Consider the following 265,438-nt stretch of genomic DNA (forward strand, 5'->3'; position numbering starts at 1 on the left):
GAAGTCATTGCCTTTGTGGCGGTGTTATTAAGGGAGTGGGTTTATGACTAGCAGCTTTTCAAGAAATAAAGGAAGAGCTGCACTCACTTTCAATTGTAAAATCTGCAATATAGCTAATGGAATATTGCCTTGTAGTCAGTGTGGGAAAGGACCCACAAGACGAAAGTTGACACAGAGAGAGACAGGGGAGAGAAGGGGAGGGGTGGGGGGGGTGGGGGGGGGGAGAGAGAAAGAGAGAGAGAGAGAGTGTGTTAGTGGGGGGTTGTTGGAGTAGACCGCAGAGAGAAAAGGAATTGAAAGAGAAAAATAGGAGAGTAAAGGGAGCGAAACAAGAGACAGATGGAGAGTGACAAAAAGTCAATCAAGTGGGCATGTGGAGACTGAGATGTAGAAACATTAGGGATGTTTTACGTCAGAGGGAGAGAATCAGGACCTCGAGAATTAAACAGGGACTCTGCCCAATGTCCCCCTATTCTCTCTTTACTGCCATCTCCTTCTATTTGTCTCTCTTTGCTGCCTCTTTCTATCCCTCATTCTCTTTCTCTGTTAGTGCGTGTATTGTACAGTATGGTGGCTCAAGTAGCCCAAAGCCTATGGGATGTGTCAACATGCAAACCCATTAAATCATTAGAGCCCATTTATTATTAAGTCAGAATAACACACAGCTGAGGATACAACCTTTTAAATGGACGTCACAGACAGTGCTGCTCACTCAGCTCTCCTCCCACTCTACCTTGCTGCACCATCAATCGAAGCCGATATGTCATTTTTCACACCCTCCAAAATGTGGAATTGACCAAAACAGTGTCTGTATTGACCAAATAACCTGTGAACACAGGCGGCAACTATGGTTCAGTGGATGACACCCTGTCACCCTCCTGAGGGGTTGAAAGTTGTAATTTAAAGGTGTCATCCAAATATGAGTCACAGATGAGATTAGCCTGTGTTCTCTGCACTCCCTCCCTCCCTCCCTCCCTCCCTCCCTCCCTCCCTCCCTCCCTCCCTCCCTCCCTCCCTCCCTCCCTCCCTCCCTCCCTCCCTCCCTCCCTCCCCTAGTGCCTGCCTCCCAGCTTCTCTCCCTTCTCTCTGCTCTCTCTACCTCCTCTCTGCTCTCTCTCCCTCCTTCTCCCCCTACCTCCGTTCTCCAGTGCCACCCTCCCAGCTTCTCTCCCTCTTGCTCCATCCCTCCCTCCGTCTCGGTCTCCCCCTCCCAATCTTTTCTCTGTGCGTTGACCCTGTCCCCTCCATCGCTCCACCTGTGTGTGACTGTGTGACTTCAGCATTAGAGGAGGGAGGTAGAGAGGAAGCAGAGATGTATAGAGAGGGGATAGAGCTGAGAGGAGGGAGAGATAGGGAGACAGAGAGGAGGGAGAGATAGGGAGACAGAGAGGAGGGTGAGAGAGAGCAGTGAGGAGGGAGAGAGAGAGCAGAGAGGAGGGAGAAAGAGAGCAGAGAGAAGGGAGAGATAGAGAGAGAGCAGAGAGGAGAGAGAGAGAGAGAGAGAGAGGGAGAGAGAGAGCAGAGAGGAGGGAGAGAGAGAGAGCAGAGAGGAGGGAGAGAGAGAGAGAGAGAGAGAGAGAGAGAAAGAGAGAGAGAAAGAGAGAGAGAGAGCAGTGAGGATGGAGAGAGAGAGCAGTGAGGAGAGAGAGAGAGAGAGAGAGAGAGAGAGAGAGAGAGCAGTGAGGTGTCTAGCACTTAAATTGCCTGTTTATTTCCAGTCATCGCATCAATTACACTGTGTGTGTGTGTGTTTGTGCGTGCGTGTGTGTTGAAGGGGGTGCCAGTGTGTGGCAGCCCTGAGATCGGCAGCAGAATCTCTCCTCTCAGGGGAGAAGGGGCGTGTCTGTGCTGTGTGACAGGCTGCAGTGATTAGTAGAGCTCAGCGGACAGCATTTATCCAACTCAGCCGAGGGCATGAACAATTTTTGCCTGCAACTCTGCAATTTGTCTCCCACTACACATCATATAGGGACAAATGGGGTTTGTGCACTTTTCAGTCATGTGTATTCTCATAGGGTTACATGTATGACTGGTAATGATATTTTTCTCATGTACTTAGCTACATATATTTTTATGTAATAACATGTTGATAGTTTATTGTTGCTACTATAGTATTATTACAGTCTTACTACACAGGTATAAGAGCAAGTAAATGCAAAGGGAATGGTGGATCTTCTGACTTACCTCTTGTGACAGAAGGAGATGACAGGAGCTGAACCCATCATCTGAGAAGGAAGGTGCATTAGGGATTCTTAATGAATACTACTTAATTACTTTGCTGAGTGCAATCATTCAGCACATTGGCAAGTGATGATGCCTGTTATTAGGGGGTGAAAAAGCAGCTGATATGCTAAAGGCCCAGTGCAGTCAAAACATATTTTCCTGTGTTTTCTATACACACTATGAGGTTGGAATAATGAGGATAATTCACTTTTAGTGTGAGAGCTGTTTCAAAAGACTGCATGACATTTCAGCCTGTTTTGGTGGGAGGGATTTTTGACCGTGCTGGTGACATCATCAGCCGGTAAATTAGTTAATAGACCAATAAAGAGAGTTCCAAACCTTTGCCAATAACGGCTAGTTTTCAGTTTCCCCCTCGCCACTCAGACCCCTCCCAAACAGTCTTGGCAAAATTCTTGTTTGAGAAATCTCTTTGTAAAGAAGCTAGGATTTGACAGCATTGTGTTTGAACCCTGTCTTGAAAACGTCAAAACAAGCAGTGCTTTTAATCAACTAGTGAATAGCCAATCATAGACAGAAATAGTCTTCAGAAACAGCTCAGTCCTGTAAAATAGAGGAAACATGCTCATTAGATTAGAATAACTTGTCCTCGTGCCAACTTGATCGTTTATTGATCACATGCTTGGAGCAAAGCAATCACACGCTGATTCTTTAAGTAGGGGGATGGTCTCTTCAACCACAAATCTTACTGGTTGGCTTACGTCTGTGTCACAGGAGGTTGGCTGCACCTTAATTGGGGAGGACGGGATTGTGATAATAGCTGGAGCGGAATAGGTGGAATGGTATCAAATACATCAAACGTGATTTCCATGTGTTTGATGCCCTTCCATTCGCTCCATTCCAGCCATTATTATGAGCCGTCCTCCCCTCAGCAGCCTCCACTTCTCTCTGTGTACAGTATATTAGCTTGTGGTACATGGACCGTGTGTGTGTGTGTGTGTGTGTGTGTGTGTGACAGGTTTATTGACCTGTCTTCGTCCCCCAGGGATGCACACACAGCTCTTTTATGACCAGTGAAATAATGAATCATCTGATAATGAACCTGAGACTGTTAATTAGAGCTCCATCACAAGGAGGAACGTTTAAACAGCTCCCCCTCTATCACCCCCTCCGTTTCTCTCCTCTTCTATCAATCTCTCCATTCTCATATCCTTTAGAACATGGCCTGTCTTGCCTTCTTGACCCTCAAAACCCACACCCTCATCATTCCTTGTCCCTCTATTTTCACTCCCTCTTTCTCCTCTCTTCCTCCTCCTCTATCCTCCCTCCTGTCTTTACATGAGTCTCACTGGCTACTCCACTTGGCTCAGTTCGCACCAATATTTGTGTTTCCGACAAAGACTGCTCTCCTGCCGCTATCTCATCACTTAATATTTCTCCCACCTCTTTCGTTCCTCACATCTCTCCCGCAACCACTCTCTCCTTCCACCCCTCTCTTCTCTCCTCTACCTGAATTAGGCACGTCAAAGATCATCCAGTTGAACGTTTAGAGAGGCGACTGATCGGAGAGGGGAATAGAGGATGGAACCGTCTGAAGGGCTGAAAATGGTACCGGGACAAAAGGGCTGCAGACAGAGCAGGGGGATGGAAATATCATTTTATGGAGAGAAATCCACAGATGAGGAGAAAGGGAGTCAGCGATAATGATTCTGAATGAGTTTAGAGAGAGGTGGAGAAGGCGGGAGACAGAGAGAATGAGAGAGGGTAAAATGAGATGTACTGCATATGTACTGCATATGGGTCTCTTAATTAACTGTGTTAAAAGCTTTCTTATTAGGACTGATGCTCTACAGTGGAGGGAGGAAGAGAAAACACTCTCCTTCAGCTGCACATTCAGCCCAGCCTCACAGACACAGAGAAAAGGGGAGAGACAGGGAATCAGAAGGAAATGTTGTCTTTAGCAGGAAAGAAGAAAAGTCTGAGGCCATCTTTTAATGTCAGTTCATCTAACTTAGTTTATCACTTTGCTCTGTATTTATCCTTTTATAAATCCCCCAATCCACTCCCACCCTCTCTCTCCCCCTCCCTCCCTCCCTCCCTCCCTCCCTCCCTCCCTCCCTCCCTCCCTCCCTCCCTCCCTCCCTCCCTCCCTCCCTCCCTCCCTCCCTCCCTCCCTCCCTCCCTCCCTCTCTCTCTCCCTCTCCCTCTCTCTCTCTCTCTCTCTCTCTCTCTCTCTCTCTCTCTCTCTCTCTCCCTCTCTCTCTCTCTCTCTCTCTCTCTCTCTTCCTCCCTCCATCCCTCTCTATCTCTCTCTCTCCCTCTCCCTCTCTCTCTCTCTCTCTCTCTCTCTCGTCCTCCCTCCATCCCCCTCTCCCTCTCCATCTCCCTCTCTCTCTCCCTCTCCCTCTCCCTCTCCCTCTCCCTCTCTCTTACTCCACTGCCAGTGAATAGATGTAATGTGTAACACAGTGTTAAAAGTCCAGTCACATCGCAGCGTGTCTGTGTGAGAGTACACACACACACACACACACACACACACACACACACACACACACAAATCGACGCACACTGTATTGTATTGTCAATTTATGTACTCGACACATAAAGGATTTTACTCTTCTGTAATACCCCCTGGGAATAATATAGGCAGGAAGGAGAGAGGGGAAGAGAAAGGCAGACAGAAGGGAAGAGAGGGCTGTGATGCTTCAATTAAGCAATAAGGCCCGAGGGGGTGTGGTATATAGCTAACATACCACGGCTAAGGGCTGTTCTTAGGCACAACGCAACGTGGTATATTGGCCATATACCACAAACCCCTGAGGTGCCTTACTGCTATTATAAACGTAATTAGAGCAGTAAAAATAAATGTTTTGTCATACCTGTATACCCCGACTGTCAGCCAATCAGCATTCGGGGCTGGAACTACCCAGTTTATAATGGAATTTTAATAATAGAATAAGCTATTAAACACTGAGTAATAAAACCGGCACATCTTCACATTTTACTGCTGACAGTTGACGACTAACTGTCTCTGGGTGGCTGTTCTGCATACAGTACCCACACATCATCCACACATCATCCACACATCATCCACACATCACCCACACATCATCCACACATCACCCACATCCTTCAAACCATATAGAGAGAGTTGGGCCAATGAGGTTTCTGTCTGAATGTTTCGAGAGAGCCCCTTTCTCCTCCATCACGGTTGCGAAGTGATAATTGACACTTCTGCGTTGTGCTGTTTATTTCTGGTAGTTTCCAAAACCTATGATGATGTCCAGTGAAAGCGGATATGCAATTTGTTGACACAACCACACAGTACAGACTTGGATACACATTCTCCCCAATGCCAATTAATGAATAATCTGTTCAATTCGCTGCTCTGTTTTGTTTGTTTATAGCGGCTCCTTTACGATGATTTATATGTACACTAGACGACTGATAGTGGCGGCTGTGTTGAAATCTTCCTCAGCATTGTACAAAATATTTTGGAAGCAATAGAAATGCATTTATTATTCTACTTTCATTTTTTGTCACATTTACTATATAACAGACATCTTAATGCCTACTTTGAAATTATATTATGTGAGCTAAACATTAAAAAAACAGATTAAAAAATATAGAACAACATTTCCCTTAAACTGTATATTTTTGTGTTTTAAATTATATGTGAGCTAAACATTTAAAAAAAAAACAGAGGAAAAAATATAGAACAACATTTCCCTGAAAGTCACATTTTTTGAGATTACTAATGTTACTGTCCCCACTACAAACTGTAACGTGTAATTTTGTGCTTGAAACATTTAATTGAAGTACTGTAGAATTCCATTCATTCCTATGGAGGACTGCTCCTACTAGGGTGGGCCAATATGGCCGATCGGTGGCTTCAAAGCCTCAATGGCCAATACATAGCATCAGCAATCCAGGGTTTATATACATCATTGGTCCTTTCATAGGGAACTGTCAGAGGTGCTTTCATATTGTTACATTACAAACATTTTGATAATAACATGGCAGCCATTCTACCACCTGGCTGAGCTCTCTACACTTTTAGAAAAGAGGGCTCTGAAAGGGTTCTTCGGCTGCCCCATAGGAGAAGCTTTTCGGGTTCCTGGTAGAACCCTGTGTGGAAAGAGTTCTACCTGGAACCCAAAAGAGTTCTACCTGGAACCAAAAAGAGTTCTACATGGAACCAAAAAGGGTTCTTCAAAGGGTTCTCGTGTTGGGACAGCTAATGAATCCTTTTAGGTTCTAGATAGCACCTTTTTTTCTAAGAGTGTACATATACAGTATATGACTCTGGACTGACTAATTCAGACAATCACAACATTATCACATTCACATGAATTCACAATCACATACTGTACAGAAGCCCCACATATAAAACATATGTAAGCATTCACAGCATCTCCATCACACATTTAGAGCACATATACTCAACAAATACCAAAGCAATCTTCCACAAAATCACATTGATAATACCCCTTCACACACAGCAGGACGTGTTAAGGATTGTGTTTGAGCAGCGTTAGGTTCTCCTCAGAATTGACCAGTGCCCCTTCCCTGTCCCTGGTTGACCTCAGTCTCCAATTAGGTGAACCATTGCTCAAGCTGACAGCAATTCCTGCCTCCAACTTATTCTCCAATGAGTTCATGACCCCCGCCTCTCTTCCCTGTCATCTCCCTTTCCCTTTCCTGCTCCCTCTCTCTCTCTCTCTCTCTCACTCCATCTCTCACTCCCTCTCTCTCTCCCTCTCTCCCTCTCTCTCCATCTGTCACTCCCTCTCTCTCTCTCCCTCTGTCACTCCCTCTCCCTCTGTCACTCCCTCTCTCTCTCTCCCTCTGTCACTCCCTCTGTCACTCCTTCTCTCACTCCACCTCCTTCTCCCTTCCATCCCTCACTAAATGATCAATTGAGAGGCAGAGATGAGGCGGTGGTGTGTGCAGAATAGTCCAACTGCTAGAGCAAGGATCACACACACTCTTGAGTCGTGCACCCACACACACACACACACACACACACACACACACACACACACACACACACACACACACACACACACACACACACACACACACACACACACACACACACACACACACACACACACTCACATATTCACATACACCCTCACAGCTATAGCCCTACATAAATGCAGTTTTATTCACACACATATATGTGAATGTTGTTCGAGTCTCTTTCATGCTTCCCACTACTTAGAAAGGGTGTTATCACAGGTGTTTCTCACACATCATTGCAGTCCAATGTGAGACATGGGTCTGCATTCTGAATACATTTAAATGCTAATTCTCCAATGTGCTCATCGTTTCCCGCTCGACATGACCCATTACCCATAGGAGCGTTGGCTAAATGCTGTTCACTGTATTAAAAGGTGCATAAAGGGCATTTACGTGGATTTACTTCTGCTAAATCTCTGAATTATAAAGGACCAAACCTATGTGAAAAGATTTAAAGAGTTCTTGCATCAAGACTGGTTCTGCTCTCACACCAATAGCTTCCTCCAGAGCTCCGTGTGGTATTATTACTGAGTGTTATAACCGACACCTGGAAGGGTTCACACTGTAAGTACAACCAATGATCAATGAATGGAGGGATAGATGGTCAAATGATTCTCTAGCATTTATTCCGATTAATGCAGTATCTTATTGCGCTTTTCACCATTCATTAATCATCGTAACACGTCATTTTGTCACAATACAAATTCTAACCTGTGACCCCTTCTCAAGTTCTAGCAGCATTTTGACCATGATTGGATGACATTGTCTGTCTTCATTCTAAATGTATGATGTATTTATAGTATGTTAATTTTTGATCATTATTTTTTATTTTTGCCTATGTAGAGCTTTGAGATAAGACTGTAATGAAAAGCGCTATATAAATGAAATGTATTTTTATTTTATATTATGATTGTACTTTATTATTAGTACAGCGCTCACACATGCCTGTGTCTGTTTCCTTCACAGACTGTCAGAGACTGACGCTTCCGCATAGTACCAAACCACAGGTGTGACTGGAGAGAGATTTCAGCCACTCTGATCAACACAGAGAGGGAGCTGTCTCTACTGATGTCAGAACAAGACGACCTAAAATAAACTTTCACAAAAGTTTAAAGAACGCTACCCTCATACAAGCAAGGCTGAAGATATCAAGTCTTTGAAGTAGACTGAGTATCATGTCTTGTGATTGGCCTCAGTTTGTTTTTAGAATATCAAGTCCAATGGTTGACACGGCCAGGGTTTAATGCTCCCAATGCTGTTAATTCAAGAACACATTTCTGTCTTCGTAGAAGATTAAAGTACTTGGTGGGATTCATTTTTGGTAAAGGAACTGAGGTATAGAATGGGGCAACAGGATCTTACCCGAGGCTAAACCCTGATATAGCAACCCACTTCTTCTCTTTTTAGATCAGTCAACAATATCCAGTCTCTTAAATATATTCCAGCCCATTCCGCCCAGCTTTGAGAGGGAAATGGACAAGATAATTGTGGACTCAGCTGAGAATGTGGAGTCTCCGTTCCGATCTGGATATGGCTTTGAGATCAGACATTCCGGGAATCAACGCGAGGGCTCTACTGGGATAGAGCATACCCTGGTACTCACACAGCCAGCAGCATTTACTCAGTGATTTTTTTAATGGGAAAATTCAAGCCCACACCAAGGCCTAAGGCAAGTGTACAGTAGGGCTGCCTGCAAGCGTGGTGGTCTGAATCCTCGAGGTGAACTGTTCTTTTCATCCACTGCACCAGGACCCACACGCTCCAGGACCCACACGCTCCAGGACCCACACGCTCCAGGACCCACACACTCCAGGACCCACACACTCCAGGACCCACACGCTCCAGGACCCACACGCTCCAGGACCCACACGCTCCAGGACCCACACACTCCAGAACCCACACGCTGCAGGACCCACACGCTGCAGGACCCACACGCTCCAGAGGAGACAGACTCACAACTCCAGAAGAGACAGACTCACAACTCCAGAAGAGACAGACTCACAACTCCAGAGGAGACAGACTCACAACTCCAGAGGAGACAGACTCACAACTCCAGAGGAGACAGACTCACAACTCCAGAGGAGACAGACTCACAGCTTCAGATCTGTATCTTTTACAACACAAGGTGTGTTTTTATTCACATTTATACACATTTATATAGAAAATCTTCCTGTAGTCGGCTAACAGAAGGATGAATTGTGTTGTGATTTCCTCATTGGTGCGATAACAATTAGTATACAGGACTGTATGAGATTCTGAAGGTTATTATCCAGCGTTTGTTTACTGGGAGGGTTTGTCATAGGGAGGGTTTCCATGTTCTTACTCTTTTAGGTTTTCATCAGCTGAAGGAGAAAGAGATCGTGTAAGAAGGGATTAAAGAATCACTGCTGTAGACCAGAGAGAGAGAGAGAGAATGAGAAAAAGTGAGAGAGAAAAAGAGAGCGAGGAAGAGAGGAGCGAGTAGTGCACTGCTCACAGACCAAAAGATGCAGAGAAATATGCAGAGAGGAAGAGAGACAGATGACATGGACGAATCAAAGGAAGAGGGGAAGGAGAGACTTACTAAGAAGACTAAGAGAGAAGGAAAGATTAGGAAATGTTTTGAAATAAAGAAATACATGTAAGTGTAGGGAGAGAAAGCAGAGTGAATAGCAACCTAAGGGAAAGGGACGAGAGAGAGGTTGTGAAACAGGGAAGCAACAGAGGGAATGGAAGGGCTTGTGTATGTGTGTGTGTGGGAGAGGGAGTGAGAGAGAGAGAGAGAGAGAGAGAGAGAGAGGGGAGAAATTGTGACTCAATCAGCTGCCTCATTGTTCACGCAGGACAAGTGCAGGAGAGGAGAGGAGAGTGTGACAAGGAAGGGAGGCCGAGAGGCAGGAAGAGAAAAAAGAGAGAGGGCGTCTTCAATTTGAAGTGATACACAAAGCTAACTCATTATATTGCACACTAGAATATTGGCCTGAATACAAATTCAGTCCTCCCCACACTTACATAAACAAAGGCAAATATAAATGTGCATGCAGGTGGAGAGGTCATTTCCTGTGCTATTTGTATTTATTTGTTTGCTTATTAGGATCCGCATTAGCTTTTGCAGAAGCAGCAGCTACTCTTCCTAAGGTCCACAAAAAACACAAAACACGACAAGCAACAAACCACTGATAGACAAGGACAGTCACACACATGTAAAATACAACAATACACAAACAATAACAGCAACAAAAAGAAGAGCCTATTGCATCTCTAAACTGTGATACCGGCCAGGGTATGTGACGATGTGCACATAATTCCAACAGAGAGAGGAGGGAGGGAGCGTGAGCAGGAGGAGTGGGTGGCTTATGGTCTCAACAGATGATACAGGCTGGCTCTACCTCGCCTCGCGTCTGCATGTCCATTTCAACTTCACTCCCAACCACCACCATGCTCTAACTGAGAAGCAAGAACAGAGTGACAGTAGCAAAAAACTATTCCAAGTACACTAATCCATTTAAAATATATATGCTGCCACATCCAACAATTACCCAGTGCTAGCTAAACAAACCTTGTCCTCAATTCTAAATTGTGGATTTTTATTTATTAATGGGTATTCTCTGCTTTTAATTTATACTTTAGTTCAACTGGATGTGTTGTAGGGGCCAACTCAACTTATAAAAAATGTACTCCCGTATTTCCTGAACCATTTTGATGTAATATCAACATGGCTAGTTATAGGGTAAATAGAAATGATTGAGATGGAAATATTGTTATAGAAACAGAGCAAGAAAGAAAGGGAATTTAAAGTGTTTTAAGTCTAGAGTCTTTCCTGTATTTGCCAAGTAACATAACTGTATAAAAAAGGTTAATGCATGTATATTGAGTTTTCAAAAAATCATGTGTGTGCAGTATTGCCTTGCAAGCTAGTCGATTCTATAGCAGGCTGTGTGAATCCACTACAGTACCGATAGACTGACTGAGAAATGCAATAACAGGGAGAGTGAAATGCCAACATGGCAAAGCTTCCATGATGATGTAGCACCTCTTCCATGATGATGTAGCACCTCTTCCATGATGATGTAGCACCTCTTCCATGATGATGTAGCACCTCTTCCATGATGATGTAGCACCTCTTTCATGATGATGTAGCACCTCTTCCATGATGATGTAGCACCTCTTACATGATGATGTAGCACCTCTTTCATGATGATGTAGCACCTCTTCCATGATGATGTAGCACCTCTTACATGATGATGTAGCACCTCTTACATGATGATGTAGCACCTCTTTCATGTCAGATCTAATCTGACAGCCAACCTTGAGATATTACAGTCAGGAATTCACTGAAATCATCAGACCCAGAAATCACACGTCCCATTTTCACGTTCATATATTCCTATTTTATATAATTTGATGTATCTGGTAATCGTCTCCTCTTATGTGGCAGAGTGGCCCTCCATTCCATGCAACAGCATTTTGCTGCAGGGGGCCACGACTCCTCTGTTAATGCTTAGAGGATTTACTTTTAATCTGGGATTCCTGTGGAAGAGACACGGAGCCAAATGAATTCATATGGCAGCAGCAGCAGTAGTAACAGCAGTAGCAGCGACAGTAGTAGCAGCAGCAGCAGCGGCAGTAGTACCAGCAGCAGCAACAACAGTAGTAACAGCAGCAGTGACAGTAGTAACAGCAGCAGCATCGACAGTAGTAACAGCAGCAGCAGCAACAGTAGTAACAGCAGCAGCATCGACAGTAGTAACAGCAGCAGCATCAACAGAAGTAACAGCAGCAGCAGCAACAGTAGTAACAGCAGCAACAGTAGTAACAGCAGCAGCAGCGACAGTAGTACCAGCAGCAGCAACAACAGTAGTAACAGCAGCAGTGACAGTAGTAACAGCAGCAGCAACAATAGTAGTAACAGCAGCAGCAACAACAGTAGTAACAGCAGCAGCATCAACAGTAGTAACAGCAGCAGCAGCAACAGTAGTAACAGCAGCAGCAGCAACAGTAGTAACAGCAGCAGCAGCGACAGTAGTAACAGCTGCAACAGCAGCAGCAACAGTAGTAGCAGCAGCAACAGTAGTAGCAGCAGCAGCAACAGCAGTAGTAACAGCAGCAACAGTAGTAGCAGCAGCAACAGTAGTAGCAGCAGCAGCAACAGCAGTAGTAATAGCAGCAACAGTAGTAGCAGCAGCAGCAACAGTAGTAGCAGCAGCAGCAACAGTAGTGACAGCAGCATCGAAAGTAGTAGCAGCAACAACAGTAGTAACAGCAGCAGCAGCAGCAACAGTAGTAACAGCAGCAACAGTAGTAGCAGCAGCAACAGTAGTAGCAGCAGCAGCAACAGCAGTAGTAACAGCAGCAACAGTAGTAGCAGCAGCAGCAACAGTAGTAGCAGCAACAACAGTAGTAACAGCAGCAGCAGCAGCAACAGTAGTAACAGCAGCAGCAGTAGCAACAGTAGTGACAGCAGTATTGACAGTAGTAGCAGCAACAACAGTAGTAACAGCAGCAGCAGCAATAACAACAGCAGCAGCGACAGTAGTAACAGCAGCAGCAGCAACAGTAGTAACAGCTGCAGCAGCAACAGTAGTAACAGCAGCAGCAGCAACAGTAGTAACAGCTGCAGCAGCAACAGTAGTAACAGCAGCAGCAGCGACAGTAGTAACAGCTGCAGCAGCAACAGTAGTAACAGCAGCAGCAGCAACAATAGTAACAGCAGCAGCAGTGACAGTAGTGACAGCAGCAGCATCGACAGTAGTACCAGCAGCAGCAACAGTAATAACAGCAGCAGCAGCAACAATAGTGACAGCAGCAGCATCGACAGTAGTAGCAGAAGCAACAGTAGTAACAGCAGCAGCAACAGTAGTAGCAGCAGCAATAGTAGTAACAGCAGCAGCAACAGTAGTAACAGCAGCAGCAACAGTAGTAACAGTAGCAGCAGCAGCAGCAGCAACAGTAGTAACAGCAGCAGCAACAGTAGTAACAGTAGCAGCATCAGCAGGAGCAGTAGCAGCAGCAACAGGAGAAGGAGCAGCAGCAGAAGCAACAGTAGTAACAGCAGCAGCATCAACAGTAGTAACAGCAGCAGCAGCAACAGTAGTAACAGCAGCAGCAGCAACAGTAGTAACAGCAGCAGCAGCGACAGTAGTAACAGCTGCAACAGCAGCAGCAACAGTAGTAGCAGCAGCAACAGTAGTAGCAGCAGCAGCAACAGCAGTAGTAACAGCAGCAACAGTAGTAGCAGCAGCAACAGTAGTAGCAGCAGCAGCAACAGCAGTAGTAATAGCAGCAACAGTAGTAGCAGCAGCAGCAACAGTAGTAGCAGCAGCAGCAACAGTAGTGACAGCAGCATCGAAAGTAGTAGCAGCAACAACAGTAGTAACAGCAGCAGCAGCAGCAACAGTAGTAACAGCAGCAACAGTAGTAGCAGCAGCAACAGTAGTAGCAGCAGCAGCAACAGCAGTAGTAACAGCAGCAACAGTAGTAGCAGCAGCAGCAACAGTAGTAGCAGCAACAACAGTAGTAACAGCAGCAGCAGCAGCAACAGTAGTAACAGCAGCAGCAGTAGCAACAGTAGTGACAGCAGTATTGACAGTAGTAGCAGCAACAACAGTAGTAACAGCAGCAGCAGCAATAACAACAGCAGCAGCGACAGTAGTAACAGCAGCAGCAGCAACAGTAGTAACAGCTGCAGCAGCAACAGTAGTAACAGCAGCAGCAGCAACAGTAGTAACAGCTGCAGCAGCAACAGTAGTAACAGCAGCAGCAGCGACAGTAGTAACAGCTGCAGCAGCAACAGTAGTAACAGCAGCAGCAGCAACAATAGTAACAGCAGCAGCAGTGACAGTAGTGACAGCAGCAGCATCGACAGTAGTACCAGCAGCAGCAACAGTAATAACAGCAGCAGCAGCAACAATAGTGACAGCAGCAGCATCGACAGTAGTAGCAGAAGCAACAGTAGTAACAGCAGCAGCAACAGTAGTAGCAGCAGCAATAGTAGTAACAGCAGCAGCAACAGTAGTAACAGCAGCAGCAACAGTAGTAACAGTAGCAGCAGCAGCAGCAGCAACAGTAGTAACAGCAGCAGCAACAGTAGTAACAGTAGCAGCATCAGCAGGAGCAGTAGCAGCAGCAACAGGAGAAGGAGCAGCAGCAGAAGCAACAGTAGTACAGCAGCAGCGACACTAGTAACAACTACAGCAGCAACAGTAATAACAGCAGCAGCAACCGTAGTAACAGCAGCAGCATCGACAGTAGTAACAGCAGCAGCAGCAACAGTAGTAACAGCAGCAGCAACAGTAGTAACAGTAGCAGCATCAGCAGGAGCAGTACCAGTAGCAACAGTAGTCCAGCAGCAGCAGCAACAGTAGTAACAGCAGCAGCAACAGTAGTCCAGCAGCAGCAGCAACAGTAGAAACAGCAGCAGCAACAGGAGAAGGAGCAGCAGCAGCAGCAACAGTAGTACAGCAGCAGCGATACTAGTAACAGCTACAGCAGCAACAGTAATAACAGCAGCAGCAACCGTAGTAACAGCAGCAGCATCGACAGTAGTAACAGCAGCAGCAGCGACAGTAGTAACAGCAGCAGCAGCAGCGACAGTAGTGACAGCGGCAGCAACAGTAGTAACAGCAGCAACAGTAGTAACAGCAGCAACAGTAGTGACAGCAGCAGCAGCAACAGTAGTAACAGCAGCAGCATCGACAATAGTAACAGCAGCAGCAGCAACAGTAGTAACAGCAGCAACAGTAGTAACAGCAGCAACAGTAGTAACAGCAGCGACAGTATTAACAGCAGCAGCAGCGACAGTAGTGACAGCAGCAGCAGCAACAGTAGTGACAGCAGCAGCAGCAACAGTAGTGACAGCAGGAGCAGCAACAGTTATAACAGCAGCAGCAGTAGTAACAGCAGCAGCAGCGACAGTAGTAACAGCAGCAGCAGCAACAGTAGTGACAGCAGCAACAGTAGTAACAGCAGCAGCAGCGACAGTAGTAACAGCTGCAACAGCAACAGCAGTAGTAGCAGCAGCAACAGTAGTAGCAGCAGCAACAGTAGTAGCAGCAGCAGCAACAGCAGTAGTAACAGCAGCAACAGTAGTAGCAGCAGCAACAGTAGTAGCAGCAGCAGCAACAGCAGTAGTAACAGCAGCAACAGTAGTAGCAGCAGCAGCAACAGTAGTAGCAGCAGCAGCAACAGTAGTGACAGCAGCAGCAGCAGCAACAGTAGTAACAGCAGCAACAGTAGTAGCAGCAGCAACAGTAGTAGCAGCAGCAGCAACAGCAGTAGTAACAGCAGCAGTGACAGTAGTAACAGCAGCAGCAACAATAGTAGTAACAGCAGCAGCAACAACAGTAGTAACAGCAGCAGCATCGACAGAAGTAACAGCAGCAGCAGCAACAGTAGTAACAGCAGCAACAGTAGTAACAGCAGCAGCAGCGACAGTAGTACCAGCAGCAGCAACAACAGTAGTAACAGCAGCAGTGACAGTAGTAACAGCAGCAGCAACAATAATATTAACAGCAGCAGCAACAACAGTAGTAACAGCAGCAGCATCAACAGTAGTAACAGCAGCAGCAGCAACAGTAGTAACAGCAGCAGCAGCAACAGTAGTAACAGCAGCAGCAGCGACAGTAGTAACAGCTGCAACAGCAGCAGCAACAGTAGTAGCAGCAGCAGCAACAGCAGTAGTAACAGCAGCAACAGTAGTAGCAGCAGCAGCAACAGCAGTAGTAATAGCAGCAACAGTAGTAGCAGCAGCAGCAACAGTAGTAGCAGCAGCAGCAACAGTAGTGACAGCATCATCGACAGTAGTAGCAGCAACAACAGTAGTAACAGCAGCAGCAGCAGCAACAGTAGTAACAGCAGCAACAGTAGTAGCAGCAGCAACAGTAGTAGCAGCAGCAGCAACAGCAGTAGTAACAGCAGCAACAGTAGTAGCAACAGCAGCAACAGTAGTAGCAGCAGCAGCAACAGTAGTAGCAGCAACAACAGTAGTAACAGCAGCAGCAGCACCAACAGTAGTAACAGCAGCAGCAGTAGCAACAGTAGTGACAGCAGTATTGACAGTAGTAGCAGCAACAACAGTAGCAACAGCAGCAGCAGCAATAACAACAGCAGCAGCGACAGTAGTAACAGCAGCAGCAGCAACAGTAGTAACAGCTGCAGCAGCAACAGTAGTAACAGCAGCAGCAGCAACAGTAGTAACAGCTGCAGCAGCAACAGTAGTAACAGCAGCAGCAGCGACAGTAGTAACAGCTGCAGCAGCAACAGTAGTAACAGCAGCAGCAGCAACAATAGTAACAGCAGCAGCAGTGACAGTAGTGACAGCAGCAGCATCGACAGTAGTACCAGCAGCAGCAACAGTAATAACAGCAGCAGCAGCAACAATAGTGACAGCAGCAGCATCGACAGTAGTAGCAGAAGCAACAGTAGTAACAGCAGCAGCAACAGTAGTACCATCAGCAGCAACAGTAGTAGCAGCAGCAATAGTAGTAACAGCAGCAGCAACAGTAGTAATAGCAGCAGCAGCAACAGTTGTAACAGCAGCAGCGACAGTAGTAACAGTAGTAACAGCAGCAGCAACAGTAGTAACAGTAGCAGCAGCAGCAGCAGCAACAGTAGTAACAGCAGCAGCAACAGTAGTAACAGTAGCAGCATCAGCAGGAGCAGTAGCAGCAGCAACAGGAGAAGGAGCAGCAGCAGAAGCAACAGTAGTACAGCAGCAGCGACACTAGTAACAACTACAGCAGCAACAGTAATAACAGCAGCAGCAACCGTAGTAACAGCAGCAGCATCGACAGTAGTAACAGCAGCAGCAGCAACAGTAGTAACAGCAGCAGCAACAGTAGTAACAGTAGCAGCATCAGCAGGAGCAGTACCAGTAGCAACAGTAGTCCAGCAGCAGCAGCAACAGTAGTAACAGCAGCAGCAACAGTAGTCCAGCAGCAGCAGCAACAGTAGAAACAGCAGCAGCAACAGGAGAAGGAGCAGCAGCAGCAGCAACAGTAGTACAGCAGCAGCGATACTAGAAACAGCTACAGCAGCAACAGTAATAACAGCAGCAGCAACCGTAGTAACAGCAGCAGCATCGACAGTAGTAACAGCAGCAGCAGCGACAGTAGTAACAGCAGCAGCGACAGTAGTGACAGCGGCAGCAACAGTAGTAACAGCAGCAACAGTAGTAACAGCAGCAACAGTAGTGACAGCAGCAGCAGCAACAGTAGTAACAGCAGCAGCATCGACAATAGTAACAGCAGCAGCAGCAACAGTAGTAACAGCAGCAACAGTAGTAACAGCAGCAACAGTAGTAACAGCAGCAACAGTATTAACAGCAGCAGCAGCGACAGTAGTGACAGCAGCAGCAGCAACAGTAGTGACAGCAGCAGCAGCAACAGTAGTGACAGCAGGAGCAGCAACAGTTATAACAGCAGCAGCAGTAGTAACAGCAGCAGCAGCGACAGTAGTAACAGCAGCAGCAGCAACAGTAGTGACAGCAGCAGCAGCAGCAATAACAGCAGCAGCAACGACAGTAGTAACAGTAGCAACAGTAGTGACAGCAGCATCAACAGTAGTAGCAGCAACAACAGTAGTAACAGCAGCAGCAGCAGCAACAGTAGTGACAGCAGCAGCAGCAGCAATAACAGCAGCAGCAGCGACAGTAGTAACAGCAGCAGCAAGAGCAGTGACAGCAGCAGCAACAGTTATAACAGCAGCAACAGAAACAGTAATAACAGCGGCAACAGTAGTGACAGCAGCAGCAGCGACAGTAGTAGCAGCAGCAGCAGCAACAGTAGTAACAGCCGCAGCAGCAACAGTAGTAACAGCAGCAGCATCGACAGTAGTAACAGCAGCAGCAGCAACAGTAGTAACAGCAGCAACAGTAGTGACAGCAGCAGCAGCAACAGTAGTAACAGTAGCAGCATCAGCAGGAGCAGTAGCAGTAGCAACAGTAGTCCAGCAGCAGCAGCAACAGTAGTAACAGCAGCAGCAACAGTAGTCCAGCAGCAGCAGCAACAGTAGTAACAGCAGCAGCAACAGGAGAAGGAGCAGCAGCAGAAGCAACAGTAGTACAGCAGCAGCAACACTAGTAACAACTACAGCAGCAACAGTAATAACAGCAGCAGCAACCATAGTAACAGCAGCAGCATCGACAGTAGTAACAGCAGCAGCAGCAACAGTAGTAACAGCAGCAGCAACAGTAGTAACAGTAGCAGCATCAGCAGGAGCAGTACCAGTAGCAACAGTAGTCCAGCAGCAGCAGCAACAGTAGTAACAGCAGCAGCAACAGTAGTCCAGCAGCAGCAGCAACAGTAGAAACAGCAGCAGCAACAGGAGAAGGAGCAGCAGCAGCAGCAACAGTAGTACAGCAGCAGCGATACTAGTAACAGCTACAGCAGCAACAGTAATAACAGCAGCAGCAACCGTAGTAACAGCAGCAGCATCGACAGTAGTAACAGCAGCAGCAGCGACAGTAGTAACAGCAGCAGCAGCAGCGACAGTAGTGACAGCGGCAGCAACAGTAGTAACAGCAGCAACAGTAGTAACAGCAGCAACAGTAGTGACAGCAGCAGCAGCAACAGTAGTAACAGCAGCAGCAGCGACAGTAGTAACAGCTGCAACAGCAACAGCAGTAGTAGCAGCAGCAACAGTAGTAGCAGCAGCAACAGTAGTAGCAGCAGCAGCAACAGCAGTAGTAACAGCAGCAACAGTAGTAGCAGCAGCAGCAACAGCAGTAGTAACAGCAGCAACAGTAGTAGCAGCAGCAGCAACAGTAGTAGCAGCAGCAGCAACAGTAGTGACAGCAGCAGCAGCAGCAACAGTAGTAACAGCAGCAACAGTAGTAGCAGCAGCAACAGTAGTAGCAGCAGCAGCAACAGCAGTAGTAACAGCAGCAGTGACAGTAGTAACAGCAGCAGCAACAATAGTAGTAACAGCAGCAGCAACAACAGTAGTAACAGCAGCAGCATCGACAGAAGTAACAGCAGCAGCAGCAACAGTAGTAACAGCAGCAACAGTAGTAACAGCAGCAGCAGCGACAGTAGTACCAGCAGCAGCAACAACAGTAGTAACAGCAGCAGTGACAGTAGTAACAGCAGCAGCAACAATAGTATTAACAGCAGCAGCAACAACAGTAGTAACAGCAGCAGCATCAACAGTAGTAACAGCAGCAGCAGCAACAGTAGTAACAGCAGCAGCAGCAACAGTAGTAACAGCAGCAGCAGCGACAGTAGTAACAGCTGCAACAGCAGCAGCAACAGTAGTAGCAGCAGCAGCAACAGCAGTAGTAACAGCAGCAACAGTAGTAGCAGCAGCAGCAACAGCAGTAGTAATAGCAGCAACAGTAGTAGCAGCAGCAGCAACAGTAGTAGCAGCAGCAGCAACAGTAGTGACAGCATCATCGACAGTAGTAGCAGCAACAACAGTAGTAACAGCAGCAGCAGCAGCAACAGTAGTAACAGCAGCAACAGTAGTAGCAGCAGCAACAGTAGTAGCAGCAGCAGCAACAGCAGTAGTAACAGCAGCAACAGTAGTAGCAGCAGCAGCAACAGTAGTAGCAGCAGCAGCAACAGTAGTAGCAGCAACAACAGTAGTAACAGCAGCAGCAGCAGCAACAGTAGTAACAGCAGCAGCAGTAGCAACAGTAGTGACAGCAGTATTGACAGTAGTAGCAGCAACAACAGTAGCAACAGCAGCAGCAGCAATAACAACAGCAGCAGCGACAGTAGTAACAGCAGCAGCAGCAACAGTAGTAACAGCTGCAGCAGCAACAGTAGTAACAGCAGCAGCAGCAACAGTAGTAACAGCTGCAGCAGCAACAGTAGTAACAGCAGCAGCAGCGACAGTAGTAACAGCTGCAGCAGCAACAGTAGTAACAGCAGCAGCAGCAACAATAGTAACAGCAGCAGCAGTGACAGTAGTGACAGCAGCAGCATCGACAGTAGTACCAGCAGCAGCAACAGTAATAACAGCAGCAGCAGCAACAATAGTGACAGCAGCAGCATCGACAGTAGTAGCAGAAGCAACAGTAGTAACAGCAGCAGCAACAGTAGTACCATCAGCAGCAACAGTAGTAGCAGCAGCAATAGTAGTAACAGCAGCAGCAACAGTAGTAATAGCAGCAGCAGCAACAGTTGTAACAGCAGCAGCGACAGTAGTAACAGTAGTAACAGCAGCAGCAACAGTAGTAACAGTAGCAGCAGCAGCAGCAGCAACAGTAGTAACAGCAGCAGCAACAGTAGTAACAGTAGCAGCATCAGCAGGAGCAGTAGCAGCAGCAACAGGAGAAGGAGCAGCAGCAGAAGCAACAGTAGTACAGCAGCAGCGACACTAGTAACAACTACAGCAGCAACAGTAATAACAGCAGCAGCAACCGTAGTAACAGCAGCAGCATCGACAGTAGTAACAGCAGCAGCAGCAACAGTAGTAACAGCAGCAGCAACAGTAGTAACAGTAGCAGCATCAGCAGGAGCAGTACCAGTAGCAACAGTAGTCCAGCAGCAGCAGCAACAGTAGTAACAGCAGCAGCAACAGTAGTCCAGCAGCAGCAGCAACAGTAGAAACAGCAGCAGCAACAGGAGAAGGAGCAGCAGCAGCAGCAACAGTAGTACAGCAGCAGCGATACTAGAAACAGCTACAGCAGCAACAGTAATAACAGCAGCAGCAACCGTAGTAACAGCAGCAGCATCGACAGTAGTAACAGCAGCAGCAGCGACAGTAGTAACAGCAGCAGCGACAGTAGTGACAGCGGCAGCAACAGTAGTAACAGCAGCAACAGTAGTAACAGCAGCAACAGTAGTGACAGCAGCAGCAGCAACAGTAGTAACAGCAGCAGCATCGACAATAGTAACAGCAGCAGCAGCAACAGTAGTAACAGCAGCAACAGTAGTAACAGCAGCAACAGTAGTAACAGCAGCAACAGTATTAACAGCAGCAGCAGCGACAGTAGTGACAGCAGCAGCAGCAACAGTAGTGACAGCAGCAGCAGCAACAGTAGTGACAGCAGGAGCAGCAACAGTTATAACAGCAGCAGCAGTAGTAACAGCAGCAGCAGCGACAGTAGTAACAGCAGCAGCAGCAACAGTAGTGACAGCAGCAGCAGCAGCAATAACAGCAGCAGCAACGACAGTAGTAACAGTAGCAACAGTAGTGACAGCAGCATCAACAGTAGTAGCAGCAACAACAGTAGTAACAGCAGCAGCAGCAGCAACAGTAGTGACAGCAGCAGCAGCAGCAATAACAGCAGCAGCAGCGACAGTAGTAACAGCAGCAGCAAGAGCAGTGACAGCAGCAGCAACAGTTATAACAGCAGCAACAGAAACAGTAATAACAGCGGCAACAGTAGTGACAGCAGCAGCAGCGACAGTAGTAGCAGCAGCAGCAGCAACAGTAGTAACAGCCGCAGCAGCAACAGTAGTAACAGCAGCAGCATCGACAGTAGTAACAGCAGCAGCAGCAACAGTAGTAACAGCAGCAACAGTAGTGACAGCAGCAGCAGCAACAGTAGTAACAGTAGCAGCATCAGCAGGAGCAGTAGCAGTAGCAACAGTAGTCCAGCAGCAGCAGCAACAGTAGTAACAGCAGCAGCAACAGTAGTCCAACAGCAGCAGCAACAGTAGTAACAGCAGCAGCAACAGGAGAAGGAGCAGCAGCAGAAGCAACAGTAGTAAAGCAGCAGCGACACTAGTAACAACTACAGCAGCAACAGTAATAACAGCAGCAGCAACCATAGTAACAGCAGCAGCATCGACAGTAGTAACAGCAGCAGCAGCAACAGTAGTAACAGCAGCAGCAACAGTAGTAACAGTAGCAGCATCAGCAGGAGCAGTACCAGTAGCAACAGTAGTCCAGCAGCAGCAGCAACAGTAGTAACAGCAGCAGCAACAGTAGTCCAGCAGCAGCAGCAACAGTAGAAACAGCAGCAGCAACAGGAGAAGGAGCAGCAGCAGCAGCAACAGTAGTACAGCAGCAGCGATACTAGTAACAGCTACAGCAGCAACAGTAATAACAGCAGCAGCAACCGTAGTAACAGCAGCAGCATCGACAGTAGTAACAGCAGCAGCAGCGACAGTAGTAACAGCAGCAGCAGCAGCGACAGTAGTGACAGCGGCAGCAACAGTAGTAACAGCAGCAGCAGCAACAGTAGTAACAGCAGCAACAGTAGTGACAGCAGCAGCAGCAACAGTAGTAACAGCAGCAGCATCGACAATAGTAACAGCAGCAGCAGCAACAGTAGTAACAGCAGCAACAGTAGTAACAGCAGCAACAGTAGTAACAGCAGCGACAGTATTAACAGCAGCAGCAGCGACAGTAGTGACAGCAGCAGCAGCAACAGTAGTGACAGCAGCAGCAGCAACAGTAGTGACAGCAGGAGCAGCAACAGTTATAACAGCAGCAGCAGTAGTAACAGCAGCAGCAGCGACAGTAGTAACAGCAGCAGCAGCAACAGTAGTGACAGCAGCAGCAGCAGCAATAACAGCAGCAGCAACGACAGTAGTAACAGTAGCAACAGTAGTGACAGCAGCATCAACAGTAGTAGCAGCAACAACAGTAGTAACAGCAGCAGCAGCAGCAACAGTAGTGACAGCAGCAGCAGCAGCAATAACAGCAGCAGCAGCGACAGTAGTAACAGCAGCAGCAAGAGCAGTGACAGCAGCAGCAACAGTTATAACAGCAGCAACAGAAACAGTAATAACAGCGGCAACAGTAGTGACAGCAGCAGCAGCGACAGTAGTAGCAGCAGCAGCAGCAACAGTAGTAACAGCCGCAGCAGCAACAGTAGTAACAGCAGCAGCATCGACAGTAGTAACAGCAGCAGCAGCAACAGTAGTAACAGCAGCAACAGTAGTGACAGCAGCAGCAGCAACAGTAGTAACAGCAGCAACATCGACAGTAGTAACAGCAGCAGCAGCAACAGTAGTGACAGCAGCAGCAGCAACAGTAGTAACAACAGCAACAGTAGTAACAGCAGCAACAGAAACAGTAATAACAGCAGCAACAGTAGTGACAGCAGCAGCAGCGACAGTAGTAACAGCAGCAGCAGCAACAGTAGTAACAGCCGCAGCAGCAACAGTAGTAACAGCAGCAGCATCGACAGTAGTAACAGCAGCAGCAGCAACAGTAGTAACAGCAGCAACAGTAGTGACAGCAGCAACAGTAGTAACAGCAGCGACAGTATTAACAGCAGCAGCAGCGACAGTAGTGACAGCAGCAGCAGCAACAGTAGTGACAGCAGCAGCAGCAACAGTAGTGACAGCAGGAGCAGCAACAGTTATAACAGCAGCAGCAGTAGTAACAGCAGCAGCAGCGACAGTAGTAACAGCAGCAGCAGCAACAGTAGTGACAGCAGCAGCAGCAGCAATAACAGCAGCAGCAACGACAGTAGTAACAGTAGCAACAGTAGTGACAGCAGCATCAACAGTAGTAGCAGCAACAACAGTAGTAACAGCAGCAGCAGCAGCAACAGTAGTGACAGCAGCAGCAGCAGCAATAACAGCAGCAGCAGCGACAGTAGTAACAGCAGCAGCAAGAGCAGTGACAGCAGCAGCAACAGTTATAACAGCAGCAACAGAAACAGTAATAACAGCGGCAACAGTAGTGACAGCAGCAGCAGCGACAGTAGTAGCAGCAGCAGCAGCAACAGTAGTAACAGCCGCAGCAGCAACAGTAGTAACAGCAGCAGCATCGACAGTAGTAACAGCAGCAGCAGCAACAGTAGTAACAGCAGCAACAGTAGTGACAGCAGCAGCAGCAACAGTAGTAACAGCAGCAACATCGACAGTAGTAACAGCAGCAGCAGCAACAGTAGTGACAGCAGCAGCAGCAACAGTAGTAACAACAGCAACAGTAGTAACAGCAGCAACAGAAACAGTAATAACAGCAGCAACAGTAGTGACAGCAGCAGCAGCGACAGTAGTAACAGCAGCAGCAGCAACAGTAGTAACAGCCGCAGCAGCAACAGTAGTAACAGCAGCAGCATCGACAGTAGTAACAGCAGCAGCAGCAACAGTAGTAACAGCAGCAACAGTAGTGACAGCAGCAGCAGCAACAGTAGTAACAGCAGCAGCAGCAACAGTAGTAACAGCAGCAACAGTAGTGACAGCAGCAGCAGCAACAGTAGTAACAGCAGCAACATCGACAGTAGTAACAGCAGCAGCAGCAACAGGTGTGACAGCAGCAGCAGCGACAGTATTAACAGCAGCAGCAGCAACAGTAGTGACAGCAACAGCAGCAGCAGTAGTGACAGCAGGAGCAGCAACAGTTATAACAGCAGCAGCAGCAACAGTAGTAACAGCAGCAGCAGCGACAGTATTAACAGCAGCAGCAGCAACAGTAGTAACAGCAGCAGCAGCAATAACAGTAGTGACAGCAGCAGCGACAGTAGTAACAGCAGCAGCAGCAATAACAGCAGCAGCATCAACAGTAGTAACAGCAGCAGCAGCAACAGTAGTGACAGCAGCAGCAGCAGCAATAACAGCAGCAGCAGCAACAGTAGTAACAGCAGCAGCAGCAACAGTAGTGACAGCAGCAGCAGCAGCAATAACAGCAGCAGCAGCAACAGTAGTAACAGCAGCAGCAGCAGCAACAATAGTAACAGCAGCAGCAGCAACAGTAGTGACAGCAGCAGCAGCAGCAATAACAGTAGCAGCAACAACAGTAGTAACAGCAGCAGCAGCAGCAACAGTAGTGACAGCAGCAGCAGCAGCAATAACAACAGCAGCAGCAACAGTAGTAACAGCAGCAGCAGCAACAGTAGTAACAGCTGCAGCAGCAACAGTAGTAACAGCAGCAGCAGCAACAGTAGTAACAGCTGCAGCAGCAACAGTAGTAACAGCAGCAGCAGCGACAGTAGTAACAGCTGCAGCAGTGACAGTAGTAACAGCAGCAGCAACAGTAGTGACAGCAGCAGCAGCAGTAGTGCAGCAGCAGCAGCAACAGTAGTACAGCAGCAATAATAGTAACAGCAGCATCCCCAACAGTAATAACAGCAGCAGCAGCAACAGTAGTAACAGCAGCAGCAGCAGCGACAGTAGTAACAGCAGCAGCAGTAGCAACAGTAGTAACAGCAACAGTAGTAGCAGCAGCAGCAGCGACAGTAGTGACAGCAGCAGCAACAGTAATAACAGAAGCAACAGCGACAGTAGTAACAGCAGCAGCAGCAACAGTAGTAACAGCAGCAGCGACAGTAGTAACAGCAGCAGCAGCAACAGTAGTAACAGCAGCAGCGACAGTAGTAACAGCAGCAACAGTAGAACAGCAGCAACAGTAGTAACAGCAGCAACAGCGACAGTAGTAACAGCAGCAGCAGTAGTAACAGCAGCAACAGTAGTAACAGCAGCAGCAGCAACAGTAGTAACAGCAGCAGCAGCAGAAGCAGTAGCAGCAGCAACAGTAGTCCAGCAGCGACAGTAGTGCAGCAGCAGCAGCGACAGTAGTAACAGCAGCAGCAGCAACAGTAGTAACAGCAGCAGCGACAGTAGTAACAGCAGCAATAGTAGTAACAGCAGCAGCAACAGTAGTGACAGCAGCAACAGTAGTAACAGCAGCAACAGTAGTAACAGCAGCAGCAGCGACAGTAGTATTATCAGCAACAGTAGTAACAGCAGCAACAGTAGTAACAGCAGTAGCAGCAACAGTAGTAACAGCAGCAACAGTAGTAACAGCAGCAGTAACAGTAGTGACAGCAGCAACAGTAGTAACAGCAGCAACAGCAGCAACAGCAGCAGCAGCGACAGTAGTATTATCAGCAACAGTAGTAACAGCAGCAACAGTAGTAACAGCAGTAGCAGCAACAGTAGTAACAGCAGCAACAGTAGTAACAGCAGCAGCAGCGACAGTAGTATTATCAGCAACAGTAGTAACAGCAGCAACAGTAGTAACAGCAGTAGCAGCAACAGTAGTAACAGCAGCAACAGTAGTAACAGCAGCAGTAACAGTAGTGACAGCAGCAACAGTAGTAACAGCAGCAACAGCAGCAACAGCCGTAACAGCAGCAGCAGCAACAGTAGTAACAGCAGCAGCAGCGACAGTAGTAACAGCAGCAGCAGCAGCGACAGTAGTAACAGCAGCAGCAGTAGCAACAGTAGTAACAGCAACAGTAGTAGCAGCAGCAGCAGCGACAGTAGTGACAGCAGCAGCAACAGTAATAACAGAAGCAACAGCGACAGTAGTAACAGCAGCAGCGGCAGTAGTAACAGCAGCAGCAGCAACAGTAGTAACAGCAGCAGCGACAGTAGTAACAGCAGCAACAGTAGAACAGCAGCAACAGTAGTAACAGCAGCAACAGCGACAGTAGTAACAGCAGCAGCAGTAGTAACAGCAGCAACAGTAGTAACAGCAGCAGCAGCAACAGTAGTAACAGCAGCAGCAGCAGAAGCAGTAGCAGCAGCAACAGTAGTCCAGCAGCGACAGTAGTGCAGCAGCAGCAGCGACAGTAGTAACAGCAGCAGCAGCAACAGTAGTAACAGCAGCAGCGACAGTAGTAACAGCAGCAACAGTAGTAACGGCAGCAGCAACAGTAGTGACAGCAGCAACAGTAGTAACAGCAGCAACAGTAGTAACAGCAGCATTAGCGACAGTAGTATTAGCAGCAACAGTAGTAACAGCAGCAACAGTAGTAACAGCAGCAGCAGCAACAGTAGTAACAGCAGCATTAGCAGAAGCAGTAGCAGCAGCAACAGTAGTCCAGCAGCGACAGTAGTGCAGCAGCAGCAGCGACAGTAGTAACAGCAGCAGCAGCAACAGTAGTAACAGCAGCAGCAATAGTAGTAACAGCAGCAACAGTAGTAACAGCAGCAGTAACAGTAGTGACAGCAGCAACAGTAGTAACAGCAGCAGCAGCAACAGTAGTAACAGCAGCAACAGCAGCAACAGCCGTAACAGCAGCAGCAGCAACAGTAGTAAGAGCAGCAGCAGCAATAACAGCAGTAACAGCAGCAGTAGTAACAGCAGCAGCAACAGTAGTAACAGCAGCAGCATCGACAGTAGTAAAAGCAGCAACAGCAGTAACAGCAGCAACAGTAGTAAGAGCAGCAGCAGCAACAGTAGTAAAAGCAGCAACAGCAACGGTAGTAAAAGCAGCAACAGCAACGGTAGTAATAGCAGCAGCAGCAGCAACAGCAGTAACATCAGCAGCAACAGTAGTAACAGCAGCAGCATCAACAGTAGTAAAAGCAGCAACAGCACTAACAGCAGCAGCAACATTAGTAACAGTAGTAACAGCAACAGTAATAACAGTAGTAACATCAACAGTAGTAACAGCAGCAGCAACAGTAGTAACAGTAGTAACATCAACAGTAGTAACAGTAGTAACATCAACAGTAGTAACAGCAGCAGCAACAGTAGTAACATCAGCAGCTGCAGCGACAGTAGTAACAGTAGTAACAGCAACAGTAGTAACATCAACAGTTGTAACAGCAGCAGCAACAGTAGTAAAAGTAGTAACATCAACAGTAGTAACAGCAGCAGCGACAGTAGTAACAGTAGTAACAGAAACAGTAGTAACAGCAACAGTAGTAACAGCAGCAGCAGCGACAGTAGTAGCAGTAGCAGCAGAGTGGGTAGGAAAATGGACTAGCGACAAGACGGATGCTGTCTCAAATCCCAGGAGGAACATGTCATAGTGATGTAGTGCTCATATCAAGGCACTTAACCTCAATGGCTCATGGGTAACCTTCTAATTTAACATTCACGGCTGTTACTGAAACATTCACAGAAATCATGTATAGATGTCCCTCGGAGATTTGAGTTAAAGTTTACATTATGATGCGTGCATCTCATTTTAGGATACGGCCCTAATGGAGTTTTCAGATGTACAATATGGTAACAGTACTGTTTGTACGTTACTTTGATTAAAGCATCTGCTCTGAATTTATAGATTGAGTGGATTAGGTAATATGTTAACGTCATTATTGATAAATTTATGATTATTATCTTTTAAGCCATTAATAATTAGTTTAATTGTTTTTAATACAATCATGTGTTTTACAGCATTAGGTTGGTTTGTACCCTACTGGACATTTTGAAGGCAGCTGATTCAGATTTAGTAGCGGTAACATCAGTTCAAAGCTAATGACTTTGAAGAGGCCTAGGGTCTGTTCCAGACAAGCAATGAAGCTCACTGATTGCACTCTGCTGACTCAAGCACAATGGACTGCTTCTAATAGTTTTTCTCTCACAGAAACGACTATATACAGTACTGCCAAAGACACGGTATTTAAACTATTAAAAGTCTTGCAGAATGGTCCAACAGTGCATTCGGAAAGTATCAGACACCTTGACTTTTTCTACATTTTCCAGCCTTATTCTAAAACGGATAGATTTTTTTTTTTTCGTCATCAATCTAGATAATACCCGATAATGACAAAGCGAAAACAAGTTTTTAGAAATGTTTGCACATTATAACATTTTTTAAACAGAAATATCTTATTTACCTAAGTATTCAGACCCTTTGCTATGAGACTCAAAATTGAGCTCAGGTGCATCCTGTTTCCATTGATCATCCTTGATGTTTCTACAACTTGATTGGAGTCCACCTGTGGTAATTGCAATTGTTTGGACATGATTTGGAAAGGCACACACCTGTCTATATAAGGTCCCACAGTTGACAGTGCATGTCGGTGCAAGAATGAAGCCATGAGGTCAAAGGAATTGTACGTTGAGCTCCGAGACAGAATTGTGTTGAGGCACAGATCTGGGGAAGGGTACCAAAACATTTCTGCAGCGTTGAAGGTCCCCAAGAACACAGTGGCCTCCATCATTCTTAAATGGAAGAAGTTTGGAACCAACAAGACTTTTCCTAGAGTTGGACTGAGCAATCGGGGGAGGACCTTGGTCAGGGAGGTGACCAAGAACCCGATGGTCACTCTGACAGAGCTCCAGGGTTCCTCTGTGGAGATGGGAGAACTTTCCATAAGGACAACCATCTCTGCAGCACTCCACCAATCAGGCCTATATGGTAGAGTGACCAGACGGAAGCCACTCCTCAGTAAAAGGCACATGACAGCCCACTTGGAGTTTGCCAAAAGGCACCTAAAGACTCTCAGATCATGAGAAACAAGATTCTCTGTTTTGATGAAGCCAAGATTGAACTCTTTGGCCTGAATGCCAAGCGTCACGTCTGGAGGAAACCTGGCACCATCCCTACGGTGAAGCATGGTGGTGGCAGCATCATGCTGTGTGGATGTTTTTCAGAGGCAGGACTGGGAGACTAGTCAAGATCGAGGAAAAGATGAATGGAGCAAAGTACAGAGAGATCCTTGATGAAAACCTGCTCCAGAGTGCTCAGGACCTCAGACTGGAGTGAATCTTCACCTTCCAACGGGACAACGACCCTAAGCACACAGCCAAGACAAGGCAGGAGTGGCATGAGTGGCTTTGGGACAAGTCTCTGAATGTCCTTGAGTGACCCAGCCAGAGCCCGGACTTGAACCCATCGAACATGTCTGGAGGGACCTGAAAAGAGCAACGACGCTCCCCATCCAACCTGACAGAGCTTGAGGGGATTTGCAGAGAAGAATGGGAGAAACTCCCCAAATACAGGTGGACCAAGCTTGTAGCGTCATACCCAAGAAGACTCTAGGCTGTCATCGCTGTCAAAGGTGATTCAACAAATTACTGAGTAAAGGGTCTGAATACTTACAGTACCAGTCAAACGTTTGGACACACCTACTCATTCAAGGGTTTTTCTTTATTTTTTTACATTTTTTTTACATTGTAGAATAATAGTGAAGGCATCAAAACTATGAAATGACACATATGGAATCATGTAGTAACCAAAAACGGGTGGAACAAATCAAAATAGATTTTATATTTGACATTCTTCAAAGTAGCCACCCTTTGCCTTGATGACAGCATTGCACAATCTTGGCATTCTCTCAACCAGCTTCATGATGTAGTCACCTGGAATGCATTTCAATTAACAGCTGTGCCTTGTTAAGTTAAAAGTTCATTTGTGGAATTTCTTTCCTTCTTAATGCGTTTGAGCCAATCAGTTGTGTTGTGACAAGGTAGGGGTGGTATACAGATAGCCCTATTTGGTTAAAGACCAAGTCCATGGACTGTCGTTAATCTTTGCTTATTTGAGCTGTTCTTGCCATAATATTATTATTTATTTGTACATTTTAATTTAAGCTTTATTTAACTAGGCAAGTCAGTTAAGAACAAATTCTTATTTACAATGATGGCCTAGGAACAGTGGGTTAACTGCCTTGTTTAGGGGCAGAACGACAGATTTTTACCGAATCCCCGAGCTGACAAGGTAAAAATCTGTCGTTCTGCCCCTGAACAAAGCAGTTAACCCACTGTTCCTAGGCCATCATTGTAAATAAGAATTTGTTATAAACTGACTTGCCTAGTTCAATTAAGGTTCAATTAAAATAAAAAATAATATATTATGGCAAGAACAGCTCAAATAAGCAAATAGAAACGACGGTCCATTTTTTCCTTTATACATGAAGGTCAGTCAATACGGAAAATTTCAAGAACTTTGTGTGCAGTATCAAAAACCGTCAAGCACTATGATGAAACTGGCTCTCATGGGGATCGCCACAGGAAAGGAAGAGCCAGAGTTCCCTCTGATGCAGAGGATAAGTTCATTAGAGTTAACTGCACCTTAGATTGCAGCCCAAATAAATACTTCAGAGTGTTCAAGTAACAGACACATCTCAACATCAACTGTTCAGAGGAGACTGCGTGATTCAGGGCTTCATGATCGAATTGCTGCAAAGAAACCACCACTAAAGGACAACAATAAGAAGAGGAGACTTGCTTGGGCCAAGAAACACGAGCAATCGACATTAGACGAGTAGAAATCTGTCCTTTCCAGGTGAAGCTGGTTGAGAGAATGCCAAAAGTGTGCAATGCTGTCATCAAGGCAAAGGGTGGCAACTTTGAAAAATATCAAATATCAAATAAATTTTGATTTGTTTAACACTTTTTTGGTTACTACATGATTCCATATGTTATTTCATAGTTTTGATGTCTTCACTATTATTCTACAATGTATAAAATAGTAAAAAATAAAGAAAAACCCTTGAATGAGTAGGTGTGTCCAAACTTTTGAATGGTACTGTATGTACATGTGATATTTTCGTTACATTTTTTTTAAATACATTTGCTAAATTGTAAAAAAAACTGTTTTTGCTTTGTCATTATGGGGTATTGTGTGGTTTTTTTTAAATTAATTTTAGAATAAGGCTGTAACATAACAAAATGTAAAAAAGTCAAAGGGTCTGAATTCTTTACAAATGCACTGTACACTGAGATACATACAAATAATAATATACGGAAATAACATTTTGGAGAGTTGATAGAACAACAATGATTGGCCGTATTGTAGCACAATTAAAGTAAATAGGTCATATTTTTTTTCTTGTATATATTTCTTTTCCATCCTCAGACTCTTCATCCTCTATTTTTGTGTTTCATTTATTCATCCTTTGATCCCTTCATTTATCCCCTTCAGCACCATGGCCATCTCTTGCTTGCATCACTCCTTCCCAAGCACCAATCACTACATTTTAAATGACATTCATGGACATAGGCATGTAAGATAAGCCTCGTGCCAGTGTTATCTCTACCATGCCATCAATAGAGTGGATTTCCCCGATACACCAGCACCCGCTTTGGTAATCATTCCCGGATTTTCCTCTTTTATAATAAATATGTGGATATGAGTGCTGCCAGTTACGGTTTCTGTAGTGGATTTCATGCATGGTGAAGATACTGTAGCAACAGTCAATGCTGTCATTTTAGATCTACTCTCTCTCTCTCTCTCTCTCTCTCTCTCTCTCTCTCTCAGTGTCTCTCTGTCTCTCTCTCTTTCTCTCTCTCTCTCTCTCCACCACCACTCTCTCATTCTCTCTATCTCTCTATGTAAATTGATCCTCTACTTCTTGCTCCAGTATTGGAAAGTGTAGGGCTGTTTTGTGTACTGTACCCTCCCTGCCTTTGGCGACTGTCTGTCTGGCCAGACCATTTCCACACCAACCCCCTCCTCATCCCCTCCACACAGCCCTGCATTGTCTGACATCTCCCGAATACAGATGACTGCAACTTTGACTGCAACAATTTGTGGGGACACACACGCGTCCTGTACAGTCTGGCTCACGCACACACACGTCTATATACTTCTGTCACTGTACTCTACAATTACATCCACACACACAAACATACACACACTCTCACACCCTCAATGGTTCTGCACCATAGACATATAATACCTTCAGAAAGTATTCACACCCCTTGACCTTTTCCACATTTTGTTGGGTTACAGCCTGAATTTAAAATTGATTCAATTGAGATGTTGTGTCACTGGCCTACACACACGTCTCCATAATGTCAGTGGAATTATGTTTTTAGACATTTTTACAAATGAATTAAAAATAAAATGCTGAAATGTCTTCAGTCAACAAGTATTCAACCCCTTTGGTATGGCAAACCTAAATAAATTCAGGAGTAAAAATGTATTTAACAAGTCACACAATAAGTTGCATAGGCTCACTCTGTGTGCAATAATAGTGTTTAAAATTATTTTTAAATGACTACCACATCTCTACACCCCACACATAAAGTACAATTATCTGTAAAGTCTCCCAGTTGAGCAGTGAGCAGTCAAACATAGATTCAACCACAAAGACCATTGACGTTTTCCAATGCCTCGCAAAGAAGGGCACCTATTGGTAGATGGGTAAAAAAACAGACATTGAATATCCCTTTGAGCATGGTGAAGTTATTAATTACACTTTGGATGGTGTATCAATACACTCAGTCACTACACCGATACAGTTGTCCTTCCTAGCTCAGTTGCCGGTCAGGAAGGAAACCGCTCAGGGATTTCACCATGAGGCCAATGGTGACTTTAAAACAGTTACAGAGTTTAATGGCTGTGATAGGAAACTGAGAATGGATCAACAGTGTTGTAGTTACTCCACAATACTAACCTAAATGACAGAGTGAAAAGAAGGAACCCTGTACAGAATAAAACATATTCCAAAACATGCATCCTGTTTGCAATAAGGCACTAAAGAAAAACTGTACAAAAAAATTGTCAAATAAATCAACTTTATGTCCTGAATACAAAGCGTTAAGTTTGGAGCAAATCCAACACAACACATCACTGAGTACCACGCTTCATATTTTCAATCATGGTGGTGGCTGCATCATGTTATGAGTATGCTTGTAATCAGCAAAGAATAGAAACAGAATAGAGATAAGCACAGGCAAAATCCTAGAGGAAAACCTGGTTCAGTCTGCTTTACACCAGACACTGGGAGACAAATTCACTTTTCAGCAGGACAATAACCTAAAACAGGACAAATCTACACTGGAGTTGCTTACCAAGAAGACAGTGAATGTTTCTGAGTGGCCTAGTTACAGTTTGGACGTAAATTGGCTTGAAAATGGCTGTCTAGCAATGTCTATCAACAACCAACTTGAGGGAGCTTGAAGAATTTTTAAAAGAATAATGTGCAAATATTGTACAATCCAGGTGTGCAAAGCTCTTAGAGTCTTCCCATTAAGACTCACAGCTGTAATCGCTGCCAAAGGTGATACTAACATGTATTGACTGAGGGGTGTGAATAGTTATGTAAATGAGATATTTCTGTATTTCATTTTCAATACATTTGCAAAAATGTCTAAAAACATGCTTTCACTTTCTAATTATGGGGTAGTGTGTGTAAATGGCTGAGAAAAAAAAAACATTGAATCAATTTGAAATTCAGGCTGTAACACAATTTTTCTTTTGAATAAATCAAGGGGTATGAATACTTTCTGAAGGCACTGTAATTGATGTCATAATGTCTGTGGATTAGACCAGCCCTGCTAGTGTAAGCCAAATGAGTAACCATGGGAGGGAGAAACTAAAGTAACTGTAGAAAGTGTTTAAGATCTATCTATGTGCCATTCTTTGTTAATCCACCCAATCACAACTCCATATGTTCCTCTAATCCCTCCCACTCTCCCCACCACATCGATCTCACTCTCCTTCTATCTTGCCTTTGAAGGAACTGACCCAAATATTCCCCTCTGTTTGATGGACTTCTTTGCACAGCTGCTCAGACTAAAAAAACACACTCAATCCCTCACTCTACTCTGCCACACACACACACACATATAGTACACTCACAGCATATATACACACATACATACAATATGCTCATGCATATACACACATATGCACATATGCACACTCGTAGCTTAGTTTATCAATATTCCGTAGTGAATGCAGAAAGAGTGGGATGTACTGTATACCTAATCTGCTTAGTATTTGGGAGAATTCAAATAAATACTCTATTACACTGTTATAGGGCCAGGAGATTTCACCAAACATGTGAAATCAACTTTATGTTGAATATTAGGCCCTAGTTTTTGGATTCTTTCAGTGGACAGACTGGAGAAACTGTATTTTTGGAATAGTAATTTCCCTCTAGGAACACTGTTTGACAAAAAAATTATTTGATATATTTAATTATGTTCAATATTTTCAAACAGGTTTGGCCACGGTTTATTTTACTGAAATTGATTTGAAGAAAAATCCTCTCCTTTCCTCCAACTCCTGCTGGAAGCAGATTACTGCCACTTCACCATGACAAGGGGATTGAAGTCGAGATATAGACCCTTAGAGGGATTAGTATACAGTAGCGGTTCAATTTCCATGTGACCATGTATAATTTGTGGGATATGGTTTAGGCATAATGAAATAAGGGTACATTGTCAAGCTTGTTGTATTCTGGCATTTCAGTGATTTGGGAATTTCAATTAAACCTTAGTGATCTGGTCACTTGAGCGAATTGTTAACTAAAACCTGTATCCTTTTCAGTCTATCTAGGGCTGAAGGAGCCGGCCTGGTTTGAGTTTATCCTTAGGATTCAAGGATCCAGGAAGTTGAGATCGAGAGGAAAGGACGTTCGTCATCAGCACCATGGCGTCTGAGGGAGTGGTCGAGCTGCGTGATTGGCTGTTCCTGCTCATGCTCTGCCTGACTCTGTTGGCCGAGGTGCTGGAGATTGCTGCAGCCACAGGGTACGACGAGGAGGGAGACCCAGTGTGCCCCTCTGTCTGCCGATGTGACGAGGACTTCATCTACTGCAACGACCGTGGCCTGAGCTCTATCCCCCCTCTGCCCCCCTCTGCCACTGTGCTCTACCTTCAGAACAACCACATAGACAACGCTGGGCTCCCCACCTCCCTAGAGCGTCAACTCACCATCCGAGTGGTCTACCTGTACGATAACGAGCTGGATGACTTCCCCATGCACCTGCCCCCTTCCCTCCGGGAGCTGCACCTGCAGGACAACAACATCCGTACGCTTCCCCGCTCCACCCTGGCCCGCATGCCTCTACTGGAGAAGCTGCACCTGGACGACAACTCTGTCTCCACCGTCAGCATCGAGGACCAGGCCTTCGTTGACAACCCACGGCTGCGCCTGCTTTTCCTGTCACGTAACCACCTGTCAAGCATCCCCTCTGGGCTCCCGGCCTCTCTGGAGGAACTGAGGCTGGACGACAACCGCATCTCCACCATCCCCACCCACGCCTTCCGTGGCCTCTCCTCCCTGCGACGCCTCGTTCTGGACGGGAATCTCCTGGCCAACCAGCGCATCGCAGACGACACCTTCTCCCGCCTCTCCAACCTGACAGAGCTTTCATTGGTGCGTAACTCCCTCCTGACCCCGCCACTCAACCTGCCCAGTACCCACCTGCAGCGTCTCTCTCTCCAGGACAACGCTCTGATCCACATTCCCCGTGGCTCCCTGGATGGCATGAGGAGGCTCCAAAGACTGGACCTGTCTGGCAACAACCTGACCACCCTGCCTCGGGGCCTGTTCAAAGACCTGGACAACCTGGGACAACTGCTGGTGCGGGGGAATCCCTGGCACTGTGGCTGTAACCTGCGCTGGTTACATGACTGGCTTCATGCTAGGGGTAACTCCATCACGGTGAGGGGCCTCACCTGCCAGGGGCCTGACAAGGTTCGAGACATGGCCCTTAGGGACCTGACCAGTCAGATGGAGGAGTGTGAAGTCCCAGGCATAGTGGCTGTCGGGGCTGGGGTCGGGGCCACAGGAAGTGAGACCAGAGACAGAGGGGGTGGAGCAGAAGTAGGAGGGGTTGTTGCTAGCTCCACCACCCTCGCCCCTCCACAGGGCTCCCTCTTCACCCTGCGCTCCAAGCGGCCCGGCCTGGGGCTACCAGACTCAGGTCTAGACTACACACTGGGCAGCAGTGGAGTAGGTAAGAGCCTGGCCCTGAATGTCAAGCCCTTGGCCCCCGACAGCATCCGTGTCACCTGGAGCGTGGCCCAGCCCACCTCCTCCTTCAGACTCAGTTGGCTGCGGCTGGGAACCAGCGCTGCCATGGGCTCCATCACAGAGACCCTGGTGAGAGGAGACCGTAGAGAGTACCTGCTCACTTCCCTGCACCCCCACTCCAGCTACATCATCTGCATGGTGCCCCTGGCGGCCAGCTCCGGGGGTAAAGGAGTCATGGCAGGTGGAAACACTGACTCAGATGAAGCTCCAGTGTGCGCTAAAGCTGAGATGTCAGACCCCAGTCAACCAGATGTGGGCCAGGAGGACAACCAGGACCCTGAACACATGGCTACTCTGCCTCTGGCTGGGATCATTGGAGGAGCTACGGCCATCGTCTCTCTGGCGCTCATAGTTGCCGTCTTTTGCTGGTACAGGCATCGGGCCGGACGCCTGTCTTCTCGTGATCAATACAGCCGTGGCAGCTCCAGAAAGAGCAAGCACTACGATGACTACATTGAGTCAGGCACAAAGAAGGACACCACCATCCTGGAGATCCGAGGCCCAGGGTTCCAGATGACACCCATGGTTACCCACCAGCCGCTGCAACCCATGCCCCTCCGGGAGGATTACATCATCCACACTATATTCCCCTCCAATGGCACCGGTCTCTACAAAGGTGCCCACCAAGTGTCCAATGCAGGGTATGGCACCAACCGTGGCTATAGAGAAGGAGGGATCCCAGATATAGACTACTGTTACACGTGATAGTCCTGGCCAGTTCCACACTGTTCTAGGTGTACTGTATAGATGCACAGTTTTTTTTGTCCGCATGGGTTCTTCTGAAGCACCCCCTTTTGTGCCTTCCTCTTCTAGTCTCCCATTCCAGCTAAGCCTGCTGTTTACTGCACTGACACTATTTGATGAATTGGTTGGGATGCCTGCAGGAAACCGCTCCTGGTACACAGCAGCAGGGACTAACGAACGTCCCATTACAGGTGTAGATACGGACTGCTTCTTCACACCGTTAGTAACGGTCAGTGTACTTGTTCATCACTGCTCCCTCTCTCAGTGAGACATAGTCAAATAATGTGCTGTGTTGAAACGGCAAGATATTTTCACATACAGTACAGTTCCATTTCAGGGCATATGTGTGGAACGTCACACTAACAAAGCTGTAAGGTTAAAAAGTCCAGAAAGGGTCAGACTGATATGCATCCCTTGCCCACTGGCCATATTTTGCCCTCTTGGCTCATCCGTTTAAATGCCTCAACTGTCCTGATGTGCCCATTTTGTCCTATCAGTTACCTGAAGACAGGGCTCTTTAAAGCTGTGAATGGTTATTTTTCAAACGGCCCACATAACCGCTTGTCTTAAAGCAGACTAGTTGTAGTCTGATCCAGTGGTTCCACAGGGTGAGGGTCTTGTCGGGGCCCAGGGGTGGCTGTCCCTGAAGATATCCTTGATGACTCTGGCTAAATTCTATAACGGAACAATGCATTGAATTCAATGCAGCCCAGGCTTGTAGATACTTTACTTAGATAGACATCCACTAATCAAAGCTGGTGCTTTGACCAGTCCCTCATTGCTACCCTTATTTATTGGTTTTGTTTCCGGTGCGGTTTTTTGGAGCTGGGCCTTGACATTTTTGATGGGGAAATTCTAACTCTAATTTCACCCTTGATGGGGATGATGGATTTGTTGTAGGTCATTTTTGAGCAAGAAGAAGATTTTAAAAAATAAATAAAAAACTCTGAAGATTAGAATTCTCTTGACTGCACCAGCGTGAATGTTTATGTTATGTACACCTCTTCAATGAAAACTATCTGAAGCAAAAGAGACATTATCAGTTTACAAGACTTGGTTAATAACAGAGTACCCTGCCAAGACTGACAAATCACTACTTTGAGACTTAAGAGTCAACCCTCCATTTCTCCCTCTGTGTAGTTATCAAGTTACCTTAGAAGGTGGTGGTGTTCTGGTGAGAAGGGGGGCCTCTGCTTGGTACTAGATGGCTTTGTAGTTGTTCACTAGTGGGCCGATTCCCAACAGGACAGAGGACTTTTGTGGAGCATCCTGTGGACAGACACAGCAGTCTTGTAAGTGTGAACCAGAAAATTAGTATGTAAACAGCTAGAGGATATCAGGTAGATTATCAAACCGTAACACTGTGGACCTGCACTGTGGGAGGGAGTGAGTAGGTTGAGGATCCGAGGAGGTGGGGTGAGGCGACAATGGGGTGAGTTCTATTTTCCTTTGTGTGGGCACTGATGATAATCCTCTGCTCAGCTGGGTTGGGCTCAATTCGAATAGCTTTTCAGTTTTTTGAGAAGTCATTGAAAATAAATGCCCTTATTTAGATTATTTGATTGTAATTTTAGTTTACTTCTTGAATTGACTGCCTTCATTTCGAATTGAGCCCAACCCTGCTACTCAGTCCACTTCCCCTACACCCAGCAGCACTACAAATGTAAATGAATCAGCACTTACAGCTACATAACAGGCAGTGAATGAGGGGATAATGACAGACAGGGAGACCTAGAGAGACACAGAGGAAAAGAGAGCGACAGATTCAAATGCAGAAGACAACACAGAAATGATGGCTCTGGAACGACGGAGTTAACCCATGCATAAACCTGTTTGTCATAGCCAGCTACTCCACATTGCTTTAATATTCTCCATTGCTTGTTTATCACTTTGCTGTTTCCATGGTGGAAACCAATCGTGATTCCTTGGCTGTTTTGTCTGTTAGGATTTCCTAGTAGGTTGACTGTCAAACAATATGTCAAAGGAGCATTCATTTTATTTTATTTTGAATACAACATGTGAAACTGGAACAAATGATGCTGTTGGTGGCAGGTTTTTATTTTAGAAAATATTGATTTTTTTTTGCTGTTACCATGACATCCACTAATTTCCACTTTGAGATACCATCCACACCTGTCTCTACAGGAAAAACTAAATACTGAGCCTTTTAAAAGTGTGCAAATTTTTTGTGGTAGGGTCCCTAAGCACAAATAACTGTTGAAATATATATATTTTATTTTTTTAAGTAACCACACGTATGGGTAATAGTGAGGGGAAGAATCATATCACAGGTAACCAGCTTACATACAGAAACCAGGCCTGCATGTTTTACTGTAACTCCCTCTCTCTCCTATAAAACATAGTGTATTTATTTGGTATGCAGCTATTACGGCAGGTAGCATAGTGCTTAGAGGGTTGCACCAGTTACCGCGAGGTCGCTGGTTCAAATGAGCCATCAAGGTGAAAAATGAGCAAGGCACTTAACCCTAATTTGCTTTACTATGGCTGACCCTGTAAAACACCAAATTTCACTGCACCTATGTGATAATATATATATTTTTTAAATTATTGTTTCTAGTTGAGCTTGCATGCCTAGATGTGTATGTTTGAGAGAGAGAGAGAGAGAGAGAGAGAGAGAGAGAGAGTACCGTAGTAAGTATGCAGTTTGTGTGCATCACAGTCATCGCAGGGAGCACTTACGGTAATTTTGTTTCATTTTTTTAGACCATCTGCCGATTTTACTTCTCTGTCGACTCGACCAGCAGTTGGTGTTTGTTTGTGTGTCAGATTGTGTGGCTCCTGCCGACTCAGACCAGCAGTTGTTCCACCTGCAGCCCATTAACACAGATGTCTTCCCTTCCCTGCTGCGACTGCCCTGGCTCCACCGAAAGGCCCTGTTTGCATAGTCTGTGTTTCTAAAAAAAAATAAAACACTCCTCTCTTTGCTCAGATCGATGCTAGCTGCACAATAACAGAGAGCGAAAAACAGGGTCAGCTGGGGATCCGTCACCCAGCACACTTTCTAAAGCTTTCTGGGTGAAATGGTGCTCATCATTATTATCATTATCATCAATTATTGCACATTCCCATCCACATTCAGTGCGCCCTCTTCATGCCCCTTCTCTTAGTAGAGTGCCCATCACCCAACCCACACAAGAGTTGGAAGCCTTTGGTATGCTGAGTGGATCCAGGTTTCAGGCGCCAACTTGTGCCACTTTCACATCATGTCGGAAACTTGGGAACTCTTGAGATTTCCGACTTGCTTATTCATTGTAGAAAGATGATACAGAATCAACCAACAGGAAGTTCTACGCAAATAACTTACGTTAATTTTAACTCTAAGGTCCCGAGTTTCCAACATGACATGAACACGGCATAACACACGAAATTCAAGGCAATGGTCTGTAGTTTTATGCTTTAAAAATCATTTTAATGTTATTTTTTTGTCTACCCCTCCATATTGTTCCTGTGTTTTTTGTAAGTTGCTGCTGTTGAAACATCGCTCTCTCTTCCTTTGTTGGACTCTGTGTTATACTGAGAAAAAATGAACTATTTTGTATAAAAGATGTCTCTTTTCAATGTGATTAAAGGGGAAATGTGCAAAGCCTTGTGGAGTCCATTTATTTGTGTGTGTGTGGAGTCCATGTATTTGTGTGAGTGAGTGTGTGTGTTACTGTGTGTGTTTCAGTCTGTCTGTCTAGCATTAGTGTGTTTGTGTCTGTTTGAGTGTACCTGTTCCTTGTTAAAGTTGTGTCCTAGCACACAGGGGTCTAAACCCAAGCCAAGCAGCTTGTTGGCTGTGGTACAGATGTATTGATTTCCACTGCTTTGGCCCCCTCATATCCCACAGGCAAATACACACACACACACACACACACACACACATCTACACAGCTGATAGACCTACAATGATTACCATTGCACTCATTGTCTTCTCTCGCTGTTCTTTATTTCCTCCCCTGTTCAAAAACAAGCAGCTCCTAGAACAGATGGGCCGGCATTAACCTGCTCTCACATTCATACTGGCCTGTTCATGAGCGTCTTTAAACTATGTCCATGGCTGCTGGATGCACTAATACTGAAGAGACATTATCACAGCAGTGCTGGCTGACTATGAGTAACACGGGAATTAGTCTACTGGGACAATAAGCAGCTAAGAACAGTAGGAACCTTCCGATGAACTCATTTAGTTGGGAAAATAAATGTTGTTTATGTTTTAAGGCAGCTGTTTCTTTCCTCTAGTTGTCTGCCTAGCTGGTCTGAAAGAGGAAGGAACCATTTTGGATTGGATAGTCTGAGGCAGAGGTGTACACATTAGCGGTATGCATTACTGTGGTTTTAGTCCATTGAACAATCCTGACTGCAAAAGGAAACAAGTTGGGCAAATATACAGAGACATGCAGGCCCAAGGAAACAGTCATTTGTACAGGAGTTACGTTGTGTCCCCCATCCACCCCTCCTCTAGAGGACAGCCTAAGTGCTCCAGGCCTCATGTCTTTTATAGGATTTCCAGGGCACCATATTAAATAGAAGCATGTCAAAAGGTTGGAGGGGTGGGGGGGAGTGAGACAGGGGCGAGCCAATGTCACTGTATTTCCTATCTTTATTGGGAGTGACACAAACAGCCCTCCCCTCCACCTCCTCCCCTCTTCTGTATGGATTAGCTGAAAGTAGGGGGAGGTCAGTAGGCATGCGTCTCACTTCTTTCCCTCTGTCTCACACACTCCATTTGTCTCTGTCTCTTTCTATACCCAACCACCCCATCCACTGCCTCTGCTTCATCCATCCATCCGTGATTCCCCTCCTCTTTCCCTCTCTCGCTCTGTGTGGAATTTCTCTTTGTCTGTCTGTGTGTGTGTCCTTCATTTGACATACATGAATCAATCAGTCAATCCAATTTTATTCCGAGCAAAGCCCAACGGACCTGCCTTCAAGCCATTGCTCTGGAAAAGTAATGGAATCCAGTGTCTAATTACGTTCCAAATCATATTGCGATTGTGATCGTGGATTAAATTAAGATATGCAATTTTGCTTGATTCTTAGATACAGGGCAAACGATTTGTTGTAAAGAAGTCAAATTAGGAGAAATTAAGCGCAGGTACAAGTTCTCAACTGCATCAAATGCAATTGTAATAATAAGTGTGTAATCAGCTGTGTTGGTGTCTAAGGCGGGTTGAGGGTCACTCGACCTAAGCAAGCAGTCTGCATGGGGACTGACTCACTGGGAAGGGACGGCTGTGGCCTGCTCTGACTGCACGCTGGTTTAGACAGTGTCACGCCCTGACTGTAGAGATCCTTTTATTCTCTATATGTTTGTTTGGTCAGGGTGTGACTCGGGTGGGAAAGTCTATGCTTTCTGGTTCTTTGTTTTTGGCCGGGTATGATTCTCAATCAGGGACAGCTGTCTATTGTTGTCTCTGATTGGGAATCATACTTAGGCAGCCTTTTTTCCATTTCTCAAAGTGGGTTGTTGTCTTTGTTAGTGGCGTGTATAGCCTTGCAGAGCTTCACGTTTGTTTAGTTGTTTATTGTTTTGTTGGCGACATTTAAAATAAAATAATGTATGCTTACCACGCTGCACCTTGGTCTGGTCATTTCCTTGACGACGATCGTGACAGACAGCTCATTGTTACTGCCTAAATTGTATTTGTCACATGTGCCGAAAACAATGGGTGTAGACTTGTGAAATGCTTGCTTATGAGCCCTTCCCAAAATAATAATATAAATAAAAATAGCAACACAAGAGGAATAAAATACATGGAGCTATATACAGGGAGTACCAGTACCAGTACCAGATCAATGTGGAGCTATATACAGGGAGTACCAGTACCAGTACCAGATCAATGTGGAGCTATATACAGGGAGTACCAGTACCAGTACCAGATCAATGTGGAGCTATATACAGGGAGTACCAGTACCAGTACCAGATCAATGTGGAGCTATATACAGGGAGTACCAGTACCAGTACCAGATCAATGTGGAGCTATATACAGGGAGTACCAGTACCAGTACCAGATCAATGTGGAGCTATATACAGGGAGTACCAGTACCAGTACCAGATCAATGTGGAGCTATATACAGGGAGTACCAGTACCAGTACCAGATCAATGTGGAGCTATATACAGGGAGCTTCAGTCTGGGTTTAGACCCCAGCATAGCACTGAGACTGCACTTGTGAAGGTGGTAAATTACCTTCTAATGGCATCAGACCGAGGCTTTGCATCTGTCCTCGTGCTCCAAGACCTTAGTGCTGCTTTTGATACCATCGATCATCATATTCTTTTGGAGAGATTGGAAACCCAAATTGGTCTACACGGACAAGTTCTGGCCTGGTTTAGATCTTATCTGTCGGAAAGATATCAGTTTGTCTCTGTGAATGGTTTGTCCTCTGACAAATCAACTGTAAATTTCGGTGTTCCTCAAGGTTCCGTTTTAGGATCACTATTGTTTTCACTATATATTTTACCTCTTGGGGATGACATTCGAAAACATAATGTTAACTTTCACTGCTATGCGGATGACACACAGCTGTACATTTCAATGAAACATGGTGAAGCCCCAAAATTGCCCTCGCTAGAAGCATGTGTTTCAGACATAAGGAAGTGGATGGCTGCAAACTTTCTACTTTTAAACTCGGACAAAACAGAGATGCTTGTTCTAGGTCCCAAGAAACAAAGAGATCTTCTGTTGAATCTGACAATTAATCTTAATGGTTGTATAGTCGTCTCAAATAAAACTGTTACTCTGGACCCTGATCTCTCTTTTGAAGAACATATCAATACTGTTTCAAGGACAGCTTTTTTCCATCTACGTAACATTGCAACAATCAGAAACTAAATAATGCAGAAAGATGTATCCATGCTTTTGTAACTTCTAAGTTAAATTACTGCAATGCTCTACTTTCCAGCTACCCGGATAAAGCACTAAATAAACTTCAGTTAGTGCTAAATACAGCTGCTAGAATCCTGACTAGAACCAAAAAATGTGATCATATTACTCCAGTGCTAGCCTCCCTACACTGGCTTCCTGTCAAGGCAAGGGCTGATTTCAAGGTTTTACTGCTAACCTACAAAGCATTACATGGGCTTGCTCCTACCTATCTCTCTGATTTGGTCCTGCCGTACATACCTACACGTACGCTACGGTCACAAGACGCAGGCCTCCTAATTGTCCCTAGAATTTCTAAGCAAACAGCTGGAGGCAGGGCTTTCTCCTATAGAGCTCAATTTTTATGGAATGGTCTGCCTACCCATGTGAGAGACGCAAACTCGGTCTCAACCTTTAAGTCTTTACTGAAGACTCATCTCTTCTCTTCATATGATTGAGTGTAGTCTGGCCCAAGAGTGTGAAGGTGAACGGTAAGGCTCTGGAGCAACGAACCGCCCTTGCTGTCTCTGCCAGGCCGGTTCCCCTCTTTCCACTGGGATTCTCTGCCTCTAACCCTATTACAGGGGCTGAGTCACTGGCTTACTAGGGCTCTTTCATACCGTCCCTAGGAGGGGTGTGTCACTTGAGTGGGTTGAGTCACTGATGTGATCTTCCTGTCTGGGTTGGCGCATCCCCTTGGGTTGTGCCGTGGCGGAGATCTTTGTGGGCTATACTCGGCCTTGTCTCAGGATGGTAAGTTGGTGGTTGAAGATATCCCTCTAGTGGTGTGGGGGCTGTGCTTTGGCAAAGTAGGTGGGGTTATATCCTTCCTGTTTGGCCCTGTCCGGGGGTGTCATCGGATGGGGCCACAGGGTCTCCTGACCCCTCCTGTCTCAGCCTCCAGTATTTATCCTGCAGTAGTTTATGTGTCGGGGGGCTAGGGTCAGTTTGTTAAATCTGGAGTACTTCTCCTGTCCTTTCCGGTGTCCTGTGTGAATTTAAGTATGCTCTCTCTAATTCTCTCTTTCTCTCTTTCTTTCTTTCTCTCTCTCGGAGGACCTGAGCCCTAGGACCATGCCTCAGGACTACCTGACATGATGACTCCTTGCTGTCCCCAGTCCACCTGGCCATGCTGCTGCTCCAGTTTCAACTGTTCTGCCTGTGATTATTATTATTTGACCATGCTGGTCATTTATGAACATTTAAACATCTTGGCCATGTTCTGTTATAATCTTCACCCGGCACAGCCAGAAGAGGACTGGCCACCCCACATAGCCTGGTTCCTCTCTAGGTTTCTTCCTAGGTTTTGGCCTTTCTAGGGAGTTTTTCCTAGCCACCGTGCTTCTACACCTGCATTGCTTGTTGTTTGGGGTTTTAGGCTGGGTTTCTGTACAGCATTTTGAGATATCAGCTGATGTACGAAGGGCTATATAATTTTTGGGGATTTGATTTGATTTGAGTACCAGTACCATATCAATGTGGAGCTATATACAGGGAGTACCAGTACCAGATCAACGTGGAGCTATATACAGGGAGTACCAGTACCAGTACCAGATCAATGTGGAGCTATATACAGGGAGTACCAGTACCGGATCAATGTGAAGCTATATACAGGGAGTACCAGTACCAGATCAATGTGGAGCTATATACAGGGAGTACCAGTACCAGATCAATGTGGAGCTATATACAGGGAGTACCAGTACCAGATCAATGTGGAGCTATATACAGGGAGTACCAGTGTAACAGTATAACTTTAGACCAGGGACCCTCTGCACACATCAACAACAGTCACCCATGAAGCATCGTTATCCATCGCTCCACAAAAGCCGCGGCCCTTGCAGAGCAAGGGGAACCACTACTTCAAGGACTCAGAGCAAGTGAGTCACCGATTGAAACGCTATTTAGCGCGCACCACCACTAACTAGCTAGCCGTTTCACATCCGTTACACCAGTACCAGATCAATGTGGAGCTATATACAGGGAGTACCAGTACCAGATCAATGTGGAGCTATATACAGGGAGTACCATATCAATGTGGAGCTATATACAGGGAGTACCAGTACAAGATCAATGTGCAGGGGTAGGGTATTTGAGATAGACATGAACAAGGCAGGTTAAAGTGACAAGGTATCAGGATATGCACTGAGTGTACAAAACATTAGGAACACGATCCTAATATTGAGTTGCACCCCCTTTTGCCCTCAGAACAGCCTCAATTCGTCAGGATCATGGACTCTATAAGGTGTCTAAAGTGTTGCACAGGGATGTTGGCCCACGTCGACTCCAATGCTTCCCACAGTTGTGTCAAGTTGTTAAACATTCATCCATGATTTTCAAACATCAAATTTAGAAGTTGTTGCAAACATAACATTTCAAGTTGTTTAAGGTTAAGTTTAGGCATTAACTCCTAATTTTGAAGGTTAGGGTTAAGTTCTGGCATTAACTCAGAAATCTTAAGGTTAGGCATTAACTCAGAAATCTTAAGGTTAGGCATTAACTCAAAATGGTTAAGGTAAGGGTTAAGGTTTAGGATAGAAAATCTAAAACAAGTTGTTGATGCTTCTGATTCCAAAGGTTGCTAGTTGAAATCCAATGATAGAAAGTCATTTTGGAGATTTTAGTTTTAAGCCTATCCCAAACCTTAACTCTTACCTTAACCATTCATAACCCTATCCCAAACCTTAACTCTTACCTTAACCATTCATAACCCTATCCCAAACCTTAACTCTTACCTTAACCATTCATAACACTATCCCAAACCTTAACTCTTACCTTAACCATTCATAACCCTATCCCAAACCTTAACTCTTACCGTAACCATTCATAACCCTATCCCAAACCTTAACTCTTACCTTAACCATTCATAACCCTATCCCAAACCTTAACTCTTACCTTAATCCTTGGAATCAGAGGCAAATTCTTACGCCCATACACAACGCCGTAGCAAATCCAGAACCGATTAAGGCAACGGAGCTCACTGATGCCCCTAGTGGCTCGTTTCCATGCCATCTCCCGACGTCGTCAGACATGGATGGATGTTGAATACGGACTTGTATCATGGGTGATCTGGCTGTACACAATCCTGCATCTACACTGATGGAAGTGGATTGAGCAAGTGACATCAATAAGGGATCTTAGCTTTTAACCAGATTCACCTGGTCAGTCTATGTCGTGGAAATGTTTTGTACACTCATTGGATAATAAGAGTATAATAAAAACAGAGTAGCAGCAGCATATGATGAGTGTAATGGTGTGTGTGTGTATTTGTGTGTGCGTGTGTATGTATATTTGTGTTGTGTCCGTATGCGTGTGTGTTATGTGTGTGTGCGTATGTAGTGTATGTGAATGTGTGTGGGTTCGTGTGAGTGTCAGTGTAGTGTGTGTGAGTGAGTGTGTATATAGTGTGCATATATAATCTTGTGAATGTATATATAGTCAGTGCAAGATATGGTCAGTGCATTTAGTCCAGGTAACAATTTAATTCACTATTTAGCAGTCTGATGGCTATTTAGTAGAAGCTGTCTCAGAGCCTGTTGGTCCGAGAGCCGATGCTTCGGTACCGTTTGCCGGACGGTATCAGTGTGAACAGTCTATAGCTGGGGTGTCTGGAGCTGGGGTGTCTGACACTGCCTGATATAGAGGTGCTGGACAGCAGGGAGCTAGGCCCCGGTGATCTACTGGGCTTTCCACACCACCATCTGTAACACTTTGCGGTCGAAGGCAGTGCATTTGCCATACCAAGTGGTGATGCAACCAGTCAAGATGCTCTCAATGGGGCAGCTGTATAACATTTTGAGCATCCGAGGGCCCATGCTAAATCGTTTCAGCCTCTTGAGGGGGAAGTGGCGCTGTTGTGCCCTTTTCATGACTGTGCAGGTATATGTGGACCTTGTTAAGTCCTTAGTGATGATCTCTGTCGATGTGGATCTCTCCCCTCATTCTCCTGCAGTCCACGATTAGCTCCTTGGTCTCACTGGCGTTGAGGGAAAGGTTGTTGTAGTGGCTTACCACCATTGTGTCATCAGCAAACTTGATGATAGTGTGGGAGTCGTGCGGGGCCTCACAGTCGTGGGTGAACAGGGAGTACAGGTGGGGACTAAGCACACACACCCATGGGGCCCCCGTGTTGAGGGTCTGCATGGCGGAGGTGTTGTTGCCTACCCTCACCACCTGGAGCCTGCCCGTCAGGAAGTCCTGAGTCCAGTTGCAGAGGGAGGTGTTCAGTCCCAGGGTTCCCCATCTTGATGAGCTTGGGGGGGGACTATGGTGTTGAATGCTGAGTTGTAGTCTATGAACAGTATTCTTACATACACACACACACACACACCTTGCTGTACCTATTTCATGCTTTCTTGGGCCCATCTGGATGATCAACACCACACTGATTTAGTGCCAGCCCCTCTCTCCCCACTCCAGGAGCCCCATTCATTACAAAAGCCAATGCAATAATCCTCATGCTTTCCTTCATGGACAGGGCTGTCGGCTGATCGATACAGAAGGAATAAATCAATTGATGCCACTGCCACACAAACTGACTCTCCCCCTGCCCCTACCCACAACCTTCCCTGTTGTTGTTTCGCTCCACAGCTCCTCAGCTCTCAGGCTGACCTCTCGTCTGCCTCTTTGTCATTACAGTCGCCCCTTCTGCTCTGACAGCACCACTGCTTTCAATATCCTGTATTCACTATTCTCTCAGTGATTCATGTGTTTGCTTCATGTCATTACAGAGCATCACATCACATCAAATCCCATGTAATTTCACATATCACATTCTCTCCACCCATCCTTACCACTTCTTTGGTTGCTCTCTTCTCTTTTGACACTGCCTCTCTAATTTGTCACCTCTTCTGCAGACAATCTAGCTGTGCAGTGAGCTGTGAAAGACTCTCTCTCGCTCCCTCACTCACAAATGCATGCACACCAATATACACACACGCAAACACATATGTATATATAGACACTCGTTCTTATGCTGACACTCTCATACACACACCTGCTCTCCAATTTCATTATCTGTCACATAAAAGTTATGTAGGTTGATTCAGCAGCATTTGGGCCATAGGGTGATGGGACATAAGACATTTTTATGAATAGGCAGAGTCATGGACATATATATATATATTTTACAATATTTCTCTCACGCAGAGCCAAACGTTCATTGCCCTTTTCATTATTTTTTTTCTGCCAAGCTATTCAGTGTGTTTTCTAAAGGGCTTGGAAATGGCACAAAAACACATTTAGGATGGGATCATTTAGACCAGGGGAGTCAAACTCATTTCATGGAGGGCCGAGTGTCTGCTGGTTTTTGGCGTTTCCTTTCAATTTGTGTCCGATTAAGACCCACACAACCAGATGAGGGGAGTTCCTAACTAACCAATGACCTTAATTCATCAATCAAGTACAAGGGAGGAGCTAAAACACTGAGACATTCGGCCCTCTGAAAGAGTTTGACAGGTGATTTAGACTTGGCGTGTAGCAGCGGGAGACAACCTTGTTCACGGTTGCTGGTTTATGTCCGGCTCACCCCAGCTTCCCACCCACCCACACACACATTCACACATACAGTATCTCTTACTAAGGTCATCATAAATTAACAACATTTTTTCAAAGAAGAATGCAGGGGTTGGGTCGGCAACACCCAGCAGTGTACGCTGAGCGATGCTAAGCTCCTGCTGCCATCAGCCGACATACAGGGGTAACTGCAACTCAGCAAGGCACTGCAAAGGATTAATGACAACATAACAAAAGGATCCTACATCACATGTGCTTTAGAGAATCCACACTGTTGCTGCATTGAACTGTGATGGCAAGCAGATAGATTAATTAAATAATGATTATATGATCATTTATGATGAATCATAAACTTTTTTAAAAAATCCAACAAAACATCCAGTGAAATCGGAAATATCAGTATTACTTTAAATGTGTTCATCAACATGTTGTCCTGAAACTCAATGCTTTGTTGGGGATTAGGACTGATGTTTAAGCACTTTGTGACATCTGCTGATGTAAAAAGGGCTTTATAAATAAATGTGATTGATTGATTGATGTTTTTCTCCAGAGGAGTCTGATTCAAGTAGAATATGAATCTCCACTGGGATTCTCTGCCTCTAATCCTATTATGGGGGCTGAGTCACTGGCTTACTGGTGCTCTTCCATGCCGTTCCTAGGAGGTGATTTTCCTGTCTGGGTTGACGCCCCCCCTTGGGTTGTGCTGTGGCGGAGATCTTTGTGGGCTATACTTGGCCTTGTGGTGGTTGAAGTTGGTGATTGAAGATATCCCTCTAGTGGTGTGAGGGCTGTGCTTTGGCAAAGTGGGTGGGGTTATATCCTGCCTGTTTGGCCCTGTCCGGGGGTATCATCGGATGAAACCACAGTGTCTCCCGACCCCTCCTGTTTCAGCCTCCAGTATTTATGCTGCAGTAGTTTATGTGTCGGGGGGCTAGGGTCAGTCTGTTATATCTGGAGTATTTCTCCTGTCTTATCCGGTGTCGTGTGTGAATTTAAGTATGCTCTCTCTAATTCTCTTTCTTTCTTTCTTTCTTTCTTTCTTTCTTTCTTTCTTTCTTTCTCTCTCTCTCTCTCTCTCTCTCTCTCTCTCTCTCTCTCTCTCTTTCGGAGGACCTGAGCCCTAGGACCATGCCTCAGGACTACCTGGCATGATGACTCCTTGCTGTCCCCAGTCCACCTGGCCGTGCTGTTGCTCCAGTTTCAACTGTTCTGCCTGCGACTATGGAACCCTGACCTGTTCACCGGACGTGCTACCTGTCCCAGACCTGCTGTTTTCAACTCTCTAGAGACAGCAGGAGCGGTAGAGATACTCTGAATGTGATCGGCTACGAAAAGCCAACTGACATTTACTCCTGAGGTGCTGACCTGTTGCACCCTCGACAACCACTGTGATTATTATTATTTGACCCTGTTGGTCATCTATGAACATTTGAACATCCTGGCCATGTTCTGTTATAATCTCCACCTGGCACAGCCAGAAGAGGACTGTCCACTTCTTCCTAGGTTCTGGCCTTTCTAGGGAGTTTTTCATAGCCACCGTGCTTCTACACCTGCATTGCTTGCTGTTTGGGGTTTAGGCTGGGTTTCTGTACAGCACTTTGAGATATCAGCTGATGTAAGAAGGGCTTTATAAATAAATGTGATTTGATATGGTAATGTTCCTTTGCTCAGGCGTCGCTGACGCATGCCAGATCTTACAACGTCTGGATAGGCATTTTAAGTTTCAGGTAACCACATCATATGTTATGGCAATCTGATAGTCGATGACACAGTCGATGACGTGGCACCCAACCATTGTTTGATGCATGCAATATCTGAGCAAGGGGACCAAAACAAAAAGCTGCAGCTCAATCAGGCAGCTCTGGTGCTGCAGGGACGTCTCACAAGGACAGGTAATTACAATCATCATGGTGTGAGTATGGAAGGGGAATGAGATCACCTTAACCCTTACATTAAACATATGTGTAGGCTACTTGTTTGCTTATTATTATTAAATCCTTACCACTTGGTGTTCAAGCTCATTATACTGTGTGTTACTATGGATTCCATGTCTACTGCAAAGATGATATATCCACCCTTCAGAAATATTGAATATATTTTAATACTCTAACATCCCTTGTGGAAAAAAGTATAGCAGTATGATAATATTAATAGAGTTGATCATGTTATCGTGTAAGTATTCATTCATATTAATGAATTAAAGAAAATACATTTTATTTTTTATAACACGAATCTAAGATAGTTTATAGGCTACCACTATATTTATTAATGACTTCATTGCTATTCATTAATTTATTTAACGTTACAACAATAGGAAAGGAACAACATCACATATACAGTGCATTCAGGAAGTATTCAGATCCCTTGACTTTTTCCACATTTTGTTACATTACAGCCTTATTCTAAAATTGATTAAATAAAGAATTTTCCTCATCAATCTACACACAATACCCCAATAATGACAGTGTAAACAGGTTTCTAGAAATGTTTGCAAATGTATTAAAAATAGAAATACCTTATTTACATAAGTATTCAGATCCTTTGCTATGAGACTCAAAATTGAGTTCAGGTGCATCCTGTTTCCATTGATCATCCTTGAGATGTTTCTACAACTTGATTGGGCATGATTTGGAAAGGCACACACTTGTCTATATAAGCAAGTCAGAGCAAAAACCAATTCATGAGGTTGAAGGAATTGTCCGTAGAGGCACAGATCTAGGGAAGGGTACCAAAATAATTCTGCAGCATTGAAGGTCCCCAAGAACACCGTGGCATCCATCATTCTTAAATGGAAGAAGTTTGGAACCAACAAGACTCTTCCTAGAGCTGGCCGCATGGCCAAACTAAGCAATCGGGGGCCTTGGTCATTGAGGTGACCAAGAACCCGATGGTCACTCAGACAGAGCTCCAGAGTTCCTCTGTGGAGATGGGAAAACCTTCCAAAAGGACAACCATCTCTGCAGCACTCCACCAATCAGTAATTTATGGTAGAGTGGCCAGATGGAAGCCACTCCTCAGTAAAAGGCACATGACAGCCCGCTACGGTGAAGCATGGTGGTGCCAGCATCATGCTGTGGGGATGTTTTTCAGCAGCAGGGACTGGGAGCCTAGTCAGGATTGGGTAAAAGATGAACGGAGCAAAATATACAGTGCCTTGCGAAAGTATTCGGCCCCCTTGAACTTTGCGACCTTTTGCCACATTTCAGGCTTCAAACATAAAGATATAAAACTGTATTTTTTTGTGAAGAATCAACAACAAGTGGGACACAATCATGAAGTGGAACGACATTTATTGGATATTTCAAACTTTTTTAACAAATCAAAAACTGAAAAATTGGGCGTGCAAAATTATTCAGCCCCCTTAAGTTAATACTTTGTAGCGCCACCTTTTGCTGCGATTACAGCTGTAAGTCGCTTGGGGTATGTCTCTATCAGTTTTGCACATCGAGAGACTGACATTTTTTCCCATTCCTCCTTGCAAAACAGCTCGAGCTCAGTGAGGTTGGATGGAGAGCATTTGTGAACAGCAGTTTTCAGTTCTTTCCACAGATTCTCCATTGGATTCAGGTCTGGACTTTGACTTGGCCATTCCATTGTAGATTTTGCTTTATGTTTTGGATTATTGTCTTGTTGGAAGACAAATCTCCGTCCCAGTCTCAGGTCTTTTGCAGACTCCATCAGGTTTTCTTCCAGAATGGTCCTGTATTTGGCTCCATCCATCTTCCCATCAATTTTAACCATCTTCCCTGTCCCTGCTGAAGAAAAGCAAGCCCAAACCATGATGCTGCCACCACCATGTTTGACAGTGGGGATGGTGTGTTCAGGGTGATGAGCTGTGTTGCTTTTACGCCAAACATAACGTTTTGCATTGTTGCCAAAAAGTTCAATTTTGGTTTCATCTGACCAGAGCACCTTCTTCCACATGTTTGGTGTGTCTCCCAGGTGGCTTGTGGCAAACTTTAAACGACACTTTTTATGGATATCTTTAAGAAATGGCTTTCTTCTTGCCACTCTTCCATAAAGGCCAGATTTGTGCAATATACAACTGATTGTTGTCCTATGGACAGAGTCTCCCACCTCAGCTGTAGATCTCTGCAGTTCATCCAGAGTGATCATGGGCCTCTTGGCTGCATCTCTGATCAGTTTTCTCCTTGTATGAGCTGAAAGTTTAGAGGGACGGCCAGGTCTTGGTAGATTTGCAGTGGTCTGATACTCCTTCCATTTCAATATTATCGCTTGCACAGTGTTCCTTGGGATTTTTAAAGCTTGGGAAATCTTTTTGTATCCAAATCCGGCTTTAAACTTCTTCACAACAGTATCTCAGACCTGCCTGGTGTGTTCCTTGTTCTTCATGATGCTCTCTGCGCTTTTAACGGACCTCTGAGACTATCACAGTGCAGGTGCATTTATACGGAGACTTGATTACACACAGGTGGATTGTATTTATCATCATTAGTCATTTAGGTCAACATTGGATCATTCAGAGATCCTCACTGAACTTCTGGAGAGAGTTTGCTGCACTGAAAGTAAAGGGGCTGAATAATTTTGCACGCCCAATTTTTCAGTTTTTGATTTCTTAAAAAAGTTTGAAATATCCAATAAATGTCGTTCCACTTCATGATTGTGTCCCACTTGTTGTTGATTCTTCACAAAAAAATACAGTTTTATATCTTTATGTTTGAAGCATGAAATGTGGCAAAAGGTCGCAAAGTTCAAGGGGGCCGAATACTTTCGCAAGGCACTGTAGATCCTTGATGAAAACCTGCTCCAGAGCATTCAAGACTTCAGACTGTGGTGAAGGTTCACCTTCCAACAGGACAACGGTCCTAAGCACACAGCCAAGAAAACGTAGGAGTGGCTTCGGGACAAGTCTCTGAATGTCCTTGACTGGCCCAGCCAGAGCCCGGACTTGAACCTGATCAAACATCTCTGGAGAGACCTGAAAATAGCTTTGCAGCGATGCTCCCATGTCCAACCTGACAGAGCTTGAGAGGATCTGCAAATACAGGTGTGCCAAGCTTGTATCACCATACCCAAGAAAACTCAAGGCTGTAATCCCTGCCAAATGTGCTTCAACAAAGTACTGAGTAAAGGGTCTGAATACTTCTGTAAATGTAATTTTTTTTTTTTTTTTTTGCCAACATTTCTAAACCTTTTGCTTTGTCATTATGGGCTATTCTGTGTAGATTGATTAGAACAAATTACAATTTAATCCATTTTAGAATAAGGATGTAACATAACAAAACGTGAAAAAAGTCAAGGGGTCTGAATACTTTCAGAATGCACTGTATGCAGCTTCCATTCATTATTATAACCCAGGGCTTTCTAAGGGGAGATTTCTCTCATAACTCATTTTGTCCTTATGTTCCTTTTGTCATACCAGGTCCACTGACAGCATATCACACTCAACTGATGATTTATATAAACAACAGCAAGCGTTTCCCAATATCCAGAATGTTCTAGAAAAGAGATGAATCAGATCGATCCTTCTAGAACTAGAATGAATATGGTAATATTCCTTGACTCGACGTTTGTTGTTTTACTCATCGTACTCAACTCGAACTAGCCTTTGATTTGCTGAGCTTTTCTCGATTAACCAAGCTGAACCAATCCTACACCAGTGCGCATAAAGCCAGAAATATTACTGAACTATATGGGTAAGCACTTGGGTTGCCATGTATGCAAGCCGGAGCTTAGAGTAACAGTTTGGTTACCAATCAACTTCATAAATACTTTTATATTGATAAATTATCTAATACACAGATCTATATTTAACAAACAATAGAAAACATCCTAAAGGAAACTGCCACAAAACATTTTTGATCTCAGCTCTTCGCTTTCTTTGGACATAATCTGGCAACCTAGATCCATATTGTGCAGGGGCGGTGCTTTCGTCTCACAGTAGTTTCTGGAACCTCATGGTTATACCATGGACAAAGTGAGTAGCAACTCATCGATATTCGGGTCAAAAAAACTGTTTCTTCTGCAATATTTACAGTATTGTCGCACCGTTTGTGTATGGTGGTCAATTGTAACGCGTTTGTCCTATTTGAAGATTGATAGCTAGCCAGCAAACTAGTTACATTTTTCTACCTCGTTTTACTCAATGCGGACTTCATTGTTACTAGCTCGCCATGTAACGGTAGCTAGTTGGCTGGCTAGCTAGCTAACCGGTAATGTTAGCGTATTAGCTATGTAGCTAACCGGTCATGTTAGCACATTAGCTTACAAAATAGCTTTCAATTGTAGTTGGCTAATTAGCCGGTAAATATGTTTGGTCCAGAACCGTGTGTATTAGTAGCCAGCCGATTTAACTACCGGTAGTTAGCTAGCTAATCAGCTATTATAGCTAGCTAGTTACCTAGCTAATATTACATACGCATGGTCTGTCGATCATCAGAAAAAAACAAAGTGCAGGCACGAATGACTTCATGCTGTGAAATGGCTAACATTGCTGCTAGGTAACTTTTTCACGTTTACTAACATGGCTATCTAGCTAGCTTTTCCAATTATCTAACTGACTACTAAGTTAGGACATGACTGGCAAGTTAACCAGCAAGTTAAGTTAAGCGTTGGGCAGGACTACAAGTCAGCCAGCAATCAAACTTGCTAGCTATCATATAGCAGTAGCTAGTTCAACTCAGTAAACCACCTTTAACATCTTAGTGGTTCAGCTAGCAGTCTATATCCGTTTAGCTGAAACATGGCAAGGTTCTGCAATATGTAATGGCCTCATAGCATGTAGGTGTCTAGGCTTGTTTGGTTTAACCTGACTGCTGGCTCCTAACGTTAGACCATGGCTGCTTTAGGAATCAGATTGTTTATAGAGCTCAAATTGGACATCACAATGGCAGTATTTCTTTACATGTCAGTTTAGTAGAAAATCAATCATGAAAAAGCAATATATTTAAACAGATTTGATTACAGTGAATTTATTCAGGTCTCTCTTTCCCCTCAGGTGTCACAGTTGAAGGATCAGGGCAACAAGGCACTGAGTGCCGGGAAAATCGACGAGGCCATACGCTGCTACACAGAAGCGTTGGCCCTCGATCCCTCAAACCATGTCCTCTTCAGCAACCGCTCGGCTGCCCATGCCAAGAAGGGCAACTACAAGAGTGCTCTGGAGGACGCCTGTCAGACCATCAAGATTAAACCTGACTGGGGAAAGGTGAGACGATGTCACAGCACAGTTGTCCAGAGAGGGTGGCTTGTATTTGCACTAGTTATTGTCAAAAGTGACAAGCCTCATCACCATGATTTGTGCTTGCACAGGGCTACTCAAGGAAAGCGGCAGCCCAGGAGTTCCTTGGACAGTTTGAGGATGCAAAATTGACGTACCAAGAGGGATTCAGACAGGAGCCCACTAATCATCAGCTCAAGGAGGGTCTGCAGAACATAGAAGCCCGGTTAGCAGGTAGAAATATTTGAACCTGTCACACTTTCACTTACTTTATAAAAACAACAATGTGATTTTGTTTGCTCATCATGCGTTTTCCCTGTGTTGTGAATTTCACCTCTTGCCTCACCAGAAAAAAAGATGATGAACCCCTTCTCCATGCCCAACATGTTTGAAAAGCTGGAAAGCGACTCTCGAACCCATGCCCTGATGAAAGATCCAGAGTACAGAGCGCTTTTGGAGCAGCTCAGGGATAAACCGTCTATGCTTGGCTCGTGAGTATTTCTGTGGACGCCTTTTGTCTTGTTGCACCGCACCTGTACATTTAGAAATTTACTGCATTCTTTCATGCTTTTCAGTTTTCATCTTGTCTGACTGTAGTAATAAGTACCAGAACACAACATTCCTTTGTAGCGCTTGTGAATTTCCTGTGATCTAATTCAAGTACACTGTCTGTCCTTCAACCTGTAGGAAGCTCCAGGACCCTAGAGTAATGACCACCCTGTCGGTCCTGCTGGGGTTAGACTTGGCTGGCATGGATGACGAGGAAGAGCCTACTCCTCCCCCACCTCCCAAACCCAAAGAGACTCAGCCACCCCCTCCCAAAGAGGAAGACTTACCTGCGAACAAGAGACAAGTAAATATATTGCATTATAAGTAATCCTATAGTCCTTCACAGTCTGGGACAATGGTAATTTGTGCATGTATCTCCTCAGCACCCACACCGATTTGTGGGATTTCTTGCCCTCTCAGCATTGTTTTTAACAGCTTAAATGTCCATTGTGCTTCCATAGGCTCTAAAGGAGAAGGAGCTGGGCAACGAGGCGTACAAGAAAAAAGACTTTACCACTGCACTGGAACATTATGAAGAAGCCCTCAAGCATGACCCAACCAACATGACATATCTTTCTAACCAAGCAGGTATACAATCATCATTGTGTATACACACAGAGACAGATAATATTGTGTAAAACAGAGTCTGGTGTTCTCTGTGTGGATAGGCCACTGGGAGTAAATGAATACGACTGCAATCTGGTCAAAGTGATGACAGACACAGAAGCCCAGTAGTTTAATTATGAAACAGAGTATACATGAATGAGCCAATTGTAAGCTGGGGATGACTAGGTGACCATGATGGTATGAGGGACAGCTTGGGAATTTAGCCAGGACACCAGGGTTAACACCCCTACTCTTAAATAAGTGCCATGGGCTCTTTAATGAACACAGAGAGTCAGGACACCTGTTTAACATCCCATCCGAAAGACAGCACCCTACACAGGGCAGTGGCATGTTTATTTTAGACCTGAGGAAAGAGTGCCTCCTACTGGCCCTCCAACACCACTTCCAGCAACATCTGGTCTCCCATCTAGTGATTGACCAGGAACAACCCCGCCCAGCTTCAGAAGCAAGCCAGCAGTGGGATGCAGGGTAGTATGCTGCTGTAGTCGGTGTACAGAGGGAAACGGGATAAAATAAATAGAAAATTACTATAATGTAAATCCAATAAACAATATTACATTTTATTTTACCTTTATTTTACTAGGCAAGTCAGTTAAGAACCAATTCTTATTTTCAATGACGGCCTAGGAACAGTGGGTTAACTACCTGTTCAGGGGCAGAACGACAGATTTGTACCTTGTCAGCTCGGGGATTTGAACTTGCAACTTTCCGGTTACTAGTCCAACGCTCTAACCACTATGCTACCCTGCCGACATTAAACAGTCATGTCAGTAATTTCTATATGCAAGTTACAAAAAGAGAAGATTAACACCATAATTCCTCTCGAGAATTAACATTAGTTGCACCAACTGGTAGGCTAATCACATAATTGTACAAAATGGTAAGAGAATTGGTGAAGAAACTTACCCCTCTACATACACATTTATTGTATGTACATATAACAATAGCAACAGGAATATTATAAAAGTTTAAATAAGTATTTTTTTCTGACTTACAAAAACAAATATCCCTGCAAATTAAAACGATAGATCTCCAAGAAAGACAACAAACTGAGAAATGTTTTTTTTGTATGCTAACGAGTGGTTGCTATGGTGAATAATCCAATAATAATTGGTAGGACACATGAAAGGGGCTTCCGAATGGAGCAGTGGTCTAAGGCACTGCATTTCAGAGCTAGAGGCGTCACTACCCCAGCCACGATTGGGAGTCCCATAGGGTGGCGCACAATTGGCCCAGCGTCGTTAGGGTTTGGCCGGGGTAGGGCGTCATTGTAAATAAGAACTTGTTCTTAACTGACTTGCCTAGTTAAAATAAAAAAAGGATATCTAAATGAAAAATACTGTTGGATTGATAAAATGTCCTTGAAGATCTAATTAAATTTAGAGGATTCTAAATTAATATCTATGGGGCTATTATACATTGAGTGAATTCTAGATTCTTCCTAACTCAGTGCCTTGTTTGGCTCCTATTTACAGTTGTCTTAAATATGCTAATAGAGGTTCATATTCATGAGTTAAACTTGTAGTTTTCCTCCATTTAACAACTTGTCAAGTTGTATTTATCTCGGAAGTATGTATATGGGAAAAATTATGTCATATTATATCCATGATAGAACTAATTGGCTTGATCAGAATCAAATGCGATTAACTGAGTGAACATCTCTACCCCCTAATCCTGGGTACAATTTTCTATTTCCATACGATTAAGGACAGATAAAGCAGCATAGCATTTGACCAATTTGTGTGGGTCCTCAAGTCATTTTACAGAATAGATTTGTCCTGCTTTTAAGAATAATTATTAACTACTGCTACCATAGCAGTAGTTTATGGGGATCTAATAAAATACCACCTTAGCTTACCATCATGCAGACAATGTCATATGATTCTTATATGCATAGTTTTTATGATCTATAATATTTGATTGGATAATGAGGTGCTTTCTAAGGTGTCTGCATTTGTCCGTTTTCCCATCCCAGCTGTGTTCTTTGAGAAGGCTGAGTATGAGATGTGCAGGGAGCTGTGTGACAAGGCCATCGAGGTGGGCAGAGAGAACCGGGAGGACTACAGACACATTGCCAAGTGAGTTCCTCGTCAATTCACTGAAAATAATTACGCGTGAGTCACCCTCTAGGGTATAAACTGCTGGGAGTCTGAAGGGGACTGTTGCACACGGTGTATGAGGAGAGATTAGATCTCCTGAATAAGCAGCCAATTAAATCCTTGTAGTCACCATTGGCAGGTCACATTTCGGTAATGGTGGGCTCTGCTACAAACCGGAGAAATGGAATGTCAGAGCTTGAGTCATCTGTGCTTAATGTCACTATCCCTATCCTCCTCTCTCAGGGCCTTGGCTAGGGTTGGCAACTCGTACTTCAAGCAGGAGAAATACAAGGAAGCAGTCCAGTTTTACAACAAGAGTCTGACAGAGCATCGTACCCCTGATGTCCTTAAGAAGTGCCAGCAGGTACAGAGAGTGTTGACCCTATTGAATGAGGACTGTCAGGGTAGATTATGCTGGGTTCGATAACGACTCTTTAACCAGTCTGTTAATCACCGTCCTGTCACTCTCCCCATCCCTTCTATGTCTACAGGCGGAGAAGGTATTGAAGGAGCAGGAGAAGCTGGCCTACATCAACCCAGATCAGGCCTTGGAAGAGAAGAACAAGGGCAACGAGTCCTTCCAGAAAGGTGTGTGTCTGTGAAATGGAGGATCTACAGCGGTTGAAAGTATTAATTATGTGTCATGCCTGTGTGTACTCTTAGTGGTGAGATTTCTCTAGTTGTCTGCATACCATTTTAGATTCTGGTAGTGTTAGGATATGACATGCTGTGTTTATTCTCTGTTCTCAGGAGACTATCCTTCAGCCATGAGACATTACTCTGAGGCCATCAAGAGGAACCCCAATGACGCCAAGCTCTTCAGCAACAGAGCTGCCTGCTACACGAAGCTGCTGGAGTTCCAGCTTGCCCTAAAGGTACAGCACACCTGTCTACTGTGGTGCCATGCATGTATATGAGCTTTATCCTCATTACTAATAAAGTGTATATCAAGTGTTCATCAGTCAAAGGACTAGGACTGATATTTTCTCTCTTTTTAGGATTGCGAGGACTGTATCAAACTTGATCCTACCTTCAGTAAGTATTGAACTTTAAAACCTTTTTACTTTAAAAATGAAATGGTCAGTCCACCATTTAATTGATTTAGCACATACAGGCCTCCTAGCTTTTCTAATAGTAGCCATGTTTACGTTTTGCTCCTACTTGATTTTGGTCATCAGAAAACTGAAGATAAATTGCATCTTGAAAACTTGACTGCTGATGTGCAATTGTTTGAACTGTATCAAACCTAGGCCCTTTAAAAGCATAGACTTCATCTAACTTCTCTTCACAGTAAAAGGGTACACGCGCAAGGCAGCTGCTTTGGAGGCCATGAAAGATTTCTCTAAAGCGATGGTTGCCTACGAGAAGGCTCTGGAGCTGGACTCTACTTCCAAGGTACAGTATGACAGATTTACATTGGTGCACTAGCAGTATCTCCTTTACCAACCAACTCTAAAAGAAACTGAAAGTGAAGTTTATTTTCTTTGCGGTTTCTATTAAATATTAAGCCATGGCTTATGTTCCTTCTACCTTGTTTTGTTGGTGTCACTGAGCGGTCTGAGGCTAACAGTTAAACCATCTCTGTTCCGAGTGCAGGAGGCCACGGAGGGCATCCAGCGCTGCATGATGAGCCAGCACGTGAGGAATGACGACAGTCCAGAGGACGTGAAGAGGAGGGCCATGGCTGACCCGGAGGTGCAGCAGATCATGAGTGACCCAGCCATGCGCATGATCCTAGAGCAGATGCAGAAGGACCCACAGGCACTCAGCGAGTAAGCAGGCCAGCTCCGCAGCTACACATTTTACACACTCACTGTCTACATAGTATACAACGCATGCACCATAATCACACACTGTAATTGGCCAAATGAGCTTGAAATTGAGTCAATTTGTTCTCTCTTTCTCCCTGGACCCTTTCAGTCACCTTAAGAATCCAGGCATTGCTCAGAAGATCCAGAAACTGATAGATGTGGGACTGATAGCCATCCGGTGATGAGTGAGGAGAACAGGGCCAGAACCCATGAAGAACCAACCGCAAGACCACAGAGGATCAAGATGCCATTCCCTTAAGATATAACCCCCCCTCTCCCTTATACCCTCAAAATGATACAGTATGCCATCTCGCCCAAACTTCAACCAACAAAGGGTTTCATTTTCTTTGTCCATTTTTACAGCCTTAATGAAATTGTACTTAGTGTCTTCCTCATCACATAACTCTCTGAAACAAATCATTTGATTGGGCAAACTTATCAAACACCTATTACTGGAGCAGCAGACCAGGCTAGAGCTTTGGTTGGCACAATGATACTGCATTCATATCAGTGCTGCAGCTTATAACAAAACAAGTAAAGTTCTATTTGGGTGTTGAACCATGATGTCAAGGTGCAATATGACTGCTTCATTTTTCTCTTCCTTTGTTTATTTTAAGACTGCTGAGACCAGCAGTCTTAAATAACTGTGTAGGGCGCCTGACTAAGATTTCTCCCTTTCTGGACAGGATATCTTTCATAAATTCAGGTCAATGTAGTTGTGCTACTGGTGTACAGGCTTACGAGCTCACAATACTGTGCTTTCCAGATCTTTAGAAATGAATGTTACTTGGTCATGGAAGTACTGATCTTGGGATCTGCATTGGATTACAGCTATGGAAGTTAAATGGTGATTTCACTTTTTTGAATATCTTCTCTTGGCATTAAACCCCTTTGACTGGTAATACAGAGCAGAGAGAAGTATCATCTCTAGTTGGCGCTTGTATTAAAGCTCTTCTGCTTCACATGGCGCACAAAAAATCTGCCAGCCAACAACTGCAGGATATTGTTTCTTAAGACCTTTAATGTCATACTCAAGGATGTTTTGTTTGTCAGGTTCTGACAGTAATGTGGGAGGGTTGTGTTAAAATATGTACTGTTCCCCAAGCTTGTTTTTTTTCTTTCACATTTCACCATAGCCTTGCTATGCTAGAGTTCTTCAGGACTCTCTGGGTGCCAGTAGAATAGACATGGCAGATTTGAGTCTGTGATTACACAACCAGTCCATTATCAGAAGTGGCACCCACACATGCTTTATGTCAAGACAAATCCCCAGAAGTGTAATGTACAAGTGAAATTGAATCCTGTTCTGCAAAATATATCTGAATGTATTTTTAAGTTAATTTGTGTCTGTGGTTATGTCTTTACTCTTTTCCAACGAGGAGACCCCTCAAAGCATATTCAGATTGTGCTAATCTGCATGGATTTGCAGACTGCTTAATTAAAAAATCCCACTTTTTAAACTGAACAAAAATATAAATGCAACATGCACTAATTTAAAAGATTTTAAGTTACAGTTCATATAAGGAAATCAATCAATTTAAACAAGTTCATTAGGCCCTAATCTATGGATTTCACGACTTGGCAGGGTATAGGCCCAGCCAATCAAAATTAGTTTTTCCCCACAAAAAAACTTTTATAGACAGAATTAGACTTCATTTTCAGATGATCCTGCAGGTGAAGAGGGTGGATGTGGAGGTCCTGGGCTGGCGTGGTTACATGTGGTCTGAGGTCATGAGACCGTTTGGACGTACTGCCAAATACTCTAAAATGACATTGGAGGCTGTTTATGATAGAGAAATTAACATTAAATTATCTTACAACAGCTGTGGTGGACATTCTTGCAGTCAGCATGCCAATAGTACACTCCCTCAACTTGAGACATTTGTGGTGTTGTGTGACTACTGCACGTTTTAGAGTGGCCTTTTATTGTCCCCAGCAAAAGGGGCACCTGTGTAATTATCATGCTGTTTAATCAGCTTCTTCATATGCCACACCTGTCAGGTGGATGTATTATCTTGGCAAAGGAGAAATGTTCATTAACGGGGACTGAAACAAATGTGTGCACAAAATCTGAGAGAAATATGAATTTTGTTAATATGGAAAATGTCCAGGATATTTTATTTCAGCTCATGAAACATTACATGTGTTTATATTTTTGTTCAGTATAAATGTATGAGAAGTATTTAACCAATGCCCTGAAAACAAACCTTGACCTTATGACAAGACTTGCCATTTTTATGCATCTTAACCTTGATCTATCTTAAACTCATGATTTGCCTCTAATTAACCACTAGAGGGCAATACTCACCAAGCCCTCAGGAGCGTTTCAAATTCACCCTACCTACCCGTTCACAAACTAGCCAAGTTCTCATCATGATATAAAAAATGGTAGCATACATATTTTAGATGGCAACTAATCAAGTTGTTCTAACTATCCCCATTCCAATATGTGTTTACTAGTTGATTTGATTTGTATATCCTATGCATAACTATTGTCTCACATGTTTCTCAGAAACAATATCTGATGATAAACTCCCCCTTGACGAAAAATGGCATGTAAAAGCGGAACAGTTATCGCTCTCTTGACATTTGCTCACACACAGGATGAGACCGCAGCAACTAAGACGTTGTGAGAGAGACCGGAGGAAGTAACAGGCAGATTTCACAAGCTGCAAAGAAAGGCAGAGGCAGAGGGCACCTGTTGTTTGACTGAAGAAAATTAGTTTGGGACTTACAACTAGGTAAGGGAACAACAATGTCCTGTCAGGGCAGAGAGTAGAAGTATGCTATATGAAAATGAAGACAGGGTGATGTTGAGGAACAGATTCTGAATAGTTAATTACTGATGTAACATTTTATTATGCCTATGATAGTCTAAAAGTAAAGAAAGGACAGATAGAAAAGATTGGATAGGAGTGTGGGTGTTATTTCACAGATGATTGAGAAAGGGGTCATTCATTTACAGGAAGTAATACGCTTTTGGTTTCCTATCTTATAATTACAACATAATGAGGTTTATGCTGGTGGAGTACTTAATTTCAATATATTTTAATGTGGGGGTTTGCTAAGAAGGTCACGTGCAGAGCAGACAAGATTTTTCCTGTAGTTTTATTCACTGTATTACCTGATCTCACCCTTTTTTGTCTGATCTAATAACCATACATTGTCTATCAATGTTCAGTATTTCACTTGCAATGAGAAAACAATCATTTTTGCTTTAATTGAAAAGTATTTTAATATTGGGTGTTTCTATCTTAAATGTGTTAATGCAGATGGATGTATTACCACTATAATACAGCAACTTAAAAATGAGAGTTGATCGTTAGTTCTATGATGTAGCATCAGCTATCACAATTAACACCTGATAATTGAGTGATAATTGTTCACTGTGATGATGAGTGCTATATTTTCCCTCTGTAAGTATGGCTGCCTGGGATCTGTCTGTGACAGTGGAGGAGCTTGGCCCAGAGGCCCCACCCCTCAAAGTTAGCGTGACCTCAGACCTGCACATTGGTGGCGTCATTCTCAAAATTGTGGAGAAGACACGTGAGTTCCCTACCAATGTACACTTCAACTTCCATCCATCTTGATAGTATATTAAAGATAATAGTATATTTAAGCAACAAGGCCCGAGGGGTTGTGTTATATGACCAATATACCACAGCTAAGGGCTGTTCTTAGGCATGACGCAAGTGCCTGGACACAGCTCTTAGCTGTGTTATATTGCCCATATATCCCAAACCCCTGAGGTGCCTTATTGCTATTATAAACTGGTTACCAATGTAATTAGAACAGTAAAAATTAATGTTTTGTCATACCCGTAGTACATGGTCTGATATACCACGGCTGTCAGCCAATCAGCATTCAGGGCTTGAACCACCCAGTTTATAATTTCAGATTGCATATGATCATCTATTTCATATACAACCGTGGGGTGTAGAGTATTAAGTTATTATTCCTTCATACTCCACAACATCTGTAAGTCAGACAAAACAACATTCAAAATATCTATGCAAATGAAAACAACAGACTGTACTGTATTTGGAGTGTCAAATATGATCACCACCAAGCACCATAGATGTGTTTATATACATCATCGCCAGACACCTCTCTGTCCACTCCAGAGATAAAGAAGGATTGGTCAGACCATGCCCTGTGGTGGGAGCAGAAGCAGCAGTGGCTGCTCCGACCATCCTGGACCCTTGAGAAGTATGAGATCCATGCCGACGCTCGCCTGAGCCTCACCCCCCAGCACAAGCCTCTAAGACTGGGGCTACCCAACGGGACCACCCTGAGGCTTCAGGCCTGCTTCTCTCGTCCAGTCTTCCAAACGGTCATGGGGGTCTGTCATCTGCTGAGTAAGTAAATATATGAAGAAGAGTTCCCACCTAAATAAAGTAAGAGATTCTTCTTATTGTTGCAGATGTTAATCCGTAGCCCCTTACACTGCTTCCCTCTGGTCATCCTCAGACCTGCGTCACCCAGAGGAGCTGTCGTTGTTACGGCCAATGGAGGTGAAGAAAAAGAAAAAAGACAAGGAGGCAGAAGAGGAAGTAGTATACGATCTAACAGGCCTTCGGACCTCATCAGGTAGGTCCAGTCGAATTGGGGGTACACTTCAAATTTCTAAATGGCTGTGTAACATTCCGTACAGTATCTTTCACTGTACAGCACATACCAAATACTGTGTAACATATCCTAACTGCATATGTAATAACAACAGGTCCAGCTCACACCCTGTCCAATGGCATGCCTATGCACTTTGCTGACTCACTGCAGACTGAGGCTGTGTATAAGATGTTGTCTGTCAGCCTACCTGCACCTGCTCCTGAGACTATCACCAAGATGCCCCGTCCCACCAGCCTTATGGACAAGGCACAAGTTCACAGCAGGTGCGTGTCTTGTTTATGTGGGCACAGCACACATAGATATGTTTATGTAGGTTACTCTGTGCGATAGAGGGTGTAATTAAATCTGTGTTTTCTTATTTTCTTTAGATGGCTGGATTCGTCTCGTTCTCTGCTCCAACAGGGAGTGCAGGAGCATGACAGGCTGCTACTACGCTTCAAATACTACTGCTTCCATGACCTGGATCCCAAGGTAGGCCTGCACCACACTTTCTGAGGGGCTATCGATTATTTCCTTTCTTTACCTCATGGTGGCCATGAATTTGGCTGTGTGTAATCTGTCACTTTATCTGCCTTGTCTCCGTCTCCAGTATGATGCGGTCCGTCTGACCCAGCTGTATGAGCAGGCTCGCTGGGCCATCTTGCTGGAGGATGTTGACTGCACAGAGGAAGAGATGATGCTCTTTGCTGCCCTTCAGGTAAACAACGACTGATTGAAATGTCACCAAAGGTTTTTCCCTGTCTGTGACACATTGCTTCCCTTCTCTTTCACAATGTTATATGTTTGTGTATGTGCTTTGTGTGTGTGTACACTATCCTCAGTACCACATTGGTAAGGTGTCTCTGTCAGAGCCCCAGCCGATGACATCATGTCCTGCCATGGATGATCTTGACTCTGCCCTTCAGTGTTTGGAGGTGAAGATGGAAGCGGAGGAGAGTATCACTGCAGACATGCTGGTTAGTCCCTCTGAGTCGGTAAAGGCTATACGGACACTCCTGACCTGCAAACCAATTTTTCATCTCAAAATTGGTTCAAATGAGGTTAGGGTTAAGGTTAAGGGTTTGGTTAAGGTTAGGGTTAAAGGAAAATTCCACTCCAAAACTATCTTTAGGTATTTGTTTCATTAGTCCATTGTTGATATAGTCCCAAAATGTTTTGCATGTCAACAATCAAGTTTTCAAGATATATAACTTTCAAAATGCAGAAATACAGCGGTATGATGCATTTAGCCGGTATGATGCATTTAGCATCATATTGCATCATATGATGCTAAATGCATCATACCGGCTGTATTTCAGTATTTTTAAAGTGATATATCTTGAAAACTTGATTGCTGACATGCAAAACACTATACTGTAACGGTCTGTAGCTGTGGCCATATCTGATTTGTAAGGCAGCAGGAAAGAAGTTGAATTGCAACTGCACATGAAAACACAAAATAGACACGTGATTTTATCTCTACCCAGGAAACAATGACGGTAGCACCAGAGCTGCAGGACTACTTGAAAATCTTCAGGTAAAATGGGCTGACAATGTACATCCTTGTTGGCTGGCTGAATGCCCTCTGATTTCAGATCCATCTTTCTGCCGGTGACAACCTTTTCCTGCCTTGGATTTTAGATTGGATATTGATCACGCAAGATATATGAGACTTTCGGATAGTCTTGAGAAGTTTCTATGAGACATACGCATACTCACCCACACACTCCCAAGCAAACACACACACCGATGCAGCCACAGTTATATTGACATGCACACTCACACACATTCAACTGCATACCCTTTCCAATGTTGCAGAAAAACGTTAGCATTTTAGTAGTACTTTGTTTTGTCTCACTTTCTCCGACCTAGACCAAAAAGACTGACACTAAAGGGCTATAAACAGTTCTGGTTCGCATTCAACAACACATCCATCTCCTACTACAAGAGTAAAGAGGAGAGCCTCAAGGAACCCATTCAGCAGATGAACCTCAAAGGTAAAATGCACTGACTTACGCTGTTGGGAAACTGCACACCTAGCTACATGCACATACACATACACATGCACATACACATTTTCGCAACCACACAAGCTGATACCACTGCAAAGATGTGTACATACAGCATCCATTCTAGTACGTAGAGCTTCAGAAATTACGTTTGACACAAGATTTCACTTCTGGGTCAATCAATATTATTGTAGATATAATGAATCGCTGATGACTTCAATAAGCCAAGTGAGTCTAACCTGGCCACTTAAGAAACTGTTGTGCTCCCCAGGCTGTGAGGTGGCCCCAGACGTTAGTGTGGCTGGTCAGAAGTTCTGCATCAGACTGCTGATCCCTGGGGCTGAGGGCATGAACGAAGTCTACCTACGCTGTGAGAATGTAAGGAACTCAACTCTCAGCTCACTCTGTTTAGAGAATTCTTCCCATGAATGAGAAGCTATTCATATCATCCTATGCAACCTTTTCCAAGGAATAGACTCAACTGCTACATATAAATGTACTAAGTCCTGCTATGTCATGCTCGGCTATGGTATATTTCCATCTTATGTCCATTAATCTCCTGTCACTAGGAGCTGCAGTACAGCAGGTGGATGGCAGCTTGCCGTTTAGCCTCCAAAGGGAAGACACTAGCAGACAGCTCTTTCTCTAGTGAGGTGCAGAATATCCAGTCTTTCCTGGCCATGCAGCGAACCAACCCTGGGGCCAATACTGCTCAGACTGATGACAGCATCAACACATACAGCCTTGTATCCCCACGCTACCACAAAAAGTACAAAGCCAAACAGGTAGAGTCATGGCGATCTGGGGGAAACTCGCGTAATATTACAGAATGTATGATAATAGGATCAACCATAACGTTCAAACTTGACTCCAGTGATTCTAACCATTCCTCTGTTCTGTCAGCTAACTCCACGCATCCTGGAAGCCTATCAGAATGTGGCCCAGCTCCCTCTAACAGATGCCCTCCTCAGGTTTCTTCAAATCTGGCAGGGTCTACCTGACTTTGGGGTGTCCTATTTTGTGGTGAGGTGAGTACTTGTCCTTTTGTCAAATATTTTCCATCTATCCGCCTTGTCAGCATAGCACTACATCTTTTCTCACTTGAAATGACCCAAGTTCTACACATTTCCTGTATAATCACAGGTTTAAGGGATGCCGTAAAGATGAAGTCCTTGGGGTCACCAACAACCGTCTCATCCGCATTGACCTCAGCATAGGAGATGTGGTGAAGACATGGAGATACAACACCATGAGGCAGTGGAATGTCAACTGGGATATTCAACAGGTAAGACATCTCACTGTCTGCCTAATGTGTCTTCATCTATATCTTACTAGGTCTGTCTACTGTATTGTATCAAATATGTACCAACTAATTATGACTTAAATGTTTATCTGAAGAAGACCTATAAGTGGAATCGATTGTTAAACCTCTTTTCTTTATTCCAGATGGCCATTGAGTTCAATGGCAATGTGAACATTGCCTTCAGCTGTGTGACTGCAACCTGCAAGATTGTGCACGAGTACATTGGGGGCTACATCTTCATGGCCACACGCACCAAAGAGCAGGCCGAGGTGTTGAACCAGGAGCTCTTCTTCAAGCTGACTGGTGGTCATGAAGCCATCTAAACATCCATGAATATCTGTATCTCAGAATGCACCTCTTCATGGTTTTACGTTACATGGACATGCAGTATTAGAACAGGTTGTCAGAGTGACCAAGACTTTCAATTGTATTGTTATTACTCGACCATACAATATGTTTTTCTGACGTTATAAAAGTCCATTTAGTTTTCAAATGTTTGTGTATTTTTGTATTGAAATGTATTCAATAGGCTACATCAATAATATTAAATGAATGGCAAGCAAAAGAAATGGTTTATTATTTGCTCTGTTGTTGTGGTTGTTAAAAATAATAAGATGTAAAAGGTGCACAGTTTTTTTTTGTGGCTGACGGGGGAAACTTTTTGCCCGCACTGCAGATGGCTAGGTCGGTTTTGTTGTTGTCATTATTCAGATTTTTCAAGGGGTTGCAGCAGCACCCTCAGCACCCCTACTTCCCATGTCTAAGAGGCAGGCCTACATTCACAGTCAGACAAAGGCTGTTTTAGGCTTATCTCACAGGACTGAATAATTCAGCTTTATTAGTTTCAATTTTTATTAGTCGTACATTGAGCTCCAAAGTATGTTTTGTTGTTGTTTTGGCTCTGTACTCCCACACTTTGGATTTGAAATGATAAGAGGACTTTGAGGTTAAAGTTCAGACTGTCAGCTTTAAATTGAGGGTATTTTCATCAAAATCTGGTGAACCGTTTAGAAATTAAAGCACTTTTTGTACTTAGTCCCCTCCATTTTAGTGGGCTAAAAGTATTGGGACAAATTCCCTTATATGTGTATTAAAGTAGTAAAAAGTGAAGTCTTTGGTCCCATATTCATAACACACAATGACTACATCAAGCTTGTGACTACACATATGTTAGATGCATTTGCTGTTTGTTTTGGTTGTGTTTCAGATGATTTTGTCCCCAATAGAAATGAATGGTATATAATGTATTGTGTCATTTTGGAGTCACGTTTACTGTAAATAAAAATATAATATGCTTCTAAACACTTCTACATTAACGGAAAATCCTGAATGAATCGTGAATAATGATGAGTGAGTTCATATATCCTACCACAAAGATATGACAGAATTCTTTGGGGGTATGGTATTTGTGCATATGTAATTTTTTCACTCATCATTATTCACGATTAATTCAGGATTATTCCTAATAATGGTAGCATCCACATTAATGTAGGAGTGGCTGGCCTTCTAGGCAGAGTTGCAAAGAAAAAGCCATATCTCAGACTGACCAATAAAAATAAAAGATTAAGAACACAGACACTGGACAGAGGAACTCTACCTAAAAGGTCAGCATCCCTGAGTCGCCTCTCCACTGTTGACGTTGAGACTGGTGTTTTGCGGATACTATTTAATGAAGCTGCCAGTTGAGGACTTGTGAGGCGTCTGTTTCTCAAACTAGACACTCTAATGTACTTGTCCTCTTGCTCAGTTGTGATAATATCCGTCAGTTGTCATAGACGCTTGCTAAAAAACTTTAATGAGCAAGCCTCCCTTCATGAACTGGCCTCTGTAAAAAGGTATAGAATCAGCTTGATCCCCCCTTTTTTATATTTTCAGTGGTATTGTTAACAAACATGCCCCATAAAGAAAATGAAGATTAAAAATAGGTTCAGCCCCTGGTTCGACCGTGATCGTGCAGAGTTACTCCACCTCAAGAATTGCATTTGGCGAAAAGCTTGGCACACGCATACTTAGGCTAACTGGCTCTCGTTCAGGCAAAAAATAAATAAGTGCACTCAGGCTATCTGAAAGGCCAAAGTTAGTTACTTTAAGGAGCAGTTCTCTCTCTGTGGGTCTAACCTCAAGAGGTTCTGAGGAACGGTTAAAGACCTGGAGAATAAACCCTCCTCCTCACAGCTTCCCATGCCCCTTAATGTTAATGATGTTGTTATTACTGACATGAAGAACATGGCTGAGCTCTTTAATCACCACTTCATTAAGTCAGGTTTCCTATTTGACTCAGCCATGCCTCCATGCCCGTCCAACATTTCCTCATCTCCCACCCCTTCTAATGCGGCTATCCCCACTGCTTCTCCCTTTTTTTCCCCTGCCCCGCTACAAAGTTTTTCTCTGCAGGCAGTCACTGAGTCCGAGGTGCTAAAGGAGCTCCTTAAACTTGACCCCCAAAAAACATTGGGTCAGATGGTTTAGACCCTTTCTTCTTTAAGGTTGCTGCCCCTATCATCGCCAAGCCTATCTCTGACCTTTTTTAACCTGTCTCTCCTTTCTGGGGAGGTTCCCATTGCTTTGAAGCCAGCCATGGTCCGTACTTTATTTAAAGGGGGAGATCAAGCTGGTCCTATTCTATTTTGCCCTGTTTATCAAAAGTGATGGAAAAAATTGTCAATAATCAACTGACTGGCTTTCTTGATGTCTATAGTATTCTCTCTGGTATGCAATCTGGTTTCCGCTCAGGTTATGGATGTGTCATTGCAACCATAAAGGTCCTCAATGATGTCACCATTGCCCTTGATTCTAAGCAATATTGTGCTGCTATTTTTATTGACTTGGCCAAAGCTTTTGATATGGTAGACCATTCCATTCTTGTGGGCCAGCTAAGGAGTATTGGTGTCTCTGAGGGGTCTTTGGCCTGGTTTGCTAACTACCTCTCTCAAAGAGTGCAGTGTATAAAGTCAGAAAATCTACTGTCTCAGCCACCGCTTTTCACAGAGGGAGTACCCCAAGGCTCAATCCTAGGCCCTCTTCTCAATTTACATCAACAACATAGCTCAGGCAGTAGGAAGCTATCTCATCCATTTATATGCAGATAATACAGTCTTATACTCAGCTGGCCCCTCCCAGTATATTGTGTTAAATGCTCTACAACAAAAAGATGTCCAAAAAGATTTCTCTATCCTTAACCTTGTTCTGAACACCTCCAAAACAAAGGTCATGTGGTTTGGTAAGAAAAATGACTCTCTCCCCACAGGTGTGATTACTACCTCTGAGGGTTTAGAGCTTGAGGTAGTCACCTCATACAAGTACTTGGGAGTATGGCTAGACGGTACACTGTCCTTCTCTCATCACATATCTAGACTTGATTTCCTCTATCGTAATCCCTCCTCTTTCAGCCCAGCTGCCAAACTAACCCTAATTCAGATTACCATCCTACCCATGCTAGATTACAGAGACATAATTTGTAGAGGTAAGGTAAGGGCAGGTAAGGGTTCTCTCGAACGGCTAGATGTTCTTTACCATTCGGCCATCAGATTTGCCACCAATGCTCCTTATAGGACACATCACTGCACTCTGTACTCCTCTGTAAACTGGTAATCTCTGTATACCTGTCGCAAGACCCACTGGTTGATGCTTATTTATAAAACTCTCTTAGACCTCACTCCCCCCTATCTGAGATATATACTGCAGCCCTCATCCTCCACATACAACACCTGCTCTGCCAGTCACATTCTGTTAAAGGTCCCCAAAGCACACACATCCCTGGGTCCCTCCTCTTTTCAGTTCACTGCAGCTAGTGACTTGAACAAGCTGCAACAAACACTCAAACTGGGCAGTTTTATCTCAATCTCTTCATTCAAAGACTCAATCATGAACACTCTTACTGACAGTTGTGGCTGCTTTGCGTGATGTATTGTTGTCTCTACCTTCTTGCCATTTGTGCTGTTGTCTGTGCTCAATAATGTTAGTACCATGATTTGTATTGCTACCATGTTGTGTTGCTACCATGTTGTTGTTATGTTGTGTTGCTACCATGCTGTGCTGTTGTCTTAGGTCTCTCTTTATGTAGTGTTGTGTTGTCTCTCTTGCCATGATGTGTGTTTTGTCCTATATTTACATTTGATTTATTTTACATTTTTAAACCCAGCCCATGTCCCCACAAGAGGCCTTTTGGTAGGCCTTCATTGTAAACAAGAATTTGTTCTTAACTGACTTGCCTAGTTAAATAAAGGTTAAATAAATAACACAAAATAAAACGTTTACATGACCTTTATGAATTATGATGCATGTATGTGGCTCATGTGTTTTTTTTTATTACATACTGTTTTACATTTCTAAAAAAGTGACGTTAGTTGATGAAGGTTATCTCATAGAACAAAACGTCTCCTACGCCTGTGTTCAACACAGATCTTATTTTCGTAATTTATCAAATAAAACTACAAAAACGCCATTAATTTCTACATAGGTTTTGTCTAACGAACCATGGCTGAGTTAGAGCCTACAAAAAGACGCCATTAACATATATATCTACAATGGCACAGATGCAAAGATGAGCCCTCTATCTAAGTCCATTCCCCCATAACTCCCTGCGCGCGTCTATTTTCACAGATGACCAAAATGGCGGATTCGTCGGTGGGTACTCGATAATCCCAAATTGTTATACAATTACAACGTGTATGTGTAGATGTGTGCCCTCGACTTTCATTAATATACATTTTCAATATATTTTCTTTCGACAGGTCGATGTTATCGAGGGCTGTCGGCTCCCTGTTCTCCGAAAAAATCAGGAAAACGAAGACGAGTGGCGTGAGTGTTGTCTCTTGGCTACCGCTAGTAGGGTAGCTAGCGCTACGCTAGCTGCATAATAAAACAACTGTCATGGCTGAATGTTTGAAAACACAAGCGGCTAGCTACGGCTAGTGGCAGATCGGAAACAAATGCGCTGGTTGTGTTTTACGGGGATTTAAAAATGCTTTCTACTTGTGTGTGAACGCTAGCTAGTTAGCTAACTACGTATTTTGATAGCGTGTGAATGCTGAAGTTACAGTTAGCTAGCTAACGTTATATTCACATGTTGTGTGCGCTGTTCGTATTTAGAATATAACGTTAACTAGATGGTGTACTTGGCTATCTAGCTCGTTTCCTACCTAAAGTATAAATTGGGACCGCGAAGGTGCTCATTGCTTGGATAGGTATCGATATCTGTCATGTCGTGTGATGTTTTTCTTTGCAGCCCTGGCTGAAATTCTCAGTGTGAAAGAGATCCCTGGGAGAAAACTCTACTATGTCCACTATATTGACTGTGAGTAGCCTATGCTTCATGTAATTCAGAGTGAATGTGATTGTAATGTTCTGACATTGCCACCAGTGATCTTCACAGTAGAAGCACATGTACCAGTATGTCCAAATGTGGACAACATTTGACTAGATGTATACGTGTTTGTGTCTCTGCTTGTGTTTAAAGTCAACAAGCGTCTGGATGAGTGGGTTACTCCGGAAAGGCTTGACATGAAGAAGCTCCAGTTCCCTAAGAAGGAGGCTAAAACGCCTACTAAGAACGGGCTTCCGGGTTCACGTCCCAGCTCCCCAGAGAGAGAGGTGGTAAGAGCGGCCGGAACTGGCCCCCAACATCCCCCCAGCCGGCCCCCCCAGCCGCAAGCCCAGCAGAAGTGTCTACCCACCAAGACTTCTATACCAGACTTTCAAGTGCTGCAACAACAAGTTCAGGTTTGGCAGTAGTGTCTTAAGCCCGGTCCTGGGAATTGTACTCTGATGCTGATAACTAACATTGTCATTGTAACCTAGATGTTTTTTTTGCAGTTGTGCTTAATACTGAGATTTTGGACAGCTATCTTGTTTAAACCTGTCCACTAAAGTACAACCTATTTTGTGAATACCATCATTTGGTATATAGTCTTTTGAAGCTATGATCATTTATTGAAATTAGACTGGTTGAAATTATTTATAGACCTTTGTTAAATGAAAATGGCACAATTGGTGCTTCATAAATTATTTCAAAGATCTTATAAAATGAAACGTCAGGTGGCTTCATTCAAGATTTCTGGTCTTGGCTCTGTGAGGAGACAGAAGTGGCAAAATAAAGCACCGGGGGATGTATTTCTTCTGTTTTATGATACACGGGCTTATAAAGTCATTCTCAGGCATGTGCAAACCACGTGTTTATTTTCAACTGCTCGAAAATATGCTGTCTTGACTGATTATGCTTCTATTACAATATTTAATGGATAACATGATTAGTTCAGGTGAATAACGCAACTCAATGCTTGTGGAGTTTTGTGTGACTGTCAGTTAATCCTCTTCCTTTCTGTTCAAATTCAGAGGAAGAGTCTTGATCTCAACCTTCAGACTGCCACAGCTCCTTCCAGAGGCAAAACCCTGCCCACACCGGTACAGCTTCAAGTTACCCATTCTACAGAGATCCATGATTAACTACTGTTTTGTCCACAAAGTCAGAATGGGTTCATAGCTAAATTTGAATACTAACAACAACCAAATTTAGACTCACTCCAGCTATTTTTGAACTTACAGATGTATAATTCTAAAATCAAGGAAAAACATATTGCGAGTAGATCAGTGCTCAGACTGGTCGATCTCCAACACATTCCTAGTCGATCACCAAACATTTCTGTAAAAAAAAAACGATCAAGCCTTGCGTTCCTATTTATTTATTTTTTTCCCATTTGTTTTGCACTGATTGCAGTAGGTGCACTTGATTCAGCAGCCCTAGCGAAGGTAGAACTCAGCCTACCGGGTAGGTCCAGAGAGAATATCAAGTGTACCTATAGGTCTACCGCTGGCCAAACGGATAACTCGGATCTTGTCTGCGCAGTTTCCTCGAGCCATAGTCTAAAAAGAAGCCTCGACCGCACCGCAAAGTTGATACTGTGAGATTTCAAAACTTTTAAAACCTTGACAAGAGAGAGACGAGTACAGCAAAGAGCTGCTGTTTTTGAGTAAGTTCTTGATCAGCACTGTCAATACTTTTATAAGCCATAATGCGTGTTCTCCCTACTTCCACTCATGCTACAACCAGCACTGCAGCTGTAATGAATGAGTACAACCAGCACTGCAGCTGTAATGAATGAGTACAACCAGCACTGCAGCTGTAATGAATGAGTACAACCAGCACTGCAGCTGTAATGAATGAGTACAACCAGAACTGCAGCTGTAATGAATGAGTACAACCAGCACTGCAGCTGTAATGAATGAGTACAACCAGCACTGCAGCTGTAATGAATGAGAACAACCAGCACTGCAGCTGTATGAATGAGTACAACCAGCACTGCAGTTGTAATGAATGAGTACAACCAGCACTGCAGCTGTAATGAATGAGTACAACCAGCACTGCAGCTGTAATGAATGAGTATAGTAAAGTGTTCCGATAAGCTTGCGTTATTATTAGCGGCTTGCCTTTTTAAAATTTGTGGAATATTTAACTTTTCTGGTCATAAGAGTAACAACATTAATTGGTGCATGAGGCAGAAATAATGTAGTGTGACTTGAGTATCGCCATCAGCTGGAAGACCATGTTATTTTCTCAGCGGAGGGAGGGGGAGGAGGGAAGGTGAGTCGGGTAAGGCAGCCTCACCACTGCTCCCTCCTTCCGTCAGACTGAACATCAGATGCAGGCCAAAAAAAGCGAATTATTATGCTCACTCAACTTGTTGTGAGACTAAGCTATCAATTACCAGTGTTTAAAATAATTTCAAAATGTTCTGGGAAGAACAATGGCTATGCTTCATTTTCCTTACCAATATGCCGTGGTAAAGGAATTGGGCCTATAGCCTTCTGCACTAACATCATTGCTACAGAACTGTTTTTAATTGGTTAATGTTGCATAGGCTTTAAAAAAAGAATCTGAGTGGTGATCTCGGCTTGCATTTTGACTCAAAGGTTTGTGTCCTCTGGAGTATATGATAAATTATATTGTTGACTGGGGCCCCCCCCCCCGGCCCTAGAATATGACTGGTAATGTAAAAGATGGCTATAACACCTTGGTTATGCCTGTGGTGTGGTTGGCATTTGAAATTCCATCAACATAATCTTAAGAGATTCATTCAATGTCTCGGAATGAGTTTTTTTCATGTCTGCCCATGTTTCGCCTCTCATACAGAAGAGGAAAGCAGAGTCTGTGTCCCTGGCAACACAAGTGTCCCCGGCAACCCCTGTGCCATCCTTGCCAGGTTTGGCTGAAGCCTCCCAGGTGTCAGTTTACCCTGCTGTGAGGGACACCAACACTTTCAACCTCAAATCCAACGCCCACGATGACCACGAGCAGCTTACCTCACTCACCACGGTACACCAACATTTTATAACTTTGCCCTTCTGTAATGATCAATCTCTAGCCTCCCACTATTACTCTGCGTCTGTGTTTTGATTTCTTATCCCCTCTTTTCAAATCTTCCCAGAATGGTACTGCCCGTCGCCCCATGCCCAATCAACCAGGCAGGAAGAGGAAGCAGCCCCCCAACTGTGGGGGAACCGATGAGGTATGGAACACTTAAGGAATGATGACCATTTGTTTCTTTAATAGTTGCTCTTGTTTCAACTGTAGACCATCTCTTCTCCCATCATTCACATTTATAGATTGATGCACTTTAGCATTATACTGGCATCAACAATTCATTCTTATGTTTTTGGAAATTGCATCAGCTTCCTTTTTGAGTTGAAACGCATCAAAAATAAATCAGATTTTCACACAGGATAAAGCACAATAATATCCAGTTAGGGCTAGGGTCCTTACTACATTGACAAGTTGAGCTGGGATACTGGACTAGTGTTGATTCTTACTGTCCTTGACCTATATGTCTATCTTTCATGGTTATATGGTTTCAGTTACAGTCATCTGTTTCAGAAGCCTGTGTTGGCATCAGGACAAGCACATTTTCAACTATTTTACTTGCAGCATTGTAGTGATCGTGTGAGGAAGCAAAATTTGGTTTTACATAATTATCTGTGTGAACTCAGGAATTATCAGCCATTGTGATTTATTTCCTTCCCTTTCTGTTTAATGTTAAGATATCCCTCCCCAAATTAACAAGGAACGAAAGAACAGGTCAATATAATATATGAAGAAATCTCCCTGTTGACCTTTAACCATTGAGTTGTCCTGTATTGGTATAATTAGTATAAAAGGGAATTATTTTCCGTCCCTCTTAAATCCGTGTCCAAAAGCCCTCTAATCTGCTTGTTTTTCTGCTAGATAATTAAGGTTTTCCAGTATAACAACAGCCCTCGATGTGCCAATGTCTATCTGCCGCCAGGAGAGGTCCGTCTCATTTCCTTCTCATTGCCAAGTGTCTTTGTTTCTGGAATTATTTTAAAGGTTTTGGCCTTCGATCAGACCTTTATTTCATATGAGAGCTATTTCTCAGTGTCTGGTTTTGTTTAGCTGTAAAAACTGCCTAAGTTTAATCAATTATTTAATTTGAACTTATTGGCTTTTGTTTGGACAAGGTTCTAACACAATGCATCAGATATGGAATACTATTGTTCTCTTCCCTTTCCTACTATTTTGTGTTAGGACTCGCAGGACAGCTCCGATGGCATCCCCTCTGCCCCTCGCATGACCGGCAGTCTGGTGTCGGACCGTAGCCATGACGACATTGTCACGCGTATGAAGAACATTGACTGCATTGAACTGGGCCGCCACAGGCTGAAGCCCTGGTACTTCTCCCCCTACCCACAGGAACTGACCACATTGCCTATTCTCTACCTCTGCGAGTTCTGCCTCAAGTACCTCAAGAGCCTTAAGTGTCTGCAGAGGCATCTGGTGAGATGCTACATTAGAATATCTCAATGTAATGTGTGTAATACCATCACAAGAGACAGGGTTGCTGTGCAGTCATGGTATTATTTGAGCTACAAAGCCCAGGGGTCAACCAACCAGCTAGGCTGAGCTAAGGGATATAGCTACACTGAGTATACAAAACATGAATGTTCTTTCCATTATATAGACTGACCAAGTGAATCCAGATGAAAGGTATGATCCCTTATTGATGTCACTTGTTAAATATACTTCAATCAGTGCAGATGAAGGGGAGGAGACAGGTTAAAGATGGATTTTTAAGCATTGACACTATTAAGACATGGATTGTGTATGTGTGCCATTGAGGGTGAATGGGCAAGACAAAAAAATGTAAGTGCCTTTGAACGAGATATGGTAGTAGGCCCCAGGCGCACCGGGTTGTGTCAAAAACGGCAACGCTGGTGGAGTTTTCACGCTCAACAGTTTCCTGTGTGTATCAAGAATGGTCTTCCAGCCAACTTGGCACAACTGTGGAAAGCATTGGCGTCAACATGGGCCAGCATCCACTTGACACCTTGTAGAGTCCACCCCCTGACAAATTGAGGCGTGTTCTTAATGTTTGGTATACTCTGTGTATATGTCCACTAGGGGCTTGGATACAGATCCACCATGTTTATGCATCTGATCCCATATTATTCTCCTGGTCTCTCATCTAGACCAAGTGTAATCTTCGGCATCCCCCTGGCAATGAGATCTACCGCAAGGGCACCATCTCCTTTTTTGAAATAGACGGCAGAAAAAACAAAGTGAGTAAAGTCCATGATCCTCCCAGCTGCATGGTCACCCCTCGTTATTCTAATGAGTTTCATTGAGATTCTCGCTTCACAACTCATTTCTCCCATGTTTGCCAGACATACTCTCAGAACCTGTGTTTACTGGCCAAGTGTTTCCTGGACCACAAGACGCTGTACTATGACACAGACCCCTTCCTCTTCTACGTCATGACAGAGTACGACTCCAAGGGCTTCCACATAGTGGGCTACTTCTCCAAGGTACACTGAACTCCCCTTTATATCCTGGTATTAACAGGTAAACATCCGCTGCTCACGAATATCAGCAATAATGCTATGATATAATTCCTTAGACATGTTGAAAATACATAAGCTTTTTGCAGCTGACTTGCCCTTGCTTTCTGTGCACAGGAGAAAGAGTCGACGGAAGATTACAACGTGGCTTGTATTCTCACCTTACCTCCCTACCAGAGGAGAGGCTACGGCAAATTGCTCATTGAGTTCAGTAAGTGACATAACTGACATTTTAAATATTGTATCTCGGTGTAAATGTGTACAACCATTGTACCTCTGTGTCAAAATGATCTGTGGGAGTGTTGAAATGTGGCCATTTGGTATGCCGTCACTAATTGTCTTGTTTCTGTTGGTCTTCAGGTTATGAGCTGTCTAAGGTAGAGGGGAAGACGGGCACACCAGAGAAGCCTCTGTCTGACCTGGGGCTGCTCTCCTACCGCTCCTACTGGTCCCAGACCATCCTGGAGATCCTCATGGACCTCAAGCCTGACAACGGGGAGAGGCCTCAGATCACAATCAAGTATGACTCTGTCCTGTTATTCTCTGATTGTTTTATTTTTATAGCTCAAGTTGCTTCTGTAACCTAATATCACATTGTCTTGTATATTTCCAGTGAGATCAGCGAAATCACCAGTGTGAAGAAAGAGGATGTCATATCTACACTTCAGTACCTAAACCTAATAAACTACTATAAGGTGAGCGATACTAGAGAGCAGAGGACATCACTCAGCACTGTACTTTTAGCTGTTAAGGGAACATTCTTGATCAGCATATTTGAACCTCTTCTCTCCCTATGGTTTCTCAGGGCCAGTATATTCTGACTCTTTCAGAGGACATAGTGGAGGGGCATGAGAGAGCAATGCAGAAGCGTCATCTGCCCATTGACCCCAAATGCCTTCACTTCACCCCCAAGGACTGGAGCAAAAGGGGCAAGTGGTAGAACCCTGTCTGTTTCTCCTGGCCCCACTCTCCCTCTTACCACAGACTTTCCTGAAGCAATCAGGATGGAGTGCACCACAGGTCTCCTCAGAGGGAGCTTCAATAGATGTATTTTTTCTTCCCCCTAATCGTCATCGGACCCTTTTTGTTGAAGTTTTAAAAATGAACAAGAACTGTTTATTACCCATGTTTCATTTCACTGTTCTGTCTTTGACACAAGTAGATACATTTTCTTAGTCTCAAAGTAGGAATGGTCATAATTTCAGATTGAGGACTCCTACCCTCGGTTTCTTCAACAGAGTGTGCCAGGAAGGTGAAGGCAGTCTTGGACAGAATATGTGCTGATGTTAGTGAAAATCACTCTGTTATTGTTTTGGATGTAATCCTGGTTTTTGACTACATGTCCAGTTTCATTGATCCAACACACAATGAGAACTACAGATCTAACTGTGTTTGTAATTGTATATACACTATCCTGTTTTATAAATTATTTTTAAAGTGGTGAAGCATTTCTGTATGTCAAATGTAATGTGCGGGGATGCTCAGTACAGAAAATAAGCCATGTCGAACTGTTACAAGAATGTAAATGTGGATACATGTACAGTTCTGTCCTTTAAAAAAAAAACTTGAATGTAAATGAACATGTTTGGCACTGTGTGTGTCATTTAATTTAATTACTATTTACTGTACATTTGTGTGTATTAGGAATTTGTAATAAGTGATTCATACTTTTTTTGTGTTGTCGCTACTATTTGGTCATTTCCCTTCATATTTAAGTGCAAATTCAACGTTGATTTGTTTTATCTTTTGTATTATCTGAACAGTGTAGGGGTTTGTAAGTGGTTTAGGGTGTGGGAATGGGTGATTTAAATAAAAAAAAGTTCACATTTTTGGCCACACTGAAAGGCTATAAATCTAACAAACATGAGCTTTATATAAAAGCCTAAAGAGATGGATTTACACATATCTAATAAACTAGGGCACTTTTACTGGGTTTCATGACTTTAATGAGTTCTCAAAGTATAACATCTGAGTTGCCATCACTGATCTGGATAAAGCAAAAAGGGTTTCTTTACTAGGTTTGACCCTTACTTCTCTATTCGTGGTCATTCCCCTGACTGTCCTCCTCTGTTGCCTGAAAAGGACATCAATACAACAGGTTAGAAGCTGAATCAGAAAGCCTTATTCCTTGGCCGTTTACACCATTTCCAGGTATCTATGGCTGCAGTTACACAGGCAGCCCAATTCTGATATTTTGCTCAATTAGTTGCAAAAGAGCTGGTCTGATTGGTCAAGAGACCAATTTCCTGGTAAAAAGATCAGAATTGGGCTGCCTGTGTACACGCAGCCTTAGGCAGCAGACATCAATTTATATGTACAGTTGAAGTCGGAAGTTTACATACACCATAGCCAATTACATTTAAACTCAGTTTTTCACAATTCCTGACATTTAATCCTAGTAAAAATTCCCTGTTTTAGGTCAGTTAGGATCACCACTTTATTTTAAGAATGTGAAATGTCAGAATAATAGTAGAGAATGATTTATTTAAGCTTTTATTTCTTTCATCGCATTCTCAGTGGGTCAGAAGTTTACATACACTCAATTAGTATTTGGTAGCATTGCCTTTAAATTGTTGAACTTGGGTCAAACGTTTAGGGTAGCCTTCCACAAGCTTCCCACAATAAGTTGGGTGAATCTTGGCCCATTCCTCCTGACAGAATTGGTCATCTATTTTGTGAAGTGCACCAATCCCTCCTGCAGCAAAGCACATTTGGGATGGTGTTCTTCGGCTTGCAAGCCTCCACCTTTTTCCTCCAAACATAATAATCATTATGGCCAAACAGTTCTATATTTGTTTCATCAGACCAGAGGACATTTCTCCAAAAAGTGTGATCTTTGGCCCCATATGCAGTTGCAAACCGTAGTCTGGCTTTTTTTATGGCGGTTTGGGGCAGTGGCTTCTTCCTTGCTGAGCTGCCTTTCAGGTTATGTCGATTGAACTGTGGATAAAGATACTTTTGTACCTTTTGTTCTGGGATTGATTGCACTTTTCGCACTAAAGTACGTTCATCTCTAGGAGACAGAACGCGTCTCCTTCCTGAGCGGTATGACGGCTGCGTGGTCCCATGGTGTTTATACTTGTGTACTATTGTTTGTACAGATTAACGTGGTACAGTCAGGCGTTTGGAAATTGCTCCCAAGGATGAACCAGACTTGAGGTCTACAATTTTTTTCTGAAGTCTTGGCTGATTTCTTTTCATTTTCCCATGATGTCAAGCAAAGACGCACTGAGTTTGAAGGTAGGCCTTGAAATATTTCCACAGGTACACCTCCAATTGACTCAAATGATGTCAATTAGCCTATCAGAAGCTTCTAAAACCATGACATAATTTTCTGGAATTTTCCAAGCTGTTTAAAGGCACAGTCAACTTAGTGTATGTAAACTTCTGACCTACTGGAATTGTGATACAGTGAATTATAAGCAAAATAATCTGTAAACAATTGTTGGAAAAATGACTTGTGTCATGCATGTCCTAACCAACTTGCCAAAACTATAGTTTGTTAACAATACATTTTTGGAGTGGTTGAAAAATGAGTTTTAATGACTCCAACCTAAATGTATGTAAACTTCTGACTTCAACTGTAAGTAAAATGGAGCTATATTGTACTCCACTCCAGAAGTTTCTGTCTACAGAGAGAATGTCTACAGAGAGAAATGCTCTCACCTCAAAGAAGGTGTCAATGAGACGCTCCAGAACACAGCCCTGAGAGCGGAAAGTCTGCTGGTTCTGATCTATGGATGCCAGCAGTCTGAGGTAGCTGGTGATCAGCTCTATCTCCCTATGGACCAGTCATGTTGGGGCTCTTGTTAAATTGCGACTACAGCACATAGACTAGTTTGTAAAATGGCTTGGCAAAACAGGCTTTTCTGTTTGCTTTGTGAACCAAATTGACAGCTGGCTTTTCTCCTGTTTTGTGTTAGACATAGTTTCTTACCTCTTTCCATACTTATTTTCACTATAGGTCAATTTGAGGGCCTCTTCATAGAACTCCTCCTCGGTCTGTGGTTCAATGGGCTGGGGCTCTACAGACAGGAGGAGAGGAGACTGGTTCAGTCCTGTCTTTCTGCTGCTTATTGTTTGTATTTTGCCTCACCCACAAGTACATGTGGTAGCCTTTTGAAAAATGTTGGACCGACCGACCAACCAACCTAACTTCTTCATTGACTGCATCTCGCTCTCATATATATCCTGGAACTGAAGTAGAAAAGAATGCAGTGGTATTTTCAGCAACATCTACTCCAGTATCTTGTCTTTTTTGCCTTATTGTTTGTCATGGTCGGAATACCTTTTGGATCTTGGACGCCATCCGTCTCTTGATTGTCATCTGGAAGTTGTCGACGAGGACAGCAATGAATAGACTATGCAGAGAAAATGACAATGTACAATTAAAAGGGTGTTTGCTCTTGAAGAACATAGTAGGAGTATCAGACATGCATTGTAGTGTCTTTGTTGCAACGTTTTCAAGCCTACTCACTTGAGGAAAGTGAAGTATTCCACCACAATGTACAGGACAAGGAAGATGATAATATGTGGTGCACCTGTCATTTTTAGAAAGTTAAAGTCTTGACCACAAATAGTTACATCATGTGATGATTGATGATGCCCAACTTCTAGACCATGCATGACACACACACTGTAGTGTTCCCTCCCTCACCGTTGTCTCGGCTGGTAGAGTAGATGAAAGCCCAGTCATCCAGCGTGAGCAGCTGGAACAGAGTGAAAATTGTCCGAAACATGGTGCCAAAGCGATGCGGGTCAGACTCGTTGAACATCTCTCGGAAAATGACAGCAAACATGAAGAGGAATGTGAACATGAGGATGATGATGGCCCCCATGGACTGGAGAGACTGGAGACAGGTGGACACGATGGACTGGAGATTTTGGAGAAAGCTGTCAAGGAAAGGATGACATGTTACTGAATCATGATGAAAGATATTAGATGTTGATGTATTAATATAGGTTATGTACTTGGGGTGTCAGACTTCATCCATTGAAGTGCTATGAAAGGAAATCAAACAGAGGGGTGGTCGGTCTGAATAATGAGTTAATGCTGAAAAACATTAATGCATCCTACCGGATGGTACGCAAGACCCGGAACGCTCGGATGGCCCGGACCCCTTTGAAGAGCTTGAGGATGCGGAAGATTGTGGATGCCTGACCTCCACTGAAGTTCCCTGTAGACTCAATGAGTGGCAGCAGGAAGTCAATGAGGCTCATCGTAATGATGAAAAAGTCTGAGACAGGCAGAGAACAGAGGGGAAAAATAGAAATGAGATGAAACAGTGGGAGACTGATCCCAAGCCAATGCAAACAGCTACTTACCCAGGTCATTCCATGGGTTTTTGAAGTAGAGTCGACCCCAGACAAGCAATTTCAGCACACATTCCATTAAATAGATTGCCAGAAAAGCGGAATCCAAAGCTGAGAAGAACCACCCTGGCATTGGGAAACAAAACAGATGTCATTAACACACTTCAACCCATTCATGAGCTCTTTATGCAGGAGGATAGAGAACTTACTAAAAGTAGATTTTAAAGAGTCAATGTATTTTCCCTGTTTCTCACACCTCCTCTCACAGTCACACTTTCAAATGTCTGGGCCACCAGTGTCCCTGTGTTGAGCACCACCACAAACAGGATGAACTTGTCAAACATGGGGTCTTCTGTGAAGGCCACAATGATCCTGAACAGCTGATGCATCCAGTCCTGCAGAGCACCCCATGCCCTCAGCCAACCTTTTCTAGAGTTTCGCTGTTCCCTGATCCTTCGCTGCTCATCTGAGAGAGAGAGAGAAGAGAGAGAGAGAGAGAGAGAAGAGAAGAGAAGAGAGAGAGAGAGAGAGAGAGAGAGAGAGAGAGAGAGAGAGAGAGAGAGAAGAGAGAGAGAGAGAGAAGAGAAGAGAGAGAGAGAAGAGAGAGAGAGAAGAGAGAGAGAAGAGAAGAGAAGCGAGAGAGAAGAGAGAGAGAGAGAGAGAGAGAGAGAGAGAGAGAGAGAGAGAGAGAGAGAAGAGAAGAGAAGAGAAGAGAGAAGAGAGAAGAGAGAGAGAGAAGAGAAGAGAAGAGAAGAGAAGAGAAGAGAAGGGAAGAGAAGAGAAGAGAGAGAGAGAGAGAGAGAGAAGAGAAGAGAAGAGAAGAGAAGAGAGAAGAGAGAGAGAGAAGAGAGAGAGAGAAGAGAGAGAGAAGAGAAGAGAAGAGAGAAGAGAGAGAGAGAGAGAGAGAGAAGAGAAGAGAAGAGAAGAGAGAAGAGAGAGAGAGAGAGAGAGAGAGAGAAGGTTGGTGGCACCACAGGAGGTTGGTGGCACCTTAATTGGGGAGGATGGGCTCGTGGTAATGACTGGAACGGGATGGGTATAATGGTTTCAAACACATCAAACATGTTTGACTCTTCTATTTATTCCATTGCTGCCATTACAATGAGTCTGTTCTCCAATAACTCTTCCCACCAGCCTCCTCTGGCACACTCATAATTAAAGTGGCCGTTGTGAGTTGTAACTTTTCCGGAACAGTTTGCCTCTATGACGATAGTCGTCACTATACCATACTTCACATACCTTTTTGGATGAGCCTCTTCAACATTTCACCATCTAAGGCCGCACATGTTGAGAACACTCGCTTCTTGTGTGGCTGCTTGGCGGCTACAGATGACTTGTGGTGGCTGGTTGAGCCTGCATAATAGATAATGAATGATGATGAGACATACAAACACACAGAAGTACAGAGAGATTTGATGACAGTGTGGATTATAAATATTGGATTCTGAAGTCATTCTTCCATGTAAAAGTAAAACGTTGTGAGTTTGGGCGGGGGGGGGATCTTGCCCTTTCCAGCCACTGTCTGCCTGTATGATGGTCGATTTTCCATCTTGCACTCCAGGCTAAACACACACACACACTGCAGAGAAGAGTACCAGTGAAGTATAATGAAAACATGTAACATCAACCCTGTAATCTCTTATTGTAACAACCTGTAAAGCTACTGACCACCAAAATGGTCATAGTGGAGAACCTTGAGCACTTTCTGATGGCAGCACAATGATTTATTGTATTGTTAGACTTAGAGGAACTTTAGTTTTCCAAGGGAACATTACTTCATGCCATCACTACTTTATCTTCACAACAATTCCCAGTGTCATTAGCTACAAACACTTCTAATTAAGGCATCTGTCAAACATTCATCAATACAAACAAGTCGCTAAGCATTTACCGGATTGTCTCTGGAAAAATAAAACCTTCGGCATGGAGGAAGGGTACAGCATGCCACTGGAATACATATGTGCGTCATAAGGACTTCTTTATTCTCAACACTTCCTTGACCATTCTATTCCATCCATTCTATTCTTCTCTACTGTGCTATTCTTTTTCGGTTTTTTTCTCTCTCCACAAGGATGCGGGATGATAACAGTTTAGCTTACAACAATTGTTTCCATTTGATGTGAGAGGATCTCTTGCGTCAAAAATGAACGAAGGACTCTTCCTTGGCTTGTTATAATAAGCCATTTCAATTTCAACCATTTCCATTTATTTTGGAATAGTGGTGAAAAAACAGGACGTAGTCTACTTATATTTTGTCCGATTTCTAACACATTTTGAAATAGTAATATGGTTACATTTTGAAATGTAGGTCGTCATTGTAAATAAGAACGTTCTTAACGGACTTACTTGTATAAATAAAGGTGACACGAATCATTTTTTAAATAGGCTATTCACTACGTTTTATGAAAACAACGATACGTGCATAATTTCGTAAATATAGGCAAAATTGTTATTCCGTTTTTTTTATATATACGTAAGAAGTCGAAAACAACTTCCTGTCTGTGGAATTTAAGACTGATAACCGTTATCCTACTTCCGGCAGTCACGGAGTACCCCCAACAGTACACATTTTTGATGTGACCCTGGACACCTAATTCAACTTGTCAACTTATCATCAAGCCCTCAATGAGTTGAATCAGGGGAGTTTGTCAGGGGCAACAACCAAAATGTGTGCTGTTGGGGGTGCTCGAGGACTAGAGTTGGAAAATAGTCATACTGCACCCTTCCCCTGAAGTTGGACCTAATGACCACTGTCAAGGTCGATGCGTAAAGTTGGAAAAATGTATTGTCGATAAGGACTATTCTACATCAAATGGGGACATGGAATAGTCCATATTTTTTTAATAGCCTATTTGCTCTAAATAAAGAGCATACTTTTAGAATTGGTGTTGGAGATTATATGGTATGTATGGTAAGTATATGTTGCAGGAAATGGATCTAACCTAACAAAAAGTAAAAACACCATGACATATAATATAATACATATAAATATATAAATATAATAATAAATACACAAATACACAATTGCATAGTAGATTTATACTCCCTTTATTATTTTAGGAAGAAGTTGGCATCGTAATATTGTTTCAACGAAAAATATGACATTAATTTGGTCAGAGGTAATTAGAGGCAATGCGAAATAGCGTTTTTATCATTACGCAAATCATCACAGTCAAAAGCAACATGATTAATACAAATGTGGGCAGATAAATAAACAAACACATACATTATTAAATAAACAAATAAATACATTTCAAATAAATAATTGATTAGATAGATAGATAAATATAACTTTGTAGAAAACAAAACTAATTTACACAAAACTATTGCCAACTATTCAGGAGAAATATTTCTGATTTCACAACAATTGTTTAATAAAAGAACTCTGTCCAAACATGGAATTCAGTCATAATGCCCGAAACAAACAGTCTGATGTTATTAAATCGTTTGAGGCAAAACGATGACCTGTCTGCTCTCTGTTGGGTGATATTTGTTTATGTGTCTGGTGAGGCCAGAAGAGGAGAATACATTTTCACTACAAAATCGACACGGAAACACCTCTCCGGTCACCTTTGTGATGCACTCAGTCCCTGCGTATTTGGAGGAGGGCTCGGGTGTTTCTGGGCGGGACTCGAGCAGGCTGCTGGGTTGTTGGTCGGAGTCTTTGGCCGAATGAGACTGATTCTGAGGATGACTAGCTGCCTTCCTATTGTGCAAGGCCAAGTGTTTCCTCAGGTACGCTTGTTTTCTGAATTTCTTTGAGCACTGTGGGCAGCTGAACATAATTTCTTCATCAGAGCCCGAGTCTGAGGGTGGCGGGGAGGGTGGGCGCGCCTCTCTGGCTGTTGGTGTGTCAGGTCGGTTCTCCTCTCTCTGTGATGATACTCTCTCCACTTGAAAACCCTTTGGCTTGTGCCAACGTCGGTGGGAGGCCAGGTTAGCGGGACAACTAAAAACTTTGTCACACTCGTCGCAGCGATATTCGATTCGGACGATGCGAGAGCACATGTGGAAGGCCAAAGTGAGAGGGTCTGCATACCGCTCCTTGCAAAGCTGACAGATGAATTCTCCAAGCGGAATGCTGGTGTTGGAGCGTTGCTTCACCTCATCCTCTGCCTCCTCTGTAATGCGCAATCCGAGGACGGGAGATGTGGTTACCTCATCCCGGTGGCTGGACTTCTTCTCTTGGTTTTGGGAGCTTGAGGACTTGCGCTTTTTAGAATTAGTATGGGGAGATTTAGCGTTGGAGGTGGCAGGCCGCTTCACTGCTGCATATTTAGCATTCCCGCACATGGTGTCCAGTCTGGTGGTCATCTCCTGAAGAGACGACGACACTGGGGAACCATCAATGGTGAAACTTCCCAAATTTGCCTCGGGGCAGGTATCTGCTGGAGCAGAAGAAAGAGAGCTTAGCATTTGATGAGCGGCGTCCACGGGTGTGTATTGATATCCCTCGCTGTCAGGCCGGGTCGGGCTCAGTGATGGCGCACAGTGAGACTCTGGAATTCCACCGAAAATACCCCGGCTGGGAACTCTGATAAAGTTGTGGCACACGGAAGGCAGTGCATGAGCCGGGGCATTCTCGACCAGCGAAGAGCAGTTGGCGTCCAGCGCCAAGTCCTCCTCGCGTATCCTGTATGAAACAGGACCAGCCTTTTTAGAACGTTTTATAAGGAAACCCTTTGGCATGGTTATTGTCAGGAAGCACACTCGACGCGTTATAAACAACCTCAATAAGATTTTGCTGTTAAAGTTGAGGCCAGAAATTGGAATGAGGCGTGTCTAATCGCAGTGCGCCCTATTCGCTCTGCAGTACTTGTCCACACTGGCCCTCTGTCTTTTGTCTCCGTCTTTATAAAGGCCCCGAGCGGTCATTGTGCGTCAGTTAGGACGCAGATGGCAGCAGTCCAGCCGTCAATAGAAAGGCCCGGCAACATGATCCACCGGGAGTCTCTGAGGAGCACAGCGACAGATGTCAGCCTCCCCCATTGCGGAGTCCCCCCCAGACCACTTGTCCCGTCCTTGACGGTCCCTTGCCATTATGCAGATTACACAGAGCCACACCACACTTATCCAGCCTTTATCCTCCCATGTCCTCTGAGAGTATTCAACACACACGTACCGCAGCCGTCCATCCATTCATCAAAACACACGATTCAAAAGGAGGAGGGGGGGGGGGGGGGGGGTCAGACTTGTGCCAGTTTGGGGGTAAAGAGGCAGAGGGAAGAGGCACAGCACCAGTACATCTATGCAGAAAAGTGCTCAATGCGCTGCTCAAATGCGCCTTAAGCATAGACGTCCAGGGGCATTCAACCCGTTGAACAATTTAATTTAATGTGATTTCAACATCAAGAGACTAAAAATCACCAAAAAAGTAACTCCATTTGTGAAGTTATTTTACGTTTTGGGAATTCGGGCCCTGATGTGAAGGGGATCCCAATTATTTTATCATCAACGTTTAAATAAATTCTGCTCCCTAGTTGTGGCAAACATTGAATACCTCCAACGTCAAACGTCTCAACTCAACAATAGAAACAGTCTGTCATGTCATTGTCAGTGAAATTAACCATTTTCATCACACGTCTACAATCTGGCGGAAAAAAAACACATTACATATACAGACCCAACCCCCAACATAACAAAATACATATTATTAGCAGCAAAGCTATCTGAATCAGGGCTGTCTTGTAAAGGGCAACAAAAACGTTTGAAATCAATAAATGGTAAAGGTCACAGACCAAACATCTTCCATAGCCTAAATGTAAAGCCATGAAACGTGTGACAGGTTTACCTATTAACTAAATGTCCAGTGTTTAAAACTTAAACATAAGGCATTTAGATTAGCCAATTAATGTTCTTATCTTAAATACAGGTTGTTTAGTATGCAAGATTAAACATGATAGTCAGCTTTTTCCAGTCACTTTCCAACCAGGAGAACACCTATATCTCCTGTGTTCAGATTTTAAACACTAGTGTTTACTTTCCCATCATGCTGTTTAGAGTGCATTGTCACTAGAAATTGATGTGACTTTCCATGCCTTTTATTCAGATCAGTGTTAGGAATCTGTCATCTTACCTACACTGAACAAAAATATAAATGCGTCATTTAAAGTGTTGGTCCCATGTTTCATGAGATTAAATAAAAGATCCCAGAAATGTTCCATATTTCCAAAAGGCTTATTTCTCTAAAATGTTGTGCACAAATTTGTTTACTTCCATGCTAGTGCACATTTCTACTTTGCCAAGATAATCCATCCACCTGACAGGTGTGGTATGTCAAGAAGATGATTAAATAACATGATCATTACACAGGTGCACCTTGTGCTGGGGACAAAAAAGGCCAATCTAAAATGTGCAGTTTGTCACACAACATAATGCCACAGATGTCTCAAATTTTTAGGGAGTGTACTATTGGCATGCTGACTGGAGGAATGTCCACCAGAGCTGTTGCCAGATAATTTAATGTTAATTTCTCTACCATAAGCCTCCTTCAATGTCATTTAAGAGAATTTGGCAGTACGTCCAACCGGCCTCACAACCACAGACCACGTGTATGGCGTTGTGTGGATGAGTGGTTTGCTGATGTCAACGTTATGAACAGAGTGCCCCATGGTGGCGGTGGGGTTATGGTATGGGCAGGCATAATTTACAGACAATTAACACAATTGCATTGTATTTATGGAAATCTGCATGCACAGAGATACAGTGAAAAGATCCTGAGGCCCATTGTCGTGTCATTCCTCTGCCGTTATCACCTCATGTTTAACCATGATGATGCCTGGCCCCATGTCGCAAGGATCCGTACACAATTCCTGGAAGCTGAAAATGTTCCAGTTCTTCCATGACCTGCATTCTCACCAGACCATTGAGCATGTTTGGTATGCTCTGGGTCAACGTGTACGACAGCATGTTCCAGTTCCTGTCAATATCCAGCAACTTCGCACAGCCATTGAAGAGGAATGGGACAACATTCTACAGGCCACAATCAACAACCTGATCCAGTCTATGCAAAGGATGTGTTGCGCTGCATGAGGAAAAATGGTGGTCAAATGCCGAAGTCGTCTCAAAACAAAAGTGACGTTATTAAGCATGTGCAGTAAAAAGTAGGATTCTGTTTTTACATGCAAAAGTGATTGCTCTTGATAAAAACGCTTTATCTGCCTCCCCAATGAAAACTAGTTTGAAAATTTGTCGTATGTTTCTGGACGGTGCACCATGCTTCCTTGTTGACAACATAACCGAGCGGCGCAGATTACTGTTCCATTTGAGAAGGGCGCTCATCCCTCACCGTTTTTGCCCGTTCACATCACAGGCCATCCAGGTTGGGTAGGTTACTTTCTAAATGTAATTACAGTTACAAGTTACCTGTCCAAAATTGTAATCAGTAAAGTAACTTTTGGATTACCCAAACTCAGTAACGTAATCTGATTACATTCAGTTACTTTTTTTGATTACTTTCCCCTTAAGAGGCATGAGAAGAAGACACAAATGTATGTTACCAATTGAATGACATCTATTGCAGGATAAATCAATGTTAGAGTTTACATAGTTGGCCATATATGGATGTTACATTTTACTTTATGGGTTGATTATGTAGGCTTCTTCTAACCCATCACTTTCTACTACATATAATAACACGATTAAATGATGTTGTTACATGAAAAACCAAAGTCAATCAGAATTCCAGTCATTCCAATAAATGTTATACCTCTTGATCTTCAAGAATAGGACTTGGAAATATGAAAGTATAGATTAGCCAAATTGTTTTACCCGAGCATAACCCCAAAACTAAGGATTTATTAGCCAGCCGTACTCTGTTGTTTATGATTTTGATGTCATGGAGGACTGACTGGGCTCATTGATTCGAGTTGAAAAATACATTTTGCACTCATGGAATGGCATGCTTTGAGCACCACTGAAATGTGCTTTTTACATGTGAAAAATGAATGCAATATGCTGCATTTGCTATAGGCCAATTGTTTACCTTTCTGTTGGTGACACTTTGTTATCTTGATAATATGCAGCAGTTTAAAGGGCAAATCCAGAGATGAAACAATAACAAAACGGTCATCCCACCTCTGTTTTGGTAAAAAACCGAGGGATAGGACTGGAGAAATGCAACACTGTCAGATTAATAGACAGAGCTATGGATGCAAGTACTGACCATCCATTGTATCAAAATGATTGTTTTAACCATGTTATGAGGCTATACAGTGTTTGTTTACATTTACAAAGATAAACTTACATTTTGGGTTCTCATGGAGTGTGACAGTTGAACTATGACTATGACCATATTCTTTAAGAAAATGGATATACAGTACCAGTCAAAGGTTTGGACACACCTTCTCATTCAAGGGTTTTTCTTCATTATTACCATTTTCTATATTGTAGAATAATAGGGAAGACATCAAAACTATAAAATAACACATATGGTATCATGTAGTAACCAAAAAAGTGTTAAATAAATCAAAATATATTTTATATTTTAAATTCTTCAAAGTAGCCAACCTTTGCCTTGATGACAGCTTTGCACAAGTTTGGCATTCTCTCAACCAGCTTAATGAGGCAGTCACCTGGAATGCTTTTCAATTAACAGGTGTGCCTTGTTAAAAGTTAATTTGGGGAATTTCTTTCCTTCTTAATGTGGTTGAGCCAATCAGTTATGTTGTGAGAAGGTAGGGGTGGTATACAGAAAATAGCACTATTTGGTAAAAGACCAAGTCCATATTATGGCAAGAACAGCTCAAATAAGCAAAGAGAAACGACAGTCCATCATTACTTTAAGACATCAGGTCAGTCAATCCGGGAAATAGCAGTCGCAAAAACTATGATGAAACTAACTCTTATGAGGACCGGCACAGGTAAGGAAGACCCAGAGGCTGCAGAGTTACCAGCCTCAGAAATTGCAGCCCAAATAAAAGCTTCACAGAGTTCAAGTAACATCTCAACATCAACTGTTTAATTATTTAGTTTTTTACCTTTATTTAACTAGGCAAGTCAGTTAAGAACACATTCTTATTTTCAATGACAGCCTAGGAACAGTGGGTTAACCTGACTGTTCAGGGGCAGAACGACAGATTTGTACCTTGTCAGCTTGGGGATTTGAACTTGCAACCTTTCTGCTGCTAGTCCAACGCTCTAACCACTAGGCTACCCTGCCACCCCACCCTGAACGCATAATCCCCCCATCAGTGCTCAGACTGTCCGCAATAGGCTGAGAGAGGCTGGACTGAGGGCTTTTAGGCCTGTTGTCAGGCAGGTCTTCACCAGACATCACCGGCAACAACGTCGCCTATGGACACAAACCTACCGTCACTGGACCAGACAGGACTGACAAAAAGTGCTCTTCACTGATAAGTCACGGTTTTGTCTCACCAGGAGTGATGGTCAGATTTGCGTTTATCGTCGAAGGAATGAGCATTACACTGAGGCCTGTACTCTGGAGCAGGATCTATTTGGAGGTGGAGGGTCCGTCATGGTCTGGGGCGGTGTGTCACAGCGTCAATGGACTGAGCTTGTCATTGCAGGCAATATCAACGCTGTGCATTACAGGGAATACATCCTCCTCCCTCATGTGGTACCCTTCCTGCAGGCTCATCCTGACATGACCCTCCAGCATGACAATGCCACCAGCCATATTGCTCGTTCTGTGCGTGATTTCCTGCAAGACAGGAATGTCAGTGTTCTTCCATGGCCAGCGAAGAGCCCGGATCTCAATCCCATTGAGCACATTTGGGACCTGTTGGATGAGGGCTAGGGCCATTCCCCCCAGAAATGTCAGGGAAATTGCAGGTGCCTTGGTAGAAGAGTGGGGTAACATCACACAGCAAGAACGGGCAAATCTGGTGCAGTCCACGAGGAGGTGATGCACCACAGTACCTACTGCAGCTGGTGGCCACACCAGATACTGACTGTTACTTTTGATTTTGACCCCCCTTTGTTCAGGGACACATTATTCAATTTCTGTTAGTCACATGTCTGTGGAACTTGTTCAGTTTATGTCTCAGTTGTTGAATCTTGTTATGTTCATACAAATATTTACACATGTTAAGTTTGCTGAAAAAAAACGCAGTTGACAGTGAGAGGATGTTTCTTTTTTTTGCTGAGTTGATATACACTGCTCAAAAAAATAAAGGGAACACTAAAAAAACACATCCTAGATCTGAATGAATGAATTATTCTTATTAAATACTTTTTTCTTTACATAGTTGAATGTGCTGACAACAAAATCACACAAAAATTATCAATGGAAATCAAATTTATCAACCCATGGAGGTCTGGATTTGGAGTCACACTCAAAATTAAATTGGAAAACCACACTACAGGCTGATCCAACTTTGATGTCATGTCCTTAAAACAAGTCAAAATGAGGCTCAGTAGTGTGTGTGGCCTCCACGTGCCTGTATGACCTCCCTACAACGCCTGGGCATGCTCCTGATGAGGTGGCAGATGGTCTCCTGAGGGATCTCCTCCCAGACCTTGACTAAAGCGTCCGCCAACTCCTGGACAGTCTGTGGTGCAACGTGGCGTTGGTGGATGGAGCGAGACATGATGTCCCAGATGTGCTCAATTGGATTCAGGTCTGGGGAACGGGCGGGCCAGTCCATAGCAGCAATGCCTTCCTCTTGCAGGAACTGCTGACACACTCCAGCCACATGAGGTCTAGCATTGTCTTGCATTAGGAGGAACCCAGGGCCAACCGCACCAGCATATGGTCTCACAAGGGGTCTGAGGATCTCATCTCGGTACCTAATGGCACCTCTGGCGAGCACATGGAGGGCTGTGCGGCCCCCTAAAGAAATGCCACCCCACACCATAACTGACCCTCCGCCAAACCGGTCATGCTGGAGGATGTTGCAGGCAGCAGAACGTTCTCCACGGCTTCTCCAGACTGTCACGTCTGTCACATGTGCTCAGTGTGAACCTGCTTTCATCTGTGAAGAGCACAGGGCGCCAGTGGCGAATTTGCCAATCTTGGTGTTCTCTGGCAAATGAAAAACGTCCTGCATGGTGTTGGGCTGTAAGCACAACCCCCACCTGTGGACGTCGGGCCCTCATACCACCCTCATGGAGTCTGTTTCTGACCGTTTGAGCAGACACATGCACATTTGTGGCCTGCTGGAAGTCATTTTGCAGTGCTCTGGCAGTGCTCCTCCTGCTACTCCTTGCACAAAGGCGGAGGTAGCGGTCCTGCTGCTGGGTTGTTGCCCTCCTACGGCCTCCTCCACGTCTCCTGATGTACTGGCCTGTCTCTTGGTAGCGCCTCCATGCTCTGGACACTACGCTGACAGACACAGCAAACCTTCTTGCCACAGCTCGCATTGATGTTCCATCCTGGATGAGCTGCACTACCTGAGCCACTTGTGTGGGTTGTAGACTCCGTCTCATGCTACCACTAGAGTGAAAGCACCGCCAGCATTCAAAAGTGACCAAAACATCAGCCAGGAAGCATAGGAACTGAGAAGTGGTCTGTGGTCCCCACCTGCAGAACCACTCCTTTATTGGGGGATGTCTTGCTAATTGCCTATAATTTCCACCTGTTGTCTATTCCATTTGCACAACAGCATGTGACATTTATTGTCAATCAGTGTTGCTTCCTAAGTGGACAGTTTGATTTCACAGAAGTGTGATTGACTTGGAGTTACATTGTGTTGTTTAAGTGTTCCCTTTATTTTTTTGAGCAGTGTATATATGCAGTTGAAGTCGGAAGTTTACATACACTTAGGTTGGAGTCATTAAAACTAGTTTTTCAACCACTCCACAAATTTCTTGTTAACAAACTATGGTTTTGGCAAGTCGGTTAGGACATCTACTTTGTGCATGACACAAATAATTTTTCCAACAGTTGTTTACAGACAGATTATTTTACTTATAATTCACTGTATCACAATTCCAGTGGGTCAGAAGTTTACATACACTAAGTTGACTGTGACTTTAAACAGCTTCTGATAGGCTAATTGACATACTTTGAGTCAATTGGAGGTGTACCTGTGGATGTATTTCAAGGCCTACCTTCATAGTGGTCTCTGACTTGTGGTCAGACTCGCTCAGGTGGAACAAACTTAAACTTGCACCTTGTTTCAATGCTGATTTGAATGTCACTGAGAAAACAGAGACGTGTCAGATTTATTTTCGCAAACATCCTTTCTGAATTTAAAAGTAATCCTTGAAGTAATCATCTAGTTTTTCAAAAGTATCTGTAATCTGATTACAATATTTTTGCTAGTAATGTAACGGATCACATGCAATGCATGTAACGGATCACATGCAATGCATTACTCCCCAACCCTGCGGGCCACAGACCAGTGTCCCGCGGTCTCAATATAATTGAACCCGCCCACTGAAAAATAAATGGGAGGGGCTGAATTATAATATTTCCCAGCATGTTTTGTTGCAGGTTGATTTTCAGAATAGTTTGTTTTAATATCTATGTTTCTTCTTGCACATTGATTAATTGATAGGTAGTCTTGTTTATTAAGTCCTTCACCATAGCAGTCATTCTGTGTGCAGGTTGTGAGTGATATAATATTCAAATTCTTGGATATCCTCCCTCTGGCTGTATTCTGATAGGACTAACTAATCATTTTAGAAACTTGCAGGTCTATGAGCCAGGATTTTCAGACCACAATGTTAAGAATGACTAGACAATAACTAACAGCCTTATGCTAATATTTACTTCTAATTGAAACACATTCACTTAAGCAATAAGTGATTGCAATAATGCAACAACCATGTCTCGGTCACTAACAAACACAGTCATGGGTTTCACCTGAAAGGCATGCTGGGAAATATGCAAATACCTCTTCACACCCTACAGTGTTAAAACAACACCCCCATTGTTTAGTGTTTAAAATCTATTCCCCTTGTTCTGAAAAAAATGTGTGTTTAAAATGTGTTACAGGGAATAAGCATGTTCCGGTGTTTACACGTTTTCATTGAAATTCTAAATCCTTGACACATTTAAAACGTGTTACAGAAAAGTTTTTAGTTATGTGTTCAGATCCTAAGCTCTTCGTTTTACAGTGTAAGGACCCATAGGGCGGTGTCGTCCGGGTTAGGGTTTGGCCAGGGCAGGCCGTCATTGTAAATAATAATTTGTTCTTAACTGATTTGCCTAGTTAAATATATATATATATATATATATATATATATATATATATATATATATATATATATATATATATATATATATATATATATATATTGATAATGTTAATCAATCTAAGCAGTCAGTTGCATTGATTCATGTTTTTAGCCTCTTTTGTGCTTAACATCAAAATGGCGTGTAGGCCTATGGCATATTGTTGCAATTCTATAAGTTCCTGTATGAAATAGGCCTGTGGATAATGTGTTATTGTGCATTGAAATAAAATACAAATAAAAGACAACATTCCCAATTCCTGTTTTGATAGAGAAATTATATATTAGGGGTATCAACCCAGACAAAATCATTACCTTCAGCCCGTTTCCTTATGCCTTTCCTTTTAACTTGTCAACATTGATTTAAAATAGGCATCAGATAATGTTGTTATGAAGAATAAGCATGTCCCACAATAGGAGAAACCGACACTGTCCTCAGCAGCAATCTAGTTAGGAATATGCTCAGGACGCACACGCACAAACGCATGGCCACACTCACACACACACACACACACACACACACACACACACACACACACACACACACACACACACACACACACACACACACACACACACACACCCCAGCCTTTGTATGGTGTCTCCCAACCGGTCTGTTATCTCGGGAGCTTTGATTGTTATTGGATTTTTTTTTTCATCCTTTGGGGATAGTAGACAAAAAAAAGTTGGCGCGCGAGGAGGATAGCACTAGGGAGAGGCGTAGGGCATTTATTTGAATAGGCCTATGTGTTTGGGGTTGAAGGGGGGACTTCTCCCATTATTTTACTTTCCGCCTTTGTTGGAATTGGAAGTTTGAAGCGTGTGCCTTTGGAGGCACAAGCCACGCGCCTGCCCTGACCTCTGTGATACCCTATTTGCATAAAGCTGGAGAATTGAATTCGGTCCTATTCTTTGACGTGACCTGCCTGACTTAGTCAATTACTGGCGGTCCCTGGTTGTTCAGCGGTGGGATAATTAAACGGAATCACAAATGTGGTGCTTTTAAACTAACGGAATACCTATCTCCACTGAGGCCTATAAGGGAAAACTAGTTAAAAAAATGTGCCACCCGCAATATACACTGGTCAACACGTTCAAACTAATGTCATTAACCTCAAAGTCTAATTTTAGATGTTATCGCAGGTGCAGAGAAATGCTTATGTTTTTACCTCCAATGGTGCAGTAATATCTAGCAATATGTTAAATCCACCGAATACAAGTACAATGTTAGCCTACAAAATGTTGTTTCAAAAAGAGCATTGCTGCATGGGCCCTCGGGGTGTTTATGAGCCTGTCCTACATTTGACATTTCAATTCAGCCTCAGTAGGTAAGGTAGGTTTTAAAAAAAAAAAAAGTTTTGTTTATTATTATTATTTATTTTTTTTAAATCTTTTTTTAAATCTTAAAATGTTTAATCATCATCATCACGCACATCATTGATGATTCATCATAGTCTTAGCAATTGCTTGAAAATGTACTTAGAAGAATCCTCAATGCCTGGCCCTAGAGCAGCCTATGGGCTATACAGAGGCACCACCAACTACGGCCTACACTGCCTTTGTTCAGCACACAGCCTGGGCAGGAGGAATTCGGAATGTGTAATCTTGTTGCTACGAGAAAGGATGTAGGAGCGCCAGCGATTGGCCCGTGGCACTCGTGGGCCATGTGCAGTTCGTGCTGTCTTATTTACATACAGCTGTACAGTTTCCCGAGGACATGAATACACAGCCCTCTAACAACAATAGAATCAACTTAAATGTAGCTACAGCACCATGACTCTCCAATTCATTTTCAACCATTCAGTCAGATGAAATATGGTAAAGGCAGGGGGGTAATCTAAAGACAGAAATTGTGATACATTAGGAGGAGGTGTTCTTGACCCCTCTTATGGAATTTTTTATCTGAATTCCTTCAAAATAGAAACCCTTATTTTTTAAATATGTTTTTGTGTCAATTTATAAAAAATAAGGCAAGAGGTTGCAGTATCATGTCGTCCCCCACAAATGATGCACGCCCCTTGGGCCAATTGAGATATTGCATGTGACGAACACATTTCAGTCAATGACCACAGCTCCCGCCTAGGGCCAATCAGTGTAACTTTGTAAATGCCTGATCGCTATGGCAAGACGCATCATTCACTATCAAGTTACATCAAAATCATCCCAGTGCTGTCTGGGATACTGCGTAAGCCTAATGTACAAAGGAACGTACTGATGGACTGAGAAAAATCCACAGTCCCCTCCCCGATTTAATAGTGGGACAAATATAATGTAGGCTAGGGTATAGGCCTATATGACTTTCATGTCATTTTTGCAGGTTAGCATTTTTTTTTCATGCATCTTGTTCTGGAGGCTGCTCTTCAGAGTGTTCTCTAACTGGCACAGGCACAAAGTCAAACCTAACCTTAACCCTAACCTTAACCACACTGCTAAACCTAATGCCTAACCCTAACCTTACATTTTTTCATTAATCTTTACAATATAGCCAATTTTTGGTAATTTATTAGGATCCCCATTACCTGTTGGAAAAGACAATGCTACTCTTCCTGGGGTCCACACAGAACATGACACAATACAGAATATTAATAGACAAGAACAGCTCAATGACAGAACTACATACATTTAAAAACAGCACACATAGCCTACATATCAATACATACACACAAAATATCTAGGTCAAATAGGGGAGAGGCGTTGTGACGGGAGTTGTTTTTGTTCATCTGAAGTGCTGATTGGAATGATCGAAAAAATGGATAAACAATCAAAAACGGAATAATTAGGCAGCAGTACACTTAAAGCTGCAGCCTCCAATTCTAAGAAAAATCTAAAGGCCCTCTGCAACTTGTTTTGTTAAACAGCAGAGAAATGTAACCCCTCGCAAATTCATAGACATGGCTATGGAGGCAAGGATTGATCATGCACGCATTGTTTTCTAGTTATACAGTGTGTGTGTACAATTAGGCTACATTGTTTACACACATTGGAGTAAAACAAGCTTATATCATGGGTTCCTGTCAAGGCAAGGGCTGATTTCAAGGTTTTACTGCTAACCTAGAAAGCATTACATGGGCTTGCTCCTACCTATCTCTCTGATTTGGTCCTGCCGTACATACCTACACGTACGCTACGGTCACAAGACGCTAATTGTCCCTAGAATTTCTAAGCAAACAGCTGCAGGCAGGGCTTTCTCCTATAGAGCTCCATTTCTATGGAATGGTCTGCCTACCCATGTGAGAGACACAAACTCGGTCTCAACCTTTAAGTCTTTACTGAAGACTCATCTCTTCAGTGGGTCATATGATTGAGTGTAGTCTGGTCCAGGAGTGTGAAGGTGAACGGAAAGGCTCTGGAGCAACGAACTGCCCTTGCTGTCTCTGCCTGGCCGGTTCCCCTCTTTCCACTGGGATTCTCTGCCTCTAACCCTATTACAGGGGCTGAGTCACTGGCTTACTAGGGCTCTTTCATACCGTCCCTAGGAGGGGTGCGTCACTTGAGTGGGTTGAGTCACTGATGTGATCTTCCTGTCTGGGTTGGTGCCCCCCCTTGGGTTGTGCTGTGGCGGAGATCTTTGTGGGCTATACTCAGCCTTGTCTCAGGATGGTAAGTTGGTGGATGAAGATATCCCTCTAGTGGTGTGGGGGCTGTGCTTTGGCAAAGTGGTATGGCAAAGTATGCTCTCTCTAATTCGCTCTTTCTCTCTTTCTTTCTTTCTCTCTCTCGGAGGACCTGAGCCCTAGGACCATGCCTCAGGACTACCTGACATGATGACTCCTTGCTGTCCCCAGTCCACCTGGCCGTGCTGCTGCTCCAGTTTCAACTGTTCTGCCTGTGATTATTATTATTTGACCATGCTGGTCATCTATGAACATTTGAACATCTTGGCCATGTTCTGTTATAATCTCCACCCGGCACAGCCAGAAGAGGATTGGCCACCCCACATAGCCTGGTTCCTCTCTAGGTTTCTTCCTAGGTTTTGGCCTTTCTAGGGAATTTTTCCTAGCCACCATGCTTCTACACCTGCATTGCTTGCTGTTTGGGGTTTTAGGCTGGGTTTCTGTACAGCACTTTGAGATATCAGCTGATGTACGAAGGGCTATATAAATACATTTGATTTGATTCTGATGGGGTATGACAGTTGAACTAAGCTCATCAAGCATTTATAAGTTCTATTATTATAGAATCAATGGCTATATATCAGAAGCCCTTTCCTGCAGTCAAATGACTAGTGGCCTCATTGGTGGAATGTTATTCATATTTTTTAAATAGTTTCATAATTAATAAACAATATTATTTTTTAAATACAGAAAATCCGGTGTTTCTATGTCAAACGGTTTTGTTAAATTTCAGTGTTCTGAGATGTATATAAACCGTAATATCGGGATGCAAACTCAAATTTGAATACATTTCAACTTTATATCTGACATGGTACAGGTGTCCTCTTTTTGATAAACCCATAGCCATGTGTGTGAGGTGTATACGTTTGTTTCAAAGTAGATTTGTTTAAGACTACAAAGAAACACTGTTAGGGTTGTGGTTGAGGCTAGGGTTAGGGTTGAACTGGGATGTGGACATGAAGCTAGGGTTAGAGTTGAACTGGGATGTGGACATGAGGCTAGGGTTGAACCGGGATGTGGACATGAAGCTAGGGTTAGAGTTGGACTGGGATGTGGACATGAGGATAGGGTTAGGGTTGAACCGGGATGTGGACATGAAGCTAGGGTTAGAGTTGAACTGGGATGTGGACATGAGGCTAGGGTTAGGGTTGAACCGGGATGTGGACATGAAGCTAGGGTTAGGGTTGTGGTTGAGGATAGGGTTAGGGTTGAACCGGGGTGTGGACATGAGGCTAGGGTTAGAGTTGAACTGGGATGTGGACATGAGGCTAGGGTTAGGGTTGAACTGGGATGTGGACATGAAGCTAGGGTTAGGGTTGAACCGGGATGAGGACATGAGGCTAGAGTTATGTTTGAACCGGGTTGTGGACATGAAGCTAGGGTTAGGGTTGAACCGGGATGAGGACATGAAGCTAGGGTTAGGGTTGAACCGGTATGTGGACATGAAGCTAGGGTTAGGGTTGTGGTTGAAGCTAGGGTTAGGGTTGAACCGGGATGTGAACATGAAGCTAGGGTTAGGGTTGAACCGGTATGTGGACAAGAAGCTAGGGTAAGGGTTGTGGTTGAAGCTAGGGTTAGGGTTGAACCGGGATATGGGCATGAGGCTAGGGTTAGGGTTGAACTGGGATGTGGACATGAAGCTAGGGTTAGGGTTGAACTGGGATGTGGACATGAGGCTAGAGTTAGGGTTGAACCGGGATGTGGACATGAGGCTAGGGTTAGGGTTGTGGTTGAGGCAAGGGTTAGGGTTGAACTGGGATGTGGACATGAGGCTAGGGTTAGGGTTGAACTGGGATGTGGACATGAGGCTAGGGTTAGGGTTGAACTGGGATGTGGACATGAAGCTAGGGTTAGGGTTGAACTGGGATGTGGACATGAGGCTAGAGTTAGGGTTGAACTGGGATGTGGACATGAGGCTAGGGTTGTGGTTGAGGCTAGGGTTAGGGTTGAACTGGGATGTGGACATGAGGCTAGGGTTAGGGTTGAACTGGGATGTGGACATGAGGCTAGGGTTAGGGTTGAACTGGGATGTGGACATGAAGCTAGGGTTAGGGTTGAACTGGGATGTGGACATGAAGCTAGGGTTAGAATTGAGGCTAGGTTTAGGGTTGTGGTTGAGGCTAGGGTTGGGGTTGTGGTTGAGGCTAGGGTTAGGGTTGTGGTTGAGGCTAGGGTTGGGGTTGTGGTTGAGGCTAGGGTTAGGGTTGTGGTTGAGGCTAGGGTTGTGGTTGAGGCTAGGGTTAGGGTTGTGGTTGAGGGTTAGGTTTGAACCGGGATGTGGACAAGGTGGAGTTGGCATGGGTACATTAATCTAGGGTTAGGGTTATCATTTCTATAGCAGTTGTTACCGTTGTTACAATATTCTTATGTTATAAATAACAATTTAAACTTACAATACCATACCATTTCTTTAAGATAGCTGAAGCAAGCATACACATTTACTTCAGGAAATGTACCTTTCCTAGTCGTGCACTCTTCTCCCACAAACCTTCAGTGACTCATCATAATACCAACTTAACCTCTGCATGAGAAACCTTATTTGTCCTCGACTAGAGAGTTAATGTACATGTTTAATCTTGATAAAAGAGCCCTGGTGTTGTTTCTTGAAACCACATTCTGTAGGCCTATGCATCTCTGGTCATGGTCTTAGCACTCTGAGTTTTATTAAGCAGCTGGTAAATATGATCAGCATACTCATAATAAATAGCCTGATGTAGTTATGTACTTGTTATTATGAGAAGGAAATGAACAATGTAAATTAAGGATCAGAGAAGGTGTAAGATGTAAGATATATCTTTTCCCTTTTTGTCTCTTCTGAGAATAACTGGTGCAAAGTCTGGGCCCTGGTCACAATGGCACAAGGTTGTCGACACATCACTTTGCCAATAGATGTCGCTGCAGTACTGACTATTGCTGTGAGCTAGTACTGACAATTTAACGGTACACAGGATGTGGAAACCTTGTGTCACTGTCAACATGTATTCACATGAAATGGGTAACAACAACCATGAAATTGAGTTAATTTCCAGATCTCACTTTGTTTGGGCCTATAAGAGAATGTTTATTCAGGAACTTGATTTCTCTGTATAGGGTGGAATGTAATTATGTTAGGCCTATATCAATGCCAACACAACCACTCTACATTTTCCTGTTAATAAAACACACTAGCCAGGCAGCTAGACTTGCTAAATATTATAGATGCAGTATGTTCTAGCATGATGGTCTTGGTTGGAGAATGTGACAGCAGTAGAATTCCTTTCAGCCATTGTTTCTAATAGAGATATAAAGTGAATCAGTCAGCTTCTCGTTTCATTGGGCCACATTTCCTGATTTTCTAACAAAATAGGAAGGGGAAATAGTGCCCAGAGTAAATGAGCTGGGGGTAGTCTGGTCTTTGACAAAAATAGCACCACTCAGGTAGCCTAGTGGTTAGAGTGTTTGACTAGTAACCGAAAGGTTGCAAGATCGAATCCTCGAGCTGACAAGGTAAAAATCTGTCGTTCTGCCCCTGAATAAGGCAGTTAATCCACTGCTCCTAGTTTGCCATTGAAAATAAGAATGTGTTCTTAACTGACTTGCCTAGTTAAATACAAATGAATAATAGAAAATAATATTTATCTGATCCACAATCAATACTTACAAACTATTTTCTGCTTAAATGGTTGGACCAATATAATGTAACACTTATTTGAAAGAGATATTTCATCTACATGATGTTAAATAAGTTGTTGATGAAAAGTATTTGTTTTACTCATTGGGTTTTGCATTGCCATGTGTGAATGGTATTTTGAACACATTTGAAATGCAATATAATAATAGTGAATGTACATACATTTTTTTTTGATATGATATACACCAATGTCCTTCTAGTGCCATCACTAAAATGCTTGTCTTGTGTATGCTAAACTATGATCATTATTTCTTTGTTGTAATCCGTTGTAGACTCACTATCCCCAACACCGTCCTCCTATCCCCACCCTACCCCCACACCCGGCTCTGTTGTGGGCTTGGCCAGAGCTGGTGACCTCCTAACAGGGCCACATGGTCAGGCAAGGGGGGGATTATATACAGTAATTAGGGGATGGAGTCGGGCCCCAGCTACAGTGCCACATTAGCTAAAGGGTTGTTTAAAGCTGGACTTTTAAGGCTATTAGTTAGTGAGGGTAAAGAAGCACCTAACAGTATAGAAACCATGTACTAATGCTTACAATATACACATATTTGTGACTATATTACGCACATATTGGATATGCCTGTAATGTTATGAGTCATGCAGCATACATTACATGTTGTGTTTCCAACATGAGGATGCATTTGAGCGTGATGAGAGGAGGAGCATCTGGGATTAGGGGCTCAGTCTTGTATTCTAAAGTGAGGTACACAGTACTGTAGGCTGTGATTTTCCTTACCCCATAGTGACAAAATCCATCTGAAAAAAGGGAGAAAAATGACCGTGCTGGCACAACACATCGAAGACAAATGGAAAACACCATAATCCTCAGTGGTAACACCTTAATTTGACACAGTAAAAGGCTCACAAAGCGCAGCATAATTCTCCCCTCTCATAAACATCTCCCGTGTTCAGTCTGTGACTGACGCCTGTGCTTTGGTAGGATGACATAATCAGAGCACGCCATGGCTGGGCTTAGGAAGACAAGGTAATGTCTATGGAAACGCATGCAGGACAAGGTCAGGTGGCAGAGCACCTGCTGGGAGGAAAGGCATGGGGAGGGGATAGGATGGGAGGGGGAGGTGAACAGTGATGGTAGTCCTCTTAATGGTCAGTCTAGTAAACCATGTACTGTTATTGTTGGGCAACCATTTCATTGTTTAGTGTGGACACACTAGGTCTCCCCTAAACACACACAAACATAAACATGCAAACATATGCTCCTTAAGAATTTGTTCTTAACTGACTTGCCTAGTTAAGTGAAGGTTAAATAAAAAATAAATAAATACAATTTGCCCCCCAACCCTTCCTCCACCCAAAACACACACATTTGCTTAGAATAGCACATTGAGGCTGACAGGCTAGATGCACTTAGTCATTGGTCGCTTAATCTAGTCGCCCTAATCATCCAACCATTAATATAGAAAACAGATTAGACTCAGAGAGAGAGAGAGAGATAGAGAGAGAGAGAAGAGCACATCCTGCCTATTGCGGTCTATTGCTGCCTCAGCCTCTCTTTGACAGAGCGAAAGAGAGAGAGAGAGGGGGAGGAGAGAGATCGGTGATGTGATGTGTGTGAGGGGAGGAGAAGGAGGGGGTTGGCTTTAGTGTGATTTGAATGGGCGTGAGAGAGAGCGTGAGGGACTGAGCAAATCAACCTGCCTCTTTTGACTGAACAACGGGATGGAAGAGCTGAGCTCCTAGCCACACTGATCAGAGAGGAGTTTTATTTTTGGAGAGGGGAAGAAGGGAGCAGACAAGGGGAACCGAAGAGGGAGAAGAAGGAGAAAAGGCATCAGAGTCGGGATAGATAGCAGAAAAATGCTGTCATGGGGAGAGGGGGAGGGAGCAGACAGAAAGGAACAGAATGAGATCAGGCAGGGTGGAGCGGAGCTGAAATGTGGAGGTAAGTCCTGTCTTTCTCTACTCAGACCCTTTAGAATGCCACATTCCTAATTCCCTATGTCCTGTGGTCTGGTGATAATGAATGTGATTGGCTTGATCAGGACAACCTAGATGGCTCGATGTGAGCATACATATGCTCTTATTTCCAGTCGGTTCCACCAGAGATTCAGAGCATTCTGCAGTACAAAAGTGAGAGAGCAGAGGATGTGTCAACACAATGAACGAACGCTTTGTCAGGGGTAGGAAAGGATGTCTAAGCAACATTCTGCTATCTTCACGCTCGTTCTCCCCCCTCTCTCTAGTGTTGTGGGCTCGTTTATAAACGGTGTTCTGACATTGACATGAAGTCACTGCAGACCTTGCTGTGTAGGGCGCTCTGGGCTGCAGGACCCAGAGATGTGGGCCAGGTGGAGGAAGGGAGGGAGCAGAGACAGAAAGAGCGCCAGAAACAGGGAAAAGGGAAAAAAGGAATAGAGAGGAGCTATAGTGATACAGAAACAAAAAGACAAGATAAATAGGATTTAAAAATATATATTGTTATTATTTATTTATTTATTTTACAAACAAAGGTCTGCAGCCCCTGCCTGTTTTGTGTGGGGGATATGGATGATAAAGAGGACTGAGAGGGTACTGCATGTAACGTGCACAGACAATGATGGAATGGAGAACCAGAGCCAGGATCAGGGTGTTGTTTTCAAGGTGGCAAAGAAAAGGAGGGATGCAGGAGATTTTTTTTCTCTCAATTTGTCTGTGAGGGGGGTTGTGCTTTTTGGAGTCGGGGATGCAAGGGATGGTGAGGTCTGGTAGAGAAAGAGAACGGGCAAATTATTGAGGGAGATGAAGAGGAGAGGGTTGAGGGACAGCTTACATAAGCCAGTGCACTAAAAGACAGACCATTTAATTTATTTTGCACCACATGAGTCCTCATCATATGTGGTTTTCACTGTGGTTGCCAGTAGCGGACAATCTCATTCCATATGATGATGAATGCATTGAGACTTGACTTGGTGAAGTCGTCGCTCTCTTTCCTGAGGAGTGCGGCAGGTCGTGTGCTTGTCTAAATTTGATGACAGAAGCACTGTTTATACCTGGATCTAACATGCGGCCTTTGTCCTTATCTTATCCACATTCTGATTTTGGCCACATTTTAGACAAGTGTAGACAATTAAAAGACTCATTGTGATCTGACTGTGAACAGATCTTATAAGTGTAAACAGACAAATCAGGTCAAGATCAGGATGAAGGACGCATGTTAACGGCAGGTATAAACAGGGCTATTGACTTGGTCGCGGTCTTTGTGCGTTCGTGGCCAGATTGGCAGAGGGTGTGACGTTATCCATCCGAGACTGCTAATCTGCATGGTTGGCCAGATGTGCCCATGGATGTGTGTGTGTGTGTGTGTGTGTGTGTGTGTGTGTGTGTGTGTGTGTGTGTGAAAGCCCCTCTGCTCTCCAATCATAGACTCACTTTGACAGCGACACATCTGACAAATGCATCTAAAATACAGAACATAGCTTGTTTTCAGAAGATTAACATTGACTATCTGAGAATGAATGTGACAGGGGGTAACTGAGCCCAGATGAAAACAGCAGATTTGTTGGGCGACTATGACACACAACCACTGTGGCATTGCACACAAGGCGTATGGGTACAAGAGTCTAGTGATGCTTTGAGGTCACAGTGCCAATTATGGGGTGGAAAATGGACCTTACCATGGTGCTTAAATGGTCATGAAATGCTACTCAAATACTACAAAATCATTGATGATGTAATAATATCAGAATACTAATGTAGTAATTAGAAAATAGAGTTGCAAAGGGGCATTCAATTTAGGATCAAATGTATTGTTAACTTGAGTAGACTTTGATTAGGTTAATTAGGCCAAATGAATGTGTCAACTCTAAACAGAAATACAATTATTCAATGCAGCAATCTCAACCCAACAGTCATTTATTTGTCAGTCAAATTAAGGTTAATGGATGTACCCACCTGTATTTTAGGATAAAGTAGACTCCAACATTTCTCTATTATTTGACAACATAACAGAAAAAAGCTTTCCCCTCAGCCCTCAATAGTTTGTGGACAGTAGGTAGATGTTTCTATACCTACAATAATATAATTATCAGATGTGTGTGTGTCAGTGACATAAATATTCCTGTTCTAGCTGGTGTTGAAGTGTGTTGAAGCACTCAGGCGCTCTAAAAAAGAAAACCTTTTCATAGAACATGTTAAAAATGTTGCTCTTTAAATATGCTGTTTTGACCCAAATGATGGGAACTAGCAATTGGCGTCAGAGCGTGTAGGCGTCTATATTTGTTCATCTATTGAGGACTCATAGTATCGTCACAGTATGGAGCTAAAAAAAAACCTGTGGGTGTCTGGGACTCTTTTTAAATATGAGAGGCTCTCTGTCAGTCAGCAGGGACATGTGTGGCACACATTCTTCAGCTGAGTGGGAGGAGAGAAGGAGAGGGGATCAGAGGAGAAGGGAGAAGAGGTGAGGCAGAGCAGCTAATCTCTGTGATCGATCAGGCCCACTTGTATTTCCTGCAGAATCAAACTGCTCCACATCACTGTCCATTCCTACACCAGCCCCTGGCCACAGAGAACAGATCTATCCAACTAAAATGAATGACTACAGTATGAGGCATCTGATTAGACGAATCAAGGCTGTAAGTACAGAACCACTTGATGTCTTTAATAGACATCTTAAATGTAAAGGAGCTGTTACATGTTTGTCCTTTGCCAGTTTAATAAGTGGAGATCCCAAAACATTGAAGCCCTAAATGACTTACAGTTGAAGTCGGAAGTTTACATACACTTAGGTTGGAGTCATTAAAACTCATTTTTCAACCACTCAACAAATTCTTGTTAACAAACTATAGTTTTGGCAAGTCGGTTAGGACATCTACTTTGTGCAAGACACAAGTAATTTTTCCAACAATTGTTTACAGACAGATTATTTCACTTATAATTCACTGTATCACAATTCCAGTGGGTCAGAAGTTTACATACACTAAGTTGACTGTGCCTTTAAAGAGCTTGGAAAATTCCGGAAAATGATGTCATGGCTTTAGAAGCTTCTGATAGTCTAATTGACATAATTTGAGTCAATTGGAGTGTACCTGTGGATGTATTTCAAGCCCTACCTTCAAACTCAGTGCCTCTTCGCTTGACATCATGGGAAAATCAAAAGAAATCAGCCAAGACCTCAGCAAAAAAATGTATAGACCTCCACAAGTCTGGTTCATCCTTAGGGGCAATTTCCAAACGCCTGAAGGTACGACGTTCATCTGTACAAACAATAGTACACAAGTATAAACACCATGGGACAACGCAGCTTTCATACTGCTCAGGAAGGAGATATGAACGTACTTTGGTGCGAAAAGTGCAAATCAATCCCAGAACAACAGCAAAGGACCTTGTAAAGATGCTGGAGGAAACAGGTACAAAAGTATCTATATCCACAGTAAAACGAGTTCTATATCAACATGACCTGAAAGGCCGCTCAGAAAGGAAGAAGCCACTGCTCCAAAACTGCCATAAAAGAGTCAGACTACGGTTTGCAACTGCACATGGGGACGAAGATCGTACTTTTTGGAGAAATGTCCTCTGGTCTGATGAAACAAAAATAGAACTGTTTGTCCATAATGACCATTGTTATGTTTGGAGGTAAAAGGGGGAGACTTGCAAGCCGAAGAACACCATCCCAACCATGAAGCACGGGGGTGGCAGCATCATGTTGTGGGGGTGCTTTGCTGCATGGGGGACTGGTGCACTTCACAAAATAGATGGCATCATGAGAGAGGACAATTATGTGGATATATTGAAGCAACATCTCAAGACATCAGTCAGGAAGTTAAAGCTTGGTCGCAAATGGGTCTTCCAAATGGACAATGACCCCAAGCATACTTCCAAAGTTGTGGCAAAATGGCTTAAGGACAACAAAGTCAAGGTATTGGAGTGGCCATCAAAAAGCCCTGACCTCAATCCTATAGAAAATGTGTGGGTAGAACTGAAAAAGTGTGTGCGAGCAAGGAGGCCTACAAACCTGACTCAGTTACACCAGCTTTGTCAGGAGGAATGGGCCAAAATTCACCCAACTTATTGTGGGAAGCTTGTGGAAGGCTACCCTAAACGTTTGACCCAAGTTAAACAATTTAAAGGCAATGCTACCAAATACTAATTGAGTGTATGCAAACTTCTGACCCACTGGGAATGTGATGAAAGAAATAAAATCTGAAATAAATAATTATCTACTATTATTCTGACATTTCACATTCTTAAAATAAAGTGGTGATCCTAACTGACTTAAGACAGGGCATTCTTCTAGTATTAAATGTCAGGAATTGTGAAAAACTGAGTTTAAATGTATTTGGCTAAGGTGTATGTAAACTTCCGACTTCAACTGTATATGATGGAAATAATAGTGAGAGCAGCAGTGTTACACATCTGTGGCGCAGGATGCTAGCAGAGCCACAGGGCTAACAGATCCTGCCTGCCTCAGATGTACTAAAGCTGTGTGTCACCCAGGATTTCAACTCCAGCTTACACTGCTGCCCTCTTTGCATACCAAATTATATTTCCATGCCAAAAGCAACTCCTCTCCATAGGGCCGCTGCAGAAAATTGCCTCTCAACAGTCAACCAACTGTCTTTACATAACACAACGTGGACAGGAGCCTATCTGACAACAACCTGAGGCAGAAAGACTATCTGAAAAGGCTATTCAATCTATGTTTAGGCCTACTGTGCTCCACGAGAGAGAACATTTACCATGGTGCTCCCACACTGTGCCGTGCCAAACTGATATATTTTAACTGACCAATAAGGGCGAAAATTACATCCAGACATATATAATATGGCAAATACAATAGTGGCGTCTCAAGAGAAATAATCAATTTGTCCAGTTAATGATACCTCATCAACATGGATCAAATATTGCTAAGGTTACGAGGCAGATTATCCTCTCCACTGAAACATGAGTCAGCAGAACTACACCGTCTCCCTCAGTTGGAGCCATTTTGCGTTACTAGGCCTAGCCAGACTGTGTCTCTCTATCTCTCCCAGTGAGCAGTGTGTCTGTGTGACTGAGGGAGCCTGGTGGACAAAGCAGAGGATGGTAGGATGGTAGATAGCAGTGGAAGCCACTGGGTGGATCCTCTAATCAGATTGTGCTCTCCTTTGTCACCTGTCCTCTGTGGCCATGCTCTTAATGGGAGCTCAGCCCTCTCTGGAGTGGAGTCACCCTCAGATTTCTGTCCCTGGGCTCTGGCCGGCCCAGCTCTGCTCTGCCACACAGGGCCTGACTGCACAATGAGCAGGACTAGAGAGGAGAGACATAGGAGAGCGAGAGTGATGGGAGGGAAGGAAGGAAGGAAAGGGGAGAGTGGCAGAGGTGATAGAGAGATAAGAAATGTTCATGGGGAAATAGGAGTATTAAAAAGATAGTGAGAAGTAGAAAATGAGCCAAAAAAAGGTACTACATACTACTATACTACTACATTATTATACCACTATACTACATACTACTATACTACTATACTACTACATTTGTGTAACTGGAAAGAACACGTTTTGACCTGTATAGGTTTATGTGTTTGTCATTTCAGCTAAATTAAATCTTAAAGTGCATTAGGATTATGATAATAAAACATCTGCTGAATATTTGAATAAATTCACACTAGGGAGGTTCGCTTGCTCATCACAGATTTGCACTCTGTAAATAACCCACTAGTCAGAAATACTGTAGGCAGTGGGTGTGTGGAGTTTGCTGTCGTCAATGTTGTTAATCAACCAGTTATGAAGGTTTTAAATGATATCACTGAAGCCATTGACAAAAAACAGCACTGTTTCTCACTTTTTATTGATCTCTCTAAGGCTTTTGATACAGTTGATCATGCTATACTAAGGCAGAGATTGTCGAGTGTAGGTCTTTCGGAGCATGCAGTTGCATGGTTTGCTAACTATCTGTCTGATAGAACTCAGTGCACTCAATTTGATGGGCTTATGTCTGTTAAATTGTCTGTCTTGAATGGTGTGCCCCAAGGCTCTGTACTTGGTCTTCTCTTATTCACTATTTATATAAATAATTTCGACAAAAATGTCCAAAATGCACCACTTCATTTTTATGCTGATGATACTGTTATTTACTGTTGTGCGTCTCTTACAAAAGCTTTCCAGAACATGCAAACTGCTTTTTATACTGTTCAACATACCTTGTGTCAATTGAAGCTTATCCTCAATACTGACAAAACTAAACTAATGGTGTTTTCTAATGCAAGAAATAGACCTCTGAACCTTTCACCTATTACTACCTGTCAGGGCAAGGAGATTGAGTTTGTAACCTCATATAAATATCTTGGAATTTTAATTGATGACGGCCTCTCTTTTAAATTGCACATTCAACAACTTACACAAAAATTTAAGCTGAAATATTTTAGGAATAAGGCCTGTTTTTCTTTTGAAGCCAGAAGGAGGCTAGTATCAGCTACATTTATGCCTTTACTAGACTACGGGAATATTTTATATATGAATGCTTCCGCTCAGTGTTTGAGATCAATGGCACTTTGAGATTTATTTTAAACTGCAAAACCCTTACGCACCACTGCACTTCTTATACCAGGGTTGGCTGGCCTTCTCTAGTCACTCGTAGGCTCAGTCACTGGTATACTTTTATTTACAAAGCCATTTTGGGTTTACTACCTTTTTATTTGTGCATTTTTATTATTCAGAAATGTGGTGGGTACTCTCTTCATTCGCTGGACTTTAAATCATTTTTATTTTTTTACCTTTATTTTACTAGGGACGTCAGTTAAGAACTAATTCTTATTTTCAATGACGGCCTAGGAACAGTGGGTTAACTGCCTGTTCAGGGGCAGAACGACAGATTTGTACCTTGTCAGCTCGGGGATTTGAACTTGCAACCTTTCGGTTACTAGTCCAACGCTCTAACCACTAGGCTACGCTGCCGCCTGCTAACTGTTCCAAATGTCCGAACTGAATTTGGTAAAAGGGCTTTTATATTCTCTGCGCCATCGTCTTGGAACACCTTACAAAATACTTTTAAACTGGAAGAACTTGTCCCGATTGGTGTTTTTAAATCACAGATGAAGGATTTTGAGGCTGATTCCCTGACCTGTCAATGTTTTTAATTTGCTGTTTTATACTCTTGTGAATTCAATGGTTTTTACTAGATTACTTGTAGTTTTTCATGTTGTCTGTCTGTAATTTTTTTGTAATGACTTGGTGCAGCCTATCTTGGCCAGGGCGCTCTTGAAAAATAGACTTTAATCTCAATGAGCCTTTCCTGGTTAAATAAAGGTTAAATAAAGTTATATCATACATACACTGACTGAACAACACACACAAACACACACCTATTCTCGTTATTCCAATTCCCATTATAGGAGAAGTGCCCTCAGTGACATTCAGTGGTACACTCCCACGACATCACTACTTCCCCATCCTGAGCAGTCTGATCAAAAAGGCAGAAAACAAGGAAAAAAAAGACCTCCACACACAATATCACATTAATCGGCAGATACATACAACACAGTGAAAATCATTACTGCTCTAGCCATGTCGGAAAAGCACTTCATGTCCATTTTATTACAGTCAATAAGGGTGGAAAGAGTCACTGTGCAACTGGCTGCATTTTCATATTAAAGGCGTTGGCGGTAAAAAGAGCATAACAAAAAAACAGAATTACTAATTAGAAGCGCTTAGCTGTAGCACTGGTAGATCGGTCCTGCCTGTGTGTGCCTGAGAGGCTCCTCTCAGACAGCTGCCGCACATAGGAAACACACAGACAGGATGTACCTCACAGACCAAGGTGGAGGGACAGGATCAGAAACACTACTAACAGAGCTACTAACAGAGCTCAGAGAACCAGATATAGCTTTGTATATAGCCAAGTTATCATTTATTTGTACTTTTTTAAAAATTTTACCTTTATTTAACTAGGCAAGTCAGTTAAGAACAAATTCTTATTAACAATGATGGCCTACCCCAGCCAAACCCAGACGACGCTGGGCAAATTGTTCACCGCCCTATGGGACACCCAATCATGGCCAGTTGTGATACAGCCTGGAATTGAACCAGGGTCTGTAGTGACACCTCTAGCACTGAGATGCAGTGCCTTAGATTGCTGCACCACTCAGGAGCCTGTTACTCATTGTGTATGTATTATTACTTCTATTACATGTTTTACTTTCTATTGTTTCTCTATTTTCTTTCTCTCTGCATTGTTGGGAAGGGCCTGTAAGTAAGCGTTTCACTGTTAGTCCACACCTGTTGTTTCTCTCTGCATTGTTGGGAAGGGCCTGTAAGTAAGCGTTTCACTGTTAGTCTACACCTGTTGTTTCTCTCTGCATTGTTGGGAAGGGCCTGTAAGTAAGCGTTTCACTGTTAGTCTACACCTGTTGTTTCTCTCTGCATTGTTGGGAAGGGCCTGTAAGTAAGCGTTTCACTGTTAGTCCACACCTGTTGTTTCTCTCTGCATTGTTGGGAAGGGCCTGTAAGTAAGCGTTTCACTGTTAGTCTACACCTGTTGTTTCTCTCTGCATTGTTGGGAAGGGCCTGTAAGTAAGCGTTTCACTGTTAGTCCACACCTGTTGTTTCTCTCTGCATTGTTGGGAAGGGCCTGTAAGTAAGCGTTTCACTGTTAGTCTACACCTGTTGTTTCTCTCTGCATTGTTGGGAAGGGCCTGTAAGTAAGCGTTTCACTGTTAGTCTACACCTGTTGTTTCTCTCTGCATTGTTGGGAAGGGCCTGTAAGTAAGCGTTTCACTGTTAGTCTACACCTGTTGTTTCTCTCTGCATTGTTGGGAAGGGCCTGTAAGTAAGCGTTTCACTGTTAGTCTACACCTGTTGTTTCTCTCTGCATTGTTGGGAAGGGCCTGTAAGTAAGCGTTTCACTGTTAGTCCACACCTGTTGTTTCTCTCTGCATTGTTGGGAAGGGCCTGTAAGTAAGCGTTTCACTGTTAGTCCACACCTGTTGTTTCTCTCTGCATTGTTGGGAAGGGCCCGTAAGTAAGCGTTTCACTGTTAGTCCACACCTGTTGTTTACGAAGCATGTGACCATTTTTTTTATTTGATTTGAGATCCCAGGGTACTAGAATATGCGTCTGTTCACTACATTATCATACCTTACAAAGCCACTTGCCATTGATTTCAACTAAATCAATGTGCTTGTGTTACAGTCTCCTTCTCACACTCCATTAAAGTGACACTCGTGGCGAGGTGATACTCTGATGGTTGAACTATACTGAACAAAAATATAAATGCAACATGTGAAGCATTGGCCCCATGTTTCATAACTTGAAATAAAAGATCCCAGAAGTGTTCCATACGCACAAAAAGCTTATTTCTCTAAAATGTTGTGCATTTCTCCTTTGCCAAGATAATCCATCCACCTGACAGGTTTAGCGTATCAAGAAGCTGGTTAAACATCATGATCATTACACAGGTGCACCTTCTGCTGGGGACAATAAAAGGCCACTCTAAAATGTGCAGTTGTGGAGCATGCAGTTGGCATTCTGACTGCAGGAATGTCCACCAGAGCTGTTGCCAGAAAATGTAATGTTAATTTCTCTAACATAAGCCGCCTCCAACATTGTTTTAGAAAATTTGGCAGTACGTCCAACCGGCCTCACAACCGCACAACACGTGTAAACACCCCAGCCCAGGACCTCCACTTCCAGCTTCTTCACCAGCGGGATCATCTGAGACCAGGATGCTTGTCGTCCCACAGACGGCAGACAGTGTGTATGGTGTCTTGTGGGCGGGCGGTTTGCTGATGTCAAAGTTGTGAACAGAGTGCCCCATGGTGGCGGTGGGGTTATGCTATGGGCTAGCAACGGACAACAAACACAATTGCATTTTATCAATGTGTTGAAGGAATTCTAAATTCCTCTGTTTTAATTCCCAATCAAAATTAAACACTCTGTCAATGCATTCGAAGGGTTTGTAAGACCCTTAATTTATAAGAATGGACAGAATTATAAATCTTAAAAGTCAGGTAACAGCGTTTAATTCAAGAGAGTACTCCCTTCATACATGTACAGTAACATAATAGTATTTGCATTATTCAGTCCAGATTGAAATGTATACATAATTAGTCATCATTGATAAAAATTCCCTTAACACAATGACAATTTGAATGCACAGAGATACCATGACAAGATCCTGAGGCCCATTGTTGTGCCATTCATCCACCACCATCACCAAATGTGTTGCAAGGATCTGTACACAATTCCTTTAAAGCTGAAAATGTCCCAGTTCTTCCATGGCCTGCATACTCACCAGACATGTCACCCATTGAGCATGTGTGGGATGCACTGGATCGTCATGTTCCAATTCCCGCCAATATCCAGCAACTTCGCATCAGCCATTAAAGAGGAGTGGGACAACATTCCACAGTCCACAATCAACAGCCTGATCAACTCTATGCGAAGGAGATGTGTCACGCTGGAAGAAGCAAATGGTGCCAGATACTGACTGGTTTTCTGATCCACACCCCTACCTTTTTTTTAAGGTATCTGTGACCAACTTATCCATATCTGTATTCCCAGTCATGTGAAATCCATAGATTAGAGCCTAATGAATTCATTTCAATTGACTGAATTCGTTATTTGAACTGTAACTCAGTAAAATCTTTGAAATTGTTGCATGTTGCGTTTATATTTTTGTTCAGTGTTTAAAGCATGATGCAAGACTCACACAAACACAGCCTACACACGGATAGGAGCAAAATCAGCTTGTATCACCAGGCACAGTTAGCATATTGGCTTGTATCACCAGGCACAGTTAGCATATTGGCCTGTATCACCAGGCACAGTTAGCATATTGGCTTGCATCACCAGGCACAGTTAGCATATTGGCCTGTATCACCAGGCACAGTTAGCATATTGGCTTGTATCACCAGGCACAGTTAGCATATTGGCTTGTATCACCAGGCACAGTTAGCATATTGGCATGTTGTTCCAGGGCAATGCACAATTCTATTTAAGTCATGAGGTACAGAGCACATAGAGCAGATGTGACAGAGCAACAGGCGGTGTAGAGGCCCTTGCTGCTAGAGTCTAGAGACATCAGGTGGTGTAGAGGCCAGTGCTGCTAGAGACTAGAGACAGAGCCATCACGTAGTGTAGAGGCTAGCGCTGGTAGAGACTAGAGACAGAGCAGCACGCAGTGTAAAGGCCAGTGCTGCTAGAGACTAGAGACAGAGTCATCAGGCGGTGTAGAGGCCAGCGCTGCTAGAGACTAGAGACAGAGCAACAGGCGGTGTAGAGGCCAGCGCTGCTAGAGACTAGAGACAGAGCAACAGGCGGTGTAGAGGCCAGCGCTGCTAGAGATTAGAGACAGAGCAACAGGCGGTGTAGAGGCCAGCGCTGCTAGAGACTAGAGACAGAGCAACAGGCGGTGTAGAGGCCAGCGCTGCTAGAGACTAGAGACAGAGCAACAGGCGGTGTAGAGACCAGCGTTGCTAGAGACTAGAGACAGAGCAACAGGAGGGCCTGACTGGAGCAAGGTGTCTGACTGCCTAGAATGTGGAAGACAGCAACTGTAACCACTGCCCTCTCAGTCATCAATGTCATGCAGAAAATGGTATGCAAGAGGACATATGCTGTTGCAGTTGGTGTTGTTTCAGACTTTTACAGCAAAGCATAAGTTAAATTAAACCAATGTCTTTAATAGTCACTGTGCATGGGGTGGCCAGATCTGAGATTCATGATGAAAGAATGTGTGGTAATACATAGAGCCTTTCTGGGTGAGTGTGTGTGAGAGAGAGAGAGTGTGTGTGAGAGAGAGAGAGAGAGTGTGTGTGGGTGGTGCAGCCGTTTCAGGGGCACCAAGATTCATTTTGAAGCACAATAGCGGGGATAGTGAGGAAGTGAGGGAGGCCAGTGTCTCTTCCTCTCTGAGCAGACAGGGTAGGGGTACCATTTCAGACTACTATAAATGCTAGTGTGGGCAGTGTTTCTGCCTCGGCCTCAGAGCCAGCTGCACGTATGGAAGAGGAACCACAGTGTGCAGTTCAGCTCCACATAATAGCAGCAGTGATGGAGTGAGGGTCAGTTCCTCTCTCGTTCCGGTCACACACACACACACACACACACACACACACACACACACACACACACACACACACACACACACACACACAGTGCCGTTGCAGAGGGACAGCTGTTCTTCCTGCCACTGTGGGCAGTGTGCCAGATTCAGACAGACAGACACATTCACTCTGACTAACTCTTGCACGCATGCCATGTACTCCCATATAACCTCACAATATAGTTCTTTGAGCATGCACATTACCAATACCTTAGTCAAAATGTTCATAGGCTTTCTCACAGTGGTGATGGATGGACATAGTAATGTAAGATGGAGAGAAAGAGATGTATCATCCCTCTTTAAGCTGGTAGTATTCAGTAAAATAGGAAGTCAGGGTTAGATGCAGAAAACGCAGACGATACCAGAGAAAGAGCCTTTTCTAAGCCAACTTCCTCTTTCTGGCTGCATTTACTGAAATAGGAGGTAACACCAGATTTAAACATGCTCAGTTCATGACATATTATACATTTACAGTACCAGTCAAAGGTTTGGACACACCTACTAATTCCAGGGTCTTTCTTTATTTTTACTATTTTCTACATTCTAGAATAATAGTCAAGACATCAAAACTATGAAATAACACATATGGAATCATGTAGTAACCAAAAAAAGTGTTAAACAAATATATTTTACATTTGAGATTATTCAAAGTAGCCACCCTTTGCACACTCTTGGCATTCTCTCAACCAGCTTCATGAGGAATGCTTCTCCAACAGTCTTGAAGGAGTTACCGCATATGCTGAGCACTTGTTGGCTGCTTTTCCTTCACTCTGCGGTCCAACTCATCCCAAACCATCTCAATTGGGTTGAGGTTGGGTGATTGTGGAGGCCAGGTCATCTTATACAGCACATGATCACTATCCTTGGTCAAATAGCCCTTACACAGCTTGGAGGTGTGTTTTTCCTGTTGAAAAACAAATGATAGTCACATTAAGCGCAAACCAGATGGGATGGCGTATCGCTGCAGAATGCTGTGGTAGCCATACTAGTTAAGTGTGCCTTGAATTCGAAATTAATCACAGACAGTGCCACCAGCAAAGCACCCCCAATCATCACACCTCCTCCTCCATGCTTCACAGTGGGAATCACACATGCAGAGATCATCCGTTCACCTACTCTACATTTCACAAAAAAACAGAGGTTGGAAAAAAAAACTAGAATGTGGACTCATCAGACCAGAGGACAGATTTCCATCGGTCTAATGTACATTTCTTGTGTTTCTTGGCCCAAGCAAGTCTCTTCTTCTTATTGGTGTCCTTTAGCAGTGGCTTATTCACACAGTCTCCTCTGAACAGTTGATGTTGAGATGTGTCTGTTACTTAAACTCTGTGAAGCATTTATTTGGGCTGCAATCTAAGGTGCAGCTAACTCTAATGATCTTATCCTCTGCAGCAGAGGTAACTCTGGGTCTTCCTTTCCTGTGGTGGTCCTCAGGAGAGACAGTTTCATCATAGTGCTTGATGGCTTTCGTGACTGCACTTGAAAAAACTTTCAAAGTTCTTGAAATGTTCCAGATTGACTGACCATGTCTTAAGGTAATGATGGACTGTCATTTCTCTTTGCTTATTTGAGCTGTTCTTGCCATAATATAGACTTTTACCAAATAGGGCTATTTTCTGTATACCACCACTACCTTGTCACAAAACAATTGATTGGCTCAAACGCATTAAGGAAATACATTCCACAAAATAACTTTTAACAAGGCACACCTGTTAATTTAAATGCATTCCAGGTGACTTACTCATGAAGCTGGTTGAGAGAATGCCAAGAGTGTGCAAAGCTGTCATCAAGGCAAAGGGTGGCTACCTTGAATAATCTAAAATAATCTCACTTTTTTGGTTACTACATGATTCCATATGAGTTATTTTATAGTTTTGATGTCTTCACTATTATTCTACAATGTAGAAAATAGTAATAATAAAGAAAAACCCTGGAATGAGAAGGTGTGCCCAAACTGGTACTGTATATGTTTCAATAAGCATGTTAAAACACACAGTCTGTTTTATCAATGATCAGAATAACTGAAAAATAGAAAAATACTTTGGTTTCTTTTTCATACACGAGTGAACACACAAACATGCACTTATGTACACAAACACACCAGCCCATTCTCTTATTTATGAATTATTAACCCTTATTTTATCAAGTAAATTGACTGAGAACATGTTCTCATTTACAGAAACAATCTGGGGAATAGTTACAGGGGAGAGGAATGGGATGAATGAGCCAATTGGAAGCTGGAGAGGATTAGGTGACCACGATGGCATGAGGGCCTCTTATGGAACACGACAAGAGGTGCCCGAATTCTGCAGGTACCATATTATGTTTGGACCTGGCGAAATGTGGAAGCTATACCATCCACTAGGGGCAATGTGAGTGCCTATTACATTCTAGTAGTCTGGGGGCTTGCTAGAGTGTTGTGGATGAAGATGATGGATGCACAATTAAAGCTTCCTACAAGGTCTTTGCAGACGCTAGATCCGGAGTGTTGCAATGTTGTTTTTCATCACTGCTCTTTGTAATGCATTCTGGCATTCAACATACTTTTTTACTACCTGATAATTGAGTCACGCCGTATCATTCCTTCCGCAGCCTAGAGGGCAGTGTTGTTGCTTGGTTCCTAGATCTGATCTATAGGCTATAGAGTACCACAGTATAATACTCATAAAACCTAGCGGTCAAACAGGGACTTGGTTCCAATAATTTTTCCACCATAATTTTGTTAGTTGGATGTTAGTAAGACTTAAAATAAGCGCTGTATTTTGTGTAGGCTTACCCTAGCGTGATGTTCTGATAATCGTGTAGCCTGTATTTACCCCCCCCCCCCCCCCCCAAAAAAATGGAATGCTAATGTGGCTATCATAAAGAATTACAAATGCCATGATGATCTGGACGAGACTGCCGAATCTGTCGAATTCGGCTAACAAAAAATGGAATTGCTAGTTTGCTACGTGTGTCTTATTTGATCGAATATAAGTTTTGTAGAGCTTAGGTTGTTACAAGTGCACTGATAAGTAGGACACATGACATCCTGACAACTTTGAGAAAAAACACTTTATTTCGGAGTTGTGCCTGTTGTTCACACTTGTATCTGCCCTCTCATTGGCAAGAATGGACCCACCTGATCTTGCCTCCTCCCGACTGCCTTCTAGTCTGAGTAGAGGTCTCTTTAGCTAATATTCCACTTGCCATTCCTTGTCACTGCCAAAGAGTCTTTGGCACATGATATGGACTACAGGGAGTGGATCAACTAAAGAGACTGGTACCCAGACTAACATTCATTGTTAAAGCAGCCACTTGAGTATCTGGTCAATATAATGGATCATTTGTGGTGCATTCTTGGTGGGGGACATGTTTACTGTTGCCTTGTTTCAGTCTAGCCTAAGCCTAACGGTGGGCTTGACCTCCACACACCAATTAACAGTAGTGAGAGACACCCAGTTCACTATGTCCCCCACTGGAGGACACACAGGCAGACAGCAGGCAACACACTCTGTAAGGTGACATTAAATAGACTTAGCAAAATTACATTGGAAATGTGAAAGGTGCCCCAAAAAATTATCCAACTTCCTTTGTGCGTCCAATGTGACGCATATTTTAAAATCACCAGGGTAGGAAGGTAGAAGGGTGGGAAGTGATAAAAAAAAAGCACGTGTGGATGGCAGAGAGGGTCATACCTGTACACTCCCACATGCTGCAGTGACTCAGCCTGGTGACCTGCCAGAAGCCAGGGGGACTAACTGCTCTCCCCGTTGCTATCACATGTCAATCACCACTCCTTAAATCAACATCTGATCTCTGAGACTTGATGATGTGATCCTGTACTGAGCACAGGAGGTTGGTGGCACCTTAATTGGGAAGGACAGGTTCGTGGTAATGGCTGGAGCGGAATAGGTGGAATGGTATCAAATACATCAAACACATGGTTTCCATGTGATGCCATTCCATTCGCTCCATTCCAGCCATTATTATGAGCCGTCCTCCCCTCAGCAGCCTCCACTGGTACTGAGTGAGCTGACCAAAGCTCTGGGAGGGGTGATGAGTTCATAAACAAACAAAAAGTCCTGAAGCTTTCCACTCTCCACCTTCCACTCTGCCACTTTGACAGCGAACCTCTTTTCTGAGGCAATCTATTGAGTAAAGGAGCTATGTGACTTTGGAGACCAATAAATCAGACGGACGTCTTCTAACTATATGAAATAAAAAAAACTGAGATAAAATGCAGGACAAAATGAGAGAGTGCGCCAGAACCAATCACTTAGCATTCTCTGGACCTGGCACAGGCCCTACTCAGCGGGCAGCAGAAGAAAGGAGGGGTGAAGTGATGCGAGGGAGAAGTAGCATTAGGATTACTTTATTTCCTGAAACCAATTTTGTGCGCAATAATACACCCACTGGCTGTTTTTAGTCTTTTCAACCAGTTTTGTGTTTCTAATGACACGGTAGTCGTGCAGTGTCAGTCCAAATGTAACAGACAGAGCTGGGATCAATAACGGGCCCTGGGATTGGCTGCCGGGCATAGTGAGAATACGAGGTTAGTTGGCTAAACCTAAATCAATTATCCTTAATGGTCCATTTAGGCCCCATTGTACCGTAAGCACCAATCACTGTGATTTGGAGGACTGAGGTTGTGTAGCTGGTGGCAGTACTGTGATTCAGCATAAAAATACTAGTATGCAATGAGGGAAAATTGTGGGAAACCCGATGTTGCTCTCAAGTCTAGTGATATTTAAGAGGGAGAGGGAATCATTTCATTACACTTCTATACTTAATAAAAGATACTCCTATTAAACACAAGTACTTTGTTTTTCATCTAACAGGTATGCTTGGAATCCTGTTAAAGTTTCACACTTCTCTGCAGTTCTAATGAGGGTTTTAGAAATCATGCCAGAAGTACAGAAATATATACTCTTAATGGCCTTTGGTTTGATCTATCACAGTAATCTGGCCTGTTCCCCATTTCAACAGATCATTTTAATCCCACATGTGCGTAGGTAACCATGAGCCAAAAACAGAAACAGGTCAGAGGAGTCTGATATTTTCAACGGCAGGTTGCATCGTCATTGACGGCATAGCTGTTTTATAACACAGGAACCAGCTGGAATATTCAACAGACACCGTAACATACAGTAGAATAAATCAATGAGTCCATAAGGGATCTGTAAGCCTAGACAGCCACTGAAACCTGACATAGAGAACCAGTTTATTACGTGAGAGAGCGGATATGGCCGTGGGGTGGATACCTACCCTGGTCATTGATCACATTTAACGGCTGCCTGTGGTGAGCTTTTAAGCTGATTTTCACAGAGCTGGGCCTGAAGGAAATACATTTATACACTACATTTAATGAATGTACCCTACTGTAGGCTACAGCAAAAACAATTTATAATTATCTACAAATACTTTTGTTGTTGCTGTTTTCCCCCTCAAAATGATTTGCTGATAAGAAGGGGCTTAAAAATGCATTAGATTTAAGCTTGATGAAGGCATGTGAGATGGAGGTCAGGAGTTAAACAGAGATTTGTGGTTGGCAGGCCGAAGGCTGCCAGGTCTCTCTCTGGTGGTCCAGTTAGCCGTGATGGGAGGGGGAGAGCAGAGCAGGGATATGATGACGACACCCATCCTCTGACGGTTAAAAGGTCAGGATGCATGTGACATCACTTCCTGCTGCACAGGACGAAGCCTAGAAGGGAGTAGGGGTCAGAAATGGCACAAAAAGAAAAGTGTCCAGGAAACATGGCTTCCCTAAAGTGGGTGTACAGTCACCATGGCCACATCCGGACAGCACACACCAGCAGCCCTGTAGTCTTGTCCTGGGCTTTACATGTACACCAAACAGGATGGAGACCCCACTGCGCTGAGCACTCATGGCCTCCAAACCACTAAGGTCCCAGCAGAGCTGGTGAAAGATAGACAACACTAGAAAACATGAGCCCAACACAGACACACTGTAGTACCTGTAGAGGGGAAGTCTGCTGGAGTACCAAGGCAAAGTCCTGCTATAAGGACTGGATCAACACAGGTCACACAGAGAGCAAAGATACTCAGTATAGTGACTGAGATCTGAGATCATTAGCAGCCACTCACTGCTAGCAATGTTTTATCAGCGTAGTTAGACAGTGCATCAAACACCAATGTTGAGGCTTAATGATGTAGCGAGGCAGTGCGTTCCTGGTTGGGCTTCTGAGGCAGTGAGACTGCTCTGCTTTCTGGTTTCATGAGAGGATCTGTTGACTGTGGAGTGGGACCACTGAACGGTCACGATAAACGCACCCAATCTTCAGAAAGTCCTGGAGAACACTCCAATCCCTTGGCTGCATGTCTTTGGTAATCCCTCTTTTGCTTAATCCTTTGCTAGAGGAGGAAACACACTGCAGTTTGTAGGTTATTGTGATTTACTGTAATATGAACTGCATACAATGAAGTGGAGAATGCATATTGATCTATTAAACTCTCCGTCATATAATGATTTCACGTGAAAACATTAACCCATTTTCTACAAAGTTTCAAAAACTAACATCCTGCCCTCTACCTTTTGTTTGAATGAAAGGCCAACATGCAGATCTAAATAGATATTGAATTTGGTTAAAGGAAGGGACAGATGCGACAGAAATAGGTTCACATGACCTTTAGGGTGAGGAAACCTTTCACGCTATAACGTTGATACATTCAACAAAGTCACTTCCGTGTTTGACACAGAAACCACCAGACGTGCTGGTTAGTAGTCTGTGAGGGATGGAGAAATTAACATTGCAGCTCTGCACAGAAGTGAGATGAGCAGGAACCTGTGGTTACCATGGTCCCCTGTTGCATAGTTTAAACTAGCGATCTCAAGCCCCTCTCTTGGGGTGGGCAGTTAGAAACAGAACATCACATACAAATATAAGATCTTCATCGGATCATCCTGTTGCAGGAGAACTTCCCTGCAATGTAGGAAATGTTAAACTTGTGATATATTTCAGCTTGAAAAAGTCTTCTTGAAGTTCGTGATTTCCACTTTGAAAATTCAGATTTGATTTTCCCTTAAGAAAAATGGATCAACCCCTACAAAAATGTCCATTAATTATAATCCACATAATAATTCAAATGTCCTGTTGCTGCAGGATTATTTTCTTGCTGTAGCGCACTGGCTCAAAGTAAGATCCTACATCTGTACAGCACTAGACTGGTTAGAGTTTCCCTTCATCAATCTGACTCAGAATTTAAATATGTACAGTATGCCTCTAAGTCAATCCACAGAACATGGGAGTATAATGATTTGCCTCCTCTGCAGCCCTTTATGTGGTTGTAATGAACAAGGCAACAAAACCACTGGATTTGCAGTTTTAAGCTGGCAATCAATTTATAATGCATGAGACTGAAAAAATGAGAATGGATTGATCAAATATTTAGCATGTGTTATTGTGTTGTTAAAAGAGACGACCTACATTTATGGGTAATTGTTGTGGGTGAGTGTATATTTTGAGATTGTTGATTGCTTGCTTACAATCTGCCATTGGTTCACTAAAAACACCAGGGAACTATCTCTTTGAGGGGTGCAGGAGTGTGTGGGAGGGGGGGGGGGGGGGGGATTGTACCTGCTTACAGTGGATGTACCTGCTTGAACTATAGACCACAAAAAAAATACTCTGAGTGTTCTCGATGAACACATACAGATCCCTTGGTCCTGTTTGGAACTACAGTAATGCTCACATTTCAGAAAATTCTATCCTGTTCTCAGACTGTACCAAACATTTGACTGACACAGCATGTCAGGAGACTATAGGCTGGGGGATTCATAATCCTTGGATGGAAACTAAGTGGCTGGGCTTGGTACCAGAAGGGAGATGGATGCTGCTGCTCTGTCCTTGAACAAGTCAAACCTGATTTGCTGCAGAAGAAATTGATATTATCCAGAAAATATATCAGAGTGAATTACTGTGGTTAAAGGCATCTAGTAGATAGTGCAATTCATAGATGGAGGCTTAATTTCAGTATGCATGTCCAAAATGTTATCATGTTTCACATGTCATCATGGTCTAGGTCTAGGCCTACAATACTGTATTTATACCACCGGTTAGTTACAGGTGTATTATTCCTTTTGTGGACATACAGGGAATTGCAATCTCCAATATTCAGTCAATAAACGGAATGGCTATTTACATTCACTTTTACAGAGGCACAGAGAGAGAGAAAGAATCGAGATAAAAATAAAGAACGAGAGAGACTGAGACAGATATTACTTCCTCACTCACCAATCAGCTACACGTCTCTGCAGCATTCTGTGCTGTGTGGTGGCGCGCCGGGAAGCTGAGCTGAGCTGCATCACTGCACCTGCTCTCAAGACTGCATATCATCTGGAGACAGGAGTTGCATGATAAATAGCGAGACAGCAAGCAACTTTGAGAACCCTAAACGTAACCCTTACCTTAACCATTTTAAATGTTAACTTCAATGGGTACTAAGGGTACCAAGGATTCCAGATAGCAAAGACCGTAGAAGAATGCCCTCTCTCATTTTCGTATTAACGCCAAACGGGTTTCCGATATCGTGTGATTGACGTCAATTTTGCCATAGACAAGGGAAAAGAGAAAGGGGATGTCAGGAACCGAAGCAATTCATTTGCAAACAACCTATTTTCGCCGGTGAGTAAATCTAAACATAAAATAAAATCAATGGTCTGTAATGAAAACGAATAAGGATGTTTAGATTAGGCCTAACTAGATGATGAAATTACGCATATTTTAGCAATAGGCTGGCCTTGTCACCTAGGGAACTCTCACTTGTACTGTACAAGTATCAATCGATGTGTTTGTCGCGGGGTCTGGAAAAGTCTGGCCCAACCCAAATGATGACAGAAATAATGAATGAGTTGCCAAGATCTGGTATCAATGTAGCCTAGGCAGCCGATAGTATTGGCTAGATTTGCACAATCGTCTAGGAACGATGTGCATTCCCGGTAATACACTGGTGTCCCCCATCCACTATTCAGGCTGAAAAGGCATAATTTCCCGCCTTAACTAGCTATAATTACATTTACATTACATTTTAGTCATTTAGCAGACGCTCTTATGTGCCTTGCTCAAGGGCACATCGACAGATGTTTCACCGATTCGAAATGGTTCTGGGAGCAAGCTTTCAGTTACTGGCCCAACGGCTAGGCTATCCCCCTCCCTTGGCTGAACGCGGCGTGCAACATCCTAAATTGTCCGAAAATCCGAAAATGGTGGTGAAAAATTGTGTTTTATAAAGAGACACATATTGAGAGACACATAGTGCACATATTTTCCCCGTTTCTTTTGCGGCGGCTCGCCATTTGAAGATCTTGGCTTTGCAGCCTGAATGGAGGATGCTTTATTTACGAGCCGGTACATTTGACAGACAGAGAGAGGTGAGAGACAGACAGAGAGGCATAGAGGACAGACTGAGAGCATGAAAGGGGGAGAGAGAGACAGAGAGAGAGAGATCTTATTCTGTTGGCAGGCTGGCCAGCATTGTTAGGTTTATGACTATTGTATTCAGGGCGTCATGCACCGCAAGAATTTGAGGGGGCACAAAGTACGAGGATGGCTGGGGGGTGGTCCAGAGTAAATTCTGAAACAGCTTTTTCCTGCAACCTAGAGCCATAGTCATTATGCATAATTCTATGTAAAAAAACAACAACAACATGTTTATTTTTCTGCATATTGAAGCATACCTCTTGAGACATCTAATATCCTCCTGACAGGTGTTTGTTATTATATCTTTTTTTAACTAAACATGCTTCTCTACATGTTTTGATTGTATTCTTAAATTGTCTTTGGACAGGAAGGCCCCCTCCTCCAGCCCACAGTGTTCTATTGATTGTCTGTAGGGTGGATGTGGTGGGCCATATGACTTGCTTGGCAGCTATTTTTGGAAAGGAAAACAATTATAATGCAAGTATTCAGAGGTGAAACGCTACTGAAAAATACAACACACGTCAGAGCTTCTGGTTTTCCTATTCACATTTCTACACTTCATTGTTGAAAATAAATGCATGGTAATATTTTGGCCAAAGGGGCTAAAACACTGGTCTACGGTTTGCTTTGCAACCGTTGAATGAAATCTGAGGTATCAGGAAGCATAATAGCAGTGTCAAGCCAAGATGGGTGTCTGCAGTCAAACCATACTTAAAAATGACCGTTGCTTTGTCGCTGTGTACAGGTGTCCAGTGGAAGAGACCAAAGAGAAGCAAGCATGTGCTGAGGGGTGGGAGCTGATGGATGACAGATCAGAGAGGCCAACACACACGCAAATCCTCCCCAACCCAGAGGACAGAGAGCTGGACCAAACCACGACTGGACCACACCACAACTGGACCACACCACGACTGGACCACACCACGACTGGACCACACCACAACTGGACCAAACCACGACTGGACCACACCACGACTGGATCCCACCACGACTGGACCACACCACAACTGGACCACACCACAACTGGACCACACCACAACTGGACCACACCACAACTGGACCACACCACAACTGGACCCCACCACAACTGGACCCCACCACGACTGGACCAAACCACGACTGGACCACACCACGACTGGACCACACCACGACTGGACCCCACCACAACTGGACCACACCACAACTGGACCCCACCACGACTGGACCCCACCACGACTGGACCACACCACAACTGAGGCACACTAGAATAGTAGTCATCTGCAAAGCCAAAGCTGGAGGACGTCCTAAAGGAACTTGGAATGGGTGTACGTTTTCCAGACCTAAAACATATTATTGTATCTGATACAATCATCTAATAGTCCTTTGCATTTTGTTATTGAATGTGGATGAAGACCACGTGTAGTCCTCTTACTCATCAGGCTTGACACAGTGAGGAGAGATAGTTGGAGTCGGAGTCTGAGGCACCATGCAGTCTGACGACCTCTTCCTACGCAAGTTTTGCCGGCAGAGGCCACGACCCCCTCTGACAACGGTCAACTTTGACTCTAAGCGGGAGGGTGGGGTAAGGGCGCGGGTGGTGGCAGGGGAGTGGCCCCCGAGGAGGGATGGAACAGATGGGGAGAGTCTTACTACTCCGAGCTGTGTGGGTCTGAACCTGAGGTCAGTGGGCCGAGGACACATCATGCAGAGAAGCAACAGTGACGTGACGCTGGGAGACCTGGACTCCTCTGGTAAGGCGGGAGGGAAGGCAACACGGGCGGTGGGGGAGAAGGCAGGTGCCGGGGCCCAGGAGGACTCAGGGGTGGTGCTGCACAGGGAGTATGGCAGCCTCTCCTCACTGGAGAGACAGATAGGTATGTCAGGAACCCAGGAGCCGAGTGCAGAGGACCATGGTGTTCTGAGCCCCAACGCCCTCCGCTTCAAAGACCCCTTTCTGCTGCTGGGCCTGCAGGGAACCCCTCCAGAGCCTGACGGCTTCTTCAGGGCTCTGTCCACCCCCACAGGAGACACCCCAAAACCAGCCAAGCCCCCAAAGCCTGAGGGGCTGAGCAAGAAGGCCAAGCCCTCTTCTCCACAGATCCCCCAACCAGGTCCTTATGACAACCTGGGTGGAGGAGCCTGGGTCAGGAATGTTGCCCACTATGATGTCCAGAGCATTTTGTTTGACCTCACAGAGGTGGCCAGCAACCGAGACAGCATCGGCCGCAAAAAGAACATCACCTCAGGGGCATCGGCTGCCTCGACGATGCGTCCCCTCACCCAGGCCACGCCGTCGCAGAGCGGGGGCGGTGTTGGGGGGGCTGTGGAGGACCCCTCCCTGGACGAAGGAGATGGCATTGACAACGAGCTGCTGCTCAGCTGCCCCCACTTCCGTAATGAGATGGGGGGTGAGGAGCGGGCGGGCCTGGGGCATACGCAGGGCAGAGGGGGTCTGTGGCTAAGCCTGAGGAACCCCAACGATGCTGTCTCAGTACTGGAGGAACCCAGAGAGAGCCACGTCCAACAGCAGGGCAAGAGCAACTACTTCATAGAACACGCAGACCTGGGAGCCCACTACTACCGCAAATACTTCTACATGAAAGGTGAGTGCTGTGTAGGTGTGTGTGAGAGAGGTTGTTTGCTTTTCTTGAATTAATAGTGTTAGTCAACAACAGTGTTATAAGGAAACCTGTTATAGATGTGTAAAAACACTCTTTTCACTCCTCAGATCATCAGAACTTCTTTGGCATGGATGACCGCCTTGGTCCAGTGGCCATCAGCTTCCGTAGAGAGGAGAAGGAGGGGTCTAGTGGAGCTCAGTATAACTACAGGATCATCTTCAGAACCACTGAGGTCAGTCTACACCGCAGACTCGTGGTCAAAAAGAGTAGACAGTATTGACAGACTTACAGGTCCTTTTATGAAAAAATACTGGCATTCACTCATCCACAAACCCAGACTGACACATTATGGCATTACGAAGTCACTCATCCATTTCAGTCACTCACACCCCTCTTGCCTTTCTCTTCCTCCCAGCTGAAGACTCTGCGAGGCTCCATCCTGGAGGAGTCCGTGCCCTCAGCGGCCCGCCACACCACCCCCCGAGGCCTGTCTCCCAAGAGGCTCCTGGAGTTCATCATCCCAGAGCTCAACCTCCACTGCCTGCGCCTGGCCTCCACCTCACCCAAGGTCCGAGACACCCTGCTCAAGCTGGACGAACAAGGGGTGAGTAGGTCCCACCCATGGTGCTGCTGCTTACACTGCCACAGCCATACTGCCAGTGGCATAGAAATGGAATATATAGATAGATTATTAGAATTAATAGAAATGGGCCTCCCGAGTGGCTCAGCGGTCTAAGGCACTGCATCGCTAGAGGCGTTACAACAGACCCGGGCTGTGCCTCAACCGTGGGCCGGGAGTCCCATAGGATGGCGCACAATTGGCCCAGTATCGTCCGGGTTAGGAGAGGGTTTGGCCCAGTATCGTCCAGGTTAGGAGAGGGTTTGGCCCAGTATCGTCCGGGTTAGGAGAGGGTTTGGCCCAGTATCGTCCGGGTTAGGAGAGGGTTTGGCCCAGTATCGTCCAGGTTAGGAGAGGGTTTGGCCCAGTATCGTCCTGGTTATGAGAGGGTTTGGCCCAGTATCGTCCAGGTTAGGAGATGGTTTGGCCCAGTATCGTCCGGGTTAGGAGAGGGTTTGGCCCAGTATCGTCCAGGTTAGGAGAGGGTTTGGCCCAGTATCGTCCGGGTTAGGGGATGGTTTGGCCCAGTATCGTCCTGGTTAGGAGAGGGTAGCCTAGTGGTTAGCGTGTTGGGCCAGTAACCAAAAGGTTGCTGGATCAAATCTGTTGTTCTGCCCCTGAGCAAGGCAGTTAATCTGCTGTTCCCGGGGCGCCGAAGAGGTGGATGTGGATTAAGGCAGCCCCCCTCACCTCTCTGATTCAGAGGGGTTGGGTTGAATGCATTCAGTTGTACAACCTACTAGGTATTCCCTTCTTTCCTTTCCATAATCGACATCCATGTCTTTGGCGCCCGGGGAACACTGGGTTAACTGCCTTGCTCAGGGGCAGAATGACAGATCCTTACCTTGTCAGCTCGGGGAGTCGATCCAGCAACCTTTCGGTTACTGGCACAACGCTCCAACCACTAGGCTATTGGGGAGAAAAAGTGGGTAAAAATAATAAGTTGTGTATATATATATATTTAATAGAAATGGATAAGGACATTGCAATTTCAATTCATGGTCTATTATTTGTCATTCAGAGATTCATCCTAAACATACTGGATGAAATGTTCATGGTTAGTAACGCTAACTGTGCTGGTTGACCACTCAGTGTTCTGTCACTCTGCATGGCCTGGCCCAAAAAAGGTCAGATCCATCAGGATCAGTGGAGGCTGCTGAGGGGAGGACAGCTCATAATAATGGCTAGAATGGAGTCAACCACATGGTTTCCATGTGTTTGATACCATTCCATTTACTCCATTCCAGACATTATTATGAGCTGTCCTCCCCTCAGCAGCCTCCACTGATCCTGATGGATCTGACCTTTTTTGGGCCAGGCCATGCAGAGTGACAGAACACTGAGTGGTCAACCAGCAGCCTCCACTGCTCAGGATACTCTGTTAACCCTCTCTCCCTCCCTCTCTCCCTCTCCCTCCCCCCAGCTGAACTTCCAGAGGAAGGTGGGGGTGATGTACTGCCGTGCAGGCCAGAGCTCTGAGGAGGACATGTATAACAACGAGAGCTCGGGGCCGGCCTTCGAGGAGTTCCTGGATCTGCTGGGGGAGCGAGTGAATCTGAAAGGCTGGGAGAAGTACCGAGCTCAGTTGGACACCAAGAGTGAGCACTGCACATACAGATCTGCTCTCTTAATTTGATCACTGGTGTTGCAGGGAATTTTCCTGCGCAGCAGGATGCACACATGTAGTATATTCAAGGTTTAACAAGGCTTCTAACATTTGTAATTTTGAACTTATTTTGAACTTATAAATGTTGGACTTGATTAGCCCTAGCAACAAAATTTACCAAACCCCAAAAATATTTTTCCATTAATTATAATCCACATAATAATTCACATTTCCTGTTTCTGCAGGATTAATTTTCTGGATTTCCTGCTGTGAGGAACTGGACAAATTAAGATAGTGTGATAATGACTGTACAAGTGTACTATCAAGACATTATCTATAGGCTGGATATAGCTCACCCTGTCTGGAGACACACACTATCTAGGGGGCATTATTTGCCAGGGAACGCATAAGATTAACACTATCTAACACTGTGTAATCGTAGCAGTATTGGGGGAGGTCGTATAGTCTCTGTGTTTGTCCTCCATCTTAATACTGTCCATCACTGTGTAATCTCAGCACCCTAGAGTCAGACCACAGTGTACTGACAGTTTAGTCTGTGTTTACACTATCTGGAGACTGTCTCTCACTCTGTTAACTACTAGGCTGAGAGCGACGTGTGTAAACCTTTCTCTCTCTGTGTGTGTGTGTGTGTGTGTGTGTGTACAGCGGACTCCACAGGGACCCAGTCCCTCTACACACACTACCAGGACTATGAGGTGATGTTCCATGTGTCCACCATGCTGCCCTACACAGCCAACAACACACAACAGGTAACAATACACACTGCTTTACAGGACACCAAGGAAACCCAGTCAACTAAGGGGCTCGCGAGTGGCGCAGTGGTCTAAGGCACTGCATCTCCGTGCTAGAGGTGTCACTACAGACCCTGGTTCGATTCCAGGCTGTCTCACAACCGGCTGTGATTGGGAGTCCCATAGGCTGGCGCACAACCGGCCCAGCGTCGTTATGGTTTGGACCGTCTAAATAAAAATGTGTTCTTAACTGACTTGCCTAGTTAAATAAATAAATGACCAGCTATAGCAATGATGGTGTGATAACATAGTATTTAGAAGGTACTTTTGAAATCTGAAGGCTTGCGCACATCACACCGACCGGATGTGGATCTAGCGTTCGTTTGCTAATCGTTCAGCGCGCTGTGTTTTAGGGACCACCCGCTGTAGACGTCTGACTGCCGATGTTTTTCACGAGATTCTACATGTGGGGTCGCAAATGACTTTCAGAGATACTAAGTACTCTTAGCCAGCAAATGCAATTGGTGTGTTTGAGGCTTAATGCGATCAGAAGCAGAGGTCCTGATATTTTATTCAAGCACAGTCTTTTTATGTTGAAGAGAATAATCAACTTTCACAAGCAGCATTCCTGTAGTAAATCACAATAAAAAAAATAATCTTCTTGATTCTGTGTTTATGTCATGGTTATTCTTTGGTGGTAGAAGCTACACATTTCCCCATAGTAATATATTGAAATGAAGGCTTTCACGCTTGAGTAATGTCGCACAGCAAGCATGACAGACAAATTCTTTGTTCTTCTGCGTTTCTATGTCCAACACCCACTCTAAAAGCATGCTGTGTCTGCCTATAGCTACTGATATACTGCCTCTCTGTCTATTTGGCTGGCAGTCAGGCTGGGGAGCCTCTCACATGTCAGCTCTTCTGGTGGAGTGATTTGGAAACATGACACCATGCAAATAACTAACACCAAATAACTAACTGCACATGATCATTAGTGGATCAAATAACCAAAACAAAACAGCTTCCCCACTCTCTTGACTACCTCGCTAACCATATCTCTCTCTCCCAATCTCTCTCTCTCTCTCCCTATCTCTCTCTCTCTCTCTCTCTCTCTCTCTCTCTCGCTCCCTCTCTATCTATCTCTCTCTCCCTCTCTATCTCTCTCTCCCTGTCTCTGTCTCCCTGTCTCTGTCTCTGTCTCTCTCTGTCTCTCTCTCTCTGTCTCTCTGTCTCTCTCTTCCTCTCTCTCTCTCCCTCTCTTTCTCTCTCTCTCTCTCCCTGTCTCTGTCTCTCTCTGTCTTCCTCTCTCTGTCTTCCTCTCTCTCTCTTCCTCTCTCTCTCTTCCTCTCTCTCCTTCTCTTTCTCTCTCTATCTCTCTCTCCCTCTCTTTCTCTCTCTATCTCTCTCTCCCTGTCTCTGTCTCTCTCTCTGTCTCTCTCTGTCTCTCTCTGTCTCCCTCTCTATCTCTCTCTCTCTCTCTTCCTCTCTCTCTCTTCCTCTCTCTCTCTTCCTCTCTCTCTCTCTTCCTCTCTTCCTCTCTCTTGCTCTCTTCCTCTCTCTCTACCTCTGGTCCTCTCTATCTCTCTCTCCCTTTCCTGCTACCCCATCTCTCTCTCTCTATCTCTTTCCCTCTCCCTGCTACCCCCCCTCTCTCTGTTTGGTAGTTGCTGAGAAAGAGGCACATTGGGAATGACATAGTGACCATAGTGTTCCAGGAGCCAGGGGCTCTGCCCTTCACTCCTAAGGCCATCCGCTCCCATTTCCAACATGTCTTCATCATCGTCCAGGTGGAACAGTCCTGCTCTGACCATACCTACTACAAGTGAGAAAATAACCTTCTCTCCTGCTCTACCACTGTACCTGGCTGCTCCACAACTGCCTCAGTTGGTTTATTTTCTTTCAGCATTATCAGAGATTACAGGTGTAAGAACTGTGTAACAACATGTTGGGAATCAAAACTATGACTGTTTAGCGAGACTATGATTATGAGGCTGGATTTATTTTTCTATGAGGTTTATACCCTAACACACTCTCTCTCTCCTTCCCCCTCTGCTGTTGTTGTTGACTATCCTTTTCCACCTCCTCTCTCTCTCCCTCCCTCCATCTCAGGGTGGCGGTGACACGCTCCAAAGACATCCCGTTATTTGGCCCTCTGTTCCCTAAGGGTGCTCGATTCCCCCGTTCCCCTGCCTTCAGAGACTTCCTGCTGGCCAAGGCGGTGAACGCTGAGAACGCTGCCGAGAAGGCGGAGAAGTTCCGCTCCATGGCCACCCGGACACGACAGGAGTACCTGAAGGACCTGGCAGAGAACTACGTGACCACCACGCCAATCGACTCCTCCACCAAGTTCCCCCTGCTGTCCCTGGGGAGCAAACGCAAAGACAAACTGAAGGGGGCCAAGGGGGCAGAGCTGCACAGTGCTGGGGCATTGGTCTGGGCTGTGATGGCCACCAGTGGGAATGAGGGGGAGACAGGAGGACACAAGCTGCCCTGTCTACTGGGGGTCTCAGCTGAATCAGTGGTGCTGATCGAGAGATACACACGGAGGGTGGTGTTCAACTGCTGCTGCCGCGATGTGATTGGCTGGAAGGCGGTGATAGACAGCAGGGCCATAGGCGGGCCTTGCCTGGATATCTTCTATGAGAGGGGGGAGGCTGTGTCAATCAGTGTGATGGACAGCCAGGCGGAGGAGATACGGGAGATGGTGCAGAGACTGGAGGTGGGAAGTCTTTCAAACACCGCTGCTCATATACTATTAAGTTAGTGAATCATTGTTTCTGTTCTGATGATACATTACTGGATACTCACTGTGTCCTGTTTCTGTGTCCAGTTGGTGACGCGGGGGTGCGAGGCACGGGAGGTGACCCCCCTGCGTGACGGGGTCGGCCAGCCAGGCTTCCTGATGAGCGAGGAGGGCTTTGTGACGGATCTGCAGAGGTTCGGCTATGCGGAGAGCGGGGGTCTGCAGCTGGGGGCACGGGTGGTGCGTCTGTGTGGCCACGCCCTGGTGCACCTAGGACCAGAGGAAAGAACCAGACTGCTCCGCACCGCCCACAAGATCCACATCACCGTCATCCCTCCAGATGAGAACGGCAAGCCCCGCAGGTCAGAGAGGGGGGTGAAGGGGTAGTGAAAGATGGATGGGGATACATGACAGTGGGGAGGGGAGGGTAACATGGCGAGAATTAAGGGGAGAGAAGGCTGGGGGAGAGGCAGATATGGAGAGAAGGATGGGGGTCAGGGTTCAAGGAAGTTTGGTAGGTAAAGACTAATGTTGATAAGGAGTTAAAGGACAAGGGAGGGAGTGAGAGAGGGGAACAGATGAATTCAGGAGGTCAGACACACACCATTCCAGGGTCACAGCTCACTCTGTTGTTTATGGCGTGTTGTAGTCAGTGTCCCACCAGCTGGTTAACCACCAATCAATGTCTCTAATGGCCTCTAATGATAGTGACCCAGGTAGTGGCAGTTAGCAAAGACCTCTACATTCTTCTAATGTCAGCCAGATGGACAGTGTTACTGCAGCCTGGTAAAGGAGGAACTTCTCAGACAGAGGAAAGGCAACACTATTAACAGGTTTTGCCATGTACATGTCAAACTGGCTGGTGGAGCGATCTACAGAGAGAGAACCCCTCATTAGTAGATATGGTTTTGACAGTCGTGTTTAAGAACAACCCCAAAAGTGTGGCCACTGTCAGAATGTTGTTACATCTTATAATAGGGAAGGACACCTCTTGGATTTCAAAGAGATATATGTTTTTATTGTTGTGCAAAATCCTCAGAGGTACTGCTCTAGAATACTGTACCATTCATGAATACACGGAGTGTATTAAAAGGGATGTATACATTTATGTAATATTTATTCAGTAATACCATCTTGTTAGTGAAACTTTTCTTGCTCTCCTGCTGTCTCTAATGGCTCCAGGAGTTTCTCAGAGTTATACCAGAAAGCCATCCAGGATGCAGAGCGTAAGCCTGGGGAGGGCCAGTCTGGAGAGGCCTGGGTGCTGGACGAGAGGGAGGAGGAGGAAGAGATGGAGGAAGAGGAGCGGGAACAGGGAGAGGGGAAGGAGGCGGAGACGATGGAGGGACCAGCAGAGGGAGGAGAGGCTGAGGACAGGCTGTCAGAGACTGGACAGGGTGAGGAGGACCAGGGGGACCAGGGCTCCCTCCTCTCCCCACCCAGCCTGCCTCTGTTACGGGCCACCTCCCTGCAGGACCACCCACTCAACCAGACCGTGGAGATCACCCCCTCCCAGCTAACACGCAGCTACTCCCTAGAGAGGCACCCATCCTGCCGAGACATATGTGACAGGTATGTGACCTCCACCCTCAGCCCCATCATAAACATCAGGTTATTTATTCCTCAGAGGATTCTCTGACATCCTTGTCATCACGAGTTCAAACATCATGGTTTTCACTAGATATTATTGTGTGTGTTTATGGTTTCATCGAATGAACTCAAATTTTAGCCCAAATCTCAGCTATCCTGAAGATGACTAGATTAACTAGTTTGCCCTCCAGATTGGATTGGAAAGTCATTAGTGTAAGCAGCGGATTTATAATCTGTATATGTCTCAATCTTTGTGTCTCTCTGTGACAGGCATGTGTATGACAACGTGGGTGTGAAGTTGAAACATCACATCTATGAGAACCCAGGGGAGCTGAGAGACGCCACGCCTGACCTCATCCTGGCTGTCAAACCCAAGATGCCCCTGGACGAGGAGCAGGTACAGAGACACACACAGGCATGGAGACAAATGACAATCTGGATAATAATCTGATGAAGGTCCCCACCCCCTAGTCTGACTGTTTCTATCTCTCTCTCTTTCCCTCTAGTTTGTGGGGGCTGAGTTGGGTGAGGAGAGGCCATCAGCGAGTGACCCCTCCCTGTCCTCCACCCGGTTGTCATGTCTGAACAGAGCAGAGAGAAACTCCCGAGCCCTGAGCCTACACAACTCCATCACCAAGAGTGGGTGTTCCACCACACCACTCACTCTGTCCTGCATAACATCCCAATTCCTCTCCAATCAATTCCTCTCCAATCAATTCCTCTCCAATCAATTCCTCTCCAATGTCCTTACACACCTCATTACCATCACCACATATCAACTACCCCTAGGTAGACGTCCTAGTTTTAGGTGAGGATGGTGATGTGTGTTATGAATCCCATTTACCATGTATATCTCCTGTTTATTAAACAGCACTTTAACACAATAGCGTCTATTAGAGACTGCTCAGCGATGTTGATCACCCTCCTAGTGATGGCAAACAGACAGTTGTTCCACTGCCACAACAGCTGTTGTGAGAGCAGTAAAACAAAAGAAAGCTAACTGTAAAGAGAGAGAGGAGTAGCTATGATAAGAGAAGGTCTATGAAGGCCAGGCCGTCTGAAGGCCTCTGCAGACCCTGTGCCAGCTGATGAGGCCATGGTGCTGAAATGGAACAATTACAACTGTTCAAAAATGCTCTCTGCTGTAATTGAGACTCAAATCCCTTTTTAGCCCCCAGACCCTTTCTCCCCTAAACCCCTCTCCTCATTATCCTCCTTTATCCCTCCCTTCCATCCCCTTTGTCCCTCTTCTTTCATCTAGGCTGCCCCCTATCCCCATAACCCAATATGCCCCCGCCCCTCTACCACCCCCTACCAGCTACACACCAAAGGAGGGCCAGATGGGGGGTGGGCTTTAGGCTGCCTCAAATCAAGGATCCCTTTTGGACCATCTGCTCTCTCTCTTTCTCTGCCGTGAGGCTATGAGACTCATCACAGTGTTTCTGTAAGAGCTCACACTCATCTTCTCAGCAGATACTTCAGCTTTCTTGGAGGAGATGGTCTCTGTTTCCCTCCCCACACTCCAGAAGGCCGTCACACACAGAGATTGAAAGAACCCACTTCTCGCTCTCACACTGCAGCTAGTCGGGCAGCGCCACCGAGGCAGCAAAGCATTGTGGTAGCACCCCCTGGTGGTGGCTCTTTGTCCTTGTTGAACCACAGAAGGAATTTGCCTGCTCATAAATCCCACAATTCTGTTGTCATGCTGTATTGTCATGGTCTGCTGCTCACCTTGTTGATATGCCTTTGTTATGAAAGCCCATTGAAACTCTGTTTCTCTCTTCCAGTCCTGTCGGAGACCACAGATTCCTCAGAGGAGGAGTGGCAGTCTATAGCTGATCTAGCCACAGCATGCCGCAGCATCCTAGAAGCCTTGTCACGTGAAGGTAAGAAGACATCTATCTGCATGGGATGACAACAGATTATGTTATTTTACTAAATGCATTACCACAGGAAATTGTCAAATTAGCACTGTTGAAAACAAAATACTTTATTTTCTATCGAGTGTATATGGCTGGCTGTGTATGACTGGCTCTGTGTGGTTGGGCTCAGTGACTAACATGGGTAAGTGATGTGTCATATTTCACAACGTAAAGCAGGAGATGGGACCCAAGGAGCAGACTCCCTGACAGATGGCAAGCTAAAGGACATGAAGGACAGGTGGGTTTGGGTCTCTAGCTATACACGGCTGGTAGCCTAGTGGTTAAAGCGTTGGGCCAGTAACCGAAAGGTTGCTGGATTGAATCCCCGAGCTGACAAGGTAAAACTCTTGTCTTTCTACCCCTGAACAAGGCAGTTAACCCACTGTTCACCGGTGGGCTGTCAATGAAAATAAGAATTTGTTCTTAACTGAATTGCCTAGTTAAATAAATGTTCAATATCAAATGAAAAATAACTACATGTACACACTGAGATTGGATCACTGTAGACCTCTATGCATGTCTCTCTGTGTATGTGAACTCCTAATGGTGTCCTTGTCCTTTGTGTGGATCTTCCTGTGGGAGGTTGTAAATCAGAGATGGACTTTTGAACAGTGTGCATATTTCAGCCTCTCTGTTGCTCATCATGATTCTTGCTCTTTGGCATATTGCCTGTCCTTAGATCTCCCCTCATCATCTCTCACACTCTCTTTCTTTAACTCTCCAACTCTCTCTCTCCTGCTGTTATGTATTCTCCTTCTTTCTCTCTGATTAATAATCATTTGGTGGTTGCTTATATTTGTCCTACGTGTTAATTGGACATGTATTTTTGTGCATATCGCAACTCCCCCTGAGACCCCCCCAGAGAGTGGGGTCACAGCCAGTACCGCAGCCTCCTCTCTTTTTGACTCAGTGTGATGGCATGCTCCTCTTTTACCCCATTCTCCCCTTTATTGTGTCTCCCATTCTGACTCAAAGTCTCTCTTGCTCACAAACATACATCTATTTTACTCACTGTCTTTTCACACAAACACAAAACAGAGAGGATACAGGCAGCGCCGGCCCCAGGAATAAGCGACATAAGTTGTCTCCTAGGGTGCCCGACCACCTGTCAAAAAAATCTATATATATATACACTACCGTTCAAAAGTAACTTTCTACTGAAACTCGTCAGTCTATTCTTGTTCTGAGAAATGAAGGCTATTCCATGCGAGAAATTGCCAAGAAACTGAAGATCTCATACAACGCTGTGTACTACTCCCTTCACAGAACAGCGCAAACTGGCTCTAACCAGAATAGAAAGAGGAGTGGGAGAATTTGTTTTGTTTCTGGACATTTTGAGCCTGTAATCGAACCCACAAATGCTGATGCACCAGATACTCAACTAGTCTAAAGAAGGCCAGTTTTATTGCTTCTTTAATTAGCACAACAGTTTTCAGCTGTGCTAACATAATTGCAAAAGACGGCCACCCGGGTGGCGCAGGGGTCGAAGGCACTGCGTCGCTAGCTGTGCCACCAGAGATTCTGGGTTTGAGTCCAGGCTCTGTCGCAGCCGACCGGGAGGCCCATAGGGCGGCGCACAATTTGCCCAGCGTCGTCTGGGTTAGGGAGGGTTTGGCCGGCAGGGATGTCCTTGTCTCATCGCGCACTAGCGACTCCTGTGGCGGGACGGGCGCAGTGCATGCTGACCAGGTCGCCAGGTGTACAGTGTTTCCTTCGTCACATTGGTGCGGCTGGCTTCCTGGTTGGATGGGCATTGTGTCAAGAAGCAGTGCGGCTTGGTTGGGTTGTGTTTCGGAGGACGCATGGCTCTCGACCTTTGCCTCTCCCGAGTCCGTACGGGAGTTGCAGCGAGGAGACAAGACTAACTACCAATTGGGGTGAAAAAATAAAAAACATAATTGCAGAAGTTTTTTTTAAAATGATCAATTAGCCTTTTAAAATCATAAACTTGGATGAGCTATAACAACGTGTCATTGGAACACAGGAGTGATGGTTGCTGATAATGGGCCTCTGTACGCCTTTGTAGATATTCCATTAAAAATCTGTCATTTCCAGCTACAATAGTCATTTACAACATTAACAGTGTCTACACTGTATTTCGTATCAATTCGATGTTATTTTAATGGACAATTTTTTTTTAAGTGACCCCAAATTTTTGAACGGTAGTGTGTATTTTTTGGGAACTCAATCTGTTAGAACAGTAGAACAGTTGAATACATCAAGTGCATTTTCGAAATTTGGTTGACCCTCAGAAGTTTTTCTCTTGTCATGTCAGTTACTAACAGTTACTCAATCAGCTACCAATTTTTTTGATTGGTCATTTAGTATAGCCAGGGCCTCCCGAGTGGCGCAGAGGCATCACTACAGACCTGGGTTCGATCCCAGGCTGTGTCGCAATCGTCCGCGACCAGGAGACCCGTGAGGCGGCGCACAATTGGACCAGCATTGTCTGGGTTAGGGGAGGGTTTGGCCAGCGGGATGTCCTTGTCCGGTGATGTCCAGGCCGGGCGCATACACACTGACTTTGGTCGACAGGTGTACGGTGTTTCCTCCGACACATTGGGGTGGCTGGCTTCCGGGTTAAGCGAGCAGTGTGTCAAGAAGTGGGGTCGTGTTTCGGAGGATGCGTGGCTCTTGACCTTTGCCTCTCGAGTCCTCGTTGCAGCGAGGGGACAAGACTGTAACTACCAATTGGATACCATGAAAAAGGGGTAAATAAAAAAGTACAAAATAAAATATAGCCAGCTATCTAAACTTGTGGTTGAATTATCGACAGGGCCACTAAAATGTTTTGCCTGCGAAGTGGTGTGGCCCCCCAACAAAATGTTGCTCAAGGCCCCCAAAAGGCTAGGGCCGACCCTGGATACAGGAAACATACAGACAGCACCAAATTATGTGCATTATACTTAATGTGTGTCTCTGTCCCGTTTCGCCAGTGACTCACCGGGCCACCTGGAGGAGAAGGTGTCCCAGCTGGAGGACATGCTGAAGAGGCTGCAGGACGACTTGCAAAAGGTACTCCCCATTCAGATGGCCAACCACAGCCCCTCCCCAGACCCCCACCCACAGCATCCTGCCCACACAGTGACCCCACGACCCCCCCATCCCGTCCACTTACCCCCCACCCTACCTTCTCCTCACCCAGCCCCCTGATTCCTACTGCAGACAGACAGACAGACAGACAGACAGACAGACAGACAGACAGACAGACAGACAGACAGACAGACAGACGGAATGTAGAAGTAGGGTGGGCCAAGCAAAAGAAACCTGTCTTGTCATTGGGCAGGGTGAACAGAGGAGGTGAGAAGATTGGCTGGAGGGACTTTGGGCAACCATGCTCACTCTCTCAACACTAAGTGGCCAATGGCAGTAGAGGCAAGTACAGCATGAGATTTTTCCTCTGTTGTTGCGTTGAGAACAAAATAACAATTGGAAATGGAACTACTAAAAAACAGACCTGAGTTAATTAACCCAATAACCCAAAACGACCTGTGGGGTCCTTCATGGATGTGAACGATGTAAGCAAAGTTCCTCCTCGCAACCCTGAAGGTCTGACAGGCTGTCAGTCATCCCTGTGTGCAGCCTCAGGACCTCAGCACCATTTCTCCATTCACAGGCTCTTCTCTGGGAAACATGGGGACTTGGGGATGGATGACCTTTGAAGCCTTCAGAACTACTGAATGACTAGCTGCTCTTGTAGTGTTGGTTACACAATGTAGAGCATCTGGAGAGGAAAGGAAGACTGAAGCAAATAGGAGAAAGGGTGAGAAAGAGTGAAAGAAGGAGAGAGAAATGAAGAGGGTTTGGAAGCCTTCCAAGCATCCTTAAACACATTTGGGTGAGACATGATTCCTTTGTTACAGTAACGAAGGTGTTTAATCTCTGAGGTCAACTGAAACCCTATGGTATGCACGGTGCTATATCTCCAACGTAGTCCTTTTCACCACTCAAATATCAAAGAGACGCCACACTGCCAGTGTTTAAAACTGCCATCCAACTAAGTGAATGACATTCTAAGGATTTTAGTGCAAATGCTATTCGCTCAACTTCTTGAAACATGTGAGACATGAAGCACACATACGAATCAAACTCTGCAGATATTATGGTTACAATCCTGTGGCCATAACACCAACATAACCAAAGTCTTACCCTCTGTTTTCGTAACTCCCTACTCTTCCTCTGAACACTCACCATTAACACAGTGTTATCATCAATCTAGACAACACACAGACATTAACAGTCAGGGACAATGAACAAGGAAGGAAGATGACCTAACAGGGACATGCCACATCAGATGATCCATTTTCTCTGTTGTTTACCTTCTGCCCTGGTAGAGTGAGTGCGCATGGTTGGTTATGGGCTGTCCCAGTCCCATAGTATGTCCAGCAGAAACAAGTAGGAATTAGCTGAGACTGTGGGAATTGTGTTACCTCAGAGTAGCTGGTTAGGCTCCATTCAGAAGTGTGATGTGAAACATGGACTACTTTTGGTTAGTCTTTGGTTTCTGTCTGACTGCCAAGGCGGGAGGGTTGACGGTACTGGAGCTAGTGTAGTATGGCCCAATGAACACCCACCTGATGTGGTGATGATCATTGGTTACTTTGCTTTCTGGTGGACTCTCATCTTTACATTTATTCATTTTCCAATTCTGAAGCTGAGTACTTGTTATTTCAGGTGTATTGACTTGCTCCAGGGCACAGTTGCATTATGGTCCACTAGGGAGTTGAACCAGCAAAGCCATACAGTACTGCGGCTACCAAAGAAAATTCCTATTGACCCAGATTGATGATAACTGGTCTCATCTATCATGAATTGTTATTGTCAACTATCCGTAACCTGTCTCCTCCTCATCCCACGACTCACTGACATCACATCACATCAGACAGACAGATGGACAGAGACGGACAGACAGACGGACAGACAGACGAGACAGATTGACAGGGGTCAGTCTGGATAGAACCCCCTCTCTGTGTAGATAGTAAAAAATATCAACACCATTACATAAGGCGTGGGGAGGCAATATAATTAAGCAATAAGGTACGAGGGGGTGTGGTAAATGGCCAATATACCACGGCATAAGGCTGTTCTTATGCATGACGCAGTGCCTGGATACACCCCTTGGCAGTGGTATATTGGCCATAAACCACAAATCCCCGAGGTGCCTTATTGCTATTATAAACTGTTTACCAACGTAATTAGAACAGTAAAAATAAATGTTTTGTCATACCCGTGTCAGTTAAAGGTTTAGTGTTAAGGCAATAATGCTGTTGGTAACACTGGTTGTGCTGGTAGTGGCCCCTGTCTGTTTGTCTACCCTAAGCCTCTGATTTCCTGTCTCTGTCACAACTCTTGATACAGTTTGTGAAATAGCAAACAGGAAGCATTTACTATGGCAAATCACCGCTCTAAAAATTGCAATAGCTGATTTCAAACTGAATTCCAAGTAGTGAGAGATTAGGGTGACCCCTGCTGTTTGGTTGATGAGGAATGCAATACATTTTGGAGCTTGGGTCTTTATGGAAATCTCACTTGTATAACAATCAGCTACATTGGAAATAAAATGTTATGCCAATTCCTCTGCTCTCGTTTAATGAGAGATTGATTTATTAATTGGTTGTTTGGTCTGGAACAAGTGGTTGCCATAGTAAATCTGTCTAAACATTTCCTCCATACTCCACTTCTCCCTATGGAGTGCTTTTATAGAAGGAAATTGGTTTGTATTTGCGTGTGTGAGTGCGTGCGTGTATCTGGTGTGTGTGTGTGTATACTTCTCTAGTACCCTGTCTTGCTTGCACTGCTACCACAAGGCATGTATGTGTATGTTTGTGAACCTGTCTGTCTGCGCGTGCCTGCTGTCCAGCCCAGTCCAAGCCAGCCCTCACCCACCTCCACCCACACCCAGATCCCTCTCACCCCTCCATCCATCCCAGCCATGGTGGTCTGACAGACGGGTGTTGTTGTGTGCCACTCCCTGGCAGGAGAAGGAGGACAAGGCGGTGCTGCAGGCCGAGGTGCAGAGCCTCAGGCAGAATAACCAGCGGCTGCAGGAGGAATCCCAGAGCACCGTGGCCCGCCTCATCAAAGTCACCGAGCTGCTGTGCAATGTCAACAAGCCCTGCTAGCTCTGTCACAGTACACACTATGTGTACACAGACACACAAACACACACACAAACAAACGCACACAAACAAACACACACACAAACAAACGCAGACAATCAAGATCATAAACACATTCCGGACACACCACATTCAATATTGTATACAAACACCCATGCACAATACATCAACATACTCTATTACTGTTGCTCACTGTATATTAATACAGACACACACACACACACACACACACACATGCATAATACTCTGCATTCTGTAGAATTATATTTGAACTCTGGACCAGCCCATGAGTGTCAAACCAACTGAAAAACAACCCTGAGTCATTTCTCACCATCTGATGGTCTTCTCAATAGCTTGACCAGTTGAGAGGCATATCCAGGGTTGCTCTTTACCCAATAGTGTGTTTCTTTGTACCGTGAGTGTGCGCGTGCGTGCATCACCATGGTTATTTTATCTTGCTTCACATACTTGACAAGTTGGGCAGAATAGCAATTGCGTAAAGCTACCCAAATGATTTAGATGAAGAGACACATGTGCAGCATGTTTGATGGCTGTTTATTTCAATTGACCCAAAGTGTGTGTACAGTATGTAAACAGTAGTCTCTCTCCTCTCTGCTCAACCCTCTCCATGATATGCAACGTCTCGGACTGAGAACAAACAGCTCAGCTGTGCACCATTAGAGGGGATGGCCTTGGAGCTACATAGGGAAAATGACATGCATGCAGGCAGCCTGCTTGAAAAGACGGACTGATGCATACTGACCCTACCTCTCTCTGCCAACCTGCTCACAGAATGGTTAGTTCATTGTGCAGAGACACTATTCTCTCCCCTCCCTACCGCCTCAGCTTCATTTAAAGGGTTATGGACTTGAGTCGGCAAGTAACAGAGTATTTCACATCTGCTTTCAGGGAATGAGATGCAATTTAGTTATAAGGGAATTGACTCACCGAATGCACTCAGAGAGCTGGTGGTGTTCCGTGCAAGTACTTGAGATGGATATGGAAGTGGATAATGCCTTGGATGAGGATGAAACAATGGAACTTTATCCCTTAAAGAATGGCTGTAGAAGCTACACTGTAGAAAGTACGCCTCCTGCTGGACTGAGCCATGCATTGCCACACGGCAGCTCTCCTTTCAAAGAAAAAAACATTGTAGAGATTTAATGTAAACTGAACAGGATTCCTTTAGTGAACACAGCCATCTGTGTTCAATTATATTTTGTGTTTGTTTGTTTGCTGGCTACAATGATAATTCAGTGTATTTGAAATTTATTCGGAAAGGTTCTAGAGTGGTTGACTGTGGGTGAGGGATTCCCTCATTTCATCTTTCTGTGTGTGTACCTACTGTATGTGTTTCTGCGTTGTTTTTGCACTTTTAGCATAACCTATATGGGCATGGGCCAGGGCACTATTTAACCTCCTGCCCAGGTTTATGCCTTGCTTGAAAAATGAAAGTGGATTTGATCTCACCCCACCTCATCTTCAGGTCCACTGCTGATGACGCCAATAACAATATGAGATCAGAGGAGGACGGGATTATTCCTCCTCCAAGACTATTCTGCCAAAAGACGCCAGGGCAGATCTCCTACACCCCACTCAGACCACTGGACCCAGCTGTGACATGCCCAAAATAACTAGACTTAAAATTTGGAAGGGATGCCAAACAATCGTCAATCACACTGTCTCAATGCTACTTTTTAAAGACCTACCCTTTTACTTCCTCTTGTGATTTTATTTTAGAGTCACTGTGATTGCCCGGTACCAGCAGATTACCATATATTCTAATGAAATAAAACATCTAAACTTTATCTATATGTGAAGATGACATGTACAGCTGAAGTGTTCAATGTTACTTAGCGCATTTGGTTGTGTATGCTGTCCATTGCAGGATGGTTTAACATGCAGACCAGTGTAAATGTGGCCGAACAGGCTGTTTGATCCATGCTGTTTGAAATGGTGATGCCTTGTTGGAAATGATTAGTAGAGTTGAGAAGTGGAAGAATATCTGATGTTTTACTGTGTCCTTCTATATAGTTCTTTAGATTCTAGGAGGTTGTTGAGGCATGATACTGCACCAGGCAACTTCCTAGCTCCCCTCTGTGTGTGTGTGTGTGTGTGTGTGTGTGTGTGTGTGTGTGTGTGTGTGTGTGTGTGTGTGTGTGTGTGTGTGTGTGTGTGTGTGTGTGTGTGTGTGTGTGTGTGCGTGTGTGTGCGTGTGTGTTTATGTGTGTGTTTGTGTGTATGTATGTATGTATGTATAAAAATGTAATAACTTATTAATCTTGCAAATGTGGAATTCCTTGTTGGATGTTTTAATACAAGGGGGGGGGGGGGGAGCAATTACATGTGCTAAAAAGTTAAACTGGTATGGTGGGGGTTGGTTTTCAGGAATAATATTTTTTTGGGTAGAAATTCAAACATAAGAAGACAGCAGGAAAAATATTTCTGCAATGTTCTAGTATTTCTTGGGGAAATTGGTTATCATTATCATATTACTATTGAGCTATTCATTCAGAGCTCCTACGTTCACATTCAATAAGGTCTCTAAAGCCACTAGGTACGTGTTAAAGAGTGACTCTCAGACTGTCCACAGAGGACCGGACAGACAACATGGTCAGACTGGTTCATGTGAAGGCTTCTCTCTCAGACATTCTGCCTACCTGAAAGTGTAATGAACGGTAACTCAGCTTGGTGTCTTCATTTCAGTTCTTTATGGTAGCAGACAGTGACAGGTTGTCCTGTACCCTCCAGAATAGACAGGTGTGTCTGCCACATGACAGACGCAGATGTACGGTTGGTTGGTATGGGGTCTCTCCAGGGTCCGCTCTGCAGCCCTAATTAAATCTAAAAGAAGACCTACAATAAGATGGGTTTAGGGACCCCAGGAAATTGTCAAATGGGTTATATGAAGATGATATGAAGTTTGTGTTTTGTTAGGTTAATGGTAATTATTCTGTATAGCACTGGTTAAAGACCAGTATCTCCAAGCCTATAAAAATATCATCATTGATGCAGAAAAACACAACTTTCCACAATCATTTGGACAAGTATAAACTATCCTCCAAATCACACTCTTGAGTGCACTTTGAAGACCTATTTATGCATCACAGAACGTATGTCTGACACCTAACACAGAACGTATGTCTGACACCTAACACAGAACGTATGTCTGACACCTAACACAGAACGTATGTCTGACACCTAACACAGAACGTATGTCTGACACCTAACACAGAACGTATGTCTGACACCTAACACAGAACGTATGTCTGACACCTAACACAGAACGTATGTCTGACACCTAACACAGAACGTATGTCTGACACCTAACAACACATTACAGATAGTAACAATCCAATAGGCTCTCTCACCTGCTGTAGGCTACTTCAGCTGGCAAATGATCTCCAACAAGCCAATAGGAAACCTGTGAGAAAGATCCCTGCTAGAGACATGTATGTGGCTGTTCCCTCCTCCCCTCCATGCTGTAAGAGCACAGATAAATGAACAGTGTTTTCCTGTTATCCTCTTATTGGTTTGCCTTTTATGTCATGGCACCATCCTTACAGGAAACCATGGCATCAGTATATGCCCTACTTACCACACAGAGCTGGAATGTCAAGATAGAATACAGGACATGATTACCAGTAGAACTACACATGAAGTCATATCCTGGTGTAGGTTTACGGCAGGCCTGGGCCACACATCAGGTCAGAACGGTAGCACACATTATGCACTCAGCTCAGCCAGTTAAAGAGCTGACGTTACCATAACCAGGCAGTGGCACACTGAGGGAATGTATTGTAAAACACAAAAACATGTTTTCAGTATGATGCCACCTCTAAACCTGTTCTTTCCCTCACAGGAAGTCAACTGACTAAATGTTGTTCATGTACTGTGAACTGGAGGACATGGCAATAAAGAATCCTTTAGAAGTGATTGGTGTGTCCATGTTGTGATTCTCAATGTTTCTTTCTTTCTGAGACCTGACAAAGGGCGGTGTTGGGAAGCTGATATCACTTTCTTCAATATATCATTGGGGATTGTTCTTTTGATGCTATTCAGTGTAATAAAAAGCTACATATTGATAACAATGTAACAACAAGATTACAAGTCCTGATTTGAGGGCATCATTAGTTTTACTCTGTCTGGTTAATGAAATCTTACACAACTCCTACTGCAGTGATCCGATAACTAGACCCTTCAGAACCTACATTACATTTGCTGTAATCAGCATCATTCATGTAACTGATACAATCACAAGTAAATCTCGTACTCTGAGGCCCTTTCTATGGGTGACTGTACAGACTAGATATGAAGTTTCTTTCCAAAATGCTATATCAACCAATTTTTCAAATTTGTGTTTTTTTCATCAGAAATGATTGCTTATGGGGACCTTCATGTGTGTATAAAATATTATTGTTCTCTGATTTTTTATTCATAGATTTGAGATGGTTATGAAAATGTTTTATTTTTATTTTTTAAACACTATATACCCAGTGTTTAGCTGGAATGGAATGTTCGTATGTTGTATTTGACTGTGATTTGTGGTTGTCTCATCTAGCTATCTTAATATGAATGTACAGTAAGTAAGTCACTCTAAATTACTCCCTGCTGTAGTGTCTCTGGGTAAGAGCTTCTGCTAAATGACTCCTAACTGTAGTGTCTCTGGGTAAGAGCTTCTGCTAAATGACTCCCAACTGTAGTGTCTCTGGATAAGAGCCTCTGCTAAATGACTCCCAACTGTAGTGTCTCTAGATAAGAGACTGCTAAATGACTCCCTTCTGTTGTGTCTGGATAAGAGCCTCTGCTAAATGACTCCTAACTGTAGTATCTCTGGATAAGAGCCTATGCTAAATGACTCCCTACTGTACTGTCTCTGGGTAAGAGCCTCTGCTAAATGACTCCCTACTGTAAAGTCTCTGGATAAGAGACTCTGCTAAATGACTCCCTGCTATAGTGTCTCTTGATAAGAGCCTCTGCTAAATGACTCCTAACTGTAGTGTCTCTGGATAAGAGCCTCTGCTAAATGACTCCCTACTGTAGTGTCTCTGGATAAGAGCCTCTGCTAAATGACTCCCAACTGTAATGTCTCTGGGTAAGAGCCTCTGCTAAATGACTCCCTACTGTAGTGTCTCTGGGTAAGAGCCTCTGCTAAATGACTCCCAACTGTAGTGTCTCTGGATAAGAAACTGCTAAATGACTCCCTGCTATAGTGTCTCTGGATAAGAGCCTCTGCTAAATGACTCCTAACTGTAGTGTCTCTGGATAAGAGCCTCTGCTAAATGACTCCTTACTGTAGTGTCTCTGGATAAGAACCTCTGCTAAATGACTCCTAACTGTAGTGTCTCTGGGTAAGAGCCTCTGCTAAATGACTCCTAACTGTAGTGTCTCTGGATAAGAGCCTCTGCTAAATGACTCCCAACTGTAGTGTCTCTGGATAAGAGACTGCTAAATGACTCCCTTCTGTTGTGTCTGGATAAGAGCCTCTGCTAAATGACTCCCAACTGTAGTGTCTCTGGATAAGAGCCTCTGCTAAATGACTCCCTGCTGTAGTGTCACTGGATAAGAGCCTCTGCTAAATGACTCCTAACTGTAGTGTCTCTGGATAAGAGCCTCTGCTAAATGACTCCTTACTGTAGTGTCTCTGGATAAGAACCTCTGCTAAATGACTCCTAACTGTAGTGTCTCTGGGTAAGAGCCTCTGCTAAATGACTCCTAACTGTAGTGTCTCTGGATAAGAGCCTCTGCTAAATGACTCCCAACTGTAGTGTCTCTGGATAAGAGACTGCTAAATGACTCCCTTCTGTTGTGTCTGGATAAGAGCCTCTGCTAAATGACTCCCAACTGTAGTGTCTCTGGATAAGAGCCTCTGCTAAATGACTCCCTGCTGTAGTGTCACTGGATAAGAGCCTCTGCTAAATGACTCCCTACTGTAGTGTCTCTGGATAAGAGCCTCTGCTAAATGACTCCCTATTGTAGTGTCTCTGGGTAAGAGCCTCTGCTAAATGACTCCCTACTGTAGTGTCTCTGGGTAAGAGCCTCTGCTAAATTACTCCCAACTGTAGTATCTCTGGATAAGAGCCTCTGCTAAATGACTCCCAACTGGAGTGTCTCTGGGTAAGAGCCTCTGCTAAATGACTCCCTACTGTAGTGTCACTGGATAAGAGCCTCTGCTAAATGACTCCCTCCCTACTGTAGTGTCTCTGGATAAGAGCCTCTGCTAAATGACTCCCTATTGTAGTGTCTCTGGGTAAGAGCCTCTGCTAAATGACTCCCTACTGTAGTGTCTCTGGGTAAGAGCCTCTGCTAAATGACTCCCAACTGTAGTATCTCTGGATAAGAGCCTCTGCTAAATGACTCCCAACTGGAGTGTCTCTGGGTAAGAGCCTCTGCTAAATGACTCCTAACTGTAGTGTCTCTGGATAAGAGCCTCTGCTAAATGACTCCCAACTGTAGTGTCACTGGATAAGAGCCTCTGCTAAATGACTCCCTTCTGTTGTGTCTGGATAAGAGCCTCTGCCAAATGACTCCCTACTGTAGTGTCTCTGGATAAGAGATTGCTAAATGACTCCCTTCTGTCGTGTCTGGATAAGAGCCTCTGCTAAATGACTCCCAACTGTAATGTCTCTGGGTAAGAGCCTTTGCTAAATGACTCCCTACTGTAGTGTCTCTGGGTAAGAGCCTCTGCTAAATGACTCCCAACTGTAGTGTCTCTGGATAAGAAACTGCTAAATGACTCCCTAATATAGTGTCTCTGGATAAGAGCCTCTGCTAAATGACTCCTAACTGTAGTGTCTCTGGATAAGAGCCTCTGCTAAATGACTCCCTGCTGTAGTGTCACTGGATAAGAGCCTCTGCTAAATGACTCCCTTCTGTTGTGTCTGGATAAGAGCCTCTGCCAAATGACTCCCTACTGTAGTGTCTCTGGATAAGAGATTGCTAAATGACTCCCTTCTGTCGTGTCTGGATAAGAGCCTCTGCTAAATGACTCCCAACTGTAATGTCTCTGGGTAAGAGCCTTTGCTAAATGACTCCCTACTGTAGTGTCTCTGGGTAAGAGCCTCTGCTAAATGACTCCCAACTGTAGTGTCTCTGGGTAAGAGCCTTTGCTAAATGACTCCCTACTGTAGTGTCTCTGGGTAAGAGCCTCTGCTAAATGACTCCCAACTGTAGTGTCTCTGGATAAGAAACTGCTAAATGACTCCCTAATATAGTGTCTCTGGATAAGAGCCTCTGCTAAATGACTCCTAACTGTAGTGTCTCTGGATAAGAGCCTCTGCTAAATGACTCCCTGCTGTAGTGTCACTGGATAAGAGCCTCTGCTAAATGACTCCCTTCTGTTGTGTCTGGATAAGAGCCTCTGCCAAATGACTCCCTATTGTAGTGTCTCTGGGTAAGAGCCTCTGATAAATGACTCCCTACTGTAGTGTCTCTGGGTAAGAGCCTCTGCTAAATGACTCCCAACTGTAGTATCTCTGGATAAGAGCCTCTGCTAAATGACTCCCAACTGTAGTGTCTCTGGATAAGAGCCTCTGCTAAATGACTCCCTGCTGTAGTGTCACTGGATAAGAGCCTCTGCTAAATGACTCCCTTCTGTTGTGTCTGGATAAGAGCCTCTGCCAAATGACTCCCTACTGTAGTGTCTCTGGATAAGAGATTGCTAAATGACTCCCTTCTGTCGTGTCTGGATAAGAGCCTCTGCTAAATGACTCCCAACTGTAATGTCTCTGGGTAAGAGCCTTTGCTAAATGACTCCCTACTATAGTGTCTCTGGGTAAGAGCCTCTGCTAAATGACTCCCAACTGTAGTGTCTCTGGATAAGAGACTGCTAAATGACTCCCTTCTGTTGTGTCTGGATAAGAGCCTCTGCTAAATGACTCCCAACTGTAGTGTCTCTGGATAAGAGCCTCTGCTAAATGACTCCCAACTGTAGTGTCTCTGGATAAGAGCCTCTGCTAAATGACTCCCTGCTGTAGTGTCACTGGATAAGAGCCTCTGCTAAATGACTCCCTACTGTAGTGTCTCTGGATAAGAGCCTCTGCTAAATGACTCCCTTCTGTAGTGTCACTGGATAAGAGCCTCTGCTAAATGACTCCCTTCTGTTGTGTCTGGATAAGAGCCTCTGCCAAATGACTCCCTATTGTAGTGTCTCTGGGTAAGAGCCTCTGATAAATGACTCCCTACTGTAGTGTCTCTGGGTAAGAGCCTCTGCTAAATGACTCCCAACTGTAGTATCTCTGGATAAGAGCCTCTGCTAAATGACTCCCACCTGGAGTGTCTCTGGGTAAGAGCCTCTGCTAAATGACTCCTAACTGTAGTGTCTCTGGATAAGAGCCTCTGCTAAATGACTCCCAACTGTAGTGTCACTGGATAAGAGCCTCTGCTAAATGACTCCCTTCTGTTGTGTCTGGATAAGAGCCTCTGCCAAATGACTCCCTACTGTAGTGTCTCTGGATAAGAGATTGCTAAATGACTCCCTTCTGTCGTGTCTGGATAAGAGCCTCTGCTAAATGACTCCCAACTGTAATGTCTCTGGGTAAGAGCCTTTGCTAAATGACTCCCTACTGTAGTGTCTCTGGGTAAGAGCCTCTGCTAAATGACTCCCAACTGTAGTGTCTCTGGATAAGAAACTGCTAAATGACTCCCTAATATAGTGTCTCTGGATAAGAGCCTCTGCTAAATGACTCCTAACTGTAGTGTCTCTGGATAAGAGCCTCTGCTAAATGACTCCCAACTGTAGTGTCACTGGATAAGAGCCTCTGCTAAATGACTCCCTTCTGTTGTGTCTGGATAAGAGCCTCTGCCAAATGACTCCCTACTGTAGTGTCTCTGGATAAGAGATTGCTAAATGACTCCCTTCTGTCGTGTCTGGATAAGAGCCTCTGCTAAATGACTCCCAACTGTAATGTCTCTGGGTAAGAGCCTTTGCTAAATGACTCCCTACTGTAGTGTCTCTGGGTAAGAGCCTCTGCTAAATGACTCCCAACTGTAGTGTCTCTGGATAAGAAACTGCTAAATGACTCCCTAATATAGTGTCTCTGGATAAGAGCCTCTGCTAAATGACTCCTAACTGTAGTGTCTCTGGATAAGAGCCTCTGCTAAATGACTCCCTGCTGTAGTGTCACTGGATAAGAGCCTCTGCTAAATGACTCCCTTCTGTTGTGTCTGGATAAGAGCCTCTGCCAAATGACTCCCTACTGTAGTGTCTCTGGATAAGAGATTGCTAAATGACTCCCTTCTGTCGTGTCTGGATAAGAGCCTCTGCTAAATGACTCCCAACTGTAATGTCTCTGGGTAAGAGCCTTTGCTAAATGACTCCCTACTGTAGTGTCTCTGGGTAAGAGCCTCTGCTAAATGACTCCCAACTGTAGTGTCTCTGGATAAGAGACTGCTAAATGACTCCCTTCTGTTGTGTCTGGATAAGAGCCTCTGCTAAATGACTCCCAACTGTAGTGTCTCTGGATAAGAGCCTCTGCTAAATGACTCCCAACTGTAGTGTCTCTGGATAAGAGCCTCTGCTAAATGACTCCCTGCTGTAGTGTCACTGGATAAGAGCCTCTGCTAAATGACTCCCTACTGTAGTGTCTCTGGATAAGAGCCTCTGCTAAATGACTCCCTATTGTAGTGTCTCTGGGTAAGAGCCTCTGCTAAATGACTCCCTACTGTAGTGTCTCTGGGTAAGAGCCTCTGCTAAATGACTCCCTACTGTAGTGTCTCTGGGTAAGAGCCTCTGCTAAATGACTCCCAACTGTAGTATCTCTGGATAAGAGCCTCTGCTAAATGACTCCCAACTGGAGTGTCTCTGGGTAAGAGCCTCTGCTAAATGACTCCCTACTGTAGTGTCTCTGGATAAGAGACTCTGCTAAATGACTCCCTACTGTAATGTCTCTGGGTAAGAGCCTTTGCTAAATGACTCCCTACTGTAGTGTCTCTGGGCAAGAGCCTCTGCTAAATGACTCCCAACTGTAGTGTCTCTGGATAAGAGACTGCTAAATGACTCCCTTCTGTTGTGTCTGGATAAGAGCCTCTGCTAAATGACTCCCAACTGTAGTATCTCTGGATAAGAGCCTCTGCTAAATGACTCCCAACTGGAGTGTCTCTGGGTAAGAGCCTCTGCTAAATGACTCCCTACTGTAGTGTCACTGGATAAGAGCCTCTGCTAAATGACTCCCTACTGTAGTGTCTCTGGATAAGAGCCTCTGCTAAATGACTCCCTATTGTAGTGTCTCTGGGTAAGAGCCTCTGCTAAATGACTCCCTACTGTAGTGTCTCTGGGTAAGAGCCTCTGCTAAATGACTCCCAACTGTAGTATCTCTGGATAAGAGCCTCTGCTAAATGACTCCCAACTGTAGTGTCTCTGGGTAAGAGCCTCTGCTAAATGACTCCCAACTGTAGTATCTCTGGATAAGAGCCTCTGCTAAATGACTCCCAACTGTAGTGTCTCTGGATAAGAGCCTCTGCTAAATGACTCCTAACTGTAGTGTCTCTGGATAAGAGCCTCTGCTAAATGACTCCCAACTGTAGTGTTACTGGATAAGAGCCTCTGCTAAATGACTCCCTTCTGTTGTGTCTGGATAAGAGCCTCTGCCAAATGACTCCCTACTGTAGTGTCTCTGGATAAGAGCCTCTGCTAAATGACTCCCTGCTGTAGTGTCACTGGATAAGAGCCTCTGCTAAATGACTCCCTACTGTAGTGTCTCTGGATAAGAGCCTCTGCTAAATGACTCCCTATTGTAGTGTCTCTGGGTAAGAGCCTCTGCTAAATGACTCCCTACTGTAGTGTCTCTGGGTAAGAGCCTCTGCTAAATGACTCCCAACTGTAGTATCTCTGGATAAGAGCCTCTGCTAAATGACTCCCAACTGGAGTGTCTCTGGGTAAGAGCCTCTGCTAAATGACTCCCTACTGTAGTGTCACTGGATAAGAGCCTCTGCTAAATGACTCCCTACTGTAGTGTCTCTGGATAAGAGCCTCTGCTAAATGACTCCCTATTGTAGTGTCTCTGGGTAAGAGCCTCTGCTAAATGACTCCCTACTGTAGTGTCTCTGGGTAAGAGCCTCTGCTAAATGACTCCCAACTGTAGTATCTCTGGATAAGAGCCTCTGCTAAATGACTCCCAACTGTAGTGTCTCTGGGTAAGAGCCTCTGCTAAATGACTCCCAACTGTAGTATCTCTGGATAAGAGCCTCTGCTAAATGACTCCCAACTGTAGTGTCTCTGGATAAGAGCCTCTGCTAAATGACTCCTAACTGTAGTGTCTCTGGATAAGAGATTGCTAAATGACTCCCTTCTGTCGTGTCTGGATAAGAGCCTCTGCTAAATGACTCCCAACTGTAATGTCTCTGGGTAAGAGCCTTTGCTAAATGACTCCCTACTGTAGTGTCTCTGGGTAAGAGCCTCTGCTAAATGACTCCCAACTGTAGTGTCTCTGGATAAGAAACTGCTAAATGACTCCCTAATATAGTGTCTCTGGATAAGAGCCTCTGCTAAATGACTCCTAACTGTAGTGTCTCTGGATAAGAGCCTCTGCTAAATGACTCCCTACTGTAGTGTCTCTGGATAAGAGCCTCTGCTAAATGACTCCCAACTGTAGTGTCTCTGGATAAGAGACTGCTAAATGACTCCCTTCTGTTGTGTCTGGATAAGAGCCTCTGCTAAATGACTCCCAACTGTAGTGTCTCTGGATAAGAGCCTCTGCTAAATGACTCCCAACTGTAGTGTCTCTGGATAAGAGCCTCTGCTAAATGACTCCCTGCTGTAGTGTCACTGGATAAGAGCCTCTGCTAAATGACTCCCTACTGTAGTGTCTCTGGATAAGAGCCTCTGCTAAATGACTCCCTATTGTAGTGTCTCTGGGTAAGAGCCTCTGCTAAATGACTCCCTACTGTAGTGTCTCTGGGTAAGAGCCTCTGCTAAATGACTCCCTACTGTAGTGTCTCTGGGTAAGAGCCTCTGCTAAATGACTCCCAACTGTAGTATCTCTGGATAAGAGCCTCTGCTAAATGACTCCCAACTGGAGTGTCTCTGGGTAAGAGCCTCTGCTAAATGACTCCCTACTGTAGTGTCTCTGGATAAGAGACTCTGCTAAATGACTCCCTACTGTAGTGTCTCTGGATAAGAGACTCTGCCAAATGACTCCCTACTGTAGTGTCTCTGGATAAGAGATTGCTAAATGACTCCCTTCTGTCGTGTCTGGATAAGAGCCTCTGCTAAATGACTCCCTACTGTAATGTCTCTGGGTAAGAGCCTTTGCTAAATGACTCCCTACTGTAGTGCCTCTGGGTAAGAGCCTCTGCTAAATGACTCCCAACTGTAGTGTCTCTGGATAAGAGACTGCTAAATGACTCCCTTCTGTTGTGTCTGGATAAGAGCCTCTGCTAAATGACTCCCAACTGTAGTATCTCTGGATAAGAGCCTCTGCTAAATGACTCCCAACTGGAGTGTCTCTGGGTAAGAGCCTCTGCTAAATGACTCCCTACTGTAGTGTCACTGGATAAGAGCCTCTGCTAAATGACTCCCTACTGTAGTGTCTCTGGATAAGAGCCTCTGCTAAATGACTCCCTATTGTAGTGTCTCTGGGTAAGAGCCTCTGCTAAATGACTCCCTACTGTAGTGTCTCTGGGTAAGAGCCTCTGCTAAATGACTCCCAACTGTAGTATCTCTGGATAAGAGCCTCTGCTAAATGACTCCCAACTGTAGTGTCTCTGGATAAGAGCCTCTGCTAAATGACTCCTAACTGTAGTGTCTCTGGATAAGAGCCTCTGCTAAATGACTCCCAACTGTAGTGTTACTGGATAAGAGCCTCTGCTAAATGACTCCCTTCTGTAGTGTCTCTGGGTAAGAGCCTCTGCTAAATGACTCCCTACTGTAGTGTCTCTGGGTAAGAGCCTCTGCTAAATGACTCCCAACTGTAGTATCTCTGGATAAGAGCCTCTGCTAAATGACTCCCAACTGGAGTGTCTCTGGGTAAGAGCCTCTGCTAAATGACTCCCTACTGTAGTGTCTCTGGATAAGAGACTCTGCTAAATGACTCCCTACTGTAGTGTCTCTGGATAAGAGACTCTGCCAAATGACTCCCTACTGTAGTGTCTCTGGATAAGAGATTGCTAAATGACTCCCTTCTGTCGTGTCTGGATAAGAGCCTCTGCTAAATGACTCCCTACTGTAATGTCTCTGGGTAAGAGCCTTTGCTAAATGACTCCCTACTGTAGTGTCTCTGGGTAAGAGCCTCTGCTAAATGACTCCCAACTGTAGTGTCTCTGGATAAGAGACTGCTAAATGACTCCCTTCTGTTGTGTCTGGATAAGAGCCTCTGCTAAATGACTCCCAACTGTAGTATCTCTGGATAAGAGCCTCTGCTAAATGACTCCCAACTGGAGTGTCTCTGGGTAAGAGCCTCTGCTAAATGACTCCCTACTGTAGTGTCACTGGATAAGAGCCTCTGCTAAATGACTCCCTACTGTAGTGTCTCTGGATAAGAGCCTCTGCTAAATGACTCCCTATTGTAGTGTCTCTGGGTAAGAGCCTCTGCTAAATGACTCCCTACTGTAGTGTCTCTGGGTAAGAGCCTCTGCTAAATGACTCCCAACTGTAGTATCTCTGGATAAGAGCCTCTGCTAAATGACTCCCAACTGTAGTGTCTCTGGATAAGAGCCTCTGCTAAATGACTCCTAACTGTAGTGTCTCTGGATAAGAGCCTCTGCTAAATGACTCCCAACTGTAGTGTTACTGGATAAGAGCCTCTGCTAAATGACTCCCTTCTGTTGTGTCTGGATAAGAGCCTCTGCCAAATGACTCCCTACTGTAGTGTCTCTGGATAAGAGATTGCTAAATGACTCCCTTCTGTCGTGTCTGGATAAGAGCCTCTGCTAAATGACTCCCAACTGTAATGTCTCTGGGTAAGAGCCTTTGCTAAATGACTCCCTAATATAGTGTCTCTGGATAAGAGCCTCTGCTAAATGACTCCTAACTGTAGTGTCTCTGGATAAGAGCCTCTGCTAAATGACTCCCTACTGTAGTGTCTCTGGATAAGAGCATCTGCTAAATGACTCCCAACTGTAGTGTCTCTGGATAAGAGACTGCTAAATGACTCCCTTCTGTTGTGTCTGGATAAGAGCCTCTGCTAAATGACTCCCAACTGTAGTGTCTCTGGATAAGAGCCTCTGCTAAATGACTCCCTGCTGTAGTGTCACTGGATAAGAGCCTCTGCTAAATGACTCCCTACTGTAGTATCTCTGGATAAGAGCCTCTGCTAAATGACTCCCAACTGTAGTATCTCTGGATAAGAGCCTCTGCTAAATGACTCCCAACTGGAGTGTCTCTGGGTAAGAGCCTCTGCTAAATGACTCCCTACTGTAGTGTCTCTGGATAAGAGACTCTGCTAAATGACTCCCTACTGTAGTGTCTCTGGATAAGAGACTCTGCCAAATGACTCCCTACTGTAGTGTCTCTGGATAAGAGATTGCTAAATGACTCCCTTCTGTCGTGTCTGGATAAGAGCCTCTGCTAAATGACTCCCTACTGTAATGTCTCTGGGTAAGAGCCTTTGCTAAATGACTCCCTACTGTAGTGTCTCTGGGTAAGAGCCTCTGCTAAATGACTCCCAACTGTAGTGTCTCTGGATAAGAAACTGCTAAATGACTCCCTAATATAGTGTCTCTGGATAAGAGCCTCTGCTAAATGACTCCTAACTGTAGTGTCTCTGGATAAGAGCCTCTGCTAAATGACTCCCTACTGTAGTGTCTCTGGATAAGAGCCTCTGCTAAATGACTCCCAACTGTAGTGTCTCTGGATAAGAGACTGCTAAATGACTCCCTTCTGTTGTGTCTGGATAAGAGCCTCTGCTAAATGACTCCCAACTGTAATGTCTCTGGGTAAGAGCCTTTGCTAAATGACTCCCTACTGTAGTGTCTCTGGGTAAGAGCCTCTGCTAAATGACTCCCAACTGTAGTGTCTCTGGATAAGAAACTGCTAAATGACTCCCTAATATAGTGTCTCTGGATAAGAGCCTCTGCTAAATGACTCCTAACTGTAGTGTCTCTGGATAAGAGCCTCTGCTAAATGACTCCCTGCTGTAGTGTCACTGGATAAGAGCCTCTGCTAAATGACTCCCTTCTGTTGTGTCTGGATAAGAGCCTCTGCCAAATGACTCCCTACTGTAGTGTCTCTGGATAAGAGATTGCTAAATGACTCCCTTCTGTCGTGTCTGGATAAGAGCCTCTGCTAAATGACTCCCAACTGTAATGTCTCTGGGTAAGAGCCTTTGCTAAATGACTCCCTACTGTAGTGTCTCTGGGTAAGAGCCTCTGCTAAATGACTCCCAACTGTAGTGTCTCTGGATAAGAGACTGCTAAATGACTCCCTTCTGTTGTGTCTGGATAAGAGCCTCTGCTAAATGACTCCCAACTGTAGTGTCTCTGGATAAGAGCCTCTGCTAAATGACTCCCTGCTGTAGTGTCACTGGATAAGAGCCTCTGCTAAATGACTCCCTACTGTAGTGTCTCTGGATAAGAGCCTCTGCTAAATGACTCCCTATTGTAGTGTCTCTGGGTAAGAGCCTCTGCTAAATGACTCCCTACTGTAGTGTCTCTGGGTAAGAGCCTCTGCTAAATGACTCCCAACTGTAGTATCTCTGGATAAGAGCCTCTGCTAAATGACTCCCAACTGGAGTGTCTCTGGGTAAGAGCCTCTGCTAAATGACTCCCTACTGTAGTGTCACTGGATAAGAGCCTCTGCTAAATGACTCCCTACTGTAGTGTCTCTGGATAAGAGCCTCTGCTAAATGACTCCCTACTGTAGTGTCTCTGGGTAAGAGCCTCTGCTAAATGACTCCCTACTGTAGTGTCACTGGATAAGAGCCTCTGCTAAATGACTCCCTACTGTAGTGTCTCTGGATAAGAGCCTCTGCTAAATGACTCCCTATTGTAGTGTCTCTGGGTAAGAGCCTCTGCTAAATGACTCCCTACTGTAGTGTCTCTGGGTAAGAGCCTCTGCTAAATGACTCCCAACTGTAGTATCTCTGGATAAGAGCCTCTGCTAAATGACTCCCAACTGTAGTGTCTCTGGATAAGAGCCTCTGCTAAATGACTCCTAACTGTAGTGTCTCTGGATAAGAGCCTCTGCTAAATGACTCCCAACTGTAGTGTTACTGGATAAGAGCCTCTGCTAAATGACTCCCTTCTGTTGTGTCTGGATAAGAGCCTCTGCCAAATGACTCCCTACTGTAGTGTCTCTGGATAAGAGATTGCTAAATGACTCCCTTCTGTCGTGTCTGGATAAGAGCCTCTGCTAAATGACTCCCAACTGTAATGTCTCTGGGTAAGAGCCTTTGCTAAATGACTCCCTACTGTAGTGTCTCTGGGTAAGAGCCTCTGCTAAATGACTCCCAACTGTAGTGTCTCTGGATAAGAAACTGCTAAATGACTCCCTAATATAGTGTCTCTGGATAAGAGCCTCTGCTAAATGACTCCTAACTGTAGTGTCTCTGGATAAGAGCCTCTGCTAAATGACTCCCTACTGTAGTGTCTCTGGATAAGAGCATCTGCTAAATGACTCCCAACTGTAGTGTCTCTGGATAAGAGACTGCTAAATGACTCCCTTCTGTTGTGTCTGGATAAGAGCCTCTGCTAAATGACTCCCAACTGTAGTGTCTCTGGATAAGAGCCTCTGCTAAATGACTCCCTGCTGTAGTGTCACTGGATAAGAGCCTCTGCTAAATGACTCCCTACTGTAGTGTCTCTGGATAAGAGCCTCTGCTAAATGACTCCCTATTGTAGTGTCTCTGGGTAAGAGCCTCTGCTAAATGACTCCCTACTGTAGTGTCTCTGGGTAAGAGCCTCTGCTAAATGACTCCCTACTGTAGTGTCTCTGGGTAAGAGCCTCTGCTAAATGACTCCCAACTGTAGTATCTCTGGATAAGAGCCTCTGCTAAATGACTCCCAACTGGAGTGTCTCTGGGTAAGAGCCTCTGCTAAATGACTCCCTACTGTAGTGTCTCTGGATAAGAGACTCTGCTAAATGACTCCCTACTGTAGTGTCTCTGGATAAGAGACTCTGCCAAATGACTCCCTACTGTAGTGTCTCTGGATAAGAGATTGCTAAATGACTCCCTTCTGTCGTGTCTGGATAAGAGCCTCTGCTAAATGACTCCCTACTGTAATGTCTCTGGGTAAGAGCCTCTGCTAAATGACTCCCAACTGTAGTGTCTCTGGGTAAGAGCCTCTGCTAAATGACTCCCAACTGTAGTGTCTCTGGATAAGAAACTGCTAAATGACTCCCTAATATAGTGTCTCTGGATAAGAGCCTCTGCTAAATGACTCCCTTCTGTCGTGTCTGGATAAGAGCCTCTGCTAAATGACTCCCTTCTGTCGTGTCTGGATAAGAGCCTCTGCTAAATGACTCCCTACTGTAGTGTCTCTGGGTAAGAGCCTCTGCTAAATGACTCCCAACTGTAGTGTCTCTGGATAAGAAACTGCTAAATGACTCCCTAATATAGTGTCTCTGGATAAGAGCCTCTGCTAAATGACTCCTAACTGTAGTGTCTCTGGATAAGAGCCTCTGCTAAATGACTCCCTACTGTAGTGTCTCTGGATAAGAGCCTCTGCTAAATGACTCCCAACTGTAGTGTCTCTGGATAAGAGACTGCTAAATGACTCCCTTCTGTTGTGTCTGGATAAGAGCCTCTGCTAAATGACTCCCAACTGTAATGTCTCTGGGTAAGAGCCTTTGCTAAATGACTCCCTACTGTAGTGTCTCTGGGTAAGAGCCTCTGCTAAATGACTCCCAACTGTAGTGTCTCTGGATAAGAAACTGCTAAATGACTCCCTAATATAGTGTCTCTGGATAAGAGCCTCTGCTAAATGACTCCTAACTGTAGTGTCTCTGGATAAGAGCCTCTGCTAAATGACTCCCTGCTGTAGTGTCACTGGATAAGAGCCTCTGCTAAATGACTCCCTTCTGTTGTGTCTGGATAAGAGCCTCTGCCAAATGAAGTGTCTCTGGATAAGAGATTGCTAAATGACTCCCTTCTGTCGTGTCTGGATAAGAGCCTCTGCTAAATGACTCCCAACTGTAATGTCTCTGGGTAAGAGCCTTTGCTAAATGACTCCCTACTGTAGTGTCTCTGGGTAAGAGCCTCTGCTAAATGACTCCCAACTGTAGTGTCTCTGGATAAGAGACTGCTAAATGACTCCCTTCTGTTGTGTCTGGATAAGAGCCTCTGCTAAATGACTCCCAACTGTAGTGTCTCTGGGTAAGAGCCTCTGCTAAATGACTCCCAACTGTAGTGTCTCTGGATAAGAAACTGCTAAATGACTCCCTAATATAGTGTCTCTGGATAAGAGCCTCTGCTAAATGACTCCTAACTGTAGTGTCTCTGGATAAGAGCCTCTGCTAAATGACTCCCTACTGTAGTGTCTCTGGATAAGAGCATCTGCTAAATGACTCCCAACTGTAGTGTCTCTGGATAAGAGACTGCTAAATGACTCCCTTCTGTTGTGTCTGGATAAGAGCCTCTGCTAAATGACTCCCTACTGTAGTGTCTCTGGATAAGAGCCTCTGCTAAATGACTCCCTATTGTAGTGTCTCTGGGTAAGAGCCTCTGCTAAATGACTCCCTACTGTAGTGTCTCTGGGTAAGAGCCTCTGCTAAATGACTCCCTACTGTAGTGTCTCTGGGTAAGAGCCTCTGCTAAATGACTCCCAACTGTAGTATCTCTGGATAAGAGCCTCTGCTAAATGACTCCCAACTGGAGTGTCTCTGGGTAAGAGCCTCTGCTAAATGACTCCCTACTGTAGTGTCTCTGGATAAGAGACTCTGCTAAATGACTCCCTACTGTAGTGTCTCTGGATAAGAGACTCTGCCAAATGACTCCCTACTGTAGTGTCTCTGGATAAGAGATTGCTAAATGACTCCCTTCTGTCGTGTCTGGATAAGAGCCTCTGCTAAATGACTCCCTACTGTAATGTCTCTGGGTAAGAGCCTCTGCTAAATGACTCCCAACTGTAGTGTCTCTGGGTAAGAGCCTCTGCTAAATGACTCCCAACTGTAGTGTCTCTGGATAAGAAACTGCTAAATGACTCCCTAATATAGTGTCTCTGGATAAGAGCCTCTGCTAAATGACTCCCTTCTGTCGTGTCTGGATAAGAGCCTCTGCTAAATGACTCCCTTCTGTCGTGTCTGGATAAGAGCCTCTGCTAAATGACTCCCTACTGTAGTGTCTCTGGGTAAGAGCCTCTGCTAAATGACTCCCAACTGTAGTGTCTCTGGATAAGAAACTGCTAAATGACTCCCTAATATAGTGTCTCTGGATAAGAGCCTCTGCTAAATGACTCCTAACTGTAGTGTCTCTGGATAAGAGCCTCTGCTAAATGACTCCCTACTGTAGTGTCTCTGGATAAGAGCCTCTGCTAAATGACTCCCAACTGTAGTGTCTCTGGATAAGAGACTGCTAAATGACTCCCTTCTGTTGTGTCTGGATAAGAGCCTCTGCTAAATGACTCCCAACTGTAATGTCTCTGGGTAAGAGCCTTTGCTAAATGACTCCCTACTGTAGTGTCTCTGGGTAAGAGCCTCTGCTAAATGACTCCCAACTGTAGTGTCTCTGGATAAGAAACTGCTAAATGACTCCCTAATATAGTGTCTCTGGATAAGAGCCTCTGCTAAATGACTCCTAACTGTAGTGTCTCTGGATAAGAGCCTCTGCTAAATGACTCCCTGCTGTAGTGTCACTGGATAAGAGCCTCTGCTAAATGACTCCCTTCTGTTGTGTCTGGATAAGAGCCTCTGCCAAATGAAGTGTCTCTGGATAAGAGATTGCTAAATGACTCCCTTCTGTCGTGTCTGGATAAGAGCCTCTGCTAAATGACTCCCAACTGTAATGTCTCTGGGTAAGAGCCTTTGCTAAATGACTCCCTACTGTAGTGTCTCTGGGTAAGAGCCTCTGCTAAATGACTCCCAACTGTAGTGTCTCTGGATAAGAGACTGCTAAATGACTCCCTTCTGTTGTGTCTGGATAAGAGCCTCTGCTAAATGACTCCCAACTGTAGTGTCTCTGGATAAGAGCCTCTGCTAAATGACTCCCTGCTGTAGTGTCACTGGATAAGAGCCTCTGCTAAATGACTCCCTACTGTAGTGTCTCTGGATAAGAGCCTCTGCTAAATGACTCCCTATTGTAGTGTCTCTGGGTAAGAGCCTCTGCTAAATGACTCCCTACTGTAGTGTCTCTGGGTAAGAGCCTCTGCTAAATGACTCCCTACTGTAGTGTCTCTGGGTAAGAGCCTCTGCTAAATGACTCCCAACTGTAGTATCTCTGGATAAGAGCCTCTGCTAAATGACTCCCAACTGTAGTGTCTCTGGATAAGAGCCTCTGCTAAATGACTCCTAACTGTAGTGTCTCTGGATAAGAGCCTCTGCTAAATGACTCCCAACTGTAGTGTTACTGGATAAGAGCCTCTGCTAAATGACTCCCTTCTGTTGTGTCTGGATAAGAGCCTCTGCCAAATGACTCCCTACTGTAGTGTCTCTGGATAAGAGATTGCTAAATGACTCCCTTCTGTCGTGTCTGGATAAGAGCCTCTGCTAAATGACTCCCAACTGTAATGTCTCTGGGTAAGAGCCTTTGCTAAATGACTCCCTACTGTAGTGTCTCTGGGTAAGAGCCTCTGCTAAATGACTCCCAACTGTAGTGTCTCTGGATAAGAAACTGCTAAATGACTCCCTAATATAGTGTCTCTGGATAAGAGCCTCTGCTAAATGACTCCTAACTGTAGTGTCTCTGGATAAGAGCCTCTGCTAAATGACTCCCTACTGTAGTGTCTCTGGATAAGAGCATCTGCTAAATGACTCCCAACTGTAGTGTCTCTGGATAAGAGACTGCTAAATGACTCCCTTCTGTTGTGTCTGGATAAGAGCCTCTGCTAAATGACTCCCAACTGTAGTGTCTCTGGATAAGAGCCTCTGCTAAATGACTCCCTGCTGTAGTGTCACTGGATAAGAGCCTCTGCTAAATGACTCCCTACTGTAGTGTCTCTGGATAAGAGCCTCTGCTAAATGACTCCCTATTGTAGTGTCTCTGGGTAAGAGCCTCTGCTAAATGACTCCCTACTGTAGTGTCTCTGGGTAAGAGCCTCTGCTAAATGACTCCCTACTGTAGTGTCTCTGGGTAAGAGCCTCTGCTAAATGACTCCCAACTGTAGTATCTCTGGATAAGAGCCTCTGCTAAATGACTCCCAACTGGAGTGTCTCTGGGTAAGAGCCTCTGCTAAATGACTCCCTACTGTAGTGTCTCTGGATAAGAGACTCTGCTAAATGACTCCCTACTGTAGTGTCTCTGGATAAGAGACTCTGCCAAATGACTCCCTACTGTAGTGTCTCTGGATAAGAGATTGCTAAATGACTCCCTTCTGTCGTGTCTGGATAAGAGCCTCTGCTAAATGACTCCCTACTGTAATGTCTCTGGGTAAGAGCCTCTGCTAAATGACTCCCAACTGTAGTGTCTCTGGGTAAGAGCCTCTGCTAAATGACTCCCAACTGTAGTGTCTCTGGATAAGAAACTGCTAAATGACTCCCTAATATAGTGTCTCTGGATAAGAGCCTCTGCTAAATGACTCCCTTCTGTCGTGTCTGGATAAGAGCCTCTGCTAAATGACTCCCTTCTGTCGTGTCTGGATAAGAGCCTCTGCTAAATGACTCCCTACTGTAGTGTCTCTGGGTAAGAGCCTCTGCTAAATGACTCCCAACTGTAGTGTCTCTGGATAAGAAACTGCTAAATGACTCCCTAATATAGTGTCTCTGGATAAGAGCCTCTGCTAAATGACTCCTAACTGTAGTGTCTCTGGATAAGAGCCTCTGCTAAATGACTCCCTACTGTAGTGTCTCTGGATAAGAGCCTCTGCTAAATGACTCCCAACTGTAGTGTCTCTGGATAAGAGACTGCTAAATGACTCCCTTCTGTTGTGTCTGGATAAGAGCCTCTGCTAAATGACTCCCAACTGTAATGTCTCTGGGTAAGAGCCTTTGCTAAATGACTCCCTACTGTAGTGTCTCTGGGTAAGAGCCTCTGCTAAATGACTCCCAACTGTAGTGTCTCTGGATAAGAAACTGCTAAATGACTCCCTAATATAGTGTCTCTGGATAAGAGCCTCTGCTAAATGACTCCTAACTGTAGTGTCTCTGGATAAGAGCCTCTGCTAAATGACTCCCTGCTGTAGTGTCACTGGATAAGAGCCTCTGCTAAATGACTCCCTTCTGTTGTGTCTGGATAAGAGCCTCTGCCAAATGAAGTGTCTCTGGATAAGAGATTGCTAAATGACTCCCTTCTGTCGTGTCTGGATAAGAGCCTCTGCTAAATGACTCCCAACTGTAATGTCTCTGGGTAAGAGCCTTTGCTAAATGACTCCCTACTGTAGTGTCTCTGGGTAAGAGCCTCTGCTAAATGACTCCCAACTGTAGTGTCTCTGGATAAGAGACTGCTAAATGACTCCCTTCTGTTGTGTCTGGATAAGAGCCTCTGCTAAATGACTCCCAACTGTAGTGTCTCTGGATAAGAGCCTCTGCTAAATGACTCCCTGCTGTAGTGTCACTGGATAAGAGCCTCTGCTAAATGACTCCCTACTGTAGTGTCTCTGGATAAGAGCCTCTGCTAAATGACTCCCTATTGTAGTGTCTCTGGGTAAGAGCCTCTGCTAAATGACTCCCTACTGTAGTGTCTCTGGGTAAGAGCCTCTGCTAAATGACTCCCAACTGTAGTATCTCTGGATAAGAGCCTCTGCTAAATGACTCCCAACTGGAGTGTCTCTGGGTAAGAGCCTCTGCTAAATGACTCCCTACTGTAGTGTCACTGGATAAGAGCCTCTGCTAAATGACTCCCTACTGTAGTGTCTCTGGATAAGAGCCTCTGCTAAATGACTCCCTATTGTAGTGTCTCTGGGTAAGAGCCTCTGCTAAATGACTCCCTACTGTAGTGTCTCTGGGTAAGAGCCTCTGCTAAATGACTCCCAACTGTAGTATCTCTGGATAAGAGCCTCTGCTAAATGACTCCCAACTGTAGTGTCTCTGGGTAAGAGCCTCTGCTAAATTACTCCCAACTGTAGTATCTCTGGATAAGAGCCTCTGCTAAATGACTCCCAACTGTAGTGTCTCTGGATAAGAGCCTCTGCTAAATGACTCCTAACTGTAGTGTCTCTGGATAAGAGCCTCTGCTAAATGACTCCCAACTGTAGTGTCACTGGATAAGAGCCTCTGCTAAATGACTCCCTTCTGTTGTGTCTGGATAAGAGCCTCTGCCAAATGACTCCCTACTGTAGTGTCTCTGGATAAGAGATTGCTAAATGACTCCCTTCTGTCGTGTCTGGATAAGAGCCTCTGCTAAATGACTCCCAACTGTAATGTCTCTGGGTAAGAGCCTTTGCTAAATGACTCCCTACTGTAGTGTCTCTGGGTAAGAGCCTCTGCTAAATGACTCCCAACTGTAGTGTCTCTGGATAAGAAACTGCTAAATGACTCCCTAATATAGTGTCTCTGGATAAGAGCCTCTGCTAAATGACTCCTAACTGTAGTGTCTCTGGATAAGAGCCTCTGCTAAATGACTCCCTTCTGTTGTGTCTGGATAAGAGCCTCTGCCAAATGACTCCCTACTGTAGTGTCTCTGGATAAGAGATTGCTAAATGACTCCCTTCTGTCGTGTCTGGATAAGAGCCTCTGCTAAATGACTCCCAACTGTAATGTCTCTGGGTAAGAGCCTTTGCTAAATGACTCCCTACTGTAGTGTCACTGGATAAGAGCCTCTGCTAAATGACTCCCTACTGTAGTGTCTCTGGATAAGAGCCTCTGCTAAATGACTCCCTATTGTAGTGTCTCTGGGTAAGAGCCTCTGCTAAATGACTCCCTACTGTAGTGTCTCTGGGTAAGAGCCTCTGCTAAATGACTCCCAACTGTAGTATCTCTGGATAAGAGCCTCTGCTAAATGACTCCCAACTGTAGTGTCTCTGGGTAAGAGCCTCTGCTAAATGACTCCCAACTGTAGTATCTCTGGATAAGAGCCTCTGCTAAATGACTCCCAACTGTAGTGTCTCTGGATAAGAGCCTCTGCTAAATGACTCCTAACTGTAGTGTCTCTGGATAAGAGATTGCTAAATGACTCCCTTCTGTCGTGTCTGGATAAGAGCCTCTGCTAAATGACTCCCAACTGTAATGTCTCTGGGTAAGAGCCTTTGCTAAATGACTCCCTACTGTAGTGTCTCTGGGTAAGAGCCTCTGCTAAATGACTCCCAACTGTAGTGTCTCTGGATAAGAAACTGCTAAATGACTCCCTAATATAGTGTCTCTGGATAAGAGCCTCTGCTAAATGACTCCTAACTGTAGTGTCTCTGGATAAGAGCCTCTGCTAAATGACTCCCTACTGTAGTGTCTCTGGATAAGAGCCTCTGCTAAATGACTCCCAACTGTAGTGTCTCTGGATAAGAGACTGCTAAATGACTCCCTTCTGTTGTGTCTGGATAAGAGCCTCTGCTAAATGACTCCCAACTGTAGTGTCTCTGGATAAGAGCCTCTGCTAAATGACTCCCAACTGTAGTGTCTCTGGATAAGAGCCTCTGCTAAATGACTCCCTGCTGTAGTGTCACTGGATAAGAGCCTCTGCTAAATGACTCCCTACTGTAGTGTCTCTGGATAAGAGCCTCTGCTAAATGACTCCCTATTGTAGTGTCTCTGGGTAAGAGCCTCTGCTAAATGACTCCCTACTGTAGTGTCTCTGGGTAAGAGCCTCTGCTAAATGACTCCCTACTGTAGTGTCTCTGGGTAAGAGCCTCTGCTAAATGACTCCCAACTGTAGTATCTCTGGATAAGAGCCTCTGCTAAATGACTCCCAACTGGAGTGTCTCTGGGTAAGAGCCTCTGCTAAATGACTCCCTACTGTAGTGTCTCTGGATAAGAGACTCTGCTAAATGACTCCCTACTGTAGTGTCTCTGGATAAGAGACTCTGCCAAATGACTCCCTACTGTAGTGTCTCTGGATAAGAGATTGCTAAATGACTCCCTTCTGTCGTGTCTGGATAAGAGCCTCTGCTAAATGACTCCCTACTGTAATGTCTCTGGGTAAGAGCCTTTGCTAAATGACTCCCAACTGGAGTGTCTCTGGGTAAGAGCCTCTGCTAAATGACTCCCTACTGTAGTGTCACTGGATAAGAGCCTCTGCTAAATGACTCCCTACTGTAGTGTCTCTGGATAAGAGCCTCTGCTAAATGACTCACTATTGTAGTGTCTCTGGGTAAGAGCCTCTGCTAAATGACTCCCTACTGTAGTGTCTCTGGGTAAGAGCCTCTGCTAAATGACTCCCAACTGTAGTATCTCTGGATAAGAGCCTCTGCTAAATGACTCCCAACTGTAGTGTCTCTGGATAAGAGCCTCTGCTAAATGACTCCTAACTGTAGTGTCTCTGGATAAGAGCCTCTGCTAAATGACTCCCAACTGTAGTGTTACTGGATAAGAGCCTCTGCTAAATGACTCCCTTCTGTAGTGTCTCTGGGTAAGAGCCTCTGCTAAATGACTCCCTACTGTAGTGTCTCTGGGTAAGAGCCTCTGCTAAATGACTCCCAACTGTAGTATCTCTGGATAAGAGCCTCTGCTAAATGACTCCCAACTGGAGTGTCTCTGGGTAAGAGCCTCTGCTAAATGACTCCCTACTGTAGTGTCTCTGGATAAGAGACTCTGCTAAATGACTCCCTACTGTAGTGTCTCTGGATAAGAGACTCTGCCAAATGACTCCATACTGTAGTGTCTCTGGATAAGAGATTGCTAAATGACTCCCTTCTGTCGTGTCTGGATAAGAGCCTCTGCTAAATGACTCCCTACTGTAATGTCTCTGGGTAAGAGCCTTTGCTAAATGACTCCCTACTGTAGTGTCTCTGGGTAAGAGCCTCTGCTAAATGACTCCCAACTGTAGTGTCTCTGGATAAGAGACTGCTAAATGACTCCCTTCTGTTGTGTCTGGATAAGAGCCTCTGCTAAATGACTCCCAACTGTAGTATCTCTGGATAAGAGCCTCTGCTAAATGACTCCCAACTGGAGTGTCTCTGGGTAAGAGCCTCTGCTAAATGACTCCCTACTGTAGTGTCACTGGATAAGAGCCTCTGCTAAATGACTCCCTACTGTAGTGTCTCTGGATAAGAGCCTCTGCTAAATGACTCCCTATTGTAGTGTCTCTGGGTAAGAGCCTCTGCTAAATGACTCCCTACTGTAGTGTCTCTGGGTAAGAGCCTCTGCTAAATGACTCCCAACTGTAGTATCTCTGGATAAGAGCCTCTGCTAAATGACTCCCAACTGTAGTGTCTCTGGATAAGAGCCTCTGCTAAATGACTCCTAACTGTAGTGTCTCTGGATAAGAGCCTCTGCTAAATGACTCCCAACTGTAGTGTTACTGGATAAGAGCCTCTGCTAAATGACTCCCTTCTGTTGTGTCTGGATAAGAGCCTCTGCCAAATGACTCCCTACTGTAGTGTCTCTGGATAAGAGATTGCTAAATGACTCCCTTCTGTCGTGTCTGGATAAGAGCCTCTGCTAAATGACTCCCAACTGTAATGTCTCTGGGTAAGAGCCTTTGCTAAATGACTCCCTACTGTAGTGTCTCTGGGTAAGAGCCTCTGCTAAATGACTCCCAACTGTAGTGTCTCTGGATAAGAAACTGCTAAATGACTCCCTAATATAGTGTCTCTGGATAAGAGCCTCTGCTAAATGACTCCTAACTGTAGTGTCTCTGGATAAGAGCCTCTGCTAAATGACTCCCTACTGTAGTGTCTCTGGATAAGAGCATCTGCTAAATGACTCCCAACTGTAGTGTCTCTGGATAAGAGACTGCTAAATGACTCCCTTCTGTTGTGTCTGGATAAGAGCCTCTGCTAAATGACTCCCAACTGTAGTGTCTCTGGATAAGAGCCTCTGCTAAATGACTCCCTGCTGTAGTGTCACTGGATAAGAGCCTCTGCTAAATGACTCCCTACTGTAGTGTCTCTGGATAAGAGCCTCTGCTAAATGACTCCCTATTGTAGTGTCTCTGGGTAAGAGCCTCTGCTAAATGACTCCCTACTGTAGTGTCTCTGGGTAAGAGCCTCTGCTAAATGACTCCCTACTGTAGTGTCTCTGGGTAAGAGCCTCTGCTAAATGACTCCCAACTGTAGTATCTCTGGATAAGAGCCTCTGCTAAATGACTCCCAACTGGAGTGTCTCTGGGTAAGAGCCTCTGCTAAATGACTCCCTACTGTAGTGTCTCTGGATAAGAGACTCTGCTAAATGACTCCCTACTGTAGTGTCTCTGGATAAGAGACTCTGCCAAATGACTCCCTACTGTAGTGTCTCTGGATAAGAGATTGCTAAATGACTCCCTTCTGTCGTGTCTGGATAAGAGCCTCTGCTAAATGACTCCCTACTGTAATGTCTCTGGGTAAGAGCCTTTGCTAAATGACTCCCTACTGTAGTGTCTCTGGGTAAGAGCCTCTGCTAAATGACTCCCAACTGTAGTGTCTCTGGATAAGAAACTGCTAAATGACTCCCTAATATAGTGTCTCTGGATAAGAGCCTCTGCTAAATGACTCCTAACTGTAGTGTCTCTGGATAAGAGCCTCTGCTAAATGACTCCCTACTGTAGTGTCTCTGGATAAGAGCCTCTGCTAAATGACTCCCAACTGTAGTGTCTCTGGATAAGAGACTGCTAAATGACTCCCTTCTGTTGTGTCTGGATAAGAGCCTCTGCTAAATGACTCCCAACTGTAATGTCTCTGGGTAAGAGCCTTTGCTAAATGACTCCCTACTGTAGTGTCTCTGGGTAAGAGCCTCTGCTAAATGACTCCCAACTGTAGTGTCTCTGGATAAGAAACTGCTAAATGACTCCCTAATATAGTGTCTCTGGATAAGAGCCTCTGCTAAATGACTCCTAACTGTAGTGTCTCTGGATAAGAGCCTCTGCTAAATGACTCCCTGCTGTAGTGTCACTGGATAAGAGCCTCTGCTAAATGACTCCCTTCTGTTGTGTCTGGATAAGAGCCTCTGCCAAATGACTCCCTACTGTAGTGTCTCTGGATAAGAGATTGCTAAATGACTCCCTTCTGTCGTGTCTGGATAAGAGCCTCTGCTAAATGACTCCCAACTGTAATGTCTCTGGGTAAGAGCCTTTGCTAAATGACTCCCTACTGTAGTGTCTCTGGGTAAGAGCCTCTGCTAAATGACTCCCAACTGTAGTGTCTCTGGATAAGAGACTGCTAAATGACTCCCTTCTGTTGTGTCTGGATAAGAGCCTCTGCTAAATGACTCCCAACTGTAGTGTCTCTGGATAAGAGCCTCTGCTAAATGACTCCCTGCTGTAGTGCCACTGGATAAGAGCCTCTGCTAAATGACTCCCTACTGTAGTGTCTCTGGATAAGAGCCTCTGCTAAATGACTCCCTATTGTAGTGTCTCTGGGTAAGAGCCTCTGCTAAATGACTCCCTACTGTAGTGTCTCTGGGTAAGAGCCTCTGCTAAATGACTCCCAACTGTAGTATCTCTGGATAAGAGCCTCTGCTAAATGACTCCCAACTGGAGTGTCTCTGGGTAAGAGCCTCTGCTAAATGACTCCCTACTGTAGTGTCACTGGATAAGAGCCTCTGCTAAATGACTCCCTACTGTAGTGTCTCTGGATAAGAGCCTCTGCTAAATGACTCCCTATTGTAGTGTCTCTGGGTAAGAGCCTCTGCTAAATGACTCCCTACTGTAGTGTCTCTGGGTAAGAGCCTCTGCTAAATGACTCCCAACTGTAGTATCTCTGGATAAGAGCCTCTGCTAAATGACTCCCAACTGTAGTGTCTCTGGGTAAGAGCCTCTGCTAAATTACTCCCAACTGTAGTATCTCTGGATAAGAGCCTCTGCTAAATGACTCCCAACTGTAGTGTCTCTGGATAAGAGCCTCTGCTAAATGACTCCTAACTGTAGTGTCTCTGGATAAGAGCCTCTGCTAAATGACTCCCAACTGTAGTGTCACTGGATAAGAGCCTCTGCTAAATGACTCCCTTCTGTTGTGTCTGGATAAGAGCCTCTGCCAAATGACTCCCTACTGTAGTGTCTCTGGATAAGAGATTGCTAAATGACTCCCTTCTGTCGTGTCTGGATAAGAGCCTCTGCTAAATGACTCCCAACTGTAATGTCTCTGGGTAAGAGCCTTTGCTAAATGACTCCCTACTGTAGTGTCTCTGGGTAAGAGCCTCTGCTAAATGACTCCCTACTGTAGTGTCTCTGGATAAGAGCCTCTGCTAAATGACTCCCTATTGTAGTGTCTCTGGGTAAGAGCCTCTGCTAAATGACTCCCTACTGTAGTGTCTCTGGGTAAGAGCCTCTGCTAAATGACTCCCAACTGTAGTATCTCTGGATAAGAGCCTCTGCTAAATGACTCCCAACTGTAGTGTCTCTGGATAAGAGCCTCTGCTAAATGACTCCTAACTGTAGTGTCTCTGGATAAGAGCCTCTGCTAAATGACTCCCAACTGTAGTGTTACTGGATAAGAGCCTCTGCTAAATGACTCCCTTCTGTTGTGTCTGGATAAGAGCCTCTGCCAAATGACTCCCTACTGTAGTGTCTCTGGATAAGAGATTGCTAAATGACTCCCTTCTGTCGTGTCTGGATAAGAGCCTCTGCTAAATGACTCCCAACTGTAATGTCTCTGGGTAAGAGCCTTTGCTAAATGACTCCCTACTGTAGTGTCTCTGGGTAAGAGCCTCTGCTAAATGACTCCCAACTGTAGTGTCTCTGGATAAGAAACTGCTAAATGACTCCCTAATATAGTGTCTCTGGATAAGAGCCTCTGCTAAATGACTCCTAACTGTAGTGTCTCTGGATAAGAGCCTCTGCTAAATGACTCCCTACTGTAGTGTCTCTGGATAAGAGCATCTGCTAAATGACTCCCAACTGTAGTGTCTCTGGATAAGAGACTGCTAAATGACTCCCTTCTGTTGTGTCTGGATAAGAGCCTCTGCTAAATGACTCCCAACTGTAGTGTCTCTGGATAAGAGCCTCTGCTAAATGACTCCCTGCTGTAGTGTCACTGGATAAGAGCCTCTGCTAAATGACTCCCTACTGTAGTGTCTCTGGATAAGAGCCTCTGCTAAATGACTCCCTATTGTAGTGTCTCTGGGTAAGAGCCTCTGCTAAATGACTCCCTACTGTAGTGTCTCTGGGTAAGAGCCTCTGCTAAATGACTCCCTACTGTAGTGTCTCTGGGTAAGAGCCTCTGCTAAATGACTCCCAACTGTAGTATCTCTGGATAAGAGCCTCTGCTAAATGACTCCCAACTGGAGTGTCTCTGGGTAAGAGCCTCTGCTAAATGACTCCCTACTGTAGTGTCTCTGGATAAGAGACTCTGCTAAATGACTCCCTACTGTAGTGTCTCTGGATAAGAGACTCTGCCAAATGACTCCCTACTGTAGTGTCTCTGGATAAGAGATTGCTAAATGACTCCCTTCTGTCGTGTCTGGATAAGAGCCTCTGCTAAATGACTCCCTACTGTAATGTCTCTGGGTAAGAGCCTTTGCTAAATGACTCCCTACTGTAGTGTCTCTGGGTAAGAGCCTCTGCTAAATGACTCCCAACTGTAGTGTCTCTGGATAAGAGCCTCTGCTAAATGACTCCCTACTGTAGTGTCTCTGGATAAGAGCCTCTGCTAAATGACTCCCTATTGTAGTGTCTCTGGGTAAGAGCCTCTGCTAAATGACTCCCTACTGTAGTGTCTCTGGGTAAGAGCCTCTGCTAAATGACTCCCTACTGTAGTGTCACTGGATAAGAGCCTCTGCTAAATGACTCCCTACTGTAGTGTCTCTGGATAAGAGCCTCTGCTAAATGACTCCCTATTGTAGTGTCTCTGGGTAAGAGCCTCTGCTAAATGACTCCCTACTGTAGTGTCTCTGGGTAAGAGCCTCTGCTAAATGACTCCCAACTGTAGTATCTCTGGATAAGAGCCTCTGCTAAATGACTCCCAACTGTAGTGTCTCTGGGTAAGAGCCTCTGCTAAATTACTCCCAACTGTAGTATCTCTGGATAAGAGCCTCTGCTAAATGACTCCCAACTGTAGTGTCTCTGGATAAGAGCCTCTGCTAAATGACTCCTAACTGTAGTGTCTCTGGATAAGAGCCTCTGCTAAATGACTCCCAACTGTAGTGTCACTGGATAAGAGCCTCTGCTAAATGACTCCCTTCTGTTGTGTCTGGATAAGAGCCTCTGCCAAATGACTCCCTACTGTAGTGTCTCTGGATAAGAGATTGCTAAATGACTCCCTTCTGTCGTGTCTGGATAAGAGCCTCTGCTAAATGACTCCCAACTGTAATGTCTCTGGGTAAGAGCCTTTGCTAAATGACTCCCTACTGTAGTGTCTCTGGGTAAGAGCCTCTGCTAAATGACTCCCTACTGTAGTGTCTCTGGATAAGAGCCTCTGCTAAATGACTCCCTATTGTAGTGTCTCTGGGTAAGAGCCTCTGCTAAATGACTCCCTACTGTAGTGTCTCTGGGTAAGAGCCTCTGCTAAATGACTCCCAACTGTAGTATCTCTGGATAAGAGCCTCTGCTAAATGACTCCCAACTGTAGTGTCTCTGGATAAGAGCCTCTGCTAAATGACTCCTAACTGTAGTGTCTCTGGATAAGAGCCTCTGCTAAATGACTCCCAACTGTAGTGTTACTGGATAAGAGCCTCTGCTAAATGACTCCCTTCTGTTGTGTCTGGATAAGAGCCTCTGCCAAATGACTCCCTACTGTAGTGTCTCTGGATAAGAGATTGCTAAATGACTCCCTTCTGTCGTGTCTGGATAAGAGCCTCTGCTAAATGACTCCCAACTGTAATGTCTCTGGGTAAGAGCCTTTGCTAAATGACTCCCTACTGTAGTGTCTCTGGGTAAGAGCCTCTGCTAAATGACTCCCAACTGTAGTGTCTCTGGATAAGAAACTGCTAAATGACTCCCTAATATAGTGTCTCTGGATAAGAGCCTCTGCTAAATGACTCCTAACTGTAGTGTCTCTGGATAAGAGCCTCTGCTAAATGACTCCCTACTGTAGTGTCTCTGGATAAGAGCATCTGCTAAATGACTCCCAACTGTAGTGTCTCTGGATAAGAGACTGCTAAATGACTCCCTTCTGTTGTGTCTGGATAAGAGCCTCTGCTAAATGACTCCCAACTGTAGTGTCTCTGGATAAGAGCCTCTGCTAAATGACTCCCTGCTGTAGTGTCACTGGATAAGAGCCTCTGCTAAATGACTCCCTACTGTAGTGTCTCTGGATAAGAGCCTCTGCTAAATGACTCCCTATTGTAGTGTCTCTGGGTAAGAGCCTCTGCTAAATGACTCCCTACTGTAGTGTCTCTGGGTAAGAGCCTCTGCTAAATGACTCCCTACTGTAGTGTCTCTGGGTAAGAGCCTCTGCTAAATGACTCCCAACTGTAGTATCTCTGGATAAGAGCCTCTGCTAAATGACTCCCAACTGGAGTGTCTCTGGGTAAGAGCCTCTGCTAAATGACTCCCTACTGTAGTGTCTCTGGATAAGAGACTCTGCTAAATGACTCCCTACTGTAGTGTCTCTGGATAAGAGACTCTGCCAAATGACTCCCTACTGTAGTGTCTCTGGATAAGAGATTGCTAAATGACTCCCTTCTGTCGTGTCTGGATAAGAGCCTCTGCTAAATGACTCCCTACTGTAATGTCTCTGGGTAAGAGCCTTTGCTAAATGACTCCCTACTGTAGTGTCTCTGGGTAAGAGCCTCTGCTAAATGACTCCCAACTGTAGTGTCTCTGGATAAGAAACTGCTAAATGACTCCCTAATATAGTGTCTCTGGATAAGAGCCTCTGCTAAATGACTCCTAACTGTAGTGCCTCTGGATAAGAGCCTCTGCTAAATGACTCCCTACTGTAGTGTCTCTGGATAAGAGCCTCTGCTAAATGACTCCCAACTGTAGTGTCTCTGGATAAGAGACTGCTAAATGACTCCCTTCTGTTGTGTCTGGATAAGAGCCTCTGCTAAATGACTCCCAACTGTAATGTCTCTGGGTAAGAGCCTTTGCTAAATGACTCCCTACTGTAGTGTCTCTGGGTAAGAGCCTCTGCTAAATGACTCCCAACTGTAGTGTCTCTGGATAAGAAACTGCTAAATGACTCCCTAATATAGTGTCTCTGGATAAGAGCCTCTGCTAAATGACTCCTAACTGTAGTGTCTCTGGATAAGAGCCTCTGCTAAATGACTCCCTGCTGTAGTGTCACTGGATAAGAGCCTCTGCTAAATGACTCCCTTCTGTTGTGTCTGGATAAGAGCCTCTGCCAAATGACTCCCTACTGTAGTGTCTCTGGATAAGAGATTGCTAAATGACTCCCTTCTGTCGTGTCTGGATAAGAGCCTCTGCTAAATGACTCCCAACTGTAATGTCTCTGGGTAAGAGCCTTTGCTAAATGACTCCCTACTGTAGTGTCTCTGGGTAAGAGCCTCTGCTAAATGACTCCCAACTGTAGTGTCTCTGGATAAGAGACTGCTAAATGACTCCCTTCTGTTGTGTCTGGATAAGAGCCTCTGCTAAATGACTCCCAACTGTAGTGTCTCTGGATAAGAGCCTCTGCTAAATGACTCCCTGCTGTAGTGTCACTGGATAAGAGCCTCTGCTAAATGACTCCCTACTGTAGTGTCTCTGGATAAGAGCCTCTGCTAAATGACTCCCTATTGTAGTGTCTCTGGGTAAGAGCCTCTGCTAAATGACTCCCTACTGTAGTGTCTCTGGGTAAGAGCCTCTGCTAAATGACTCCCAACTGTAGTATCTCTGGATAAGAGCCTCTGCTAAATGACTCCCAACTGGAGTGTCTCTGGGTAAGAGCCTCTGCTAAATGACTCCCTACTGTAGTGTCACTGGATAAGAGCCTCTGCTAAATGACTCCCTACTGTAGTGTCTCTGGATAAGAGCCTCTGCTAAATGACTCCCTATTGTAGTGTCTCTGGGTAAGAGCCTCTGCTAAATGACTCCCTACTGTAGTGTCTCTGGGTAAGAGCCTCTGCTAAATGACTCCCAACTGTAGTATCTCTGGATAAGAGCCTCTGCTAAATGACTCCCAACTGTAGTGTCTCTGGGTAAGAGCCTCTGCTAAATTACTCCCAACTGTAGTATCTCTGGATAAGAGCCTCTGCTAAATGACTCCCAACTGTAGTGTCTCTGGATAAGAGCCTCTGCTAAATGACTCCTAACTGTAGTGTCTCTGGATAAGAGCCTCTGCTAAATGACTCCCAACTGTAGTGTCACTGGATAAGAGCCTCTGCTAAATGACTCCCTTCTGTTGTGTCTGGATAAGAGCCTCTGCCAAATGACTCCCTACTGTAGTGTCTCTGGATAAGAGATTGCTAAATGACTCCCTTCTGTCGTGTCTGGATAAGAGCCTCTGCTAAATGACTCCCAACTGTAATGTCTCTGGGTAAGAGCCTTTGCTAAATGACTCCCTACTGTAGTGTCTCTGGGTAAGAGCCTCTGCTAAATGACTCCCTACTGTAGTGTCTCTGGATAAGAGCCTCTGCTAAATGACTCCCTATTGTAGTGTCTCTGGGTAAGAGCCTCTGCTAAATGACTCCCTACTGTAGTGTCTCTGGGTAAGAGCCTCTGCTAAATGACTCCCAACTGTAGTATCTCTGGATAAGAGCCTCTGCTAAATGACTCCCAACTGTAGTGTCTCTGGATAAGAGCCTCTGCTAAATGACTCCTAACTGTAGTGTCTCTGGATAAGAGCCTCTGCTAAATGACTCCCAACTGTAGTGTTACTGGATAAGAGCCTCTGCTAAATGACTCCCTTCTGTTGTGTCTGGATAAGAGCCTCTGCCAAATGACTCCCTACTGTAGTGTCTCTGGATAAGAGATTGCTAAATGACTCCCTTCTGTCGTGTCTGGATAAGAGCCTCTGCTAAATGACTCCCAACTGTAATGTCTCTGGGTAAGAGCCTTTGCTAAATGACTACCTACTGTAGTGTCTCTGGGTAAGAGCCTCTGCTAAATGACTCCCAACTGTAGTGTCTCTGGATAAGAAACTGCTAAATGACTCCCTAATATAGTGTCTCTGGATAAGAGCCTCTGCTAAATGACTCCTAACTGTAGTGTCTCTGGATAAGAGCCTCTGCTAAATGACTCCCTACTGTAGTGTCTCTGGATAAGAGCATCTGCTAAATGACTCCCAACTGTAGTGTCTCTGGATAAGAGACTGCTAAATGACTCCCTTCTGTTGTGTCTGGATAAGAGCCTCTGCTAAATGACTCCCAACTGTAGTGTCTCTGGATAAGAGCCTCTGCTAAATGACTCCCTGCTGTAGTGTCACTGGATAAGAGCCTCTGCTAAATGACTCCCTACTGTAGTGTCTCTGGATAAGAGCCTCTGCTAAATGACTCCCTATTGTAGTGTCTCTGGGTAAGAGCCTCTGCTAAATGACTCCCTACTGTAGTGTCTCTGGGTAAGAGCCTCTGCTAAATGACTCCCTACTGTAGTGTCTCTGGGTAAGAGCCTCTGCTAAATGACTCCCAACTGTAGTATCTCTGGATAAGAGCCTCTGCTAAATGACTCCCAACTGGAGTGTCTCTGGGTAAGAGCCTCTGCTAAATGACTCCCTACTGTAGTGTCTCTGGATAAGAGACTCTGCTAAATGACTCCCTACTGTAGTGTCTCTGGATAAGAGACTCTGCCAAATGACTCCCTACTGTAGTGTCTCTGGATAAGAGATTGCTAAATGACTCCCTTCTGTCGTGTCTGGATAAGAGCCTCTGCTAAATGACTCCCTACTGTAATGTCTCTGGGTAAGAGCCTTTGCTAAATGACTCCCTACTGTAGTGTCTCTGGGTAAGAGCCTCTGCTAAATGACTCCCAACTGTAGTGTCTCTGGATAAGAAACTGCTAAATGACTCCCTAATATAGTGTCTCTGGATAAGAGCCTCTGCTAAATGACTCCTAACTGTAGTGTCTCTGGATAAGAGCCTCTGCTAAATGACTCCCTACTGTAGTGTCTCTGGATAAGAGCCTCTGCTAAATGACTCCCAACTGTAGTGTCTCTGGATAAGAGACTGCTAAATGACTCCCTTCTGTTGTGTCTGGATAAGAGCCTCTGCTAAATGACTCCCAACTGTAATGTCTCTGGGTAAGAGCCTTTGCTAAATGACTCCCTACTGTAGTGTCTCTGGGTAAGAGCCTCTGCTAAATGACTCCCAACTGTAGTGTCTCTGGATAAGAAACTGCTAAATGACTCCCTAATATAGTGTCTCTGGATAAGAGCCTCTGCTAAATGACTCCTAACTGTAGTGTCTCTGGATAAGAGCCTCTGCTAAATGACTCCCTGCTGTAGTGTCACTGGATAAGAGCCTCTGCTAAATGACTCCCTTCTGTTGTGTCTGGATAAGAGCCTCTGCCAAATGACTCCCTACTGTAGTGTCTCTGGATAAGAGATTGCTAAATGACTCCCTTCTGTCGTGTCTGGATAAGAGCCTCTGCTAAATGACTCCCAACTGTAATGTCTCTGGGTAAGAGCCTTTGCTAAATGACTCCCTACTGTAGTGTCTCTGGGTAAGAGCCTCTGCTAAATGACTCCCAACTGTAGTGTCTCTGGATAAGAGACTGCTAAATGACTCCCTTCTGTTGTGTCTGGATAAGAGCCTCTGCTAAATGACTCCCAACTGTAGTGTCTCTGGATAAGAGCCTCTGCTAAATGACTCCCTGCTGTAGTGTCACTGGATAAGAGCCTCTGCTAAATGACTCCCTACTGTAGTGTCTCTGGATAAGAGCCTCTGCTAAATGACTCCCTATTGTATAAGAGCCTCTGCTAAATGACTCCCTATAAGAGCCTCTGTAGTGTCTCTGGGTAAGAGCCTCTGCTAAATGACTCCCTACTGTAGTAAGAGCCTCTGCTAAATGACTCCCAACTGTAGTATCTCTGGATAAGAGCCTCTGCTAAATGACTCTGGATAAGAGCCTCTGCTAAATGACTCCCTACTGTAGTGTCTCTGGATAAGAGCCTCTGCTAAATGACTCCCTGTAGTGTCTCTGGGTAAGAGCCTCTGCTAAATGACTCCCTACTGTAGTGTCTCTGGGTAAGAGCCTCTGCTAAATGACTCCCTACTGTAGTGTCTCTGGGTAAGAGCCTCTGCTAAATGACTCCCAACTGTAGTATCTCTGGATAAGAGCCTCTGCTAAATGACTCCCAACTGGAGTGTCTCTGGGTAAGAGCCTCTGCTAAATGACTCCCTACTGTAGTGTCTCTGGATAAGAGACTCTGCTAAATGACTCCCTACTGTAGTGTCTCTGGATAAGAGACTCTGCCAAATGACTCCCTACTGTAGTGTCTCTGGATAAGAGATTGCTAAATGACTCCCTTCTGTCGTGTCTGGATAAGAGCCTCTGCTAAATGACTCCCTACTGTAATGTCTCTGGGTAAGAGCCTTTGCTAAATGACTCCCTACTGTAGTGTCTCTGGGTAAGAGCCTCTGCTAAATGACTCCCAACTGTAGTGTCTCTGGATAAGAAACTGCTAAATGACTCCCTAATATAGTGTCTCTGGATAAGAGCCTCTGCTAAATGACTCCTAACTGTAGTGTCTCTGGATAAGAGCCTCTGCTAAATGACTCCCAACTGTAGTGTCTCTGGATAAGAGACTGCTAAATGACTCCCTTCTGTTGTGTCTGGATAAGAGCCTCTGCTAAATGACTCCCAACTGTAATGTCTCTGGGTAAGAGCCTTTGCTAAATGACTCCCTACTGTAGTGTCTCTGGGTAAGAGCCTCTGCTAAATGACTCCCAACTGTAGTGTCTCTGGATAAGAAACTGCTAAATGACTCCCTAATATAGTGTCTCTGGATAAGAGCCTCTGCTAAATGACTCCTAACTGTAGTGTCTCTGGATAAGAGCCTCTGCTAAATGACTCCCTGCTGTAGTGTCACTGGATAAGAGCCTCTGCTAAATGACTCCCTTCTGTTGTGTCTGGATAAGAGCCTCTGCCAAATGACTCCCTACTGTAGTGTCTCTGGATAAGAGATTGCTAAATGACTCCCTTCTGTCGTGTCTGGATAAGAGCCTCTGCTAAATGACTCCCAACTGTAATGTCTCTGGGTAAGAGCCTTTGCTAAATGACTCCCTACTGTAGTGTCTCTGGGTAAGAGCCTCTGCTAAATGACTCCCAACTGTAGTGTCTCTGGATAAGAGACTGCTAAATGACTCCCTTCTGTTGTGTCTGGATAAGAGCCTCTGCTAAATGACTCCCAACTGTAGTGTCTCTGGATAAGAGCCTCTGCTAAATGACTCCCTGCTGTAGTGTCACTGGATAAGAGCCTCTGCTAAATGACTCCCTACTGTAGTGTCTCTGGATAAGAGCCTCTGCTAAATGACTCCCTATTGTAGTGTCTCTGGGTAAGAGCCTCTGCTAAATGACTCCCTACTGTAGTGTCTCTGGATAAGAGCCTCTGCTAAATGACTCCCTATTGTAGTGTCTCTGGGTAAGAGCCTCTGCTAAATGACTCCCTACTGTAGTGTCTCTGGGTAAGAGCCTCTGCTAAATGACTCCCAACTGTAGTATCTCTGGATAAGAGCCTCTGCTAAATGACTCCCTGCTGTAGTGTCACTGGATAAGAGCCTCTGCTAAATGACTCCCTACTGTAGTGTCTCTGGATAAGAGCCTCTGCTAAATGACTCCCTATTGTAGTGTCTCTGGGTAAGAGCCTCTGCTAAATGACTCCCTACTGTAGTGTCTCTGGGTAAGAGCCTCTGCTAAATGACTCCCTACTGTAGTGTCTCTGGGTAAGAGCCTCTGCTAAATGACTCCCAACTGTAGTATCTCTGGATAAGAGCCTCTGCTAAATGACTCCCAACTGGAGTGTCTCTGGGTAAGAGCCTCTGCTAAATGACTCCCTACTGTAGTGTCTCTGGATAAGAGACTCTGCTAAATGACTCCCTACTGTAGTGTCTCTGGATAAGAGACTCTGCCAAATGACTCCCTACTGTAGTGTCTCTGGATAAGAGATTGCTAAATGACTCCCTTCTGTCGTGTCTGGATAAGAGCCTCTGCTAAATGACTCCCTACTGTAATGTCTCTGGGTAAGAGCCTTTGCTAAATGACTCCCTACTGTAGTGTCTCTGGGTAAGAGCCTCTGCTAAATGACTCCCAACTGTAGTGTCTCTGGATAAGAAACTGCTAAATGACTCCCTAATATAGTGTCTCTGGATAAGAGCCTCTGCTAAATGACTCCTAACTGTAGTGTCTCTGGATAAGAGCCTCTGCTAAATGACTCCCTACTGTAGTGTCTCTGGATAAGAGCCTCTGCTAAATGACTCCCAACTGTAGTGTCTCTGGATAAGAGACTGCTAAATGACTCCCTTCTGTTGTGTCTGGATAAGAGCCTCTGCTAAATGACTCCCAACTGTAATGTCTCTGGGTAAGAGCCTTTGCTAAATGACTCCCTACTGTAGTGTCTCTGGGTAAGAGCCTCTGCTAAATGACTCCCAACTGTAGTGTCTCTGGATAAGAAACTGCTAAATGACTCCCTAATATAGTGTCTCTGGATAAGAGCCTCTGCTAAATGACTCCTAACTGTAGTGTCTCTGGATAAGAGCCTCTGCTAAATGACTCCCTGCTGTAGTGTCACTGGATAAGAGCCTCTGCTAAATGACTCCCTTCTGTTGTGTCTGGATAAGAGCCTCTGCCAAATGACTCCCTACTGTAGTGTCTCTGGATAAGAGATTGCTAAATGACTCCCTTCTGTCGTGTCTGGATAAGAGCCTCTGCTAAATGACTCCCAACTGTAATGTCTCTGGGTAAGAGCCTTTGCTAAATGACTCCCTACTGTAGTGTCTCTGGGTAAGAGCCTCTGCTAAATGACTCCCAACTGTAGTGTCTCTGGATAAGAGACTGCTAAATGACTCCCTTCTGTTGTGTCTGGATAAGAGCCTCTGCTAAATGACTCCCAACTGTAGTGTCTCTGGATAAGAGCCTCTGCTAAATGACTCCCTGCTGTAGTGTCACTGGATAAGAGCCTCTGTAGTGCTAAATGACTCCCTACTGTAGTGTCTGGTCTCTGCTAAATGACTAACTGATGTCTCTGGGTAAGAGCCTTTGCTAAATGACTCCCTAGTGTCTCTGTAGCCTCTGCTAAATGACTCCCAACTGTAGTGTCTCTGGATAAGAGACTGCTAAGAGCCTCTGCTAAATGACTCCCAACTGTAGTGTCTCTGGATAAGAGCCTCTGCTAAATGACTCCCTGCTGTAGTGTCACTGGATAAGAGCCTCTGCTAAATGACTCCCTACTGTAGTGTCTCTGGATAAGAGCCTCTGCTAAATGACTCCCTATTGTAGTGTCTCTGGGTAAGAGCCTCTGCTAAATGAGCCTCTGCTAAATGACTCCCTACTGTAGTGTCTCTGGGTAAGAGCCTCTGCTAAATGACTCCCAACTGTAGTATCTCTGGATAAGAGCCTCTGCTAAATGACTCCCAACTGGAGTGTCTCTGGGTAAGAGCCTCTGCTAAATGACTCCCTACTGTAGTGTCACTGGATAAGAGCCTCTGCTAAATGACTCCCTACTGTAGTGTCTCTGGATAAGAGCCTCTGCTAAATGACTCCCTATTGTAGTGTCTCTGGGTAAGAGCCTCTGCTAAATGACTCCCTACTGTAGTGTCTCTGGGTAAGAGCCTCTGCTAAATGACTCCCAACTGTAGTATCTCTGGATAAGAGCCTCTGCTAAATGACTCCCAACTGTAGTGTCTCTGGGTAAGAGCCTCTGCTAAATTACTCCCAACTGTAGTATCTCTGGATAAGAGCCTCTGCTAAATGACTCCCAACTGTAGTGTCTCTGGATAAGAGCCTCTGCTAAATGACTCCTAACTGTAGTGTCTCTGGATAAGAGCCTCTGCTAAATGACTCCCAACTGTAGTGTCACTGGATAAGAGCCTCTGCTAAATGACTCCCTTCTGTTGTGTCTGGATAAGAGCCTCTGCCAAATGACTCCCTACTGTAGTGTCTCTGGATAAGAGATTGCTAAATGACTCCCTTCTGTCGTGTCTGGATAAGAGCCTCTGCTAAATGACTCCCAACTGTAATGTCTCTGGGTAAGAGCCTTTGCTAAATGACTCCCTACTGTAGTGTCTCTGGGTAAGAGCCTCTGCTAAATGACTCCCAACTGTAGTGTCTCTGGATAAGAAAATGCTAAATGACTCCCTAATATAGTGTCTCTGGATAAGAGCCTCTGCTAAATGACTCCTAACTGTAGTGTCTCTGGATAAGAGCCTCTGCTAAATGACTCCCTTCTGTTGTGTCTGGATAAGAGCCTCTGCCAAATGACTCCCTACTGTAGTGTCTCTGGATAAGAGATTGCTAAATGACTCCCTTCTGTCGTGTCTGGATAAGAGCCTCTGCTAAATGACTCCCAACTGTAATGTCTCTGGGTAAGAGCCTTTGCTAAATGACTCCCTACTGTAGTGTCTCTGGGTAAGAGCCTCTGCTAAATGACTCCCAACTGTAGTGTCTCTGGATAAGAAACTGCTAAATGACTCCCTAATATAGTGTCTCTGGATAAGAGCCTCTGCTAAATGACTCCTAACTGTAGTGTCTCTGGATAAGAGCCTCTGCTAAATGACTCCCTACTGTAGTGTCTCTGGATAAGAGCCTCTGCTAAATGACTCCCAACTGTAGTGTCTCTGGATAAGAGACTGCTAAATGACTCCCTTCTGTTGTGTCTGGATAAGAGCCTCTGCTAAATGACTCCCAACTGTAGTGTCTCTGGGTAAGAGCCTTTGCTAAATGACTCCCTACTGTAGTGTCTCTGGGTAAGAGCCTCTGCTAAATGACTCCCAACTGTAGTGTCTCTGGATAAGAGACTGCTAAATGACTCCCTTCTGTTGTGTCTGGATAAGAGCCTCTGCTAAATGACTCCCAACTGTAGTATCTCTGGATAAGAGCCTCTGCTAAATGACTCCCAACTGGAGTGTCTCTGGGTAAGAGCCTCTGCTAAATGACTCCCTACTGTAGTGTCACTGGATAAGAGCCTCTGCTAAATGACTCCCTACTGTAGTGTCTCTGGATAAGAGCCTCTGCTAAATGACTCCCTATTGTAGTGTCTCTGGGTAAGAGCCTCTGCTAAATGACTCCCTACTGTAGTGTCTCTGGGTAAGAGCCTCTGCTAAATGACTCCCAACTGTAGTATCTCTGGATAAGAGCCTCTGCTAAATGACTCCCAACTGTAGTGTCTCTGGGTAAGAGCCTCTGCTAAATGACTCCCAACTGTAGTATCTCTGGATAAGAGCCTCTGCTAAATGACTCCCAACTGTAGTGTCTCTGGATAAGAGCCTCTGCTAAATGACTCCTAACTGTAGTGTCTCTGGATAAGAGCCTCTGCTAAATGACTCCCAACTGTAGTGTTACTGGATAAGAGCCTCTGCTAAATGACTCCCTTCTGTTGTGTCTGGATAAGAGCCTCTGCCAAATGACTCCCTACTGTAGTGTCTCTGGATAAGAGATTGCTAAATGACTCCCTTCTGTCGTGTCTGGATAAGAGCCTCTGCTAAATGACTCCCAACTGTAATGTCTCTGGGTAAGAGCCTTTGCTAAATGACTCCCTACTGTAGTGTCTCTGGGTAAGAGCCTCTGCTAAATGACTCCCAACTGTAGTGTCTCTGGATAAGAAACTGCTAAATGACTCCCTAATATAGTGTCTCTGGATAAGAGCCTCTGCTAAATGACTCCTAACTGTAGTGTCTCTGGATAAGAGCCTCTGCTAAATGACTCCCTACTGTAGTGTCTCTGGATAAGAGCATCTGCTAAATGACTCCCAACTGTAGTGTCTCTGGATAAGAGACTGCTAAATGACTCCCTTCTGTTGTGTCTGGATAAGAGCCTCTGCTAAATGACTCCCAACTGTAGTGTCTCTGGATAAGAGCCTCTGCTAAATGACTCCCTGCTGTAGTGTCACTGGATAAGAGCCTCTGCTAAATGACTCCCTACTGTAGTGTCTCTGGATAAGAGCCTCTGCTAAATGACTCCCTATTGTAGTGTCTCTGGGTAAGAGCCTCTGCTAAATGACTCCCTACTGTAGTGTCTCTGGGTAAGAGCCTCTGCTAAATGACTCCCTACTGTAGTGTCTCTGGGTAAGAGCCTCTGCTAAATGACTCCCAACTGTAGTATCTCTGGATAAGAGCCTCTGCTAAATGACTCCCAACTGGAGTGTCTCTGGGTAAGAGCCTCTGCTAAATGACTCCCTACTGTAGTGTCTCTGGATAAGAGACTCTGCTAAATGACTCCCTACTGTAGTGTCTCTGGATAAGAGACTCTGCCAAATGACTCCCTACTGTAGTGTCTCTGGATAAGAGATTGCTAAATGACTCCCTTCTGTCGTGTCTGGATAAGAGCCTCTGCTAAATGACTCCCAACTGTAATGTCTCTGGGTAAGAGCCTTTGCTAAATGACTCCCTACTGTAGTGTCTCTGGGTAAGAGCCTCTGCTAAATGACTCCCAACTGTAGTGTCTCTGGATAAGAAACTGCTAAATGACTCCCTAATATAGTGTCTCTGGATAAGAGCCTCTGCTAAATGACTCCTAACTGTAGTGTCTCTGGATAAGAGCCTCTGCTAAATGACTCCCTACTGTAGTGTCTCTGGATAAGAGCCTCTGCTAAATGACTCCCAACTGTAGTGTCTCTGGATAAGAGACTGCTAAATGACTCCCTTCTGTTGTGTCTGGATAAGAGCCTCTGCTAAATGACTCCCAACTGTAATGTCTCTGGGTAAGAGCCTTTGCTAAATGACTCCCTACTGTAGTGTCTCTGGGTAAGAGCCTCTGCTAAATGACTCCCAACTGTAGTGTCTCTGGATAAGAAACTGCTAAATGACTCCCTAATATAGTGTCTCTGGATAAGAGCCTCTGCTAAATGACTCCTAACTGTAGTGTCTCTGGATAAGAGCCTCTGCTAAATGACTCCCTGCTGTAGTGTCACTGGATAAGAGCCTCTGCTAAATGACTCCCTTCTGTTGTGTCTGGATAAGAGCCTCTGCCAAATGACTCCCTACTGTAGTGTCTCTGGATAAGAGATTGCTAAATGACTCCCTTCTGTCGTGTCTGGATAAGAGCCTCTGCTAAATGACTCCCAACTGTAATGTCTCTGGGTAAGAGCCTTTGCTAAATGACTCCCTACTGTAGTGTCTCTGGGTAAGAGCCTCTGCTAAATGACTCCCAACTGTAGTGTCTCTGGATAAGAGACTGCTAAATGACTCCCTTCTGTTGTGTCTGGATAAGAGCCTCTGCTAAATGACTCCCTACTGTAGTGTCTCTGGATAAGAGCCTCTGCTAAATGACTCCCTATTGTAGTGTCTCTGGGTAAGAGCCTCTGCTAAATGACTCCCTACTGTAGTGTCTCTGGGTAAGAGCCTCTGCTAAATGACTCCCAACTGTAGTATCTCTGGATAAGAGCCTCTGCTAAATGACTCCCAACTGGAGTGTCTCTGGGTAAGAGCCTCTGCTAAATGACTCCCTACTGTAGTGTCACTGGATAAGAGCCTCTGCTAAATGACTCCCTACTGTAGTGTCTCTGGATAAGAGCCTCTGCTAAATGACTCCTAACTGTAGTGTCTCTGGATAAGAGCCTCTGCTAAATGACTCCCTACTGTAGTGTCTCTGGATAAGAGCCTCTGCTAAATGACTCCCAACTGTAGTGTCTCTGGATAAGAGACTGCTAAATGACTCCCTTCTGTTGTGTCTGGATAAGAGCCTCTGCTAAATGACTCCCAACTGTAGTGTCTCTGGATAAGAGCCTCTGCTAAATGACTCCCTGCTGTAGTGCCACTGGATAAGAGCCTCTGCTAAATGACTCCCTACTGTAGTGTCTCTGGGTAAGAGCCTCTGCTAAATGACTCCCAACTGTAGTATCTCTGGATAAGAGCCTCTGCTAAATGACTCCCAACTGGAGTGTCTCTGGGTAAGAGCCTCTGCTAAATGACTCCCTACTGTAGTGTCTCTGGATAAGAGCCTCTGCTAAATGACTCCCTACTGTAGTGTCTCTGGATAAGAGACTCTGCTAAATGACTCCCTACTGTAGTGTCTCTGGATAAGAGCCTCTGCTAAATGACTCCTAACTGTAGTGTCTCTGGATAAGAGCCACTGCTAAATGACTCCCTGCTGTAGTGTCTCTGGATAAGAGCCTCTGCTAAATGACTCCCAACTGTAGTGTCTCTGGATAAGAGGCACTGCTAAATGACTCCCTGCTGTAGTGTCTCTGGATAAGAGCCTCTACTAAATGACTCCCTACTGTAGTGTCTCTGGATAAGAGCCTCTGCTAAATGACTCCCTACTGTAGTGTCTCTGGATAAGAGCCTCTGCTAAATGACTCCCAACTGTAGTATCTCTGGATAAGAGCCTCTGCTAAATGACTCCCAACTGGAGTGTCTCTGGGTAAGAGCCTCTGCTAAATGACTCCCTACTGTAGTGTCTCTGGATAAGAGACTCTGCTAAATGACTCCCTACTGTAGTGTCTCTGGATAAGAGACTCTGCTAAATGACTCCCTGCTATAGTGTCTCTGGATAAGAGCCTCTGCTAAATGACTCCTAACTGTAGTGTCTCTGGATAAGAGCCTCTGCTAAATGACTCCCTACTGTAGTGTCTCTGGATAAGAACCTCTGCTAAATGACTCCTAACTGTAGTGTCTCTGGGTAAGAGCCTCTGCTAAATGACTCCTAACTGTAGTGTCTCTGGATAAGAGCCTCTGCTAAATGACTCCCAACTGTAGTGTCTCTGGATAAGAGACTGCTAAATGACTCCCTTCTGTTGTGTCTGGATAAGAGCCTCTGCTAAATGACTCCCAACTGTAGTGTCTCTGGATAAGAGCCTCTGCTAAATGACTCCCTGCTGTAGTGTCACTGGATAAGAGCCTCTGCTAAATGACTCCCTACTGTAGTGTCTCTGGATAAGAGCCTCTGCTAAATGACTCCCTATTGTAGTGTCTCTGGGTAAGAGCCTCTGCTAAATGACTCCTAACTGTAGTGTCTCTGGATAAGAGCCTCTGCTAAATGACTCCCTACTGTAGTGTCTCTGGATAAGAACCTCTGCTAAATGACTCCTAACTGTAGTGTCTCTGGGTAAGAGCCTCTGCTAAATGACTCCTAACTGTAGTCTCTCTGGATAAGAGCCTCTGCTAAATGACTCCCAACTGTAGTGTCACTGGATAAGAGCCTCTGCTAAATGACTCCCTTCTGTTGTGTCTGGATAAGAGCCTCTGCCAAATGACTCCCTACTGTAGTGTCTCTGGATAAGAGATTGCTAAATGACTCCCTTCTGTCGTGTCTGGATAAGAGCCTCTGCTAAATGACTCCCAACTGTAATGTCTCTGGGTAAGAGCCTCTGCTAAATGACTCCCTACTGTAGTGTCTCTGGGTAAGAGCCTCTGCTAAATGACTCCCAACTGGAGTGACTCTGGATAAGAAACTGCTAAATGACTCCCTGCTATAGTGTCTCTGGATAAGAGCCTCTGCTAAATGACTCCTAACTGTAGTGTCTCTGGATAAGAGCCTCTGCTAAATGACTCCCTACTGTAGTGTCTCTGGATAAGAGCCTCTGCTAAATGACTCCCAACTGTAGTGTCTCTGGATAAGAGACTGCTAAATGACTCCCTTCTGTTGTGTCTGGATAAGAGCCTCTGCTAAATGACTCCCAACTGTAGTGTCTCTGGATAAGAGCCTCTGCTAAATGACTCCCTGCTGTAGTGCCACTGGATAAGAGCCTCTGCTAAATGACTCCCTACTGTAGTGTCTCTGGGTAAGAGCCTCTGCTAAATGACTCCCAACTGTAGTATCTCTGGATAAGAGCCTCTGCTAAATGACTCCCAACTGGAGTGTCTCTGGGTAAGAGCCTCTGCTAAATGACTCCCTACTGTAGTGTCTCTGGATAAGAGCCTCTGCTAAATGACTCCCTACTGTAGTGTCTCTGGATAAGAGACTCTGCTAAATGACTCCCTACTGTAGTGTCTCTGGATAAGAGCCTCTGCTAAATGACTCCCTACTGTAGTGTCTCTGGATAAGAGACTCTGCTAAATGACTACACTGTAAATGTTCTATAGATCTCATATTACCATATTTTTTATTTTATTTTCATCTTAAATATTGATGGCACAAATGTATTATTTGTACATTTATTTATAAAAAATGTAGTTATTTGTTACATCTGACTGTGTAAAACCTAGCATTTTTCCCCCAAAAATGATTATTTGTGTCTCTGAAATGAAACCATCAAGTGATAGATTTAAACAAATACTTGTCTGTCATTGAACATGCCATGATTTGATAGTGAAAAAACACACCAATCTCTTTCAAAAGTTCTTTAAATAATAAAAGCTAATTTCCCAACATTTCAGAAAATGTATATATAGTGTTTTGGAATGAAAATGTTCACATGGAAAGCCTTACCATCAGTCTGAGCAGTTTTACTGCATGTGAAACTAAAGTGACAACATGGTGTAATGACAGTAGGACTAAATAAATGAAGGGAAGTGTTTACTTAATGGAATTGACTATATATTGCCTCCTCATGCATGTACATACACACAGAGTCAACTCTACAGAAAACTAAGGCCTGTGTTTGATTGACTATGTTAAATGTCTTCCCGATACAGTAAAGAAATGCAAATACATGTTCCAAATCTCATTCCACACAAGTGTGATTCGTAACACACCAAGACAACATAACAAAAACACTTCCCTGGGCTTTGTCCTCTGGAAAGCTTTCCTAAACACCAGCCGCGGTGAAGCTCTTTATCTTCCCTGGCCTGACACCTGGAGAAGGGCTGATGACAACAATACCAGGTCTTATGTCTTTATTTGGGTTTGGTGCTGCAGGCAGAATCTTCACTAGGGGCCAGACAAAACGTGTCAGACATACCGTAGCTCAAGAGCTTAACTTTAATGCAGGTTTGACTCACCGATGTTCTGTAAACATAGACAGCATGCACTGGTGTGTGTGTGTCAAATTGGGAGAGAGAGAGAGAGAGAGTGTGTTTCAGGTGATGTGTAGCAATGTGTGTGTGTGTGTGTGGGGGGGGGGGGGGGGGGGGGTTGCTCTCTCCTTTTCAGATATAATGTCTGTGAAATGTTAAAACCAGGCCAATTTTGCATGTTGCCAAACACATCACTCTTGTTGTTTGACTACAGTAGCACAGTAGTAGCCTTGGCCTAAAATTCATAGCTCATGAAGAATTTCTATCACTATGTTCAGATGACAAATTGCCACACTGGTTGCTTGAGGATATAGGCTATCTTAGAAAATTGGCTCAGCACAGTCTGTTAGGATTTTGTTTTGTTGCACTCTATGCATTGAATGACGCCGAGCATGTCGCCGCCTAGTGGCGCACACGAACACAGCGCACAACACGACGACCGACACGATTTCACAACCAGAGTGGTAATAGAGTCAAGGCAGAAAGACCGTACCGCTACCCAGCGCCTCAACTCTCGTGTTTGTACCGGATTCTGCTGTCGCCGACTTTTCAATCTACCGATCTGAAGGCTGTAAATGCTGTCATCACTTCTGCATCCACCTACTCCTCTTGTGTAATCTTGTGTGATCTCAAGGCATGGATGTCACGGTGCGCCTTGGCAGGATAAAATATTGTAATCCGAATTGAGTAGGCTACAGTCTGCGAGGATTTAGCACTGGTTTACACAATCAACTAATTTGACATTCAAGTTAAAGTGTAGCCTAGTGCAATTAAGCTGTGAAAAGTGGAAACCGACCTGACCGTAACTGCAACGGATATGTTTTGACTGGTGAGGGTCCGATTTCGGAATGAAGGCGGCTGTACAGACAGGGAGACGGCGGCCCTTCCAGCGGTTCTGCTGCTGTGGAGTTGGGCTTCTCGCGGTCATTTGGCTCGCACAGGTCGCGCACGTGACAGGTGAGTTTTTCCACAAGGAATAATGATGGGTACATTTTGCATAATGTCAATTAACGTATATTATTGCTTGTAAATGTGGGGTGTTTTTTAGCATCACATATTTTTTACATTTCCTTTTGAAGTTGAAAACATTTTAGGACATGTTTATATCTTCACAGATTGTATTATAATACCTAAGGGTGGAAATGATCGATCTGTCAGCTCATTCACATTCTTCATTAATTAAATTTACAATGAAATACTGCCATCGGCTAAATATGCAAGATTATTTAATTTCTCGCAAAATAATCATTATGTAACCATATTGATAATAGGCTGTATGGGATGGAAGAGAGAGATTTGGAACCAACATATTGGATGATTCCCTCCCATGTCCCATCCCCCAATATTCTGCACCTAGATTGTGCGTCACATTGAAACTTCAGCATAATTTTTTTGTTAACCCTTATTTTACCAGGTAAATTGACTGAGAACACATTCTCATTTATAGCAATGACCTGGTGAATAATTACAGGGGATGAATGAGCCAGTTGGAAGCTGGGGATGATTAGGTGGCCATGATGGTCAGATTGGGAATTTAGCCAGGACACTAGGGTTAACATCACTACTCTGATGATAAGCGCCATGGGATCTTTAGTGAGCACAGAAGTCAGGACACCAATTTAACATCACATACAATAAACAACACCCAGGCAATGTCCCCAATCACTGCTCTGGGATCTTTTTCTTGTCTGTTTGATCCTCCAACTCTACTTCCAGCAGCATTTGGTCTCCCATCCAGGGACCAACTAGGGACCAACCAGGACTGACCCTGCTTAGCTTCAGAGGCAAGCAGTGGGATGCAGGGTGGTAGGCTGCTGGCATCACCCCCCTTGCTCCAGCCTGGTATCCTCACAGAACCTCTCATCTCAGGCAATCACCTACACAGAACCTCCTAGAGTCGAACCAATTACTCTGAGGGAACCCAGAGAATACATATCCCTATCAAGCATTGCATTAAGTAACATGAAGATGGATGATTGTAATTGCACCACAGTGAGAAAACAGATAAGCATATAAACTGTGTGTAAAGGGATGAGTGTATGAACTAAAGAGAACATTGATGGCATGCAGTTATTCATATCCTTTGTATGAACAGCGCACGGTCAACATCTTGCCCAATGGTACTCTTACACTACAAGGTCCAGAGACTGCTGGTTGTCTGTTCATCCTGATGATGAATTGCACACACCTGGTGTTCCAGGCCTAATTCAGTTCCTGATTAGAGGGGAACAATGAAAAAAGGAAGTGGAACTGGCTTTGAGGTCCAGAGTTGAGTTTGAGGGATCTAGCCTTTAGGGTCCCTATTCTCTACAGACCTGGTTCTACTGCTCTAGATCTCCTGGTTTCCTCTCGGAGGATGGATTCAAATACTCAGCTATGAAACAACAGATGGTCAGGTAAAATTATTTAATCAAGAGGTGTGTGTGTGTGTGTGTGTGTGTGTGTGTGTGTGTGTGTGTGTGTGTGTTGTGTGTGTGTGTGTGTGTGTGTGTGTGTGTGTGTGTGTGTGTGTGTGTGTGTGTGTGTGTGTGTGTGTGTGTGTGTGTGTGTGTGTGTGTGTGTGTGTGTGTGTGTGTGTGTGTGTGTGTGTGTGTGTGTGTGTGTGTGTGTGTGTGTGTGTGTGTGTGTGATTGTGTGAGATTGTGTGGGCCAGTCCTGTGATTTTCAGGTTGAGAGAGTATGAGTTCATGTAATGATTCATAGATTAAGCTATGACACAAACCTTCTGACAACCAGTGTTCTGATGTTTTTCATATTCTCCTTTAATAGCTGTCATATTCTTCAGTTTTCCCTACTAAACTTTCACTATCTCATAACTACCATCACTGTTGGTTAAGAGCTTGTAAGTAAGAATTTCACGATAAGGTCTACTACACATGTTGTATTCAGAATTTCACAGTAAGGTCTACTACACATGTTGTATTTGGCACATATGACAAAGTTTGATTTGATGCATTTAACCCATATATTAATTAATAGGCCTAATCTTGGGAAAAAAATATGAACAATTATTTAATGTATCTTTCTAATGGCAAATGGCAAGATGTGTATTACTGTATAAATGTATTAATTTGCCAAGTTAACCATACAGCATCATTCTAGTGGCAGGCCTACTAGTCGCTATAGTAGAGCAATTGTTCTTGAAGGCTTTTTCATTGATTGCCAGTTCCAGCTTAGTTCGAGGCTTGACCATGCAGATGCAGGATCTTCATTTGAGCCAGTTTGATAAAGCAGGAAAATCATCCTGCAGAAACAGGAAATGTGAACTGTTATGTGGATTATAATGAATTAACATTTTTGTAGGGGTTGATACATTTTTCCTTAGGGCAAATAAAGTCTGCAATTGTAAAGTGGAAATTATAAACTTTCGAAGCCTTTTTAAACCTTGAATACACTACAAGTTTAGATATCCTACTGTGCAGGAAAATTCTCAGCAACAATGCCTACAATGCACCCGACAGATCATCTTGAGGAGTGAACCCCACATCTTCTATAGAAAGAGACGAGACTCTTGCCAAAGTGTAGTCTTCGTCTGGGCCTGGGTTGGAGCGCTGTGTTCTGTGATGTGTGGTTGTGAGTGTGATAATGGCGGCACCGTCTGTGACAGAGGCCCATTTGAATTTCATATTACCCAGGTTCCTCTTGACAGCTCCACATGAAAGCCTCCACATCCCCAGTCTCAGATCTAGTGCAACTCGTTGATTGGACTGTAGAGTAAAACAAAGCGGTAAGTGATCATGAAACAGACTGGACACAGAGAGCGATCAAGCAACCTCTTAAACAACCGGAGTAGAGGGTAATGGCCCCCACCTGGCTGGCTCTGGTCTGGTCTGGTCTGCTCTACTCTGGTCTGCTCGGGCTCTGGTCTGGTCTGATCGGGCTCGGGCTCTGGTTTGCTCGGACTCTGGTCTGCTGGTCTGCTCTAATCTGCTCTGGTCTGGTCACTCGGGCTCTGGTCTGATCTGCACATGTCTGCTCTGGTCTACTCTGCTCTGGACAGAGATCTCAGTGAGTGGCAGCAGTTATCTCTGTGTTTCAGGAGACAATGACACAGATACAGGAGGTCCTCACTGTTGATGCTGGCCTTCCATATATAGGGGTTAATAGCAGAAGTCCAAATAAAGAGATAGGCTATCAACAGAGAGATACGGAACAGGGATTTACTCCGTGAGGAGATTGCAGTGCTGACATGATGAATGGCTTATGAGTGTGCTCATAAAAGATGACATGATCTCCTCTGCTGACTCTCTCCGGTTGCTTCCTCCAGCCTGTATTTGTATTATCTGTAACATCTGCACTAAAACACAAAGCCTTTCAATGTTGTGTCCAATAAGATAGTGTTTTGTCTTTGGACCGGTCTTTTGATGAGTCTCAGTGCAATAAAATACACAAATTACAAATCAGTTGACTTACATTTCAATAGAGCCGGAGTCGTCTGGGTCTCAGCCAGAAGAGGGGGGTGTTCCAGTTCGTTCCAGACGCAGGCTGATGCAGGAGGAGTGGACAGAAGACAACCAGACACTGGACCTTCCTAGACCAGGTGAGTCAGCCTCACAGCCCCAAACATCTCTCCCACCTCAACCTCCACTGAAGGACCCTGATCCCCATTCTAGACAAAAGTGTATGTTCCCTACCATGTCCTCTGGCACACAGCTTTATATGATTGTCTCCTCAGAGAATAGCAGCTGACAGGGACCATTCAAACTGTATAGTATCTCTGTACTCAATAGTCTTCTCCTTAGCGTTAGCTGATTAAGTACAGGAATAGGAGTATAGGAGCCCTACAAGTATAGGAGCCCTACAAGTCCTGAAGACGCATCGATGCACAAACTGTCTGTTGACTAAATATTTATTTCCCAAACTGTGTGGAACACTTGAGGGGGCTCCAGGAGTGTCTAAGCTGTGTAGATGTGACTTAGTGTGTTAATGTGTGTGTGTGTGTGTTTTGGGAAGGCGGTTAGTGCTGTGTGTATATGCTGGTGAACCTTGGCTCTCCCCTGCGGGTTAACTGAAAAGGTCATGTGGGCCGAGGCTGCAGTGCAGTGGTTGTCAGGAATCGGTGCTCTGTAAACTGTGCGTCTCAAACTTGGCTGCCGGGCCAGAGGAAAGGTTCTGTCTGGAGGGGTTAGAGCGCCATGCCAGACTTGCAATGGAAGAATCAAGGAAATATATAAACAGTAAGTAAACACAGTGGAGGACATGGGGTAGAAGACAGCTAGGGAGATCTCTGCAGCAGGACGACAGGACTGAGCAATGCACAGTGTAGTGATTTCAGTCTGCGATATGAAAATGTATGAACTGCATTAGATACCACTATCTCCCTGACCTGCCACAATCGTTCTAGATTTACACTTGGCAGAAGATAACTATTAATGCAATATGTGCACCTGCAACACCAATAAAGCAAGCACTTGATGTGTGGTCTTTCTGTTACAAACAGACCTCCCTCAGTATCTTTGACAAGGACACAACTCCCTTATGAGTCATAAGGTAAATACAGGTTGTAGAACAATAGGCTGATGGATCTGTGGGCAGGTAGATGACATTAGGTCTTTCAGAGCTGCACTACTCCTAGGCTACAGAGCACAGGGCAGGCTACTCATCTTTATCTTCACGTAAATCCCCTATTCTCTGTTTACTGTAACTGCTAATGATTACATAATCCAAACGGCCAGCTCAGACAGACCTCTAGGAATATTATCTTGGGGATAGCGGAAGTGAGGTTTCAGTACCCTTTACCCCTTATCTGCCGCGGTTTTCCCGTCTATTGCTATATCTCACTTTATTTCTCCCTCTCTCAATCGCTCGCTCTTTCTCACTCCATCCCCCCGCTGTATAACAAGACGGAGATGGCAGCGTCTGCCTTCAGTCGAGAACCCTTTGAGGCAAGCGTTGCTAAGCAACTGAATGCTACATTTTGAAACCCAGATAATTCTGTCTTTCAAGCATTCAAAGTGCCGAGGCAGAATGAACAACCAGATCGAGCTAAAAATAGACCAGGGGAAGAAGATAAGCCCATGCATTTTAATAAGGGCTCTATTCAATCCGTATCGTGGAAGTTCAGCGTTACAGTGTGATTGACATATAAAGACAATGTTCCCGTATCAGTGGAGACGGCATTCATGGTAAATGCTGAAGATGTCGGCTCAGTCGGAAATGACCTTTACATTTCTATTGTGCTCTCTGTAACACTTCAGCGATACAGATTGAATAAATAACGATGGCTTGTGTTTTTATGCATTAGTTTTATTCGGCAAGCAACAGAGCCAGTCGGTTTGAGGATTATTTTTCCACAGAGATATTTTAGTGGCTACAGGAGAGAACTGAAAAAGAGAATCTGATAGATACTCGAATTATATTTCCTTTCAAAAGACCTTGAGTTTTGTCAGGGGAGTAATTTATTATGGCTGTCAAATAAAGCAAATGGCCACTAATGCAACCATTAAACATGGGAGTAGTTGTGTTTTTGTCTGAAGTCTTTGTAAATTGGGGAGAATATCCTTAGCTCCCATCCTGTCTCTCTAGAATCCTTGTTCTCTCGGAGTTCACATTGGTTCCTGATGATGCCTTAAAGGTCCTAGGTTAAGAATGGAGATCACTCACCGACAGCTCTGTGTGTGGTTGTACATAAAATGTGGCTCACAGCTACCCGTCTTCATTTCAGATAGGGTATTAGTGGTGGAATTCTAATTGTTTTACTGCAGTAGTTTCCTTTGCTTCCCAGGCCACCAACATAACATTGAGACTTGACGCTTTAAGACGATGGATAGTTCCATGTGATGTGTCTGAACAGGTGGAGTAATCTCCTGTGAGGGACTAAAGCTTATTGATTGTTCTCCCACTGTAGGTCTCCTGAGGATTTCTCAAATGATTTCAGCCAGTGTTTTGTCAGATAAAGGATGGTTATTGAGGTTTGGTGAGATTTGTGTGGTTGGATTGGCTTTGACTATTTTTGCTCTTGTCGGCCTTTCGTAACTATACGAAACTATACGAGTATAACTATACTCATAAAATCAAAGAAATGTTTTGATTTGGGATAAAAAAATGCAAGGTTGTTGTAGTGAGGACCTCCCAAGTGGTGCAGCGGTCTAAGGCACTGCATCGCAGTGCTTGAGGCATCACTACAGCCCCGGGTTCGATCCCAGGCTGTGTTACAGCCGGCCGTGACCTGGAGACACGTGAGGTGGCACACAATTGGCCCAGTGTCATCCGGGTTAGGGCAGGGTTTGGCCGGTCGGGATTTTCCATCGTGCTCTAGCGACTCCTTGTGGCAGGCCAGGCGCCTGCAAGCTGACAACAGTCACCAGTTGTACGGTGTTTCCTCTAACACATTGGTGCAGCTGGCTTCCGGGTTAATAGAGCAATGTGTCAACAAGCAGTGCAGATTGACCCCTTCACCTCTCCTGAGTCTGTATGTGAGTTGCCGTGATGGGACAAGACTGTAACTACCAATTGGATACCACAAAAAAAGGGGTTTAAAAAAAGGTTGTTGTAGTGGTTTCAGTCTATGTAGTGGTGCTGTTTCTGTTGGTGCGCGAGACTACTTTGCTCTGTGTTTCACTCAATACCTTAGCTTGACTCCAAGATACACTGCAGCTTTTTCAATCAATAACATCTCTTTCTTTCCTTCCCTCTGCCTGCCATTCGGTCACACTCTTAAGTCCCTTGCGGCAGAGTGACTCAAGTGAAGATCATCTCACAGCTTTAGCGGTTTAATTTAGTTGGGGGTTCACTTTTAATCCGGACTGATATGGCATTAAACACACACTCAAGCATACTTATGGGTTCGCACACACGCAGGAACACACACATATTTCATCACATGTCCATTTTGAACCCTTCTCTAGTTACTTGATTGGATAAGCAATCAAATTAAATAAGATCAAGCCCATTCACAGTGTGAATAATGATAAGATCTAGTGTCTCAGAGAGAGATCTATGCAGGTTTGCATTTATTGTCATGAATCTTGCCCTTGAGGCAGCTTTGCAGAGGGGTCACTAGCTGTCATAGTCACTAAGTCACAAAATCTGATTTAAACCTAACCCTAACCTTAACCACACTGCTAACCCTAATGCCTAACCCTAACCTTAACCACACTGCTAACCCTAATGCCTAACCCTAACCTTAACCACACTGCTAACCCTAATGCCTAACCCTAACTTTAAATGAAGACCAAGACCATGAATTTCTACGATAATATAGCAATTTTTGCAGAAATCTCTCAGTTTTACCTCAAGCGTAAGATTAATGACAATAAATGTCACCCGGTGAGATTTATAGGAGACCAGACACACAGAGATGTAACACTAGTAGATGTAATAAGAGGGTGCGTGGTGCAGAGCCTGTGATGCCAGAGAAGAAACACGTGAATGCTGCTACAACTCCACGCCCTCGCCCAGCCCCCCCAGGCTGTGTATTTCATGGGAGCTGATTATGTCCTATGTTCAGTATTGGAAGCCAAGCTCAGATATAGTAAATCATCTTATGGCTGGTCTAGTCAATCAGCAGTCCTGTGACAAAAGCCTAGTAAAGGGAACAGAGGATGAGCATCCTCCCAAATACAATTCCTAGCCAACACTGTCTCGTATGCTTTCGCTCTCTCAGACCTCTCCTGAGGGTTGGCAAGGAAAAATACATATTTTTAGAAATTTCTCTCCAGAGCTGCCTGTCATTTCTCTTTTTTTATATTTCATAAGCCAATACCATGGTAAACACCCATTCCCCTCCCTCCCCCTTTCTCACCATTCGCTCAGCCGTCATTGGCTTACCACTGCCGCCCGTCAACAAACCACAGTCCCCAGGGAGAGGGTCTCCATGGCAACTGCTTTCACCGAAGCAACCCATCAAAACGTTCATCTGAGACGCGTGTTTCAGCACGGCATTTACATAGACACGTTCAACTGGGGCCTTGTGTATTGGGGCTACATGTCCTGGGGACCTGGGGAAGGATCCAGATCTGACCTGCTTTCCAGGATAAGGAAAACAGAAAATGATAATAATACCACAACTACAGCACAGATGTCCTCACACTGATAAGATGCAGATGTGTACCCACGTTCTTTAGTGAGATGCTGCCTCACTCTTTCTTATGATAATCTGACAGAAAGTTGACATGCTAAGCTGGGATGGTTTAGTGAACAGGTCCTGCCCCAGTGCAACAGCTGGCCAGAAAAGAAAATAAGCTCCTTTCCCCACAGTTCTCTGGGAGGTGGAAGTACAAGCCGAGCAGAGGCAGAGAGAGGGACCCTCACCCTCTGAGGCTCAGATTCAGAATGTTGATTACATCGTTAGATGTACATTAGATAACCATATGTTGTACACACACAATATAGAAGGGCATTGTATAGAAAGAAGCACACTGTCATCATACAAACCTCTAGACCATATGGCATCCTCTCCTCTCTGCCTCACACTACAGATTCAAGGATCAACATCGAATAGCCTTGATCACATGAGAGGTGTGCTCTTCTAATCTACAGGGAGAAGCTTCAGAATGGCATGCTGTCATAGAATCACAGCACAGCTGATGGCGTGTAGTGGGCATACTGTGTAGTATATGTCATGAAGCCTATGTTTGGTAGTGTGTGTCATACATCATGTGATGTGTAGCATGTATATTATAGGAAGTGTGTTTGGTGTAGAATGAGTCGTGCAGCATGCGTCAGACAGCGTGCATTGTGGGACTGGCTGTATAAGCTACCCAGGGCTGCCTGTCTCAGAGCAGCAGGTCTATTAATAGGTTTGGGCTCCCCAGTTGTTAAAGTTCATTTTCCCCTGCGTCTGAGTACTGATTTAGCAGCAGTGCCCTGTGCTCTCTAGGCTGCAGCCTCCTCTCCTCTGCTCGTCGCGCTGGGAGGAACCGAGGGGAAGCTTTCACTAACACTCTCACATACGCCTGAGGACTGGAGGAGCAGGAACCAGCTGTTCCACACACCTCCTCATCAGAGCTCTGCTCCTCTGCTCCTCTCTCTCTACACGGCCCAGGGGGGCAGCATCTGCTAGCCTGTACAGGTGTCTGGCTGCGTGGAGGGAGCAATTCCATAGGAGATCAGTTATTAGGCTGCTGTGTGTCAGGCTGCTGTGTGTCAGGCTGCTGTGTGTCAGGCGGATAAGTATGATTTCTTGGAGCCAGATCCTGACGCTTAGCTGCAGCAATTCCTTTCGGACCGTGGAGGAACAAACCTTCAAGGTGCCTCCTTCAGCTATATACTCTCAAAGACTCCAGTTACCCAAGTCATAGACTTTGTTTTTACACTGCTGCTACTCGCTGTTTATTATCTATGCATAGTCAATTTACCCCTATGACTAACCTGTACCCCCACACATTGACTCGGGTACCGGTGCCCCCTGTATATAGCCTCATTATTGTTATTTTATTGTGTTACTTTGGGGATTTTTTACTTTAGTTTATTTGGTAAATATTTTCTTTACTATATTTTCTTAAAACTGCATTGTTGGTTAAGGGCTTGTAAGTAAGCATTTCACGGTAAAGTCGAAAACTGTTGTATTCGGCACATGTGACAAATACAATTTAATTTGATATAGCATTGTATTCCTTCAGAAAGGATTGGACCTGGAAAGCAATTTGGTGAAATTGTCATTCATTCTTCCAGAAGGCCTGCTGTGTTATTACGATGCGTGTATCTGTCCTTTATCATAAGAAGGATGATGATACAGGGACAGGAAAGCAATGTCATTACAAACCAATGTGGCAGCTTGATGACGCTGTTCTGCTTTTGGTCTTGAGCAGCATGACATCCATTTCGTCAGATTAGCGCAAGTCTCTGATTTCCTTCCCCCTCTGCTGTTGTTGTTGACTATCCTTTTCCACCTCCATTCTCCCCCCCCCTCTCTCTCTCTCCTTCCCCCTCTGCTGTTGTTGTTGACTATCCTTTTCCACCTCCATTCTCTCCCCCCCCCCCTCTCTCTCTCTCTCTCTCTCGTCTCTCTCCTATCCTTTTCCATCTCCATTCTCTTCCCCCTCTCTCTCTCTCTCTCTCTCTCTCTCTCTCTCTCTCTCTCTCTCTCTCTCTCTCTCTCTCTCTCTCTCTCTCTCTCTCTCTCTCTCTCTCTCTCTCTCTCTCTCTCTCTCTCTCTCTCTCTCTCTCTCTCTCTCTCTCTCTCTCTCTCTCTCTCTCTCTCTCTCTCTCTCTCTCTCTCTCTCTCTCTCTCTCGATTCAATTCAATTCAATTCAATTTCAATTCAAGGGCTTTATTGGCATGGGAAACATGTGTTAACATTGCCAAAGCAAGTGAGGTAGACAACATACAAAGTGAATATATAAAGTGAAAAACAACAAAAATTAACAGTAAACATTACACATACAGAGGTTTCAAAACAGTAAAGACATTACAAATGTCATATTATATATATATATACAGTGTTTTAACAATGTACAAATGGTTAAAGGACACAAGATAAAATAAATAAGCATAAATATGGGTTGTATTTACAATGGTGTGTGTTCTTCACTGGTTGCCCTTTTCTCGTGGCAACAGGTCACAAATCTTGCTGCTGTGATGGCACACTGTGGAATTTCACCCAGTAGATATGGGAGTTTTTCAAATTTGGATTTGTTTTCGAATTCTTTGTGGATCTGTGTAATCTGAGGGAAATATGTCTCTCTAATATGGTCATACATTGGGCAGGAGGTTAGGAAGTGCAGCTCAGTTTCCACCTCATTTTGTGGGCAGTGAGCACATAGCCTGTCTTCTCTTGAGAGCCATGTCTGCCTACGGCGGCCTTTCTCAATAGCAAGGCTATGCTCACTGAGTCTGTACATAGTCAAAGCTTTCCTTAATTTTGGGTCAGTCACAGTGGTCAGGTATTCTGCCGATGTGTACTCTCTGTTTAGGGCCAAATAGCATTCTAGTTTGCTCTGTTTTTTTGTTAATTCTTTCCAATGTGTCAAGTAATTATCTTTTTGTTTTCTCATGATTTGGTTTGGTCTAATTGTGCTGTTGTCCTGGGGCTCTGTAGGGTGTGTTTGTGTTTGTGAACAGAGCCCCAGGACCAGCTTGCTTAGGGGACTCTTCTCCAGGTTCATCTCTCTGTAGGTGATGGCTTTGTTATGGAAGGTTTGTGAATCACTTCCTTTTAGGTGGTTGTAGAATTTAACGGCTCTTTTCTGGATTTTGATAATTAGTGGGTATCGGCCTAATTCTGCTCTGCATGCATTATTTGGTGTTCTACGTTGTACACGGAGGATATTTTTGCAGAATTCTGCGTGCAGAGTCTCTCTCTCTCTCTCTCTCTCTCTCTCTCTCTCTCTCTCTCTCTCTCTCTCTTCTATCCTTTTCCATCTCCATTCTCTCCCCCCTCTCTCTCTCTCTCTCTCTCTCTCTCTCTCTCTCTCGTCTCTCTCCTATCCTTTTCCATCTCCATTCTCCCCCCCCCCTCTCTCTCTCTCTCTCTCTCGTCTCTCCCCTATCCTTTTCCATCTCCATTCTCCCCCCCCCTCTCTCTCTCTCTCTCTCTCTCTCTCTCTCTCTCTCTCTCTCTCTCTCTCTCTCTCTCTCTCTCTCTCTCTCTCTCTCTCTCTCTCTCTCTCTCTCTCTCTCTCTCTCTCTCTCTCTCTCTCTCTCTCTCTCCTATCCTTTTCCATCTCCATTCTCCCCCCTCTCTCTCTCTCTCTCTCTCTCTCTCTCTCTCTCTCTCTCTCTCTCTCTCTCTCTCTCTCTCTCTCTCTCTCTCTCTCTCTCTCTCTCTCTCTCTCTCTCTCTCTCTCTCTCTCTCTCTCTCTCTCTCTCCTTTTCCATCTCCATTCTCTCCCCCCCTCTCTCTCTCTCTCTCTCTCTCTCTCTCTCTCTCTCTCTCTCGTCTCTCCCCTATCCTTTTCCATCTCCATTCTCCCCCCCCCCCCTCTCTCTCTCTCTCTCTCTCTCTCTCTCTCTCTCTCTCTCTCTCGTCTCTCCCCTATCCTTTTCCATCTCCATTCCCCCCCCCCCCCCCCCTCTCTCTCTCTCTCTCTCTCTCTCTCTCGTCTCTCCCCTATCCTTTTCCATCTCCATTCTCCCCCCCCTCTCTCTCTCTCTCTCTCTCTCTCGTCTCTCTCCTATCCTTTTCCATCTCCATTCTCTCCCCCCCCCCCCCTCTCTCTCTCTCTCTCTCTCTCGTCTCTCTCCTATCCTTTTCCATCTCCATTCTCTTCCCCCCCCCTCTCTCTCTCTCTCTCTCTCTCTCTCTCTCTCTCTCTCTCTCTCTCTCTCGTCTCTCTCCTATCCTTTTCCATCTCCATTCTCTTCCCCCCCCTCCCCCCCTCTCTCTCTCTCTCTCTCTCTCTCTCTCTCTCTCTCTCTCTCTCTCTCTCTCTCTCTCTCTCTCTCTCTCTCTCCTATCTCTTCTCTCTCTCTCTCTTTTCCATCTCATTCTCTTCTCTCTCTCTCTCTCTCTCTCTCTCTCTCTCTCTCTCTCTCTCTCTCTCTCTCTCTCTCTCTCTCTCTCTCTCTCTTATCCTTTTCCATCTCCTCTCTCTCTCTCTCTCTCTCTCTCTCTCTCTCTCTCTCTCTCTCTCTCTCTCTCTCTCTCTCTCTCTCTCTCTCTCTCTCTCTCTCTCTCTCTCTCTCTCTCTCTCTCTCTCTCTCTCTCTCTCTCTCTCTCTCTCGACTATCCTTTTCCACCTCCATTCTCTCTCTCTCCCCCCCTCTCTCTCTCTCGACAGAGAGAGGTAGGATCTGTGTCTAACTGTGTTGTACTGTTCTCTCTCCCTGAGCCATCCATGAGTTTCCAGAAGACATCTTCACCAAGGAGGAGCTGAAAGGAGGAGCAGTGCTGTTACATGTGCTGTGTGTGAGTGTCCCATAACACACAACGCAGAAAACACACCTGTTTAACACACCTCACAAAACAACCATGATACCACGATACTGCAGTTTTGCAGCCACACCCTTAGTGCAATTCCATCTGTTCAGATGTTTCATAATATAATTTATCTGCCAATCATAGTGAAGTACACCTGCCTAAATGAACTGAATAACTTAAACACTTCCTTATCACATCCTTACAGATTGTATCTCTATTTTCATCTCTCGCTGTATCTTTTAGGCTATCTACATGTTCTATGCTCTTGCTATTGTCTGTGATGACTACTTTGTCCCTTCCCTGGAGAAAATATCAGAGGTGAGAAAACCAACAACACCAATTAACGTACAGGATACAGGAAGGTACAGGATACAGGAAGGTACAGGATACAGGAAGGTACAGAATACAGGAAGGTACAGGATACAGGGAGGTACAGGATACAGGAAGGTACAGGATACAGGGAGGTACAGGATACAGGGAGGTACAGGATACAGGGAGGTACAGGATACAGGAAGGTACAGGATACAGGAAGGTACAGGATACAGGAAGGTACAGGATACAGGAAGGTACAGGATACAGGGAGGTACAGGATACAGGGAGGTACAGGATACAGGGAGGTACAGGATACAGGAAGGTACAGGATACAGGAAGGTACAGGATACAGGGAGGTACAGGATACAGGGAGGTACAGGATACAGGGAGGTACAGGATACAGGGAGGTACAGGATACAGGGAGGTACAGGATACAGGAAGGTACAGGATACAGGAAGAAGGAGGCACCATGTGCTGCTTTTTATCACTACATTATTACTACTTTTAGTTGACACATTTAAAATATAAACTTTGTGCAAGACAGGCTGAAGAGGATTTATGTTATCATGTATTTCTACAAAGACATAGTGCTTCTTGATCATGTATTATGATTGTGTGAGAATGTTCCCCTTGTCTCTGTCCCTGTCAGAACCTGCAGCTCAGTGAGGATGTGGCAGGGGCAACCTTCATGGCTGCAGGAAGCTCAGCACCAGAGCTCTTCACCTCTCTCATTGGTCAGTTCTTAATCACTCTGTATTTCACCTCATATTTCCTGATATCAGTGGCCAATATTGTGTCAATGAACACTATACATTATGCCCAACACTGACTGATACAAATGGCCCATAACTTTCACCATCTTGCCATGGATCTTCAAACCATCCAAATGAACATGTTTGTGTATCATGTAATGCCACACATATCCATATGATGTCAGCAGAGTCAATATGAATAGTCTTTCATTCTACATCAACGTATAGAACACATTGAGATAACCGTTGGTTTCATCCACTAAAATGTAATTGTCACCTACAGCCCCTCCCACACCTCTCTTTTCATCTCAGGTGTGTTCATCACTAAAGGAGACGTGGGGGTCGGCACCATCGTGGGCTCAGCGGTCTTCAACATCCTGATCATCATTGGTGTTTGTGGCATCTTTGCGGGCCAGGTACAGACCTGCCAAAGACTACACACCTTATGGTCTTAACAGTGTAGCTAGCTATGGCTGAAGAGCTCATAAATACATGGAAACTTATTTTAGAAATTATTCTACACTTGCACTGGCTGAGTGAACCTGAGGACTTCATCTTGATTTAGCTGTGTGTTGGTTGTCTGTTAGTGGAATCTCTCTCTGTGTGGCTCCTCCCCCTCTGCAGACGGTGGTTCTGACGTGGTGGTCTCTGTTCAGGGACTCCACCTACTACATCTTCTCTGTGCTGGCTCTCATCCTGGTGAGCCAGACAAGGGAGGGAGGAGGGGAAATTAAGACCACACAATCAAATGCATTTAGAGATCAGTAGCTTACTTGTGCTCTACAATTACAGTGCTGTATAATCTGCCTGTACATAGTGAAATGATGGCATGAAATGCAGCTGTGACTATTTTAATGTGTTAACTTTCTCTTTGTAGGTTATATACGATGCAAAAGTTGTCTGGTGAGTTTTATCATGATTAATGCTGCCAAAGGTCTCAATGTTACACGTCAGAATTGTAAAAGTATAGTAAAATAGCAGTTTGCAGGTTTTAGGTGGTAGTTGAGCTGTTTACTGGTTTTAGGTGGTAGTTGAACTGTTTACTGGTTTTAAGTGGTAGTTGAACTGTTTACTGGTTTTAAGTGGTAGTTGAACTGTTTACTGGTTTTAGGTTGTAGTTGAACTGTGTATTTCTCTGATTGAGCTGTTTACTGGTTTTAGGTTGTAGTTGAACTGTTTACTGGTTTTAGGTGGTTGTTGAACTGTGTATTTCGAACGATTGAACAGTTTACTGGTTTTAGGTTGTAGTTGAACTGTGTATTTCTCTGATTGAACTGTTTACTGATTTTAGGGGGTAGTTGAACTGTTTATTGGTTTTAGGTGGTAGTTGAACTGTTTACTGGTTTTAAGTGGTAGTTGAACTGTTTACTGGTTTTAAGTGGTAGTTGAACTGTTTACTGGTTTTAGGTTGTAGTTGAACTGTTTATTGGTTTTAGGTGGTAGTTGAACTGTTTACTGGTTTTAGGGGGTAGTTGAACTGTTTACTGGTTTTAAGTGGTAGTTGAACTGTTTACTGGTTTTAGGTGGTAGTTGAACTGTTTACTGGTTTTAAGTGGTAGTTGAACTGTTTACTGGTTTTAGGTTGTAGTTGAACTGTTTACTGGTTTTAAGTGGTAGTTGAACTGTTTACTGGTTTTAGGTTGTAGTTGAACTGTGTATTTCTCTGATTGAGCTGTTTACTGGTTTTAGGTGGTAGTTGGACTGTTTACTGGTTTTAGGTTGTAGTTGAACTGTGTATTTCTCTGATTGAGCTGTTTACTGGTTTTAGGTTGTAGTTGAACTGTTTACTGGTTTTAGGTGGTAGTTGAACTGTGTATTTCTCTGATTGAACAGTTTACTGGTTTTAGGTTGTAGTTGAACTGTGTATTTCTCTGATTGAACAGTTTACTGGTTTTAGGTTGTAGTTGAACTGTTTACTGGTTTTAGGTTGTAGTTGAACTGTGTATTTCTCTGATTGAACAGTTTACTGGTTTTAGGTTGTAGTTGAACTGTTTACTGGTTTTAAGTGGTAGTTGAACTGTGTATTTCTCTGAGCTGTTTATTGGTTTTAGGGGGTAGTTGAACTGTGTATTTCTCTGATTGAGCTGTTTACTGGTTTTAGGTTGTAGTTTAACTGTTTACTGGTTTTAAGTGGCAGTTGAACTGTTTACTGGTTTTAGGTGGTAGTTGAACTGTTTACTGGTTTTAGGTGGTAGTTGAACTGTTTACTGGTTTTAAGTGGTAGTTGAACTGTTTACTGGTTTTAGGTTGTAGTTGAACTGTGTATTTCTCTGATTGAGCTGTTTACTGGTTTTAGGTTGTAGTTGAACTGTTTACTGGTTTTAGGTGGTAGTTGAACTGTGTATTTCTCTGATTGAACAGTTTACTGGTTTTAGGTTGTAGTTGAACTGTGTATTTCTCTGATTGAACAGTTTACTGGTTTTAGGTTGTAGTTGAACTGTTTACTGGTTTTAGGTGGTAGTTGAACTGTGTATTTCTCTGATTGAACAGTTTACTGGTTTTAAGTGGTAGTTGAACTGTGTATTTCTCTGATTGAGCTGTTTACTGGTTTTAGGTTGTAGTTGAACTGTGTATTTCTCTGATTGAACAGTTTACTGGTTTTAAGTGGTAGTTGAACTGTTATTTCTCTGAGCTGTTTATTGGTTTTAGGTGGTAGTTGAACTGTTTACTGGTTTTAGGGGGTAGTTGAACTGTGTATTTCTCTGATTGAGCTGTTTACTGGTTTTAGGTTGTAGTTTAACTGTTTACTGGTTTTAAGTGGTAGTTGAACTGTTTACTGGTTTTAGGTGGTAGTTGAACTGTTTACTGGTTTTAAGTGGTAGTTGAACTGTTTACTGGTTTTAGGTTGTAGTTGAACTGTTTACTGGTTTTACGTGGTAGTTGAACTGTTTACTGGTTTTAGGTTGTAGTTGAACTGTTTACTGGTTTTAGGTGGTAGTTGAACTGTTTATTGGTTTTAGGTGGTAGTTGAACTGTTTACTGGTTTTAGGTTGTAGTTGAACTGTTTACTGGTTTTAGGTGTTAGTTGAACTGTTTACTGGTTTTAGGTGGTAGTTGAACTGTTTACTGGTTTTAGGTTGTAGTTGAACTGTTTACTGGTTTTAAGTGGTAGTTGAACTGTTTACTGGTTTTAGGTTGTAGTTGAACTGTGTATTTCTCTGATTGAGCTGTTTACTGGTTTTAGGTGGTAGTTGAACTGTGTATTTCTCTGATTGAGCTGTTTACTGGTTTTAGGTGGTAGTTGAACTGTTTACTGGTTTTAGGTTGTAGTTGAACTGTGTATTTCTCTGATTGAACAGTTGACTGGTTTTAAGTGGTAGTTGAACTGTGTATTTCTCTGAGCTGTTTATTGGTTTTAGGTGGTAGTTGAACTGTTTACTGGTTTTAGGTGGTAGTTGAACTGTTTACTGGTTTTAAGTGGTAGTTGAACTGTTTACTGGTTTTAGGTTGTAGTTGAACTGTTTACTGGTTTTAGGTGGTAGTTGAACTGTTTACTGGTTTTAGGTTGTAGTTGAACTGTTTACTGGTTTTAGGTTGTAGTTGAACTGTTTACTGGTTTTAGGTGGTAGTTGAACTGTTTATTGGTTTTAGGTGGTAGTTGAACTGTTTACTGGTTTTAGGTTGTAGTTGAACTGTTTACTGGTTTTAGGTGGTAGTTGAACTGTTTACTGGTTTTAGGTGGTAGTTGAACTGTTTACTGGTTTTAGGTTGTAGTTGAACTGTTTACTGGTTTTAGGTGGTAGTTGAACTGTTTACTGGTTTTAGGTTGTAGTTGAACTGTGTATTTCTCTGATTGAGCTGTTTACTGGTTTTAGGTGGTAGTTGAACTGTGTATTTCTCTGATTGAGCTGTTTACTGGTTTTAGGTGGTAGTTGAACTGTTTACTGGTTTTAGGTTGTAGTTGAACTGTGTATTTCTCTGATTGAACAGTTTACTGGTTTTAAGTGTTAGTTGAACTGTGTATTTCTCTGAGCTGTTTATTGGTTTTAGGTGGTAGTTTAACTGTTTACTGGTTTTAGGGGTTAGTTGAACTGTGTATTTCTCTGATTGAGCTGTTTACTGGTTTTAGGTTGTAGTTTAACTGTTTACTGGTTTTAGGGGGTAGTTGAACTGTTTACTGGTTTTAAGTGGTAGTTGAACTGTTTACTGGTTTTAGGTGGTAGTTGAACTGTTTACTGGTTTTAGGTGGTAGTTGAACTGTTTACTGGTTTTAGGTGGTAGTTGAACTGTTTACTGGTTTTAGGTGGTAGTTGAACTGTGTATTTCTCTGATTGAGCTGTTTACTGGTTTTAGGTGGTAGTTGAACTGTGTATTTCTCTGATTGAGCTGTTTACTGGTTTTAGGTGGTAGTTGAACTGTGTATTTCTCTGATTGAGCTGTTTACCGGTTTTAAGTGGTAGTTGAACTGTTTACTGGTTCTAGGTTGTAGTTGAACTGTGTATTTCTCTGATTGAGCTGTTTACTGGTTTTAGGTGGTAGTTGAACTGTGTATTTCTCTGATTGAACTGTTTACTGGTTTTAGGGGGTAGTTGAACTGTTTACTGGTTTTAGGGGGTAGTTGAACTGTGTATTTCTCTTATTGAACAGTTTACTGGTTTTAAGTGGTAGTTGAACTGTGTATTTCTCTGAGCTGTTTATTGGTTTTAGGTGGTAGTTGAACTGTTTACTGGTTTTAGGTGGTAGTTGAACTGTTTACTGGTTTTAAGTGGTAGTTGAACTGTTTACTGGTTTTAGGTTGTAGTTGAACTGTTTACTGGTTTGAGGTGGTAGTTGAACTGTTTACTGGTTTTAGGTTGTAGTTGAACTGTTTACTGGTTTTAGGTTGTAGTTGAACTGTTTACTGGTTTTAGGTGGTAGTTGAACTGTTTATTGGTTTTAGGTGGTAGTTGAACTGTTTATTGGTTTTAGGTGGTAGTTGAACTGTTTATTGGTTTTAGGTGGTAGTTGAACTGTTTACTGATTTTAGGTTGTAGTTGAACTGTTTACTGGTTTTAGGTGGTAGTTGAACTGTTTACTGGTTTTAGGTGGTAGTTGAACTGTTTACTGGTTTTAGGTTGTAGTTGAACTGTTTACTGGTTTTAAGTGGTAGTTGAACTGTTTACTGGTTTTAGGTTGTAGTTGAACTGTGTATTTCTCTGATTGAGCTGTTTACTGGTTTTAGGTGGTAGTTGAACTGTGTATTTCTCTGATTGAGCTGTTTACTGGTTTTAGGTGGTAGTTGAACTGTTTACTGGTTTTAGGTTGTAGTTGAACTGTGTATTTCTCTGATTGAACAGTTTACTGGTTTTAAGTGGTAGTTGAACTGTGTATTTCTCTGAGCTGGTTATTGGTTTTAGGTGGTAGTTTAACTGTTTACTGGTTTTAGGGGGTAGTTGAACTGTGTATTTCTCTGATTGAGCTGTTTACTGGTTTTAGGTTGTAGTTTAACTGTTTACTGGTTTTAGGGGGTAGTTGAACTGTTTACTGGTTTTAAGTGGTAGTTGAACTGTTTACTGGTTTTAGGTGGTAGTTGAACTGTTTACTGGTTTTAGGTGGTAGTTGAACTGTGTATTTCTCTGATTGAGCTGTTTACTGGTTTTAGGTGGTAGTTGAACTGTGTATTTCTCTGATTGAGCTGTTTACTGGTTTTAGGTGGTAGTTGAACTGTGTATTTCTCTGATTGAGCTGTTTACCGGTTTTAAGTGGTAGTTGAACTGTTTACTGGTTCTAGGTTGTAGTTGAACTGTGTATTTCTCTGATTGAGCTGTTTACTGGTTTTAGGTGGTAGTTGAACTGTGTATTTCTCTGATTGAACTGTTTACTGGTTTTAGGGGGTAGTTGAACTGTTTACTGGTTTTAGGGGGTAGTTGAACTGTGTATTTCTCTTATTGAACAGTTTACTGGTTTTAAGTGGTAGTTGAACTGTGTATTTCTCTGAGCTGTTTATTGGTTTTAGGTGGTAGTTGAACTGTTTACTGGTTTTAGGTGGTAGTTGAACTGTTTACTGGTTTTAAGTGGTAGTTGAACTGTTTACTGGTTTTAGGTTGTAGTTGAACTGTTTACTGGTTTGAGGTGGTAGTTGAACTGTTTACTGGTTTTAGGTTGTAGTTGAACTGTTTACTGGTTTTAGGTTGTAGTTGAACTGTTTACTGGTTTTAGGTGGTAGTTGAACTGTTTATTGGTTTTAGGTGGTAGTTGAACTGTTTATTGGTTTTAGGTGGTAGTTGAACTGTTTATTGGTTTTAGGTGGTAGTTGAACTGTTTACTGATTTTAGGTTGTAGTTGAACTGTTTACTGGTTTTAGGTGGTAGTTGAACTGTTTACTGGTTTTAGGTGGTAGTTGAACTGTTTACTGGTTTTAGGTTGTAGTTGAACTGTTTACTGGTTTTAAGTGGTAGTTGAACTGTTTACTGGTTTTAGGTTGTAGTTGAACTGTGTATTTCTCTGATTGAGCTGTTTACTGGTTTTAGGTGGTAGTTGAACTGTGTATTTCTCTGATTGAGCTGTTTACTGGTTTTAGGTGGTAGTTGAACTGTTTACTGGTTTTAGGTTGTAGTTGAACTGTGTATTTCTCTGATTGAACAGTTTACTGGTTTTAAGTGGTAGTTGAACTGTGTATTTCTCTGAGCTGGTTATTGGTTTTAGGTGGTAGTTTAACTGTTTACTGGTTTTAGGGGGTAGTTGAACTGTGTATTTCTCTGATTGAGCTGTTTACTGGTTTTAGGTTGTAGTTTAACTGTTTACTGGTTTTAGGGGGTAGTTGAACTGTTTACTGGTTTTAAGTGGTAGTTGAACTGTTTACTGGTTTTAGGTGGTAGTTGAACTGTTTACTGGTTTTAGGGGGTAGTTGAACTGTTTACTGGTTTTAGGTGGTAGTTGAACTGTGTATTTCTCTGATTGAGCTGTTTACTGGTTTTAGGTGGTAGTTGAACTGTGTATTTCTCTGATTGAGCTGTTTACTGGTTTTAGGTGGTAGTTGAACTGTGTATTTCTCTGATTGAGCTGTTTACTGGTTTTAAGTGGTAGTTGAACTGTTTACTGGTTCTAGGTTGTAGTTGAACTGTGTATTTCTCTGATTGAGCTGTTTACTGGTTTTAGGTGGTAGTTGAACTGTGTATTTCTCTGATTGAACTGTTTACTGGTTTTAAGTGGTAGTTGAACTGTTTACTGGTTTTAGGTGGTAGTTGAACTGTTTACTGGTTTTAGGTGGTAGTTGAACTGTGTATTTCTCTGATTGAACTGTTTACTGGTTTTAAGTGGTAGTTGAACTGTTTATTGGTTTTAGGTGGTAGTTGAACTGTTTACTGGTTTTAGGTTGTAGTTGAACTGTGTATTTCTCTGATTGAGCTGTTTACTGGTTTTAGGTGGTAGTTGAACTGTGTATTTCTCTGATTGAGCTGTTTACTGGTTTTAAGTGGTAGTTGAACTGTTTACTGGTTCTAGGTTGTAGTTGAACTGTGTATTTCTCTGATTGAGCTGTTTACTGGTTTTAGGTGGTAGTTGAACTGTGTATTTCTCTGATTGAACTGTTTACTGGTTTTAGGGGGTAGTTGAACTGTTTACTGGTTTTAGGGGGTAGTTGAACTGTGTATTTCTCTTATTGAACAGTTTACTGGTTTTAAGTGGTAGTTGAACTGTGTATTTCTCTGAGCTGTTTATTGGTTTTAGGTGGTAGTTGAACTGTTTACTGGTTTTAGGTGGTAGTTGAACTGTTTACTGGTTTTAAGTGGTAGTTGAACTGTTTACTGGTTTTAGGTTGTAGTTGAACTGTTTACTGGTTTGAGGTGGTAGTTGAACTGTTTACTGGTTTTAGGTTGTAGTTGAACTGTTTACTGGTTTTAGGTTGTAGTTGAACTGTTTACTGGTTTTAGGTGGTAGTTGAACTGTTTATTGGTTTTAGGTGGTAGTTGAACTGTTTATTGGTTTTAGGTGGTAGTTGAACTGTTTATTGGTTTTAGGTGGTAGTTGAACTGTTTACTGATTTTAGGTTGTAGTTGAACTGTTTACTGGTTTTAGGTGGTAGTTGAACTGTTTACTGGTTTTAGGTGGTAGTTGAACTGTTTACTGGTTTTAGGTTGTAGTTGAACTGTTTACTGGTTTTAAGTGGTAGTTGAACTGTTTACTGGTTTTAGGTTGTAGTTGAACTGTGTATTTCTCTGATTGAGCTGTTTACTGGTTTTAGGTGGTAGTTGAACTGTGTATTTCTCTGATTGAGCTGTTTACTGGTTTTAGGTGGTAGTTGAACTGTTTACTGGTTTTAGGTTGTAGTTGAACTGTGTATTTCTCTGATTGAACAGTTTACTGGTTTTAAGTGGTAGTTGAACTGTGTATTTCTCTGAGCTGGTTATTGGTTTTAGGTGGTAGTTTAACTGTTTACTGGTTTTAGGGGGTAGTTGAACTGTGTATTTCTCTGATTGAGCTGTTTACTGGTTTTAGGTTGTAGTTTAACTGTTTACTGGTTTTAGGGGGTAGTTGAACTGTTTACTGGTTTTAAGTGGTAGTTGAACTGTTTACTGGTTTTAGGTGGTAGTTGAACTGTTTACTGGTTTTAGGGGGTAGTTGAACTGTTTACTGGTTTTAGGTGGTAGTTGAACTGTGTATTTCTCTGATTGAGCTGTTTACTGGTTTTAGGTGGTAGTTGAACTGTGTATTTCTCTGATTGAGCTGTTTACTGGTTTTAGGTGGTAGTTGAACTGTGTATTTCTCTGATTGAGCTGTTTACTGGTTTTAAGTGGTAGTTGAACTGTTTACTGGTTCTAGGTTGTAGTTGAACTGTGTATTTCTCTGATTGAGCTGTTTACTGGTTTTAGGTGGTAGTTGAACTGTGTATTTCTCTGATTGAACTGTTTACTGGTTTTAAGTGGTAGTTGAACTGTTTACTGGTTTTAGGTGGTAGTTGAACTGTTTACTGGTTTTAGGTGGTAGTTGAACTGTGTATTTCTCTGATTGAACTGTTTACTGGTTTTAAGTGGTAGTTGAACTGTTTATTGGTTTTAGGTGGTAGTTGAACTGTTTACTGGTTTTAGGGGGTAGTTGAACTGTGTATTTCTCTGATTGAACTGTTTACTGGTTTTAAGTGGTAGTTGAACTGTTTACTGGTTTTAAGTGGTAGTTGAACTGTTTACTGGTTTTAAGTGGTAGTTGTACTGTTTATTGGTTTAAGGTTGTAGTTGAACTGTTTACTGGTTTTAGGTGGTAGTTGAACTGTTTACTGGTTTTAGGTGGTAGTTGAACTGTTTACTGGTTTTAAGTGGTAGTTGAACTGTTTACTGGTTTTAAGTGGTAGTTGAACTGTTTATTTGTTTAAGGTTGTAGTTGAACTGTTTACTGGTTTTAGGTTGTAGTTGAACTGTGTATTTCTCTGATTGAACAGTTTACTGGTTTTAGGTGGTAGTTGAACTGTGTATTTCTCTGATTGAACTGTTTACTGGTTTTAAGTGGTAGTTGAACTGTTTACTGGTTTTAGGTGGTAGTTGAACTGTTTACTGGTTTTAGGTGATAGTTGAACTGTTTACTGGTTTTAGGGGGTAGTTGAACTGTGTATTTCTCTGATTGAACTGTTTACTGGTTTTAAGTGGTAGTTGTTTACTGGTTTTAGGTGGTAGTTGAACTGTTTACTGGTTTTAAGTGGTAGTTGAACTGTTTATTGGTTTTAAGTGGTAGTTGAACTGTTTACTGGTTTTAGGTGGTAGTTGAACTGTTTACTGGTTTTAAGTGGTAGTTGAACTGTTTATTGGTTTTAAGTGGTAGTTGAACTGTTTACTGGTTTTAAGTGGTAGTTGAACTGTTTATTGGTTTTAAGTGGTAGTTGAACTGTTTACTGGTTTTAAGTGGTAGTTGAACTGTTTATTGGTTTTAAGTGGTAGTTGAACTGTTTACTGGTTTTAAGTGGTAGTTGAACTGTTTACTGGTTTTAAGTGGTAGTTGAACTGTTTACTGGTTTTAAGTGGTAGTTGAACTGTTTATTGGTTTTAAGTGGTAGTTGAACTGTTTACTGGTTTTAAGTGGTAGTTGAACTGTTTACTGGTTTTAAGTGGTAGTTGAACTGTTTACTGGTTTTAAGTGGTAGTTGAACTGTTTATTGGTTTTAAGTGGTAGTTGAACTGTTTACTGGTTTTAAGTGGTAGTTGAACTGTTTATTGGTTTTAAGTGGTAGTTGAACTGTTTACTGGTTTTAGGTGGTAGTTGAACTGTTTACTGGTTTTAAGTGGTAGTTGAACTGTTTACTGGTTTTAGGTTGTAGTTGAACTGTGTATTTCTCTGATTGAACTGTTTACTGGTTTTAGGTGGTAGTTGAACTGTTTACTGGTTTTAGGTGGTAGTTGAACTGTTTACTGGTTTTAGGTGGTAGTTGAACTGTTTACTGGTTTTAAGTGGTAGTTGAACTGTTTACTGGTTTTAGGTGGTAGTTGAACTGTGTATTTCTCTGATTGAGCTGTTTACTGGTTTTAGGTGGTAGTTGAGCCGTGTATTTCTCTGATTGTAGGTGGGAGGCCGTGCTCCTAATGACCATGTATGGAGTTTACATTCTTATCATGAAGTGAGTATGCTGAAACACCTCTCACAAGAGTCCTCAATCCACAGAGCATGTAGCTAGTGTCTGCTTGTGCTGTTTCTCATATGACAGCTGTTTTGTGGTTTCAGGTTCAACTCCCAGATCAGGGGATGTGTGCAACGTCGGTTTGGGGGCCCGGGTCAGTGCTGCCTTGTCAGTGAGGGACTTAGAGACGAGGAGATGGCAGAGGACGGACTCACCTGTAACACCAACATGGTGCTGCTCAGGAAAGGTCTGTCTGGATTGGAGCTCCTTTCAGCTCTCACTGTCTAAATGTTAGAAGCTGTGGCTGTTATTGATTTGTTGTTACATTGCAAGTCTCACAGTGCATTATAACAACATCATAAGGCATTATACCTGCCTGTTGGCTTTAGGTAAAGTGTTACCCCTCTTCCCATCCCTCCCTCACCTTGCAGGACAACCCCAGGGTCAGGAGTCTCCTCCGGTGGTGATGGTGGACGAGCTCCTGATCCTCAACCCCCACCAGCTGTCCTTCTCCGAGGCCGGCCTGCGCATAATGATCAGCCCACACTTCTCCCCTCGCACCAGGCTCACCATGGCAGGCCGTGTGCTCATCAGTGAGGTATTGGACTCAGACTGGAGGAACATCAACAAGGGGCTACATTAGCCACTATGGAGAACTAATGTGCACTCTCATTCTCTCTCACACTCTCTCTCGCTTTCTTACACAGAGACAGAGGCTGATCAGGAGTCCCAACAGCCAACTGGACGGGGAGGCCAGCCCAGCGGCAGGGGGCACCCCTCTGAAGGGGTTGGGCTCTGGAGGTCTGGAGAATGGGGGCAGTGTGGAGAAGCAGACCCCTGACGGGGCCAGGGTAGGAGATGCAGGGGGGGAGAAGCCAGGAGCAGAGGGCTGTCATGCTGAGGAAGAGGAGGATGATGATGATGGGCCATTCAGGCCTCTGCATTGGCCAGGTGATATAACAAAATCTGAAAATACTCTGGATACATTCAGTAACATTATAAAATGTGGGGTAGGTGCAACGTAAGACAAAACCAATTACAAGGGTTTGAAGTATCTCTAAGTGGCCACTCGCCTCTCCAAAGTGTGCACAGTTCCAACGCAATTTCAATGCACTATGACTATAAGGTGCTTTTTTTTTTTAGCTTTCCTAGCTGTGAGAAACTAGAGCAAGCACACTTGTAGTAGTTGAATTTGGAACACAACCCTGCATCCCCGCCATCACACAATTACGGTTGTTGTTTTACGCAATCCAAAAACCATCCATTATAAATCGCAACCTGGGTCAGGTGGGCATGATTTGAAAGCATGTTCTATTGACAACATGACTTAGTTATGAAATATGATCTTGTTAGGCTTGTGTTAGGCTTTTACAAGGCCTAACAAAACAGATGGTAATTTTGGTGCTCATAGAGAGGAGTCATGAGTGCAGTCAGGTGCGTGTGCAACGGTACATTTCCTTCAACATACTGTTCAGAAAAACCACGGGTATGACGCCGTGTCATCTTGTAACATCAAACATAGTGATCATAAACGTTGACACGGTATTTGACATGAGTTTTAGGATTTGAAAATGTGCACATTTATTGAAAAAGTACACATTTATTGAAAAAGTACACATTTGGACTCACAGGTGTTTGGATTGCTTTTCTGGCATCAACGCGGAATTTATTGTAATCCTCAATGCCTCATCTCTCAAAGTACATTGAGTCATCTTAATATACAGCATTTCCCTCACTTAGACAACAAAAAATGTGTAAAAGTTGCCCAATTAGCGGAAGGGATGGGAGCCACTTCTTGTCGTGCGCGGTGCTCAAGTTCAGAACAGCTGTCAGTCAAAACCAACACAGAGCTGTGAAGCACAGAGCCAGACCTCTGACATCATGTATAACAAGTTACTGTACAGTCACTGCTTTCCAATTTTAGCGCTTATTAGTGCCCAAATCTGCAATTTTCAACCTGTATACGGGTACGAGTGTAAAGGGCTACGGACAATTTCCCTGACGTTCGCTGAAATTGCATTTGAGGAAAACAAAGTGGGTGTCGGCTCTGGTATGTTCTGGTCTGTGACCGACAGTATATTGTTGTTCATGTGTGTATGGCAGGGGGTTGCTGTGCGCGGGTCAAGTGGCTGATCTCGTGGCCCCTGGGCCTGCTGCTGTACTGCACTGTGCCTAACTGTGTGTACCCACGCTGGCACCGCTGGTTCATGGTCACCTTCGTGGCCTCCACCCTGTGGATAGCCATCTTCTCTTACCTCATGGTGTGGATGGTAAGGACCCACAGCAGAGCCGTAAGGCCATATTGGATGTTCCAGGAGTTGTAGGATAATATTGAAAGGGTGAGTGTGTGTGGTGTCTCTGTCTCTGATCTAGCTGTGTGTGCCCACCAGGTCACCATCATCAGCTACACACTAGACATCCCAGACTACATCATGGGAATCACCTTCCTGGCAGCGGGCACCAGTGTGCCAGACTGCATGGCCAGCCTCATTGTAGCTCGGCAAGGTACCCGTCATCCTCTCTTTTCAACTTCCTCTCATCTTCAGATTCCTGACCAGCCCCTTGACGTCCTGGTGGTGTAGTGTAGACTGCTTTAGTTTGACTTTACCCCCCCCCCCCCCCCCCTTTACCCCCCCCCCCCCCCCCCCTCAGGTATGGGGGACATGGCGGTGTCTAACTCCATTGGCAGTAATATCTTTGACATCCTGTTGGGGCTGGGTTTTCCCTGGGCTCTGCGCACTCTGGTGGTGGACAACGGATCATTGGTGGGTTCATTAAACCTCTCTCTCTATGGACATTTAACAATCATCGACATCTGACCCCTCTCATCCTCCTCTTCCTCACAGGTTTACATCAATAACAAGGGCCTGGTGTATTCTGTCGTCCTGCTGCTGGCCTCTGTCTTCCTCACAGTAAGTGTGTGTGCATGCGTTCCTGTCACCATCAGTTACTGTTTCACTAGACATCTGGTTCTTAGCATCATTTAACCACATAACAGGCCATATGCCACACGCGTATCACAATTCTATTGGTGTTTCACTTTTTACAAGTCTTTTCTTACACACCACAAACACAGTATGATCATAGTTTTACTGGTATTTAAGGTTTTTACAAGATATTTGTTATGGACCACAAGCAGGATGCCGGCAGACAAGACAGAGTATAGTACAGTCTTTCTGGAGCAGGGTGTGGTTCCGGTGTTATGAAACTGATGGTTTGTACCATTGTGGCTACCACAGCTCCAACTAGTTGTCGGGATTAAAGTTGTTGACAACTGTAGCATTTTTTAGCTAAGCCTAACTATAACCCTTTTCCTTACCTATACCTCCATCACCTAACCTGCCACATTAGTTCTCCTAACCTGCCACGTTTGTTCTCCTAAACTACCAAGTTAGTTCTCCTAACCTGCCACATTAGTTCTCCTAACCTGCCACGTTTGTTCTCCTAAACTACCAAGTTAGTTCTCCTAACCTGACACATTAGTTCTCCTAACCTGCCACGTTTGTTCTCCTAACCTACCACGTTAGTTCTCCTAACCTGCCACGTTAGTTCTAACCTACCATGTTAGTTATCCAAACCTGCCACATTAGTTCTCCTAACCTGCCACGTTTGTTCTCCTAAACTACCAAGTTAGTTCTCCTAACCTGACACATTAGTTCTCCTAACCTGCCACATTTGTTCTCCTAACCTACCAAGTTAGTTCTCCTAACCTGCCACATTAGTTCTAACCTACCATGTTAGTTATCCAAACCTGCCACATTAGTTCTCCTAACCTGCCACGTTTGTTCTCCTAACCTACCAAGTTAGTTCTCCTAACCTGTCACATTAGTTCTGCTAACCTGCCACATTAGTTCTCCTAACCTGCCATGTTAGTCGTAACCTGCCACATTAGTTCTCCTAACCTGCCACATTAGTTCTCCTAACCTGCCACATTAGTTCTCCTAACCTGCCACATTAGTTCTCCTAACCTGCCACATTAGTTCTCCTAACCTGTCACATTAGTTCTCCTAACCTGCCACATTAGTTCTCCTAACCTGCCACATTAGTTATCCTAACCTGCCATGTTAGTCGTAACCTGCCACATTAGTTCTCCTAACCTGTCACATTAGTTCTCCTAACCTGTCACATTAGTTCTCCTAACCTGCCACATTAGTTCTCCTAACCTGCCACGTTAGTTCTCCTAACCTGTCACATTAGTTCTCCTAACCTGCCACATTAGTTCTCCTAACCTGCCACATTAGTTCTCCTAACCTGCCACATTAGTTCTCCTAACCTGCCATGTTAGTCGTAACCTGCCACATTAGTTATCCTAACCTGCCACATTAGTTCTCCTAACCTGCCATGTTAGTCGTAACCTGCCACATTAGTTATCCTAACCTGCCACATTAGTTATCCTAACCTGCCACATTAGTTCTCCTAACCTGCCACATTAGTTCTCCTAACCTGCCACGTTAGTTCTCCTAACCTGTCACATTAGTTATCCTAACCAACCACGTTAGTTCTCCTAACCTGCCACGTTAGTTCTAACCTACCATGTTAGTTATCCAAACCTGCCACATTAGTTCTCCTAACCTGCCACATTAGTTCTCCTAACCTGCTATTTAAACAAACCATCAGTATCACCATACCGATGCTAGACAAGTTCATTGTGTGGCTCCATCTATTACGCAATCACCCAGTCATAGCCAAGCTATTCCTTTCTTTACCTCATGCAACTTTTCTTTCCCATTTCCATTAAACCCCTCTCCATCTGCCCATCCCCTGTTCTCTCTTCACCTCCCCCTCTTCCCTTCTTACCTCCCAGGTCATGAGTGTCCATCTGAACCACTGGAAGCTGGACCGCCGTCTGGGCCTGGGGCTGATATTACTCTATGCCATCTTCCTGCTCTGCTCCATCTTCTTTGGGCAGATGTGAGGCTGACGCTGGGGTCGAAGGTCAACCTTGATTTGCCTTCCTGTCAGCTGCCACGTCCAGGAGTCCTCTGTCTCCCTGACATACTCTGTCCTAAAGCCAAAAAAACCCAGCCTCAGCTACATCGTGCTAGAGTTAACATGTGATGTTCCACAAACAGGATATCCTTGGGTGACATTGTACACAAATACACACACACGTTTTACTATCCTTGTGGGGACCTACAATTTTCCCTAACCCTAAATAGCCTATGTCCACAAGGGAGAATTTTCCTTGTGGGGATTTCCGGATAGTTAGTCAGTCAGTCTCTCACACTCACTCACTCACTCACTCACTCACACTCACACGTTGTGTTCTTCTATCCTTGTGGGGACCTAAAATACATTTCCATTCAAAACACTATTTTCCCTAACTCCTAACCATAAACCACCAACCCCTTACCCTAATTCCAACCTTAATTGTAACCCTAAACATAAATCCTAAACGAGGGACAATTTTCCTTGTTTCACTTGTGGTGACTCTTGGGGATTTTAAGGTCCCCTCAAGGATAGAAGAACCTACACACACACACACACACACACACACACACACACACACACACACACACACACACACACACACACACACACACACACACACACACACACACACACACACACACACACACACACACACACACAGCAGTCTTTTCTATAGCACAAACCTTTTTCTTCCGAAGTTTGGTGTTTTAATACGTAGCAACACCTAATGTTCAGCAGTGACCAATGGAAAAATAATACAGTAGACTAATCCTCGTTTCTTGACCGTCCGTTTGGAACAACCGTGTTTGTTTTCAATGTATGCCCTAGCTGACATGACCTTGTTGTGTGGTGATACAGTGTGTACATTTGTGCAAATGTGTAGCAGTGCTGGAGTACAGTGGAGCATAGAACTGTCAGTAAGTTACTATGAGCGAAGCAATAAGAAAAATGGACGTTGTTTAACGTGTCATAGATGTACAATAGAAGAAGTATTCGTAAGAGATGCAGATTATGTGACTAGAATTTGTAAAGTGACTGACCGAGTTCCTACAAAGAGGATTCATTAATCACGTTTTGCCTCATAACATGTACTGTTACAAACTAAGTAAATAATAGGCTAACGTGAAATGTATGATTTTATCATTTTTAGAAGTGTAATTACTATTGACGACATGTTTCTATGGGTGTCACAACCTTTGATATCATGCGTACGGGTCTGTTGTAATAGTTCACTACGTTTAGGGACGATCAGTGTTTGTATTACTGTACAATGATTATTAGGTCTACAAGACCATACTTTTTACTGTTTCTAAATGTTTACTAAATATTTTACATAGTTTTACAAAAAATGTATGTCAAACAGACTAGATTTGTGGTGTTTTTGATATAAGCACTAAATAATATATTCTTCCCGTGATATTTGTGAGAATATCATATGCTGTAACTGAAAAATGAAGTATATTTTTGTCACTTTGTAAAGTGATACTAAATAAGACTGACACTTCAGATCAGCACAGTCCACCTATATCTGATGAAAGGAGAATAAGGTTATATTGAATTGTATCACTTTCTAACCCACTTTAAGCCAGCTAAGATCCTTTTTAGCACTGAATCTCCTTGATTTAGTATCTTTATTTATTATTTCCAAGAGATTTCATATATTTCTTTTGTCAAGCGCTTGTGATTACAATACTTAATGGTTTGCTCTGCAAAATAGTATATTCTCAAAAACGTATAGGTATTTATTTACAGCGTGAATATGATTTCCTGAAATAATTTGGATTTCAGATCAGATCAAATGACTCAAACTTTTTGCCAAATGAAAGGATTGCAGAATACATTCTTTATGTGATCGAACTATTGCACTGAACGAAAACATAAATGCAACATGCAACCATTTCAAAGAATGTACTGAGTTACAGTTTATATAAGGAAATTGAAATAAATTCATTAGGCCCTAATCAATGGATTTCACATGACTGGGCAGGGGCACAGCCATGGGTGGGCCTGGGAGGGCATAGGCCCAACCACTTGGGAGTCTGGCCCACCTACTGAGGAGCAAGGCCCAGCCAATCAGTATACGCTTTTCCCCACAAAAGAGCTTTATTACAGACAGGAGTACTCCTCAGTTTCATCAGCTGTCCAGGTGGCTGGTCTCAGACCATCCTACAGGTGAAGAAGCCAGATGTGGAGGTCCTGGGCTGGCATGGTTACACGTGGTCTGCGGTTGTGAGGCCGGTTGGATGTACTGCCAAATTCTCTAAAACAACGATGGAGGTGGCATATGGTAGAGAAATTAACATTAAATGCTCTGGTGGACATTCCTGCAGTCAGCATGCCAATTGCATCTGTGGCATTGTGTTGTGTGACAAAACTGCACATTTTAGAGTGGCCTTTTATTGTCCTCAGCACAAGGTGCACGTGTGTAATGAGCATGCTGTTTAATCAGCTTCTTGATAGGTGTTAGGTGGATGGATTCTCTTCGCAAAGCAGAAATGCTCACTAATTGGGATGTAATCAAATTTGTTTACAAAATTTGAGAGAAATACGCTTTTTGTGCTTATGGAACATTTCTGGGATCTTTTATTTCAGCTCATGAAACATGGGACCAACACTTAAGATGTTGCGTTTATATTTTTGTTCGGTATAGTTCTGCTCTTTGATTTAGAGGAGTAGAGACTGTTGAGTTGTACAGGCTGGTTGCTGGTGCTGCTAAGTATCCCAGGTTTAGTCACCTGTCTTATGTCCAGGGTAGTCCTTTATTAAGTACCTACTGAGATAGGAAGACCACCAAGGAGTCCCCACTACCAACCAACCAGTCATAAATCCTGCCTCTGTTAGCAGTTCAGGTCAGAGCACCAAATAAAACCCTGATTTAGTTCTCACATGGAAGATCTGTGTTTGAAGTGTGTTGTTCCTCAATGTTTTATTCTGTTAGGTTGGAGCCGCCAGAAATTCCAGCACTGAGATTCGTTACTTTAGACATGATCTCTGATCATTGAGAACTTTTGTATGTTGTTGAGTGCAATAAATAAAATCTGTGCAATAACAATCCATGTCTCTCTCCTTAAGTCACTGTACAACTGTTAAGCTCTGAGAAGTGATGGGTGGGGCCCACTGGGCACAGACAGGAAATCAATGTCTATTCCACGTTGGTTCGACATAATTTCATTGAAATGACGTGGAAACAACGTTGATTCAACCAGGGTGTGCCCAGTGGGAAGACAACAGGGGAAACAGACCCAGTGTCTACCTCTACCTTTCACTGATTCCAGACCTGTCGTTTACTCATTAACCCCTGAGGAGCTGCAGTAAGCTGTTACTAGCCTGTTAGTCTCTCAAAGCAAATACATCCTTCTGATACGAGTCCAGAGGGAGCCATGCAGACAGAAACCCATCTCTGCTTACCATATGCTGCACACACTGCCATCCACTCATATACAGTACATGCATACATGCTGCAAGTACGTACGCACACACACGTTTCCCATCGGAGTCCTAATGATGAACATATTGGGGACTGAAACCCCCATTTCCTTATCTTCATTTGGATCCACAGATGAGAGGCTGGTAAATTGAAAATAACAAGGTAATTAAGTTTTCCCAGTTATAACAACAGATCATTTTTACAACATATCCAATGTGACATGGCATCATCCAATATGATACATTGTTCCTGGTGCTGTCAGGCACCAAACACAGCAGATGAAAGGGTTGTAAAAGTAATTTCATTCTTGTCATTGTACCAGCCCTAATTGTGGATGTTAAACATAACAGCCAATCCATTCCCACTGCGCCAGCACTCTGAGCTCACAACAATATACAACTGTGTGAATATTGTGTTGCAAATCACACGGCAGAAAACAAGTACAGCTAAAATATTAATTGAAAGATGATCTAGGGTTCAGATTTGAAATTCTGAAATACAGACATGTGGAAAGACTGTGTGTGTGTGCGCATGCGTGTGAATTAGTGAGAACAGAACTATGTAGATGTAACAGTATAGCTTCCGTCCCTCTCCTCGCCCCCCTTTTGACCTCCTCCTTTTCTGCAGCAACAGGAGCAACCAGTGATCCGGGTCACGGTACCAATGTAATAGTATAGCTTCCATCCCTCTCCTCACCCTACCTGGGCTCGAACCAGGGACCCTCTGCACACATCAACAACAGCCACCCTCAAAGCATCGTTACCCATCGCTCCACAAAAGCCACGGCCCTTGCAGAGCAAGGGGAACAACTATTTCAAGGTCTCAGAGCGAGTGACGTCACCGATTGAAACGCTATTAGCGCGCACCACCGCTAACTAGCTAGTCATTTCACATCGGTTACATAGACCTACAGTTTAACCCAACTATACTAAATATAATAATATATTCTAGATATCGTGCTCTTATTTATCATCATGTGTGTGAGCCCAATCAAGATTTCCAGGGTGATTACTTTGCCATGCACTTTAATAAACGCTTTATTGACACCTGTAAACATTGAGAAGTTGTTATCTAAATGTGCTCATTTACTGGAGTACAGGAAGTAAGTTGAAGGAAATTATTTGTGAGGTGGTAGCTGGATGTCAGCTGCTTGAGTTTGCATAGCAGCCTGCCTGACACATTATGTAGGCTACACATGTTGTGGCAGGAACCTCTCGTTACATCAGTTTCTTCTGTACTCTTCATGTTTTATCTTCTAACACATGCCTCACCTTATCTTCTAAGAACACACCATGCCTCACCTTATCTTCTAAGAACACACCATGCCTCACCTTATCTTCTAAGAACACACCATGCCTCACCTTATCTTCTAAGAACACACCATGCTTCACCTTATCTTCTAAGAACACACCATGCCTCACCTTATCTTCTAAGAACACACCATGCCTCACCTTATCTTCTAAGAACACACCATGCCTCACCTTATCTTCTAAGAACACACCATGCCTCACCTTATCTTCTAAGAACACACCATGCCTCACCGTATCTTCTGAGAACACACCATGCCTCACCTCATCTTCTAAGAACACACCATGCCTCACCTTAGGACCAAGCCATTTGAGGAGCAATAATTCATATGCATAATAAATCTACACACACAAACAGCAAGGTTGACCAAAATAGACAGTGGCGGTAAAGTTTCTGTCATTGGATGCCCCGTGACTAGTAACTCCTTTTTTATACTGTACCTTTACGACTTCAACCACAAGGGATTGACCATCGCATGAACCTGTTGTCTTATTATGGGTATATGGACACCATCCAATACAAGTGTAAGTGTTGATGGCACAGGAGGATGGTGGCACCTTAATTGGGGAGGATGGGCTCATTGTAATGCCTGGAGCGAAATAAGTGGAAGTGTATCAAATACATTAAACAGATGGTTTCCAGGTGTTTGATGCCATTTCATTTGCTCTGTTCCAGCGGTTATTATGAGCCGTCCTCCCCTCAGCAGCCTCCACTGGTTGATGCATAATATAAACACTTGTTTAAAACAGTCGTAAATTGAATGAATTATTGTGGCAGTAATCGTGACCATAAATAAGTTCTTTACTAGGTTTATTTTTGCATAAAGGGATACATTATTAGAGCATGTAATTGAGCGGTAGATTTCTCACTGTCGAGTTTACCGTTCAGTATCAGTAGTCCTACAAGAACTACAACTAAGTTCATATCCCAAAGTACTCACAATTATCACAATTGCCATCATATACCAACACTGCTTATTTAAATTCTGTATGTAAACTAATTCCCCATCAGGAACATTATTGACTGACACATTTCTCTCCCTTTAAATCATATGCTCTTGTTAGCATACAGCGGTAAACTCATCAAACACTAACAGTTGTGAAAAATAAATGTATCTTAGTAACACCATGTTACCTAGTCTGAGTCAACAAAGGCAAGACTTCATACATGGTGTGTAAACTGAAGGGTTTATATATGAATGAGTTTCACAGAACTGTCCTTGCTGGAGAAATGATCATGGGATTTACTACAATGACATTTCTCTAATTATACCAACCGAACGGTTTTAAAACAAATGATCTAAATTAATGAGAAAACATGTATAAAAGTCATGGTTGTTGGAAACGTGTTCCAGCTCATGGCTGATCACCTGTTCTCTTGTTCTGCAGTTGGCCCTGAGATGATAGCTTCAGGCCAGATGTCCTCATCAGCGATTCCCTGTCATGAAGAAGAATGACTTTTGCTCCACCACTTCACTCAGCATCGCTTTGTGAAGGATGAACCACTCCTGTGTCTCCCAGACTAGTGAGATCACCAATGTGACAGCAGATCCATCGGGGGGCCATGAGATATGAGAGGTGGTGGTGATCATACTCATCACAGGACCTCTCTCTTTGGTCACTATCATTGATCTCCTTCCAGGTCAACAGTGAACTACGCACCGTCAGCAACGATTTCCTGCTGAACCTGGGGATGGTTTTTATGAACCTCTATGCTGTTTACATCATCATGGGACACTGGGGCCTGGGCCTGTTACGTCTGGCTGGCTGTGGACCATGTGGCTCTGTCATGAACCCGCTGGTCATCAGATCTCTCAGCTACAGGGCCGGGCAGCCGGCCTGGGCAGCGTCCTTTATCCTGTGAGGGCCAGCCATCTTGTTCTGGCTCCAAGTGGTGGGCAGGTCCTCGCAGGACAAGGTTGACTGCTCTATCCCGTTCCTGACCGAGTCTGCTCTCACATTCGGTATGGCCATCGATGCCTTCGAGCTTCCTGTCACCATGATGGGCATCCTGTACTGGAAGACCTACTGGGAGATTGAGAAGGAAGCCCAGGATCTGGAGGGGCTGCTGGGGTCTCGGAGCAGTGGAGGGGCCTCCCATGGATCTGAGGGAAGGGCTGTTTACTCCAGCAGCACCATGAGCAGTGCGAGCAGGTCCAGAAAGGTGTCTGCTGGTAGGGAACAGAGCAGTGAGGGGTCTCAGGGCTGCTTCCCTGTGAGAGGAGCCTAAGCAGAGCAGGGAGAGGAGAATAGCAACACCAGGGGTAGCTAGAGGGAGGGTTGCAGAGACAGCACCTGTAATGTAGATGAGGAAGAACCTACTGTCTCTGTCTCCTCCTCAGAGGAAGAACCAGTTCAGAAGCAGCAGGGGGTAAGCGCTAATACAAGCCCTAAAACCATGATCCCACTAAGAGACGTCCAGAGCAGGGACACTGGAGGGACCCACAAACCCTTAACGTCTAGGGCAAGGGACAGTGCAGCTGGCCCACAGGGCAGGCAGTCCTCCCTGAGATGCTCCATATCTTCAGACTCCAGACACCGCAAGCAGACCAAAGCCAAGAGGAACATGACCATCTGGAAGAAGGCAGCTAGGACCCTGAGTGCTGTCCTTCTGGCCTTCATCCTGACCTGGACACCCTACAACACTATGGTGCTGGTGTCCATCTCCTACTGTGTGCCTGAGAAGCTGTGGCAGCTGGGCTATTGGTTCTGCTAAATCAACAGCACCATCAACCCAGTCTGCTACGCCCTCTGCAACGAGCTCTTCTATCACCTTCAAGACACTGCTGCTGTGCGGCCCAGGACAGAGGAACTGGGGAAGGGCTTATCACAGCAATCATGCCTCCTTCAGGACACACAAGATCAGCAGCACTGTCTGAACATTTTCAAAGCTAAACTTTACCTGCTGGCTTAGGAAGAGTCAGATCTGCCCGTGTAAAAGACACCATGCATGCAAGGCGTAGAATCGCTCTTTTGACGGTTCTTTTTTTTTTTTATGAACTGACTTGGTAAATGTGATGTGCATTGACATCTAGAACAGGCAATGGCAGAAAACCTACATAGGGTACTGCCTAAAAGTAGTATCTCTCTTAAGAACATTACATTGCCTACATATGGTAATCATGTAGTCTGTTTTTGCCCTGGACTATCTTCAATCCCTCCTACCCTCCCCCTCAGTTCCTCTCTATGGGTAAACTGGTCCGTCCACAGCCTGAGGAAATGGCTTGTGTTTATTAAACAGCAGGGTTATGAATTGGTCCATGTGCCTTAATGTTACATCTGATCACCAAGACCAGGCCTTGTACTTTGCAATATAAGGTACAGAATTCATTTCCAATGTTTTGGTTTCACAGACACAAAGATCCATCACTGATACAACAGTGCTTCAGTGATCCTGAAAGGCAACTGTGGTAATAGAGAAAATATGACATGGCACCAAATACAGACAGCGTCAAATCTTTTATTTTCCTGGAAAAATAGACAAAACCTTGTACCCTAAAGGAAACAGAGTTCCAATCCAAATAAAGTTCCAAAACTGTTTAACATCAACTGAGTAAATATCATTGACGATTTAAAAAGAAAAATGTTTTAAATGAACCCAAACCGTAATATTCCAAATGGCAACTGCCTCTAAACAAACAGCTAAACAAATGAAATGAGAAATACTTGTTTGATGCTTTAGTATTTGTTAGTTGGCTATTAATATAACATGATAGTATAGCGAAATGATATTACACAACTTCCTTACACCTTGATCAATCCAAATCTGAGTAGACCATGAGCACCCGTGTTTAGGGCACACATTATCATGCACTTGGTTAACTGTCTGTAGAGAGCGCAACGTCTACTGTTTCTCCTTTTGACCATGTCTGAGAATGAATCCAATGTTTAAAAAAATAAATACTTTTACTAGTTTGAGGTAAAGTAATTGTAGCTAATTGTAACCATAGCCAAACTGGTGGAGAGCTTTGCACCCGGCTTTGGGGAAAAAGCAGAGAAAATCAAAGGGTAAATGGGTAAGAGAAAAGATTGAAGTGCTTTTGAACAGGGTATGGTAGTAGGTACCAGGATCAACGGTGTGAGTGTGTCAACTGCAACGCTGAGGTGTTTTTCACACTCAACAGTTTCCCACGTGTATCAAGAATGGTCCACCACCCAAAAAATATCCAGCCAACTTGACACAACTAATGGGAAGCAATGGAGTCAACATGGGCCAGCATTTCTGTGGAATGCTTTCGACACCTTGTAGAGTCCACGCCCCGACAAATCGAGGCTGTTCTGAGGGTGGAACTCAATATTAAGATGGTGTTCTTATTGTTTTGTACACTCAGTGTATTTACAGTGCATTCAGAAAGTATTCAGACCCCTTGACTTTATCCACATTTTGTTACGTTACAGCCTTATTCTAAAACTGATTAAATTGTTTAAAACCCCTCTCATCAATCCACACACACAATACCCCATAATGACAAACGTATCTGAATACTTTCTGAATGCACTGTATAGTCCTATATATGAAAAAGTCAAATGTTGCCTCAAAGGACAACACTACAGTATAGCAAGTGCAGGTACACCAGTCTGCAGTTTGTGGTAACACACCACTTTCTGACTAGACCCTCTGATGGCTCCACATCATCCCCAAAACATTCTTCCATCTCCCCACAGTCCCAGTAGCTCTTGAATGGCTCCTTACTGCCCTCCTCTGGCTATAAACGAAGGGAATCATAGAGCATGACAGTCTGAGATATGAGACAGTGGAGCAGGTTGGGATGAGACTTCAGAGCTGATATGGGCAGATGTTATAGCGGGTGCAGCAAAATGCTTACGTTACTAGCAGTAAAATTTCGAACTGCTCTCCAGGACCAGTGTTGTCTACCAATGGATTAGGTAACTATGTTTGGTAAAAGGCTGGCTGTGGACATAGGATACACTAAAATTCACTCAATCACCACACCAACCAGCATCCATTCTGACTCCCTTTCCACAACAGCAGCAAACACCCAATCTTTAATTCCTTAAAAAAAAATTAAAAAGAGTTACGCCAAAGTCCTCTTTCTGTCACCGAGATAGAGATTGATGTAATAGTAAGGCCCTCTTAACGCCCAATGCTTCCTAAATCAATATGGTCTCTACATCAGGTAGTCTGACTACCAGTCTTTTTAGCTAGCATTCCACTCCTTGTCAATCCAGTCTTTTTAGCTAGCATTCCACTCCTTGTCAATCCAGTCTTTTTAGCTAGCATTCCACTCCTTGTCAATCCAGTCTTTTTAGCTAGCATTCCACTCCTTGTCAATCCAGTCTTTTTAGCTAGCATTCCACTCCTTGTCAATCCAGTTTTTTTTAGCTAGCATTCCACTCTTTGTCAATCCAGTCTTTTTTAGCTAGCATTCCACTCTTTGTCAATCCAGTCTTTTTAGCTAGCATTCCACTCCTTGTCAATCCAGTCTTTTTAGCTAGCATTCCACTCCTTGTCAATCCAGTCTTTTTAGCTAGCATTCCACTCTTTGTCAATCCAGTCTTTTTAGCTAGCATTCCACTCCTTGTCAATCCAGTCTTTTTAGCTAGCATTCCACTCCTTGTCAATCTAGTCTTTTTAGCTAGCATTCCACTCCTTGTCAATCCAGTTTTTTTTAGCTAGCATTCCACTCCTTGTCAATCCAGTTTTTTTTAGCTAGCATTCCACTCCTTGTCAATCCAGTCTTTGGCAAATGACATGAATGTCAAGGAGTGGAATGTAATGGCTGAACAGAGAGCAGCTTTTAAATAATTCCCACCTTTATATTCTATACAAACATATAAATATACAAAACCTTTGAACATGTTTTTATTATGAACAAGCATTGGCATGCTAATTGAATCAAACTATTTATCTCCTCTACATGCAAAACTGATATTTGTAAGGTGTTTCCCTTCCAAACCGAGACCTGTTTCAGCACGGGCTTTGTAAGGTGTTTCCCTTCCAAACCGAGACCTGTTTCAGCACGGGCTTTGTAAGGTGTTTCCCTTCCAAACCGAGACCTGTTTCAGCACAGGCTTTGTAAGGTGTTTCCCTTCCAAACCGAGACCTGTTTCAGCACGGGCTTTGTAAGGTGTTTCCCTTCCAAACCGAGACCTGTTTCAGCACGGGCTTTGTAAGGTGTTTCCCTTCCAAACCGAGACCTGTTTCAGCACAGGCTTGGTAAGGTGTTTCCCTTCCAAACCGAGACCTGTTTCAGCACGGGCTTTGTAAGGTGTTTCCCTTCCAAACCGAGACCTGTTTCAGCACGGGCTTTGTAAGGTGTTTCCCTTCCAAACCGAGACCTGTTTCAGCACGGGCTTGGTAAGGCGTTTCCCTTCCAAACCGAGGCCTTTTTCAGCAAGGGGCTGGTAAGGTATGCTTCCCCGAAAGGCCTGTTTTAGAAGGCGGGTTGGTGAGGTATGCTTCCCTTTTCACAAGACATCTGTCCCACCCACTCCTCTCTGCTGACCAGTGATGGAGAACCTGTGAGAGGGTGGGGGTCCATCACAACGGAGGGGCATTAGGTGTCCGGTATATGGACGCCTTGTCTTTCAACAGGTCCAGACACAGATGGCAGCTCCAGCTCCCTGTTAAGAGGACACAAGGAAACAGAGTGGTGAGTGACTCACACAGACTTGCTATAAATATCCTGTCTTCCATGGACCCACATCTGGTCATTAGCCCAGTTGAAGTCACTGGATTTAAAGGTGCAGGCTATTTTGTGCTCTAATACCTTGCATTGACTAAGCATTTCAAGATTTCAAGGCTAGTTAACTGCTGAAAGCGGTGATTCATCAGTAAAACACCCGGCCGTGCTATCGTTGTCTGGCTACGCCGCCTGAGAGCTCGACTTGGACATTCTGCTCTGCCAAATCTACTCAGATAAATCTGTCTCCCTACGGAGATAAAACCACAACAATCATCATCAAAAACTTTGACTCAAATATCCCCTATTAGACAGGCAAGTGGTCCCCAGTGGTACATCATGAACAGATAGATCCATTATCTTGCTCTCACCTTCTGGAGGTTCAGCCATAGGGGGGCTGAGACAGTACATGTGATAGCCTCTATCGCAGTCATCACAGAAGAGAAGCTGGTCCTGGACAAAAGACAACAGGCTCATTATACAACGCAGTTTATCAGCGCACCACTTCATTTTAAATATACAGTGCACCTCATTTATCCTACAGTAATAAGTATGAAGCCTGCAGGTCAACTCACGTCGTTCTCTGAGGTGCCACAGATGTTGCAGCACTTGCACTCGATGCACTGCCAGCGGTAGGTCTTCACTGCAGCCATCATCACAGGGGTGAACTGCAGGCAGGACGGGTGGCCTGGGTTGGACACAGAGAATGGGTGAACAAACTGTCAGCCTCCATCATACTACTACTGGTCTACGCCATCATGCGTCTGACTCAGAACACACTCAATAACATCCTAAAGTAAATACCACTTACACATGCATTCATTTGCATGCTCATACAAATATACACAAATGGTCTGAAAGGCCTAGGTTAGCCTTGTCTCTCAGGGTAAAGGCCAGGGTTGGAAGGGTTACCTGAACGTCCACAGTCTGAGCAGGACTGCAGCCCCTCTGACTGGCCCGTCTTCTGGTTGAGGGCTGAGTCCCCGAGGCAGAAGTCACAGTAGTTATTGGGTATCGCCAAACCGTCTGGACCTTTCTTGGGTGCTGTAAGGGAGAAACACAGAATGAAATGAAAAGTATGGGTCTGCATTCAAAGGTTTCAAATGCATTCAAATGGTGACTTACTCTTGGGCTCCTCAGGCTGGGGCGGGGTGGGGGTGTGGACCTCAGGCTCCTCCTTGTCCCCTCCCTCCTCCTCAGCCAGGTGGGAGTGGGCGTAGTGGTAGCTCAGGCCCGGACGGTTCTTGTAACGCTTCCCACAGACTGCCAGAGAAACCCCCAAACACAACACGTGTTAAAACGAAACATACTTAAACCATTAAGTAGCCTTCATACTAGAACAGAGTACATTTTTCTCCACTGAAAGATATCGCCTCGATCTGATCTTTATTTACTGATGAGGAAAATCATATTGATGTCCACGTGTCTGGTCTAGAGCAATGATGGGTATGCTCACCCAGACATCCATCCACTCACTCAATCACCCTCTCTTATTTCATCACACAATCCCATCATATTTCTTCATCTGATACCTAGAGGGGCAAGATTACTGACTGGGTCAGCTCCCAGCCCCCATCTCCCATTACACCCCTCCAGTTCCAACCCTAGCCCCAGTTGCAACACAATCTCCAACCCCAGTTCTCCTTTTTCCCCCTCTGCATTGTTGGGAAGGAACCGTAAGTCAGAATTTGACTGTTAGTCTACACTGGTTGTTTACAAAGCATGTGACAAATAACATTTAATTTGAACCTTAGGCCGCCTGTCTCTATGTGAGTCAGACCGCCAGTACCAGGCCATTGTGCAACACGGTCCATGGTGCAGAACCCAGGTTAGGCATTCCTCAACAATCTCTCCCCCCATGCGCACTCACATCAGGATCCACACAGCTAGCACAGACATCAAGCTGGTTCAACACAAAAGCAGAGGCACTATTTCAGTCTAAAGAAACAGGTGAGGAGGACAAGACATTAAGAAAAAAAGAAATGTAGCAAAGAAATGCAAATGAGACATATTCAGTTAAGAGATTATGACATGAACGAAAACACAGACTACATTTGATTGGCTGTAGTGTGTGCAATACGATAATGTGATATATGCCATTTAGCAGACACTTTAACCAAAGCAACACAGTCATGCGTTCATACATTTTACATATGGGTGGTCCCGGGAATCAAACCCACTACCCTGGCGTTACAAGCGCCATGCTCTACCACCTGAGCTACAAAGGACCACGATGTGATGCAATAATATCATGTGTGAAATACATATTTAACATTTTACATTTAAGTCATTTAGCAGATGCTCTTATCATACATTATCATACATCTCCACACTACACATTCACAATCCACCGTCAAGCATATCAAGTTACTTATACTCTGAGTCAATTGAATTATACCTTGAAAATGAGACCTTAATCAGTGGACGAGGGGGAGGCAGCAACACTAACCTCAAAGCATTCTACATGTTAGCTAACACACACCGAGAGAAAGACAAACAGGCAGTAAGCAGACTGGACTGGAGGCAGAGGAAAAAGAAGGAGAAATATACCTCGTCCAGAAGGTTGTGAAATATGCTTTTGTCTGAAAGTGTCTGAAAGAGAGGAGAGAAAAGAGAGAAAAAGGAAAGACTCAGAGAAGTACGCTCACAGACTGACAGTATAGAGAGAGAGACTCAGAGAAGTACGCTCACAGACTGACAGTATAAAGAGAGAGACTCAGAGAAGTACGCTCACAGACTGACAGTATAAAGAGAGAGACTCAGAGAAGTACGCTCACAGACTGACAGTATAGAGAGAGAGACTCAGAGAAGTACGCTCACAGACTGACAGTATAGAGAGAGAGAGACTCAGAGAAGTACGCTCACAGACTGACAGTATAGAGAGAGAGACTCAGAAGTACGCTCACAGACTGACAGCATAGAGAGAGAGACTCAGAAGTACGCTCACAGACTGACAGCATAGAGAGAGAGACTCAGAAGTACGCTCACAGACTGACAGTATAGAGAGAGAGACTCAGAGAAGTACGCTCACAGACTGACAGCATAGAGAGAGAGACTCAGAAGTACGCTCACAGACTGACAGCATAGAGAGACTCAGAAGTACGCTCACAGACTGACAGCATAGAGAGAGAGACTCAGAAGTACGCTCACAGACTGACGACATAGAGAGAGAGACTCAGAAGTACGCTCACAGACTGACAATCAGAAAGACATCAACATCACCCCAAGTTTAATCTGCAAGGGAAGACAATTTCAGGAGTGAAAAACAACCGACTGTCCGCTTCCCAACAAGAGAGTTCCTAGGGAGTAAAGAGAGTAGGCCCTCCTCCAAAGCCATCGGCACTCCCACTGTTCTCCTCCAAAGCCATCTGCACTCCCACTGTTCTCCTCCAAGGCCATCTGAAAGAGGTCAGAAGTACGCTCACAGACTGACAGCATAGAGAGAGAGACTCAGAAGTACGCTCACAGACTGACAGCATAGAGAGAGAGACTCAGAAGTACGCTCACAGACTGACAGTATAGAGAGAGAGACTCAGAGAAGTACGCTCACAGACTGACAGCATAGAGAGAGAGACTCAGAAGTACGCTCACAGACTGACAGCATAGAGAGACTCAGAAGTACGCTCACAGACTGACAGCATAGAGAGAGAGACTCAGAAGTACGCTCACAGACTGACGACATAGAGAGAGAGACTCAGAAGTACGCTCACAGACTGACAATCAGAAAGACATCAACATCACCCCAAGTTTAATCTGCAAGGGAAGACAATTTCAGGAGTGAAAAACAACCGACTGTCCGCTTCCCAACAAGAGAGTTCCTAGGGAGTAAAGAGAGTAGGCCCTCCTCCAAAGCCATCGGCACTCCCACTGTTCTCCTCCAAAGCCATCTGCACTCCCACTGTTCTCCTCCAAGGCCATCTGCACTCCCACTGTTCTCCTCCAAGGCCATCTGCACTCCCACTGTTCTCCTCTAAAGCCCCCTGCACTCCCACTGTTCTCCTCCAAAGCCCCCTGCACTCCCACTGTTCTCCTCCAAAGCCCCCTGCACTCCCACTGTTCTCCTCCAAATCCCCCTGCACTCCCACTGTTCTCCTCCAAAGCCCCCTGCACTCCCACTGTTCTCCTCCAAAGCCCCCTGCACTCCCACTGTTCTCCTCCAAAGCCCCCTGCACTCCCACTGTTCTCCTCCAAAGCCCCCTGCACTCCCACTGTTCTCCTCCAAAGCCCCCTGCACTCCCACTGTTCTCCTCCAAAGCCCCCTGCACAACCCACTGTTCTCCTCCAAAGCCCCCTGCACTCCCACTGTTCTCCTCCAAAGCCCCCTGCACAACCCACTGTTCTGCTCCAAAGCCCCCTGCACAACCCACTGTTCTCCTCCAAAGCCCCCTGCACAACCCACTGTTCTCCTCCAACGCCCCCTGCACTCCCCACTGTTCTCCTCCAACGCCACCTGCACTCCCCACTGTTCTCCTCCAACGCCCCCTGCACTCCCACTGGGACTCACTGTCACAGGAGTAAGGCTTGTCCTTGTCCTCCAGTGCAGCCGCCGCAGCCTCCAGCTTCTTCTTGGCACTGCTCACACCACGACCCTAAGGACAAACACACCATCATATTCAAAATCATAGGTACAGACATGGTGCCAGTGGACACAGCCACCATTTCAGATCACATGCCTGTAACATTGAGTAAAGTGAGTCTCTAACTGTAAGTGGCTCTGGATAAGAGCGTCTGCTAATTGACTATGCTAAATGTAATGCAAAATGTAACATTAACAACAATTATTGGTTTAAAATAGCTTCACTCACCTTTCCCTTTCCTTTGCCTCTTCTTTTGGGGGTGTCCTCCTCATAGTCCTCATCCTCCAAGTCATCCAGGAAGTCATCTGGCTCCAGGACTCTCTGTATAGACAGAAGAATGCATGTTGCTGTAGTATCTAATGTCATTGGAGGAGTAACAAACTGTAAACCATGCTATGTATCACACGATCCCTCCAACCAGAGCATGCTACGTACGGTACCTTTCTGACGCGTGCTGCAGGGGTGACTCCCCCACAAGTGTAGTCTGCCAGACGGGACTCCTCTTCTGGCCCATGGAACTCCGGAGGACCCCGTTTGTCCAGGGGTTCCCCCTTCAGCAGGGCTTCCAGACTGCTGCCATCAGATGATGACAGGGCATCCTTCTTAAAACCCAAGTCCAGTTCTACAGACAGGGAGAACCACAAACAACCTTTACAAAGGAGTGAAGAACCAACAGAGAACTCTGGCACAGAGGGGCACACAAACACGTCAACACAGTTGTGTTATTAAGCTGACCAGTATCCCATGATTAGGACGTACCTGACTTTAGAGGGGGGAAGACCAGCCGGGGATCCTCTGGGGGGAGGGTTCGTCGTTTCTTCCTCCACCTGCGGGATGGGTAGGTGTACAGCTGTCCTGGGGCCACTCCTGAGAGAGGACAGAAGATGCACACTAACGTACCTAGACATTTATGATGACCTATAAAACAGACATTAACTTTCACTTTATGGCCTCCCGAGTGGCGCAGCATCCTAAGGCACGCTTGAGGCGTCACTACAGATCCGGGTTCGATCCCGGGCTGTGTTGCAGCCGGCCGCGACCGGGAGACCTATGAGCCGACTCACACAATTGGCCCAGCGTCGTCCGGGTTAAGGGAGGGTTTGGCTGGCTGGGATGTTCTTGTCCCATTGTGCTCAAGCGACTCCTTGTGGCTAGAGCTGTATGGTGTTTCCTCCGACACATTGGTGTGGTTGGAAACATAGGTGAACACAATTTCTACCGAGTGCTTGAACTATAGTGATCTCTTTTGTTTTCGTTTCCAGATCATGAGAAGATGATGAATGTTTAACAACTCCGGTCCTCCAGTACCCCCAACAGTAGACGTTTCCGTTGTGGCCTAGACAAGCACACTTGATTCTAGTAATCATCAAGCCCCTGGCAGGTTGAATGAGGTGTGTCCAGGGCTATAACATAAATGTGTACTGGAAAAACTCATATAGCCTACTACTCCAGGCTGTGAACTCAGTAGTTGAAATACTGTATGTGACTTCAATTTGTGTAGATGTGTAATGTATTTACCTGGTCCCCTGTGTCTCTTCTCCATCCAAATGTAACAGTTGCTCTGCGCCACTCCAGTCTGAGAGTCCAGGAAGGGCATTCGGACACTCCTCTCAGCACATAGCCGGGCGTTGTAGTTATGGCACTGCTCCATGGCATCTCTGTAGCACTGCTCTCCCAGCCTTCACCCACACACCGAGAGGAACAGCCAGGGACAAGTTAGCACCAGGAAACACACTGCCTGTGTATACTGTTAGAAGAATGATACATTACTGTGGACCCCAGGAAGAGTAACTGCTGCTTCTGCAAAAGGATCTAAACAAATAAACCTTCATGCATCAGTTCAACAACTGACAGTACCTGTATTGCATCGCTACCATAAAGAGGTTGGTATGGTATGTGTCCTACGACCTCTAAAACAAATCATGTCTAAATTCTACTGCTCTAGCGTGTTGTAAAAGAGGCTTAAAATTGTTCAAACTTCAAAGCCTTTATCTATCACAGCCACAGCTAAAAACCTTTTGGTCCTGTTTAAGCTGGCACCTCAGGGAGGCAGGCAAGCAGACTACATCATTGTGTCCCTGAACTCAGTCACTGTTGAGAATGTCAGCAGTTGCTCTTTTGTTGGCTTGGCAACAGCGGTCTGCCTGGTTGGGAGCAGCAGCCTCTGCTGGCTCAGCTTTTCAACACGAAACAGCTTGAGTGAAACCTATTTTTTACTTACATAAATCTGCCTTCAAAGCTTCGTAGCACTAAGACAATCTTAAATCCATTTTAGGCAAAGGGATACAGAAGCTTTCGGGAAAGTGGGTATGGAAAGAGGTCTATGAGAGACAACAGGGGCGTATTACTTGTATTATTTGGGGAAGTAGGTAGCCTAGTGGTTAGAGCATTGGGCCAGTAACTGAAAGGCTGCTGGCCCAAATCCCAGAGCTGACAAGATAAAAAATATGTTGTTCTGCCCCTGAACAAGGCAGTTAACCCACTAGGCCATCATTGTAAATAAGAATTTGTTAACTGACTTGCCTAGTTATATAAAGGTTAAATAAAAAATTACACAGGTTCTGTTGCAAAATGGTTTACGCCTAACAAAAACATTTTACAACGAAAACGAGATTTCTATTGGACAAATTCTGGTAGGTCCCTCCCTGCTCTGTTTGCTTCCATTTGGTTCTTAAACTGTAAATGGTTTCCGTGATGAACACACAGCAGTTCACGAGTTTGAAACATTTGTTGCATTGCATGCCATGGTCATTTTCTTTTTTTATTGGTAGAATTTGTCTTGAAGAACATCTGATTCATATTACTCTAATCTTTTGGCAAAAGCTAGTTTTAACAATGCCTCAAGGACGTTCGTCATAGTGACTAATGCATTGTGGTGACATGGATTTTCTGTTGGGAAGCTAAAAAAAAAAACATGCAGTCCATTTCCACATGAAAGCATCCCAGGACCACGAATGCAGACAGTGTCAGCAGATATATTCATAATACTGATTGAACACCAGGATTTGAACTAATTTCTAGCTTGAAGGACTACATTGTAAAACAACAACAGTAGCTATACGCACTGCAGTTAACTGAACTTAATAACCAAGTTGCCAGCTAACATGCTAATGATTGTAAACTAACATGTCACCATCCCATCTCTCTCACCGTGGGTGTTTTCAAACTCGCATGGAATAAGGATTATGGGTGGAGTTGCGGATATACAGTTCTTCGTGTACATTTGCTAACTAGTGCCCAACGTTTGGTTATATAATGATGACACTTGGTTAATTTCAAAGTGTCCATTATACAAGAACACTTGACATAGCAGGTCAGTTTAGCTATGAGTACTGACACAGTTTGAAAACTGAGTTATTCGGTTCTTTTACCGAACATCTTAAGACAATTTACTATACCATTTACATGTTTCTGTTACCACCGACCTTTACATTTAAACGTAAAACACATGTGCATACTTTAACTAGCTAGGGGGAAAGAACATAGCTACTTACAGTTTTACAACATTTTCAACAACAGCCGCCATCTTGGTTCGCTTTGCCGTGAAAGGTTGCGCATGCGCAATACATTTTTTTTTGCAGTTTGTAAAGAAGACCAAGGTTATAGTGTTGCAATTATGTATCAAATAGAGTTTTCAAAAAAAGTTAACCACTCATAGTTTATGGCAGAGTACATTAGCCAGCTATGCAATTTCAGTAAATATGATTAAATCATGTCTTTCCTTATTTTATTGGAAAATATGACGCGTATGACGTACATGTCATTTAGACTTCAGTGTTGCTATTAAAACGGATTAAATGTACTACTTTTAGTGATATACAAAAATGTCCAGCAGATGGAGATGTAAGCAGATGGAAGGAAGGAATCATTCTGGGCATGGACTTCAAGGAGCTTTTCTGACATGTAAACTGTCCAACTCTCTGAATGCTATCCACTTTCAGCCTGTCAGTGGCCCAATATTACTTATTACACCCAAGCAGAGGTCCAAACTCAGACCAGGGAGAAAGAGGCTGGCATTGGTCACTCTGCTCTAGGCAGGCCTTTCCATTAAAACTATGCCCTCTTACATCTGTGCATGCCATGCTTTTAGACCTAGACACACAGCTGGTGTTCCCAGCCAATGAGGGAGACAGTGAAGCGCAACACACTTGTTTGATTGTGAAACTCACAAGGGGTCTCCTTCGAATGTCATTAGTGTTTTAGATTAGGAGTTACATAATTTATCCAGGCCAGAGGGGACACGTTCCACTTACAGCATGAGGTTTTGAGCATGATTAAATAAGAGAGGAATAGACTGGGTGGTCCCATAATCAATACAAATCAATTCTGGAGGTCACCTAGGAAATCTTCAACCAGTGTTTGCCCAGTGGGATCTTCCTATCTCTGAAGTTCCTTGAAGACTCTAAAGCTCAACAGCAAATCAAATTGAAAACACAGTTGAAACAGAAAGAAGTGATGTTTTTAACTTGTTTGCTTCAACTATTTGCTCTGATCAGAGATACACCAATTAAGAGAAAAAAGGTAAAAAATATATATTTGTTCTCTCCCTCTTCTCATCCGCACGGCCTTTTCACTCGCCTGTCTACCTCCCCTCTGAGATCCTCCCCCTGCAGGGCCCCTCTCAGTGGTGTTTCCAGACCGCCCCTGCTCTCAGGGTCACTGGCTGTGTGTGTCGAGGGTCCTGTGTTAACAAAGCAAGTTGGAGCCATTCCCAGGGCTATTCAAAAACTGGAGGGACCATAGCAAACAAGAGAATGTGGGCACGGGCACGCGCACACACACACACACAGAAAAACTAAACAAGGATGTCTTTCTTCTTCTATCCATAACATTGCATTTATTCATAATCATTTACAGCTTGTAATTGTGTGATGCAAGTAAACAATTTGTCCAAACATATCAAATATGCCAATTGATAGCAGCACGATAAGAGTCATTATCATACATAAAGATCAGCAAAGGTTATGATGTAATAGAGATATCTACAAAACCTTGAAGTTTGGTAAATATTAAACTGACTATTTATTTGGACAGTGAAGCTCAAGTCTTTAATTTGGCTCTATACTCAAGCATTTTGGATTTGAGAGCAAATGTTTCGAATGAGGCGACAGTACAGAATTGCACCTTTTTATTTTAAGGTATTTTCATACATATCGGTTTTACCGTTTAGAAATGAAAAGCACTTTATGCATCTAGTCCCCTCATTTGAAGGTGTCATAAGTACACTGAACAAAAATATAAACTCAACATGTAAAGCGTTGGTCCCATGTTTCATGAGCTGAAATAAAAGATCCCAGAAATGTTCCATATGCACAAAAAGCTTATTTCATTCAGATTTTATACACAAATGTGTTTACATCCCTGTTAGTGAACATTTCTCCTTTGCCAAGATAATCCATCCACCTGACAGGTGTGGCATTTCAAGAAGCTGATTAAACAGCATAATCATTACACAAGTGCACCTTGTGCTGGGAAGATAATAATGGAGCCGGAGGAGATGGCTGCCGTTTTACAGGCTCCTAACCAATTGTGCTATTGTGTGTGTTATTTTGCATTATTTGTAACTTATTTTGTACATAATTTTTCTGGCACTGTCTAGTACGACAGAAAATAGCATCTGGATATCAGGTCAGTGATTACTCACCTCGTACTGGATGAAGATTTTTTTCTTTAACAAGTCGGACGTGAAGAATTTACTTCAGACACCGGACAAGGCCCAAATCCCTGTAATTCGCATGAAGAAGAGACGGAGATATAGCGGTCGTAGGTCTGGAGAATCCGATGGCGAGTGGGTAACATGCCTCTACCATCAGTCCTATTAGCCAACATGCAATCACTAGATAATAAACTGAATGAGCTCCGATAAAGACTATCCTACCAACGGGACATTAAAAACTCTAATATCTTATGTTTCACAGAGTCGTGGCTGAACGACAACATGGATAACATTCAGCTGGCTGGGTTTTTCGTACATCTGCAAGATAGAACAGTTTCTTCCTGTAAGATAAGTTTGCACAGACCACCCCAGCGGTCTGTGTCTATTTGTCAATAACACCTGGTGCATGAAATCTAATATTAAGGAAGTCTTGAGGTTTTGCTCACCTGAGGTAGAGTATCTCATGATAAGCTGTAGACCACACAATTTACAAAGAGAGTTTTCATTTATATTTTTCGTAGCTGTCTATTTATCACCACAAAGCTACAGGACTCTTTTGCTACTGTATCACAGACTGCAGCATGTTCCGGGATTCTTCCGATGGCATTGAGGAGTACATCAGTCACTGGCTTCATCAATAAGTACATCGATGACGTCGTCCCCACCGTGACCCAACCAGAAGCCATGGACTAAGCTGCCACTTTCAAGGAGCAGGACTCTAACCCTTATAAGAATCCCGCTATGCCATCCGAAGAACCATCAACAGGCAAAGCGTAAATACAGGACAGATTGAATCCCACTGGCAAGATATGCAAACTTAGGGATGACATTCCAGCAACAAACGCTGACACTACACATCCAATTATATCAGACCAAATTATGATAGACAAGAATTGTACATTTGAATTCCGTAAAGTCAGTGTGGAAGAGGTGAAAAAATTATTGTTGTCTATCAACAATGACAAGCTACCAGGGTCTAACAATCTAGATGGAAAATTACTGTGGGATAATAACAGACGATATTGCCACTCCTATTTTCCACGTCTTTAATTTAAGCCTACTAGAGAGTGTGCCCTCAGGCTTGGAGGGAAGCTACTCAAGAATAGCAAAGCCCCCTTTACTGGTTCAAATAGCCGACCAATCAGCCTGTTACCAACCCTTAGTGAACTTCTGGAAAAAAATAGTGATTGACCAGATACAATGCTATTTTAGAGTAAACAAATTGACAACAGAATTTCAGCATGCTTATAGGGAAGGACACTCAACAAGCACAGCACTTACAACAAATGACGATGATTGGCTGAGAGAAATTGATGATAAAATGATTGTGGGGGCTGTCTTGTTAGACTTCAGTGTAGCTTTTGACATTATTGAGCATAGTCTGCTGCTGCTGTAAAAACATGTGTTATGGCTTTACACCCCCTGCTATAATGTGGATAAAGAGTTACTTGTCTAACAGAACACAAAGGGTGTTCTTTAATGGAAGCCTATCAAATATAATCCAGTTAGAATCATAATTCCCCAGGGTAGCTGTTTAGGCCACTTGTTTTTTTCAATTTTTACTAACGACATGTCACTGACTTTGAGTAAAGCCAGAGTTTCTATGTATGCGGATGACTCAACACGTCAACTACTACAGCGACTGAAATGACTGCAACACTCAACAAAGAGCTGCAGTTAGTTTCAGAGTGGGTGTCAAGGAATACGTTAGCCCTAAATATTTCTTAAACTTAAAGCATTGTTTTTGGAACAAAACACTCACATAACTCTAAACCTCAACTAAATATTGTAATAAATAATGTGGAAATTGAGCAAGTTGAGATGACTAAACTGCTTGGAGTAACCCTACATTGTAAACTGTCATGGTCAAAACATATTGATGCACGAGTAGATAAGATGGGGAGAAGTCTGTCTATAATAAAGCAATGCTCTGCCTTCTTAACACCATCAACAAAGCACGTCCTACAGGCCCTAGTTTTGTCGCACCTTACAGTCGTGTGGTCAGGTGCCACAAAAAAGGATGGTACACAGAGAGCTAATTTTAATAATATGCATGTCAATCTCTCCTGGCTGAAAGTGGAAGAGAGATTGACTTCATCACTACTTTTATTTATGAGAGGTATTGACAAGTTGAATGCACCGAGCTGTCTGTCTAAACTACTGGCACACAGCTCGGACACCCATGCATACCCCACAAGACATGCCACATGAGGTCTCTTCACAGTCCCCAAGTCCAGAACAGACTATGGGTAAGCACACAGTACTACATAGAGGCATGACTACATGGAACTCTATTCCACATCAAGTAATGGCGCAAGCAGTAAAATTAGATTTAAAAAACAGATAAAAAAACACCGTATGGAACAGCAGGGACTGTGAAGCAACACAAACATTGGCACAGACACACACACACACGATAACATACATACACATGGATTTAGTACTGTGGTAGTGGTGGAGTAGGGGCCTGAGGGCACACAATGTATTGTGAAATCGTTGAATGTATTGTAATGTTTTAAAATTTTATAAACTGCCTTAATTTTGCTGGACCCCAGGAAGAGTAGCTGCTGCTTTGGCAGCAGCTAATGGGGATCCATAATAAATACAAATACTACACCTTCTCCGATGCTCGTCGGATGTGGCAGGGGTTGCAATCTATTACGAACTACAAAGGGAAGCAGAGCCGTTAGTTGCCCAGTGACACAAGCCTACAAGATGAGCTGAATTACTCCTATGTGCGCTTTGAGGCAAGCAACACTGAATCATACATGAGAGTACCAGGTGTTCCGGACAGTTGTGTAGAAATGAATTGTAAATAATGTATTTTTGGAGTCACTTTTTTGGTAAATAATATAGAATGTTTCTGAGCATTTGTACATTAATTTGGAAGCTACCATGATTATGGATAATCATGAATGAATCGTGAATAATGATGAGTGAGAAAGTTACAGAGTAGAGTTGTACTTTTGACTACTTTAATACACTAAGTGAATTTGTCCAAATACTTATGATACCTTCAAAATGGGGGGACTACATACAAAGTTCTTTCATTTCTAAACGGTAAAACATACTGTATATATATGAAAAAGACCCTAAATAAAAAGGTGACATTTTGTTCCATCGCCTCATATAAAACATTTGATCTCAAATCCAAAATGGTGGAGTATAGAACCAAATTAAAAGTTTTAACTTCACTGTCCAAATAAATATGTAGGGAAGTGGAGCCTCATATCTGGCGATTCAGGTATTAGCAAAAGCCAGTGCTATAGCAACTATGATAAACGGAGTGATGACGACAAAGGGTTTTGGCTCTGTATGCTGCAACCACTTTCTAAAACAGCCAACACTTACTTGGAGGTCTAGACTAGTAGCTAGATACAATAGGAAACATGCCAAAATAACTTGAGTTCAGTTGTTGTAGGAGGCATACCATGCATATCACAACATAAAGAGTAAGACCAACATATGTTACCATAGTCATTAGGTGCAGCATACAACTGAGTAGATCATAGAAATCTGGATTTATTGCAGTTGCAGGAGCCAGTGAAGGTTAGTAGTGTTGATGTCAGTCTGTCAACAGGTGCTGTCCCAAACGCTGCAGGAGAGCCTGACACAATGTTCTGCACCGTACAGCTCCCCTGTCACTGAGTGGCTGGCTGCAGATCTGTCAGCAGAGCTCCAGAGGAAACAGACACAGGCTTACGTAACACCATTCTGGCCTGGCCATGGTCAGCAGGACAGACTGCACTGCAGGCTCTGGCTCCAGCTCCAGACAGACTGCACTGCAGCACATCTTACCATATCCTTTCTCTCTCTCTCTCTCTCTCGCAGAGTCCAAACAGACTGCACTGCAGCACCTCTAATCACATCCTCTCTCTCTCTCTCTGCAACATATGTCTATTAATATAGTCCTCTTCTCAACATGTCAGCTATGGAGCCCAAGTTATTTTCCATCTAATTTAGTAATTACTTGAGCATGCACAGGGTGCACAGGAGGCTGCTGAGGGGAGGATGACTCATAATAATGTCTGGAATGGAGTGAATGGAATGGTATCAAACACGTGGAAACCATTTATTTGATGTGTTCGATACCAATCCATTTATTCCGTTCCAGCCATTACTATGATTTACTCCTGAGTGGCGCAGCGGTCTAAGGCACTGCATCTCAGTTTTAGAGGTGTCACTACAGACTCTGGTTTGATCCCGGGCTGTATCACAACATGCCGTGATCGGGAGTCCCATAGGACGGCGCACAATTAGCCCAATGTCGTCCGGGTTAGGGGAGGGTTTGAGCAGTCATTAGTTCGTTTTTTAAAAATGAGCCCATTCCCTTCAATGAAGGTGCTACTGGCCGCCTGTGACAGGGTGGATATGTATGGAGTGAGAACATTATATTTTGATAGATTTGATCTGATGAGTTGATATCCAAAAGTAAACCGAATTATAGAGCAGTTTAAAAGCTGTAATTAACGTAGATATATGCAGTTACAATGCCAACAGGTTTATAGTGCTTTAGTAAGTGTGTGAAAGTATCAAGACATTTGATCTAATATGAGATTAATCAAATATAATACTATAACGATATTGTTTAGCGTTATGCATTAATGTAGTGCATGTTAGCCTACAGTAGGACATGTAATGTATAGAACCCCTGTTGGGTACATTATAAATGGGTTAACGGGTATCCAGCGCTTTTTTCCATTCTTAAGGTAGACCTGCACATCATTGGTCCACCGTTATCAAAGAACCAACGTATGTTCTAATTGATCTATCATTTCACTTTTGAAATCATTTGTACAATGTTGAAGTGAATCAGTGCACCTTTGGGTGCAAATAATAAAGCATTTCTTATTGGGTTTGTGAAGAATCATTAACCTGTTATCATTATCCAGTTGATTGCTACATTGTTATTGATGTAATACTGAAATAGAAAAATATATACCCCATGCAGCAATTGGTGTTCCAGCAACTCTACGCTGTATTCTACTGCAAACACTGAAGTATCTTGTCACTAGAATTCAAAATAACATTGGTAATAGTCGGATTGTGAACTTTTCTGTGTTGGTACAGAGATAGTTGGAGCAACACAAGGACTTGGATGGCTACAGCGGTGAGAATCTCTTTATGAGCAGTCTCAGGTTGTGAATCAAAACGTGTCCAACATCTCAATGACCAGAGCCTGAGAGCCAGTAAAAACAGAGCGCTTTGCTCTGTAGATCTGCTGAAAGGACGACAGATATGGAACTGCACTCTCCAACACTCAGTGTCTCTCCTGATACAAAGTTATAACTTTCACAATCTTGCAGTAAAAATGAACAAAAAGCTGAAGACAGAGACTCAGGGAGGTGACCTCCTCTCCCACTCTGGCTCTCTGTCCTTGCAGAGATGACATCATCTCTGTTGTACAGTTCATCTTTCCGTAAGTGTGTGTCTTTGAGAACAATATCCCCAATCAAGTAGAGTCTGAATAGAATGTCTGTTCCAGAATAGCTTCATAAGCTGGATAAATCTGTATGACACGCGCAGCAAACTGTGATCTTCGGAGTACGTAGAGTAGTCTACAGCTCAGGTGCAGTAAAAAAATGATCTAACACTGACCTTCAAGTTTACAATACCCTTCCCACTGACATATTAGCCCAAACAGATAGATATATATGCTGACCTCAGTTCCTGACCAGCAGTGTATTCTTTCCCCAATCTCTTCATGTACTCTTTGGAGGAAGGGCAAAGGAGATTTAACAGTCAGCTTTTGGCTCATGTCACCTCATTAGACAACACTTCCTACATTAAGTAATTCAAATATGGAAAAGTGTAGAAAGATATTCAATATCAATTAAAACACTAACAGAAACTGATGTTAAGTTCCAGAAAAAAAGCACTTAATATGAGCAAACTACTGTACAAACCCAGCCTTGTGATCAAGCAAGGCCTGGTTGAGGTCAGAACCTCCTGTGTTACACTACGAGGGACAGAGGACCGAGGGAGGAGGACTTCCCATGGTCAGGTGTAGAGCTCTTGCCGTCCTCCCTGCAGACAGGTTCCGTTGAGGCCATTGAGGCGCTGGCGGTCCATGATCTGCAGCACGTCATCCAGGATGGAGGGGCCCAGGTCCAGGTGCAGGGAGAGCAGGGAGCCTGCATTGGACAAGTAGGGACGCTCCTGAACCCGGTCATCCAGATAGGGGTCCTGGATACACACATCGTTGTCTGATGAAAACCTGGGAGACGGTGGGCAGAACTGGGAAGTCCTGCCGGTAGTCTGGGCCAAGGGGGAGTCCAGGCCTGGGTGATGGGTCATCAGGTTCTTGTCATCCAGGTGCAGTCGAGGAGGTTTGGGTGGGGGGGCTGCGTTCTGAGGCGGGTGGGGGACAGTGGGGGGTGCAGAGGTGACGGGCAGGGTGATGGCCTGCAACCCTCCAATGACGGGCAGAGAGAGGGCGTTCTTCAGAAGGGGGGAGCTCTCTGAGGAGGCTGTGTGTCCGCTGATGCTGGCAGTATGGCTGAACTGGAAGGGCTCTGCGTACATGGAAGAGCGCTGGGATAGGCAGTCGCCCTGCTGCCCAGGGAGCAGGTGGAACTTCCCCTCCAGGAAGGACAGGTCCCCAAATAGGTTGTCCTCCCCCCCGCCGCTGCCGATGTGGATGGTGTGGCGGAAGTCCCCAAGCGGAGGACTGATCATGTCCGAGGAGAGGATGTCCCGCAGCTTTTCTTTCTTACCCTTCCTGCTCCGCCGCTTCAGGTATATGGGCGCCTTGGTGGACATGTCTGGAGCCCTCCCTGGGCAGCAGAGACTCAACTCCTGCAACAACGTGAGGGGTGGGGGGCTGGGCTGGGCAGAGCTTCTCTCTGAATCAGACACAGGAAGAAGGAGAGGGAACCAGGCTGGCTGAGCTGAGCTATTAAGAGTCAGGCCTGCTGCTCAGGGAGGACTGCTACTTCTGCAGCCAACTTTACTGATGAATAGTCCCAAATAGTCCACATCACTCTCTTGTTACAGCGCTTCACAGTGAGTAAGAAGTGAGGATGGCACGACGACTGTTGGAGAGATTTTTTAGTGAGGTCCGCTCACTGTGTCCACGGTGTCAATCACCTCCCACTGCGGAAACAAGCAGAAGAAAGCCATTAGTTTTATATCCTATCATAGAACCATTGCTCTAAAATGCATGCTATATAAACATCGAGGAACAATACTCTCATGATATTACATGACGTCTGATGTTCAGAAACTTAATTTGTAAGGAAAATAAACACTCAAGTGTAAAAAAACAACCGTGACACATAAAAACCCAGAGACCCCTTAGGTCTAGTTTGATAGAGTTGAGCTGAAAGAAAATAATTCAATAAATATTTCCATCGTATCATATCAACAACAGGACATAAAATAATCACTCAGTCTATTGTTGTTGGCAATGCAGCATGGGAAAAGTTTCTTATATGGTGAATGCCAGAATGAATGAATCAGGATGCACTGCTGAGGAGTGATAGGGCGATATGTGAGTGTGAAGGTGTGAATAAGAGAGGACACTTTCAGTAGCATGCCTTGTGGACGAGAGAGAGGTTAGCCTGGTTTAAACCTATTTAGGGAGCTTTAGTGAGGCAGGTGTGTGTGTCAGGCTGGCAGACAGTAGTTCTGAAGGAGGCAGATTAAAGTGCTACTGCTCAGTGAGGGCCTTGGCCAAGCAGAGCAGGAAAACCTGGGTATGAGAGAGAGGGCATGACTTGACATTAACTCTTGCTTCTTAGGTTACAGCTATGAGATAGGGATAGCTTTACAGTAGCACCACTGAGTGCACAGGAGGAGCTTGAGCCTCAGGCACTCACAGAATATTTACTTTAATGTTCGCTGTCAGCTACTGTGCACATAGATCACTCTGCAACAAAAACAAAACAATGTCTCCCCTCTACCAGCGTACGAAACACAATACCTGACCTCAACGTGCATGTCAAGTAAACAATGGTACTACTGAATAAAAGCCCCCAAAAGGTACCAGAAGAGACAATATGATGTCACATAATGTCAGGGCAGTAGAGCGAGAGGAACTGGTCGAACCAACTTGATCGAAGCTCTGCTGAACCAGAACAGAGCGCATTCTGGTTGGTGACAGATAGTTAACAATGTGTGTATGTGCTAACAGAGAGAAAGAGAGTGAGTTTATTTTCCCTTTGTACTTCAACTATTTGCACATTGTTAAAACACAGTACATACAGTGGAAGTTGGAAGTTTACATACACTTAGGTTGGAGTCATTAAAACTAGTTTTTCAACCACTCCACAAATGTCTTGTTAACAAACTATAGTTTTGGCAAGTCGGTTAGAACATCTACTTTGTGCATGACACAAGTAATTTGTCCAACAATTGTTTACAGACAGATTATTTAACTTATAATTCACTGTATCACAATTCTAGTGGGTCAGAAGTTTACATACACTAAGTTGACTGTGCCTTTAAACAGCTTGGAAAATTCCAGAAAAGGATGTCATGGCTTTAGAAGCTTCTGATAGGCTAATTGACATAATTTGAGTCAATTGGAGGTGTACCCGGCAATGTATTTCAAGGTCTACCTTCAAACTCAGTGCTTCTTTGCTTGACATCATTGGAAAATCAAAAGAAATCAGCCAAGACCTCCATTTTTTTATAGACCTCCACAAGTCTGGTTCATCCTTGGGAGCAATTTCCAAACGCCTGATGGTACCACGTTCATCTGTACAAACAATAGTACACAAGTATAAACACCATGGGACCACGCAGCCTTCGTACTGCTCAGGAAGGAGACGCTTTCTGTCTCCTAGAGATGAATGTACAATGGTGCGAAAAGTGCAAATCAATCCCAGAACAACAGCAGAGGCCCTTGTGAAGATGCTGGAGGAAACAGGTACAAAAGTATCTATATCCACAGTAAAACGAGTCCTATATCGACATAATCTGAAAGGCAGCTCAGTAAGGAAGAAGCCACTGCTCCAAAACTGCCATAAAAAACCAGACTACAGTTTGCAACTGCACATGGGGACAAAGATTGTGACCATTGTTATGTTTGGAGGAAAAAGGGGGAGGCTTGCAAGCCGAAGAACACCATCCCAACCGTGAAGCACGGGGGTGGCAGCATCATGTTGTGGGGGTGCTTTGCTGCAGAAGGGACTGGTGTACTTCACAAAATAGATGGCATCATGAGGAAGGACAATTATGTGGATACATTGAAACAACATCTCAAGATATCACTTAGGAAGTTAAAGCTTGGTCACAAATGGGTCTTCCAGATGGACAATGACCCCAAGCATACTTCCAAGGTTGTGGCAAAATGGCTTAAGGACAACAAAGTCAAGGTATTGGAGTGGCCATCATAAAGCCCTAACCTTAACCTATAGAAAATGTGTGGGCAGAACTGAAAAAGCGTGTGCGAGCAAGGAGGCCTACAAACCTGACTCAGTTACACCAGCTCTGTCAGGAGGAAGGGGCCAAAATTCACCCAACTTATTGTGGGAAGCTTGTGGTAGGCTACCCTAAACATTTGACCCAAGTTAAACAATTTAAAAGCAATGCTACCAAATACTAATTGAGTGTATGTAAACTTCTGACCCGCTGGGAATGTGATGAAATAAATAAAAGCGGAAATAAATCTCTCTCTACTATTATTCTGACATTAAAATAAAGTAGTGATCCTAACTGATCTAAAACAGGGCATTTTTACTGGGATTAAATGTCAGGAATTGTGAATAACTGAGTTTAAATGTATTTGGCTAAGGTGTATGTAAACTTCCGACTTCAACTGTAGCTAATAATATAACATTTAAAATTCCTTTATTACTTTGTGATAGACAGAGGGTAGCAGTGCCAACTGAATCACTGGTCTGTGGAGATAATGACAGACAGAGAGAGACGTGCTTCATCTCTAGCTGCATTCTGTTTGGCCACAGTGAAGGAGTCTCTCTCAGACATGCCATTGTGGACCCAGACTGTGTACGTGAATACTTTGCAATGGTCTAAAGCACACAATCAATCTGTTTCATTCAAACGAGCAGGGTAGAAGACGCATCAGGATGATTAGAATTTAATAATGCAGTAGGATACTTCACTGAAAAGGTTTGGACAAAACAACATTGTAATGAGATTCTACCCTTGTCGCAGATCCCTTGTCTTGTTCGTATGGAAAAGCTATACATCTGCTGACCAGACTAATGAAATTCCTTTGCCTCCATAAAATGTATTTGTCAGAGTTAATGATCACTCTAATCAAATAGTATTCAATCCTGGTAACAATGGGTTCGAAAAGACTTATTATACACATACTGTGTAGAAATATCATGTATGTTATAAAACACACTCTTTCCCTTTCACATAGGCCTACTCACTCAAACATAGTATATGCATGCACACTCTCAGAGTGAGCGCTTCTCTTGCACCTACTGTAGTAAGCAGTTTCCAAGGCCTGTCAGGCACATTTGAAAGAATGCTTCAGTGCTTTGTCAACATAAAGCAGCCAAGATCTTGGCAAACAAGTGGGATTAAAGACTGGTCGTGGTCACATGATATTAATTACGCTTTTTTTTGTTGTTGCACCGGTTCCGAAACAAAGACAGACGACTACTCAAGTGCAACCGTCTCGGAGGACAAGGTGACCACCAGGGTTGACATTATAAACCCCAACCGCAGATACAGCCACTGGCACAGCCCAGCCAAGAGCCATAGCTGAGGGACATCTTACCTGAGCTGTTACTTCAGACACATTGGCCATCTGAGTTGTGTGTGACACCACTGCTCCCCTTATCCAAGGTGATGAAGGAACCAATGTTGTGGAGACAGTCTTTCTCCGAAAAGCAACCAGGGCTTGACCATAGAGGTGCCACATCAAGGAACCACAGCAAGGAGCCACAGCAAAGAGCCACAAGCAAGGAGCCACAGTGGAATAAATACAATGCAGACAAACACATGGTTTCCATTCCAGACATTACAATGAGTGCATCCTCCTATAACTCCTCCTCACCAGCCGCCACATAGCTCTTTGTTTCACGACAATTCATCATGCATGGTATTTTCCTAATTTTCGTAATTCAGTTCCAGTTTTCACAAAAAGTGGGGAAAACACAGGCAGAATAAGATTGAACTGAGAACCTCATTGAAGCATTTTCAACACAATTTCAAGGAGATAAAAAAAAATATATACACTGGAAAAATAAACATAGGATTCTGAAGGGTCTGTTTTGACATGCCCTTTTTATATTTTCCAAAAATTTACAGCTTCTTGTGTGTCAACCTTTCCAACAAGCAAGACAAGAGCTGAATCCATGAAGTGACCAGGCTTTGTAAGCCAGTTCTTAACTGCCACAGCTGAGATAGAACAATGCTTGGTGAAGCCCTTGAAAAGCTTGTTCATTTGTTAGATATTGTATGGGACATACTGTCACAACATGTTTGTCCCAGGCTGTCATTGACAGAACTCACACAAAGAGAACTCTCAGAGGTCTAAGGAGGACATTGTTCACCCAGAACATACCGTTGACTGCAACCGAGTGCTTTTTTGAACAATGCTCACAGTGTCACCATTCAAATGACTCTGTCAGAGGAAGCCAGTGAGAGACAACAGGCCTCAACGGCTGAAGGGATGATCATGTCATTCAGAGTTTGAAAGAATTTCACTGCTGCAGGGCTGGAGAATTATGGTCTGCTTGAAAGAAGTCAGGTGGTAGAAAAAGACATCTCTCACAAGCCACTCCTGAAAGTGATTAGTAGATCTGGAGCTGAACGTTTTTTGGATGGTATTTTAGATTCCTTTCTCATGATACAAACAGAACCAGACAGACAATTCTTTCAAAAATCCTTACCTATTAAGGATAATTTGGGAATGCTCATCATGGGTAGGAAAGGGTTGTGAATGTGTGATGTTTGGTCAACAATAATAGAACAGTATAATTTGCATAAACATATCAACTAATGAATTTGAGGATTGTAGCACACTACCATAAATCCACCTCTGTCCCAAGAAGAGGACAAGTTTCTATCAACACATACTTCGTCAACAAATACAGGACAAATGAAGAGTAAATTCAGATGAGCAGAAGGGAACAGGTCATTCTCAATGATGATGAATGATTTTATATATTGTTAGATATGTTCCCTAGTATCTAGAACATCATTTAATAGAGGTGTGCTGCAGTATAACACAACACGCACACACGCCCTTAAAGGTTGACTAATGGGCTAACAGAAATATGGAATCCTCAAAATAAGACATGACTCCAATTTGGTCACATTAAACATTGTCTGTAAAACTCTCCTGACGTTTGATGAGGCAGATAATGTCGGAGGACGGTTTTCCGCGGTACCTCTCCTATTTCTAGGATTCCTAGGTTATATTGAATGTCTTTTCGTTACACGCATCTTAGTTGCTGTGCGCAGCATTCAAGAAGGTAGAATAGATTAGATCTGCTTACCTCACTGATGCCAGATATGACAGTCCTGACTTTTACCAATAAGACCGGCCTCCTCTGCTCCCTGCATAGAGCAGGGGTCGGATATTTGAGTGTGCGTAAATAATGTCAGCAGTCCCTGTGCTTGGCGAGCGTAGGTGCCTGCACCGGACAAATAACCGCTTCTTCATTTGATGCCATGGTCCATAGGCTGCTAAAGCGATGATGTGCTGATATCGTAGAATCAGAGATGCGCTATACCTCTTATCGCTAATAATCGCTTTCTCACTTTGCTTAGAGTGCGCGCTTAAATAATGGTGAATAGCTGGAAACTCTGTCACTGGATTTCGCGCAGAACACTTTGATGGCCTATTCCTCAGGGTCCCACAGTGCGCATATCACCTTTGTGCGCATATCACAAACTCCCGATGGTAAAAAAAATAAACGACAGTTCTCCTCAGTGAACATTCCATGAAAGAGCTGTAATCCAGGGCGGGCTTCTCCTTCTCGGTTGGACTATATGTCTTCCTCGTTCCTACAAATTCCGACACATCATGCGCTTCCGTCGCTGTTCAGATGTGCGCGCACACTGACTCACAGTTACACCCCTTGTTTGTCAGTGGAATCACACACCTCTTTTTGACACAGGAGAGCTGGCTTTGGAGAGCTATTCATTAACACATATTTGTTTATTTGGAATCAATCATTTGGAACAATTGAAATAGTGCAATCATAATCTCACATGAAATGTTTATTTTGGACTTTTTAATGTGCCTATTATAGAAGATAAGATCGAGAGGAGTGAGTCAAACCATACGAATAAACCTGTAAGGAAGGAGAGTAAAAAGGGCTAACTAATGCTACTGTGTGCCTGGTGCCCAAATCTGTGCCAAACGTGCATAACACATTTGGCGGGAAGGAAACCGTTATAGCTGTTCCATTCTGATACCCTGAAACCAACGAAAGACTACAATACAACCCCCACAACGGGCATCAGTCTACGCAGTGTCATTTTGAAATATTCTGTGGTCAGTTGCTATTTCCTTAAACATACCTTATAAATGTAATATTAAGTCCCACAGGCCTATAATATTTTTCATGTATTTGATTTTGAAGCTAATTATGTTAACATAGGTATGTGTGCGAAAGCAACCTGCTTCCTCTGAATCCAATGTAAACCTATGCAACCCAAAATTTGAGCTAGTCTACAACCAGAAGAGCACATTTTACACTTGTCACTCAAGGATAGGCCTATGTGCTATCACCTACATGAGACAGTTAAACCAAACCAAATAATTGTATTTGACACATGATATGTAAACAAGGGGTGTAGAATAACAGTGAAATGCTTACTTACTGCCCTTCCCGAAAATGCAGAGAGAAAAGTAGAGCAATTATAAGACGAGGAATAAATACACAATGAGTAATGATAACCTGGCTGTACACACGATTGTCTTATGTTTGCTGATGGCCCTATACAGCTCCTTGAGTGCCGTCTTAGTGCCAGCATAGACAGCTATGAAAAATATAGATGAAAACTCGTTAGAGATCGTGCACCAGTTGTTGTTAGAAAATTTCTTTGGGATCTGTGTCCCTTTCACGGGACGGTTGAGCTAATTTAGGCTAATGCGATTAGCATGAGATTGTAAGTAACAAGAAAGCTTAAATTCAAGAAAGCTTAAATTCTTGTTAATCTAACTGCACTGTCCAATTTACAGTAGCTATTACAGTGAAATAATACCATGCTATTGTTTGAGGAGAGTGCACAATTTTGAACATGAAAAGTTATTAATAACCAAATCAGGCACATTTGGGCTGTCTTGATACTACATTTTGAACATATATGCAATGGTTCATTGGATCAGTCAAAAATCTTCCACATACATTGATGCCATCTAGTGGCCAAAATCTAAATTGCATCTGGGCTGGAATAATACATTATGGCCTTTCTCTTGCATTTCAAAGATGATGATCTTTGTATTATCTTTTACCAGATCTTTTGTGTTATATTCTACTACATTCCTTTCACATTTCCATAAACTTCAAAGTGTTTCCTTTCAAATTGTACCAAGAATATGCATATCCTTGCTACAGGCAGTTAGATTTGGGTGTCATTTTAGGCAATTAAAAAAAAAAAGGGGCTAATCCTTAAGAGTTTTTAACAAAGAGACACACCCCTCCCCCCTCATCTTACTCAAGGCTGCTGACCGGTCTTGACAATACATTGAAAAACCCAGCGAGATGTATATGATCAATGTCCTTGTTCAGCTACGACTCTGTGAAACAGAATATTACAGTTCTTCAGGTCCCGTTGATAGGATAGTTTAGAACGAGCTCAAAACATTAGCCATGATTTAGTGATTACCACTATGTGCTCTTTTAGCAACAACAGCAAACACGTGGTGAACATGACGTATAGTACAATGACGGCAGCATTTAAAAAATGCAACAACCCTCCTCTGATAGCTATTTGGGCACGGATTCAACAAACATGTCATAACGTCTGTTTTTAATGACACCTGAACTTCAACCAAAGCATGTGCAGGCCACTTTTTAAGGATTTCATAACCTGTAAAAACAAAGCTGTTCATACAATCTGAGTATGGGTTGAAGCAGATTTTGAGTAGAGGCCTACTAACAAGGCTGTAGAGGGAACAGTTCTGGTCCGGATAAGGGCAGACTAACTATTGTATTTTCCCCTTCCTCCTTTCCATACAGCCCAGATGTTGGGGAATGTTTGTTTCACCAACCTGTGTTCATGCGGTAGCCTGAGCTGTAGTCCTTTCAGGATCTGTTATTTTAGTTCCTTTCCCACCAGGTCCTTGGATTGGTAAACCGAAAAAAATACATGTGTACGTTCAGCTCTCCTGTGTTCAGACTGTGTTCATCTCCCCTCCCAGTGCTTGCCTTGCTGTCATGCATAATGCATAAGAGCTTAAGCAATAAAAAAAAGTACTTTCAATTGTTGGGAAAGGGCTCGTAAGTAAGCGTTTCACGATAAAGTCTACATCTGTTGTATTCGGCGCATGTGACAAACACAATTTGATTTGAAAGTCATGCAAACACAAGTCTACACATTTTTGCTAACTAGAGAAAGTATGAGTGATTATGAAACCATTTCAATCAAAACAGTTAACTAGGTTTCTGGAAAATCAGAACACATTTTATAAATCTATTTACACTCAAGAAAACAATGTTTTTCAGTGTGAGATGATAAAAAAGCTAATTTCATAACTCACACAAGCTTTCTCAGAGCACACAAATAACATTATGTATGATCATACTCTAAACTCGCTTACCAGTTTGATTGAATAGGATCCTGAGTGTTCAAAACCCATTCAAAGACACATTCATATCATCATCAACCTTTCATGAAGGCATGAAAAACAAGAGTTAGACAACTTACTGAACCATCTCCTTTTTTAACTCCATTATACAAAATGTATCCCGTTTTCTTTTCTAATCATGTCAAAGTTTTTAAAATGTTGATATTCGGTTGATCAGTACCATGCCAAAGGTCATTTGTTTGGGAGAGCTGAATCCTTCCACAGCAGTGTGACCTCCTTGTCTTTTCTCTAGGAGCTTTAACGGTCGCTGGGTAACAGGCCATTGTTAGGTTAATAAAGTGGGGACCTAAAAGAAGGGGGGCTCAGGCACTTTTTAAAATTGCCTCAATATATTGTAGCTAGTTGCCAAGGTATCCAAGACACTTGATTAATTGAGGTTGTTATGGCCATTGACAGAAAGAATGAAGATTGAAAAGTGACAGTTTAGATGAGAGTTTATATCATGCCTACAAGCTCTTAGAACACCATGTAAATGCCATTGACCCTCCTATTCGCATCAGAATTATGAAGCAGAGAATGAAGAGTCTTCATTTGCTTACTCAAAATAGAAATCATCCAATGTATGACCACCGCACTTAAATCAGTCCTCCACATACTGGTACAGTTAAATAAGCTATCAACTGAGAACGCGCAAATATTATATAGACCCCTAATACTAACTATGATCAAACAAACTCAGTTCCTGCTCTTCTTAGTCTTCTCCATGGGGCGGCAGGGTAGCCTAGTGGTTAGAGCGTTGGGCTAGTAACCGGAAGGTTGCAAGTTCAAACCCCCGAGCTGATGAGGTACAAATCTGTCGTTCTGCCCCTGAACAGGCAGTTAATTAAACCCACTGTCATTGAAAATAAGACTTTGTTCTTAACTGACTTGCCTGGTTAAATAAAGGTAAAACAAACAAAACAATAATAAAAACCTGCACAATCAGAGGAGGCTGGTGGGAGGAGCTATAGGAGGATGGGCTCATTGTCAGAGGAAGGCCCCAAAATTTGTCAAAGACTCCAGTCATCCAAGTCATAGACTGTTCTCTCTGCTACCGGAGCACCAAGTCAAAAGGCTCCATAACAGCTTTTACCCCCAAGCCATAAGACTGCTATTAATCAAATGGCCACCGGACTATTTACATTGACATCCCCCGTTTGGGTATGATGCTACATGCTTGGCACACCTGTATTTGGGGACTTTCTCCCATTCTTCTATGCACATCCTTTCAAGCTGTCAGGTTCAATGGGGGGACGTCGCTGCACAGCTCTTTACAGGTCTCTCCAGAGATGTTAAATTGGGTTCATGTCTGAGCTCTGGCTGGGTCACTCAAGGACATTCAGAGACTTGTCCTGAAGCCACTCTTGCGTTGTCTTGGCTGTGTGCTTAGGGTTGTTGTCCTGTTGAAAGGTGAACCTTCGCCCCAGTCTGAGGTCCTGAGCGCTCTGGAGCAGGTTTTCATCAAGGATCTCTCTGTACTTTGCTCCGTTCATATTTCCCTCGATCCTGACAAGTCTCCCAGTCTCTGCCGCTGAAAAACATTCACACAGCATGATTCTGACACCACCAGGGATGGTGCCAGGTTTCCTCCAGAGGTGACGCTTGGAATCTTGTTTCTCAGGGTTGGAGAGTCCTTTAGGTGCCTTTTGGCAAACCAAGCGGGCTGTCATGTGGATTTTACTGAGGACTGGCTTCTGTCTGGCTACTCTACCATAAATGCCTGATTGGTGGAGTGCTGCAGAGATGGTTGTCTTTCTGGAAGGTTCCCCCATCTCCACAGAGGAACTCTGGAGCTCTGTCAGAGTGACCATCGGATTCTTGGTTACCTCCCTGACCAAAGCCCTTCTCCCCTCAGTTTGGCCGGGCGGCCAGCTCTAGGAAGTCTTGGTGGTTCCAAACCTCTTCCATTTAAGAATGATGGAGGTCACTGTGTTCCTTTAGGACCTTCAATGCTGCAGGATTTTTTTGGGTACCCTTCCCCAGCTCTGTGCCTCAACACAATCCTCTCTCGGAGTTCCACGGCATTTCCTTAGACCTCATAGCTTGTTCTTTGCTCTGACATGCACT

At 44.1% G+C, this 265,438-nt stretch overlaps 9 protein-coding genes, 1 long non-coding RNA gene and 2 pseudogenes across 35 annotated transcripts; 7 read left to right on the plus strand and 5 right to left on the minus strand.

The window, feature by feature from the left end:
- Positions 1-11,277: 11,277 nt before the first annotated feature.
- On the minus strand, positions 11,278-40,105 carry LOC139388699 (uncharacterized). The gene is made up of 3 exons (XR_011629311.1): positions 39,929-40,105; positions 38,381-38,497; positions 11,278-11,715 (listed from the first exon to the last, which is right to left on the minus strand). It is a non-coding gene; the product is annotated as an uncharacterized lncRNA (long non-coding RNA).
- Positions 34,981-37,305, plus strand: LOC139388697 (leucine-rich repeat transmembrane protein FLRT1-like). Its single transcript, XM_071135548.1, has one exon. The coding sequence runs from the start codon at positions 35,096-35,098 to the stop codon at positions 37,187-37,189; it is 2,094 nt and encodes a 697-aa protein (XP_070991649.1). The 5' UTR covers positions 34,981-35,095; the 3' UTR covers positions 37,190-37,305.
- A 15,184-nt stretch (positions 40,106-55,289) lies between the features above and the next one.
- LOC139388698 (stress-induced-phosphoprotein 1-like) lies at positions 55,290-63,212 on the plus strand. Its single transcript, XM_071135549.1, has 14 exons — positions 55,290-55,544; positions 56,565-56,774; positions 56,879-57,020; positions 57,136-57,277; positions 57,474-57,639; positions 57,797-57,923; positions 59,938-60,040; positions 60,305-60,425; positions 60,553-60,649; positions 60,812-60,936; positions 61,060-61,096; positions 61,353-61,456; positions 61,658-61,833; positions 61,982-63,212. The coding sequence occupies exons 1-14, from the start codon at positions 55,536-55,538 to the stop codon at positions 62,052-62,054; spliced, it is 1,632 nt and encodes a 543-aa protein (XP_070991650.1). The 5' UTR covers positions 55,290-55,535; the 3' UTR covers positions 62,055-63,212.
- A 1,206-nt stretch (positions 63,213-64,418) lies between these two features.
- LOC139387918 (fermitin family homolog 3-like) lies at positions 64,419-70,899 on the plus strand. Its single transcript, XM_071134289.1, has 15 exons — positions 64,419-64,613; positions 65,294-65,418; positions 65,997-66,230; positions 66,343-66,462; positions 66,596-66,764; positions 66,870-66,972; positions 67,091-67,198; positions 67,323-67,457; positions 67,968-68,017; positions 68,353-68,477; positions 68,761-68,867; positions 69,059-69,274; positions 69,393-69,517; positions 69,633-69,774; positions 69,936-70,899. Exons 2-15 carry the CDS (start codon positions 65,295-65,297, stop codon positions 70,113-70,115), a joined length of 1,938 nt encoding a protein of 645 aa, XP_070990390.1. The 5' UTR covers positions 64,419-64,613; position 65,294; the 3' UTR covers positions 70,116-70,899.
- A 3,486-nt stretch (positions 70,900-74,385) lies between these two features.
- Positions 74,386-82,568, plus strand: LOC139387971 (histone acetyltransferase KAT5-like). Its single transcript, XM_071134419.1, has 15 exons — positions 74,386-74,418; positions 74,526-74,592; positions 75,020-75,088; positions 75,251-75,513; positions 76,126-76,194; positions 77,921-78,103; positions 78,216-78,296; positions 79,010-79,075; positions 79,331-79,579; positions 80,272-80,361; positions 80,467-80,607; positions 80,758-80,851; positions 81,001-81,160; positions 81,254-81,335; positions 81,446-82,568. Exons 1-15 carry the CDS (start codon positions 74,395-74,397, stop codon positions 81,578-81,580), a joined length of 1,773 nt encoding a protein of 590 aa, XP_070990520.1. The 5' UTR covers positions 74,386-74,394; the 3' UTR covers positions 81,581-82,568.
- A 1-nt stretch (position 82,569) lies between these two features.
- On the minus strand, positions 82,570-88,395 carry LOC139387972 (cation channel sperm-associated protein 1-like). Its single transcript, XM_071134420.1, has 13 exons — positions 87,845-88,395; positions 87,460-87,532; positions 87,193-87,306; positions 86,210-86,419; positions 85,966-86,079; positions 85,718-85,877; positions 85,298-85,533; positions 85,118-85,181; positions 84,929-85,001; positions 84,792-84,837; positions 84,578-84,665; positions 84,307-84,421; positions 82,570-82,714 (listed from the first exon to the last, which is right to left on the minus strand). The coding sequence occupies exons 1-13, from the start codon at positions 87,920-87,922 to the stop codon at positions 82,676-82,678; spliced, it is 1,410 nt and encodes a 469-aa protein (XP_070990521.1). The 5' UTR covers positions 87,923-88,395; the 3' UTR covers positions 82,570-82,675.
- A 939-nt stretch (positions 88,396-89,334) lies between these two features.
- Positions 89,335-90,828, minus strand: LOC139388716 (insulinoma-associated protein 1a pseudogene; annotated as a pseudogene).
- A 17,179-nt stretch (positions 90,829-108,007) lies between these two features.
- On the plus strand, positions 108,008-149,577 carry LOC139387996 (signal-induced proliferation-associated protein 1-like). 19 transcript variants are annotated; one of them, XR_011629239.1, is made up of 17 exons: positions 108,008-108,283; positions 130,564-132,400; positions 132,526-132,650; positions 132,834-133,022; positions 134,461-134,635; positions 135,310-135,413; positions 137,060-137,217; positions 137,505-138,114; positions 138,226-138,500; positions 139,321-139,710; positions 139,999-140,125; positions 140,235-140,367; positions 141,516-141,614; positions 141,798-141,888; positions 144,587-144,665; positions 147,629-148,565; positions 149,256-149,577. XR_011629239.1 is itself a non-coding variant. In XM_071134458.1 (16 exons), the coding sequence occupies exons 2-16, from the start codon at positions 131,284-131,286 to the stop codon at positions 148,931-148,933; spliced, it is 3,927 nt and encodes a 1,308-aa protein (XP_070990559.1). In that variant the 5' UTR covers positions 108,008-108,283; positions 130,564-131,283; the 3' UTR covers positions 148,934-149,577. The 19 variants fall into 19 exon arrangements, 16 of the variants coding, with proteins under 16 accessions (XP_070990559.1, XP_070990566.1, XP_070990560.1 ...); XR_011629240.1 differs by having other exon boundaries at positions 141,825-141,888; positions 148,679-149,577; XR_011629238.1 differs by lacking the exon at positions 149,256-149,577 and adding an exon at positions 148,679-148,818.
- A 46,597-nt stretch (positions 149,578-196,174) lies between these two features.
- LOC139388479 (sodium/potassium/calcium exchanger 3-like) lies at positions 196,175-229,085 on the plus strand. 3 transcript variants are annotated; one of them, XM_071135164.1, is made up of 18 exons: positions 196,202-196,673; positions 200,140-200,256; positions 209,430-209,506; positions 209,762-209,836; positions 210,480-210,564; positions 210,895-210,998; positions 211,207-211,281; positions 211,460-211,485; positions 221,048-221,101; positions 221,206-221,348; positions 221,533-221,699; positions 221,809-222,052; positions 223,205-223,371; positions 223,492-223,606; positions 223,754-223,866; positions 223,948-224,013; positions 224,692-224,730; positions 225,906-226,034. In XM_071135164.1, the coding sequence occupies exons 1-17, from the start codon at positions 196,565-196,567 to the stop codon at positions 224,698-224,700; spliced, it is 1,746 nt and encodes a 581-aa protein (XP_070991265.1). In that variant the 5' UTR covers positions 196,202-196,564; the 3' UTR covers positions 224,701-224,730; positions 225,906-226,034. The 3 variants fall into 3 exon arrangements, with proteins under 3 accessions (XP_070991264.1, XP_070991265.1, XP_070991266.1); XM_071135163.1 differs by lacking the exon at positions 224,692-224,730 and having other exon boundaries at positions 196,175-196,673; positions 225,906-229,085; XM_071135165.1 differs by lacking the exons at positions 224,692-224,730; positions 225,906-226,034 and adding an exon at positions 224,453-224,542.
- Positions 229,086-232,210: 3,125 nt separating this feature from the next.
- LOC139388193 (muscarinic acetylcholine receptor M3-like) lies at positions 232,211-233,646 on the plus strand (annotated as a pseudogene).
- Positions 233,647-235,572: 1,926 nt separating this feature from the next.
- On the minus strand, positions 235,573-245,535 carry LOC139388407 (zinc finger protein ubi-d4-like). Of its 6 annotated transcripts, XR_011629284.1 has the most exons (13): positions 245,483-245,530; positions 243,507-243,667; positions 242,748-242,855; positions 242,429-242,610; positions 242,217-242,309; positions 241,916-242,000; positions 239,962-240,003; positions 238,537-238,674; positions 238,324-238,455; positions 237,987-238,099; positions 237,783-237,864; positions 236,786-237,352; positions 235,573-236,691 (listed from the first exon to the last, which is right to left on the minus strand). XR_011629284.1 is itself a non-coding variant. In XM_071135047.1 (12 exons), exons 1-12 carry the CDS (start codon positions 245,512-245,514, stop codon positions 237,270-237,272), a joined length of 1,251 nt encoding a protein of 416 aa, XP_070991148.1. In that variant the 5' UTR covers positions 245,515-245,530; the 3' UTR covers positions 236,579-237,269. The 6 variants fall into 6 exon arrangements, 4 of the variants coding, with proteins under 4 accessions (XP_070991150.1, XP_070991148.1, XP_070991151.1 ...); XR_011629285.1 differs by lacking the exon at positions 239,962-240,003 and having other exon boundaries at positions 245,483-245,535; XM_071135047.1 differs by having other exon boundaries at positions 236,579-237,352.
- Positions 245,536-248,560: 3,025 nt separating this feature from the next.
- Positions 248,561-260,636, minus strand: LOC139388669 (cdc42 effector protein 2-like). Its single transcript, XM_071135489.1, has 2 exons — positions 260,070-260,636; positions 248,561-254,739 (listed from the first exon to the last, which is right to left on the minus strand). The coding sequence occupies exon 2, from the start codon at positions 254,404-254,406 to the stop codon at positions 253,645-253,647; it is 762 nt and encodes a 253-aa protein (XP_070991590.1). The 5' UTR covers positions 254,407-254,739; positions 260,070-260,636; the 3' UTR covers positions 248,561-253,644.
- Between the last annotated feature and the right edge of the window lie 4,802 nt (positions 260,637-265,438).

This window comes from Oncorhynchus clarkii, chromosome 29 (genome assembly GCF_045791955.1).
Source record: "Oncorhynchus clarkii lewisi isolate Uvic-CL-2024 chromosome 29, UVic_Ocla_1.0, whole genome shotgun sequence".
Lineage (NCBI taxonomy): Eukaryota > Metazoa > Chordata > Actinopteri > Salmoniformes > Salmonidae > Oncorhynchus > Oncorhynchus clarkii.

Coding starts and splice junctions, on each gene's coding strand:
- LOC139388669 (XM_071135489.1), bottom strand. CDS start 254,406: ATGTCCACCAAGGCGCCCATATACCTGAAGCGGCGGAGCAGGAAGGGT.
- LOC139388479 (XM_071135163.1), top strand. CDS start 196,565: ATGAAGGCGGCTGTACAGACAGGGAGACGGCGGCCCTTCCAGCGGTTC. Junction 221,102..221,205: donor GTTTACATTCTTATCATGAA/GTGAGTATGCTG, acceptor TTGTGGTTTCAG/GTTCAACTCCCAGATCAGGG. Junction 221,349..221,532: donor CATGGTGCTGCTCAGGAAAG/GTCTGTCTGGAT, acceptor CTCACCTTGCAG/GACAACCCCAGGGTCAGGAG.
- LOC139387918 (XM_071134289.1), top strand. CDS start 65,295: ATGGCTGCCTGGGATCTGTCTGTGACAGTGGAGGAGCTTGGCCCAGAG. Junction 67,199..67,322: donor TGCTCTTTGCTGCCCTTCAG/GTAAACAACGAC, acceptor CACTATCCTCAG/TACCACATTGGTAAGGTGTC. Junction 69,775..69,935: donor TCAACTGGGATATTCAACAG/GTAAGACATCTC, acceptor TCTTTATTCCAG/ATGGCCATTGAGTTCAATGG.
- LOC139387972 (XM_071134420.1), bottom strand. CDS start 87,922: ATGACGCACATATGTATTCCAGTGGCATGCTGTACCCTTCCTCCATGC. Junction 87,533..87,844: donor ATTTTTCCAGAGACAATCCG/GTAAATGCTTAG, acceptor TCTTCTCTGCAG/TGTGTGTGTGTGTTTAGCCT. Junction 87,307..87,459: donor GCAGACAGTGGCTGGAAAGG/GCAAGATCCCCC, acceptor TCTATTATGCAG/GCTCAACCAGCCACCACAAG.
- LOC139388698 (XM_071135549.1), top strand. Junction 60,650..60,811: donor CAACGAGTCCTTCCAGAAAG/GTGTGTGTCTGT, acceptor CTCTGTTCTCAG/GAGACTATCCTTCAGCCATG. Junction 61,834..61,981: donor GACCCACAGGCACTCAGCGA/GTAAGCAGGCCA, acceptor GGACCCTTTCAG/TCACCTTAAGAATCCAGGCA.
- LOC139388407 (XM_071135047.1), bottom strand. CDS start 245,514: ATGGCGGCTGTTGTTGAAAATGTTGTAAAACT. Junction 242,856..243,506: donor GAAGAGACACAGGGGACCAG/GTAAATACATTA, acceptor GTCCTCTCTCAG/GAGTGGCCCCAGGACAGCTG. Junction 242,611..242,747: donor CTTCCCCCCTCTAAAGTCAG/GTACGTCCTAAT, acceptor CCCTGTCTGTAG/AACTGGACTTGGGTTTTAAG.
- LOC139387996 (XM_071134458.1), top strand. CDS start 131,284: ATGCAGTCTGACGACCTCTTCCTACGCAAGTTTTGCCGGCAGAGGCCA. Junction 135,414..137,059: donor CAGCCAACAACACACAACAG/GTAACAATACAC, acceptor TCTGTTTGGTAG/TTGCTGAGAAAGAGGCACAT. Junction 140,368..141,515: donor ACACAACTCCATCACCAAGA/GTGGGTGTTCCA, acceptor TCTCTCTTCCAG/TCCTGTCGGAGACCACAGAT.
- LOC139387971 (XM_071134419.1), top strand. CDS start 74,395: ATGACCAAAATGGCGGATTCGTCG. Junction 75,089..75,250: donor CTATGTCCACTATATTGACT/GTGAGTAGCCTA, acceptor TTGTGTTTAAAG/TCAACAAGCGTCTGGATGAG. Junction 78,104..78,215: donor AGCTTACCTCACTCACCACG/GTACACCAACAT, acceptor AAATCTTCCCAG/AATGGTACTGCCCGTCGCCC.
- LOC139388697 (XM_071135548.1), top strand. CDS start 35,096: ATGGCGTCTGAGGGAGTGGTCGAGCTGCGTGATTGGCTGTTCCTGCTC.